The sequence below is a fragment of the Spermophilus citellus genome (genome assembly GCF_964194105.1).
Source record: "Spermophilus citellus genome assembly, chromosome: 16".
Taxonomy (NCBI): domain Eukaryota; kingdom Metazoa; phylum Chordata; class Mammalia; order Rodentia; family Sciuridae; genus Spermophilus; species Spermophilus citellus.
The window spans coordinates 37989530-38277887 of NC_138196.1; the positions used below are offsets into that span (position 1 = coordinate 37989530).

At 37.3% G+C, this 288358-nt stretch overlaps 5 protein-coding genes across 21 annotated transcripts; 3 read left to right on the forward strand and 2 right to left on the reverse strand.

Annotated features, from left to right (window-relative positions):
- The first annotated feature begins 14977 nt into the window (after positions 1–14977).
- On the forward strand, positions 14978–40792 carry POLB (DNA polymerase beta). The gene is made up of 14 exons (XM_081268950.1): positions 14978–15225; positions 15575–15632; positions 18252–18318; positions 22082–22156; positions 23173–23231; positions 25350–25399; positions 27494–27545; positions 29295–29349; positions 29446–29518; positions 33329–33399; positions 34883–34969; positions 38913–38977; positions 39477–39616; positions 40550–40792. The coding sequence occupies exons 1-14, from the start codon at positions 15165–15167 to the stop codon at positions 40642–40644; spliced, it is 1008 nt and encodes a 335-aa protein (XP_081125076.1). The 5' UTR covers positions 14978–15164; the 3' UTR covers positions 40645–40792.
- A 1606-nt stretch (positions 40793–42398) lies between these two features.
- DKK4 (dickkopf WNT signaling pathway inhibitor 4) lies at positions 42399–45956 on the reverse strand (the record flags this gene model as incomplete). The annotated part of the gene is made up of 4 exons (XM_081269573.1): positions 42399–42649; positions 43690–43842; positions 44306–44456; positions 45846–45956. 4 exons carry the CDS (start codon positions 45954–45956, stop codon positions 42399–42401), a joined length of 666 nt encoding a protein of 221 aa, XP_081125699.1.
- Positions 45957–57183: 11227 nt separating this feature from the next.
- Positions 57184–70468, forward strand: VDAC3 (voltage dependent anion channel 3). Of its 4 annotated transcripts, none has more exons than XM_081269269.1 (9): positions 57184–57348; positions 60098–60166; positions 60728–60777; positions 64014–64166; positions 65122–65174; positions 66490–66717; positions 68336–68486; positions 69300–69361; positions 69939–70468. In XM_081269269.1, exons 2-9 carry the CDS (start codon positions 60100–60102, stop codon positions 70015–70017), a joined length of 843 nt encoding a protein of 280 aa, XP_081125395.1. In that variant the 5' UTR covers positions 57184–57348; positions 60098–60099; the 3' UTR covers positions 70018–70468. The 4 variants fall into 4 exon arrangements, with proteins under 4 accessions (XP_081125395.1, XP_081125392.1, XP_081125393.1 ...); XM_081269266.1 differs by having other exon boundaries at positions 57194–57348; positions 69300–69357; XM_081269267.1 differs by lacking the exon at positions 57184–57348 and adding an exon at positions 57528–57651 and having other exon boundaries at positions 69300–69357.
- A 10970-nt stretch (positions 70469–81438) lies between these two features.
- Positions 81439–188430, reverse strand: SLC20A2 (solute carrier family 20 member 2). Of its 9 annotated transcripts, none has more exons than XM_081269258.1 (13): positions 188292–188428; positions 183920–184218; positions 182628–182808; positions 131546–132098; positions 126828–126968; positions 125504–125589; positions 120918–121014; positions 111890–112006; positions 106165–106368; positions 104060–104651; positions 100153–100338; positions 97072–97156; positions 81439–81721 (listed from the first exon to the last, which is right to left on the reverse strand). In XM_081269258.1, the coding sequence occupies exons 4-13, from the start codon at positions 131832–131834 to the stop codon at positions 81557–81559; spliced, it is 1962 nt and encodes a 653-aa protein (XP_081125384.1). In that variant the 5' UTR covers positions 131835–132098; positions 182628–182808; positions 183920–184218; positions 188292–188428; the 3' UTR covers positions 81439–81556. The 9 variants fall into 9 exon arrangements, with proteins under 9 accessions (XP_081125384.1, XP_081125385.1, XP_081125388.1 ...); XM_081269259.1 differs by lacking the exon at positions 188292–188428 and adding an exon at positions 187887–188172; XM_081269262.1 differs by lacking the exon at positions 183920–184218 and having other exon boundaries at positions 188292–188417.
- On the forward strand, positions 188325–197053 carry SMIM19 (small integral membrane protein 19). 6 transcript variants are annotated; one of them, XM_081269270.1, is made up of 5 exons: positions 188325–188454; positions 191819–191895; positions 192360–192497; positions 194105–194226; positions 196905–197053. In XM_081269270.1, exons 3-5 carry the CDS (start codon positions 192364–192366, stop codon positions 196967–196969), a joined length of 321 nt encoding a protein of 106 aa, XP_081125396.1. In that variant the 5' UTR covers positions 188325–188454; positions 191819–191895; positions 192360–192363; the 3' UTR covers positions 196970–197053. The 6 variants fall into 6 exon arrangements, with proteins under 6 accessions (XP_081125396.1, XP_081125401.1, XP_081125397.1 ...); XM_081269275.1 differs by having other exon boundaries at positions 188332–188454; positions 191831–191895; XM_081269271.1 differs by having other exon boundaries at positions 188403–188454; positions 191808–191895.
- The last annotated feature ends 91305 nt before the right edge of the window (positions 197054–288358 follow it).

Consider the following 288358-nt stretch of genomic DNA (forward strand, 5'->3'; position numbering starts at 1 on the left):
TCAATAGACTTAAAGATAAGAACCATATGATCATCTCGATAGACGCAGAGAAAGCATTCGACAAAGTACAGCATCCCTTTATGTTCAAAACATTAGAAAAACTAGGGATAACAGGAACTTACCTTGACATTGTAAAAGCTATCTATGGATTAGGATCCTGAAGATGGCGGCCAAGGGAGTGCAGCACACCAGTACGCTGCGCCACTGTGCGGGAGAAACACGAGGTGAAATGGCTGAAGGCTACCTTGGTGGGAATCCCCAGTGAAATTGAGGTGCTCCAGAATCTAGAGGTCAGAATTCCAGCGCGCGGGATTCGGCTGCAGGGGCTTGGTCGCGGGCGATTTCTCCGCATGGAGGGAAGCAGTACTTGGTCGGCGGACCGCCCCGTGGATGGAGTCTGGGACGCGCCCGAGTTAATTAGCCGCGAGGTACCAGAGAGGGATTACAGCGAAGCGGATTCTGCAGGCTCCTGCCAGTGGCACACTGGCCGCGCTGAGTGCTGAATTCCAGTTTTGAAATAGAGGAGAGAATCGGTCCAGTTCGATTCCCGACACCGGTCGGAACACGGAGGAGGACTGCAGCCGCCATCATGGAGAGCTGATGCAATCATCCCTGTTTTCTACTGATCTCAGTTCATTCAACTACAGAACAGGTGATTCCAGGCTGGTATTTGCCTGCATCGCGCAGACAGATCGCTCAGGCTCGGGATTGGAAACTCTGAGGAGAATACTCTTCAGGCCTCACCCCTGGCAAGGCGGGTGCCGGGCTTTGAGCGGCCAGATTCTAGTTCCCCGGGTTGCTTTGGCCCAGGGCGGGAGATCCTTCTTGGCCCGGGGCTACGGATCCCGCGGCGACTGTGTCTTTGACCCTGCCCCTGTCTGAGCGTACACTGAGCTGGGAGAGGTTGGAGCTGCCAGGCTCGGGCTCCCGGGGCTGCCTTGGCCTGAGGCTGGGGTACCTCTGTGGAGCCTGCTCCGAGCAGAGTGTGGCAGGGATCGGAGAGGCTGGGTTCTGGCTCTCGTGGCTGCTTGAGCCCAGGGCCGCGGAGCCTGCGGGGACCGCGAGCTGAGGCCAGCCACAAGTGAAACTTGCGACGAGGGGCAGCGGGACTCTGTCTCCTGGAACAGTTTTGACCTGGAGCTGGGGAGCCCGGGGAAGTGCGTCTTAGACTCTGCTCCCAGGGGAGCGTGCACCGAGCAGGGAGAGTTTGGTGCGGCCAGGCTTGGGCACCGAGCAGGGAGAGTCTGGTGCGGCCAGGCTTGGGCTCCCGGGGCGGCTTTGGCCTGGGATTGGGGAACCTGCGGCGGTAGCCCTGAGGAGCCTGCTCCTAGCAGAAAGTGGCGGGGATCAGAGAGACCGGCTCCTGGCTCCCGAAGCGGCTCTGGCTCAGGGTTGGGGATCCTACAAGGACTGCTTCTTGGTCCGGGTCCTGCTGGGTGCTGCGGGGGCCTGGAGGGCAGAGTGGAGCTGCCTCCTGTGCCCAGAGCAGGCTAAGGGTCCCGCCGGTGTGGTATCGCGACACCCCAACTGCAGCTGGGGCCGAGGAGAGTAGTCGCCCACGCCTGGAACAGGACCAGCGACCCGACGGCAGGGTAGCCAAGTCAACCCACTTGGAGTGGAGGCCGTGAAGAGCTGCCATCTGACCCTGCAAGGTAGGCAGTCCTGCGTCCCACTGGCAGGACAGGCTCGGCAGCCGGCCAGTGTGGTGGACGAGTAGCATCGAGGCAGTCACGTCACACTGGTTGGAGTGGGGGTTGAACAGAGCCGCCGCCAGTGTCCGGAAGGAGCCCAGAGACCCGTTGGAGAGGCAGTTAGGTACCCCCACTGGGAGTGGGGGTTGAGCAGAACTGCCGCCCAGGCCCGCAGGGTGGGCAGATCTGAGACCCACCGGCGGAACAGGCTTGGAGGCCGACCAGCGTGGTAGACACGTCACATCAATTGGAGTAGGGGTGGAGAAGAGCTGCTGCCCACGTCCGGATCAGGACCAACGATCCGAGGATGTGGTAGGAACGTCACCGCAATTGGAGTGGGGGCAGAGTAGAGCAGCCACCCGTGCCCGCAGGGCGGGCAGACCTACGACCAACCAGCGTAGTGGATAGATCACCCTGATTAGAGGAGGATCACAGCCACTACCCGCCCTACAAGAGAGATATCCCAAATATACAAGAGCAACATAAATAAACAGGGGGAAAAATTTCAAAAACACAACAGTTTCACAAAGCAGAAAGAAACGCAAGCAACATGAAAAGACAAGGAAAGAAAGGACCACAAGCAATGCAGGTCAACTCAACTCTAGAAGAGGTAATAGCTGCAACAGATGGAATGTCAGATAAAGAGTTCAGGATATACATGCTTCAGATGATCTGGAGTCTCAAGGAAGACATGAGACAGCAAAATCAGACAATGAAAGATCACATTGACAAGGAACTACAGAAACAAATCCAGGAAGTAAAAGATCAATTTCACAGGGAGTTAGAAGTAATAAAAAACAAACAAATAGAAATCCTAGAAATGCAGGAAGCAATAAACCAACTTAAAACCTCAATTGACAATACTACCAGCAGAATAGATCACTTAGAAGATAGAACATCAGACAATGAAGACAAAGTATTTCAACTTGAGAAGAACATAGACAGTTCAGCAAGACTGCTAAGAAACCATGAGCAGAACATCCAAGAGATATGGGATAACATTAAAAGACCAAACTTAAGAGTCATTGGGATACAGGAGGGCACAGAGCTTCAAACCAGAGGAATGAACAATCTATTCAATGAAATAATACGAGAAAATTTCCCAGACTTGAAGAATGAAACTGAATCCCATATCCTAGAAGCCTACAGGACGCCAAAAGTGCAAAATCATAAGAGATCCACACCTAGACACATTATAATGAAGATGCCCAACATACAGAATAAGGAGAGAATTTTAAAAGCTACAAGAGAAAGAAAGCAGATTACATTTAGGGGCAAACCAATCAGGATAACAGCTGATCTCTCAACACAGACGCTGAAAGCTAGAAGATCCTGGAATAACATTTTTCAAACACTGAAAGATAATGGGCTCCAACCAAGAATCGTGTATCCGGTGAAATTAAGCTTCAGGATGGAAGATGAAATTAAAACCTTTCACGATAAACAAAAGTTAAAAGAATTTGCAGCTAGAAAACCATCTCTTCAAAAAATCCTTGGCAAAACATTACAGGAAGAGGAAACTGAAAATAACATTGAAAACCATCAGTGGGAGGTAGGACAGTAAAGGGGGGAAAGTAACCAAAGAGGAAAACTAATCAGGTTTAGTAACATAAATAAACAAATATGACTGGAGGAACAAACCAAATCTCAATAATAACCCTAAATGTTAATGGCTTAAACTCACCAATTAAGAGACACAGGCTAGTCGAATGGATCACAAAACAAGATCCAACAATATGTTGCCTACAGGAGACGCATTTGATAGGAAAAGATATACATAGACTGAAGGTGAAAGGCTGGGAAAAATCATTCCACTCATATGGACTGCGGAAACAAGCAGGAGTGTCCATACTCATATCAAACAAAATAGATTTCAAGCCAAAGTTAATCAAAAAGGATAAAGAGGGACACTGCATACTGCTCAAGGGAACCATACACCAACAAGACATAACAATCATAAATATATATGCCCCAAACAATGGTGCAGCTACGTTCATCAAGCAAACTCTTCTCAAGTACAAGAGTCTAATAGACCACCATACAATAATCATGGGAGACTTCAACACACCTCTCTCACCACTGGACAGATCTTCCAAACAAAAGTTAAATAAGGAAACTATAGAACTCAACAACACAATTAACAACCTAGACTTAATTGACATATATAGAATATACCACCCAACATCAAGTAGTTACACATTTTTCTCAGCAGCACATGGATCCTTCACAAAAATAGATCATATATTATGTCACAGGACAACTCTTAGACAATATAAAGGAGTAGAAATAATACCATGCATCCTATCTGATCATAATGGAATGAAACTGAAAATCAACGATAAAAGAAGGAAGGAAAAATCATGCATCACGTAGAGAATGAACAATAGGTTACTGAATGATCAATGGGTCATAGAAGACATCAAGGAGGAAATTAAAAAATTCTTAGAGATAAATGAAAACACTGACACAACATATCGGAATCTATGGGACACATTGAAAGCAGTTTTAAGAGGAAAATTCATTGCTTGGAGCGCATTCCTTAAAAAAAGAAAAAACCAACAAATAAACGATCTCATATATCATCTCAAAATCCTAGAAAAAGAAGAGCAAAATAACAGCAAAAGAAGTAGAAGGCAAGAAATAATTAAAATCAGAGCTGAAATTAATGAAATTGAAGCAAAAGAAACAATTGAAAAAATTGACAAAACCAAAAGTTGGTTCTTTGAAAAAATAAATAAAATTGACAGACCCTTAGCCATGCTAACGAAGAGAAGAAGAGAGAGAACCCAAATTACTAGCATATGGGATGAAAAAGGCAATATCACAACAGACACTTCAGAAATACAGAAGATAATCAGAAATTACTTTGAATCCTTATACTCAAATAAAATAGAAGATAGTGAAGGCATCGATAAATTTCTTAAGTCATATGATCTGCCCAGATTGAGTCAGGAAGATATAGACAACCTAAACAGACCAATAAAAATAGAGGAAATAGAAGAAACCATCAAAAGACTACCAACTAAGAAAAGCCCAGGACCGGATGGGTATACAGCAGAATTTTACAAAACCTTTAAAGAGGAACTAACACCAATACTTTTCAAGTTATTTCAGGAAATAGAAAAAGAGGGAGAACTTCCAAATACATTCTACGAGGCCAACATCACCCTGATTCCTAAACCAGACAAAGACACTTCAAAGAAAGAAAACTACAGACCAATATCTCTAATGAACCTAGATGCAAAAATCCTCAATAAAATTCTGGCGAATCGGATTCAAAAACATATCAAAAAAATTATACACCATGATCAAGTAGGATTCATCCCTGGGATGCAAGGCTGGTTCAATATACGGAAATCAATAAATGTTATTCACCACATCAATAGACTTAAAAATAAGAACCATATGATCATCTCGATAGATGCAGAAAAGGCATTCGACAAAGTATAGCATCCCTTTATGTTCAAAACATTAGAAAAATTAGGGATAACAGGATCATACCTCAACATTGTTAAAGCAATCTATGATAAGCCACAGGCCAGCATCATTCTGAATGGAGAAAAATTGAAGGCATTCCCTCTAAGATCTGGTACAAGACAGGGATGCCCTCTCTCACCACTTCTGTTCAACATAGTCCTCGAAACACTGGGCAGAGCAATTAGACAGACGAAAGAAATTAAAGGCATAAAAATAGGAAAAGAAGAACTTAAATTATCACTATTTGCAGACGATATGATTCTATACCTAACAGACCCAAAAGGGTCTACAAAGAAACTATTAGAGTTAATAAATGAATTCAGCAAAGTGGCGGGATATAAAATCAACACGCATAAATCAAAGGCATTTCTGTATATCAGCGACAAATCCTCTGAAACGGAAATGAGGACAACTACTCCATTCACAATATCCCCCCCAAAAATAAAATACCTGGGAACCAACCTAACAAAAGAGGTGAAAGACCTATACAATGAAAACTACAGAACCCTAAAAAGAGACATAGAAGAAGACCTCAGAAGATGGAAAAATATACCCTGCTCATGGATAGGCAGAACTAACATCATCAAAATGGCGATATTACCAAAAGTTCTCTATAAGTTCAATGCTATCCCAATCAAAATCCCAACAGCATTTCTTGTAGAAATAGATAAAACAATCAGGAAATTCATATGGAATAATAAAAGACCCAGAATAGCAAAAACAATGCTAAGCAGGAAGTGTGAATCAGGCGGTATAGCGATACCAGACTTCAAACTATACTACAGAGCAATAGTAACAAAAACAGCATGGTACTGGTACCAAAACAGGCGAGTGGACCAATGGTACAGAATAGAAGACACAGTAACCAATCCGCAAAACTACAACTATCTTATATTTGATAAAGGGGCTAAAAGCATGCAATGGAGGAAGGATAGCATCTTCAACAAATGGTGCTGGGAAAACTGGAAATCTATTTGCATCAAAATGAAACTGAATCCCTTTCTCTCGCCATGCACAAAAGTTAACTCAAAATGGATCAAGGAGCTCGATATTAAATCAGAGACACGGCGTCTGATAGAAGAAAAAGTCTGCTATGATCTACATACTGTGGGGTCAGGCCCCAAATTCCTCAATAGGACACCCATAGCGCAAGAGTTAACAACCAGAATCAACAAATGGGACTTACTCAAACTAAAAAGTTTTCTCTCAACAAAAGAAACAATAAGAGAGATAAACAGGGAGCCTACATCCTGGGAACAAATCTTTACCCCACACACTTCAGATAGAGCCCTAATATCCAGAGTATACAAAGAACTCAAAAAATTAGATAATAAGATAACAAATAACCCAATCAACAAATGGGCCAAGGACCTGAACAGACACTTCTCAGAGGAGGACATACAATCAATCAACAAGTATATGAAAAAATGCTCAACATCGCTAGCAGTCAGAGAAATGCAAATCAAAACCACCCTAAGATACCATCTCACTCCAGTAAGATTGGCAGCCATTAAGAAGTCCAACAACAACAAGTGCTGGCGAGGATGCGGGGAAATGGGTACGCTTGTTCATTGTTGGTGGGACTGCAAAATGGTGCAGCCAATTTGGAAAGCAGTATGGAGATTTCTTGGAAAGCTGGGAATGGAACCACCATTTGACCCAGCTATTCCCCTTCTCGGTCTATTCCCTAAAGACCTAACAAGAGCATGCTACAGGGACACTGCTATATCGATGTTCATAGCAGCACAATTCACGATAGCAAGATTGTGGAACCAACCTAGAAGCCCTTCAATAGATGAATGGATTAAAAAATGTGGCATTTATACACAATGGAGTATTACTCTGCAATAAGAAATGACAAAATCATAGAATTTGGAGGGAAATGGATGGCATTAGAGCAGATTATGCTAAGTGAAGCTAGCCAATCCTTAAAAAACAAATGTCAAATGTCTTCTTTGATATAAGGGGAGTAACCAAGGACAGGGTAGAGACGAAGAGCTGGAGAAGAAGAATAACATTAAGCATGGATGATAGGCGGGAGGGAAAGTGAGAGTTAAGGGAAATTGCATGGAATTGGAAGGTGAGCCTCAGGGTTATACACAATTACATATAAGAGGAAAGGAGGAGTAGGAGAAAAATTATATAAGTGGAAGAAACGATTTATAGTAGAGCGGATGGAGAGAGAGAAGGGGAGGGGAGGGGAGGGGAGGGGTGAGGGGACAGTGGAGAATGGGATAGACAGCAGAATACATCAGTCACTAGAAAGGCAATTTGTAAATCAATGGAAATGTAACTGATGTGACACAGCAATCTGTATACGGGGTAAAAATGGGAGTTCATAACCCACTTGAATCAATCTGTGAAATATGGTATATTAAGAACTATGTAATGTTTTGAACAACCAACAATAAAATAAAATAAAATAAAAATAAAAGCTATCTATGCTAAGCCTCAGGCTAGCATCATTCTGAATGGACAAAAGTTAAAGGCATTCCCTCTAAAATCCTGAACAAGACAGGGATGCCCTCTATCACCACTTCTATTCAATATAGTTCTCGAAACACTGGCCAGAGCAATTAGACAGACGAAAGAAATTAAAGGCATAAAAATAGGAAAAGAAGAACTTAAATTATCACTATTTGCAGATGACATGATTCTATACCTAGCAGACCCAAAAGGGTCTACAAAGAAACTATTAGAGCTAATAAATGAATTCAGCAAAGTGGCAGGATATAAAATCAACACGCATAAATCAAAGGCATTTCTGTATATCAGCGACAAAACTTCTGAAACGGAAATGAGGAAAAACACTCCATTCACAATATCCTCAAAAAAATAAAATACTTGGGAATCAACCATATCTCCTGTGTAGGCTCTAAAGATAAATTCTGTTCCTTGCCTCTTCCAATATCTGATGGATCCAGACAATCCTGACTTGTGGCTGCAACTCTGATTCAAGGATATGTTGCCACCGCCTCTTCCATCTAATCTCCCCTGTATATAATTTATGATAACAGTTGTCATTAGATTTAGGGCCAATTTGGAAAATGTAGGATAAGTACCTCCTCTCAGGATTTTTATGCAGTCACACATTTTGCCATGTGAGTAAACATTTATAGGTTCTGGGAATTTGGATGTGATTTGGGGTCACCCTTGGATCCCCTGAATTCATGTCAGTCAAACATCCCCCAAAGTCTCTATCCATTACAGAATCAACTCTGAGGCCATATTCTCACCTAGATATCAGCTTAAAAGTCCTGAATTTCATCATCTCAATCAGGTGTGGGTGAGATTCAGGCCAGTTATAATCTAGGACAAAATTTGTCCATCTGTGGACCTGTGGAATTTAACAAGTAATCTGCTCCCAAAATACAGTGGTAGAATAGGCATATGATAGACATTCCCAAACCAATAAGGAAAAATGGAAGGAATAATGAAGTCATCAATCCCATCAGTTTTGGATTTCAAGCAGGGCAAATTCCATTATGCTTCAAGTTCTGTAAATTGGTTTGTGGCTCTGCCTATTAGACCTATAGCAGCTTTGTTAATCTTTGCATGTGTGCTCATGGTGGCACCATGGACTTCTTTATGCCCATGGTGGCTCCATAGACTTTTGATTCTGCCCACAGAAACTTACTAGGTCTGCATCCATTAGCTCTGTATCTGCTCAGCCAGTGACTCTGCCCTTAAAATTATTTTTCCTTTCTTCACCCCCGCCCCACCCCAGAAAGACAGCATGCTTGCAGCCTAATAGTTTGATCAGCCCATTTCCTGCCTGTAGTTTTGGAATTTCACTAGCCTTTCCCTCCTTTCATCCCGTGTCCCTTTAAGCTGATTTCTGTTGATAACACATTCTCAAAAATAATGTAGGTCTCCTATGTATGTCATGGAGTTCCGCACCATTAGACAAGAGGGCCCTCCACATATTTTCCAGAATAATCCCATTCCTGACTTTTACTGAAATGGTTGAGTGGGTCATATGCCATGAGTCATATGCCTAATCTCTTCTATGAAAGTTTGTCCAGCATACCCTTGACTTTCTCTCCAGGGGGGGCGCTTTCCCAGAGTGAATTTTTAAATTTTAGTTTTGTAATCTTGGTAGGCCAAGGACATCCCAAGTAATCAAGTGCTGATTCTTTTTTTTTTCTTTTCTTTCTTTTTTAAAAATTCTTTGTAGTTGTAGATGGATAGCATACCCTATTATTTATTTTTATGTGGTGCTAAGGATCAAACATAGTGCCTCACACATGCTAGGCAAGTGCTCTGCCACTGAGCCCCATCAAGTTCTGGTTCTTTTTTGCTTAACAATTCTTCAATTTATCTCATTCTTTTTGCATTTTACTATAAGCAGCAAGGAGAAGCCAGGCTGTATTGTCAGTGTTTTGCTTGTGAATCTCAGGCGAATAACCAAATTCATTGCTTACAAATTCTGCTTTTCACAAAATCAGAACACAATTCAGCCAGTTTACTTCTCTATATAAAAAGGATAATCTTTCCTTCAATTTCCAGTAATGTGTTTCTTATTTTTTTCTGAGTCCAACTATGTTTGTTTGTTTGTTTCTTATTTTTTTCTGAGCCCACAATAAAAGCAATGACTTAACATTTGTATTTATTTGTTATAATTGGTTATACATGACAGTAGAATGCATTATGACACACTGTACACAAATGGAACATAACTTTTCATTCCTCTGGCTGTACTGCTGAATCACACCAAGAGTATATTCATTTCTGTAAATATTTTGTTCATAGTAAATGTGTTCTTCAAGATGATAGAAACTTTCTCGACCATGCTCCTAACATCCTTCTCAGTCTTCATCATCTGTCTTTAACATCTGTATTTCTATCAACATTATTCAAGGCAGTCAAGACTTTTACTGTCATGTACCTTAATATTCTTCATCTTCTATTCATTATATAATTCCAAAGCTTCTTCCACCTCTTTGTGTTATACTACATGTTATAAAGCATCCTATTCCTTAATACCAAAATCTATCACCTTTCTAGTTTTCTATAATAAATTACCTCAAGTAGGTGACTGCCTCAGCCTCTATTGTTTACTGCCTCCTATCTATCAAATATCCCCAGTGTGTCTTTTATCATGATACTTGTTAAGATGGTCCTCCCAAATCTTTTTTTTACAAATTTTGTTGTATAAGATGGTATCCACTTCTTTGCTGCAAGTCACAGATTCTGAGAATTAAGATGTGAACATATCATCTTGGGTACCACCATTTAAATTACTACATTAGCCATAAGACCAGGAGAAAGAATCTTAGACAATGACTACTCCAGCCAAATACCACAGCAAAAACTGCTGTTTCTGCCAGCAAAGGTCAAACAAGGAACTTTGACTTCCACACTCATCAGATTGTTATGAAGAGTCCCCACATCTCCCACAAGGGTGATGACAAAAGAAGACCAACTGAGGAGCTAGGACTTACATGTCTGCTAGATGATAACAAGTCCCCTTCCACATGGTATCAAGGGAGACTATATGGTGAATGGCACTTTTAACCACCCATTAATTGTATTAATGGAGACATAGTTAAGAGAGTAAACTCCCACATCTTTCTAAGTATCAAGGAGCTCCTGCTCCCAGTTTTTGTCAATGGAGTTTTACTGAACTCTACTGCCATCAATGAGTATATCCAGCAGACATTCCAGATGGCAACAGGCAGATTTCCATTTTCACTTGATAATAATTAGATGGCATTTTGTCTCCCTTGATAGAACAGTGCCAGAGGAAGCCTACTCAGAAGATTTAAATAAAATACAGAGCTACATAACACTCAAGTATCTAAATTTCATTCTAAAATCAATTCATTTTTATCATGGGTCTATATATTTATTCAGATCTTCTCTTAAAACTTTTAAATAGCTGAAATATTTTACCCATCTAGATGTTGCACATTAAAAAAAATTAATTCCTACACACTGTACTTTTGTGACTTATGTCATTTTGTCAATATTTTTTACTTTCTATAATTTTTAATTGGTTTTTAGTGGTAGAGGGGAATAAGTTAATGTTAATAATCCAGTCATCTGGTACATTTTTATTAATTATAAATTAAACACATTGATTATGTAATTATATATTATTTTAATAGTTTATTTTAATTCTATTGTTATCTATATAAAAGTTACTCTTCATGGCAAATATGATTTTTTTTCTTTTCTAATCCCTTTGATGTTTTATTTCTCTTTCTTGTCATTGTAAGAAAATTTCTGTAAATATTTAGATCTCCAGTACTGGTTGTACAATAGTGATGATATTGGACATTCCTGTCCTCCACTGAAACCAAAATTATATTACCAAAAAGGATGATTACCATAGCCTTCTGTCAGATAGTGTTTATCAAGTGAAAGATGTTTTATCATATTCCATTTTCTGAATCCTGTTAAGATCATAAATTCACTTGAACTTTATCAAATGCTTGCTTATGATTATTTTTAAGTTAGATAATATTTAGGATTTTTACATTTATTTTTATATCTGAAAAGGGCTGACATTTTTCCATAAGCTCCAAAATAGAATGAGTTTTTTTTATAAGTTTAAGGAAAATGCTGATTTTTTACCTAGATTGATGCTCAATATTTTTAACTTTATGTTGATGTTTCACAAACCTACATTTCTTTTTCTTTTTTAAACAAACCTACATTTCTACTCCTAAACTTCAGATTTCTGTATCTAGTCATACCAGTCATATTCAAATACCTCACCCAAACCTGCTATATCTGTAATTTTATTTCAGGTAATGAAATTGCCATCTCATAAGCCAGAAATGAATGATTGTGTTAGTCAGATTTCTGTCACTATAACAAATACCTGAGAAAATCAACTTATAAAGAGAAAAGGTTTATTTTGGCTCACAACTTTGGAGGTTCCTGTCCAGGACTGACTGGCCCCATTGCTTTAGGACATGGTAAGACAGCACATTATGGCAGGAGTAGATGGCAGAGTGAAATCACTCACCTCGTGACCAGGGAACAAAGAGAAAAAAAGGAAGAGACTAGGATCCCATACTCTCCTTTGGGGGCATACCCCCAATGATCAAAAGACCTTCCATTATGCCCCCACAAAGTTTCTACCACTTCCCAAAATGCTTGCTTATGATTATTTTTAAGTTCAGTTAGCCCTTCCCTGGGCTTTTGGCAAACTTTTAAGATCCATACAATAGCCGTGATCATGCTAGCCTCATTGCATTTTTCATCCTCCAATGAACATTAAGAGAAAACTGGCAAGAAATAAAGTTAGAGGGTAGGCAGGAGATGAGTCATCTTAGACCTTCGGGCCACAGAAAGGAGTTTGGTTTTTATTCTAAGAACAGTGAAAGGGTATTTAAATAAATGTAAGATATTTTTGCATTATGTCTTTAAAAATCACCCTTGTCCTATTTGGTGAATAGTCTGTGGAAAGAAAAGGGCAGAAGCAGGAAGTCCATTGATGACAACTATGGCAATAGTTCAAGAGACCATGCTACACCAGACTTGCATAGTAGCAGCTGAGGTGGTGAGAGGGAATCTGATTCAGAACAGGTTTCCCTTCACATTCATGGGGGATTGGTTCCAGGAACAAAGTCTCCAGATGCTCAAATCCCTTACATAAAGTGGTAAAGTATTCTCATAGAACCTATGCACATCCTCCCAAATATTTTAAATTATCTCTATATGCTATATACTGTTGTATGGTTTAAGAAATAACAAGAAATAAGTTTGTACACGTTCAGTATAGATAGTTTTTTTTTCAAATATGATCCATGTTTGTTTGAATCTGTGGATGTGGAATCCTCAGATACTGAGGGCCAGCTGTGTTCTAGAGACTGAACAGACAAGAACTTGCTGATAAATTGGATGTGGGATATGAAAAGAAAACAATTAAAATGATTCCTGGAGTGTTGGCCGATGACAGAATAGATTAAAATGCCATTTACTGAGATAGGCAAAATTTAAGGAGAAGTGAGTAGGGTAAGAATCAAGAATTCTTTAGAATATTTTGTCAGTTTGATGTGTGAGCTCAAGGGAGAGGTTAGGTTAGAAATATAAATATAGATGTCTTCAAGCTACTCATAGCTGCTTAGAGAATCAAGGCCTGAGCTCCTTTCCCATTGAGGGCGGAGAGTTGAGGAGGAGCTAGGAACCAGCATGTACATACATGGCCCCTGAAAAGTGGCCAGAAAAGAGGAAGTGCTATCTTAGAAGTCAACTGAAAACTAGTTATTTCAAAAAGAAACTAGTTAAGTGAATCATATGTAGGTTGTCTAAGAAGATCGGGAATAATTTTCCTTGTATTGTCTAGTATTGATTTTTTAAAAGCAGCCATAATATTCACATAAAATTTTTTTTCACACAACTCTCTACATTTGTAAATTTGGAGGTAAATAAAAATGCTTTTATTTAATGAAGGATAGTCATTCTCTCGAACAAAGTAATCTGAATATAGCCTGGCATATCAATATTTAATAGGAAAAAATATGAATATGGAAAAAAAACTAGTCCAAGTCTATTTACAAAATTTTGTCAAAAATATACAAAGAAGGTAAGTACTAATATATAAAAGATTTTAAAAATTAATAGAAGACAACTACCTCCATTAGAAAAATAAGCAAAGGCTGGGGTAGTGGCTCAGCTGTAGAGCTCTTGCCTGGCACATACGAGACCCTGGGTTCGATCTTCGGCACCACATACAAAAAATAAATAAGTGAAATAAAGGTATTAAAAGAAAAATAAGCAAAGGACATGAATAGGAAATTCACAAAAGAAGAAATACTAATGTTCAATAAGCATCACTTAACATGTACACTGATATTGCAAAAAACAAACAAAATTAACCATACGTTGCTATTTAAAGAAAAAAATTATGTAAAGCCTTACTTTATTATTTTAAGATAATGGGGATTTTAAAGGGCAAAGATTAAAAACAAGAAATGTTATGTTCCAAAATATTGATAGTAGTCAAGCTGGATAGAGAGATGATCACTAATTTTTTTTCTCCTTTTATTCACTTATCAAATATTTCTATAGCAATTATGTGTCATTTCATAATAAAAGTTTAACTTTATACACAAAGCAATTGCCTGAATTGGTTATAAATGGACCTAGGTGTTACACTTTTAGGTTAACATAGAGCTGATGTATTTCACTTCTCATGGTACAATGAAAATTTAATTGCTCACTATAGGTCTCCCTTACTTGCTTATTACATTCTCCCTTTCTTGTGGTCTTTTCATCACTTTGGCTCCTAGCACAAAAGGGGAATAAAAAGTAAAATATCTTTAGCTAATAGTTGGCAGAAAAAAAGTTCTGGTGGACAGCTGCTTGTATCCACCATTCCACGCTCCTGCAGTGCCGAGTGCAGAATTCCACTGCAGTGTGGATTGCAAGACATTCCTAGAGCCTTTAGACAATAAGTATGATGCTAGTGTTGCCTTTATCACATATGAAATCTGTCATGCATTCAATAACCATTATTGTGCACATATATGTCCACAAGACCAGTCTTCAGTCTTCTATACCCAATTCTTACCATCAAAATTGGATTTCTGTTTTTCCCTCTTTAGGGAGAGGATTCCAGAGAAACATCAGGAAAACAGAATCTCTTAGGTTAAGATTCCAGGTCTTCCCCTAAGAAACATACCAGGATGTAATTCTGAGGTTCTCATTTCCTCCATTAAAACTCTTTAAGCTTTGAGCCATTTGCTTCTAGGACAGCTTCCAAGACCTTCCCTTTTTTTTCCTACCAGACCAAGGACGCTCCTCTGTAGCCCCGCCCCGGAACCGCCCCAGCGCGTGACGTCACCACACGCGCCGCGCCGTGCCTCCTGTCAGAGGCAGCCATTGTTCAGCCGGTCGCGCCCGCCTTGCTGGGCTGGATTGATCCTTATCCCTTCCTCAAGTCCCCGTTCCTTCTTAAGGCTGGGGGAGGCGGGCTAGTCCCTGTCTCTCCCAGGCTCTCCCAGGCTCTGGACACCCTGGAGCCCTCGGGTGCAGGCCACCATGAGTAAACGGAAGGCGCCGCAGGAGACTCTCAACGGGGGAATCACGGACATGCTCATGGGTTAGTCCCGGGCCCGGCCCCATTGGCTTTCCCTTTCCTTTCTACCCATTGCCTTCCTTTCTCCCCATTGCCTTCCCTCCCTTCTCGCCTGCCGCTACAGTCCAGTGGGTGGGGTCAGCTCCTTGCAGCTGGTGGTCTTCCTTGGAGCTCTTCCTGAGGCACCCGTGCCGGGAGCTGATTGTCAGTTCTTCCGGGGATATCTGGATCATCCCTTGGGCAGCCTTTGCTGCCTGTGAAGAAATGGGTAGCCACTGACCCTTAGATGCTGCCACATCCTCTTCCAGGGAACTCAGTTTTCCTGCGTTTACTCGTAATTCTTGTTCACCCAAGCCTCTTGTTGCCTTTTCAGAACTCGCAAACTTTGAGAAGAACGTGAGCCAGGCTATCCACAAGTACAATGCTTACAGGTGGGACAGTGCAGCATTCTTGGCTAGCATGCATTCTGGTATACACCTGCTTTGTGTGGCACTTAACATAACCAAGGTTCCAATGGATATTTCGACCACCTGCAAGAGCAGAAAAAGCAACAAGAAGGTGGTACCTCACTTAATATTTCTGGAAGAATTTTGACAGAGCTCTATAGGATCAATTCAGATAAGTTCCCAATTATCCAACGTGATTGATTGGAAATGCAGTATAATTTTAAGCCATAATGAAAGGCAGTGGTTGCAATATGTACTCAAACATTTGTGGTGGGACAAATCATATCTTTCCATCTGGTTGGTCTGTGGCTGATCCTGTCACCTTCGTCGGATCTAGTCCTTGTCCATTACCAGGGGCCTTTTCCTAGCCATTATTTCCACATCTACCTGTCTCAACCCCTTAGCCTATAAATGTGCCCCCAAGTCCCTCAGTTCTTAACAGCAAAATGAAAACAGTCATAACTTCCCTCTAGCTAGTACCTTATTTTTCCTTCTTGAACAATCTATGTTTCATTTCTGGACTTCCTCATCAGTAGTCATTCCCTTATGTAATTGCAGTATAATTCCCATCTTGCCATTTCTCTGAAAATACTCTCACCTACATCTCATCTTATTGGACTCTCAGTGGCATTCATCATAAGCTCATTCCATGAAAGTCTTTCCCTTGATTTTCACGATGATTAGTAATCCCTTCTATTCTTTCATTTTTTTCATCTGTCTTAGCTTTTACTGTTGCTAGTTTCCAGAAGTCTTCCCGTAGCCCTTTCTTTTTTTTTTTTTTAAAGAGTGAGTGAGAGCGAGAGTGAGAGAGAGAATTTTAATGTTTATTTTTTAGTTTTCCGTGGACACAACATCTTTGTTTGTATGTGGTGCTGAGGATCCAACCCGGGCCGCTCGCATGCCAGGCCAGCGCACTACCGCTTGAGCCACATCCCCAACCCCCGTAGCCCTTTCAATACTTTCTCTTTCTTGTCTTTGAGTACCACTTAAGTCATAGACTCCAAAACTTTGGGCTTTCACCAGAATTTTTTCCTTCACACTCAAACATATTTCAAAACTGATTATGCTTTCTTCTTATGATTTCCTATGTAAAGTAATTGTACTATACATAATGTATCCATATATTAGTGACCTAGAATTCACACAGATATTCAACCCTGTTTGGGTCACAGCAGTGTTTAATCTTGAAGGAGCTTATCAGAGGTTGAGAGGAGCAGAAATCTAGACAAAGAATACAAAATGGGGCAAATCCTTGAGATGAAAGAATATAACATTTTCTAAAAGTAATTCAGTTGGCTTAAGGGTTATATATAGCATGAGTGGGAAATAAATCCAGAAAAGCAAATAATCCTCTACTATCCCTACGTACTACTCACATACATACTCACCCCTAGTATACATTTCTCTTGATTGTGAATGAAGTATTTTTTAAAATAATCTAGTCTTGTCGGTATTTCATATCAAATAATTCAATATTTTTTTGATAAAGCTTAAATATATGATGGCATACAAAAGGCCTTTCATGATCTAATTTATTCCTTTCAGGCTTGGGTACCCAGTTCCAGTTATCTGGATCTACTTGCCTTTCCTTAGCTAATCCCTTCCATAAACCGCCTTAGCCTGTTGCTTCCCCTATAATTATAACCTGTCTAGAGCCATCATCAATCATATGCTAATAAATAAGCTATAATTCAAATCTAAAGACATATAGGCTAGAATAGAATAAAAATCACAGGTTCAAAAGATTATTCAACATTTGTGCTTTAGATTTAGTTGTACTATTGCTTTTTATCAGCAACAATTCTAAACTACATTTAGCATTCAAATTTTAGACAGAATACCCAGTGAGCACCCAGAGTATACCTAATCTATCATCAGATTATTAAATTGGGTGTACGTAGAGGTAGGCAAGAAACACATGATCACTGCTTTATGTTAAACTGAAATGTTAATTTTTTTTTAAAAAAGAATTGATATAAGGACATAGGGAATTGCAGTTTGAAGCCATGAATTTTATTTATTTTTTATTTTTTTTAAAGAGAGAGAGAGAGAATGAATTTTAATATTTATTTTTTAGTTTTCGGTGGACACAACATCTTTGTTTTTGTATGTGGTGCTGAGGATCGAACTCGGGCCGCACGCATGCCAGGCGAGTGCGCCACCGCTTGAGCCACATCCCCAGCCCCAGAAGCCATGAATTTTAAAATAGCCATCTGTAAGCAAATTTGATATCTAATAGTTCTATTAGTTTGGTAGCACATTTTTAAGCAAGAATTATGAATCATCTGTAGAAACAATTAAAATATATTGTTATATGCTATTTTTCAATTATTCACAAGAAAGAAGACTGCTGGTATCCCAAATCCCTCTAGTGTTACATATACAGTTAAAATTATCCTCATCTGTGAGAAATTTCAAGAAACTTAAGAATTAGAGATATAGTAGGTAATCTATCAGCTCTCTAAATTCTAAGTCTTACATGGGAATGGAAAATTAGTTATCTTGGTGAAAGTGTAAGGTAGATATTTGTATGTGCATTCTAGTTTAAGAAAAGTTAAGATCTTGCTTGTTTTTTAATTGATTTTCCCTTTTTTTCTCTTATAGAAAAGCAGCATCTGTTATAGCAAAGTACCCACACAAAATAAAGAGTGGAGCAGAAGCTAAGAAATTGGTAAGTTTAGTGAACACACTGGTCGAACAGTTTACACGTGTACAAATTTGGGGGGTTCCCACAAAACTAAACTCATTTTTCTGAAGCTGTCTTGACCCACACAAACAGATTTCACTTCTCCTAATTTTTTGGAATAAAATTAATGCCATTTAAAGCCTACTCTTTCAAGCTCAAAATGTGTTTATTTGGAGATGAACAGATATATAATTATACTTTTCTTTTTCTACTCTATCACATATGCATGTACTGACTCTCACATTGAATTCCTCTGACAATGGTGGCCATTGTCAGATGGTGTACACTTGTAATCCCAGCAACTCAGGAAGCTAAGGCAAGAAGATTGCAAGTTTGGGGCCAGACTCAGCAATTTAATGAGGCTTTTAGTAACTTAGCAATACCCTCTCTCAAATAGAAAATTAAAAGAGCTTGGGATGTAGCTTAGTGGCAAAGAATCCCTGGGTTTAATCCCCAGTACCCCACTGCCCCCCAAAAAAGACTATGGTGATGTAATGATACTATCATATCTGGTCCCTGTCTATCCTTCCCTGATCCCCAGGTATAGGGACTTACATTAGTTACATTTGGGGAGAGTATTCCCCAAAGAGATTTTACCTACAAATAGGCACATGAGTAGACCTCTTTTCTAATATGGTAGTTAGCCCTGTTTTCACTTCCATGAAACCCTATGTGCTAGTAGTGTCCTAGTAATATCAGTTTCTAGAGGCTCACATCTCTTGGTAATTTGTAATAATATCACTAAGAATGTCCTTGGAAGATCTCCCTATTGATAGATGATTCTCTCTTATTTAACCTTACATAAATGATTCAAATTTGCTTAAATATCTTACATTTTGTTAAAAATGCCAAACTGACATGGCTTTGATTTTTCCAGATGATAGTTATCATCTCCATTTGTTGTTCTTTACTTGTGTTTTACAAAAGTCCTCTGGAATTTTAAGTATTATATTTGATCATCCTTAATTTTTTCTAATGAGAGCCTTAAGAGTATGAACCATAAATGCCCTTTGTTCTCTCACCCTTCATAGTCACTCATGAATCTTGTGATTCTCACATTAATCACGTGCCACATCTTAACCTTGAATTTGTTAACCAATACAAATCCTACTTTGGTGCATGGGTTTTAAATCCTTTGTGCCATGAACCATTACCAGCAATAGTATATTTTCCCCAAATACAGCATCCAACTAAGTTATAAATACATTAGAGATTTACTTCTTATTCTGAATTTTTGTCTTAGTGAACTGCTGCAATGTTATCCTCAGAGACCACACCTATTCATTCTGTTCCCCTTTCATTGAAACTCCTGAACTTCCTTTTCTGTGCTGATTGCAAATAAATTTTATTAAAGGTTTTTGAAAAGCTCTGATACACTTCATCCTGAATCTGAGCTCCTGATATGGCCCTGAAAAAAAGCATGAAAGTATCCAAAACTCCTTTTCCATTAGACTGGACTTAACATAAAAATATCAACATTATTTCTTTTTACTATTACTTAAGAATCAAAGACCTATTATCTAGCCCATAGGAGTGCTTCTCAATAATTCCAGAAATCTTACATTTCCAGAATGAGTTGTTTGTCTTTTATTCTTTAATGTTAGATACAGAAAATAGCTTGGGTCTAAATTGCTTGAGGTCTATTTATTGAGTGAAATTGTTGTAGCACTATCTGTAAAGGAAAAAATAATTACCTTTTTATCATTTAATATTAGAAATGAGAAGTCTAAGCAGTTTTCCTTTTCTAATCTTCCTAAATCTTTTGTTCATTTCTACTTGGTTATTGCTTTTTCAGAACTTGAATATGCATTCAGTAGTTTTGAGACATCAAGAGTACACAAGGGTGAATTAGGGCTAAAGGTCAGTAGGAAATAACTGGCACACATGTTATTTTGCTTGTTGAATGTTTAAAAGGACCAATAAATGTGAAAAAAAAGGTTAAGTTGGAAAATAAAACAATATACCATATATTGCCTCTCAAATTATCAAACTAGTATGAAATGTAAATGAAAAAAATAAAAGAACCTTCATTTACTGCTGAAGGGTGTCTTGATTGTTACAGCCATTCTGGGGAAAATTTGGCATACTGTATATATTGACCCAACAATTCCACTTTGAGGAATTTGTTCTAAGAAAACCAGTAGAGTTATGTGTACACAAGGACTAAGCAACTTACAACTTTTGAGCACCTATAAGCCAGGCATTAGGGATATGCAGTGAACAGATAAGATCTCTGCTTTTTTAGAGCTTACATTCTAGAGCAGTACTGTCCAATACGGCAACCATAAACCACATTTGACTATTTAGTCCTTGAAATGTGGCTGGTGTAACTGAAGAATTCTAAATTTTAATTAAATTGTCATTATGTGGCTAGTGTTCTACATTGGACTTGGTAGTTCTAGAGCAATGATTCTCAATGTGATACGTAGACCAGCAGCAACAACAGCACTGGGGAACTTAGAAGTACAAATCCTTGGCTTCTTGGCATATCCCTGATAAAATGAATCAGAAACGCTAAGGTGGGACTTGACACTGTGCTTTTTTTTTTTTTTTTTTTTAATACAGACACAACACATATTGTGTTTTTAATGAGAAAATGACTGTATACTTGCATCAAATGCCTCACAATCACTATAAAACCGAAGCAGGATAATAACACCGAAATGGTTACATACACAGGAAAGCCAGATACAGAGTATAATTTTCAAACACAGTATTACTACTTTTTCCCCCTCCTCCAATAAAAAAAGAAAGAAAATGTCATTTGGATAAAGAGCAATACAAAATCAAAATTGGCAGCTCACTGAATGCTAAAAATTCAGGAAATTGGTTCTGTAACTCAAACTGGATATAATCACCATCTCTAATACTTAGGCTGTTTTTTTTTTTTCAATACATAGTTTAATTAAATCCATTCTTCATTTGGGAAAAAAAATGTCTTCAGCGACAAGAGTCAACTGCTTTAGTGTTCGTTGTTATGAGTATATATATGTGTGTGTTCATGTGGAACTGATATAGATACTGCTTCTGTGTCATTACCTAGGATGGGCAGCATGAATGGGTAATTGGCATTGTCATCCAAGTAGAACTCAACCCGACTTCTGTCACTGATAGACCCTGTTTCTATAATTTCTGGGTGAGAGAACCCAGGTGTGTCAGTAGACACTTTGCTTGTGTCCAGGTGATGCTAATGCATGCAAAAGCGCAAGCACCTCTGTTCTAAAGGGAGTTCATAATAGCATTATTATACTATCAAATAATTAGAAACTATCTAAATGTTTACATGTAGGATATTAAGTAAATTATACATCCGTAAGATGATATACTATGCAAATACTAAAGACACCATTGTATTTATTTATTGATATAAAAATGTGTTCATAATGTATTAGGAAAAAGCATATATGTAAAAATGTACATTTATAAGTAAAAAAGAAATCAAATAATAATTTCCAGGGCAATGAGATTGACAAGTGATTTTAGTATTCTTTTTGTAACTTTTCTAATTTTTCTACAACAAAATTTAATTTTAAATGAGTCATTCAGACTTATTTTATAAAGGTTTCTCTTTTGTCAATCATTTAAGCATTTTGCTGCTGGGAGAATTCATTACTGGGGTTCAATTTTCTGTCCATTGTTTGAAAACTTGTCGCTTATGAGCATTTGTTTATCTTTTCCCACTTTATCATTTAGTAATTTGGTGAGCATTACAATTATATGATTTGTATATTTTTCATTTTTTGTGTAGCCTGGAGTAGGAACAAAAATTGCTGAAAAAATTGATGAGTATTTAGCAACTGGAAAATTGCGTAAACTGGAAAAGGTAAAATTTTAACTGATTTACTTATTTGGTTACAGTGTCTTCCTTTATGGCAACTATCATGTAGTGTCCTTACAGGGCGATTGATGTTACTCACTATGGTGAGTAACATCACTTTACTCACTTTTCCAGAAGGAAAGAGATGAGTAGACTTTATGGCTTTACGTATTCTATTTTTTAAATATGAACATTGCTTCTATAAAATTTTCACTTATTAGTTGGGCATGGTAGTGTAATCTGTAGTACCTTAAGCACAGGAAGCTGAGATGGCAGGATCACTTGAACTCACAGGTTTGAGACCAGCGCCACTTTGTCTCACACACACACAAAAAAAATCCCTCTTATTTTATGTGACATTCAAGAGATTTTTAGCATCATGATACAGTTGGCTCTTTATTTTTTTTACTATTCAGAAAAGAGATTATAAATTTTGACTAAAAGGTCATTGTCATTTAGAATTTCTGTTCTTTAATTCTTCCAAGTATTTTTATGCTTTTATTTCACTCTAATGATAATAATTATATCATTTCTCATCTCTTATGGATAGGCCTCTTAAAAGTATTAGAAAATTGAAAAATTCAGAGACTGGATGTTAAATGTTCTTCCCATGAAAATAACTATATGAGGTGGTACATTTGTTAATTAGCAAATTTATTGGATTTTACCAGTCTACAACTTATGTATATTTCAAGACATTGTGTTGTATATGATAAATACACGCAATTTTATCTGTCAATTTAAAGAAAAAAAGTTATTTGTTTTGGTGCTGATGATTGAATTCAGAGCCTCATGCACACACTCTACCACGGTACTATACCCCTATCCAAAAGTATTGAATAAATTAGAGATGAGACATCTTCAGCTGCTCTGTTATTCACCTGTAACTACCTAGGTTATATATGAATACTTCACTATGTGTTAACCAGGTAAATGTAAATGATTTTGTTTTTTAATAAGATCATTTAAGTTCTCAAAGCATTCTTAAATCATTGTTAGACTTTTTTTTTTTTTCCTTAAAGATTCGGCAGGATGATACAAGTTCATCCATCAATTTCCTAACTCGAGTTAGTGGCATTGGGTAAGAACTATTTTTTAACAGACGTAGTCATAGATTGGTTATATTTTTCATGTCAACCAAGCTAAGTTACCTGCTGTTTTTCTTCTAAACTTGTGCTTCACTACCTCTTTGCCTTTACTCATACAGTTCACCTTTTCATAGCTTATGGATCTGAAGCTGATTATTCACATGATGCCTCATTTAAAGCAAATGTTACCTTCTGTCTTCTTTCCTCTAAACTCTACTAGTACTTGCTGTGTACACCTTTTGCCCTCTTCAGATTGTGTCTCTTCTGCTTCTCTAAGCATAATGTTTTTCTTTAGAACCATGAATTTGGAATAAGCACTCAGATGTTTTTTAATGCAGGAATCTTTATCTCAGATTTGGAACTAGCACTGAAAAGGTCTTTTGACATTGGACAAAAGAAAGATTAACACTGAAATATTAAGGCCATAATGTTTTCCTTACTTCTTATCTTTAAGAAACAAGGCATTCCTTTACATTATATGATGATTATTCCTTTAAGTGACCACATTTTAGATAGAAGTTATTCTAAACTGTATTACATTCTTAAGCATAATATACTGAAAATTAGCATGACTCCTTATGGACCCAAGGCTATTTTAAAATTTTGATTAGAAGATGTTTTAGAGAGCATGTTATATTATCCTTTTTTTTAAAGGAAGAACGGTGAAACTTGAGTGTAGAAAGTACTGTGGCAGAGCCAGAATTAGAACTCTTGTCTCCTGATTCCCCGTTCAATTCTGTTTTTTGTTTGCCACATTGCCTTCCTAATATCCATGTCAATTATACCACACTATAATATCATAATGTTTGCACACTGTTCCAGAAACTATGACTCGGGCTGTTATATGCACATGAATGTGTATGTGTGCTTTTCTTTCTGATCTCCGTTCTCACTTTTACTGTAAATTGATATAAGGGAAGAGAATCAGGAAAACTGAGTACTGGTCCTGACCAACTAAATTTGTTACCTTAGCAAATTATTTTCAGTTTTTTAGATTCTGATGTCCTTCTTTATAAAATGAGATGGAGATTTGGTTAATCTCTAAGGTTCCTTCTGTCCTTGCCATTCCATAAGAACATCCTTAGTCCTTTTTTTTTTTTAATATTTTCTTAGTTGTCAATAGATCTATTTATTTATTTATTTATTTATTTGTTTATATGTGGTGCTGAGAATCGAACCAGTACCTCACACATGCTAGGCAAGTACTCTACCACTGAGCCACAACCCCAGCCCATCCTTAGTTCTTTCTGATGTTCTGATTTATTTATGTGAACATGGCAATTACAGTGATTGTTCATTAACCCAATCAGATTTTATCACTGCTTTGCTCTGTATGCTCTAACAGCCTCCCATTGCACTCAGAATAAAACCCAAACTTACCACCCTGGCTTTAAAAACATGATAATGTGTGGCCCCTGTGTACTGCTCAGTGATATCTCATTCTAGCCATACTTGTTTTTCTTCTTTCTTGAATAAGCCAATCTTAAGCCAGCCTGAGGGCTTTTGACCTTCCCTTTCCCTTTCCCTTTCTCCTTGATCCCTTGTAGCTGGCTCTTTGTTATTTAAATCTCAGTTTATGTATTATCTCAGAGCCCTTTACTCACCACCCAATCTAAAGCAGAACTCAGTCATTCTGTTATGTCTGGATTTGAATTCCTCCACCTGATATTTTTCTTGTTTGTATATGTATTTATGTATCCCCTTACTAGAATGTAAGCGGGTGATATCTAGTGCTCTTATTTATCTTATTTATGCTGTATCTTCAGCACAGTGTCTGGCATATGATATGGTCCTCAGTAAATCTTATTTGAGTGAATGAACAATTTTCAAGTGCCCATATGTTTGAACATGGATATTATGATGGCTAGCTGTTTAGGTGTTTTTTTCCCTGTCCAAGTTCAGGATTATCTTCCTAATGATTGAAACTTCAAAAATTCTTACTTTGAATAAAATTGCACATTACCAAAGTAACCATTTTGGTAGGTCTTATTTAGCATAATATCAGGTCTTTATGTTTGACCTTTCCTTTTATTTTATTTTTTAAATATTTGATTGTTACAGTGATCCTGAATTCCATTCGATATTGAGACAATGCATTTCTTTCTTTGTAGTCCATCTGCTGCAAGGAAGTTTGTAGATGAAGGAATTAAAACATTAGAAGGTAAGTATGACCACAGGTTGCTAATTCCAGCTTAAATATGGTCCTGAAGGACCATTAATAAATACTCTAACAAACTAAAACCTGGAAAACCTGTTCTCAATTAATAAATACAAATAAAATTTTCTTTTTAACTCTGTAGTAGAATATAGATGTATAATTTATAGTCCCATCTTAAACATTTTTAGGTTTGTAATTTAGAAGAAAATCAAAACCAGGAAGTGATTTCTTGGTTTAAAGACAATGAAAATAGTTCTCATTTGTAGATGTTTAGAAGATTTAAATTACTTTTGTTTCTATGATAAAACAAAAACATTTGTTTCTATAATAAAACATTTACTCTTATATGTTAAGATTAAATGCTGAGTTATATATATTGAGAGTTGAGTGCTTATTGAAGGAATTTTTAATTTGAAGGAAGTAATAAAAACAGAGCCTAAGTCAAGTAATTTTAAAACACATAAACCTAACATAGCAATCCTTTCAATTTAATTTATCTCTTCATACTTTTCAAGATGTATACTATATATATATGAATTCATTATAGTACATCCATGGCATTAAGGGTTTAGTATTTGTGGGTTCAACTATTATAAGCAACACAGTGGTTAGGTGAACATGTTTTGGAGACTGACCTGGTTTGAATCCCAACTAGCCATACTTGTTTTTCTCCTTTCTTGAATAGCCAACAAACTCATGCCAGCCTGAGGGCTTTTGACTTTCCCTTTCCCTTTTTCCTTAATCCTTCATAGCTGGCTCTTTGTCACTTAAATCTCATATTATATTATATTATATTATATTACATATTATCTCAGAGGCCTTTATGAGCATTGTGCTTCAGTTTCTTAGCTACAAAACAAATATTTCATATAATTTAATGCAGTCTGTAAAGCACTTAGCAGAGTGCTTAATACATAGTAAGTACTGAAAAATGATTAACTTACTTTTATGAAATATTGTTCACTAAACTAAGTATTACTAAACCAAGAATTTCTAGAGACTGATCTCTTTCTGTGCATCTCAGAGAGGTTATGTGCTTTTCTCCTTGTGACATATACAGTATATCTGAATAAGATGATTGGCTAAAGCACTTAAACCCACTCAAGTTTGTGGGTTTCAAGCTGGTTGCTGCTTGGGAGGCTGAGTCAGGCCAGCCTGGGCAACATAGCAAGAAACTGGAAAAAAAAAAAAAGTGGGTTTCTCAAAGGTATTCAGGTTTTATCTCTTGGTAGTGTCAAACATTTTGTTTTTATATTATTTCATAATTATGTAATGTCTATATATTTAACTTATAGATATATACATATATATCACTATTTCCATTTCATTTTCAGATATATATGTTAGTATTTCCTGTGGGAGATGTTAAATGTTCCATGTGTCATAAAGATGCTTATTTTTCTCTGTTTTATATCTCCAGAGTGAATTTATGTATTTGTTAATCTAAGGGTGATCATAGGAATTGCTTTTAAACCATGCTTGTTGTTTTCTTTAATGAGGTTCACTACTGTACTCATGCCTAGTAAAAGAACAACACCTAATGGAACTCAGTCACTTTTAAGATACAATGTTAGGACAACTTTTGCAAATTAAAAAATGAAGCTAATACCTTTACTTTCAACAGGATTTTTAGTACAATGCCTGCACAAATCAGTATTCAACACTAATTCAATAGAGTGAATGAATAAATGTATACTATGAATGAACCTAGGTAATCATAAAGTCTTCAGAAGTTGTGATTGCTGCTGCTATGAATAGTAAATTTAGCAATATTAGTTCTTATAAGGTTGCCTTTTATGATAGCCAGCAAAATTTGATATAATTCCTGTATATTTATCATTTCATGTAACTCTCATTCAAATTTTGAGTCAGTAAATGGAAATGATCATAAAATTAGATGTTAGGTTTTTACTATATTGATTTGAAGAGTCATTTTTTCTAGTTCTTAATATCTAAAAATTTTTTCCTCCTTGTTTTTATCAAAACCATTTCAATGTATTTTCCCTCCAGCTAGTTCTTTGAAAAAAAGTAGCTGAGTTTAGTATTTTTCCTCCCAAAAGTGTTCAAATTAACACCTCAAACTTATCTTCTATTCAGATCTCAGAAAAAATGAAGATAAATTGAATCATCATCAACGAATTGGGCTGAAGTAAGAGCAAATTTTCTTTTGATATTTGAGATGTGAAAGTAAAAATTTTTATAGACATTCTTTTATACACCATAATAATTCCTCAAATTAGGTAAACACAAGCATTTTCCAATTTAGGAATGCTAAGATTTGTTGCAGACTCCTGTAGTTTATGTATATGTACATACATTTTGTTATTGTTTTATAGTTTACTTATTTTAAGAATTTCCCTCATTCACTTGACTTTAGTGGACAACTCCCTCTTAAAATACATAAAGCTTAGTGCAGTGACTTAGACAGTCATTGGGTGTTCATTCCATGGTTCTGTAGTACAAAGGACTGTACCAGGACTGGGGGAAGAATACTAAAGAGATTCAGTATAGCAGTTTATTTAGTCTGAGAAGAACATAAAATATGTAAACATCAGTTTACATGAACATGAAAAACTAAAGTTTTTTAATAAGAAGAAAAATCTCTAAACAACTAAAAATGGTATAAATAACTAGTATGTATGTTTCTCTATCAGTATCAATAATTATTTTGTGTGCTAGATATTGATTATTTACAATGATAGTGTATAAGCAGTATATGTATTTCCTCTTAAACTTATACTATTATTCTAAAATTTTGAGCCACTAAGAGACCAGGATGGTGTGATTCTTACTTTCTTTGCATTTATATAGTAACTGGAGGTATTGTGAAGAACTTGGCTATCGTGAGAACTGATTTTGAAGAATTACATTATCATTCTTAGCTATATGCTTAGATATCATTTCAAACAGAGATAATATCTTTATAACTGCTTTATTGAGATATAAGTCATAAGTCATGCAATTTATCAATTTAAAGGATATAGTTCAGTGATTTTTGGTATGTACACAGAGTTGTGCAACTGTTATTACAATTTTAGGACATTTTTGTTATCCTCAAAAGAACTCATCCATTAGCAGTCATTCCCCATTTATCCTCATTCAGCCCTAGGCAACCACTAATCTGCTGTTCAAATTTGCCTCTTCTGGACATTTCATATAAATGAAATCAATATGTGGTCTTTACTGATTTCTTTCACTTGCCATATTATTGTCGAGGTTCATCCATGTTTTAGGTTAATATTTTAAAATGCAACAATTTGCAGAATTTTTGTGTTATTTTTGAATTTATATTTATTTTTTAACTGATATATAATAGCACTGTACATATTTGGGGGTTTCCATGTGATGTTTGATACATGTATAGGCTGTGTTATTTAGTTAGAGTAAACATATCTCCTTAAACATTTATCATTACTTTATGGTGAAAACATTCAAAATCCTTTCTTCTAGCTATTTAAAATATATAGCAAATTCTCATTATCTATAGTTATCCTACAGTGCAATAGCACAACAGAATTTCTTACTCCTATTTTTGCAAGATTTAAGTGCAGTTAACTGTAACCAACCCCTTGATTTACCAGTAAAGAGCAGTACTTTGAAAACATGTCCCAACTTAAATATGTTTATTTACTATTGTAATGTGAATATGAAACTTACTTACATATAAGTTTTGATGCAGTTTCTTGAATATTACAAAGGAGGAACTTCAGGATTTTGATCCGGTTAAGAAACAGACACCCCATCTCAGCTTTGCTGTTGTCTTCTCAATAAATTCTATTCTTGATTTGTGAGAATTGTAATCTGCTGGTATAAGGACACTATGTATGGTAGGCAATTTAATTTCTAAAAAGATTTAAATTTTACAAAAATCTTTTGTGTACTTATTCTGTCTTTATAGATATTTTGAGGACTTTGAAAAAAGAATCCCTCGTGAAGAGATGTTACAAATGCAAGTAAGAATATGCTGAACTGTATTTTTTGATACTGTTGAGAACATCACTTGGTGAAAAGCTGTTTTTGGAATACTGACTTAATCTTTCTTCTATTAGGATATTGTACTAAATGAAGTTAAAAAAGTGGATTCTGAATACATTGCTACAGTCTGTGGCAGTTTCAGAAGAGGTAACATACTTCCTAATCTTGGGCTATTTCATGCCTCAATGTTAAAATTGCCTAGAATATGTGAAAAACCTGGATTAAAAATGTGTCATTTATATTACTTCTTGGATTTACTAAGACCCTATCATATTAGCTATTTATTTGTTCATAGATGGGAATATGTATAAATAATTAGAGGAGAGTCATTCTAATTCTATTATAGAATAATATTTTTTAACTGCTTTTAACAAAATTTATAAAATTATTTAGGTATATTAAAACACTAATAGTGGGGCTGGGGTTGTAGCCAAGTGGTAGAGCGCTTGCCTTGCATACGTGAGGCGCTGGGTTTGATCCTCAGCACCACATAAAATAAATAAATAAAGGTATTGTGTTCATCTACAACTAAAAAAAACTATAAGAAAAAAACACTAATAGTGGTTATCTGGTTATACGCTAATGGAGTTGTAGATAGTTTTATTTACTTTTTAAATTTTCTACATTTTCTCTAATGAATCTAAGAATAATGTCTCAAAATCACCAGCTCAAAACCCATTCTCACAATCACCAGGTTTTTCAGGTCTTTCACTTACTATGTGAGAGCAAGCAAAGTGAGAACCACACAATCCTGGTCTCTTTGGAGGCTAACATAGCTTTTTAAATTGGAATAGAAAAAAATTTGTTTAAAACATTTTAGAGTAAATACCTAGATTGAATCTCTGGTCACCAGTAGAATTTTGGGTAGAAAGTAGGCAATGGGCTATCAGAAATATTCTAGATATTTTCTGTAAGAATCTAGAGTTGGATTAAATCCATATTTGCTGATAAGTGGAAAGAACATTGAATTGGGATAAAAAGACCTGGGTTCCGAGGCCAAGTCTTCTTACTACTATATGATTTTAAGTAAATCTGTCTTTGCTTTATCCTAATTTTCATATTTTCAAAATGAAAGGATTAAAGTTAACTAGTTATTTGAGTATGTCTATATCAGAAATACCTGGGAATTTAAAAAAAAAAATATATATATATACATTGTTATACCCTGCTACAGACCTATTAAATAAAAATTACCTTAGGTGGGGACTTGGATTATCTATTTTCAAAATGTGTGTATGTGTATACGTGCGTGTATGTGTGTAAAAAATATGTATTTTTGTATATTTATATATACATATTTTATATATAATATTATATATATATATATATATTTTTTTTTTGTACCAGGCATTTAACCAAGGGATGCTTAACACCTGAGCCACATCCTCAACCCTTTTTAATATTTTATTTGGAGACAGGGTCTAAGTTGCTTAGAGCATTGATAAGTTGCTGAGGCTGGCTTTTAACTCATGATCCCCCTATCTTAGTGTCCTGAGCCACTGGGATTAAAGGCATGCACCACCACACCCAGTTCAAAATGTATATTTTGATGCAAAGCAAGCTGAAATGCACACTCTGAATATGACAAACCTTTTGGATTTATATATTTTATTTTTATTTATGTTGTTGGCTATGTTATATGGCTGTATGCTTTGATATTAAAAAAGGGGACTGGGATTTGGCTTAGTGGCAAGCGCTTGCTTCGCATGTATGAGGCACTGGATTCGATCCTCAGCACCACATAAATATAAATAAATAAAGGTATTGTGCCCATCTACAATTAAAAAAAAAAATTTAATATATATAAAATGGCATACACTGTGGAGTCTCAGTTTTACTCTGTCTCTGTTCATTCTGTATACTACATGCCACCATTGTCCCATTAATTTTTTTTTCTTTTTTTCTTTCTTTATTTATTTATTTATTTTTTATTGGTTGTTCACAACATTACAAAGCCATTGTCCCATTAATAACCACTTTCTTTTGAATTCTTTTCAATGTTTCTGCTTAAAGATAACAACTAATATGAATATACATTTTTTATTTTCTCCTCCACTTCCCTTTCCTTTTTTTTCACCAGGTAACATTATGTTTGCATAATACTATACCTTTTTTTTTAATTAAAGATATATCCTGGATATTTTTCATATCAGTATACAGAGATTGTCTTTATTCTTTTTTATAGTTGCATAATATTTGCTTTTGTGGGTTTGCCATAATTTATTTATCAAGCCCTCTATTAATGGACCCTTGAGTCTATCTTTCCTTCCGGTCTTCCTTTGCTAATATGATTTTCTTTTTGTTTTTTAAAAATAATAAAGTGATTTTGGTGGTAACTGCATAGTGAAAGCATTCAACTTATAGGAGAAAGAAATGAGAACACTATAGAATTTTCTTTATTAAAATAGCTTTTGTAAATATCCTGAAATCAGTACACATTCACCCTTGTCTTTTTTATATGTAAATACAAGAATTCCCCACTTATCCATAGTTTTGCCTTCTAAGGGTTCAGTAACTCAGGACAACCACAGTCTGAAACTACTAAATGGAAAATTTCAGAAATAAACAATTTGTAGTTTTAAGTTATTATGGGTACCAAGAAGAAATCTCCCTCCATCCTGCCTGGGATATAAATCATCCCTTTGTCCAGTATAGCCACAGTTTATTCTACCTGTCCTGCACTTCATCACTTAGCCATCTTGGCTCTCTGATCTCAAATTGACTGTTGAAATATCACAGGGTCTTATTTTACTGAATAAGGGCCTCAAAGCATAAGAGTGTGATGCTGATAATTCAAATCTGCCAAAGAACATCTATAAAGTATGTCCTTTAAGTGAAATTGGGAAAGTTCATGACTTAATAAGGAAAAGAAAAAACTTGTATGCTACGCTTGTTAAGGTCTACATTAAGAACACATCTTCTACCCATGAAATTATAAAGAAGGAAAATGAAATTTATGCTAGTTTTGGTGTCACATCTCAAACTGCAAAAATTATGGCTATGGTGTGTAATAGGTACTGAGTTAATATAGAAAAGGTATTAAATTATAGGGTTTGGTCCTATCTGTGGTTTCAGGCATCCACTGAGGGAGGGCCTTAATCCTCTGCAGAAAAGGGGGACTACTGTATCTGGTTAAAGATTGATACATAGGATGATGATCTGTATGGTCACCTAAAGTATGTTTTGCATGTACTATACTTATCAAAATGAAAAGAGAGGAGATAGGATTATTTTATGCCGAATGAGGCACAATAGTAGATGCTTTAGCTCTTATCTAGTTGCACAGTAGCCTATGAAATAGTTTTTAGTAGTTTACAGACAAGGAAACTGAGGTTTAGAGAAATGTAAGAGTCCTCATTTGCAGTACTAAAAGTGAAAAACATCTAATTAGAGTCAAAATTTCATAGTTCAAAGTAAGGTTCAAACAGCTGTGTGTAACTTGCCTGAAGTTATATGGTTATAAAGATCAAAACCTGAGTCATTATAAAGTGCTGTGTTCTTATCCATGATACTATAATAATAATTTTTTTACCAATATTTATTAAATGACTTCAGTCATAAGAATTAAAATAAATTACCTTTTAAAGAGAGCATGTTGTTTGAGATTTTTAGATATTTAGTTGTTCATAGATGTATTCCAAAGCCATTTTCAAAAATTGCCTTTATTGTTGAGTGGTTAAGTGCATTATTAGCACATTAAATATACAAGTTGTATGCAATATGTATCTAATGCCAATTACTGTTGTTATCCCAGATTCTGCTGTCTCTATCAATAAACCTGAATTATTGGACAGAAAATTGAAATCTTTTAACTAATTCTGAATATGAAGCACAGTGAAATAGAATAATAGGCTATAAGAAGTAAGGCTCTTCTATGTATGTCATTAGTTTTGTTCTTCATTGGCCTGATTGATAGATTTACATGGAGAATACCTTCCATATTCCTTGTTACTGTAGGTGCAGAATCTAGTGGTGACATGGATGTTCTTCTGACCCATCCAAACTTTACCTCGGAATCAACCAAACAGGTACCCTAGAACTTATAATCAAATATGTTCTGTCATACAGCAGTGCAGCAGTAAATATCATTTTCTAAATTGTTTCACAACAAATCATTTTAATCTTTCTGAAAAGTCAGCTGAAGTGTTTTATACTGATTGAATTCTGTGAAAAAGCAAACGTAGGTGTGGAAAAGGATACATACTATTTTTTCTTGAGGAATTGGAAGGCAGTCTAACATTTAAATGAGAGGAAATGTAATAAAGTATTTCTTTCTTTTCTTTTTTTCTTTTTTTTTTTTTTGCCTTGCTGTATTTTCTTTCTTTTTTTAATTTGTTCTAATTAGTTATACATGACAGTAGAGTGCATGATACATAATACATAGAAATTCTTCTGGTTGTACATGATGTAGAATCCCACTAGTCATATACTTATATATGTACAAAGGGTAATAATGTCTGATTCATTGTACTATCCTCCCTACCCCATACCTGCTCCCCTCCTTTCACTCCCTTCTACCTAATCCACTATAGCTGTTTCAGAAATGCTTGGTCTAATGTTCAGGTTTTCATTAAAGTAATATCTTCCTATTAAAAAATAAAGCATTGGGCTGGGGATGTGGCTCAAGCGGTAGCGCGCTTGCCTGGCATGCGTGCGGCCCGGGTTTGATCCTCAGCATCACATACAAAGATGTTGTGTCCACCGAAAACTAAAAAATAAATATTAAAAGAATTCCCTCTCTCTCTCTCTCTCTCTCAAAAAAAAAAAAAAAAAAAAGTATTGAGAAACTACTTTTTTTTTTTTTTTCCTCACAGTGCTGGGGATGGAACTCAGAGCCTTGCACATGCAGGCAAGTGCTTTACTACTGAGCTGCACCCCAGCCTGAAAAATTTACTTCTATTAGAAAATCTATAAAAACAAAACTTTTTTTTAGTTGTAGATGAACAAATACCTTTATTTTTATGTGGTGCTGAGGATTGAACCCAGTGCCTTACACATGCAAGGCAAGCATTCAAACACTGAACCACAACCTCAATCCTAAAAAACAAAACATTTTTTATTTTGGATGACATATGCCTTTTAAAGATAAAGCAGCTAACTCTTTAATGAAACAGATAAACACAATTGTGTTTGTTTTAGGGTATCAGGAGATTGGTGAGAAACTAGTTTCTGAAAATGTTTTATTTGATAAAATGAATTCTCTGTTTGAGGGGAAAGATACTTAATCAGAACATTAAAAAGAGTGTGGGGCTAGGATGTAGCTCGGTGGTAGATTGCTTGCCTAGCATGCTAGAGGCCCTGGGTTCAATCCCTAGCACCCCCCCTCAAAAAAAAATCCTCACATAAAACAAAATCATAGAGATTTTTCCATAAATAATCTGAAAACTCATGTTAAAAATATTTTAGGGCTCAGTGGCCTTAGGTTCAATCCCCAGCACCAAACAAAAAGATTTTTTCATATGACAGAATAATTGCTCTTTTTTTTTTTATTCCCTGATTATGATTCTGCAGCCAAAGCTGTTACATCGTGTTGTGGAGCAGTTACAAAAGGTCCATTTTATTACAGATATGCTATCCAAGGGGGAAACAAAGTTCATGGTAAGTACCCATTTGAATTAACACATGTGAAAAAAATCCTTAGAGATTGCTTAGTAACCATTCTGAGTATGTGACTTTATTGTAGCTTTGTAGTAAGGTCAACAAATAGCTGGTCATGATGGCGCTCACCTGTAATCCCAGTGGCTAGGAGGCTGAGGCAAGGAGGTTCATGAATTCAAAGCTGGCCTCAGCAATTTAGTGAGGCTCTAAGCAATTCTGTGATACCCTGTCTCCAAATAAAATATCAAAAGGTTGGGGATGTGGCTCAGTAGTTGAGTGCCCCTGGATTCAATCCCCAGTACAACCCCCCCCCCCCATTAAAAAAAAAAAAAAAAGGATGTCCTTGAGACCTTAGAGAAAAATACTTGATACGACACCTGATTCTTATAGCTCTCACAATGTTTTAGATAAGAACTTTTTTCTTTCAGGGACTGGGATTTAACTCAGTGGTAGAGTGCTTGTTAGCATGCGTGAGACCCTGGGTTCAGGTCCTAGCACTGTGAAAAAAAAAAAAAAAAAAAAAAAAACCAAATATGGATTTTCTTTTAAACTCCCCATTTCTAAATAATATATACTGTCAAAGTTAGTAATTAGGCATATTTTGCTTTTGCATAATATCTGTAATGACTTTGACACATAGTAGGTTTTCCCCTAAAATCACAAATGGTTCTCATGTTCTCTGACTCAAAATCCTTCAACGAGTGAGGTTAGAATTGACTGAAGGGTATTTATCTATTATAACCTCAAAGAAAGAAAAAGAATCAGGGTCTGTCTTATAACATATAAAGAATGTTGTTACATGAAATGATAAACAGGGAAGCTAATAGAGGGGGACACTTGCAAAGATTTTCACAGTGAAACCCGTTACGATGTGCTGTCTAGAAATCTGAAGACTCAAAACAAATGGCAAGTGGATTAAAAATAGATTAATAAATGGCCCAGTATAATAACCAATAGGAAAACCAATAAAAATGTAGGATCAAGATTTTTCTTTCTTTAGGCTTACTTTCTTCTAATCACTTAAAGACTTCTTTGGGTCCCCTCTTCTCCATGCCCCACTTTTATGAAGTTATATGACTTAAAGGAAAGATACTGTACTGTTAGAGCCTAGACATGCTAAAATTTGTGAGTCTCAATAGATTTGACAGGAGTGTTATCTAATAGTAAAAAGATGATTGAGAAAGATAAAACATCACGTCATATAGAAATAGAATGACAGTTGCCTGTCCCTGAGGAGAGGGAACATGCAGTTATTTTTAAATAGATACAGAGTTTCAGTTGGGGAAATATTCTAGAAATGGATGGTGGTGATGGTTATAAAACAATATAAATATAATACTATATACTTAAAAATGGCTAAGATGATTAAAAAAAATTAATATGGTAAATTGGATGTTATATATAATTACTGCATACACAATTATTTCATTAAGTTCCTCGTGGTGATTTTGAATGAGCTGTGAAAGTGTATTCAGTCAATTCGACAGTATATATTTGCTGAATGAATATCTTATGTTTCAAGCACTGTTCTAGGATCTGAGAATAAATCAGTGAGTTTAATTAAGTAGAACTTACATTAGGACTCATGGAAGGAACTGATTATTAGTGATGAACATAATAAATAGGTAAATTATTTAATATATTAGGTTAAAATAGTGCTCAAAAATGGGGGAGTAGGTATGGAGGATATGGGAATGCAGGAAGCAATATTAAATAGGAAGGTCAGACTGACTTAGAGCCTCAAGGTGAAGGACTTAGCCAAGCAGATACCTATCTAGAGAAAGAGTTGGCTAGGCAGGAGTCAGAGCAGTAGCCTAAGTGACGGTCAGTAGCAGAGACATCCAAAGAAGTGAAGGTCTCTAGATTCTGAAAGGAAATTGGCTGCAAAATGAATTCAGTTCATGAAGTTGAAAAAACTATTCTCCTGTATCTTCTTGATTCCAAAGCCTTTTATTGCTATAACCATTTACTAGTTTTAAAGATATATCTATCCAGGCTCGGGTTGTGGCTGAGCAGTAAAGTTCTTGCCTAGCACGTGCGAGGCCTTGGGTTCAATCCTCAGCACCACATATAAATAAATAAAATAAAGGTATTGTGTCCAACTACAACTAAAAAATAATTTTTTTAAAAAAAAAAAGACATGTCTATCCATGTGCTTGCCAAGTTATCTTCAAAACATGGATTCCTTTAAGCTAGTAGTAACCAAATTCTAGAAACTAGTCAGAGTTATTCCAGATCATCTTGTAAAATCATGGTCTTTAGACAACTGAACTGTTCTTACTGTGAATATAATAATATTTGGAAGAAAATACAGTTTCTCTACATTCTGTTAGTTTCATATTAGGTATGTACCATTCAAATTTTAGTATTTTGTGCATGTTTGGCCTTGGGTGATTTTTCTGTAGAATATCCACTTTAAGAATTCAAGGGACCATAGAAGATACCTTGACTACCCTGAGGAAATGAATGGCTTTATTTCAAACACTCATTGAAGCTATTGAATTTAAATACCAAACAATACTAATCCATTAAGTCTAATAAAGCATTTATAATAATACAGAAATATTCTTTAACATTAACACTTCAGAAAAAATTCAGGAAATAAAATTAGCCTTGAAAAGGGGAACAAAGCCATTAGATGAAATCTTATCACTTATATAACAAACAGCAAGATCATTGCCTATGGCATCCAGACATTTATACCCATAAGTAATACTTCATGGTAATTTCTGATGGAAGTTATTTCTGACCATTTGAAGTGGAAGTTGAGTTGGAACTTGTTAATGCCTAAGAAGGTAGGTTTCATATTTTGAAGGTAAATATGTTTCGTTAATCTTCCAACCATAGGAATGGCTAAAGAAAATACCCATTTTCAATTTTAATTTTTCTCTTTTGTTGAGTGAAAAAATACAGCTTTTAGAGATGTGTATTAACTTGACTACTTTTTTATTTAGGATAAGAAGCTTGTCACTTGTTTATTTTTCTTAGAATGTGGTATTAGGTAATTGTAATTTGAAATCTGGTGATGTGTAAAGCTCTTTTTCACCTATGCATGGGTTGCTGCCAAGTCCAGAAATTTGCCCATTTTTTCTGGAAAGAAAAAAAATGACCAAATAGGCTTTGATGATTTTTGCTTGAAACTGAAGAAGTTTTCACTCACCTGTAAAGAAGGGGGAAAAAATGATCCTCTAATTTTCTTATTATTTATTGCACTCCTAAGGATTAAACCTAGGTATACTCTACCACTGAGCTATACTCCCAGCCCTTTTTATTTTTCATTTTGAGATAAGGCCTTGCTAGTTGCCCAGATTGGCCTCAAACTTGTGATCCTCCTGCCTCAGCCTCCTAAGTAGCTGGGATTATAGATGTGTGCCACTACACCCAGATTTTCTTATATTTTAAAAATTTTTCTTACCTTTCTCATATTATTTAAGAGATTTCCTCAGACCCTTCTACTTCTGCTATCATATTTAAACCGGTCCGAAATGTTTTTTTTTTTCTGTAGTATTCTGCCCTTATTCATGTGTTGAATATCTTCTATTGTCTGAGAAAAATATAGCTTTTTTTGTTATTGTAGCTTTTTTGTTTATTTTCTTATTTCTGCATGATCATTATTTCTCCCAAGTTGCTTTTGCCTGTTTGTTTTGTGCTCTTTCATATATGATGCTTTACTTGATTTATTTATTGTTTAGAATCATATACAGGTGAAATTCTTATGGCTAGAACCTTTGTTGATTCATGTAGTTCTCAAATTATCATAGAATGTCACAGGAAGTTCATGATAACATGTAGCTTAGAGAAGCTAGCTAATAAGTTGAAAGTGCTCAGAATTCTAAAACTGCCACCAATAAAAGCAAAACTAGCCTCACATTTAAAATTTGATTAAAATTAAGCCTTAAGTTTAAAAATATCTTTAAAAAATTCTTTAAAATATCCTTTTCAGGGTGTTTGCCAGCTTCCCAGTAAAAATGATGAAAAGGAATACCCTCACAGAAGAATTGATATCAGGTATGCTCAAACTTTGTTTCTGACATTCTTGCTTTTTCCTTTTTGAATCCTTGTCTTTCTTCCCTCTGTATATCTTATTAAAGTTTATAAGTATGTATAGAACCCTCTTTTATTCTGAAGGACCATATATTCTTGCCAGATATAATGTTTAGCCTTAAGTATAAATAATAATGACTATCTACAGATTTTTTTTTCTTCATGTGGATTTGCACATTACCATAGTGTCTTCTATAACTCAAAAGAAATTTCTGGCATGGGGAAGTGAGTTATACTAAGTGATAATGCTTTTCATTTCTCCACACCTCTTACAGAGGAAACTTTACTGAAACCTAAACAATTGTAAGGTTGTGATTTAAATGTTCCACTTAATGATAGTCTTCTCTTCAGATTGTTAGGACACAAAGATTTATTTTAGGCATTTTGTTCCTTGCTTAGTTAGGAGTTCTATGCTTGCTAAATTTGAGAAGTGTAATAAAAACTTTATCTGCTTTATTTTTAGGTTGATACCCAAAGATCAATATTATTGTGGGGTTCTTTATTTCACTGGGAGTGACATTTTCAATAAAAATATGAGAGCTCATGCCTTAGAAAAGGGTTTCACAATCAACGAATACACCATCCGCCCCTTGGGAGTCACTGGTGAGTATATGTGACTGCCTAAGAGATGATCCATGTTATCTGGAGAGAAAGTTATTTTCAAGGGGTTAGTAAATTTAGCTTCTCTAAAAAGCTAGTCAAATTAGTCCCTTAGAACAAAGGGGGCTTGAATGCTTAATATGCTCCCAGTTCCTTAGTAATGACCATTTATCCTAATAGAGCTAGACTATTTCTAGCTCTATTAGGATAAAGTAAATCCTTCCTGTCCATCATAGTTATTAAAAAATTATATTGGTTTAAAAGAGTTTTTTTGTTTTGATGTGTGGTTCCAAAAATTCTGAGATATCATTGCTTTTAATGCCTCCCAAACTTTAAACCTATGCTTTAAAGTTTAAAGAATAAGGATTCTTAACTCTATACTTTATAGATCTTGTTAACATTTCACAACATACTGTATGATTTACTATTCCCTACTGGAGAATGAATTTTTGCCATTTTGCCCTAAAAAAGTAGGGCTTTTATTCCTAGGGCAATGCTGCTCACATTTCAGCATGCATACTGTTTACTTGGGGACTTCATGGGATGCAGATTCTAATTCCTTGGAGCTCAAGGTTCTGCATTTCTATAAGCTTCCACAGAATGCCACTGCTTCTAGTACTAAAACATTTTGAGTTGCAAAGGAACTAACTAGAGTATTTTATATAATGTGATGGCTATAATGGAGATCCAGCAGAGAGGAAAATCACAAGTTGGGGTAACTTTAGTGACAATAGTTGGAAAACTCAGGTTCTTTTTGTAGCATTGGTAATATATATGTAATAAAACTCAAGTACAAGCTGGTATGGGGAGGATTAGTAGCTTGGTTTTCCTTTTTATTATGAAAGCAAATCTCACACAGCTCTCAATCCTGAACCCTCATAACTAAATTGCTAAACTGGTTCTTAAAATAAATTTCTTTTCCCTCTCTACTTCTAGGAGTAGCTGGAGAACCCCTGCCAGTAGACAGTGAGAAGGACATCTTTGATTACATTCAGTGGAAATACCGAGAACCCAAGGATCGAAGTGAATGAGGCCTATTCTTCCTTCCAGACATAGCCCAATAGGAGTCTTAATTTATTTCTTAACCTTTGCTATGTAAGGGTCTTTGGTGTTTTTAAGTGATTATTTCTTCCCCATGCTTAGCTTGCATTAGAATCAATAAAACCTCTTGTTACTATGGATGGTGATGTTCTTATTTCTTAGCAAATGTGTATAGTTTAAATTTCATATTATGTTCACGGTCACACTTTAGTATGGGTAGAGATGAGATGATAGCAAGTCTTGAATAGGAATTTCATTTTCTCTATTTTCTGTCCTATGTTATAAACCACATTACTACTTTTCCTCCTATTTCTGGATTACAGATATCTTACTAGGGAAATATATATTGAGGAAGATTTTTTTAGAAACTAGAGGTCTTCATAAATTTGATTTTCTCTTTTGTAATACACACTTATGGCTTAAATAGAAGAATAGGTGTATGATTTATCTCTTAAGTGAATTCTGTAGCACCTGACTGGAATCCATTAGAGCTTCCTGAAGGAAGTCCTCTTCTATTATGCACATAAGACAGTCTCTTAATCTTAAAGAAACAAAAATTTCATTCCTGAGTTTTCCTCTGAAGTAACTTTTAAGTATAAGTAGTCAAAATGTATAAGTAAAAACATTTCTTGAAAGCTCTAGCTCTCAAATATAAACATTAGATAAATATAAAATGGGAAAAGTTATCAAATGGTTAGGAAAGTTATTGAAAACAGAATATGTGAAATGCTTTGTAACTTGCAAAGGACTATCCAAACAGAAGATATTATTACCTTTGAGTCTTATTTTTTTTGTCATAAATTATTTTGTGGTGAAATATAATTTCCCTTTCAACAAATGAAGGGAAATAAACAATAGAGTTTTTAAAGAAAATTGCTGTATTTGCTCTGATAATTTTCCCTAATAAGATATGAGAATTTGTTTAGTCAGGTACCATCACTAATTTTTCCCCTAAGATACTGTTAGGTACCAGCCCTGCACTAGGAATTACATAAAAATTTATAGGAATGTGTTTTTTTTGTGGGGGGAGTGGGTACCAGGGATTGAACTCGGGGGCACTTGACCACTGAACCACATCCCCAGCTCTATTTTGTATTTTATTTAGAGACATGGTCTTACTGAGTTGCTTAGTGCCTCACTTTTTGCTGAGGCTGGCTTTGAACTCACGATCCTTGTGCCTCAGCCTCCTGAGCCCCTGGGATTATAGGCGTGCACCATTGCGCCCAGCAGAGGATATACATGTTAATTGGCTTGACTATGGTAATCAGTCATTTATGTATATAGTGTATATCAAACCATCATTCTGTGTACCTTAAGGTATACTATTTCCTTTTCTAAAAAAAAATTTATTTGAACTAATTGAGTCACTAGATCAGAATTCTTTTTTAAAAAAATTTTTTAATATCTATTTTTTACATGTAAAAACACAACACAATGCCTTTACTTTTATGTGGTGCTGAGAATCGAACCTGGGTCCCACCCATGCGAGAGAAGCGCTCACCGCTGAGCCACAATCCTAGCCCCTCTTTTTTTTTTTTAACTTACAGAATCACGTCAGATGAAAAGCCAAAGATGGCTTCCATTCATCACAATGTATCATCTCATAGTTCTCTAGTTTCAGTCTACTTCTGTTGCTGAAAGATTTGATTTTAAGAGAGATTTGTATGGAAGCACTTTAAAATTAATGTCTGAGAATCTGCTTGAGGATAATGAAAATTCTTTACGTTGAAGTGTTTACAGCTTTTTATATTTTTTGGCATATTCTTAACCGTGCATGTTGTCTATTGCCAGTCACTTGGCTTCGACATAATAGTCCAGGACCACAGTCACAGCGCTGGAAGATTTCTGGAGCTTGAGCAGTATCCTTATGTCCTCTTCTAGAGCAGACTTGTCCCTCTAATAGGACTGGTTTACAAATTTTAGTCCAAAAATGACGAGCACAGCAAAGTCCAGAGCCACAGTCGAAGGTTCTCAGACAGCTTTCTCCCTCTTGTCCTGTAACAAGATTGATATGAACTTTAGTGGTAAGTGGGGGAAAGCTGGATGTAGGTGAATTGCTAATGGAACAAGATTAGAGATCTAAAACTGAAGGCCACAAAGTAAAAATAAGAATAGTCTTCAGGACATACAGAGTTAGATTTTCACACTAAAAGCAACAATGAAGTGGAAATCTCAGCCCATCTCAGCATTTATTGTTGTCTTATAAAGTTAAAACATTCATCAAGGGAAAACAGGATTTCTAGTCTTGAGAAATGAAATATCATTTGGCAATGTTTTATTAAATGGGATTTATAGTGTATGAAGAGACCCTTCATTACTTATGAAGGGGCCTACTTAATCTGAAGATACAAATAAGAATGGCCAGTTTACCGCTTTCAAACATTCTGGCTATGTTAGAGAGGAATTTTAGACTACAACTTTGTTTAAAAAAAAAAAAAACTTTGTACAAGGCTGAAAAGTTAATGCATCTACTTTCATTTCTATTTTATATCCTCAGGATCTAGAAAGGGAAACTACGACTTGTTAAATTACCATATAAGCAAAAGAAAGCTGTATGTTTGCCAGGCATGGTGATGCATGCCTGTAATCCCAGCAGTTTGGGAGGCTGAGGCAGAAGGATTCCAAGTTAGAGGCCACCCTCAGCAATTTAGCAAATCTCTAAGGAACTTAGTGAGACCTTGTCTCAAAATAAAAAATAAGAAGGGCTGGGCATGTGGCTCAGTGGGTAAAGTACCCCTGAGTTTAATCCCTGGGACCAAAAAAAAAAAGGTGTATGTGTGTCAAACTAAACTCAATAAAAGGTTTTCTTGCTAACCAGTCTATTGTTAACAGCCATTCTCCTGTCCTCTTGGCCTATTGACTACCTTATACTGCTCCCTGCATGCTCTCTGCAACTTCTTATAGAAAGAGATTACAAACAAGACACCTTCCCTGTTTCCAAGGCAGAGAAGAATAGTTAGTTTCAGCCTTTTCTTATGAGACTGGAAGGAGAAGATCTTTTTCTTAAAACAAAAATGCCTTCATGATGCTCTTACCCTTACTGCTTTGTGGTTTCTTAATATTTGACTTCCTCTTGGGTTTGTTTTCCTCCATTGGATGCTCAGTTGTTCCTTTTGTGTCTGTGCCATCTTGGTCATCAGTCTGTCTTTCCAGTATTGGGGCTGCATCTTCCATTGTAGTGCAGACATCTGAGGGATAAGCAGGTGGCACTAGAGTTAATAACTTCAACAGAACAACAGACATGCTAGTTATGCTGTTATACAATTTGGCATCACTTCTGTCTTCCAGTTATGCATAACTTTCTAGATATCTGGGACATGCACTAAATATTTACATGCTGACATATGTCAAAGAAGGTAATTAAATAATTAATAGAATCCAAATGAAAAATAGAAAAATTTGAATGATTCTAACTTGAAGGTTTCCTTTAAAATCATCATTCCAAGGCACTGGCTACAGTTGTTTGCCAGGAAGTGAACTATTTTGTTTCATCAAGAAGAGACAGCTGTATAAATATATTTCAAGCATGACTAGGAAGCCCTTAGAGTGCCTTTCTTGGAATCTTCTAGTCTATGAGATTCCAATGCTGTCTTCAGTTTATAAATCATTTGACTGAAGCAAGGCAGTCCTGCTGGGTTTTTGATTGCTCACCGTTCATGCAGAGTGTTCCTGGGCAGCACATGGCATTTCGCTGGCACCTCCTCCGCAACCCTCGGCATGTAGCACAGAATGGCTTCTCATCACGGGGCTTGAGGCAGAATTTTCTAGTGTTGCAGTCCTTGTCAGACATGCACTGTGAACCCTGTGAAGGAAAACTTGTCACAAGGCTAGGTAATCAAACAAGAAGTAAGATGGCTTTATTTAAGGAGATGGAGGAGGCCAAATCATAATAGCACTTTGAATGCTGTGACAAAGGCAGGGGCTGGGGTTGTGACTCAGTGGTACAGTGCTTGCCTCGCATGTGTGAGGTACTGGGTTTAATCGTCAGCACCACATTAAAATAAATAAATAAAAGGATTTGTCCATCTACAACTAAAAGAAAAAATTTTTTAAAAAACTTAGGCAGAATTTTAATTTTTCAGTGTAGTTGGTTTTTTCCCACAAAGGGGAGATCAAATCACCTGCAAAGAGACCTTAGCACTGCAAAGGTTGTTTATGTTTGAAAAATTGTCATACTTTCCAAAACTTTAATTTCCTCATTCTCTTTGTGAAAAGGGAAGAAAATGTTTTCCTATGTGTGTCTTATAGATGGCTATGAAGTGTCTAATTTATATCTCAACTTTAGAGGCTGTGCTACAGTTCAGTTAAATATAAAATTGGCATTTGTAGCATTCTTATTTGATTTTTTACTCTAGTGAATCAGTTATTGTCTCAATGATCCTTACCCAATTTAACAGTTCTTTGATTTTTAGTGATGCCTCATTCATTTGCACAGAGAAAAAGATACCATAGATCAGTTTTTTTCATCCACAGTTGATGCTCTTTCATATACAATATACATATAGTATAGTACTATATACTATATATGTCATAATGTGTATCTGTAGTATATGTATATACAGTATATCTAGTATAGTATATATTATATGCAGGTATATACTAAACATAATATCTAATATATAATATTGTATATGTACACATATACATACACATATGTATTTATGTATCCCTAAAACAATTCTGTGAAGCGAGATGGTGACAATAACAATGCATCATGTTACTGCATTTAAATTATACCTCTCCCCATGTTTACTGGCAATGTGGTCTTGGTTAAATTACTCAACATTTCTGAGTCTTATTTCTTCATCTATGATTGTAAATGTGAATCTCTCTCAAGTTGTGGGGATGATTAAGTGAGATATTGTGTATAAAAGCCTGGCACACCGTAGAGCTTTTTAAAAGTTAGTTTATTCCCTGAGCTGAATGTCCTGAAAAACCACTTGGCTCTTTTAGTAAGTTAATGCTGAGGCAATTGGATTCTCCCTGGGAACCTTCCCAATTCCACAATCAATTCAGATAAGCTATTTCACACATTAATTTTTTAATGAGATAAGCTATTTCATACATTAAGATAAGCTATTTATTAAGATAAGCTATTTATTTATTTATTTTGAGATAAGCTATTTCACACATTAATTTGAACAACTTATTTAAACCTGAATGCAACACCCATCACCCTAGGTGTGCTCACCTTCCTAGCCCCTTGCACGTCCACAGAGGTCTTGATGTTGTTGAAGTCCAGAACCAGAGCTCCCAGGGGTGAGCAGAACCAGCTGAGTCCCAGCAAGGCCACCAGCACCATTCTTCAGTTTCCCGGGTCTCTTTGATGTTCACAGCACTTTGCGTGTCCCCCCAAATTGGGCTGCTCCAAACCCACAGCAGAGCTTCTGCCAAGCTGGAAACTACAAGTCGCCTGTAACAGTGTTCTGAAAGAGAAGCAAATCTGCCTATGGAAGGTGTATGAAATTGAAGGAGCAGGTCTGATCAACAGGTTCTTTCTGCAACTATTTATAGCCAGATGTGCCCCCTCATCCTTCTCCTCCCTCTCCTCACTTCCTTCCTTTTTACCCCACACAGGCTTCAACAAATCCTTTTAAATCTGTTTGATCAATAGTTCAAAACAAGGACTAGATAGAAGGAGACAAGAGGCAGGGCTGCAGCGGCTTCTCCTCCAGGGGTTGAATCCCTCTTAATTATTGCATATCAAAGTTAGTTCAAAGGGCCTGCAGGAGAGCAGGATGTCTGTATCAAAAGCAAACTATGATAATCACCTGCATTTCCGACCTTCAGTAATCCTTTGGGGAGGGGTGGGGGGAGTCTAAGATCTGTTTTCACAGCTAATTGTGCTCAAAGAAAGAATGAATCATACTGGCCAATATGCTGTAGAAGATGCCAAAAATGAATGTTACCAAATTTTCGGAGAAGCTTTAGACTGTTTCAGATAGTGTGGACAGATAGAGAAAATGCCTTCAATTAGCTCTGGCATCTGGATGTAAAAATCTCAATAGCTTAAAAATAATTATGAACGTTAATAGTGCCTGTTCTGACTAAATGGCAATAGGGAAATTATTCTTACAATGAAAATTGAACTGCTTAAAGTCAGAGATATTTAATGAGGAAAATAATGGGGTATATAAAAATCCCATTTAAAAATATTTTTGATGGTGGAAACCACAGAAAGCCCATTTTATATAGATTTATGCAGGTCATTAGAGTGCTTTTGATTCATTTTATGAACAATGTATTTAATTTGTATTGCATTAGGTTAAATTAACATGAGCAGAACTGGTCTTTAAGTCTCCAGCTGATTCCAGATGAAATTTCATGCGTTTCCAATTTTCCAAATTTGAATGTTTAAAAATTGTTTTAGTCTTTTTGTTGTTGATTTTAAATTCTTTCTTTTTAAAACAGGGGTCTTGCTACGTTGCCCAAGCTGAGCTTGAACTGTTTGGCTCAGGCTGTCTTCCTGCCTCAGCCACCCCAGTAGCTGCACGAGAGGTAGTGCCACCTTGCCTGGCACTATCTGATTTTTTTTTTTTCTAGAAAGACAGAGAAATCATGTATTGCTGCTTTGAGTACTTTAAGGGTAGAACAATCTAGATCTGGGTCAAAATTTTCCTTTTTCCTCGATTCATTGTTTTCATTGTTCTCAGGATAAATCTATCCCAGTACCTCAGGTAAGATATTATTTAAAATCTAAAAAGGCAGGTTTTTTTATACCATTTTTATAAGTGGCAACCTTAGTTTTACCAGGTCTTCTTCCAGGACAACCTCACATCAGCCCCTGGTCTTGGATCTTGACATTCTGTGTAATGAAAATATTCTTGCTGTGTGTGTGTATGTGTGTGTGTGTGTGTGTGTGTGTGTGTGTGAGAGAGAGAGAGAGAGAGAGAGAGAGAGAGAGAGAGAGGCGGGGGGATGGAACCCATGGCCTCATGCATGTTAGGCAAGCACTCTACCATGGAGCACTTGACCCATGCTGCATTTCTCACTTTGAGTAAGGCACGATGTGGGTCAAGAGTTGAACTGGGAAATATGCCTTTAGGTTACTTGGCTCTCTTCCTTGCGTTGGTGTTATTTGGTACTGCTCATGTGATACATTGGGAGTTCCTTCTTTGTCAACTACTATTTTTTTTTAATCTCTTAAACCGACAACATCAAACACCCTTTGATAATGTGATAAGCCAGCAATAGGGATGGTACAGAATTTATTTTGAAGTTGGGCAATTATGACCAAGGATAAAGGCGAGAGCCCTAGGGTCCCCTGTCTGCTGAGTCTCTCCACTTCCTGTTGCCTAAATGCAGAAAAAATGTCAGGGTACCAAAGGCCATTGATGCTATACAGACAAAAGGGCTGGTAAGAGATGCTGTAACACAATACAGAATCTTAAGGATGTAGTAGAACCTGTGTTCAATGTTGGAAATGATGTATGAAAACTATGAGTATACAGAGTCCAGACAGAAGACATATGGATGGGTGACTTGTGTATATTATGATAAACATTAAAATAAATGCAGAGTTGGAAGACCTACCAACATATCAATACAGAGGAGGGCATGATTTAGATCTTCTGGAGAAATAAAGGAATGTGTTTACAGAACAGGTAATATTTGGGCTGTATTTTGTGGGATGAATAGAGGTTTGCTAAGTTGAGAGGCATGGATTGGTCTCACCCCCCGTCCTGACAAGTGCAGGGAAATGTATGTAGGTTCTAGTGAGAGATTCGGTGTGGCTGGGGCAGATAATGGGAAGACAAGATGAGGCTGACTGTGACACACCTGATAAACCATGTCAAGTAAACTGGATTTTATTCTCTTTGCCATAGAAAGTCCTTAATGATACTTGAACCTGAAAATGGCATGCCCTAATTTGCTTTCTAGGAAGATGGTGCTAGTGGTAGTGTGGAACTGAGGTTGTGGTGGATAAAAGGTGATGCAGGGAGGTCATTCAGGACTCAGCTGTGACTGCTCTATGACAATGCAGAGGTCCAATCTCTGGCAGTGACTCATGGCAATGAGAACTAAACAACAGATGGAGTTCTGAAATTGTATCTACACCATTTTGTGTAGGTGTGGGAAGTGATTGGGAGGGAGGAGCCAAGGATAAATCTGACATTTCTAATTTGGGGTCATGGGATTGGGACTGGGATTTCAGACTAGAAAGCAAGTTGGGGGAGGCAGGACAACAGTTTGCCTTGAAAAGCTATCCAAATAATCAAGTATTTGCTGAATATGTAGTATTGAAGTATAAGATTAACTAACATCTTGCATGAATGATAGTGATCTCCATTTTGTCTCCCAGAAACAGAAGAGTTAATCTTCTCTCTCTCTCTCTCTCTCTCTCTCTCTCTCTGTCAGCACTGAAAGAGTGTTGGCTTTGGAGTCAGGCAGACCTTATTTGGTCCCCATCCTTGCTTCCCTTCTTGGGCTTCCACTCCCATCCCCTGTGCCTCCGTATGCTTATCATAGCACTTATAAAACTCTAGTTATTTGTCTTTATATCTAAATGTTAAGCTCTGTGAGGGTGGGCCTATAGCTAATTTATATTCTCATGTTTTGAGTGCTTGGCACATAATAAATGTTTTTATGTGATGCAAGAATGCATAAATGAGTGGATTTATAAAACTTTGTGACCTCAAGCAATCTCTTCAATTGTACAACTAGCACTATCTAACTCAAGAAGACAATATTCTAAGGGTTCAGTGTCTGAATACATGCACAGGGCCTGGTGGGGTAACTAGCACTCATAAAACTCTAAGCAATTGTCACTCATCAATTTTCCAGGCTAGAATATTCCATCATCATATAATCTTTAGCACCTAGCAATCACATGGCCATATCATGGCAGGCTTTCAATAGTTGTTTTGTACAATGCTTAAAAAAAAAATAAACCAACTATTTCTGTCTCTCAAAGGTCAGAGCAACTTGGGGGGGGGGTGTAGGTAGGTGAAGTACTCCCTAGATAATGACTTTTGATATATTTTCAAATTTGCCAAGGCTGCTTGCCTATTGGTAACAGTCCTTAGCTAGGATGGCAATAAACAAGATGAGATGCCCTCCTGGCAGCGTCTACTGTCACAAGCTGCATCTCAATTTTCTGGGGATTAGAGGTAATGGGAAGAGGGTGACAGAGGAATAAAGGAAGAAAATGAAAGTTTTAAAAAATGTTTCTGCTTAAAAAGGCGTCTCTGCTTCTGGGTTACTCCACTGGATGCAAACCAGACCAACAGCACAACAGGGACCCCTTGAGCAGTAGGCAGCATCTTGAACCGTAGCTGTCTTTTTGAAAAAACCACTTCATTCACTGTAGAACAAGCGAAGCACTCCTGTGCAGTTTTGGCCAAGATGTTGCCATTTTGATGCCCCCTGGCAAGGATTATGGGTTAATTGAAAATCTCAAACTGATCCTTAGTTTTGTAGCGAACACCTGGACCAATGAAACACCAAAATTGAGCATTATTGAGTAAGCTTAGAGGAAACAAATATGCCCAGAAGAAATTTCCAAAGGTCCCGGTTTTAGCACTGTATGTCTGATCACACTCTGGGTGTCTCCTGACCTAGAAAAGAATTGCAGGCTTGCGTCTGACAGCTGACACCTGTATTCTCCCAAATTACAGCTGCTATGGTTCAAGTCAAAGGCAATGTCAGAATTGATGATTTATATTCACGGAATGGAAACTTTTATTTGTTATGGCTTCAATGTCAAAACCAGTTTGATTTCCATAAATTTTACTTTTCTTAAAAGAAAAATCAAAGTAACTGAAACAAGCAGATCTTTGGCAGAATCTCACAGGAAATGTTCAATAAAATCAGAGATGAGAAAGGGCATGTTGGGGGGAGCAGACAAAGACTACAGGATATAATCACAGAGCTGATGTAATCATTACCTTTTACCTACCTGGGGTCAAGAGGTAAAGCAAACCATGTACAAATGCTGAGGAGCAAGAGTTTGTCAGGTGTCTTGCAACAAAGTGTGGGGGTTGCACAGGATAGGCTGGAAAGCAGGGAATCTGAGAGGTCATGTCACCTCTTAACCTCAGGTCTTCCTGATTTTGGGATCTCTCCCATACCATTTTTCCAAGAGTTTAGGGTGGGGTGTGCTTTGTCTCCATGTTGCCCAGTTGCATAAGGCACTATTCTTACCATATTTTCTGTAAAAGTAACTGCCTTGGAAATGGTGCAAGATGGCATTGTTAGGGACCTTCCTTCTCTAGCATAAATGGCCTTGGTTCCTCCCCCCACACCAGGCATCTCTCTGGGAATAGCACCAGGCTCCCCAGACATTCCATCCTCAAAGATGGTTTCTGTCAACTTTTGGGGGGGGGTGGGTACCAAGGGTGGAACTCAGGGTACTCAACCACTGAGCTACTTCCCCAACCCTGTTTTGTATTTTATTTAGAGACAGGGTCTCACTGAGTTGATTAGCATCTTGCCATTGCTAAGGCTGGCTTTGAACTTGTAATCTTCCTGCCTGAGCCTCCTGAGCTGCTGGGATAACAGGTGTGCGCCACTGCACCTGGCCCATCTTTTTGTTTAAAACAGGATTTGATGCTATTTCTTGTGACTTCATAAATCCTGAATGCCTCACCCTAGTCCTAGGCACCCTCCCCTCTCTTGCTTGTCTGTGCCAAGCCAGCTGATGTATGTTACACAAATTGCAATGGGAGTGACAAGAGAAGAAACTGACCCTGTCTCAATACATAGTAGTTGGCAAACGTTGCTCTTCACTTGTTCAGTGAAGGAGTTGGTGATTTGAGAGGAGGACAGATGTGCATTTGAGTGGACTTGGGTCGATGCTGCTCTGACTCTGTGAGTGGCATCCTGCATCAGTCTCTGTGTATCCCAGCAGTATTCCACAGAGTATGCATGTACATTTTTGGTGTTTTATAAAAACCCCGATTTATAGTTATGTTTCAAGAGTAGTTCATGGCCAAATTCTTTTTAAAAAATATTTATTTTTAATTTTGGTTGGACACAATATCTTTATTTTAGATTTATGTGGTGCTGAGGATTGAACCCAGTGCCTCATGCATGTTAGGTGAGCACCCTACCACTGAGCCACAACCCCAACCCAGGGCCAAATTCTTGAGGCTTCTTTCAGTCTTACAATTTTATGAAATTCTCCCATATGAAGTAACAACTTAGAAAGCAAAGCATTTTCCTGGAGTTCCCTTTGATTTATTCTCTTTATTGGCTTAAAAGCAAATACTATGCCAGGAGGTACACATTGAAAAGAGGACAGAAACCACTCCACTAAGTGGAGCCCTCTTCCAATTTTTTCCATTTAATTCATTATCTTCCATTTCTACTGTTATCTCCTGTATGTTTTTCCATCATTTGAGCCTCTTTTGCCTCATTTCTCATTTCCTTAATTTTTCTTTTCATTGTATCCCTGTAACCCCACATTGTTTCCCATTTTTTCAATACAAATATTTTCTCAAATTTGATGATGTTCTGGTGGCATTTTGAGCCTAAAGGGAATGGTAAGCTGATGGTTAGTTCTGTCCCTTGTGCCCTTTGGTACCTATGTTGGGATGGTGGCCTCCTCTATGTGGGCTTGTGATTCACTGTCTCCAGGAACCTAGTCTGGAGTGGTGTCTTGTGCATAAAAGGCTAGAAGGGTTGTAGAGGTGGGCAAGGACCGTAGTAAGCTCCACAGCAACCCTGTGTGTGACTTGGGGCAGAGGCTGTCATTACCAGGTAGTCCACAAGCCCTAGGAAGACTTTTTCTTGGAAGGAGTAAGCAAAGAGGGATCCTCCAGGTCTGCAACCTCTTCCCTTTTGACAAAATATGTTCTCCCATGATGCAGACCAAACTGGGTCTGTATTTTTTTCTCAAAAGTAAGTGGTGAACCCCATTGTATTAGAATACTTCAAATCTGCGAGTCCTAAATCTGAAAAAGCAAACTTTAAAAGATTAATGTTACCCATAACCTATGCACAACATGAGCTCTGGAATCCCCTACTGGAGAAAAGAGGCTGTGTGCCTTTAATTTCCCTGGGTGTTAGTGGGTGTTACATGATTCTAATATCCCTCCCCATTACCACTCCCACTTCAGGGTGAGTCTTCATCTAATTATTCCATCTTCCTGGTGTTGTAGTATATCTGAGTCACTGGGTATGATCATGGCTCCTCTGTTCCAGGCTTTCAGGTGTGGTCTAAGTCTTCCTAGGACTTTGGCCAAAGAAAGTCTGTCTGCAGCTGAAACCTCCCTCTGGGTGGGCCCCATCTTACCATGAGTTTATTCTGGGGATCTCCATTTTAAAAATGAAGACAGTGAGTTCAGAGAGATCAAGCAATTTGCTCAAGGTCACATTGCTTGTGAATTACAGACCTAGGATTTAAACATTTTCTGGTTCCAAAGTGTATTCTTCCCTCCATACCACATTACATAGCTCATGAGCTGAAGTCCATCCCCAAACTAATCAAGTCGATTGGAACATAGGTATATTTATTCAATAAAAAAATCACAGGGAACTGTGTTGTTGTTCTTATGTTATATGTAACTGTAGGGATGTCACCTTTTTTCTGATCTTTGGGGTAAATGGTACTTCACTAGGAAGTGCTTATGATTAAATAACTCTTTGGTTGTGTCAGCCAGGGTCTACCCTAACCTGTGGTACATTGAAAACTGATTTTATCATTTGAAGCTCCTTTGGACACTCAAATTTGACTCTAACTTTGATATAAAGTCCCAAGACACACTATCCAAACCTGATTCATAACTATGAGAATCTAGAAGATCTTGAATCAGGTTTGGGGGAGTAAGAGGAAGGTTAGGGTTTTTGTCTTGACAATAGGAAACTGGCCCTTTAGGTTTAGCTTGACTTTTACCTTGTCTTCTTGCTCCCTCTTGTGGCCAAAAGTGGGCCAATCAGAAAGCCTAATGTAAATTCCAGGTATGTGTGATTCCAGAAACATTTCCCAATTTCTGGGGGAAATTCCCCAAGGAACAGCACTCTCCTTCTCATAAATCTAGGTACTTCCCCACCTTATGAAAGTAAGTCAAACTTTTCTAATTATAAAAGAAATACATGTTTCCAAATTTTAGAAATTTTGGAAAATACAGAAAAGGGTGAAGAAAATTAAAATAACTTATGCTCTGATTCAGCAAAAATAGTTACTGTCTGCCTTTGGTAAATTTTCCCAATTTTCTTTTTTACTCTATGCAGTTACATATACATATATACATGCAGCATTTATTTAATATGCAATGTTTCATCTATCATCAGCTCCATAATTAGTCATTACTTGTGCCCATATCTACTCTGTGAGCACCCTCTGCCAAGTTCCACTGTTTCCCCACTGGAGGTAGACACTGATGTTTATCACTCCCTTGCTTCTTCTTAAAATGAAATCACAACACACACATACACACACACACACACACACACACACACACACACACACTGATTATACTAGATATACCTTTGTTTATACCTTTGTTTCCTTTTTTTTTTTTCCTTCACCAAGGCTTTCTCCTGGATAATCAAATATTATCAGGCATGATTGAATCATAACCCAGAACATGGATGTAGTATACTTTATTTAATGAATCTTCTAAATGTTAGCCATTTAGAGTCTTTTAAATTTTTTGCAACTTTAAATTATTTAAGCAATTAATGATAAATCTGGGCATAAACATATGATCACTTCCTTGAGGTGAGTGGATTCTAAGGTTATGAAATAAGTCCTTGATTCTGCTCTCCCTCTGCTGTGGAAGCCATTCCCCTCTTGTCCACATGAACCATTACAAGAAGTCTTTAGTTTCCTCCCAGGTTCAAATAGGTGCTGGCACTGCTGTGTTCCTGTGCTCAGCTGCCTCCTTGTTATAAGGTGCCTTCTTCTCTTCAAAGATACCATCAGCATTAGTTCAGTAGGTAAGGGATCTTCAGGTTTCATCAGAATTTTGGAGTCCTTGAAAAGAAGCACATGGGCCCTTTTTCTATAAAGAAGGAAAATTAACACCATTGGCTTTAGAATCATACAGTATTCTTAACCCTTAGAGTCATTGAGCTACCAAAGCTTCACAGTAGTACTTCTGTTCTCAGCTGTTTTTTAATATTTCGGAGAATATATCTATGCTAACTTTATGGATTTTTCATTCTAAAAGGCAACATAATCAGATCAGCAAGTTATCCTGATGATCTGAGCAGGTGACCTGGATCCTGTGAACCCATTCATGGGGTGATACCATCTCTCTGGGCTTCTCAACCTGATGACTCTGCCACTTTGGGAAGTTTCTTCAAATATTACCTCTAAGCACAATGCCCTGTACACAGTAAATACTTAGCACATGTCTCTCAAAGGAAGGAGTCTGAAATCCCTTTCTGCTCTAAAATTCTATAATTCTATAAAAATTCCATAGGAACAGAAGATTATTTACTACGATTTGTGAGAACCAACTGCAGTTTTGAGGTAGTGAAGGCCAGAGTGTTGATATGGTCACTCTTAATCTCGATCCAGCTAACTTGACAGGGAGCAAAGGAAGGATGCCTTTCTGCAGCAGTTGTCTTCTGGAATGGTTTCTTTTATTGCCTTCCTGCTTCACTTGGAGAGAGAGCAGGTCTCTCTGGATGACCTGGGACTGGTCATGTCAGGTCCTTTCAGAAGACAAAACTTTGAAAAACGGGAGACAAGGAAAGAATGCTGCTAAATTCCTAAAGTGCTCTTTTAATGCCTGCTGTACTTGACAAAGGTCAGGTCTGAGCCAAATAGGCAAATGAATAAATATGGGTTTTACTTGTACAGCTTTTAAACTCCTATTGCATATTAATTTTCATGTTATTAACTAATAAACATTTTCCATCTGCCAGGTAGATTATGAACTCTGAATACAACATTTAATATCCATTATAATCTCACGAGGTACATATTATTTAGTTCTATTTCATTGCTGTGGAAACAGATATAGAGAAGCTAAGTTGCTTGCCTAAGATCAGAGTTGGCAGAGCTGGAACACAAACTCAGCCTCTTTTGACTCTAAAGTTCATTTTTATTTAGACTACCAGGTTATACTGCTCTGTTCTTATGACATTTATCACATTCTGTCTTATTCAGCAGATATCTGTCCAAGTCTTACCTTATGAATCCCTTAGGGGCATTTAACTTACTTATCTCCCATTGACTGAAATGCCTTATGTCAGACAAGCAACAGTATTTGCCTCTTGATTCAAGCAGCAACCTGTATTGTATAATGATAAATCCAGACTTTATGGTGTTGTTTTCTCCCTTTTATTTTAAAAATTTTAAAACTTACTGGAAAGTTTCAGTAAAATCTATCTGTTTATCTATCTATCTATCTATCTATTTATCTCTATATATCTTCTATCTAGATTCACCAATTGTTAACATTTTGTCTCATTTGGTTTTTCTTTTTTTTTTTTCTAAACGATTTGAGAGTTAGTTGCAGATATACTTTTAAATATTTCAGAATGTATCTCCTAAAAACAAGGTCACTTCTGCATAATCAAAACACATAGTCCTCAAAACATTTTACATTGTTACAATATTAATATAATCTGCATTCAAATTTCTCCAATTGTACTAATAATGTTTTTCAAGAGCTGTTTCTTATCCAGGGTCCACTTAGAATCACACATTCTTTTGTCTCCTTTGATGCAGAACAGCCCACTAGCCTTTCCAAAAACAAACAAACAAACAAACAAAACCATGAAACCGATTTTTTTTTTTTTTTTTGGCAGAAGTTCCCTCATTTTGGGTTTGTCTGATTCTTTCCTGACGAATAGGGACAATTACACAAGTTTGGCCAGAAAATTATCTTTTGTGTTCTTCTCTGCAACACATCGCCAGGCACATAACGTCATTTTCTACCATCCATGGTGAAGTTAAGTTTGGTTATTTAGTTAAGGGTGAATTTCTTGATGTGAAGGTACCCTTTTCTCTTGGTAAGCAGCCTACGAGGCGATTCTTTGAAACCATACCAATATCCTACCCAACCATCTATTGATTTTTTTTTTTTGCCTGAATCAATTACTACTACAGTGGTTCCAAATAGGTGGTTTTCTATTTATATAATCTCTCCTACACATTCATTACTTGGTATTCTCCTCTGAAGAGCTTTCCCTCCTCCATCTCCTCTCCCCCTCTTGAGTTATAATCTACTTCTACTTACCCTTTGGGGACCTATGTTTTCTCATCCTTAAGATGACGCAAGGATGACATTCTTGTCACTCTGAGATGAAATTCCCAAAAAGATCTGCTAGACATCTACCAGAGAATGAGTATGGAAGTCGTGCCCGCGGGAGTATCCATCCGGATACAGCAGGGTCCGCATCTCTACGTGCCTTCCTCGCGCCCCTCCATGGCAACAGTAGCTAGGTGCCTTCAGGCGTTCTCGCGAGAACGAGCCCCTACAGGGACAAAGCGAGGAGCCCTGGACTCCGCCGCACCACGTCAACCCTCGCCCCAGCCACCTGCGCGCTGGGCCCTCCTGCGCACGCGCGCCCGAGAAGTCGGACAGTTGGTGCCCAGACACCCGGGCGGCTCCTCTCAGCACCCAGACCCGAGGCGCGCGAGCGCGACAAGACACCACCGCGTAAACGCGCTCGGGGGCGTCAGGGGCGCGCAGGCGCCGCGGGGGTAGTGAGGCCGCGCAGGCGCGGACGGCGTTGGTTTGAAGAAGACCTTCAGCGTTGCCCTGGCGGAGCCGAGACAGGCCCTTAGGTTGGAGGTGAGGCGAGCTGAGGCCGCGTACCCGGAAGACATGGGAAGGCCGGAGAGTGGGGGGACTTGATCCAGGGGAGGTCGACGGAGGCGGGCCTAACAGAGGGCGGTGGAGGGAGACAGCGGTCTAACGGGGCGCGGGCCGGGCAGGCCGCGGAGGGCAGAGGGGACGCCGGCTCCTGCCAGGGACCTTGCTCCTTGGCCGCCTCAGGTGATGGAGCCCCAGCGCAGGCGGGGGCTGGTGCCGCAGCGAGCCGCGACCTTCCTACCACCCCGCATGCGGACAGGACTTTGTAAGGCTAGAAAGGAGGTCTGTTTCTAGGGAAGTTGGGTCCTTGAACCCCAAACCACTCCGGCACCCTCGCCCTCACCTTTCTCTCTGGAATTGTTGACCAGCGGGGTCTTACACTGCTGGCCGAAGGGAGGATGCTGTCCGTGCAACTTAAAAAGCAGAAACGAGGAACAAAAGGGGGCTGTCTACTGACTGTCAAGTTTGTGGTTGTGTAAAGCAATATTATCTAGTTAACGCCTTTTTAAAAATTCCAGTCTGCGTCTAATGCAACCTCGGTACACGGTGCATGTCTACGAAGTACATTTTGTAGAGCTAATAGAAATATGTGGTTATAGCTTTACTCTCCAGTAACAGGAAATCTCCCTGACTTCTTGCTTTTTGCTTGATCATACCAGCAATGCATTTCCCGTCAGAATCATGGACCTGCAAAATAATATTAAATTAGGCAGAATTGAGATCAGTAAACTAAATCAGCTACTTGACTTTTGCAAAGTATCTGATACTGGTTTTGAAAAATGACAAAATGAAAAAGATTATAACTAGTACCTAGAGGAATATATATGGGTGCTTGTGAATATTTCAGTATATCTTTTCTCTTGTCACTAAGAACAACTGAAAGCTTTAGACATTTCTATTTGAATATATAATTCCTGCATTTCTATACTTATCTCCCAAAATACAGGCTTCTGGCAAAATTTCAACGAATGAATACTAGCATCGATTGTGATCATAATATGAAGTTAGAATTGAGAATATGTAAAAGTCTTGAATTGATTATTGAAGTATAAGGGACTGAATTATAAAATAATTGCTCTGGAAGTGAACTATGAAACTCTGTAGCTTAGAGCACAGTTTTATTCTGGTTTGAGTCAACATATCCATACCACTCTTTTACCTTTACTACATTCTTTCCTCTTTGCTTTGTAATTTGGTGGTGGTGGGGAATTGAACTTGGGGCCTCCTGCATGCCAGGCTAGCATTCCACCACTGAGCTACATTGCTAGCTTATATTCCTCTAAACTTTCTATATGGTTATATATTGCACATGAAATTATGCATGTATGTATATAAAATACTCTGTCCTCTTAACTTTATATCATAGTGTTTGTTATATTTATAGGTTTAGATTAAGGAACAAACTTTAATGAATTCTCAGTTAAGAAGTGCATGAGGGCTGGGGCTGTAGTTCAGTGGTAGAGCACTTGCCTATTCTGTGTGAGGCACTGGGTTCCATCCTCAGCACCATACAAAAATAAATAATAAAACTATTGTGTCCAACTATAACTAAAAAAAATGTTTTTTAAGTTCTTCCTTAAAAAAAATGTAGTACATGAAGCACTTCAAGTATGATGGTCAAGTATGATGGCATAGATAGAAACTTAGCAGAAGTTCAGATTAAGAGCTAGACTAAATATAAATAGCTGGACTAAATATAAATAATGCCTAAATAAATAGTTTGAATGCCTAGATGATTCAGGTGTAGTAATTGTAAGTGCTAGCTGAAACAATGGATTTTTCTGGTATAATAAAAGTGTGCTCATGGAACTGGTTAAAGTGGTTCTGTAATTGGTTAGACATGGCTTTTGAATCTGTGAGAGGCACACAGCAGAACCTGCTGCAGGAAAGAACTTCCATTATAGAAAAAGGGCAAAAGAATTGTGTTGGTAGCTTTGGCGAATTTGATGTGAAGGTCATGTTGGCAGTAGACAAGTTGGGGCAAGATGTAAAGTCAAGGCAGCTTAGGTTTTCAAAGTTATAACTGCAGAGTTTACATCAACTTTGGTAAACAGATTTCTTAAGGTAGAATTTATCCTATTTTAGTTAATGATAAAATTATAAACTTTAAGAAGAGCTTTGAAAAAGACCATATTCTGGATGAATTCATTTCAATTAGTATGGTAGCTTTTATTTTAAGGCTTCTTTTAAGCCTTGTTTCAGAGAAGCAAAATGTTAATCCTGAGGATTTTTTCCTGTGTGTGTGTGGTGCTGGGGATTGAACCCAGGACTTTGAGCATGTGTGCCATCACTGAACTACATCCCTAGCCCCAACTCTGAAGGTTTTGGTTACATATATTGTTACAGTTCTGTAAAAATTTTACCTTGTGGCTGTACGCAGCTCATTGGCTATATAAGGTCCAGTAAAGCTTTTTCTGAAGTAAGTTTTGAAGGTTTTGTTTTGTTTTTAGAAGAGTATCATTTAACAGAACACCCCCCTTCAGCCTGTGAGACCTTTCTTTTCTTTGAAATGTAGTCAGAAAGTTATCTTCTGACTCTCATGAGAAAACCTTTTATTTTCTAGTGTTCTGGAAAGCTCTTTTTTTAAGGAGCAGAATGCCTTTTCTTAACTTTGACATTAATGATGCAAAGGAAGAAAAAACTATGCCTCACAGGAGGAAAGAGTAGAACAACTTTAGGTGAATACATACTAAATGATTACTCCTTTGTTCTCATCTTTCTTTATAAGATATGTGTAACACACCGACTTACTGTGACCTAGGAAAGGCTGCCAAGGATGTCTTCAACAAGGGATATGGTAAGGATATACTATTATAAATCTCCAGGCTTGGGTAAGGGTTAGTGTTGAATAGCTACTGTGTGTACAATAATGTGATAGTAAAATAATGGTAAGCCAACATTAATTTACTTTACAAACTTTAAGGGGATAACTATTAACAGGCTATTAGACATCATTCTTTAGAGATAGAGTTCCTTAAAAGCATTTATTTTTAGATTTTAAAATTTTAGGCTGTGCACATTTAATTTTTTCCTGATAATATTAATTGTATATTTCAACTTGTATATATATATATATTAGCATAATATTTTCCAGTGATTTTGTTTCTTAGAATAGAAAATATTCCTTTCATTCATTTTTTCTTTAACTTATATTTTAAAAGTATGTCTTTATTCATTTTGAGGGTCTTAAAAATTATACTTATTTCATTGTAATGCAGTTTCTTCTGGAATACTCACCTAATGAGAATACCATGTATTTTCCATATGGAAAGTAATCTGTGCTATTTTCATAATTTCTGAGTGAAAAAAAATGGTGTGTCACATTTTGTATATTTTTTTTTTTTGTTTGTGTATCTAGGGTTTGGCATGGTCAAAATAGATCTGAGAACCAAGTCTTGTAGTGGAGTGGTGAGTAGCTATTATATTTTGAATAGATGTAGCATAATTAACTTAAAAGGAACTTGCTTAAAAATAATTATTAATCTAGTTAAGTGGATTGGCATACTTTTGGAATTGTGCTCTTTCTTACAGTTTTGTTCTGCTCTTGATTTCACTAACTCAGCCAGTGAAACCTATAGATAATCAGATTGAATGTGACAGAGATACTTGTGTTTGTCATATGAGAGTATTCTCCATCATACTCTTAGAAGATAGAGAATATGTATTTTTGACTCATGTCTTTGCATTCATGAAAATATATTACCAAAAACTTTATTGCCATTATAATGGGTTCATGTATGTTTTTAAATTAATTTCAATTTCTGTCTCTTCATGATTAGTTAAAACAAAATGTAGAAATAAAAGTATTTCTACATGTATGCACATCAGTAATTAATTCTTTAATTTTTAACTGATGATGTTCTTAACTTCCAGTCTTGTTCTCTCCCTTTCTTTTTTTTTTTTTTTTTCCCTGGTGGTGCTGGGGATTCAGTTTTGAGGATTCAATTGTCTCATGCTAGACGCATTATACTACTGAACTATGTCCCCAGCCCCAACTTGTCCTTTTTTCCTCTGGAAGTAAGAATATAGTAAAGGATGTATTGACATATTTTCAAAGCATCATTAACCAAAGTTTTTATTCAATAAATCTCAGCAAATAGGTTAACTTTTTATTAACTTCATTCTCTGATTTCTCCTCATGAGCTTCATCTTTTGTTTGTATTTACCTATTTGAACCCATGCAAAGTTTATTTCTGGAAATAAAGATTTAATTATAAGGACAGAAGCATGTGAAATTCCTATGATATTTTCTGTTGGACTCTGTATAATTTTTGGTTTGTCTCTATCATTCTTTTTCTGGGATTCTGTAGCATAAATAAATATAAATATTCACCTGCCCTACTAATATTGGCATATTGTATGTATGGCTGTGTGAAAATAGAAAAATCATACATGTTTTGAGTAGGTTTTGGAATTTGTGCAAGTTATGTTTGTGTTGTGAATGTTATCAACTAAATTTTATCTCCCCTTTCATGCTGCTGTGGTGTGATTATATTCATTCAGATGGTAAGGAAAAAAGCTTGTTTGTTTTTATGGTTGCTTTTGGTCTTGGTACTTGAAATTTAGGATAAATTTCATTCACTGTTTCTTAGATTGTATCTGCATATTTTTATCATACAGCATCTATTTAACCGTGACATTTTTGTTCTGTTGCTTACTAACATGTAATATAGAGCTGTGGATGTTATATGCATGTTATAAATATATTTTTCACTTATTTGACCTAAGTATGAAATTAGACTGAAGCATTTGTGGGTGTGGAGTTCAACTTAGAACAATCTAGTCTTCTCTGAGATTTTTACCTCTAGCATTTTAGTTTCTTGACAGAGCTTCAAACTAAGAAAAGTTGACAGTAACAAGGAAGACATGTAGACTATATCACTTTAATTTTATTCATAAAATTTTTCTAACCCCAAAATTAATATCTGTGTTTGCTGTGCTTGACAAATTTATGAAAATGTAAAAATACTAAAACAAAACAATTGTCACATTAAAGAATTACATGGACTGTTAAACATGGCTAACATTTTATCGCTTTTTTCCTAAGGCCTTGCTCTAAATGTGCAGCATGATAGTCTCTTTGAAAGCTTTCTGTGTGGTGCTGATAAACAGATCACAGTTTCCCAGTTGTTTCATCTGCCTGTGGAATTCAAGTTAGGGGGCAGGGTTTTGTTAAAGGGAGGATTCATATTGCAGGCAGTGAAACAGAACTGGTCAGGGTTGGCAGCCTTTTATTCTGTTGGCAGTATTTCAGAAATGCTCCTTGCAAACAGGACCAATAAGAATGTTTTTTTCTTGACAGTTGTAGATTGTCAGTGACAGGTGTTTACTGTTTGCATGCCCCTAGAAGGAGGTCTGTTTCTAATTGCTTATTGTCATATGACTGAAAGGATACTTAAATTGGGAGGAGGATATACTTAAGGCATTCATAGTAGCTGTTGGTAGAAAGCAACTTTATAAGGTAACAGGATGGAGAAGAAGGAAAGAGGGATAAATTGTAGCATTTTACTTTATTGTGAAAAATAGGTAGATGAAAATTTCAAGTATTGAAATTGTTTATGTTGAAAGTTTTGCGGATAGTGTTGTAGACAAAAGCAGTTAATGTTTTCACAACATTGTGAATGTACTTAATACTTCACGATAACGTGTACGCTGTACACTTGAAAACTGTTAAAATGCTAAATTTTATGTTAATTGAATTTTTCCAAAATATAAATACATTAGAAAAAGTAATAGGCTGGGGGTTTAGCTCAGTGTTAGAGTGCTTGCCTAGCTATGCACAAAGCCCTGGGTTTGATTACTAGTGCTGCAAAAATCAAACAAAAAACAAAACCCAAAGCACTGATTCTATTAAAGGGGAGGGGTAGTGCTTTGGGCTTTTTAAGGACCTCTAGATTTAATTAGTAGTTTGAAAGGCATTACAGAGAACTGATGATGTTTTTTAGACCATGAATGTAAACTGTTTAAGATTCAATAATTTTGTCTTTTGGCATTTATTTTTAGTAAAGATATATTTCTTAAGGAGAGAATTATTTTTATTGTTTGCTTGTTTATTTATTTATTTTGACACTAGGGTTTAAACCCAGGGGTACTTTACCCCTGAGCTACATCTCCAGCTTTTTAAAAAAAATTTATTATAATTACTTTATTTTATTTGTTTATTTTTATACAGAACTAAGGATTGAACCCAGTGCCTCACACATGCTAGGCAAGCAGTCTGCCACTGAGCTACAGCCCAAACTTCCATCTCTTTTTATTTTTTATTTTGAGACAGGGTTTTTCAAAAAGTTGCGTAGGGCCTCACTGAGTTTGCTGAGGATGGCTTCAAACTTGTAATCTTCCTGCCTCAGGCTCCTGAGTCACTGGTATTACAGGAGTGTGCCACCACACACAGCTTGAAGGAGAGACTTTAAGGTGCCCATTTAGGAAGAGTATGTAGAACATTAAATATCAAAAAAGAAAGATGATTAATTAAGATATGTAGTAAGAGAGGAAAAGCAGAAGGAAAGCAGGATTGCTATAAAGTAGGGCACTGGTTTAAAAGTAAATTGTATTAGTTTCTGATGCATTGAGCTCTGCTTTCTGAAATTAATGTTTTCTCTTTGATGAGATAATTTTAAAGTAATTATCTTTTTGTTTATCAGGAATTTTCTACTTCGGGTCATGCTTATACTGATACAGGGAAAGCGTCGGGCAACCTAGAGACCAAATATAAGGTCTGTAACTATGGACTTACCTTCACCCAAAAATGGAACACAGATAATACTCTTGGGACAGAAATCTCTTTGGAGAATAAGGTAAGAGAAAGCATTAGAAGTTATTTGTAGGTTCAGTTTCTCTTGAAGATTGAATGATGAACAAACCTCAAATATAATCTGAATGAGGTCTTACACCATATCTAATAGCTGTATTTTTTCTATGCATGTGTTTTTTTTTTTTTTTTTTTTTGGTATGTCTTACATTTCTAGAAATAAGGCTTTGTTTGTGAGTCCTCTGATTATTACATAACATCTTTTCTGATCAGTTCTCATTATTTTGTTATATAGTTGAACTTTTTCTGAGTAGAATAAACTATTTGCAGTAGTTTAGTTTTGTAATCATTGTAAAATTGGCTCCACAAAAAAATGTTTCTAAAATTCTTTAACATTTTCAAGGAGAAATATCAGTAGACATTTGTCAAGTGCCCACTATGTACAGGGCACTGTTTTTAAAAGTGTATCTGTATGCACGTTGTCAGATAAACAGATTACAGCTGAATAAATTATTTAAGTTGACTTGTTATATCATTACAGTAACTTCAAGAGAATGTAGCAAGATTATTTTGTTGTATTGGAATTTATTACTTTTGTTCTATAATTTATGTTATTTGCCTTAATAGGATTTGGCCTATACATTTTAACCTCCTTTTTTGAGATGGGGTCTCACGATGTTGGCCGAGCTGGCTTTGAATTCCTAGGCTTAAGGGATCCTCCTGCCTCAGCCTCCGAAATAGCTGGGGCTACAAGTACCTGCCCAGTTGGCTCAGCTTATAACCTGTTTTTTGATGGGAGAACCATGCGGAAGGCTAGGGGTGAGGGACGAGGAATAAGGGGACAGGGAAGGTAATTTAGTATATAATTTAATATCTGGCTTTCTTTAATGACTTCCTATTTTTGTTAAAGAGGAAGTTAAAGGAAACTTAAAAATTGGCTCTTTGAGTCAAATTAAGTATTAAAAATTACTAATTGTTCATTTAAAATCTTTGTTTTTCAGTTGGCTGACGGGTTGAAACTGACTCTTGATACCATATTTGTACCGAACACAGGGTAATTATCTAAACCCTATTTTATGAACTGTTTTTGAAGCCTTAAAGGTTTAGAAGGGAGTTGCGATGAAAGTTTAGAGGCAGAGAGAAATTAGGAGGCTCCTGTTAAGAATACTAGAGACCTTGTGTATAAAAAGATAAAGAAAGATCCTTGAAGTAGGATAGCATTTTCATTTGAAAATTGAACAGATGAACAAAAATATATGTATCTATTCTAGAGAGGCATATTGTAGAAAAAAGTTTGGGAGCTAGAAGGGTCTAAGACCATAGGTATATCTTAAGCTGTTCTAAAGATTGATGGGTATGGTATTCTTCTGAGAAGTTAATTTCTGAAGCAAATAATCTTCAGAATATAATATAATTTATGGACTCTAAAACACCATAATGAATAGTTTTGCTACTGACTTGATTTCTTAGTATACTCTGTAAAGAATGTGGATGTGTTATTTCCTCTAAGTTGGTTCCCGGCTATCTGAAGGACAAAGGTGCTGCATAAATGGAAAGTAGAATTTCTTCTCAGTTGTAACTAGTATCTTTCCTGTTACATGCTTAGTTACCTTTAGGACTAATATTCTCATCAGAGATTTGACTGGAATAGGACATGGATTATTAAGAACTAATTTTGTCTGTTCAGTATTATTCTTCAAAATAATACATTTCTTTTTATGATAAGTTAATGTGTATTGGGTGTTACTTTTGTGGCATTTGCAAACTTATCAAGAGATTTAGTTCTCATATGTCTGTATACCTACATCTCCAGTATTAATTTGGCACTGAAAAATTTTATTCCTTTTTTAATAAAGTTTTAATTGACATTTTACATGTTTTATGGGTATTGTGTGGTGTTTTGATATTTGTATGCATTGTGTAATGTTCAAGTCATAATAAACGTCTCTGAACATTTATCATTTCATGGTGAAAACATCAAATCCTTTTTTCTTTTTTGAATTATATATAGTACATTATCTTTATCTATAGTAACCATACTGTGCAATAGAATGCCAAAGCTTAATATTTCCCATCTAACTTAGAATCTGTTGACCAACCTTTCCCCTTATAGTTTTATTTATGCCTTTATAAAATTAATCATGAAGGTACCCTGTTATTTGAACTTGCAGTGAAGAATAGATAATAATAGTATGTACATTTCTAATATTAGTAAACTTACATTTGTAGAGCTAAGTAATCTGAAACATTTTTAGTATCCTTATGCCATCTACCAAAACAGTATCTACTTTGGGAGAGAGAGGGTCTTAACTCTAAAGATTCCTGCGTTAATAGTTGAGACTTATGTTGTTCTCATTTGTTTTTTACAGAAAGAAGAGTGGGAAATTGAAGGCCTCCTATAAACGGGATTGTTTCAGTGTTGGCAGTAATGTTGATATAGATTTTTCTGGGCCAACCATTTATGGCTGGGCTGTATTGGCTTTTGAAGGTTGGCTTGCTGGCTATCAGATGAGTTTTGACACAGCTAAATCCAAACTGTCTCAGAATAATTTCGCCCTGGGTTATAAGGCTGCAGACTTCCAATTGCACACTCATGTGTGAGTATTTATAAATTGCTTCTTCTTTAGTACCAGTGCATTTGCCCCCCAAAAGGTGATAGTTAGCATATTGAGAAGATTAGAAGTGATGGTAATATGCTGTGGAGGATACCCAGCCTTGCTGTGTTTTCATTGTCAGCAGAACACTGTCAGGAGGCCAGTGCACTTAGTGCATGTTGCTGCACTACTGGTACTTACTGGCTTCTCAGCCTTTACCCCAAGCTTTATTAAGCTCTAGAATCTGTAGGAGAACCACTACTAAAGAGACAACCCAGAACATGGGTTATCCTCTGGGTATAAAAAATCTTTTGGAGAGTTCTGCTTCTTCCTCTGCTACCCTGCTATCTATGCCATCTGGGCCATATCTAGAAACTGGTCTGTTTGGATTACTAAGAACATCTTCTGTTCTTCTATATTGATTGGAGCATCCTCAGTAATTCTATGGAGGTTTTCAGGTATCCTTGGTCAGAACTGCTTCTCCTATTACATTCAGAAGTAACAGAAGTCCTCAGAGCTGTCCTGGGATTCAGTTGTGTAGCCTGCACTCTGTTGGCTGAATGAATCTGTACTTGTATTTTAACTCTTGGCCAACTGAATATTGTACTGTACCAGGACATAAAAGAAAAGGGTGATCCAGGCATGGTGGCAAACACCTTTATTATTATTAAACACCTGGATTATTCCCAGCGCCCTGGGAGGCTGAGACAGGAGGATCATGAGTTCAAAGCCAGCCTCAGCAAAAGCAAGGTGCTAAGCAACTCAGTGAGACCCTGTCTCTAAATAAAATACAAAATAGGGCTTGGGATGTGGCTCAGTGGTTGAGTGCCCCTGAGTTCAATCCCTGGTACCAAAAGAAGATAAAAAGGTAAGATAAGTGTTTTTGAAGTATTACAGATTGCTCTCCACTAGATACTCTTATTCACTTATGATGGCTAAACAGAGTCAAACAGTGATATAGATAGGCATTGATACTGGTAAAATGGGAAACATGAAAGCTCATCTGTGATGCTTTAAATCTATAATTGAGGTGCTTCTCTGGTGCCCCCTTGATATCTTAGGGATATGTTTTCTCACTCTAGGGCTATGTTTTAAATAACATCCAGATTTGGCTTTCCCATATTTCTGCTTTTTTAAAATTTTCATAATCTTTATTGAACTCTACTTTGAAGTTTCTAAATTTTATGAACATCCCAAAGATCATATTTACCTGCCTTTGTGCATAATTGAATCAATCTAAGAAACTTACATTATATAGCTGGGTGTGGTGGCGAATACCTATAATCCCAGCAACTAAGTAGTCTAAGCAGGAAGATCACAAGTTTGAGGCCAGCCTCAGCAATGTAGGGAGACCCTCTCTCAAACAATAGAAAGGACGAGGGATGTAGCTCAGTGATGGAGCAATAAATGAATCAAATGTTACTGTGTTCTCATTAGGTGATTATAAATTGCACAGCTGGATTAAGTTCCTTGTTTAATGGTCATTTATGTTAGAAATTTGCAGAAATCTTTAGTTGCAAAATGGAATCTATATTTAGATACTCTTAGAATTTGTTTCCATGTCATAATAATGAATGGTACAAACTAATATTTATGACTTTTTCTTATGCTATGAAAACAGGAATGATGGCACTGAATTTGGAGGTTCTATCTACCAGAAAGTTAATGAGAAGATTGAAACGTCAATAAACCTTGCATGGACAGCTGGTAGCAACAATACCCGTTTTGGCATTGCTGCTAAATATAAGCTGGATTGTAGAACTTCTCTGTCTGTAAGAATGTGCTACTAGTTTGGATCTGCTCTTATGTTTTCATCTCAACTATAGTTGAATGTTGTGATATGATTGTAGTTTGTGCATTCTTTATTAATTTTAATGAGATCGCTCATTGTATAGTAAAAAGATAATTGTGCCGGGGGGTAGGAATTATGGATTCTACTCCTAGCTCTTCCTCTGTTTGGCTATTGTCTGACCTTCTGAAGTAGTTTGATCTCTTTGGCCTTAGCAATTTCTTATCTGTAAACTCATGGGATAGGATTACTATTCTTGTTGTTATTGGTAGTTCTTAATAATAGTAAATCTACTCTTAGATTTCAGGGACTTAATGCTTAGACTTTCTGTATACTATTTCATTTAATCCTCGCTACTGTATGTGATGAGTAGTGTATCTTTATCTCTGATTTATAAATGAGAAAACTGGTCTAGAAAGGTCAAAGTCACAGTTTGTGGCAGTGTCAAGATTTGAACCCATATCTGATTTTCTGTCAGCAGAGTTCATGTTATAACCACTGTCAGGTTGTAAACTAGCATTTCAAAAAATTCAGTTCATAGGCATATACCATGCATTAAAAGAAATTTGCTCAGGGCCTTTAAGCACACATTCTCAAAGTTGCCACTATTCCTCTCAGCCCTATTGACTTCTTAAAAGGCTAATCTTTTTATTTATACAATTTTCAGTTTTACTAATTCTAGTTTGGCTCCAAAGTGCTTTTAGTTTTGGAAACCTGATGCATGAGGTAGTGGTTGTATTGGCTACATATTGTGAAATTGATTGTCTTCTGTTTTTATTCCATCTCTTAATCTTAGGCTAAAGTAAATAATGCCAGCTTGATTGGACTGGGTTATACTCAGACGCTTCGACCAGGTATGTAAAAGAATTAATAACAGAGGGGTTCGGGTATAAGGTGATAAAGGAACCACAAGAATAACCTATAGAAAGACATCCTACAGGGCTGGGGTTGTGGTTCAGCAGTAGAGCGCTCGCCTAACATGTGCAAGGCACTGGGTTCAATCTTCAGCGCCACATTAAGATAAATAAATAAAGGTATTGTGTCCACCTACAACTAAAAGAAATCTATTAAAGAAAAAGAAGGATAGCTTATAATCATTGTAGGTTGATTTCAGACCATTTTATAACATTTGATCAAGTACTTTCAGATCAAATACTTTCACATAGAAAGAGTTTATTTCTAACTATAATTTGGTCACTCTGGCTTTTTAGTTTGGTTGATCACTCATTGTTTGTAACCCTGAACTCCAAATAAAAGTTTGCTGTGATCATGCTTTACGCATGTCAGATCAGAGGATAATGGATAACCCTATTCCAATTTAGTACAGCTTATACCCAGCTTATAATTCATGCAATTGACTGTCCATTAGTTCTAGAAAACTTAGATCTGATTGTAATGTTGGCAATAACTGACTGTGGTGTTTTCTTCTTCCTAGGAGTCAAACTGACCCTGTCAGCTTTAATCGATGGAAAGAACTTCAGTGCAGGAGGGCACAAGGTTGGGTTGGGATTTGAACTGGAAGCTTAATGTGGTTTTAAGTAAAGCATCAGATTTGTTCTTGGAAGTGAAGAGAAATGAACCCACTATGTTTTGGCCTTAAAATTCTTCTGTGAAATTTCAAAAGTGTGAACTTTTTATTCTTCCAAAGAATTGTGAATCTCCCCACACTGAAGTCTAGAGATTGCAAGTCCATCCTAAGGGAGGTTCTTGAAGGCATGCCTGGAAGTTGTCATGTTTGTGCCACATTTCAGTTGAGTTCTGCAGTGTTAATTTAAATTTGTTCCTCAGCGACAGTGTAGTGTCATGTTAAAGGAAATGACCTGATCCTCAAGTTTGTACATCACGTCCTGCATGTACCATACCACTTTTTCATGATGTTTTAATATATTGGTCTCTGTGCTATAGTGGAATCTTTGGTTTTGCATCAGAGTAAAATAAAATAAACCCATCACACTTGGAACACGATTGCTTATCTGATTTGCTAGTGGTGGTTTTCTTGTATTTGATGTGGTCTTTTAAAAAATACTTTCATAGATGGGATATGTATCCAAAGTGGTATTTCTAAAACGCTGTTGCCTATCCTTTCTACTTTCATTAACCTCACACTTTCATTGCTTGGGCTGAAGGATGAAAAGTTAGATTTTGTTCTTCTGGGGAGAAATACATCTGTTGAGGTATTTGCTTTCTCTTGTGGTGTGACAGGGTAGTGTCATGATAGTAGTTTCATAAGTCTCCTGAGAAAGAGGGAGGGTATGATTTGGTGAAAAGATGGAGCAAAGAAAAGAGTACAATTTGGGGAAATATCGGATGGGAAGTGATACTGGTAGAATAGTGCCAAAGCTGTAGAAGGATGCCTCTGGATCCTCTGGGGCTTCAGAAAAATAGTTTTGATTAGTTTATCTAGAAAAATAAGCAAAGAAGGAAGTACCACTGAGTACTTCCTTCTTTGCTTATTAGAGTAGAGTTTAAGATTTTCAGGGCTTTCTAAAATCATATTATTTTAAAAAATGTATCTTCTTTTTTTTTTTTTTTCTCTTTTGGGACAGGTCTGTCTTTGTTGCCCAGGCTGACCTCAAATTTTCAGTCCTCTTGACTCAGTCTCCCAGGCAGCTGGGATTATAAACATATGCCACTATGTGTGGCTACCCTGTCTCTCTCTTTTTTAGTATACAAGTAATATATGCTGGTTGTAATAAATTCAAACTATTTAGAAATAAAAGTACCAATTCCCATTCCTTTTTCCAATCTTTTTTTTCACTATTACTTTTATATATATCCTTGTAGATATTTTTTTATTGTCTATAGATTTCACAAATACCTATACATAAAATGTTAAAAATGCATATCTTGTTTTGCAATATACTTTTTTTGGTCGGGGGAGAGTGTGGCACTGGGCATTGAACCCAGGGATGCTTTACCACAGAACCACAGCCCCAGTCCTTTTTCTTTCTTTCTTTTTTTAACTTCCGACTTGCAGTCCTCCTGTCTCAGCTTCCTAAGTTGCTGAGATTACAGGCATATGTCAATTACAATTGACTGCAATATATTTTTAAATTTAACATCATACCAGAGTCCGCTTTGTTCGTTCATGTCTGCTTCATATTTTTTATTTGCATGCTTTAGTGTAAATGTGACATAATTTATTCCCCCCCAACACTTTTTTTTTTTCTTTTTAACCAATGTAACATTGAATGTCATCATTCACTTTTGTGAACAAAGCACAGCAGCACTGCCTGGTAGAATTTTCTGTGATGATGAAGTGATCTACATCTGCACTGCCCTATATAGTGGGCATGGTCCACAGCATACCAATGGTTTTTGAGCACTTAAGGTGAAATAAGGGCAACTCAGCAAATGAACTTCTCATTTTATTTTATTTTAGTTAATTTAAATTAAAATAACCACATATAGCTAGTGGCTATTGGGCAGTGTAGTTCGGTAAGGGTTTTCTAACCATGAGATGGTCAAGTCAAGGTATAGGCATGTGGTAGGTAGTACAAAATGACCTTTCAAAAATTTTGTACCTATTTATATTTCTACTAATGGTGTTCAAGTGCCTATTTTATTACATCCCAAGAAACACTGAATGTTAGCAGACTTTGAAATTATTACAAGGTTTATTTATTTATTTGTTTTCGTGGTATTGGAAATTGAACCCAAGGCTTCACATATGCCAGGCAAATGTTCTACCACTAAACCACATCCCCAGCCCTTTATCACTTTTGTGGGAGAAAATATACTGGTTTTCCCCCATATTTTTATTGTATTATAGTTGTACATAATGGTGGGATTTGTTGTTATGTGTTTGTACATGCTCACAATGTAATAGTATAATTTGACTGATACCATTCCTAGGATTTCCCCTTCCTAGTATTTCCCCTTTCCCTCTCTTTCTCCCTCCCACTGGTCCTTTTTCTTTTTCTCTCTCTTTTTTTTTTTTTTTTTTTGTGTGTGTGTGTGTGTGTACTAAGGATTGAACCCAGGGGCGCTAAACCACTGAGCTGCATCCCCGGCCCTTTTTGTGTTTTGAGACAGGTTCTTACTAAGTTGCTGAGGGACCTCGTGGAGTTGCTGAGGCTGGCTTTGAACTCGCTGTCCTCCTGTCTTAGCTTCCCGAGCTGCTGGGATCCCAGGCGTGGGATACCACGCCTGGCCCTTTTCTCTACTGATCTTTGATTTTCATGAGATCTGCTGCCCCCCTGGTCAGTAGACACATTTGCTTTTTGAAAAATTTTTGTGCAAGTTACCCCTCAGACCACCAAAACTGTCTTAACTTTACTAGACAATATCCTTTACCCAAATTATGGGTAAATGGGTAATAACTTGATATCACTTATATCTATAATACCAATCACATCATTTTATTTTTCTAATATTATCTTTAGGGTTGAACCCTTATTACAAGTAATAAAATATAACAGGAAGGTGGGTAAGCCATAAATTAGTTCTGCCTCATTAACACCCCAATCTAATTAACATGTAGCTAGTGGCTATTGGGCAGTGTAGTTCTTACAAGAGAGTCCTGCTTCATGTGCGTGTGTGTGGATGGGATGCTGAGGTGGGCTGACTAGAGTGCACCCAGGAATTCCATCATGGTGGGGGAATGAGTCCTGCAAATTGGAGCCAGCTATAGTGTGTTTGAGAGCTTTGCTATCCAAGGGCAGTTCTTCAGTCTAGTATGATTAAAGATAATGGATAGAAATGATGGGGATGGGAACTCCTAAGGATATGTGCAAGGAATTGCTGATGAGAATCACCCTTAATTATTTGTTATTTATCTCCTGAGATGGTTTGTGTTTATGGCCTAGAATGGATGAGAAGGGGATTGCTATATTTTTGTATTTTTTCCCTTTTGCTGTTTCTTTTAAATGATGTAATTGATATTGCAGAGCTGAAACCAAATTTTGTATTAATGATACAGTCATGTAAATATAAACATAAGTTCAGCCTTTATTCAGTAATTGTATTGAGTCATGGCTGGTTGGACTGTCTGCTAAGAATCCTTATCACTGACAGAGACATTAAGTTCTAGTAGAAAGAAAAGGATATAAGCTTTTGTATAAGCATCATGCTGGCCTTTTTATAAGAACCAATCTAATCCTGAAAACATCTTGGAGTCCAGAAATCCAGAAAAGAACACCATGAGAGAGGTTTCCCAGAACAGAATAGTTCGTGTGGCTTTTCATGGCTTCCTTCTCTCCCCCAGGAAATGTAGGCATTGCTGCTCACCTGTGCTGCTCCCCAACCCTTCTTGCCTCCTCCCTACCCCAGCTCTGTCTCCGCCATGTCTGTTTGGCCCTCACCACAGCCTGTGCTTGGCACACAGGAGCAAAAACTAACATGATAAATATATATTTTAACATCAGTGGCCTCTTTGGTTCAGTGGCTTCACTTCTAGGAATTTACCTTGAGGAAATCATCAGAGATGCACTGATTTATGTGCAAGGTTTCTCTCTGCAGTGTTCTTTGTAAGGATGAAAAATTTATAACCAAATGTGGACCAGTAGGGCAATAGTTAAATAAATGATGGTATATTCATTAAATGGAATATTTGTCTGCCATTACATTCCATTTTTCTAAAGGAAACAGGACATTTCACAGTATAATGTTAAACAGAAAAAATTAAAAGATTAATCTCAATTTTATTTAAAAAAATCTGTATGCAAGTATGGGAGAAAATGCTCAAAATATCTGTAGTCATTATCCCAGGAAGGTAGAATTATAAGTAATTTTACTTTTTTTATACTTTATATTTCCAGTTTTCTAAAGTGAATTTATTATTTCTGTAATAGAAAAAAGAAAAAAAAACCTCTACCGATTATTTGAAAAAAAGGCAGAGGTGCCTAGAGTAGCACAACAGGCAGGGTGTCTAACAGGTGATGAGTGACTTCAAGGCTGAGCACTCAGGGTCCAGAGGCATTGGCCAAGAAAAGAAATGCCATTCGTTCCTACCTGCTACCCTTTGGAAAGTTATCAAGTATTGGTGTTGCTTCTGAGAAACTAATAGGCATGAGGTTTTTATTTAAGTTTGTAATGAAAAATTAAAGTTAACCAGTGGTATTAATTGCTTCTGCAAGTGACCAGGAATATGTCTCAGTCCATTGCTAATTTAACGTCATACTCTCAGTATCTGTTCAGGGACAGAAGAGGACAATAAATGTCTTAAAGTTTCATTTGGTTACTAAATGTCTGCTCTTGAAGATCACTGAGAACTCGGCTAGGGCTCAGGTTCTAGAGCCTTGGATAGAAAGAGATCTAAGAAAGAGCTGAAGCCATTTCTGTGCCTCTCTTGTGTTGTCTTAAGGATTGCTGTTTTCTACACATGTGGTCCGTATTCCCTTTAAACCTGTGGCCTCTCATTCTGGATGCTTGATACTCTGTTTCCTCTGCCAGTTTTTCAGAGGACAGATCCCCCCCCCCCCCGCCCCCCTTTTGCTCTCACTTAGATGTCGGCATTCACCTTCCCTGACTCTACACACTGGTTCTTAGTATATGTTGTTATATTTGTGTGAGGAGCTTTTGCTAATGATAATTACATTCACTTTTACCCAGGGGTTTCTATATACCTCTGGGGCCTTCTCAGAATAAGGATAATCTATTGAAGCCCCATTCTCCCTCACCCAGGTTTTAAACAAATTGTAAATTAAGACAAATTGTTAGTAGATCGAAGTAAAAAACATCCTTGCTACTGCTGGAAGCTGGTTGATGCTCTAGCTTAGGGAGAGAGTCATAAGCTATACAGGGCCAGGACTGACCTCCCCTCCTTCCAGGCTGGATGGCATGGACCAGGGGAATGCTTTGCTCTTAAGAGGAACTGACTCCATCATGTCCAGTTCATTCTTCCCCAGTGGCCAGCGATGAGGAGCGTAGCTCAGATAGAGCACATATGTAGCACATTCAAGGCCCCATATTCAATTTCTAGCTCCCAGTGGGGGAAAACCCCAAACCCCAAACCAAGCCAAAGCAACAACACAACAAAAAACTAACTACACTTCCTTCCTCTGTTGGGTGAATGAATGAAAGGGTACAGAGTGGGTTTTAAATATGGCCGAGGCACATGGAACTGGGAATAGTATTTTGTGTGTGCACTTTGAAGCTGTAGTTGGTTCCTACCTTTTCCCAGAAATTGATTTGTGGGAATGTGCCCAAAACTTGAGTTGCTGGAACAAGTGCAGTGTGTTCTTTGACACATCTTCCTAGAGATTCTCATGTTCCGACTTCACTCTGCCTTTAGACACCCTTACTCCCATCTGGTTCCTGGACAGCTGCTTCCTAAAGCCAGCTAGAATTCCCTCCTGAACTCCAAATCTCCTGTCAGATATTTCTCCTTGGACATTCTGCAGGCATCCAGAACCCACTATTTCCCAAACAACCTATGCTTTCCAGGACCACTCTGCACTTGCAGTCTCTGCCAAATTTCAACCTTTTTCTGAAAACTTCTCTGATCTCCTCAAATCACTTAGCAGCCCTTGCCCACGGCTCCTGCTCTGCCCCAAAGCCTCAGGATGGCAGCAATCCCACTGCAGTTGTGTTTAATCTGTCTCCTCTTCTGCCTGTGAACTTCTAGCGGTCTTTTCATCTTCCTATCCTGGCCAGGTCAGTACCTAGCACATGAGGCTCTCCTGGATGTTTGCTGAACGAATGAAAATAAGCCATTATAGGCGGGTGAGCCAAGTCAGACTCTCCAGTAATGAGGACTTTTGCAAGTCATCATGGTCACCTAAGACCATCAAAGGAAGCACAGATAATTTCTGGCATTTTTTTGCAACTCTAAATTATGATAACACTGTGTGAGACGACTTCCCTGCTGCAATTGTAAAGGGTCTGAAAAGATAGTCATAGTTGTAATTAAACTTGACGCCACTAGGTGCCGCTCTGGTTACCTGGGTGGTGCTTTCTGTCTTTGGAGTCGTTCAATCCTTGCCCCTTCCCTATCAACTCATGGTTTGGAATCTCTTAAATTCAGGGTTTAGTTTAAACTTATGCGGCAAATCTGGGGAAAGGCAAGAAAATTGTTCATTCTTCTCTGGCCAAAATCCCTTTTGCTTTTTAAGTAGGTTTAGATCTTGCCACATGGAGAACTGTTGGTTGTTCTCAATACCTTGGAGAACGCTTTACTTAAAATCATATTTAATTCCTCATATTTCCTTCATAGAAACAGGCAGAACAAACCCCTTCCTTTTCTTCCTAGACTTCCTTTTCAAGTTATTAATCACTGGTCAGTGTTCCTTCTCTAAATCTTCCTTCTAGATCTATACTTTTTTGTTTACATTTTTTATCTTTGTTATAAACACGTGTCCTTTAAAAATTAATAATCCTGATTTTTTAGAGCAGCTTTAGTTTTACAGAAATCTGAACAGAAAGTAACAATATTCCCACATATTTGTTCGCTTCCTCAGCCCCTTACTCTAGCCTTCCTATTATTAACAGAGTGTATTAATATAGCACATTTGTTACAATCAATGAACCACCAACAAATAGAGTTTGCTTTTTTGAACAGTCCTCCTTTTTTATGGAGACTGCAGTGAAGGACAGTCTGACAGCCGCTAAATTGGAAGAGACTGAGATAAGGGTCAGGAATCCTGGGGTCTTCTCAATCCCTGTTACCATTTGGCTGCCTAAATGATTTCTCATTCTGTGCCTTCATTTCCCCAGTGCGTGGCCAGGTCCAGGTGTTTCAAAGACCAAATAAAATAAGGGAAATGAAAATGTTTCAAAAAGGATGGAGGTGGGATGATGGTGTAGTGGGGACTTATTTTTCTTTTTTTCATAATATGCTTCAGGTTGTTTTGTTGCTTTTTTGAGAGTAAAGGATGATATATTATAGAAATATAAGAGGGTGAAAATTCAAGTGTAGGGTTACATTTCCTATTTATTTAACCACATTGTATAGGTCTCACCCATTTTTTTTTTTCTCATCAAGCAAGCAGATAACCCACACTCCACTTTCTTTTAGTCTGTAGGCAGTTTTGTCTTGTTTAGCTAGCTGTTTCCAGCACCCATTTCAGTGTTCTCAGAGGAGTTCTGGAGGGAATTGTTCAAAAAAAAAAATTGAAGCAGTGAGATTGGTTGTGGTGGTGCTCACAGCACTTGTAATCCCAGCTATTCAGGAGGTTGAGGCAGGAGAATCTAAAGTTCAAGACCAGCCTCAGCAACTTACACCCTCAGCAACTTAGTGAGATCCTCTCTCAAAATAAAGAATATAAAGGATTGGGGATGTAGCCTAGTGGCAAAGCTCCCCTGGGTTCAATCTCTAGTACAAAAAAAAAAAAAAAAAATTAGGTGGTGAGATCAGGTATGGAACACTCCCAGAATTCTATTCAGGAAGCTGAGGCAGGAGAGTCCACTAGTTGGAGGTCAGCCTGGGCAAGATAGACACCTTCCCATCTCAAAAAAAGAAAAAAGTAATGAATAAAGGCTTCATGTACAGGAAAGGAAAACAAGCACTAGTTCATAGAGTCCTTGTTCTGGGCCAAGCCCTTCAATATATAATCCTGTGAGATGGTCTCAATGTACACATTTTGCATATGAAACTGGAGCTAACAAGAGACTAAGGAAGTTGCCCAAAGTCACTGCAATAAGCAGGAGCTGAAATCTGAATTCAGTTTTGCCTGACTCCAGGAGCTGCTCCTCCAGGGTCACTATAAGGTAACAGGCAAATTTGGTCTCCCACAGGTAAGCAGAGTCTGGATACAATCTCATTTTAGAACAGCAAAACACTGCGTAATCATTTTTTTTAAATTTTTAAGTTGTAGATGAACACAATGTCTTTATTTATTTATTTTTATGTGGTGCTGAGGATCGAACCCAGTGCCTCATATGTGCTAGGCAAGTGCTTTACCACTGAGCCACAACCCCAGCCCCAGTGTGTAGTCTAAATTCTACCTTTTCCTGGTTCTGCTTTATAATCGAGTAAAATCATTGATGACACTGATCTTTACATTTTATTTTCCAAACTGTAGGATTTAAAATTTTTTTTCTTCTACTACTTGAGAATTCTGAAGCTTAATGTTGTAGCTTAGGAAGTGGTGGTGGAAGGATTTATTTAAAAAATTACCTCGCTGAAGATATTAGATAGTTGCTCACGAGTTCAGTCCCTCTGGAAGGCAGAAATCGAAGAAAAAGACAACTGTCCAAGGAGTTCCAGCTGCTTTTAATAGTATCCCAGCTCTGCCCCTGGGGAGCCCAGACACTGGGCAAGAGTCTCCAGGGTCCTTCCTCCCTATGTAGGGCTCTCTTGTCTGCCCCAGGCTGTTCTCTTCCGTGTAGGAAAGCTGTCTAGAACACACACTAAGATGCCAGTGATTCATGTGTTTCCTTCTTAGAGTGTTTGCATTATTAAAGGGAGAGGCTGGTGAAATCTAAGGAAAGACTCTTGGGGATAACTGCAGGCTACTGGCCCACCAAAGCCTTCTACCAGCATCCATCCCCTCCCCTGTGACATAACTTATCTTCTACCTGACCTGCTTCCCTATCCCGTGGCCTGACGGGCCCCTTCCACCATTCACCAGAGCATTTGCGCTGTGCAATGACTTGAGGGGGATGAGTCTGGGTTAGAGTGGACTTTTCCCCTCCTCTAGGGGGTTCAATTGTCAAGTGGCTAGCCCATCTGTCAGATAATAAAACCTGGGAAAGGGGGTGTAGTGTGCAAGGCTTCTCTCAAAACATTGCTGGTGAGGCATGACCTTTGTCCCCATTCACTTGCTGGAAATCTGCCTCTGCCACCTGCCTACTTGGAGCTGCGTCAGGACTCAGGTGGCAGTTCTCCAAGGACAGGGGCTGCAAACTAGAAAGGATCTACTGCCTGCATCCACCAGACTGGTCTGTGCAGTATTGCTTGCATTGTGTTGTGTTGCTATTTTTGTTAAAGAAAGTGCAATATGTTCCAAAATCTATATCAAAAGTGGGAAAATGAAAGGCATCAGGTGACTTAAAAAAATCAGTGATTCAGCATGGGGGCATGCTCCTGTAGGCAATCACTTGAGCTCAGAAATTAGAGGCCAACTTGGGCTACAGAGTAAGACATCATCTCAAAAAACAGAGTTGGAGGACTAGATTTCTTTGTGGAGATGGAGTGTTCACACCTGGCCAGTGTTGTTCATCGGCTACCTCCTTAGCTCCTGAAGGGATGGCAGCTTTTGGCTGCTGCTGCTGCTGCAGAATATTAAGGGGGATATTTTCCTCTGAAGCCTCAGGTGTTTTGTTGTTGGCTGCTTGTGTCCAGATAGATAGGATTTGCACTTACCTGCTGGCCCTTAGCCTGGAAGTATGGCTAACTTATGAGCCAAGCTGGAGAGGCTGAGCAGGAAGAGGGGTACCTCCTTTAGCAAAGTCCTGATCCAGGGACAAACCTTGTGGTCAGACAGCTCCAATCTGTATGTGTTTGTTCCCAGTAGGGATTTCTGAATCCTGGCTGTGTAGGCCATTCTTTCCTTTTCTCGTTCTTGTGTATTTTCTGCATAACATGTAAGGGTAGTAAAATAGGGGAGAAAATGTATCTGAAAACTAAGAGGCCAAATTATATAGCTTTTATTTTTGTGGAAACTCTGAAAGATAAACATTTTGTAGCTATTCAGAAAAAGACTTCAGAAGCAAACTTTTGAGGGGCATTTTTTATTATAAATTTAATATGGTTGATTAATGAAAAATCACAATGAAGTACCGAGAAAATGTTTGTCAATATAAAAATTTTAGCAGCATTTCCATAGTTTCAGGCTCTAACATTAGTCATACTTCCTCCCGCTATCAAAAGAGAAGAGAATCCAGTGGGACTACAAGAGAGCATCAGGATCTCCCACTTAATAAAGGCCTCAAGGAAATCCTCACACCCAGTGTACCTTTAGTATTCAACTCCAGCCCCTGAATTTCTAGAATGTCAAAGCAATAAAAAAGCCTCACTGGCTTTAAAGTTTGAGACAATCCCTTTTTTCAAGCTGCAGGGGAGAACAGGGATGGAAATTTAAACTGGACTTGATGTGTAGTGTCTAGTTACACATCCTTACATCTGTATATTCTCCACGCTGGTGACAATGAAAGGCCACTGCAGGGCTGACCAGTATCTGGTATGTGGCAGCAGTGGTGGTGCTGGTGGGGTGGGGAATCCAAGAGTGATATGAACAGGATGGGCGCTGGTGTCTCAGCCACACACAATGCTCTAGGACAAGTCAGAGCTTGGGTGGTCTTACTACATCCAGGTTAATGAGGAGGGGGTACAAACAACGTGAAAAAATAATACTGGCAAACTATTCCCCTGCTTCTTTGGTACTTTCCAAAATTCTCTGATCAAAAAAGTATAAGGGAAGCACTCCATTAAAAAATTACAGTTTTAAGTATTTACAAAAGTAATTATGATATATTACACAATAATCCATACATAGTATATGAACAAATACTTCAGTGAAAGCACTTGTGAACTCTGTCCTGGTATTATTTAATCTCGTGGGCCTATGTACACCTGCCCAAGTTTGTATTGTGTATCTTATATCTCATTTATCTTACAGTATATTAAAGAAGAAAGTATCATGGAGGAGGGCAAAAAAAGATTTTCCAATCTATACTTTCTTTTGAAAAAGCCTTAACATTTGCCACAGAAATCATTATGTACAAGATTTATTGAATATTGAATTCTAGGCAATAACCTCCACTCCCATTTTGAATGTTTGAAATAATGCTACCTATTCTATGTATACAATATATATTTAATATATAAGTAACTGCACCACATTATATCACCACGATAACAGTTTAATACATATTACTATGTACAGTAGTTAAGTTAGCTCTGGAAGATGAATTTCTGCAGCCTGGGTGAGGTGTGTGGTCTGGAACCATTTGAAAAGGATGTGGAGAGCTGGATGGGAGACAGCTGTGTGTGTTGGGATGTGTGTGTGTGTGTGTGTGTGTGTGTGTGTGTGTGTGTGTGTGTCGGGGGCGGGGGAGGGAGGGAGAGGGAGGGAGAGGGGTGGAGAGAGAGAGAGACAGAGATATGAGGGAACACCTTCCACATACCCATGATAGACTATCCCTTTAGTTTACTGGTTGGAAGAAGACAAATCACACATATGGAAGGATCCCATATATGAGAAGAGCCATGATAGCAGCACTGAATAACCCAGCCACTGGGACAGTCACAAACCAGGCCACAAAGATATTACGGAAGAGGCGCCAGTCCACGGCCTTTCGGGAGCGGATCCAGCCCACAGCCACCACGGAACCCACCTGCAGAAGCACAAACATTTAAAAGTAAAAACGAGGCCCCTGTATTTAAAGGTGAGACACAAAATTTACATTTAACCAATGTAAATAGGCTAAGCACAGAAATAAACTACATTATAAAATTGACAATTATTTCCCCTAAGTTTGTTAAATGTTTGTTAGGCACAATTGTTTTAGGATTATTCCATTCCATATATAGTTGTGACGTACCTTTTCAACTACAATTCACATAAACATTATTGAATCTAAACTATCAACTATGACTCATAAGGTGACAGATATGGACATGTGCAAATTAGAATGTTAATATTAATTCAAGTATTTTTTAAAAACACTCAAAGTTCATTTATGGCTTGTTGAAATTTTTGAAAGGAAAAAAAAATATAACGTTATCCTAGAAAATGAAAATCCTAAGAAAATACAATGCTTTTAATATCTCATGCCTCACAGGGGGACTGATTATGCTGAGAGTTTAATAGGGTGCCCCTTGGTCACATGCAAGTTGGATTTTAAAGAACTACATAAAATATGCTTTTTCTCTATTAATCTCCAAACACTTAACAGTGGCCAATGAGATTCAAACAGGAAAGGTGATTTAAAGCATGAGTAATTTAACTACAGAAAAATAAAATAGAACACTTAAGATGGAAGCAAACTGGAAACCAAAAAACTAGCATATTTAAAGGCAGTTAATCTTCAGCCCAGTTTGCATATCTTTAATCACAACTAAGGCTGAACTTCATTTTTTTTTTTTAAGACTGGGGATTGAACCCAGGGGCACTTTACCATTGAGCTACATCCCCAGGGCTGTGGGAAGCCATTCTAACATGTGATTGGGTGACTCCCGTTAAGGGCCTGAGGCGCTTTGGCTGTGTCGAAGCTTTCCCGACCCTTTCCTGATGAGAGAGCCCATCCGTGTGGGGGTGTGCCTGACCACTGACCCCGGGGACCCAATCACTGACCCTGACCTTGGAGTGCAGCCCCCCTCAACCTTCATTGGATGGAATTCTCCCCTGAATCTCTTGTTCCCCAAATAAAAGGCTACTCCCCGGCGTGTTCACTCTCTCTCTCTCCTGCTAGCCCAGAGTAATCCTCGCTGCCCTGCTGGGCGGCTAGAGGTGGGAACCAGAGAGGTGAGCCGTCTCGGACCTAGCAATATAAATAAGGTACTGTCTGTGTGTTTTATTTCGATCTCTTCTAACTAACTTTATGCCTAGAACCTCATTAATGAAACCACTGCACAGGTCGCGTGGTAGAATTGGCGCCACGCGGGGCATTCTAGATTAGTTAGATTGAGTGGGAGCGCGCGCTAAAAAGATAAGGAAAAAAATAAAGATAAAGGAAGATAAGGAATAAAAATAAAGATAAAGGAAGAAGTGACAATTGGGTCACAAAAGTACCTGGAGATATTGAAGGAAAGAGACGTTAAATTACTTAAAATGGGAAATTCTACTTCTACGGATAAGGAAATGTATCTGACTATTTTAGACAGTATAATTAATCAGAAAGGAAAACAGACAAAGAAAACTCAGTTATTACAATTCTTAAAGATTGTAGGTGAATATTGTCCTTGGTTTTGTGACCAAGAGTCTCCAAATTTACTTACTTGGGAGAAATTAGGAAGGAAGTTACAGAGAGTCTTTCTAATGAAATACCTGGAAGCATAGAAAATATACAGAAAACTTGGACGGCCCTAGAAGTTTGTCTTTTTGAATATATGGGCCAAAGTTCGTGGCCCCCTGAAGACCTTTTAAAAGGCATTCAAAGAGCTGTTAAGTCTATTCAAATGGAAAATCAGCCTGAGGCTAAGTTAATTTCCTTTCCCTTGAGCCGTTTAAAAACAAAGGCACTAGGGGCCAAGCCAAAGGTTAAAAATGCTAGCCCCGCAGGCAGATTGTACAGAACAGCATCATACAAGAGAAACTTCCCTAATCTTAGAGAGCCCTCCGGAAGAGGTAAACGATCTTCCTAGAGAGGAAAATACGGAAGAGACTCCTAGAGGGGCTCAGGGTTCTTCTCAACCACGTGGTTTAGAAACCCAAATTCGAAATGGCGATAGTGCAGAATCTGACTGCGGCTCACGGTCTGAGGAAGAAGAATCAAACGTTGAAACTCAGGACGTAGAGAGAAATTTTAATAGGCTACGTTTAACACCGCCTGCCCAAGCTATTCTAATTCGGCCGGTACCTGCTAGAAGGACCAAAATTAACAGGTATGCTGAATTAAAGATGACTTTTCTTACCCCAGTCCAGCAAGGTATTAAGAAGGCTCAAGAAATGGGAGAGGATACTACTGATTTTCACCTCTTTCCAGTTTTTGAGCAAACTAATGAACAAGATCAGAGAGTTAGAGTTCATACTGTAATCCCATTTAAAACTATTAAAGAATTAAAAAGTGCATGTGAGACGTATGGTCCAAATTTGCCTTTTGTACAGAGCCTGATAGAAAATATTTGCTCACAACCCCTTCCTCCTAGCGATTGGATTTCTTTAGCCAGACTGTGTCTGAGTGGGAGATGTTACGTTTGTGGAAAAAATAATCATTTTGCGTGCAAGTGTCGCATGCGCGGTTTTAAGTTCAGAGCTCCATTTACTAACGATAATAGATATTGCAGGACTCAGCGCCACGCGGTAGATTCAGATGGCGCGGATGAGCCTGCCTTCTTGTCATCATTTCCGCCTAGCCGGAACGCAAACTTCCAGTCGGCCCGCCCCCGGGACGAAAATGAGGAAGTAGGTGGTCGCGCAATGTGACGTCATCGTGCCGACCATAGGGGCCGCCATCTTTAGATTTACCGGAGCGGAACAAACAGTTTCCGTGCCAACCATGGGGGCCACCATCTTTAATTTTACCGGAGTGGGACAGTTTCCGTACAAACCCCTAATGATTTTCAAGGCTTTTAAGAGAGATTAACTGGCTAAGACCATCCTTAAAACTAACTACTTCTGAGTTAAGTTCTTTATTTCAGATATTATAAGGAAATCCTCCTCCAACCTCTCCACGTCAGCTAACCCTGGAGGCCAAAACAACTCTAAGGAAAGTAGAAATTGCAATTAAAAATGCATAGCTTACTAGAATAGATCCTAAAGAAATGATGTATTTATTAATATTTCCAACTGAGCATACCCCAACAGGAGCCATATGGCAAAGATTAGGAGTTATTGAGTGGATTTATTTATCCCACTCCCCTCAAAAAACATTAATTCCTTTTCATGATTCTATAGCTCAATTAGTAATTAAAGGTAGAACTAGGATATTACAATTAATTGGATCTGAGCCTGATATTATAATTATTCCATTTTCTGTTCAACAGACTAATTGGCTTTTTCAAACTTCTAGCTCATGGCAGATAGCCTTTACAGATTTTCCTGGGCAGATAGATAGCCATTATCCTCGTGATAAGATTGTACAATTTGCATCATTAATGTCACTTATTTTTCCAAAAATTGTACGTTCTTATCCAATAGAGGAAGCTTTATTGGTGTTCACGGATGCTTCCAACTCCGGTAAGGCAGGTTTCTTCAGCCGTGTTTACACAGAGGTAATACAAACTTCTTATACTTCTGCCCAAAGAGCAGAGCTTCAAACTCTGATTTGTGCCTTAGATTACTTTTCAAATGAGCCTATTAATATCTATTCTGACAGCTTATATGCAGTCGGAGTTACCAAAAATATTGAAACTTCAATTATTGGGTTTACTTCATCACAGGAGTTATTTGAATTATTTCATAATTTACAAAAGACAGTGCTAATGCGAAAGTACCCATGTTTCATAGGACACATCCGTGCCCATACTAATCTTCCTGGACCTCTAGTTTCAGGTAATGACAAAATTGATAAGTTAGTAGCTTTTTGCAAAAGATGTCTACGTATGACTGTGCCCTAGCTTCCCATTCCTTACATCATCAAAATGCTTCTAGCTTACGTAAAAAATTTAATATTACCAGAGAACAAGCTCGTCATATTGTAAGCCAATGCCCTAAGTGTGTTATTCACACTCCATCTCTGCCATCAGGGGTAAATCCCCATGGATTAAAACCAAATCAGATATGGCAAATAGATGTAACTCATATTCCTCAATTTGGTAAGCAATGTTATGTACATGTCATAGTGGACACTTATTCTAGATTTATTTTTGCCACAGCACGTACTAAGGAAAATACTCAACATGTAATTTCGCATTGCTTAGCAGCTTTTTCCATTTTAGGGTGCCCTATGCAGATTAAAACAGATAATGCTCCAACTTATGTAAGCTCTTCTTTTCAACAATTTTGCCAAGAGTTTAAAATTAATCATAAAACAGGAATTCCTTATAACCCACAAGGTCAAGCCATTGTGGAACGAGCTCATTTATCTATTAAGCTTCAATTACAAAAATTAAAAGGGGGGAATAGGATAGTGACTCCCCAAAATAGCCTTAATCATGCCTTATTTGTTTTAAATTTTTTAAACTGTGATGCAGAAGGTCACACTGCTGCTGAGAGGCAAATGTCTCCCTCAGTAACAGGCCCCTTAGGCAGAGTTCTGTGGAAAGATTTACAGACTGGTCAGTGGAAGGGCCCAGACCCGGTAATAATGTGGGGAAAGGGTCATGCCTGTATCTTCCCAGAAGGTGCTTTCCGTCCTATTTGGGTGCCTGAACGTGCTATCAGACATGGAGGAGATAGAACCCAGATTCAAGCGACTGAGGATCGACCCGGAGGAGCCACTACCCAGAAGGAGGAAATATCGGAAAAAGATGAAGAAAGACCAGATTGAACCAGCCGAAAAGCTGATTTTGTGGAAAGATGTGAAGAAACTAACAACCCAGGCTTCCCAAATACTTCGACGCCTAGGAAAAAACAGGACCCCAGTCTTGATGGTAACAACAGTAATTGCCCTACTGGGCTGTCAGGTAAAAGGGAATCAAGTAGACACTTATTGGACATATTTCCCAGATCCACCCCTGGTACACCCAGCTGTGTGGACTGGAGAATCTATTCCAGTATTTACTAATGACTCATTCATGATGGGAGGATTTTCAGATACTCATATTACTCCCAATCATGTGACTAGATTTAATTATTCTGGCTACAGTGCCTAATTACCTTTGTGTTGGTCACACGATAAACATGCTGGCTGTCTGAAAGTATCATTCGAAGAAAAGACAGCGATTGGTAAACCTAGACTGACAAATAATTCTATTTATGGGGACTTAAAACCTAATCTAGATCAGTAATTAAGATAGGACTTTCCCATAACAAGCCAGTCATTTCTGCAAAACCTCCACCAATACCCCACTGTCCAAATAGTTCTATAATTGAGATTGGCACCTTTCCTAAATGGATGGATTGTGTAAATACCTTTCCTGTACATCATAAGGTGTTTAAAGATAGTGGGTATATTTTAGACTGGTCTCCAAAAATTGATAAGAGACAATTACGAAGAGATTCTGCTATGACACCTGCAGGATTTGTTAGTAATATTTTGACTTATAGTGAAGGAGGTGTTCAAAGAGATATTTGGCGTTTAATTGCTGCCTCAGAGTATTTACATTTTACAGATAAACCTTTACCAAAATTTGTTGGCAAGAACTGTAAAGAAGGATCTTGCTATGGCTTAAGAGCTTGTGTCCAATCTCCTTATGTTTTAATTATTGGAAATGTAAAAGTTAAATGGATAGATGATAGATATTTTGTTACTTGTAATAAGTGCAACCTAACCAATTGTATTACTAGGTATAATAGAGGAAAAGGAGTGCTGATACTTCATCAGCCCTCTTTTGTTTTATTACCTGCTAATATTTCAGAGCCATGGTATGCTGATGCTGGTTTACAAGTCTTGCAGCAAATTCATGCCCAGCTAACAAGACCTAAACGTGCTATTGGAGTCATAATTGTTGGTGTTTTAGCACTGGTCTCTTTTATTGCCTCAACTGTCTCTGCGTCTCTGACATTGTCTCAAAATATTCAGCATGCAAAATTTCTTAATAATTTAGCTCAAAATACTTCCAAGGCTCTGCGTAATCAAGTAAATATTGATGAAAGGATTGAGACTAAATTAAACGCCTTAGAGGCGACTGGTATAAACATAGGTAATAAACTTTCAGCCTTAAAATTTAAGGAAAGGCTTAAATGCCATGCTAATTATAAATATGTATGTGTTACAGCTGCCAAGTACAATGCTTCTCTCTGGGATTGGGAGAAGGTTAAAAACCATTTATTAGGTATTTGGCAAAATAGTAATAATAACTTGGATATTCTGGAACTTCATCACCATATCCAAGACATTCAAAATAATAGAGCTGATTTTTCAGATCCTTCTTCTTTGGCTAACCAAATATTGAAGGAGTTAAATGGATTTAACCCTGAAAATATTCTTAAACACTCCGCTTGGTACATTATTGGATTATTCTCTTTGCTGTTAATTCTCTTTTGTATTGTAACTATAGGATGGCGAGTCTTCCAATCAAGAATCCAGGAACTCCAGAGAGTGAACCGCCGCCTCATTGTTAAGAAAAGAAAGGGGGAATATGTGGGAAGCCATTCTAACATGTGATTGGGTGACTCCCGTTAAGGGCCTGAGGCGCTTTGGCTGTGTCGAAACTTTCCCGACCCTTTCCTGATGAGAGAGCCCATCCGTGTGGGGGTGTGCCTGACCACTGACCCCAGGGACCCAATCACTGACCCTGACCTTGGAGTGCAGCCCCCCTCAACCTTCATTGGATGGAATTCTCCCCTGAATCTCTTGTTCCCCAAATAAAAGGCTACTCCCCGGCGTGTTCACTCTCTCTCTCTCCTGCTAGCCCAGAGTAATCCTCGCTGCCCTGCTGGGCGGCTAGAGGTGGGAACTAGAGAGGTGAGCCGTCTCGGACCTAGCAATATAAATAAGGTACTGTCTGTGTGTTTTATTTCGATCTCTTCTAACTAACTTTATGCCTAGAACCTCATTAATGAAACCACTGCACAGGTTGCGTGGTAGACAGGGCTTTTTATTTTTTTGAGACAGGGTCTTATAAAGTTGCTTAGGGCTTTGCTAAATTGCTGAGACTAGAGACTCCAACTTGATCTGTGCCTCAGTTTCCCCAGTTGCTGGGATTATAGGTGTATACCTCTGTGCCAGTTGAACTTTCTTTTGTGTAGTTACCCAATTTCATTCCTTCTAGTTTTTAACATATAAAAGTTGGGTTTTTTTCATGTATTTTGCCCATTTAACATATTGGAATCTAATGTGCCCTTTATTTATTTATGTGTGAATGTTATTGAATAATAATATTAACTGTGATATCTAATATAAATACTTTCTCAATCTAGGAATTTTGCTTTGCTTCATTTTGGAATTTCCAGTTTCATGCAATTAAATATGTTATACTTATATTCTGTGATTTATCCTTAGTTTGAATATTTGACAAATACCTAATTCTACTTTATTCTAAATTTTCTAAAATAAAATTCTATTTTATTCTAAATTCAATAATATTCTTAAAATATTATTTAAAGCCATCGATTTATGTTCATGTAATTGGAGAGCTGTGGGTCTAATTTTGTTTTTCTAGCTACTCAATGTTACTTACTGGTTAAATTTTTTCCTTCTATAAACATGCTCATATATGATAGGTTTCATCTGTTCTTATACAAATATATATTTTTAAAAATATTATTGTGATAAAATATGCATAACATAAAACTTACAATTTTAACTATTTTTAAAGGCATTTAAGTACATCTGATTATTGTGCAACTTTCACCACCATCCACCTCCAGACCATTTTCATCACCCCAAATTGAAACTTAGTACTCACTAAACACACGGAAACAGTAACAACGTAAGAAACATAAAAGGAAACTAAATTTTAAATAATAGTGAAGAAAAAGGGGAGAAGAGATCCTTTCCCCCAGCACCTACTTTTAACTCATATTTCCTTAGAACACATACCATTAGTCTCTCCTCATCACTTCTCTTTTTACACCATTTGATACTCCTGATAATTTATCCTACCCTGAATAATTCCACTTTGTAAAGTACCAAGAAAAATTCTGTGGGCGGGGGCGGGTATGTTGGAGGTATGTATTTGGGATATCTTTATAAAGCGTAGTTTCCCCCATCCCATCTCACAGTATGTCTCATATTCTGGTTTTCTTTTATATCTCTAAGCAAAGACTTAGGCCTTTTGCGTACACACCATTCACATTTCTTCCTAGGATTATTCTAAAATGACACCCCCCCCCCCACCCCCGAAATCATGGAAGAATTTTTTTCCCTTTTAATTTCCGTTATCTTTTCTAACTGGCTATGATGATAAGCTCTAGATTTTTTATCTTTCTCTTGGGCTTGGGCTTTTCACTCTAGATGTCCTCTTACCTTTCCTGGAACTCAGCACATTTCTGTGGATCCCCTGTGGGGTCAGGTCCCACAGAGAGAGAGAATTCACAGAGCCTACTTCCTGATAATCCAGAAGGTTCTACTTACAAGTGCTGAAATGTTCTTTTGATGTCATTTATTAACATCCTAAAGTTTTAAATCAATATTCATAGGTGAAGATAGGTTTTTTGTTTGTGATTTTTTTTTGTGGGTGGATTTGTTTGTTTTTTACTTAATGATATACATACAGAAAGTACTCAGGTAGACAATGTACTGGGCAGCAGGTGTACAATAATGTGAATGTACTTACTGACACACAGTTTTACACTTAAAATGGTTAAAGCAATACATTTTATGTTCCCTGTATTCTTACATTTTACCACAATTTGCTGAATTTTCACAATTGTTTGTGATATTTTAAGTTAGGTTTTCAGAATTAGGGTTATTCAGTGTATACTTTATAGAATAAACTGGAAATATTCTAGTTTTGTTTTGCTTTTTTTCCCTCCTACATTGTGCAAAATTTATATGATAATGGAATTATCTATTATTATTTTTTTAATGGAAATGATGAATTAGAACAGGAGTCAGAGGTGCCACATTCTTTTTGCTCTTTTGGGGAGGATAACTTTTTTTTGGAGAACTCCCTTATTTTCATTCTATTTCTCTGGTCAGGTTTCTCTACATTTTTCTACCTCTTATGTCAGTATTTTTTTTGTCATGTACATTTTGCAAAAGCTAACTCATTTCACATAGGTTTTCAGATCCTTCACATACAGCTGTGTGGTTCCTTTCATGGTTTAAAAAAAGAAACAAAAGAATTCTCTTCAAGCTGGACAGGGTAGAGCACACCTGGAGTCCTAGCTGCTTGGGGGGCTGAGGTGGGAGGATTGCTTGAGCCCAGAAGTTCAAGGCCAACCTTGGTAACATAGTAACACCATTTCAAGAAAAAACACCAAATTCTTTATATCTGTTCCTACAATGTCTTTTCTCCTTTTAACTTAACTCCTCTTCCTTTGTTTTCCTTTGATGTGATTTGATAAATTTTATTAGTAACCACTCCATCTCCTTCTTCACTATTTAAAAATTTTGCTTTAAATACTTCTTAAATCTTTCTTTTTTTCAGTTGACCATCTTTTTTTTTTAATTTTTAAATTTGTTTTAATTAGTTATACTCTTATATCTTTCTTCAGAATTTTTATTGTTGTGGACTTTTTATAAAATCCTAATTTGAATATTTGCTTATTTTATTTTTCCTTTGATAAACTGAACCATTTAAAGATAGGCATTTTCATTTTAGTGGAGCTTCAGTTGCCACAGGTTTTGCTATGTGTACACACAGAAACACACATGCACAGAGTTTTTAGTATTTTCCAAGAAAGCTGTCACTGTATTGTTTTTAAAACTCCTTGATTCAATTGTTACTTTAAAAAGCATTAAAAACTGTTCAAGGGGACATCTGTGTGTGTGTGTGTGTGTGTGTGTGTGTGTGTGTGTGTTTGTGTGTGTGTATAGTACTGGGGATTAAGCCCAGGGGAGCTCTACCACTGAGCTACATTCCTAGCCCCTTCTACTTTTTATTTTGAGTCAGGGTCTCACTAAATTGCTGGGGCTGCCCTCAAACTTTTAATCTTCCTGCCTCAGCCTCCTGGCTCAGCCTCCTGAGTTAATGGCAATTATAGGCACGTGCCACAGCATCCAGCTCCAAGGGATACATTCTTATTCCAATATTTACTTAATTTCTAGCTTGACACACTGTGATTAGAGGTTGTAGTTAATATAACTTCTATTTTTAAAATTTTGTCAATGGTCTTCTGAATTTATGATTAATTTTCATGATACCCAATAAGAAAGCCTATGATTAGTAGGGTACCAATTTGATATACAGCTGGTAATTATACTGTGTAAGTCCTTTTTTACCCCTCAGTACTTTTTCCTCTGCTTCATTTGTTATAGGATTGGACATACTAATGTCTAAGTTGTGTCAGTTTCACCTAATGTACATGATTTAGTTGTTATATGTTATTTGGCTCATAAAAGTTCCACAGTATTATGTCATCACTACTGATTGTGTCTTTTGTTGATATAAAAGAACATTTTTTTGCTGTATTCTAACTTGCCTTTTAATAAATTAAATATGGGTCCAGCTTAAGATCATCATCATAAAACCAATAGCAGAACTACTAAGGAGTAGGGAAAACAGAGAGCAAAATCAGAGATTAAATTAGAAATTGTAATTCTAAATTTTTAAATCCTTAGGATTTCTTATATGCTGTTCTAAATCCTAACACCAGTTGAAATCATCTATGTCACTAACAGGTTGACAATGTGGATAATTCACAAATGACAGTAATCTCAATCCAGCCCACTATGGAATTAAAAAATTTTAAATAAGACCACTCAGAATTCCTATCAGAAAGCTCACAAACAAGTGTTTGTGTTCAGCAATGGTCTTAATGTGGTATGTGTTATGCTTTAGAGCTAAAGATCAAAGTGGATTAAGGTTCACAGAAGTGAACAATTAACGAATTGCTGAATATTTCAGGATATTTTTATTTCAAGGGCTAGTCTATATTTCTTTTTTTTTTTAATCTTTTTTTTTTTTTTTTTTTTTTTAAAGATTGACATTTATTTTTTAGTTCTCGGCGGACACAACATCTTTGTTGGTATGTGGTGCTGAGGATCGAACCCGGGCCGCACGCATGCCAGGCGAGCGCGCTACCGCTTGAGCCACATCCCCTAGCCCCTAGTCTATATTTCTTTAATGAAGATTTTTTTTTTTAAAAAAAGGGCCCCAGATTCTCTTTAAAATTTTTTTTAGTTGTAGATGGACACAATACCTTTATTTATTTATTTATTTATTTATTTATTTATTTTTACATGGTACTGGGGATAGAACCCAGTGCCTCACGCATGCTAGATGAGCACTCTACCACTGAACCACAACCCCAAGCTTTTGACCTTACTCAGAGGTTTTACCCCAGGAAAATATCTAGTAAACTGAGCCCTCTGATATGAAACACAAAAATGTATAAAATGTAAATGCTTCTAGAGAGCAAAATCTATAATCAAAACAGACTGTTTTATATGTGCTTTTGAAATAAAATGTGATACACTTTTTCTATTTGTTCTTTTCTGAATTATACATTCAGCTAACATTCATATCACAAAACATTTTAAATAGGTTATGACAAAATTTAAACTATGCACTAAATTATGTTCCCTTAGGTGAAAGTATGAATAAATGAAATCTACCCAGATAAACTCAAAAGCTCATTTAAAAAAAAGAGTTTTCATCTTTTTTCCTGCCAATTTCCCTACGTTTGCCCACCTTCAAATGGATGGCTCCAAGCAAGAAACTTAAAAATCAAATGCAGGATAATTACTCTTGAAAATCGGATGCAATCTGGTTATGCTTTTATATGGACATCAATACCCTCTGAATGTGTATGGACTCATGGCTCCCCCCCCACAGGCCCCATTCTTAATACCATCCCACATCTTTCATACTTCATCCCACGTTTGCCATTTGGGGATTGTTGCATGCAGAGGAAATATGTGATCTAAAAGAGTGTTATAGGGCGATGGCAGCTGTGACCTCTTCCTAGCACTTCTATTATCTGGACTTGATGTGAGTGGTTTGCTCTCCCACAGCCCTGTATGTTCTCATGAGCCAGGACTCTACTTGTGCCTCCTAGAGTGACTAGCTCTGGTCTTTGTCCAGAAGTCCATGATCAATGACACTGAACAAACTGATAAGAATCCAAGTTGAGCTCCGTCTTGTCCATTTCACTGATGACATCCCACTGTGGTCCAATGAGAAGAAGACTTGCTTTAGGTGCCAACAAGTATCACATCCCACAGACACAAAACTTATCAAATGCTTTGTATAGCTACTTTAGGTCAACAATAACATGTTCATTCACAAAGGTCCTGTACAAACTGGATATAAATCCCTTAATAACATCTCTTTATTATAGTGTAAATATAAATACTGGGGAAATGATATTAAAAGATAAAAATGAATAGATTACTTTTTAAAGGCATTTTATACTTTTCATCTATTTCTAGAAGTTGTGTTCTAGATTTTAGTGTTACTAGCAAAGTCAGTATTATCAGTTATAATACTTTACACATTAGTGTAAATGCTAATGTAATTAGGTAAGTAACAGTTACCTAGGAAAACCAAAATGGTGCTTTTTTTTTTTTAAGAGATATTTCAACTAGTGTGAGAGTATGCTTTTAAAAGTTTGCTAAAGTGCAGTTAACCATTAAAAAGACAGTGATTATTTATGCCTACAGAAAAGTTAAAAAGTTTAAGGGTTTAACAATCTTGTTAATATTTTCAAAGAGCCAACTATTGCTACATTATCCTTTATGCTATGTGCATGTACAAATATATCACAATGAATCCCACTTTTACGTATAAGTATAATGCACCCATTGAAGGGAAACCAGGAGAGTAGAAGGAGGGGACTGGAGGGTGGGGGCAGGCAAGAGTACTTGGGCACACTGGGATTGAAATTGATGAATAACTCACAATGACTCCTACTATTGTGTATAATTATAATGTACCAATAAAAACATAAAAAAGTAAAAGCCTTGGAAAAAAAAATTGGAAAACAATGTATTTTTTTCTATGTTCCCACATAGTAAAATGGAGAATTGAAGTGAGGTACAATAGGGGGAAGAAGATGGTCAGTTTTCCTTTTTTGTTTTTTGTTTTTGTAAGTATTGGGGATTGCACACAGGGTCACTACCTCTGCTACTGAGCCATATCCCAGCCCTTTTTATTTTTTATTTTGAGGCAGGGTCTTCCTAAGGCTGGCCTCAAACTTGCAATTCTTCTGCCTCAGTCTTCTGATGACCACTTTTCGTTCATAGTTTCACATTGTTTGAAATATTTCAATAAATATGTACTTCTTTAGTAATTCTTATTTTTATATACTGTGGTACTAGGGATGGAACCCAGGGCCTCATGTATGCTAGGTGAGTGCTCTACCACTGAGCTACAACCCCAGTCCCTGTGGTAATTTTTTAAATAATCAAAATTAGAAAAATAACAATGATGATTGATAGGAGCACCTCACACCTATCCCTGTCCTCTCCCTTATCCTGAAGAGGCAAGAGCAGAGAACTAGGGAGTAGGGCTTGGAACCACACAATCTATGTTGATACCTCAGTGTGACCATTCCTTGCTTGTGCACCCTTGGGCACATTACTTAACCTTTCTAAATCCTGGTTTCCACATCTGTGAAACTGGAGAAATCTTAGTATCTACCTCAAAAGGTTCTTGGGAAGGCCTGGGGTTGTAGCTCAGTGGTAGAGTGCTTTCCTCGCATGTGGAAGGCTCTGGGTTTGATCCTCAGCACCATATAAAAAAATAAAATAAAGGCACTCTCTCTCTCTCTCTCTCTATATATATATATATATTTAAAGTTCTTGGGAAGATAAAATGAATTAATATTTTATCTCTTTGGGTACACTCCAAAGAGTACCCCGCAAATACTTGCCCTACACATGTTAGTCATGGGTTGGTTACCATGACAATGACTATCGTGACTACAATTAGGAGGTACATAGCATGAGATGAAGATGTGAATCCTGGTTCTATCACATGATAACTCTATGATTTTTGGAAAGTGATCTAACTCTGGAGGCCTCAGTTTTCTCATCTATAAACTGGAAATAACTACTAATTTCACAAGGTTACTATGGGAAGTTAATGTTGTATTGTGCAGGAATAAAGCACTAAGCACAGGGCCTGGCATTCTGCATATACTTGGTAAGTGGAAGTGATCTTTATAGTGAGAATTTATAAAAATTGAGGTTTTTCTAACTGTAGCAAAAAAAGGAAAAAAAAAACCAAGAAACTTCTTTCCACTGAGGCTGACTCTTCAAGCCACATGTCCCAGCTTTGTCTTAAACATTCTGGCCCACTTAGAATACTCTTATAAATGCCACCCTATCTAAACGTTTGAAGTATAAAGTCATTTGCATTTAACTGGCATTTGTTTATAAACATATTGGCTGGAATTTTAAAGTCATAGGTAAATGTAGATAACCATGTCTATCTTGTGGCTGCTGTATTCCCCCAGGAGCCCAGAGCATGGCAAGTACAAATGAGCTTTTCTTGAATGATATGAATAAATGAAACTAGGGAAAAATCTAGAAGTGGCTTTTGCTTTGTTGAGGGTGGTGAGTATTTCTGCATACAGAAGGCCCATGGGGGATATTTTGGAATTATCTTCAGATTCTGGGCGGACTTAGGCTATTATAACTGTATTCTAGTCCTGGTTCCCCCTGCTTGACTTTAGATAATCTCCCGAAACTCATGGAGTCTATTTCTTCTTCATTAATAATTAAAACTCCTCACTGTCCATTTGACCACCATGACAAGGAATTCCCTCTTTTTCAGCTCTGCGTCTTAGAGCACTCAGCAAGGGTCCACACTGGGAATTTAAGTTCATTTGGAACTTACTCTAAGGCTTTATAGTCACTTTGAACATGATATAGGAAGAGAAAAACCCTGACACAGCCATTGAGATGATTTATTTCTATTTCTACTTCCATGGTAAGCCCTGGAACCCAGTAATGAGTTGAAACTCAGGGGCATGCCCTATTTGAGCCACACGGTTAGCACACACAGGACCTTAATGCAAAATCCAGAGTGGAAACAATGAGGGAGGCACAAGCCAAAAGAGAAGCGTGAAGCCCATGTGTAAGGAAGGAAGGTCATTGTATTCATGCATTGAGAGAACAAAGTTTGAACTGTAAAAGGTGCCGTACTACAGAGCAGGAAAGACGGTTGGGTCAGAAGGGTCAGTTTGAGGAAAGCAAATACGCACATCCAACAAGCTTCTGGCAGACCTGGCAAACCCTGAGATGCTTTTTCCACCCCACACACAATCACATATAAAAAGAGCTACCAGCTTTTCTGGAATTCACTTGGTGACTCTGGGCTGATCCTAGCAGCCCCATGAAAGGACAATCCTCTGCTGGCAGAGGCCTACCTTGCAGTGTGTGGTGCTGACAGGAAGCCCAATGTTGGAGGCGATGACCACAGTGAATGCCGAGGCCAGTTCAATGGTGAAGCCGCTGCAGGAGGGAGCACAAGAAGACATATCATAGGCGCTCTTTGTTGGCCTCACTGACACCCCGTGGGTGCAAAGTCTCACCAGAACATTCTTTGGTTGATTGCTGACTGGGACAGACTGCCATTAGCAGAACAAGAAACTGCTGCATAATGGCAACAATTCACACTAAGACTTTGCATTATACTTGTTGACAGTCCCAAACAGCCTTTTTTTTCTGATATGTTTTCAAAAATCCCACACTGCAGGAACTGGGTCAGAAATTCCTGCTGTGTAATAAGATGATAAATTAGTCATTTTTCTAAAGGAGCACAATCAAAACTATGCTTTCATTTTTTAAATGTGTGCTTATTACAAAAAAGCAATTTTTTTCACAGATTATTAATGCTTCTTCAAAGCAACCTTCTAAAAGAATCTTGTTAAAATGAAGCTCAAGGGGTAAACTGAAAATCAGAAAAAAATTGCAAATGAAGAGCTCTAGTACATTTTAAAACAAGAGCAAAGACTTCCTGCAATAGGTAGTTGTATTCTGAAAGTTCTAAGTTTGTCAATTAACCCCTTATATATCTAGAAGCTGTATGAGAGAACGACCACATGTAAAGCTCCGGACCCCCCTCCCATCCCCGCCCCACCCCCGCCCCAGAATAGCAGGGGCACATCCCATCTGGCTGAGCTAGAGGGAGGATGCCTAAGGTAACTACAGAAGGATGGTGGGTGAGAGCTGGGGTGGATGGAGAATTTTTAGGAAAGGAAGGCACTACTTTGGATCTTTTTGTTGTTGTTCTTTTTAGATATATATGACAGTAGAGTGTATTTTGACACATTATACATATGTGGAATATGACTTATTCTAATTAGGATCCCATTTCTTGTGGTTGTACATGATGTGGAGTTACACTGGTTGTGTATTCATATATAAGGATAGGAAAGTTATGTCTGATTCATTCTCCTGTCTTTCCCATTCTCATCTTCCCTTCCCTTCATTCCCCTTTGTCTAATCCAATAAACTTCTAATATTTCCCTCCCTATTCTCCCTTGTTGCGGATTAGCATCAACATATCAGAGAGCACATTCCGCATTTGGTTTTTTTGGGTTGGCTTATTTCACTTGGCATCATATTCTCCAATTCCATCCATTTACTGGCAAATACCATAATTTCATTCTTCTTTATGGCTGAGTAATATTCCATTATGTATATATACCATGTCGTTTTTTTATCCATTCATCTGTTGTAGGGCACCTAGATTGGTTCCATAGCTTGGCTATTATAAGTTGAACTGCTGTAAACATTGCACAAGAAGTAAAATCAAGAATCAATATATGGGATTGTATCAAACTAAAAGGCTTCTTTTTTTTTTTTAGAGAGAGAGAGAGAGAGAGAGAATGAATGAGAATGAGAATTCTTTAATATTCATTTTCTAGTTTTCAGTGGACACAACATCTTTGTTTTATATGTGGTGCTGAGGATCGAACCCAGGCCGCACGCATGCCAGGCGAGCACACTACCGCTTGAGCCACATCCCCAGCCCCTAAAAGGCTTCTTCACAGCAAAGGAAATAATCAAGACCATGAACAGAGCACCTACAGAATGGGAGAAAATCTTTATCACCTGTACCTCAGATAGAGTACTAATCTCCAGGATATATAAAGAACTCAAAAAACTTAATACCAAAACCCCCTCACCCCAAAAAACAAAAAAACAAAGAACCCAATCAATAAATGGGCAAAATAACTGAACAGGCACTTCACAGAAGAAATATGAGTGGTCAAAAAATATATGAAAAAACGTTTTTTAGCATCTCTAACAATTAGAGAAATGCAAATTAAAACTACACTGAGATTCCATCTCACTCTAGTCAGAATGGTAATTATCAAGAATGCAAGTAACAATAAATGTTGGTGAGGATGTGGGGGAAAAGGCGCACTCATACATTGCTGGTGGGACTGCAAATTGGTGCAGCCAATATGGAAAGCAGTATGGAGATTCCTCAGAAAACTTGGAATGGAACCATCATTTGACCAACTTATTCCACTCCTTGGTATATACCCAAAGGACTTAAAATCAGAATATTCCATGACACAGCAGCATCGATGTTTATACTTTGGATCCTTAATGTCTTCCACAGACCCATGCATTAAAGGCTTGATCACCAGGATAATATATCGAGAGGTGGTAGAACTTTTGGGAGATGGGACCTAGTGGGAAATCCTTAGGTCAGTGGGTGTGCCCTTGAAAGAGATGTTGAGACCCCAGCTTTTTCTTTCTCTCTGGCTTGAGAGGTGAGTGGTTTTTCTCTGCTACATGTTCCTGCCAGAGTGCTGCCTCACCACCGGTCCAAAGCAATGAGGCCAACCTATGATGGACCAGAACCTCTAAATCTGCAATCCAAAATAAATTTTTTCTAAGTTGGTTATCTCAGGTATTTGGTTTGTTTTTAGATGCTAGGGATTGAACCCAGGGTCTCATGCATGCTAGGTAAGTGCTCTCCTACTAAGCTACCTCTCCAGGTATTTTGTTATAGTGCTGAAAATCAAACAGAAAAGAAGCCTGATGTGCTCTGACGATAGCTTCCCTAGAACAGGTAGAGCTGATGTGCATAAGGAAAAAGATGGGTCCAGACACTGGTGCTGTTTGCCCTACCCTTCCTCTCCACTTGCTCTCAGGGTTTCATAATGGGAAAACCAACAGTGGAAGGACACTGGGGGCTGCCACAGGCTTCCCATTTTCCCTTCCCTCCTGCTCTGCTTCAGCTACTACTTCCCTCTGAACCTTTCTGTCCCACATCTCAGTGCCACTGTAGGTGAGTCAGGGGAGTGTGGTGACAGAGGGGGGTGACCAGTGGTACACAAAAGTGGAAGAGGGGTCACTCTTGTCCTTTGCCCTTTCCTCACTTGTGATCATTGATGGTGGACAAGCAGCATGGGCGCTCTCAGACACCAACTCAGGCTTGACAGCAGGCCTCAACAGCCAAGCCCTGTCAACCCAACCTGTTGGCTCACCTGGAAGGTGTGATTGGAGTGAGGTCTTTCCCCATGGTCTGGATCACTCTTCTTCCCCAAACCCAGAGACCTGTACAAATTCCAACTCCTCCATAAAACAGCAGCCAGACAGGAGTAGCTGCTTCTTGCATCACTCCACCGTGTTCATAAATCAGCCACAAAGCTACCAGGGGCCCAATGGCATTACTGGAAAGAAAAAGATTAATTATACATACACATGGCACACAATATACAGACTTCTCAATCTCAAGAATGAGTCGTACTTTACTTGTGGCTTATCACATAGTCTAGTGGTGATAAAATATTTTTTGTATAGTCAAAAGCAGAACCTGGAATTATTGTCTTAGTCATTTTTAAGTGTAGGGTTAAATAATTTTAAGTATACTTACACTGCTGTGAAATAGGTCTCTAGAACTTTTTTTTTTTATCTTGCAAATGTAAAACTCTACACTCTGTAAACAGCAATCTCATGCACCTCTCCCCCCAGCGACTGGCAACTGCCACTCTGCTTTCTGGTTCTGATTTTGACCATTTCAGATGCCTCGGATAATTGGAATATAGTATTTATCTCTTTATTCAGGTTTATTTCACCTATGTCTTCAGGGTTAATTCATGATGTACCATGTGACAGGATTTCCTTTTTTTAAGTCTGACTGATACTCCACTGTATTTATATACCACATTTTGTTTAGCCATTGTTCCTTCATTGGATATTTATGTTGCTTCCACCTCTTGGCTATTATAAATAAGGCTGCTTTGATCATGTGTGTGCAAATTATCTCTGAAACTCTGCACTAAATTCTTTGGGATTTGTACCCAGAAGTAGGATTGTTAGATCAAATGGTAGTTTTATCTTTAAATTTTTGAGGAATCTCCATTCTGTTTTCCATAGTGGTTAAGCCATTTTATATTCCTACTAATAGAGCACAGAGGTTCTAATTTTTCCACATCTTGCCAACATTTCTGTTTTTTTTTTCTCTCCTGACAGTCATCCTAATGGGTGTGTCATTTACTAACTCTTTAAAAAGTTCTGAAAAATCACAAGAAGTGGACATAATAACCAAGTTCTGTTTTTCTTCTTTTTTCCCCCCAGATTTCTTTCCATTTCCACTGCCACATCTGCTACTGCTACTAATACTAGCTCCTGGTTTTCGTAGATCTGTCTGGTTCCATATGATGAAATCACAAATATTATTGCTCACCATGAATTCATGCAACCCCCCTGCAAATTAGGCAATGTCACTTTCTTTTTCCTGATGAGGAAACCAAGGCCAAGGACAAGTTGCTGGCACGAAGAAGGACTGAGGCATGAATTCAGGCTCACTCAGGCCTCACACGCTTTCCTGGGACATGCTATTGCCCCTCAGGCCTTAGGCAGCCCCAAAGAGAACTGACATGTTGTTTGTTTGTTTGTTTGTTTTTGGGTACTGAAGATTTAACCCAGGATTGCTTAACCACTGAGCCAATCCCCAGCCCTTTTAAAAAATATTTTATTTAGAGATGGGGTTTCACTGAGTTGCTTAGTGCCTTGCTCAGTTGCTGAGGTTGTCTTTGAACCTGTGATCCTCCTGCCACAGTCCTGAACCACTGGGATTACAAGCGTGTGCCACCGTGCCCAGCACATGTGGGATTTTAATGGCTTTGCTAGCTCTAGTTTCCTCCTGCAGTCCAGCTGTGCAGAGTATAAGCTGAGAGTCACAAAGAACTGGCTCCCAAGTCTGCTTCTTTTTAGCTATGTGACCTTGGTGTCTTTGAAGGCTATTGCTTACCTGGCTCAAAGGGTTGTTTTGAAAAGGATTAGAATACGTTAGAAATGGTTCAGTATTGAAGCCTATTGCAAACTTTTCTTGAATGAATGGAAGCCTCTTTCATGGTTAGTTCATTGTTTCTAGAACCTGGCTGTGATCAGGAGGCATCCTGCGCAAAGTCTCAAAACCAGAACCAAATTGCAAGCAATTGTTCCAAACTCTGGTCATCTAAAGTACTGAACACCCGGATTCTTCTTCTGAACTTGAAATACTGTTTTGGGGTGGTTTGTTACTTTTTCATAGATATGTTTGTCTAATCTCCCTAACTAAAGCTTAATCTCCTAGAGGTGAGGAACCCAATTCATAACACTCTGTCAGTACCAGGCCTTCAATGAAGAATTCTTAAAAATGAGGAGGAATGTAGTGGTGTGAGGGGCACACAAAAGTTAAGATAGGACATAACATGGAGCCCCAAATAAAATCACATGGAAACACCCATAAGACACTAAACAGAGCAGAGGATGCCCAGGCTTGTCTGGCCTCAAGACTTCTTTTAAAAAGAACAGAAGTGAAGTTTCGTATACATAGGCTAGGTACAGCACCCACAGAGAAGTCAATAATTGGGCAGTAAAAAAAAGTGGCAGCATGTTGTCCTAATTCAGACCAAAACATGAGCCCTGCATGTTAATGATAATAATAGGAGTGGTGACAATGGATTGGTTGCTGAGTATGTGAGGAAAACTGTCATAAGCATGATATACCAGAATCTTACATCATCCTCATGGAAACCCTACGAATTTGGAAGTAATTCGACCCTATTTTACAGATTGGGAAACTGAGGCTTTGGGGAGGCATATGACTTGTCTAGGGCTACACAACTAGAAGAGAATGAAGACTCAAAGTTGAGGCCCCCAGATTCTAGCAGACTTTGCTGCTTCCTCCAGAGTAAAGGCCTGGGGCTGAGCCAACGGAGTCTGCGCAGGAGGCCACACCCTCCCCCAGCCTGATTCCCTCTGTTGCAGGAAGAAATGCCTCCACATAATCACACTGACAGCCATAACTTAAAGCTACACCAGGTAGCTACGTAGTCTGCAAACATGGATTGGGGAAGACTACAGAGACCTCAGGTGGTGCTGACCCCTCCTCATAAGAAGCCACTGAAGGAAAAGTGCTCAGTTACTCAATTTATCCCAGACTTTGTAGTCCAACTGTCCTTCCACCCAGAGTCCAATCTGGAAGGACTCCTGGGGACTGTTGCTGCACCAGTGATCCTCCCCCGCAGCAGCCCTTCTGGGCAGCCTCCAGGGCTCTGCACAATCCCACCTAAATGCCTCCCGCTGGGATTCTGGAGCCACAGACACTGGCTGCTGCTGCTCCAGTGTGACCACAAGCCAGCAGTTCCTGAGTACAGCCTGGCTCTCATCACAGACTCTAGCCTGTGAGACATCTGCCATGCCTTTGCATGTGCTAACACTGACACCACAGTTGTCACTGGGTATAACTAAGACGGACATGTTATTGCCACTGGATTCTGGGAGCTGGTTTTTCTATTTTACAGGGGAGAAAAATCGAGGCAAGAAGGCCTAAATATATAACATTTCCTCCAAGTAAATGCCTGTGCCCATTTTCTGCTTTGAAAACTCCTGTTAAACCTCCCAAGCCCTGTTTCAATGCTATCTGCCTGCCTCAGTCTCCTGAGTTACTGGGACCTGCACCCCAAAGATAGAAATTCTTTTCTGTGCTTTGGGGCCCTACATATTTCAGGTCTGACTGACTTGCTGACTATACAGTCTCCACTCTCTCCTCTCTCAAAGCTCTTGCTCTTCCTAGAGTATCCCAAGTACTCTCTGTCTTTGGCCTTTACACCTGTTGTTCCCTCTTCCCATGACATTCACCTGGCTGGCTCCCTCACCTCCTTCAGACCTGGCTCAACACGCTCTTCCCTGCACACTTACCTATCACTGTAGCCCTCCACCAGCTCCCCCTTTCTATTTGATTGTTCTTTGAACCTTCATCACTATCTAGCGCACTATGCATGTCACTCCTGTGTTTATTATCCCCCAGTAGGAGGGATTTTTGTCTGTGTTGTCTACTGCTATATTCTGGAACCCAAGAGACCCTCAATACAGACTCATTAAACAAATGAACATTTCACTTACCTCACATCATTGCCACCATGAGCAAAGGACCCAAAACAGGCAGTGAGGACTTGCAGAAAATGGAACAGAAGATGGACCTCAGCAGTGTCCTTCTCTTCCTTTTCTTCTTCTGCAGGATCCTCTCGAGGCTGGCCAGGATCTGTCAGCTCAGATGCTAGTTTCATTTCCACACCACCCTCCTCTGCCTCGATCTCAGCTTCTGCAACTGCATTGCAATAGCTGGAGTAGCTGTCATAGCGAAGTCTCTTTTTAGAATAGGACACAGTGTCACCCACCAGCTTCTCACTATCTTCTGGGGCAGAGGACGAGTCAGTAGCTTTGAAAGTGGAGTGAACTGGCATCCCACAAATGGCTGCGGTGTAGCATGTGTAACTGTTGTTTCGTCGCAGGAACCTGTAGTTGTTTTCCTGGGCGGGCTTCTCCTCAGGGCCCCTGTCTATGTGAATTTTGTGCAGCAAGTCTTTGTAGAGCCCCGAGTCTTTGTGTACAGTGTGATACACATGTCCATCACTCCTCGTGTGGCCATCAAAGCCAAATGTGCCATTGGAGATCGGTGATTTTATAGAACCATGAGTCATGGAAAGGGCCCTTCCTGAAAAGGATTTTACAAAGTTTTATTTAAGAATAGAGGTGTAGTTCGGTGGTAAGAGAGCACACTTAATATGCAAAGGCTCTGGGTTCCATCCCTGGCACCAATCAAACAAAATGTTTTATTTTTTAGCATCTTGAATATAAACCATGTCTGCAAAGAAATACTCCCTACCATTTCCTGGCATTGGTCCTGGAAGGTTGGATTATACAAAATTTTAATTCTTTTCTGTTTGCTTCATTTTCTAACTATAAAGTACAGTAGGGTTAAAATTAAAAATATAAACAAACTTGGAAGCATATAACAAAAGGGCAGAACTAACAACATAGTATGTCAAAATGCTAAGTTCTTTTAAAAAGTATCTTCCAGAAATACAGCACTCTTTTCTGCTTCTAGCTATCTATAAAGGAAGAAATCTAATATGAAATTTTAGAAGAACTTCATACATGACGCTGGGTATGGTGATGCACACTTATAATCCCAGTGACTAGGGAGGCTGAGGCAGGAGGGTCACAAGTTTGAGGCTAGCCTCAGCAACTTACTAAGACCCTGTCTAAAAAGAAAGAAAAAAAAGATCTGGGGATATAGCTCAGGGGTAAAGTACCCCTGGGCCAATCCTCAGTACCTCTGTACTACAGGAAAAAAAAAGGAAAAAAAAAAGGAAAAAAAACCCACCTTAATTATATGAGGCAAAATGCAGTTCACATTAGATAGGGAGTGTACTATGTGCTTCTTAATAGTGGGATGCAGTATGTGTCATATCAGCAGGACAAAATTAATTTTCCACCTTTAGAGGACTAGGAATATAGCTCAGGGGTAAAGCATATGTTCACCATGCAGGAGGCACACACAAAAACCAAAACCAATTTGTTTTCTCTGAGCTGTGCCTGAGAATAAACCTATGGAAAGCAGGTGCTGGGGGCCCACCTTGCAGGAGGGGAAGTGGCTGGACAGTCTTGAGCAGTCACTGTCCATCAGGTTATAAGGCTAAAGGTTACCCCAGGTAGTCTGGGTGGTTTCTAAGGTTTCTGTGATTCTAGGTAGGACCATGTCCGTGGGTTCCAACCTTAGCCTTCACTTCTTGTCTTCCCCGAGGAAGACGTCTGCAGTAGCCGAGTGAACCAGTCTTTAGCATTGGGGGAAGCTTTGCGCAGGTAAGCTGAGTGAGTGCAGCACGGCCACTGGCTGCAGTGGGCCCTTGGCACCTCAGAAAAGAATAAATAGCTCTGGGAAGAAAATCACAGGACAGGAGAGAGCCTGCTCTGGTGCCTGGAATGGCTTCCTGAGGTCTCTTTAGCTTCTGGGTTTTCTCAAAACATAGAATTGAGGGACTAGAGATGTAGCACAGGGGTAAAGTGCAGGCTTAGTACATGAGGAGCCTTGGGTTCAACTCTAGCACCAACACTGAAACTCATGACATTGGGGAAAACTTTTGGATCTCCACGCAGGCCTGGCTGGTCATCTGAGAAATGCCTTAGCACCTCTGGTAACCCCAAGTTCTGCAGGCGAGTCTTACCATAGGAGGCACGTGGGTGGTTCCCAGACGATGTGCCTTCTGAGGCCCCAGATGCTTCCCCAGATGATCCTGTTAGAGGGACGGTGCTGTCATCATTTGCCTTGACACCTGGGAGCTCTTTGAAGACAGGGGACTCCGCTTCTTGGACTTTATTGAGGCTTTCCTCAGATACTCGTGATAAAGCACCCTCTTCCTGTAATTTTCCTAGAGAAAATAGAATCATAACTACAACTTTCGGAAGAGAATTCTGTTACTGAAAAGTGAATATTAAAATGTGAATATATCTCTATGCGTTAGCACTTACTTTGGGAGAAAATAAGGTACAGCTAGCCTGAGAAAATAAAGTAAAAAGCTTAATTATCTGTAAAACTCTAGCTGGGAAATTTATCTACTAAGGAAAAAGATGAGTATTTAGGGCCTGAGTTACTACATCTAAAAACCACAAAAAAGAGAGGGTTAAATTTGATCACCCAGAGCTCTCCCAGGGACAATGTTCTGTAAATCCACAATCATCTAGACTGGCCTCCTATTTCCCTAAACTAACCTCAGAATCGCTGAAATTTTCCAGTTTATCCTTTCTGTCTTCACAGATATTGTTCTAGCATTTTTTATTTTCTTCTGGTCTATGAATTATTGGTTTCAGATTTCTTTATCATACCAAATTTTATGAAACAAGAAAATATTTTTCCTTCAAAGGAATAGGAAGATCCTACTTACTTAAAAAAAAAAAAAATCCTTCACTTTAAAAAGAAACAAAGAAGGGGGGTGGTGGCCTATGCCTGTAGTCCCAGCTACTCAGGAGGCTGAGGCAGGAGCATGGCTTGGGTCCAGGGGTTTGCGGCCAGCCTGGATGACATAAAACGAAACAAAAAATAAACTATGAAATTTTAAGAAGTTGTTTTAAAGCTCAAAAGTATTATTTTAATCAAATCTGATACATGGTGCTGCTAATAATTATCTTGAGCAAATTGCTAAGCTCTCACCTATATAAATGAAATGAAAATGAACTTTTAGTTCCTCTTCTGGACACCCTTACACATATCTGTCTCTATCATCTATCTTTCTCTCTACCTAGACAGTCAGATTATAGAGGTTGATTTTTTTTTAAATTAAATTTGTTATGTCTTACAGGGAATACATATGTAAAAATATAAAATATACATAGGACTGCAGGTGTGACTCAGGGTCATACTGAAGCTCTGGGTTTTATTCCTAGCACTGCAAAAAGAAAAAAAAAAGTACATAAAGATTGCTCATTTTAAGTTGTTTATAATCTAGATGAAAGATAATATTTGTAAATATTATAACAAAAATTAACATTTATATGACAGGTATTATTATTTTTTCTCATTTTGCTAGTGAGCAAACTGAGGCACAGAGAGGTTAAATCATTGGCCTCAGCCAGCTCACACAGATAGTAAGTGGCATTTAAATTTAACATTTATTTATTTATTTATTTTGATTTTGATTTGTTATATATGACAACAGAATGCATTACAATTCATATTACACATTTAGAGCACAATTTTTCATATCTCTGGTTGTACACAAAGTAGAGTCACATCCTTCTTGTCTTCTCACATGTACTTAGGGTAATGATGACCATTGCATTCCACCATCTTTCCTACCCCTATGCCCCCTCCCTTGCCTTTTCCCTTTGCCCTAAGATTTAAATTCAGTCAGTAGCTTTGTGGTCCTGGTCCATGCCCTTAATCACTAATCTGTACTTAAAATACACACATAAAAAGAATATTTTTTTGAAATACTGAATACTTTTTGAAGTACTGAAATCTCAAAATATACAAATTTGATTAAATAAAAACCTTGTAGAAAGCTAGCATGGGAATAGTATCAATTTCCTATTGTGACATTACAGCCCAAACCTGGAAAGCAAAGATTTTAAGGTTTTGACATTAAGGTTTAGTTATCAGGAAAAGTATTTAAAAATCAAAGCATTTATGTACATTTCATGACTCCAACAGATTAAACCAGGCAAATAGCATGAGTAAGAATGGCTCATCTCAGGATAGTTGTCTGTGTGAATGCAGAAGGGAATGTTTATTCTCACGATAGGACAGGGCAGGAAGCAGCTCCATGGGAATAAGAAGCTGGGTTTTAATTAATTAGTGATATGGTTTCACTAAGTAGTTTGATGTTGCATGCATTAATGTGAATTTTAAAAATTATTAGTTTTTAAATTTACATGCACTAATCTGATTGTGTGTCTGTATAAATCTGACTTTTAAAACAAACATAGAACTGTGTATGTAGTGGTGATTACCAGAACATGGAAAGTTCCACTGTCCCCCAAAACTCTGTAATCAGACCCTCTGCCCCATCGTAACAATGACAACCAGTGATCCGGTCTCTGACCTGACACTTTTGCTTTCTTCAGAAATTCATCTAAATAAAATCATGACATGTCATTTTTTGAGACTGGCTCCTTTTTACTCAGCATAATGCCTTTCGATTCACCCATAAATTGACAGTTTATTCCTTTCCAATGTTGAAAGTAGGATTCCAATGTGTGGGGGCACCAAGATTTATTAATTCATTTTGTGGATATTCTGGATTGTTTCCAGCTTTTGGTGATATAAATAAAGGTGCTGTGAACAGTTTTTTTGTGTGAACTTAAGTTTTCATTTCTCTGGGGAATTACTCAGGAGTGGTATTTATGGTAAATATATTTTTAACTTTGTAAAAACACTGCCCAATTGTCTTCCTGTGCCATTTTACATTCCCACCATGAATATATGAGAGTTCCAGCTGTTCTTCTTCCTCATCAGTGTTTCGCATTGTCAGGTTTTGTTTTTTTAATGCCATTCAAATAGGAGTGTAGTGATATCTCATGGTTATTTCATTTCCCTGATGGTTAGTGATGCTGAACACCTTGTCAGGGGCTTATTTGCAATTCATCTCTCTTCTCTGGTGAAGTGCCTACTCAAATATTTAGCTGTTTTAACTGGGTTATTTGTTTTCTGAAATTTCTTTATATATTATGAATACAAGAAACTTCTCTTAATAGTACTTCTAAGAAAACAATAGTTTCTCATCTTGGTAAAGTATAATTTATCAATTTCTTCTTACATGGATCATGTTTTAGGGGTCATATGTTAACCCTTGCTTAACCCAATATCACAAACGTTTTTCCTTCTGTTTTTCTCCCCCCAAAGTCTTGTTTTTTTATTTTCCATTTATATATACAGTGCTTTTTGAGTTAATTTTTTTTTGAGAGAGAGAGAGAGAGAGAGAATGAGAATGTTTTAATATTTATTTTTTAGTTTTTGGTGGACACATCTTTATTTTATTTTTATGTGGTGCTGAGGATTGAACCCAGCGCCCCGTGCATGCCAGGCAAGCACGCTACCGCTTGAACCACATCCCCAGCCCTTAAGGTTTAAGATTTAGGGTAAAGTTCTTATTTTGGCATACGGATATTTGATAGTTCCAATACCATTTGTTGAAAAGATTATCCCTTCTCCCCGACTGATTTTCTAGGTGTATTTTTCCTTTGAATCTTTGTGAAGAACTCATTTGCCAAATTTGTGTGGGTCTATTTCTGTATTGTATTCTGTTCCATTAATTTACATGTCTATCTCTTTATAAATCACAATGTCATGTAGCTTTACAGTAAGTCTTTTTTTTTCTTCTTTTCGTTTCTTTCCAGTAATGGGGTGTAGCTCACCACTGAGCTCCTACAGTCCTATGGGACTACAGGACAATAAGTCCTATAGTCAGTTAGTAGGGATCCTCCAACTTTATTCTAATTTTTCAGAAATTATTTTGGCTATTCTAGTTTCTTTGAACTTATATATAAATATTAAAAGTAGCTTGTCTAGATCAACAAAACATCCTCTGGGATTTTTATTTTAATTATTTCAGTCTGTAGATCAATCTGAAAAGAACCAACATCTTTGCTGTACTGACTCTTGCATATTATCTAATTTTTTTTGAAACATGGATTTTCGAATTCAGATATGCCCATATTGAAACATGACTGTAAGGAACATTCTAGGAACACATTTAAATATTTCTCTCTCTTTTTGTGAGCCCCATAAAAGCATGTGGCTTCAAGGTTTGAAATTCAACTATGTTGCTGGTAATAATAGCAAAATACCCTGACTGATTTTCTAGGCATATTTTATCTCCTTCCTTCCTTCCTTCCTTCCTTCGTTTGTGGTGCTGGGGACCAAACCCAGCCATTGAGTCACATAACCAGCCTAACCATAGTTTAGGTAGTTCTTCTTTTAGTTTTTTGTTTTTTGACTGGGGATGAACCCTGTGGTGTTTTTATACTGAGCTGTATCTCTTGCTTTTTTTTACTTTTTATTTTGAGGCAGGGTCTTGCTAAATTGCTTAGGGCCTCACTAAGTTGCTAAGGCTGGCCTCGAACTTGTGATCTTCCTGCCTCAGTCTCCAGAGTCTCTGGGATAACTATGCCCAGATTAGAATTGTTTTTTTTTGAGGTATAATTTACATATGATAAAATCCAGATTGACTCTCTATCTAATTAACTATTTTGGGGACCAAGGATTGAACCCAGGGGCCTTTATCCACTGAGCCACATCCCCAGCCCTTTTTGAGACAGGTTTCACTACATTGTTTAGGGCCTCATTAAGTTGCTGAGACTGGCTTTGAACTTGCAATCCTCCTGCCTCAGTCTCTCCAGTCACTAGGATTACAGGTATGTGCCAATGCACTAGCAAAATCCAGATATTTTAAATGGTGGATAATCTGTAACAAATCAGCATATCCTATGACCATTTCCCAATTAAAACATGAATAAATATTCCCATGTTCCTGAACAGTTCCTTTGTGTCCCTTTAAATCATTTCCAAACTCCCAGGCAACTGGTGATTTCTTCATTTTCACTTAGTTTTTACTATACTTGAATTTTAAGGAAACATCCATAAAATTTCTTAAGGTAAACTTACAGAGAGTTTATGAAACATGGAGTCATATGGCATATGCATTCTTTTGTATCTGGCTTCTTTTGTTCAATATAACATCTATGAAATTCCTTATATGGTGTTCAACTCTCCTTATTGCTAAGTAGTCTTCTATTATACAATATATACACCACTTACCTGCTGGTGAACACTGGATTGTTTCCATTTTGGTGCTATTATGACTAAAAGATTTGTATGTAGATGTAGTATGTCTTTTTATGAACTTACATCTTTATTTCTCTTGGATAACTACTTAGGAGTGAAACTTCTGTGTCATATGGTAAGTATATGGTTACCTTTATAAAACAACTGCTAAGCTAATTTTCAAAGTGTTTGAATTAGTTTACATTTCACCATAAGCATATGAGAATTGCAGTTATTTCATTTCCTCACCAACACTTGGAATTACTTGTTTGTTTCAAATTTTTACTTATTCTTATGGGTTGGAAGTAATATCTCCTGTGTTATTAATTTGCATCTCCCTGAAGGGTATTGATTTTCATCAGGCTGGTAGAACTTGGCTGCATAGTTAATTTCCTGTTACTAATGGCAATGAGAGCCCCTGCTCACCTGAGTCACAAGTTACTAAGAAAAAGTTTAAGCCAGAAATTAGTCAGGAGCCAAGAGCCACGAGACTGGGCTTGTATCCCAATGTATGTTCTGGAGTTAACTGTACTTCCATTTCCTCCATTTGTGAGGATACTTGTTTGTTACATGGGAAGTCACAGGAATTGGGAGAAATTTTTGTAATTCCAAAGAAATAAAAACGTGCTTACCTGCTATTTTCCTCCGCATCCATGGACACACAAAGAGCCATACAAAAAGAGCGAAGAGTAGAGCAACACCAAAGGAAATGAGTGCTATTGCCCAGATGGGAAGAACCAGACCTAGCACTGGGAAATAAAAATGAACAGCAATGTTGTCATTGGTCAAATCTCATCTGTCATTGTGTTTTCCATTCTCTCAATCTTAAATGAATTAACTGGACTGTGTATTTAATAAAACTCTCAACCAAACCAAACCAAACATACTGTATTCTTGGGCATAGAAAGCCATATTTTTAAGACACTATACTTTGTAAATATGTACTTTAACCTGTCATTAAATTGATTACTAAAATATCACCAATTTGGCACAATCAGCATATTAAGTTGGGAATAAAGCCATTAATTGCATGTTATGTCACTATCTAAATTTCTGGGTGGATAAATGTGACTAAGAAGGAGTCAGCTGCCTTCCATCCTGACGGGCAGCCCATTTCCACCAGCGGGAAGAAGCTGAAATGTGGATGCTGCACGGCTCTGGGGTTGCTACCTTTTTGGTTCTTTATTAGTCAGCAGCCCTGCTTTAATGCACATGGCACTCTGACTACATATACGACCCTTTTTAACAAATCAGCTTAGAAATAAAAGTTGTTCAAAGGACATTGACTTTCAAGCGTAACTATGGAATTATAACAGAAAAACTTTCCATTGAAGTCTAGCAATGCACTTTGAGCAGTAATTATATTAATCAGTAAAAGGGAGGAAGTGAACGTGGTTTAGGAACGTCATCTTTCCACAGTGCTGTTTTGTGTTCAGAGCTCATCACTCTGATTTTGTCCATTTTCTCTCAGACACATTCATGAAGTATACAACTTAAGCATGCTCACCCATGAACACACACACACACACACATATATATAGACCTACTATAGTTTTACTTGTAATGGTAAGAATTTGCATTAGTTAATATATGCATCATCATGGAAATGTAAAATAATCACAGTACACAGTCATAAAAATAAGGCAGGCTGAGGTACACTGACAAGGAAAGAGGCCCAGGTGATAGAAGTCAGCTATATAATATATGTGCAGTTGTGACTCATTTTATGTTTAAAACAGAAAAAAAAACCCAATTCCTAACTCCTGACATATATGCTAACACACAGAAAAAGTTCTGGAAAGATGCAATGGTTTCTTCTATGGAGAAATGGGAAATTGGTGTGGGGCTTTAACTTCTTGATACACGTACCTTTATACTGGCAACTTCCAAAATCCACAATAAGAATGTCACTTTGTAGTTTTTAGAACATTTTAAATTAATGACCTATTTAAAACTTAGCTCTTAAATAAGTAAATTTTTTAATGATGCAGGCTTTGTTACCTTGTTCACTATTTTATATAAATAAACCAGCCCCACGCTGCTTAATCATTATTAAATATTTTGATAACTGTAAGAGGTTACAGAATGGGTAGCCAATAATATCAGGGGGAAGTTATATTAATGTGTACAAATATTTTAGAAAAACAACAGAGTTACCTAGTCTTTTTACAGCTAGAGTGCCACTGGTAGAAATGTTGGCACTTAGACTACTCCATTCTAAAACTCCAGGTGACATCAGACAGCTATGGACTCAGCACCATCTTCAGGCTGCACTGTTTTAAGTGGCAGCTGGTTCCATTCCAGCTCTGCCGGTGAACCTGAAGCCCAGGGCTGCTCATAAAACCACAGGAGCTGACTCCACTGGGCTCTATTTCTGGCCATGGCTTCCTGGCTTCTGTTTTATATCTGCAAGTCACTGTCTTCACACTGTAACAAAGGATCGCTCCACAGCTATTTCTTGCCCAAGTGAGCGGTAACTGTTCATTTACCAAAGTCAAAATGATAAACTAACAGCAAACCTACATTCTTACAGCTTCAAAGCATTTGGATTTGGAAGAGGTTTTCCCTTCTGTGGTTTAGTTGAGGATAAAACTGTCAAGTGTGTTACTTTTGGCTTCATTGCCTTAGCCTGGTCTAAGAGAGGGAAATCATACATATTGTGGGGGAGAGACTAACAATTTGAGTTACTTGATTTTTTTTTTGGTGATTGAACACTTTTGCTATCAGGCCCTATTTTTTTTTTTTTTTTTTAATTCTCTACTTATCTCCCCAAAGTAGAGAAGGCTGCTTCCTGTGATTCTTCAAGCCCATCTCTACACTTCCCATTAGGGACATGTGAGGTCCTAAATGGTGACAGGGCCAAAAGGGGAAACTGAGGTCAGTTTCAAGACTTTGATCCTTTGCTTAAACACTAAGACACTATATCACTTGAGTTTGTACCTCTGTATCATTACATCTGCCTTGCTATCCATTTGACCTGGGCCAGAAAGTTCTGAGGTTACCCTCCTGGTCATGAAAATCTAGAATGGAAAGCAGGGTATAGACATAGTCTATATGGAAAGCAGGGTATAGACATAGTCTATCTGGGTGTGGGAGAAGTGGGGAGACAAAGTAAACAAATCCAAGAAAACAGGGGAAAAATTGTTCACAGTAAGAAAGGAGAAAGGAACCAAATGGGGATGGAGATCTTACCAAATTGTTCCAAGAATTTAGCAATTTAAGAGAGGATTGAAAGAAACAAGCCATTACTCTTAAAGCCTGCATGTAAGAAATGTAAGCTGATAGCTATTTATGTTATACATCCGCACTCTACACTAAACATATAAAATTGAGTTTCATGGATTATTAAAAAAATAGGAGGCTGGGGCTGTGGCTCAGCAGTAACGCACTTTCCTGGCATGTGAGAGGCACTGGGTTTGATTCTCAGCACCACATGTAAATAAATAAAAATAAAGATCTATCAACAACTAAAAAATATTAAAAAATAAAAAAAACAATTCTGCATAAAAGTTCATTATAGAAAAACACCCGAATCAATGTATACCCAAGGCAAAACTTTTTCTCTTCTAACTACTTAAGGTTAAGTTATATACTACAAAATCTGCAACAAAAAACACTCTGTATTGGATTGTCTTCCTGGTGAGGGTCTCATATTGTTTCCAAATAATTACACCTTCAGAGGGCAACGAGGCATGGCACGTTGATTTCCTCTGTGGATAGACAAAGTAGGGCACAGCTTGAATTGCTCGTGTTCGCTCAGCCAAAAGTGGCTGCCAGGAGCCAGAGCTGGGAGCTCTGAATCTCTGTTCTCCACTTTAGCCACTAAATGGCCTTTCATCTCCGGTGCCTCTCATTTTCTGAACAAAAAAGATATGACGAATAGTGATTTAGCTCTAACCTCAAGCATCTTTACAATTCCAATCCAAATCCACAAAAGATCAGAAGATTCAAATCATTTAGGGAAGAAGTAGAACATTTTATAAAAACTCCTTCTCCATTGTTATTCCTCTGCTATACCTCCCGTTTTTCACATACAGAATCTATAAAATAACAAAATCATATGAAACCAAAAGGCTGCAGTTCATATCAGTCCCCTTCTATCCCTCCTTACTATCTTTTCCCTACAGCCTTCCTTCTTATTAACTGCACAGATTTTGCCTTTGCTTTTAACTTTTATATAATACATGCTTAATACAAAATATCCTCAGTGTCTACCAAATTGTATGATGTACAATATGAAATTCCCCTATTATCCACCCCTTTGCCTCCATTTCTTCCTACAGAAAGTGGGGACTATTTGGTACATGTCTTTTCAGGCATTTTATAGATACATATAAACACATTCTACTGTGTTCGTGAGGATTTCTTTTTTCATTTCTTTAAAAAATTTAAAAGTAACAGGATTATTCAATATATACTATTCTATGCTTTCATTTCCTAGATGGTTCTATGTTGTGGCCATCTTTCCACAGGAACACACACACACACACACACACACACACACACACACACAGGTATGCATAAACACAGGCTGACCTGCTTTGCACTATCACTCTTTCTTATCCTGCCTTTCCTGATAAACTGAAGTTACCAGTTTTGTTTTGTTTTTAATCAACATTTCAAAGCACTACAGGAGGTACCTTTGTAAAAAGAATCCTAGAACAACTTTTTAAAACATTTTTTAGCTGTAGATAATATCTTTATTTTTATTTATTTATTTTTAATGTGGAGCTGAGGATTGAACCCAGGGCCTCACACATGCAAGGCAAGCACTCTACCACTGAGCTACAACCCTAGCCCCCTAGAACAACTTTTTAAAGACAATTAAGCACACTTTTGAAATAAAACATGCTATTTCCTAATTTGCTCTATCGTTGAGATTTTAAAATATGGTACCAGCTTTCTCAAACCAGGGGTCATTTGTAATAATTCTCGAAAGGAAGTGAATTTAAATCCTTAACTTTTGAATCCATCCCTTGGTGGTAACTGGAAACTTTTCTCACTCTAGTGCTTTCCCGAACCAGGACTAGGAATTACTACAGTTACAATTCCTTCCTCTCCACAGTTTGCACTTTACAATCACAACTTGGAATACAGAGACCCATGGAGAACAAAGCTCCTTCTTACAAAGACAACTAGGGGCCTCAGGGGTTGTTGATATTCTGATTTCCTTAGGACTAGACCAGAAGGAAGAGGAGGAGGGGAGAAAGAAGCAAAGGAGATGGCAGTGGAGAAGAGGAAGAAAAAGAAAAAAAGGAGGAAGGGATAGAGGAGAAAAAGGAGAAAGAAGGGGATGGAGATGGAAGAGGAAATGGAAGGAGGGACAGTGGCAGAGGCAGCCACACCTCAGGTATAGGCTTGCTCTGGGGAAGCCAGAAACCAGGCTTGGTTATGTTTGAGAATTCATTTGCTGATAAAAAGGAGGGTAAGGGAAGATTGCTGGTTAGAACTTTAAAGAACCCTCATTATCTAAGAACTGTAATAAGGTAGCACTGTTCGTGGTCCAAGAGGTAATTAGTGCTGTGGTTCTCCAACTGTAAATGCATCAGCATCACTGGAGGGCTCCCTGCTGAAACATGGGTTGTTGGGCTGAAGTACTTGCAGTTCTGTATCAGGGCTGGGCCAGAGTAGTTCTGACATGTCACCAAGTACTGCTGATGTGGCTGGTCTAGGAACCTCACTTTGACTTAGAAGTCATATGTAACTACCAGGGCTTAATGAGGTGATCTGCTTTGTCTACTCAAAGAGGCATGCAATGAATTTCAGCATGAACTGTCTAAACATTGAACAAAAACCAGGTGCCACACAACTAAAGACTTTTTTCAATTAAAAACAAACGTCATGCTTGAATCCAATCCAAGTAAGCACTTCATTTCCTAAAGTTATTTTTGGTTCTTCCTAATCATTTTTTTAAAGAACAAAAATGCAAAGGCAATTTTTTAAAAGTATACACTCAGTCTCTGAAGTGTAAGAATGACTTTTATTTGAGATAAGTCATGTCAGATGCAAAATAAAACAAATCAAAGTAAGCCGAAGATATAAAAAACTTAATAATTTAGAGTGGAGGAACAGAGGAAATCAAAACAAAACACTATAACTCAACATCCAACAAATCCCCATTTGATTCATCTCCATTAATACAAATGCTATTTTTCAAAATCTCTTAATGGTAAAACTGGGTAAAATTAATGCTGTCACTCATTTTTCTTGGAGAATTTCATTCTTTTATCTCTGATGCTTCTGTGTATTATGTGAAACTGTTCTAAGAAAGAAAGAGAACCAAGAGGAATAAATTCTAGAAGGGCAGATGTATGTTGAGAGGAATGGATCAACTCAGTCACTGTTAAAATGACTCTCAGCTCAAGCTTATTACCAAATATGTCACCATGGCTACTTATGATACAGCTGGACAAGTTGAGATACCGCAAATGAGGAAGGAGTATGTAATTAAAGTCTAGTTTGAAGGGTAAATAATAACCTTCAGTGATTAAATAAAAATAAGATTTTGCCCACCTATTGGATATTCTAGGAATATTCCCCAGGGACCAAAATATTAGCAAAGTTCTTTTATGACTTAATGGAGGAACAAAATGATTGGTCCTTCAGGGTCATAAACTTCTCCTTTCTCCTCCAGGTAACATCTCCTCCACCCAGCAACCCTGGAAAACTTCAGGTAAAATGTTCCACAAATATATTCAGGAAAAATAGGATGACTCTATTTGCTGTTAACAACTGAGAAAATGAGGCTAATAATGACTGATGGTAATAAAAGAGTCTCTAACATGATTAAAAGTGCGTTATGCATTAGGTGCCATGCTACATGCCCTGCCCACATTATCTCAGGAACCACAGTGTCCCTTTAATGGAGCCACTACTACTGTCCCTACTTTACAATAAGGAATGGGACTTAGGGAGTTGAGATGTTACATTCCTTATAGAACAGCTGCCTATCCCATACATGTACCAGGAACTTTACGACTGGGGATATTGTCTGTATTTCAATTGAATGATAATCTTCAACATCATTTTTAGATTTTTAAAATATTTCTAATTAAGGAGGTAGCAACCTTCTTCACAATAATGGGTATATAAAGTGTATACAAAATTTATAACCAGGTCCTTAAATATATTGGAAGGCATGTTTTCAAGAGAGGTAAGAGGAAGAATTTGCTAAGGTTGATGCAATTTTTATTGTCATTTTCAGTAACGCTATACATACTTATAAGTACTTTCCTTCAGCTATCTCATGTATCGGCATAATGTCACAACAAAGACCATAGGGTTCAGGACTAGTCTCATTCAAATTCTGGTCTGCATCTTACTAGTTATATGATCTAGCGAATGCAGCATTGCTGTGCCTCTCTCCCAGCACAAGTGGGGTTGGCAACATCAACAATCCTCTAGAGGAGCTGAGAGGACTGGAAGGATTAATTCATGTAAAACTCAACTCAATGCATTTATGTTATCTTTCTCACAATAACCTTGTGAAGTATGTGTATTGTCCTTTGTGTCTCATCCATCATATAGTTTAATTTTCCATAGATTAGTTTACTCTCTCAGTAAGATGTTTCTTTTAGCAAATGTACAAATAAAAATGTAAAAAAGTAGGGGAAAATAAGAAAAATTTTAAAGACAGTATATATAAAGTATATATTAAGTCAAAATTTAGAAGGAATCACACATTTGTATTCTGATATTTGGAAAAAAAAAACAGGAAGCAACAATAGAAAGTGAAAAAAATGCAGAAACAAAATGAAATTATCTTATTTATACCAATTCTCACTTCCAGGACTTGGTGTTACAAAAGGCATCCTCAACTTTCATTAGCTCAGTCTCTCTCCTTTCTCTCTCTTTTTCGTGTGTCTGTTGGGAACCCCCACACACATGGGCTCTCTGTGCCCCATGCACAGAGAGCTGCTTTGCTTTTTGTTCAGCTATTTGAGCTCTAAGAGCCTTCATGAAATTAAGACCAAGGACTCATGGGCAAGATTACAAAGATGTCTCTTTGCCACATGTTACTTCCAGCGTGGCATTCCTGAGCCTTCCAGGCACCTAGAAAGCACACACTTGGTAGAAGGGTTTAACTCCAGCATATGGAACTGCCTTTTCTCTGCCTCTGATTTTCTTTTAATTTAATCATGGGACACTTTGGAAATCTGTGGCAAAGAGTGTTCATAGTCCATGAATGATAACACCTGAAGAGACACCAGGCTGCTGTGACTGAGGTGAGGATTTCATCTGTGTCCTTACTCTCATCTTTAGCTTTGTGCTTTTGGTATAACTTAAAGCAGCTATGATGCCTCCCTCTCCCTTGCTGAAGTCACCCAGAGTCTGGAAGTCTCAATAATGTTAAGTATCAAATCTTTAAGATCAATGTTTTTGAATGCGACAGAGATGGCAAAGTAAAAGGTTATAAAATGTTAAGAATTATTTAAAAACAATTTTTGAAAATTTTTCAGTACTAAAGTAAACAAAATATAATTTCATAAAATAAAATCAGGGAAAATTACATCAAGAAAACCTAATTTGAGAAATTTGTGAGGCATTCCCCTCATTTTGGAAGATGGCACTTTTCAGTTATAGCACAATGTGCCATTTAACAGAAATTTTATCTTCTGAGTAGAGGAGACTTTTCTGTCAGATGTAGCCAAAAACTAAATCATATCCATGACATTAATAAGATGAAATATGATGTAAATTCACATATATATTGACTTCATATATCCCCACAAAATTGTGTGTATTCAGAATCTGGTTGTTTGAGACACATCTCATAAAAAGAAACAGAGGGTGAATTCTCTTTACCAAATATGTACAGAGATTTTTTTCTTTCTTACCCCAGTTGGGGTCTTGGGGGTCTCGCTGCATTGCCCAGGGTGGCCTAGAATGCATGGGCTCAAATGATCCTCTTGCCCCAGTCTTCCAAGTAACTAGGACTACTAGTACATCACTGCACCCAGCATATACAGAAACATTTAATGGGACATTACCCATTCATCAACATTGAAATGTGTGCACATTAGAATATTCTACATGAGTTTCTTTCTTTTCCTATTCAGAATGTAAAAGAAAAGAATCTTTAACTGTCCCCTTCCCCCAAACCCCAAACCAAAAAGAGTAATTCTGAAGAGAAAATCATCACTGGTTTCAGTATTGGCATGTATTGGTTAGACTAATGAAGCTGACAATTTCCAGGTTGTTCCACAACTGCATCTATGGACTGCTTCTGCCACTGCACTGTAGATGGCTAGGTGGCTGCTACTCACCATGTGCCTGTGTAGCACTAGGATTTCCACCTCCCTTCCCTGACCCTTCACTGCTCAGTAGTTATGTGCTATCAGATCAGGTTCTGAGACTCAGAGAAGTTCAGTAAGCTGCTCTGAACTTTCATTTACCCACAGTTGGGTAAATGGCAGAATGGGGATTTATTTATTTATTTTTTTACAATTTAAACTGGAAAGCCTATTGCCTTTGTAGTTCATATATCCCTTAGGTATTTAGAACAGTAAATGCATTTATTGCTCTTTTCACTACTCCAAAATGACCATCAATAATGCTTTTCACTGTCAGCCAGCAATAATGCAAACACCAAATAAATCAACATTGTTAGAAATAGAATGCACCTTGACGGCTGGATCTAAGTTTCCAGAGAATTCTTACCTGGTGCTCCTGTGTACATGATGGAAAAGACATTTATTGCTATAGTAGCAGCATAGAACAGTGGAAGTGCCCGGAGGCCATTGGGAACAGGGTCCTCCTGTGGAATAATGAGATAAAGTGGGAGGTCAGGACTCCAGAGCCTCTGGAGGCAACACCAGAAAAATGACACAAGACACTGTTACAAGAAAGTACCCCAAACCCCACTGTGGCCAAAAAGGCTGGTGTGTTACTACATGTGTTCCACTGCACATCTACAGGAATGGCATCAGCTGGGGCCATCTCTTCTACACAAATGCACTTTCAAAGAGCCCACTATTGTGGCCAGCAGACACATTAAAGCACTACAGTCACATGAGCTGATGTCAGATTTAGAAACAGAAAAGAACTGTTGGGGGAGGTCAGTGCCTGGGGAACCAAAGCCCAGAGCTCAGCAACTACTTCTCTGAAACCTATGGAGCTTTGCCCCTAAAAGTCTACATTTGATAAATATTTGGAGACTCTAACACCTCTCTAAGTCAAATGACTTATGGATTATTGTATTACTATTAGATTTTACATGACTTTATAACACCAGTACTTTTCCATATATTATAATTTTCAAAATCTTTTCATAAGGTATAATATTTAACCTTCAACTATCAAAAGTAAAAAGAATTGTGGCTCTTTGTCTAATAAAACATTTATTTAAAACTTTAGCTTTCTGTTATGACATTCCCTCAATTTAATACATCAACAAGAATGGTATCACACATGTTTGAGGTTAATTCATATCTCAGAAACTACTATAAATTTAGTTTTAAGCAGATCTACAGAGGATTTTGAAGCAATAATATGGCCAAGAACTCCACAACACAGCATTGGCACACAGGTATTGCTTAATTATTTCAAAAAGAAACTGATTTCTAATAACCACATGAGATGTTCTTGCATATTAATGTAAGTATTCCACCTACCAAGATAAAAAGAAAGTTAAGTCTAAAAATTGAAATGAGCTATCAAGATATGAATAAATAGAGGCTCTCTTAGAGATGCCAACTACAAAATGCAAACATGTATGGAAATCAAGGATGTTTGAGAAACAGTACAACTCATCAAGGACCTATTCTGGGATGGCTCAAGTAGCCTTCAGCACTTGTCAAGAGGCTTGTGTTGACTGGCAGTGAGACTTCAGGCATGTAAGAGCAGGGGCAGGCAGAAAGTGATGCAATTGCAGGAGAGCGCGACAGCCAGTTTAGGCAGGGATGGGCGCAAGAGAAGTGAATGCTAAGACAAATGGGTTGGAACAAGGGGTGAGAGAGAGACAGCCAGCATTCTAACCTGTAAGGTGACACATGAAAAGAATGCAGATTGGACTAAACACAAACACAAAATACTGGGGTGCTCAGATGCTGACTGTATCTGGTTTCCAAAGCATTATTTTCTTAGGAGCAATAGCTGTCTATAGAAAGACTATAGATCAACAACTTTGACAGGTGGAAAGTCCCAAGTCTGAGTTTTTTTGTTTTGTTTTGTTTTGTTTTGTTTTGAGAGAGAGAGAGAGAGAGAGAGAGAGAGAGAGAGAGAGAGAGAATTTTTAATATTTATTCTTTAGTTTGTGGCAGAGACAAGATCTTTGTTTGTATGTGGTGCTGAGGATCGAACCCGGGCCGCACGCATGCCAGGTGAGCACGCTACCGCTTGAGCCACATCCCCAGCCCAAGTCTGAGTTTTTTAACTGAATCACTTCATATTTTCCCAAATAACCTACTCTCTATTTTTTTCAGTGCTGGGGATGGAACGGAGGGCCCCACTCATGCTAGGCAAGTACTCTACCACTGAGCTATAGCCCCAGCTCCAAAAACCTACTCTTAAAATTCAAATGACAAATGTCTCATTAGACCTGTCTCATTTCTTCCCTTTCTCTTTCTCTCTCCCTCCCTCCCTTTCATCTATCTACTCATCATCTCTCCCTACCCCTGCCAACCAAGCATCTATCTCATCCATATTTAGTGTTGTGGGAAGAAGACTAAGAGGTAACCAACCAGAAGCTGGTGTAGGAGAGGCTTCCTAGGAAGTGTCACCTGAAGGTTGAGTAGGAGTTTGCCAGGCAAGGATGGATTCCAGGCAGAGGAAATAAAAAGGGTGAAGGCTGGCAGGCAAAACAGACTAGCACTTTCCAAGATGTAAACAAATATTAGAGTAGCTGCTCCAAGCCCAGGAAAAGGAATGGTGAGAAATGATGATGGCAAGTTTGTACTTATTTAAGAGAATGAGCTCTTTAATAGACCACTAGAAAATGCTAAAAGAAAAGAGCTGTATTTTCAAACAATATATAGCTGAAAAAAGGCATGTCCTTGATGTGCTGGAATGGCTCAAGCATAAGAGTATGCTATGGGAGTGCCCCCTGGTCCCCATAGAATATGTTCCAAGATCCCCAGTAGAGGCCTGAAACTGAGGGCGGTACCCAATCCCCATGTACTGTTTTTCCTATACATACATATCTGCAATAGAGTTCAATTTATAAATAAGGCAAGTAAGATTAACAATAATAACTACTAATAAAATAAAACAATCACAAAAATGCAATGAAAACTTATATGAATGTGCTCTTTCAAAATATTTATTATACTCATCCTGTGATGATGTGAGAAAATATAATGCTTACATAATGAGATGGAGTGAGGTGAATGATGTAGGCATGGTGACATAGCATTAGGTTTCTACCTAAGAGTTACTTGAATACAAGCATTATGATACTGCCACAATAGAACTGATCATTGAAATGGCTAAATGACTAGTGGGTAGGTAATATACACAGAATGGATATACTAGAAAAAGGATGATTCACATCCTAGTTAAAATGGGAGCAGGGTGGTGGGAAATTTTATCACAATACTCAAATTGGCATGCAATGTAAAGCTTCTGAATTATTTATTTTGAGAATTTTCCAATTAATATTTTCAGACAATGGTTGGTCATGGGTAGCTAAAACAATAGAAAGCAAAACTATAAAAAAAGGAAGACTACAGTGCAACACAAAAAGGTGCTTTATTGCTTACAAAAACATTGTAACGATTCAACCAAGATGTCCAAGAAGAGATGAGCAGTTTTTTAAAAATGTGTCTCTTCCACAAAATAGAACATATCTAGCCATAAAAAGGATGAAATCCTGTCATTTGTGGTTATCATGGATGGCACTGAAGGATGTTAAGTGAAATAAGCCAGGCACAGAAAAAAAAAAAAAAACATTATAAGTTCTTATTCATTTGTGGATGCTATAAGAGTTAATAACCAAACTAGAAAGTAGAATGGAGGCCACCAGAGGGCAGGAAGGAGGTAGGAAGGAGGAATAGAGATGGTGGATAATGAGTACCAAAATATAGTTCAATGGGGGAAGTAGCTTGCTATAGTTTGGATACTGAATAGCTCCCAAAGGCCCATGTGTTTGGTCCCCAGCACATGGCACTAATGGGAGGTGATGGAACTTTCAGGAGGTGGAGCCTAGAGGAAGAATTTAGGTCAGTGGGGGTATATTAGAACCCTAAAGGGAATATTAGGACCCTGGTCCTTATTCTTCCTCTCTTTTTTCTTCCCCAATCACAATAGAGTGAATAGGTTTCATTCATTGTGCTCCCTGCCATGATGCACTGGGTCTTCATGGGCCCAAAGCAACAGGATCAAGTTACGATGGACTCAAACCTCTGAAACCATGAGCCAAAATAAACCTTTCCTCCCTATAAGTTGTTTATCTCAGGTACTTTGTCACAGTGACAGCTGACTAACATATAATTCTAATGTTATATAGCACAATAGGGTAATATAGTGTATATCAATTCATTTTATACATTTCAAAATAACTAGAGGAGAATAGTTTGAAGGTTCCCAATACATAGAAATAATAAAATGTGAGGACATGGAAATGCTAATATTTCTTATTTGATCATTATATATTGGATCTATCTATCAAACTGTACCCCACAAATAAGTATAAACATTACATGTGTATTTTAAAAATGAAATATAAAAAAGAAACATATCGCAATAACCCTTTGACAGTCAAATTAAAAAATGACAACTGAGTTTCTCTCCAGAATACTAATCTAAATTCTAATTTTATTTTTCAGACAAAATGCACACCATGTAGGCATATTTTCTTTTTTTGCATCCTTCCCTCAAATTAAGTCAGTATTTCAAGCTTGATATCTCCGTTTTTAAAAAAATATGAAAATATCTTTAGGAAATCTCCAGATGTTAATGACAATCAATTTCAAAATCTTAATATCTCATTCTATTCTGCTTAACATTCAGGAAATAATCACCTTTCTTTTTTAAGGTCTGAGCACAATTCCTGGGAGTATTAACTAATGAACTAAATCAAAATTCCCCAAAACACTACTGGAGGTGCTATTTTCTGGGGGATTCATTGGATACTTGACCTTGGCTCATTCTGGCCACTTAAGATAATGTCAGACTAACTCTGGAGTGCTGTACCTTAACAAAGAAAATATACAATTCTCCCTCATACCCCCTTCTCACTATCAATTTCTATTGATACTGAGCCAAAATTAGTCCTAAAATTTAATAAAAACAAAAACAGCCTCACTTACCTTTTTTAAGATGAACATTCTGATCAGTACAAATAGCACGCCAGACATGAAACCAGACAACAGTGGAGATATAAACCAAGAGGCAACTAAATGATTAAAAAAGAGTCTAATGAATGTTAAAATTCATACATGATTGTGGTCATATTTTTATAATACGACAGCCAATATAAGTTATATACAGTAATAAATATCACCAGAATAGTTTACTCAACTCAGAACCCAGCAAGCCCTCCTGACTGTATATTGGTTCACTCAGACACAAAGTGGCACATAACAGATTACACTATCAGCTCAGTGGAGTAGCTGTCCCCCAAGCACTAGCCTCAGAAGACAGATTCCTTTGATTCCCACTGAGCCCTTTCACCTGCAGGTCCTGTACTTGTTCCATCAGTAAGGTTTTTTTTTTTTTTTTTTTTTTAAAAAGGTTGCCACCTTCCATTAGATTCCTAGCTCTGGTGGCACACTGAAACTATCTGGGGAGTTTTTAAAAACCACTTATGCTCTTAACTCTACTTCCAAAAATTTGATTGATCTGAAAGGTTTGGAATGAGGTCTGGGTGGTATTTTAAAATCACTTTTCTAGGTAGTTCTAAAGTGTAGCTAATTGATGACCACTCCGATATAAGGCAATTTTCCTGGTGGCTTGTGTTTCTGATTGGCAGCTCAGAGACCTGATTAACCTGGTGATTCTGGTAGAAGAATGAGCAACACAGAGGATGGCGATGGGGCAAAAGAGCCTTTTTCACTGTGGGTGGGTTGATGTGCATGAGGTTGAGTGGATTTACCTTGTGCTAAAAGCATAGCCAGGAAGTAAACTGTTACTACTCTTGGAATGAGTGTTGGCCTGTTTTGGTCCCTGCTCAGCACACCTATAACCTCCAAGGAACACTACAATGCTTCCTCCCTAGGGGGCACATTGAACAATGTCTTGACTGCAGGGAGGTTAATAACACTGGCTTAATTTGCCTCCCCATAACCATGAGCTCCTGGGTTCAATGCCATTTTCCTTACTTCCGGCCTAGTCTTTCTCTGACCTTTAGATTGACTTCAATCAAATAAATTTCTCTTCTGCCTGGGAAGAACAAATAAATATTGATTTTCAAAGCTGAATGACAATGTAAAATTTTAAAAGAATGGAGTTTAAAACTGTCTAACAGTTCACAATCTCCTTTAACAGAAATTCTAAGGGGGAAAGCATTACTCATACCATACAGGTCTTCTAAATCTTAACATTTGAAGGGAAAAATATAAAGTAACTTGTAATAAAACTTACTCTAGAAAAGGTAAACTTTCCTTCTTATAGGTAAAAGAAAATGGCAATTACCAATCTTGACAAGTTCCATCCACTGCACACCTTTTGTACCAATTGCAACAAGTGAGAATCCTATGGTTGAACCAACAATGCAATGAGTTCCTGAGATTGGAAGTCTCAGGAAGGATGCAATCAGCTGCCAAACAGCTGAACCTGTGAATTGAAAGATAAAAATGAAATAAAATCAGACACATAGTACAGTCTTAGCCACCAAGGTAAGAAGTCCAAATTATTATTCTCTATAACAACATTTCCCTGAGTTTAATTTTCTTTTCTTTTTTTAAAAAAATATTTTTTAGTTGTCAATGGATCTTTTATTTTATTTATTTATAGGTGGTGCTGAGGATTGAACCCAGGGCCTCACACATGCCAGACAAGTGCTCTACCACTGAGCTACAACTCCAGCTCCCCGAGCTTAATTTTCTATGGATTTTTTTTTTTTATAAAGTGCTGAGGACCAGACAAAAATTGCTCAATTACCTTGAAGGAAGGACTATCCCTTCTTCAACATGGAAGAGATTATGACGACTATGTATTTAAAGACAAGTCTCCTGATGCCAGTTATCACTTGCCTTTGTCACGTGAGGGTGAATATGCCAATGATGAACTTGTTTGGTGTGAAGTTTGGCCAAAATCAGCAAGAGATTAAAGACTCTACCACACATAGACAGATAAGAAAGGCAACACACTGGGGAAAAGTTTTGTTACAGTTATGCCTTGTAGTCACATTATGAGGAGTGCTAAATATTGTCTATGCCACATTAGTCTGTAAAAGAGTGGAAATTACCACATTAAACATTTTTTTTTGTCTCTCATATGAAAAATAACTGTGATATTTAACCCAGTTGGGCGTCTGCCTTCAGATCCTGCTTGGTGTGTCTGGGAGCCCTTACTGTAGCTTTGTGTCCTTTCCTTCCATTCCACCACTTTCCTAGGCTTAATGTTTTTCTAGGCTACAGTTCACTTGAGATATTTTCATAAGCAGATCAGATTTTGCAGTGAGTATTAAAAGCATCAGCTGGGAGAGATCGCTTTCAGAAGCAGTTGTTGAAAAGCCTGTACAGAACTGTACAGGAATCAAGAGTCTGGCAGATAAGCTGGGTACATTATTAATCCCAAATGTTAATTCTGGAAGCCTGGTTGCTTGGCAGCAGCAGCACCTTTAAGCGGACCCCTGGCATTTTCTTCAAAGACATCCAAGTTACAGAAGGGTCATTTATGGCTGCACAGGTCCCAGTTTGTGAGGCAACATGGACAGCTGCTCCAGTGAGGGCCAGGCGTGCTGACCTTTGAGCTGAGGCTGGCTGTGACCCTGTGTCTACCCCTGAATCGTGTGTTGGGAGAAGAAGGGGCCAGCTTTGTGCTGCCAAGCTGGGAGCAGGCTCCATGGCAGCACCTAGGCTTCCCTGAGGTCAATTCCTTAAGCTTCATATCTGAGCCCTGGACTCTGCAGGGACTAAGTTGTTCTAAAAATAAAGCTAGAGTTCGGAGCATGTTTCATAGCCAGAACCATTACTTAAATCTAGGGATGTAAGAGAATGGTATAAACTCACCCCACTGCATTCAGACAAGATTTTCCTTCCTGAAAACTGCTTTCCTTTCTCTGGTTGACTTTGTAATATATGTCCTGGAGGAGAGTTTGTAAGGAAAGGTAAGGGGGTAGGGACTGCCTGCAAGGGGAAGAAGGAAAAAAAGAGAGAGAGAGAGTGGGGAAGAATAAAGGAACAGCTGTAAGGAGGGGCAAACAGAGACAGGACTGGCTCGGGAACCTGGTAGTGAGCAGGGGCCTCCTAAACCTCAGGAATAGCTGAAGGTAAATGGGATTACACTCACATCCAGGGGGAAAGAGAGATTTTTAATGTAAGATAATAATATCCTACAAAGAGGAATGGGATTAACTATGGGATAAAGGTGTAAGAAAGCCTAGGGAAAAGGGGGAGTCAGGCATCCTTGAGGCAGTAGGCTCCTGCGAAGATGAAAGAAATGGCAAAGGTTGAGGGTCACAGTGGAGACAGGCGTGGGTGAGGGCGGTGCACAGAGCAGAAACAGGAGGTGAAGGATAAGCAGGGACTGGGCAGGGCTTAGCAGCCCTGGATGCTGAGTGGCTATAAGGGGTCTGTATGCTTCTTATGGCGGTTGAAAGAAATAGTTTGTGCCAACATGGGTATTGCTATGAGAAGAATTCTCAGTAGGTATTGGCAACAGTTGGTGGTTTCATACAAAGTAGATAGATAATTGCTTTAGAGCTGAGTGTCAGAAGATAACTTGTTCAGGAAGTTGAGGGGCACCAATAATTTCTTCTACCAACCAACCCAACTCTAACACAATTCTATCGGAAAAAACAGAGGCCCATGTATGGGGGAGAATTTACTGAAGGAAAAAAAAGAGAACATCATAGAACAGAATAAAAGGGAGAGAGAGGGAGAAGAAAAAACTGAAGGAAGAATTTAAAAAGAGGAAGACTAGAAGAATCTGGACTTCTGAACAAAATTAGCTTTGGTTTTGGCCAATAATAATTACATTACCATCTTAAATTTATACAGCTCCTCTACAAGGAGGTCCACTTTTAAATTCAAGGTAATTCATATAAACTCCCCCAACCCCAAATACAGGCTTTGAGATTCAACTAACTACACATGAAAAAAAAATGGAAAGAAAGACGGAGAAATCAAAGCAAACAATCATGTTATTGAAGCAAAACCTCAAATTGCTTTGGTAAACCCAAATTCTAGTTGAGGTAAGTATCCTTCATTCTTTCAGAAAAGAGCCAAGGCCAGGGGTGGGAAAAATGAAAAATTGGACAAGTTATATTGACTATACAAAAAATTAGTAGTGACATAAAGCTCAGTTCACAAAACTTTCTAACTTAAGTCCTCAGGATAGCCTCAGTAACTAATAATCTCTTTAATAAATACAACCATTGCTCAAAAATTTTCCTCACAAGAAGAAAAAATTCAGTTACCACTGAATTTTATCAGTGTTTCTATTTCTCCCATATTTTCAATGCATCTGGTCCACATTATCTTGTTGAGAAAAATCTCAAATTCAGCTTGATATGATTAAATCTTAGATATTTATCATAACTACCAAGGATGAATTTTACAAATAATGGTTATTTTTCTAAAGGAATTTCAAATATATCTGACTGCTGAGAAATACTTGATCAGTGAAGGTAAATAAAATTCAATAATTAAAATAGTGGTTGGAATTAAAGCAATCTAGAAACTTACATCTTTACAATACAAAATGTTGAGAAATAAGAACCTCTTAGCTTACTGTGTTTTTAATATTGAACATCTTAGTATATCAGTCTGTTTCTGTCAGATGCCTTCAATGACTTCTAAAAGTAACTTTTTATAAAGAAAGATAATGGGTGACCTTCAATATGGCAAGTAATCTCCACATTCAAGGTGCATAAGGAATGCTAGTGACACCATAAATAACTAGGGACCTGTGGAATGTGGCTGTGTTCTTGGTACACCAGCATCTTACCTCCTACTGCAGGACTCTTCCTACAAAAGGATATGTCCTGTTGAAAGCAGAAGGTGGTGAAATTCCTCTCTAACCCTCTTCTCCCTAACCAAATTACCCGTATAGATCAGCTGTCTGCTGTGACGTCATCTCTACCTAGAGGCAAGCAGAAAAGAGTCCTGTCAGCTGCACTTAGTGTATTCCTGCCTGGACTTTTCTTTAAATTGCAAGGAAGTGTCCCCATAGTGTTTCAAGGCTACGGTCACTGTGGGCAAGGGAGTAATCACACTGACCAACCAGTTTACTTGCACATCAACACAGTTCACTCAGCTCAATTCTTTCCTTCATCTAGACAACTGAAAATTACCAATAAAAGGTCATAGTATACGCAGGTGACATACAAATTATGTTTTGGCCAGAAAAACCCACACACGTATCAAAAGTCGTTCCCAGTGGTAGAAGCAGAAAATCAAAACAAGAGCCAACAACAACAACAAAAGGACTACTGATAACAAAAAAGACCAGAACTGCTTAAAATGTAACCACTTAAATTCATTTGGTAATGGCACTAGAACTTAAATGAAGAACACAAGAGTTAAAATAATAAATATTATCTGTTTAATTTTTGGTTCTGAGAATTCAACCCAGGGCCTTGTGCATACTAAACATGTATTCTGCCCCTGAGCTACATTCTCACTCAGCCCCATGAGTGTTGGTTTTGTTGCTGTTGTTTGTTTTCCCAATGCTGGGGATGGAAGCCAGGGCCTTGCCCATGATAGGCAAGTGCTCTACCAATGAGCCACACCTCTAGCCCTCTAATTTATATATGCATATATTTTTTGACAGTCACATTTCAAAATGCTACATCCTAAGTAAAACCATGAATCAACCTTCAAGGAAATTTCATAGGTAAACTTTGAAAACACATTTAGATAATATTATTTCTTTCATAACTTTAAAATAACTCCAAAACAATGAAGAGCTACTCTATATTTTTCAACTTTGTGAGACGTATTCACCTATCTGAAATTTATTGTAACCATCAAGACTGCTAATAATTTGAGGAAATAAATGCTTTAAAAAGTCACAACCAAATTAAATGCAGAAAGTGAGAAGCAATCGAATAGTAAATATGAAACATTAAATCAGTTTTTGAAAAGTTAAAACAAAAATCACACTTATCCATATGGAGAGAGTTGTAGTAGGGAAATAGACCAATGGACACATCACTCATTGGTGTAAAGACTTATGCTACTTACCAACCATGGCGCTAACTTCCCCAGCCATAAGTATTTCTACGGTATCGTTGTATAGGTTCACGTCAATGATACCTTTTCGAATAGTCTCTCCTACTTTGGCCCCCAACAACACAGAGCCGGTGGTTTCAAATATTGAAGCCAAAATGCATGCCTGCTTCAAGGTCACCACACCAGAGCCCACGGCGGTACCAAATGAATTGGCAACATCATTTGCACCAACAGAAAATGCCAGGATGAAAGCTATAATAAAACCCAAAATGACCATCCACAAATACTCATCCATGGCCATTTTGGAAAATAGGCTTCGGGTACTTTTCTTTCGCAGAAATATTTTAAATAAACAAAGCTTGAGGTTATAAACTTCGTAAGGCCTAGAGTTCTTGTAAACAGTGAGTTTGCTCTGGAAAGTGCTGGACAGTGTTAGAGTCTGAACAAACTGCTAACTGCTGGTTTTCAAACTACTGTCAGTACAGTTCATTTGGTTGTGTTCAGTCAGCAGTAAAACACATTCCATATTTTTTCTCCCAATCTGGGAAAGCTGTGATGTCTCCTCCTGTAACAAGAAAGAAAACAAAAGAAATCAATTACCCTAAGCAACATGTAACAGTATAACAGTTTGTTCTTTCAGAAATAAATGTTTTAAGCCTGCTAATGGGATCTAACTTTGGCATGTGACAGATCTAACCATAAAGCAATTCAAGGAAGATTATAATTAGATTCCCTCCACCCATACCAACCAACAAATAAAACATAAAAAAATAAAGCTGGATTCTAGATTGTCAGAGGTTGAAGCATGCTTAATAATTATAGGCTGACAGTAAGCCCTACTAGGTTAAGTTTTTATATGCAATTTGAAAAACACATTTGGTCACTATTTTCAGTGAGTTGCAATTGCCTCAAGTGAGCAAAAGATCAAGAAATGAAATGTTAAGGTAGTTTTTCAAATATGTGGAATGGGCCTAGTTCCTTAGAACAGTGATAATCAACTCTGATCCTGTGACACCACAGAGTGTGGCTAATTATCTACCTGCACATGTAGGTACAGGGAATAAGCCCTTCATGGTATAAGTACACCATGCATTTGTCTAAAAGAAAGTCTATAAGCTATGGCTTAAGGTCATGCATACAGAGGGTGATGAAGGTGGGAACTAAAAGGCCTCTGAGGAGGAACACAGAAGACTAGAGAATGAAGTAGTCTATTAAAGCATGAGTCAGACCAAGTCACTATTCTGCTACTTCCCATCTCAGAGGAAAAGCCAGAGGCCTCACCCCCATCTGACTTCGACTCTTATCTACCTTCTCACTCTGGCTCCTTGCTATTCCTTGAAAACCTCAGGGCTTTTGTACCTGATGATCCCTCTGCCAGGAAAAATACTACCCTTTGACAGCTGCACAGCTCACTCCTCATTCCATTTAGGTGTCTGCTCAAATGTCACCATCCAGAAAGGCATTCCCTGTCCTTAGAAAGGAGCAGCCCCTCCCACCTGCCATTATTCATCCCTCTTACCCTACTATTTTTCTTTTTCTACTTATCACATGACTCATTGATTCATTCATTCTTGTTGCACTGTGTTCTCCCAACACAGGGATTTTTATTCACTGCTGAATCTCCAGTACATAGACGAGTGCCTGGTGTGGGGGTGATCCATAATCAATTTGTTGAATAAATGAAGAAGCTATTAAACGAATACTTACTCCTGATTTGAGGAAGGACAGGAGATGCTATAAAATATATCTGTGCAGTAAAAATGTCTCTAAATGCTTCCTAACTACAGTATTCTGTTGCTATAGAGTCAAGGTACCAAACCTGTGTATTTTCTCTGAAAGGTGTTAGATGTATGGAATGGTACTAGCACAGTGTATTTCCTCATAAATATTTACTAAATTGCATTGAATGAATTAGGCTTATCTACAATGTCATACAGAATATAACACTTTGATCAATCAACTGTAAGTTATTTATGGGGAAAAAGCAGGACACAATTTTTTATATATATTGTGATTATGGCAATGCTAATAATGTACAATAAAAAACGAAAAGATGGCCTGGGGATGTAGCTCAGTAGTAGAGTACTTGCCTAGCATGTGCAAGACCCTGGGTTTGATCCCCAGCACTGCAGGTTAACAAATAACACACACACACTAAAATCCACCAAAATGTGGGTTTGAGTAGTAGTGTGATAGATGATTTTTTTCCCTTTCCTTCCTGAACTGTATATTGTGGATACAGAATGTTCAAATGAGAATAATATATAATAATAAGGGTCAACAAACATATTTAGTATTATCTATGTATACAAAGTTGTAGGCACACAATTAAACAGAAATGTACACTGATAAATCTTATCATTTTTGAAGATTTTTAGCCTATGCAATTCTGAAGATTCAGATTCTAAGTGAGAGAATGAAAAGACCACTCTGAAGCAAAAGACAATATTCTACTGAAAGACATTTATTAATATTATAGGCACATTAAATCTATAAATAAAAATCAAGGGTCTGGGGCTTTAGCTCATGGTAGAGTACTTGCCTAGCACATGTGAGGCATTGGGTTCAATCCTCAGCACCACATATAAATAAATTAATTAATTAAATAAAGGTATTGTGTCCACGTACAATTTTAAGATAGATAACAATTTTTTGTTCAACTAAAAAATATATTTGAAAAAAATCAAAATCAAAATATTTGGAGCCAATGTTATCTATCTAAAAATTTAAACAAATTCTTGATGAAATCTTGTTCGTCAGACAAGACTGCCAAAAGGGCACATAAGAACAACATTCAGAGGTGGAATGGGGGCAGGAAAGATGGTGGAATGAGATGGACATCATTACCCTAGGTAATGCACACACGGGTGACTGCACATATGGTGCGACGCTACATCGTGTACAACCAGAGAAATGAAAAGTTGTGCTGCAACTGTGTACAATGAATCAAAATGCATTCTGCTGTCATATATACCTAATTAGAATAAATAACTAAAAAAGAATAAAAAATCAACAAATAAATTACCTAACATTACATCTCAAAACCCTAGAAAAAAAAATTTAAAAAAAAAGAACAACATTCAGGAAATATTTATTGGGAATTTCCTTTGGGCTAGTCACTAGGAATACAGTAAAAAGGAATAGATATGGTTCTGGCACATGAGGGGATTTCAGTTCAGTGAATCCCGTGAAGGAAGCAGACACTAATCAAATAATCATGTAAGTGTGACTACATGCTTCAGTGACAAGGGTTATGAAGGAAGGACACATGACAATCAAGTGTCATAAGAGCAAACTGGGGCATGACCTTATCTGAGGACAGGAAAGGCTTACCAGAGATCTACAGATGGTGGGAATTAATTCTGGGACAAGGGGAAGTATTTATTCCAGACAATTCACAAGGTAGGAAGGAGAAGAGACTGGAGGCAGGCCAGGGAGAGGGAAACCATGATGAAAATTGAGGTGGGTCACATGAAAGACAGTGGCCACCATGCAAACAATTTGACTACCAATATGGGTTTGAATTGGAGATGGGGCTCACATAATCAGACTTAGCATTTTTTAAAGATCATTCTGGGTGCAGCATAGACAATGGACTGACAGAAGACAAGCATGAATGTGGTGAGACTAATCATGAGCCTACTACATGGTTCAGGCACGAGATGAGGAATCCTGGACCAGAGTGGTGATGGTGGTAGATGAAGGGAAGAAAAGTAAAATTCAACAGGACATGATGATGGTTTGCATACAGGGATTGAAAAAGGTTAGATGCTACTGACATATGGAACTAGACTGAAAAATAACTCAGTGGGTTTTTTTTCTTTTTTCCCTTTTGTGTTATTTTCAGTTTTACTTTTTAGTTTTAAGATAGGCTTTGACCACAGAACATTTCTTATGGATGTGCCACACTTAGAGGAAAATCATGAGCACAGAAGAGAAGAGTATACACCAGAGCAGCTGTGTCCTTTGCCCAGTTTTGCTGGGGAAGGTTATTAGTCATCTTTATGTTACCATTGTAATCATTTCAGCCTGGAGATTGCCTTTCCTACTTAGATAATCTTAGACTACTCATTTCCACAACTGTGTTTATGTTTCTTAATTTGGCTTTTCTCTCTCACATTCATAATCCAAGATAACCAGCCTGAGTCCAATAAGCATCACGTTGAGAAAGGCTTACCACTTTTTTTTTTGTAACCTAAATGATTTCTATATCTTAAGTGTTCTATACTTAAACTTATAAGGCTCATTTTTGTTAACCAACACTTTGATTTTTCTCCCTTTTCTCCTTAATTTTTTATCAAACTTGAGCAAAATTTAAAAAATGCTTAAATAATTACATAATCTGCTGGACAGAAAAAGATGGCAATGCTGCTGAATGGAGCCACTGGAGGGCCAGAGGATACTTTGCATAGGGCCCAAACCTTAACTGCCTAGAATGTAGAAGGCCAAATTCAGGATGAATGAGGTCTGATCAGGTATGATATATGAGAGTACTGTCTGTTTGAAAGTAGGATTTGAAGGTAGATATCAAAAATCAGTGGGGAAACATTGACACATTCAATAAGATGATGTTGAGATAACTGTAAATGACTATTTGGAAGGGAAAAAAAATAGATCCCTACCTCACACCAAAAATAAGATTTAAATGTAAAAGTCAAAACCTAGGAAGAATCAGAAAAAAAGAACAAGTAAATATTTACTTAATATTGGAGTGGGGAAGACTAGACATAGCATAAAGGTAGTTAATAGAAGGAATCAATACACTAGAGTTCATAAAAATTATGTAGATGTGAGAGAGGGAGGTCTCAAGTATGGAAATAGCACGGAGAAATGCCATCTCTCTTTGCACAGCAATGACTTTAGACAAGGGGGCAGTACTGTTTAGAATTTTCAGCTAATGCTCTGGCTCTTTCTAACACCCCTACAAGGTCTTTTCTGGAAAAGGTCAACAGTACTACATCAAAACATGAAAGATGATTGGAACAAGCTTCTTAACTCTCTCTTACCCTAACTATGAAAGCCTCCTACATGGCTGAGATTTATAGGCATGAATATTACAAGACACTCTTCAATTTTCAAATGCCACAGACTTCTTCCATTTGAGGAACAAGAATCTTTAAAGTATTTTCCAACTATTCCAAGAGGCACTGAAGGGTTTCTTAAGTCCCATCTCCCAGACTTGTAATATGTCAACAAGTTCCTCCCTTTCTTTCCTCAGCATCTTCAGTGCTTCAGCTGCCTCCCACCACCCTGTTCCTTTATCTATGCACCAGCTCCACTCTTTCACCAAGCCCAATGAGGCCACTTGGCAGGACTCAAGTTAAGTATTAGATTATGTATTGTTTGTGACAATGGAGATCAAGTCCAGGGCTTCGTGCAAGCTAGCTAAGCTTTCTACCACTGAGCTTCGCCACACCACTGCCTGGATTCTCTCTTTGTAATTTCTATCAGCATCAGTTGCTTCTGTACCTAATATCCTCTCACTCACACTATTAAAAGCAGGAATGCTGAATAATTGTGACATTTAACACATCTATGCAAAATGAAGTTTGGGTAGAAGGGTCTCTGCTCTGGAATGCTGTCAAAGCTAACATATGAGGAAATTTGCAGTTTTAAAGGATTGGTCCATAGTCAACCTCCTTTCCATTGTGTTTGCTCCTGGTCTGTGAAGACTTTTTACCTGAGATTTCGTGGGCTACACTCAGACCAAGATTTCCCTCCAAAATTAGGTTACACATGCAGAGAACTCTGGCTCAGAAGCAATTTTCCAATTTCCTCTCTTAAAGCCCAAAGGGTCTCATACCTACTCTCCAAAAAATGTAAAATCCATCTTCATGGACGCTAAGGTAAAATCTTGAATTCTGACACTTAGGTAGAAATATCAATGTACAGATATCTCTTTAGTGGTGATATACAATCTAATGATTGTTGTACAATAGGGACTTGGATTCCTCAGATGTGAAAATGACTAGCATTTCCTAATTCTGAATATTTACTTTTAGAATCTTATTATTTGTAGAATAAAACATAGGAAAAATATTTCTTTTTAACATTTAGCATGTACATCTTGCCATACGGAGTTTCTAGTTAACAACAGTATAGTACCTGAATAGCTCATGAAAACTTCCACTTTATGCTTTCAAATTTTTGAAAATAATTTAAAATGTAATAGTGTATTCACAATAGAAAATATTGACCTTCACATATTCACAATAATAACAAAAATTGAAACCTTGCTGAAACTTTCCATGACCACCTTTAAACAGCATATTTACAAATATGCAGAGCAGTCAAGGATAACACAGGAGCCTGAAGAAAAGGAGATGATATTTTGACTGAGGCAGAAGCAGGGAATAAAGAAAGGAAGGGAGTAGGAGGAAGGTAGAGAGGAGAAAGGAGGCAGGATGGAGGGAGAGCGGAAAGAGAAGCAAAGTCCATCAAAAGAAAAGGCAAGACAATCAAGCCAAATGTTAGCTCAGGCTTACAGCATAGGGAATGCAACAACTATGGATCCACACAATAGAAGCAGGAAGAAGGCAGGTTTACTCAATGAGGATAAAGAGCACGAACACCACGGAGCCCAAGAATAAAGATGAAAGACATCTAATATGAACGAGGTACAGACTTAAAACTGGAAAAGGAATTGCGAAGGCAGTTTGCTAATCTGTTGCGGCTTCCCTTCTGAGACTAAAAAAAAAAAAAGAGGGATCTTTTTTCCCCCTACATGGAGAAGGGGACTTTCAGTATGAGCTCTGAGTCCATTCCTGTCCAGCCAGCTACTGGGTACACCACCCTGAGCAAGTCACCTAAATGACCCTCTGAAAATTGGAGGTAATAGACCATAACTTTTGGTTATGCACAACCTAGAAGTGATAACATAGTTGACTGCTGCTACCATTAGCAGATAAAGCCCTGATGGCTCAAAAGTCAGGATCTTTGAGGTCTGATCCTATCTCTGCTGTTAACTAGCAGTTGATCTTGGATAACTCACAAATGTGTTCTGAATCCAGTTTCATCATCTGCAAAATGGGAATGATGGTGACATGTATTTTACAGAACTGTGAAGAGCAAAGCTAGTTATATAAAAATGTTTTATAAGTTGTGGTGAGCCCCAAGCAACTCCAAGTAATTGATATCACTTAGACAAAGGACAAATACAAACACTTCTAGAAGGATCTTTCTTTCAATCTCTTTGCTCCCCATCCCATCTGGTAGTCATGTGGGTGTACCAAGTCACCTTCCTCTGGTCCTGCTCTTCTTCCTCAATGTACAAATCCTGGCCTTATCTTTGGTTAGAGTGACACACATTGTAAGAGATAGAAGCTTTTTTGAGGGGCAGAAGGTGAAGAAGTAGAGATTAAAAACAATAAAAAATTTCAAAAAGATAAAACCCCATTGGAAGATAAGTTGATAGTTTCTTATAAAGTAAAGAGTATTCTGACCACATAACCCAGTCATCTCCTCCTGAGGTATATTTACCCAAAAGAAATGAGACTACTTGTCTACAAGGAACTTTTTGTCTAAATCCTGAGGATGGTGGTGTTTTCAAATGAAAACAGTATAATGAAACTAGGAAGTGATGTACTTGTTTGACATTCATTAAACCTTGATGACACTAGTTCTTGTTTTGAGAGTTGAGCTTTCTTGGCCTAAGTAGGGGGTGGGGTATAAGAAGGAAAGGGTGAAAGGAAGAGCCCATGGGATAAGGAAAGGGCAATAAAGAGAGTGGATAACAAAGAAAGCTGCAGAGCCTTCATCCCTGGGAAGTCAAGATCAGAAGATATCTTCAGTGTTTGTCAAAACCCATGAAACTATACCCTTACATTGGTAAACTTAATATTGTCTATAAAATTCAATAAAACTGATTAGAAAACAATACTGATCAAAAAAAGTAACATTTGCTTTTGATATTTTTCTTTTCTATATTGCAAGCATTGCCCCTATCTCAAGTCCCTCAGGGTGTTATATAAATTATATAGTTAAAAGAAAGAAAGAATAGTTCTCATATTCAATGAAAAGGGGACTCTTCCATTGAGACATATAAAACTTGCCAGTTCAACTAGGGTTCAGGGACAGGATATTACATCATGTTTAAAACAATGACAGAGAAAAGCAAAGAGCAAGTACAGATCAATTAGAGGAGATGTTGAGGCAGCAATGCAAACATGAAGTTCCACAGGAAAAGATTAAAGATGTAACTCTTCCAAAGTTAGATATGAGAAACAGGTCTGCTGCTTTCAGGCCACCGACCTTCTCCAAATCAATGATTTTGTATTTCTTAGAGAAAAGAAGAGCAGGGCTTTCCTGTGAAAACAAGTCTCCCAAATGACTTATAAAGGATCTAAAAGGTATAAACCCATTTATTGTCATTCACATTTAAGGCAAATATAAAAATTAGCTGGAAATCATTCCCATAGGAGGATCCACAGATTGAAGACATTTTAAATCTGGACTTGTGGGTACTTATACTGAGAGCTTCAAGGAAGTTAAACAAAGTTTGAATATGAGCAACTCATAATAAAAGTCACTTTGGTCTGTAATTCATATCAACTCTAAAATCAGTTCTATAAAGTTATCAATAATGTATCTGCAGTATTACATTCTGTAATACCATCACCCATGAGGACAGTTGAGAATGATTTAGACAGTTCTAAGAAATAGTATGTATTCTCATGTAGGAAATGGTTCTTGTAAACTTGCCCGGCTGTGTCAGATATATGGCAATCAGTACTCTATCTTGAATAAGGAGTATCCAGATAACATATGGGTGTGTTTTATGACATTAATCTCAAATGGAGATAAACTAGTTTGAAATATGGGCATATATAGTTGTAAAAAGATGTTTTTTACAATGTCATTTATTATAATCATGAAAAAGAGGAAGCCATCTAACTGTCCCTAGACAGGGGAGTGGCTGGGAAAATAGTGGCAACTTCTAAAAATGAAATATTATATATTTACAAAAATGATGCAACTTGAGAGTTTTTCATGACATTGGCACATACTAATGCTAAGTAAAAAATGAGTATACAAAATTATATGTGGCCATAAGATCTCAAGTATGCTTAATAACTAGCAATAAGACTTTAAAGACCCATGCCCAGGGTTGACAAACAAATTTTTTTTCTTTTATTTCAGGTGCTAGGGATTGAACCCAGGGCCTCACACTTACTAGACAAGTACTCTACCACAGAGCCACATCTTTAGCTGCATCCCGCCCCCCCCCCTATTTTCTACTATGAGCAATCACCACTTTTATCATTGGAAGACCTTCCAGTACACTAAAAAGGAAAGTACATTTCTAAAAAAAATTAGGAATGTATCACTAAAGTATGCTTAGATTTCTTTAATAAACAAAATGAATTTATCATGAATCTCTCCATATTTTTGGCCTGGGGGTCTCAATAATTTTTTTTCATGCTTACTACCTATAGTGTAAGACATAAAACACATCATATTTGTTCCTTCATTTATCTGTTTTTCTCTTTTATCTTTTGTTCTGGGGGTTGAGTAATTGGTGAAAAGGTCTCTGGGTGGCCCTATAGCCTTCTTGTGGCTTTGCAGGATGCTTAAGGTACCTACTCAGTCACACTTGATACTTCTCTCAAGATTTCCCTTCATCTTTCTTCTCCTTCTCTTGAGGTTTGGCCATCACAACTGAACCGAATTTAAAAATGTCCTCATGGTGCCAAGTACTTTGCAGTCTTCTTTTTTATTTTTTACTGAAATAGTATTTCAAGCAGCAACCTACAATTACCCTTTTATTCCTGTTTTAGTTCAAAGAATTATAAAATCAAAGAACATTTGACTTTGAGGGTACTTTAGAAAATATCTAGTCCAATTTTGGTCTTTTGAAAAATGTGACAGTCCTAAGTCAGAGTAAGTTTAAACAATGAGTTCCTAAACCCACTGTCTAGTCATGGTAGAAGGAACTCAAATGAAAACAGTATAATGAAACTAGGAAGTGATGTACTTGTTTGACATTCATCAAACCTTGATGACACTAGTTCTTGTTTTGAGAGTTGAGCTTTCTTGGCCTAAGTAGGGGGTGGGGTATAAGAAGGAAAGGGTGAAAGGAAGAGCCCATGGGATAAGGAAAGGGCAATAAAGAGAGTGGATAACAAAGAAAGCTGAGGAGCCTTCATCCCTGGGAAGTCAAGATCAGAAGATATCTTCAAGTCCTGTCCAACTCTATTATCCTACACCAACAAGAGACTACAGGATCTGGAAGAGGCATTTTAGCCTGAAACTGGGAACCACAGGATTGTCCTGCAGGGAGAGGGGCTGGAAATTTTTGACCCTTTCTTAAGCAGGGCAATCGACAGACTTCATGAATTTATGGAACATGAACTAACTTATTTTGGTGCTCCATCTAAAGTTTCCACTTGACCTGCAGGGGTCAGGCCTTCTGTAGCCTTTCTTCTCTCCAGCTTCATTCCTGCTGTATTCACTCTCCCTCCTACATTTTTCTCATTCTGACATTTAAATTTCTTTCCAGCTCATAAAGCTTTTGTATTATTTAGATGTTTTCCACATAGCCTTTGCTCTCTGGGAGTGTTATTATACAAGTCTATTAAGTAAATATATTTTTAAAGGATAAAGAAATAACCAGCAAAAATAATTAAAATGAGATAAAGTTCAAGGAGTTAAGAATGATTTGGTCTAAAAAAGAAAAGATTTAGAAGGTACTACATGACTCCCACGGAAAATATTTTTTTTAAAAGTTGACAGACTGCCTCAGGAAGGGTGGGGGCCATTTCCTTGGTGATGTTCTAGTGGAATTGGAATGGCTATATGGTACGTTACTGTAAATAAGCTTAAGTATTTGAATTTTAAATTTATAATTCAATGAGCCCATGGAAAAATATTATAAGGAAATATATTTCAGCCACTCAAATCTGAGCATGTAACACAAGGAAGCAGTCTTTCCTGTAATAAAAAAGACTGAACCAGGTGCTGTGGTACATGCCTATAATCCCAGAAACTGAGGCAGGACAATCACAAATTGGAGGAGGCCAACCTGAGCAAGACCTTGTCTCAAAAAATTAAAAGGGCTGGGACATAACTCAGTCGTAAAGTACCCCTAGGTTCAATCCCCAGTGCCAAGAAAAAAGAAAGAAAAGGAAAGAAAGACTGCATTTGGATAGGAGGAAAAAAATTATAACCAAATGAGCTATTGCACTCTGAAATTAGTTCCCATTGAAAATGTGGAATTGACTACAATTGAGGTTTTTAAATAGATTATTACCTTGCTAGACTGTTTTAGGTACAATGCTGCTTTCAAGCAAAGGACAAGAATGACTAACTGAGTTTTATACACTTATTCCCACTCTAAGATAGAAAAGTCTTCTAAACATTCCTCCCTTTCACCCTTTCTTGTACTCCCTCTAGATAGATTCCCCTGAGGTTCTAAGGTTTTTCCTTTTTCACTAATAACCAAAAATAGGTTGATTTTCACAAGCAAATCATTTATCATATGAAACTTTTATCAACTGGCAAACCTAGGATCCCGTGTTCTAATTCTGTGCCCTTAAATATTGGGTGGTTGGGCTAAGTTCCAAGAGCTATATTAGGGAAATACTTTCCTTTCAGCCAGTTTGAAATGGAACCATGAATGTAAATAGATATCCTGGTTCTTACATATTTATTTATTTTTTTTTTCTGATTATTTTGGGGCTCAATCAAAACAGGGATAGTACTTATCAAAACCTTGATTTCCTGATACTACTACATAGTTTTTCTATAAATATACAATATTAATATGAATAGTTGATAAATTATTTTTATCTTAACTATTTTCCATGCTCAACTTACAGCCCCATATTTCTTGTTCCATCCAGAGATTCTTAAGCAATAGTTTATAAGCAGCAGTAAAAGCAACAGAGTACAGATAATTATTAAATGGATTTACCCAGCCTCTTCCATTGTGCTATGTAGAAGAATGTCCAATTCTCAGAAGTGCTTCATTGGAAGTGTGGAAACTTGATTCAACTCCACCAATAATTTGTCAAATTAACAGGGTAATCAAGTTAAACAAGACAAAAATTCACAGAATTGCTCATTTGATTGATAACTCAGGTAGAAATTTAGTAGTTCTATGGATTTCTTCCACAGAGACTACCTAAATTGGAATCTTTTTACTAAATCAAGAAACCATAAGCTTTTTTTTTTTAATGTTACCATCAAAGAACCATGGAAATAGCTAAAATAACATAAAAGAGATAAGGGATCATAAAATTTCTTTGAAAACCATTTCCTCATTCTGAGAACACTGGCTTGCTCCTTTTGTATGATCAAGAACTGGCTCCCTTACCCTCTATTTTCTTCAGACAACATGGAGCAAGGGAGGATGCTCTGATATAAATAGAAAGACACTTCTTATAATAACCAGAACACAACCAGACATAGTTCCTCTTTCATAATGTTTTATACAAGCTCAAAAAAGGAAGAAAAATGTGTAATTATTCTATCTTTTATCATTACCTGTTTACTTCTAACAAAGCTTTGGTATCTATTCGGGAGTGGCAGGGAGGGGAATTCAAATCACTGTCTACTGTCACTTCTTTTCAGCATGATAGCAAGGGCTTCTCTCAGTTTTTATTCAGGAATGTTTTAATTTTGTCTTCACTTTTGAAAAATAGCTTTGTGGTAGATGATTTCTTTCAGCACTTTCACTATGTCATCTCGCTACTTTCTGGCTTTACTGTTTCAAGAGATGACAGTGTTTAAACCTTATGGGAATTCCACTGTATTTGACAGTCATTTTTCTCTTGCTGCTTTCAAGATTTCCTTTTTTGGTCTTTAAATCTTCTGACTACAATGAGTCTGAATGTAGATGTCTTTGTGTTTATCCTAATTGGAGTATGTTAAACTTCTTGGATTAGTATTTTTTCATAAAATTTGAAAAGTTAAAATATTTAAATTATCATTTCTGCCCCCTTTTCCTAGTACTCTCATTGGTACACTAATGGTGGCCCACATTTCTCTGTGGCTCTACTCATTTTTCTTTTGATCTTCAGACTATATAATCTTTTGTTCTGTCATCAAGTTTGCTGAATTTTCTGCCAACTCAAGTTTACTGCTCAACCTTTCTAGTAAATTTTTCATTTCAGTTAGTATACTTTTCAACTCCTGAATTTCCTTATTTTTAAAACATTTCTTTTAAATACTAATAAAACACACAGAGCATAAAATTTACTATCTTAACAGCATTTAAGTGTACATACAGTTCAGTAGCATTAAAACCATTGACACTGTTGTGCAAACATCACCACCATGCATCCATAGAACTCTTCATTTGTAAAACTAAATGTACCCATTGAACTACTTCTCCTTCTCTCACCCCATGGTAACCAATATTTTATTTTCTGTCTCTACAAATCTCACTACCTAAGTACTTCACAGAAGTAGAATCCTAACAGTATTTGTCCTTTGGCTACTGGTTTATTTCACTTAGCATATCATCCACATTGTAGCCTGTATTGGAATTTCCTTCTCTTTTAAGACTATTATGTTTAATACATTACAAAATATAGTATATTCAATAATTTAAATTTATAATAAAGTATATGTATGTATAATATACACATATTTCATTATATGTGTAGCTCACATTTGGTTTAACAATTCATTCATCAATGGATTGCTTTGTCTTTTGGCTGTTGTGAATAATACTGCTATTAAAATTGGTATAAAAATATATACCATGCTTTTTGTTCTTTCAGATATATATCCAGAGGTAGAACTGCTGGATCATCTGTTATTTATATTTTCTACTTTTTTAGAAATTTTCATTCCGTTTTCCACAGCAACTTCACTATTCATTATTTCCCAACAACAGTCTATAGTATTCCAAATTCTCCATATCCTTGTTAACATATGTTATTTTTTATCAGTTTTCTTTTTTACTGTATATAGTAGCAATTCTAATGGGAATAAGGTGATATCACATTGTGGCTTTGATTTTCATTTCCTTAGTGATCAGTGATGTTGAACATCTTTAATATGTTGTTGGCCATTTTTAGATTTTTTTATTTGTTTTTTTTGGTCATGAAATTCATTTGGAAAAATAAGAGACCCAGAATAGCCAAAATAATCCATAGCGAGAAAAGTGAAGCAGGAGGCATCACGATATCAGTCCTTAAATTATACTACAGAGCTATAGTAACAAAAACAGCATGGTATTGGCACCAAAACAGATATCATAGGAAGGGGATAGGAAGGGCAGCAGAATACAACAGACACTAGTATGGCAGTATGTATAAACGTGGCTGTATAACCAATGTGATCCTGCAATCTGTACACGTGGGAATAATAAGAATTAATACCCCATTTGAAACAAATGGATATGATAAGTCAAGATCAATGTAATGTTTTGAGCAACTAATAAATTTCTGATGTTTAAAAAAATACCAATGATACAGAATAAAAAAACACAGATATAAACACATATAAATAGTTATCTCATACTAGACTAAGGCACCAAAAGCCTACATTAGAAAAAAGATAGCCTCTTCAACAAATGGTACCGGGAAAACTGGAAATCCATATGTAGAAAAATGAAATTAAACCCCTATCTTTCACCCTGGTTGTACCCAACTTCCCACTCAACTCAACATGGATCAGGGACCTAGGCATTAGACCAGAGACCCTGCCCTAGTAGAAGAAAATGTAGGCCCAACTCTCCATTTGTAGATCTTATTTGGAGAGATGTCTATTCAACTCCTTTGCCCATTTTAAAATCGGGTTTCTCTTAATTTATGTTGAGTTATAGGATATTTTTTATCTATTCTGGATATGAACCCCTTATCCAATATATGATTTATAAATATTATCTCCTATTCTGTAGGTTGGCTTTTCACTCTACTGTATCCTTTGATGTTTAGAAGTTTTAAATTCTCTTATGGTCCAATATTTTTACTTTTATCATCTGTTCTTTTGGTATCATAGCTCCACTGGTTCCTTTTTAAAAAATAATTTCTACCTCTTTATAAAAATATTCTTTATTTGATGAGCCACTACTAACCTACCTTCTTTTAATTCCTTAAACATTATTTCCTTTAGTCTATTTACAACAGCTAATCTGAAATCTATGTCTGCAAAGTTCAGTATATGGGCCTTTCAAAAGCAACCTCTATTGCCTATCCCTTTTCCTTGTGTATGTTATACTATCCAGTTTCTTTAAATTTTGATTTTTTTTTTCCTGAAAATTGACCCTTTCAGATAATATGCTATACCAACTCTGGTTACTTTCCCCCTTGTTTTTATATTTTAGTCTGGCTCTTTAGGGATCACTTAATGGACAGCATTTATTAGTCAAAGGTTAGCTTAAACCTCTTTAACCAATTACATTTTCATGCAATATCATGGGTGTGGGGCTTAAAGACTGCCTTAACAACTCAGGGAGTAAGGGGTGGAAGGGACATCTGAAAACAAATGGCAGCACAAGGTATTCTTTAGGGAGTTAAAATTTCTCTGTATCCTGCCTACAGTGATGGTCATAAAAATCTCTGCATCTGTAAAACCTCAAGATATACACCAGAAAAAGTGACTTTTACTGCATGTAAATTAAACAGAAAAAGTGACCAGGATTTGCCTTTAGAAAAGCATACATTTACACCTGTACTGCTCTTCCACAGATGGATCCAGTCTAATCACAGGAGTTCCTAGAAGCTGACCTCTTAATATTTAGTGGAGAGAGAAAAAATAAAGTCTTTCTTATTATACCATTGCCTTCTCAGAACAAAATAAAAATTAAGCTTTGAGAAGATCATTTGAATACTTAATGTAATATGATAATGTCAAGTTCTTATGCCTGATCAAAAGAAGTTTCTTCTAGATCATGCTTTGAGTCATTTTTCTTCAAATAAAAATTCTAGGTTTACTTAATTAGAACTGACAAGTCTGACAGAGCCTGAAGACATTACAACTTAAAAATCAGGTAAAACCCAAACAAAGGTTAAAAAAAAAAAAAAAAAAAGTAGAGATGGCCAAAATTAGGCCTGACAGAAAGAGGCACATGGCCGGATACGCATTGTACTAAGTCCCTAGGGATACTTCACTTTGCCCAGCAGACTAAGGCACAAAGTGACAGAGCTTCCCAGTGGTTCTCTATTCCTGTGCCAGCTGCCACTTTAATTTCAAGTCAGGTCTAATGCAACACTCTTTTTTTGTTTTGTTTTATTATTAGGGACTGAACTCAGGGGCACTCAGCCACTGACACATCCCAGCCCTATTTTGTATTTTATTGTATTGTATTGTATTTAGAGACAGTGTCTCACTGGCTTTGAATTCATGATCCTCCTGCCTCAGCCTCCTGAGCCACAGGGATTACAGGTGTGCATCATAATGCCCAGCTTACCGTAACACTCTTAAAAAAACAACAACAACAACTTTGTAATAGATGAGTTCATCTATAACTCCTAACCACTTGACTGTGTTAACTACATTCATATCACATTTGTTTTAGTCTTTAGAGTAAAGGCAAAAACAAACAAAACAAAAGATGAATGAAGAAGCAAGCAAAAACAAAAAGAAGAAAATACATTTAACTCACATCTTTAAACCGAGGTCCATTCTCCTCTTCCTCTTACAAGAGACAGCATCTTGTTCTTGATGGCCATTAGTTTTCCTACCTTCTCTGCAGATGCTAACAATATTTTTATATGCTCTATCTCTTTTAAGGACACAAAGAGACATATTTTGCTGGGCACAGTGGCGCACGTCTGTAATCCCAGTGGCTCAGGAGGCTGTTTACAAGTTCAAAACCAGCCTCAGCAAAAGTGAGGAGCTCAGCAAATCACTGTGACCTTATCTCTAAACAAAATACAAAATAGGGCTGGAGATGTGGCTCAGTGGTAGAGTGCCCCTGAGTTTAATACCCAGTTCAAAAAAAAAAAGGGACATTTTTTGTTCCTTTGAACTATTCAACTTGCAAATAATTCTATTAATTTCAACTGCCTGTTTATTCCACCCTGATGAGGCATTTCACATACCTGTGCTTATACAGAATGCAGGAGAGCCCTGGGTCTGAACTCAGTTGAGATTTCTTGGCAGCTGGGACATGCTGATGTCCCAGAAATTGCCCCATGATGATGCTCACTTGGAACAATCCCTACCCACTGAATATCTGAATTACAGGGTTCACCTATATCTCTCTTTCCCCATGTGGATGTATTTTCACTTCCTTTTGGAGGCAACGGTGCAGAGAATTACATAATTACACCTACCATCTAATTGTAGGAGGAGACAAGATGATAAAGATGAGGATGAAAAGAGGAGCACTCCTTGTGAGGATGAAGAACAGTAAGAAGGAACCTGAAAAACCTGCTTCTGACTTCTCAGAAATATTCATCTATGAGTAACAAAGGTTCCATATGAAAGGCCAGGTCTAAATCTGGGACACAGGATCCTGGATTCCTTCTATTTTCTCAAGGCTATTTGATTTTAGATTAAGTTTTAAGGTTCTGATCCCACTGAAAGTGGAGTCAATTTAGTCTCAATCTAACCCTGAGTGCCCAAAGTAGACCTGGTGACAGATTCCACTTCACTTTAGGCCAAGTTTTAGAACATACTTCAGAGAGAGACCCTTCAAATAACCATCAGAAGTACTTATTCTCACCTGTCACTATACAAAGCAGGTTAAAAGGGGGTCTGGAGGGCTACTGTTTTTTGCTCAATTTTTTATTAAATTGTCAGTCCCAAAACAGTTACTGCAAATAACCTTTAGTTAAGGCCACAAGGAAACCCTAGCAGCATTAGGCAGAAATAATTGAGAGCCAGGACTATCTTAAAGTGCTATCATTTTTAGTTAACACTGGTGAGATACACTCTGATGCTACAAAAATAAATACTTTGGAAATACTAGCCAGGTGACTTGTTCTTTCCATCATCCCTCATCAGTGTCACTCAAGATGTTTCCTGAGGTCTACTGAATATGTTCCCACCAGTCCTTATTTTGCACTTAAGATCCTGAGTGATGGTACCTTACCAAATTTAAATGGATAAGTACTATTTTAATTGGTTTAAAAATATGTTGGATCCCAGCTGCCTTCCTTTACTCTGCAAACAATACTGAACCTGACATACTGGCCAATTTGAGATCAGAGTTCATTGAAGATCCAGGGCAGTAGTAAGATCAGATGTTTGCTGATTACCTCTAGTGTTGAATAATTAGCATAATTAACCTTTGTCAATCACTGCTCTACATCAGTTTGTGCAGGCTTCTTCCCAAGAGTCAACATCTCAAGTCTCTGTCTTAAAAATAGGTCAAATTTTTCCATTATAAGAATAATATGTACTCTCATAAAAATTTTGGATAAGCATAAAAAACTAGAAAGGAAAATAAGGAAAAATGCTCCCAGTCCCCAACTGCAAAGTAACCACTATTACCATTTTAGTGTACTAATATCAGTTGGGTTAGGCAATTATGCAAGCCCCTGATAGGACACTGCCAAGTTAAATAAAAAATAATAGTCAATATTAAAATGAGTTAAAATAGTTTTTTAAAGTAAGCTTTTCATTTTTACTTAAGTAATATATGCTCAATGAAGAAAAAAATAACAAACATATAGCCAAAGAAAAGGGGGAAAATCACATATAAACTCATTTCCTAGAGAAAAAATTATTGCTTATATTTGAGGTATGCTTTTTTTTTTTCATGACCTTGCAAACATACACTCCTTTTACAAAAATAAGGACATCAATACACAATATTTTATAAACTGCTAATTTTACTACATCTAGCATTATGATTTTAAAGTAGCTGTTAGTATTGCTGTATACGGCAGTACCATAAAGTATTTAACCAGTACATTTTAGTTGTTTCTGGGGATATTTTATTGAATGATTAGATCAATAATTCTTGCATAGTCAGTCTAATACAATAAAAGCTTTTTTATTCTGGCCTTTCCCTTCATGTTTAATTTTTTCATTATAATGAAACAAAGTTTATCCCAAAACACTGAGCTACTTTTATTTTTAATGGCAAATATATGAACTACCTATAGATTGATTTTAGAAAAAACTTAATTTTTCCAGGAAAAAATACCAAAAAGAATAACTATTTATTAATTTCTCTTTGTACAAAAATTAAAATAGTCTTTTGGGATAGAATCCAGGGTCACACATATGCTTTATCACTGAGCCACATCCCAGCCCAGATAATAACATTTTGATTGCTATCATTAAGAACCTCAGCAACCAGATTTGGAATTTTTCCTATTGGTTATATAATTACTGAGAGTTCATGGCTTTCAAAGGAACTATATTAGGAGAATCATTCAGGATATTAGAAATTGGCTTTCCATGCCCTCTAATGGGTAAGACAATATCTATCTTAGTGGTCAACCACCATTATTCCAGAATCTCATATATTCTGAAAACAGACATAGATGATGTAGTTTGATGTCTGAGAGATCAGTTTTTCTCCCCCAAACGTATTAAGGTCCAAAGACAATATATATGCTTGCAAACTTTATCTCTACATCCCCTATAAGGCAAAGTGGATTTTGAGCCAAACTGCCCTCACCTGTCTTTTCTCATTTCAAGGACTTTTTGATATTCTGCAAACATGTAATTAACTTTATAAAAGCCAAGAATCCCATATTCAAGTGCTAAAATGTTAGGGACATGACTCCTTGGCTAAGGGAGGGCATGTTTTTTTGGACACAGCAGTGCATTACTTGTGTGACACTTTTTAAATAGTACTGGCAAAACATGTCCTCAGAGAGCCCTTTCTTCATTCTGATCATAAAAGCATTTATTGTATTAAATACTATACAAAGTATAACAAATAGACACAACTCTCAGCGGTTTGTGACTCAAGACAAACCGACCCAACCCAAGACAATTCCATCAAGCAAAAAGCACAAAGAAAATATATTAATGGGCAAAAATATAACCAAATTTAAGAAGCATTTATATAATGTGAAAACCAAGTGTGTTGGGGGGTCTGAGGCAGTGATTAGGGGACTTTTTTAGGAGTCACTGTTTTGAGTCAGAAGGGCAAGAATTGACACCTCCCTAAATCTGGATGACTTATGACATGATAGAGGACAGAGGTTCTGTGGTCTTGGACATTTTGACTGAATTATTTGACATTAATTTGTTTTAATTACCTCCTAAGTTTACCATTGGGTTATTTGTTGTAGAGACAAACCTGTCCAGATAAAATATTCCTGTCCTACACTTGCAGTGGAGACCCATGAACATATATCATGCTTGGATTCTCTGTACGTCCTTCTATATTACCCCCTACTTCTAGAGTGTCCAGTGGAATCCCCCATGGCAGGGATGAAGAGTGGCATCTCTGCAGGTGGTATGTCACCTCACTCACAAACTTTTTTTGTCCTGTGGAAGTGACAAGAGTTGGGAAAACGGGGTATAAACTATTCCCACAGTCTCCTCTCTTTTGACACTAGCTTCATGGTGACCTATCTAACCAGCAGTCTGTTATATAAAGGTCATGGGCTAAGGTCAAGAGGGAGCCCTTGTTTTGAATACATGCCATTTCTACCCGAATTTTCCTCTAGGTGGCTGTGGAAAAGTCCAATGGGAAGGGAGAGACTTTTAGTAACACTGCTGAAACAAAGTAGGATATACCGATAGCACACCATTATCACTCTCACATTATTTCACTTGATCCCATTTAAAATGGGTACTGTTGGGTCTGAGGGTGTGGCTTAGTCGTATAGCACTTGCTGGGCATGTGTGAGGCTCTGGGTTTCATCCCCAACAAACCCCACACATTTCTCATTTCAAGGACTTTTTATTACTCTGCAAACATGTAATTAACTATAGTTATAAAAGCCAAGAATGCTACATATCCCATATTCAAGTGCACACACATACACACACACAAAGGCGAAATCAAAATGAATATTGTCTTAATTACTAAATTCAGAAAAGTAATTGCAAAATTTTCCAGATTAAATATTAATCTTCTCTAAGTGAAAAAAGGAATCCAGAGCAAAGTTAGGGCTACAAGGGACTTTGAGAGGTCATTTAACTCCTGACTTCAGAGACAACATTGGAAACATTGCAAACAAATATAAATGCAGTTTTAGATGACTTCAGGATAAAGTTTACATCTTCCATCATCTAAAGTCTCCCTTTTCTTATATGTTTCTTCTTCATATCTCTTCTACTGTTTCTCAAGCATTAGCATGCATCAGAATTGCTTTAGAGGTTTGTTAAAAATGCAGATCCATGGGCTTCACTGCCACAATTTCTGAATCAATAGGTCTTGGGTGGGCCTGAGAATGTGCATTTCTCAGATTCCTAGTTAGTGCTGATGTTAAGGGTACAGGGACCACATCATGAGAACCACTTTCCTAATCTAACCCTTACTGGACTCAACCATTCCAATCTGAATGGAAACAGATACTAGTTGGCCTCATTCTTTGTACTGAGGCATACATATACTTGAGTAACAATTCAAGAGTCCACCAGTCAGTTTTTTCCCCCTCCGGGCTAAATAATAGAAGTTCTCTAACCTCTTATTATAGGCATCATTTTCCAACCCTTTAATCATTTTTTTTTTTTTGAGATTCTTTGTTGAGGCTTCTCCAAGCTTCTTTCAGCTGTGGAGCCATGAACCTGACGCAGAATCTTAGTCAGGGACTGGCTAAGGCTGGTATAAAGAAAGGAGTGATTCATCGATTCATACAGTACATGCATATTTATTAATCTCCAATACCCAAGCTTGCCTTATTAGCTCTTCCTCTGAGTCATGTTCTTCTGATTCCTTTATAAGCTGCAGTAATGCTTCAGAGACCCTCATGATACCTGTCTTCTGAGAAGCTTAAAGCTCTTCTCTTACTAATTTCACAGTTGACTCGACATTTTAAACCAGTGCAAGGTTAAGTAATTTGTTCAACTACAAAGCAGTTTAGGAGGGAAGAGAGAATCTGCAACTCAAATTCAGATTTCTAACTCAATATCACTTTATGAGAAAGCTGCTTTTCATATTTATTGGACTTTATATCAAACTCACCCCACCACATACTGAGTTTCAGATATAAATAACACTGCTCAATCTCCTCTGCAGAACTGATAAGAAAACTAGAGCCGTAGGCAAGCTTCTGGGGTGAGTGTTTTCACTTATTTCCATCACTTCCACAACTACTGAAAGGGGAAGAGAGGTATCACTCCAGGGGGAACAAGAGCCTGTCCCAATCCCATTTGTTAAAAGCCCAATGAACTGAAAGCTAAATTACCCTCAACTCATCTCATCCCATCTTATTTCCCTTTTCTTCCTTTTCATATTCTTTGTTTTGCCAGTTTATTTATTGTATGTCAGAGGGCCCAGTTTCTGTATACTGCCAAATTTTAGCACATGCATTTTTTTTGAGAGTAGGAACTATGCTCTCTTTGTGAATTGTATGTGTTCTGGGGGTGCTTAATACATGCTAAATAATAACAGCAGTGCCAGTAGTTCCTGGAGAAATCAGCTTTCCTCCCAAGAGGCAGATCCTATTACCATATACTTGTGTCCAACAAGGCAAAGCTGGAGGCATCCCTCTGCTCACTCACTCTTTCTTTCATTTTAGATAACACAGTTGAAAATGATTATAACACAGTCTCTTGCTACCAAATTTCCTTTTGAAAAAGAATATTCTAGGGATGTAATCACTGAGCATTTGGTTGCAAACCAAAAGGCAGTCTGTTATATAATATAGTCCCTATACAGCCATGCAGACAAGTTACTTATTAAAAAACCTCATGTGGGGGTTGGGAGTGTAGCCCAGCATCTGCAAGGCCTTGGGCTCCATCGCCATCACAGCCAAAAAATGAAAAACAAAACCTCATGGGGACGAAGGAGAGACAGAGAAAAGAGTCCTTTCTGCTTCCCCAAAAACTTCCTCAAAGCTTCAGAGCAGAAAGCTATGCTCTAAGAATAAAGTAACAGTAAAATAAATCAGTTGCAATCAGCAGCAATCTGTCAAAGCCTCTGGGTCTCTAAGCATGTAAAGAGGTAAAGCACTAGGGTGAGAGGACAGTGACTGCAGCTCAAACAGGACTGAGGACAGATGTGCACATCACCTGCAGTGGGAACGACAGCAACATAAGGTATGGGTGAGTGTGCATAGCACATGGCCAAAACTGAGGGCTCCTAGGCTCTTTCTACAGATCGCAAGACTGCGTTTGTTTCTGGACATGTGGACCCCGTTTTGTGACTGTACTGGCCGAGCTGTAATCTGTCACAAGGTCATAACCAGTCTGAGCCTCCACTCATATGAGGGAACCACAACCAGTATCACCTCATTGGGTGCAAAGAATAAGTAGTGAAGAGAATTCTAGAACCAGCAAACACAGGCGATTCTGACACTGCCACTTACATAATTAATACTATCTCCTCTTTCATGGACCTGATCACTCTCTCACAGCACATAAATCTTCAAAACAAACACTCTGGAAGTGTTTATGAGCATTTTAACAACTCAACCTAAAATACATGTTTCACTAAAATCAATATAAACTTATAGAAATCAATATAAACTTAAAAAAATGGACAAAATCTAATCAGCTTTTCTTTTTGGCAAGCCAAAAAAAATACAACAAATGAATTTTATCTTGAAAACTAACATACAACTACAACATACCCTGAAAAACACCCCCTGGAGATTCTGATGGCATCTTACTAACAATGAAAAGAACAAGAACTGTTACATTTTTTGAATAATGTACATATTCTGAAGAATATACTGGAACAGAATCCTGTTTTCTGCTGAAGATGACATGAGAGACTTTTCTGTTATAATTAATCTAGACTATAAATTATTATTCTGCTCAATAAAAAACTATGATTAAAAAAAGTTTGTTTCTAAAAATAGCCTAGGAATTCAGTTCTATTTTCCTTTCTTACATTCTTTTCCTACTAAATGTACCCATGAAACATTTCCTTTCATTGTTGACACCTTATGTCATTTGTATTTAAAAATCAGACAACACATAATAACAAAGAAGTTTTAAATGAAGTTTTTTGCAAAATAGAAAAAATGGCATCCACAGTACTGAGGGTTTGCCTTCCTCCTTGCTCACAAATGAAGATCTGGAAGACTAATTGTTTTATTAAAATCAATATTCTTGAGCTGATATAATTTATACATTAATTGATAAAAGAATTTTTGCCTAGTTGTATGTCATAAGCAAGCTGTTTTGACATGAAGTCAGTCTACTCTGAATGCAAACACACTTCAAAACAAGCAAGGTGATTCTGATTTACTTTAAAATATTCAATACTAAAGTCATTAGTTTTCCTCAGCCCAAAATTAAGTTGGTAATAACCTGCTAGATTAAAGACACTTAAGGGAAGAGACTTTCAAGGCCTCTGGATAATTTTGATAACTAATTCAATCAAATAGAGGATGCTTCAAATCACTCTCTAACATCTTTCTCATAATTTAATTTTTTAAAAAATGCTTCCGTTTAGGAGCACATGGGTCTATTTTTAAGCACAAAATCTTTTTTTAAAAAGCTAATCATCTATACATTTTACAAAATTACATTTGATGTTCCCATTATTTTTGCAGTATAAACTTGTAGAGCCGGGTACAACAGGAATTTGCTTTGAACATTTTTCACCCAAGAGTTAGGTTACCATAGAAAATAAAGCTAAATGTGACACAATATAATGTTTCTGTATTTACAGGAACCATTTCGACTAATCAAACATTTTAACAGATAAAATAAGTAATAATCTATAGGTTGGTATTGCAAAAATAAAAATAAGAATAAAATAATTTCTCTTGGGAAACTGAATAATGCAGGTTTCTTTCCTCAGTACACATTTAAAGAAAAAGCTTTTGCCACCATCTTACATGGTCCTAAAGTACCAATCCCAAAGTTTCCAGTTTTCCCAAGAGTTAAAAATTTCTATGATAGTCACATTAGGAAGATTCGAGGCGCAAAGAACAAAGAGAACTCTTAAAAATTCACTCAGTACTTACAAGTAGTTTCAAAGGAAATCTGAACCACAATTCTTCAGAAGTTTGCTCTCCGGATCATAAACACAATCTGAAGTCTAAAATAGATATCCTATCACATTAGGCCGAGAAGTCACATTTCAGCTTACTAACTTCTACTTGGGTAAACAGTTTTACAACTCATAGAACAAACCCTGGCTAAAATTAACTGCAGCGAGCAGCAGGCAGGAACACGCTGATTTGCATCATGTGTGCCGGGATTTATTCACTAGGACAACATCGGTGTCCTCTTAATGGGAAATTTGGCCAAGGGGCGTGCCCTCGTGAACAATACATAGCATCATGATTATGCTAATTATTGAATTCAGTCCAATAATACTAACTTCTTTTAAGTTGGTTTTGCAAGTACTGACAAAGAGAAAGAGTAAGCTCTTTTCTGCAACAGGCAATCACTTGATTTTTATGCACATTCAAATCAGACAAAACTTTGGCAACAAGGTGGCAGTACTGCACGCTCTTTCACAAGGAAAAGCAGATTAAAAGGACATTCGGTCAGATTATTTAAACAGCATGATTTAAATGGGGGTACTATGTGAAATTAAGTAGGCATCAAATACACATACCAATAAGCCTATCAATTGAGTACCCTTCAATAAAAGCTTTTTCTGAATAGTTAATGAACTAATTGCATCCACATGCTTTCTGGCTCTGTCTTCTGTACCTCCCAAGGAGTTGCTATGAGGACACAGGTTCACTAATAAATCACAACTGAGAACAAACATCTCAAATATTTGCAAAAGACACTGTCCTTGGCAAGAAGCATTTTGAAGTACATTTAACTGCTCGGCTGGCTGCAACTGGAAAAACTGTCCTCTATAGGTGACCAAACACCTTCAAAGCATATTAAAGCTCAAGAAACAATTAACAACCCCAAGAATACAGCTGACACTTGAAAGAAAATTAGAATATGGTATCCTTTAAAAAATACAAATGCCCTATTAAGTACAACTTAGAACAAAGACAGAACTGCTTAGCATCTATTCAAGATGATTCTGATAAGTTTGCTTTAGGCAATTCACTTCTGATGACATATTTTACTCTTATTGGATACTTCACAAAAGATATTAAAGCACTTTCAAACATCAATCAAATCTCCAAACAGCTCTGCGAGATGTCACTCCCCATCCTTTTAAAAACAGATATAAAGTAATTCAATGACTTGAATCAACACTGGATTATTCCATCTCTCTTCTAAACCCTCTATGACATTTCTTCCATATTAACTATTTAGCTATAATCCTACAGACTTTTTGGAGCTGTTTTCCTAATTTAAAAATGTCATGTTAGTTTACACTTAGGAGTTTATTTTACTCAACTCCCAAATCCCAGGTCTGAGCTACAGAGACTTAAAAATCATTCCTTGATTCTTACTACTGGCAGTTTCCTGTACATGGACCCTTAAAACACGAAGCATTGTCCATCTGTGGCATGCATGCCAAAAGTAGCGAACGGGTTGATTTTTTCGTTGGCATAAACTGGTACTTGATAGTATAATCTCCTTCCTGTTGTTTACAAAAACTGTTGGCTGCTAGTCTGACTTTCCACCCCTCTGACCAAACTCAGGCTGCTGCAGCTGGCACCCACCCCATCTCTACAAGATGGTGGTGTGCACTCCATGCCATTCCAAGTTGCAAGTCCCTGAAAGTGGGCATTTCCATTGTGCTAATAGGAAAGAAGTCAGCACTAACTTCTTTTTGACTGGCTGACCTTGAGTTAATATAATTATTCTCAGTAATCCACAGCAAACTTACTCTGGAATTCTTAAAGCCAAAAGAGGGTATTGTGAGGCTTTTCTCCCCTCTCTCCCCTTTGCAGCATAGGAGATTGAACCCAAGGGTGCTTTACCACTGAGCTACATCCCCAGCCCCTCTTGCCTGCCCCCCACTTTTTTTAAAGACAGGGTCTCTCACTACATTGCCCAGGCTGGCCTCAAACTTGCACTCGCCCTAATTTAGCCTCTTGAGTAGTTAGGATTAGACGTAAATGCCACAATACTTGGCTTGTGAGGCATTTTTGACATAATAAGTCTAACTCTATTATGCCCAAGTAGTCTTCAAGCCAAAACATTACTTCTTCCCTGCGACAGATTTTGCACTGAAGAACAATTTGATGTATGTTGGATTCTATATCCATAATACTGAAGGCAGAAGACACAGAGCAATTTTCCAGCTTCTCATAGGTCAAATATGCTATGTGACTCTGCTGTTTCCTTCAATAGCAACCATACCTGTTCCAAAATTCAAGAACCAAAACATTCCAAAGAAAATAGTGTATCCTTCAATTTACATTAGTCACTTTGCTGTTTCCTTTTCATTACTGAAAATAACTTAAGACAACTGCATTTTTTTCTAGGTATACTTATGACAGTAGAGAAAAGTCTGTAAATCATTTGTTCTCAGAATTTTTGATATGGGAGTGGAAGGATAGGTAGCACCATCCAAATGGAGATTGATGATCTATGGAATCTTTAATCCAGTAGATTTATGAAAATTTTTAAACTACCACTTTTATGAATCCATGCTAATGAATTAACCTAGATAGAAACCTTCAAGTGCAATAACATATACAATTCTAACATTTCTAATTGTCACTTTAAAAAAGAGTGATTATAGGTATGTGGAGCTCAGGAGGCTGAGGCAGGAAGATCACAAGTTCAAAGCAAGCCTCATCAAATTAAAGAGGTCCTAAGCAATTTAGTGAGGCTCTGTCTCAAAATAATAATAATAATAATAATAATAATAATAATAATAATAATAATAATAATAAAGGCTTGGGATGTGGCTCACCCCTGGATTCAATCCCTGGTATAAAAAAAAAAAAAAAAAAGGAGCGGGCTGGGATTGTGGCTCAGCGGTAGAGAGCTTGCGTTACACGGGTGGGACCCGGGTTCGATTCTCAGCACCGCATAAAAATAAAGGGATTGTGTTGTGTCTATCTACAAAAAAATTCAATCTCTCTCTCTCTCTCTCAAAAAAAAAAGGAAAGATGAAATTAATTTTAGTAATATATCTTATTATCTTATTTAACTCAGTATGTCCATAGTTTTTTGGACTATTATTTCAACATGCAATGATTTTAAAACTATTCATATCATATATCTTTAGTTTATACTAATTTGTGAAACCTAGTGTGCATTTTACAATTAGGGCATCTAAATTTGAATGATTCGTATTTCAAGTGCTCAGTAATTACATGTACTTCCAGAATATCAGAATATTGTATTAGAAACATCTTTCTAACAACAGTTTTTTACAACATATATTAACATGCACAGATATGTGGGCATGTGCTAACTCACATGCATTAGTAAACAGAAAATACGATATGGGGGGACACAGGGATGAGAAAAATCTAGTTTTGTCCTGAAGGATTCAGAGTCTAAAGGGTTTGCATTCTTAACCTCTGAAATAAAACATAAAATGTTCTGTTTTTGTGAAGTATCTGTTTTCTGTAGAGATAACTTTCTTTATGGCTTTATCAAAAAAGAGTCTGTCACCCAAAAAAGTAAAGAGCCATGAGGCTAGTCTGGCAGTAGATAGTGGCAGAAGAAAATTGAAGAATTGAGATAGAAAGTGGGGGAAAGACCATTTAGACAGAAATGAAGATAAGTAAACCTAAAGAAGGGAAAAAGAAAAAAAATCACTATTAAGTATGAAATTCAATTATAAAATCATGTAACGAGTGAAGGTCACACAAGAGGGATGTGGTCCATTTTTTGAATGAAGGTTATTTTCTGATGAAATTTTATATATGTGTTCCGGAATTACTTGAGATTCTATATTTTATTTTGGAAATTTTTAAAAGAGTCATAGATCAAAGAGGGATTAGTATTCCAAAATATCTAACAACCATATCTGGAAATGGAAGTAAGGTTTCCATTCTATCATCTCTATGTTAAATCTGATGACTTGGTCCAGCTACTGAAAGTGATAGGGTATGGAAAAAATTCAGATTTTACCATGGTTCTCAGTTTTTTCACAGGATGATACAAAATACTAGAAGCCTTCAACATATGAATGCTTAAGAAAAAAAAAAACACATATCAACCTAATTAGGGAAGAAATCCTTTGGATGGTAGGCATAGTCAGAAAGACCTGGGTTCAAAATCTAATGCACCACCTACCAGCCCTGCAATCTCAAGAACCTTACTAATGTCTGTGTGTCTGTTTCCTTATCTGTAAAAAAGGCACGACAAGATGACATCAAAGGACTTTGAGATGTGAGAATTCAATGAGATGATGCACAGCACTAGCATCCAGGTACTCTGAGTAAATGGTTGTAGCTATTATGATTATACTACTTCTACCATCAGTGTAGTATTTACTGAAGATCAATTTTGGGATATTTACTGAAAGAATATTAAAGGCTCCCTGCTCTTGTTGTTCAAAATTTCAGAAAATAAAAGTTAAAAGGAACTCCAAATGAATACTAAGTATTTCAGGGAAAACTGGGATCTGTAAACACTCTTAAAACCCTGTAACTATCACAGACAGTTTAATTTTTCTATTATATTGCCTCCAACCCTAGCCTGAGGCTGAATCAGAATTTAGGACACTGACCAAATAATAAAGCAAATTGCATCCCTGTACCATTAGCCTTAGGCAGTCTCTTCCCCAATGACTCTGGGCATGGCCAGCAGGACAACAGCAAACTTAACCCAAAACCTTGAAAAGTTCTGTCTCTCTGGGACTTGCCCTCTCTTGCTGCTCTTTGAAACCCTGAGGCTACTATACGAAGCAGCCCTGACTAGCCTACTGAGGACAAGAAGACCATATGGAGCAAAGACCCATATACCCATATACCTGCCAACTGCCAGATATATGAGTGAGGCCATCCTAAAACACAGAACCCCTTACCAAGCTGCCATTTCACTGCAAAGATCAGCCAGGTTAGTTCAAATCATAACCTCCTAGGTGACTCAAAATTGTGAGACAAAAGAAATGTGTGTGTGTGTGTGTGTGTGTGTGTGTGTGTGTGTGTGTAAGACATTTGTATTAGGTGGTTTGTTCGGCAGCAAAAGCTCACTAACACACGTATATATGCAGACAGTAGAATGAATCAGATTTAACTTTCCCATGTTTATGTATGAATACATGACCAGTGTAAACTCCACATCATGTACAACCACAAGAATGAGAAGTTATACTCCATATATGTATGCTATGTCAAAATACACTCTACTGTCATATATAACTAAAAAGAACAAATAAAAAATATTTGAAAAAAAGGTAAGGTTTTAGGAAGCTAAAAAAATCTATACAATAAAGAATCATTTTTCCACCCTAGCTTTCAAAATGATTACATTGGTATAAGCCGTAGCTATTCAGTTTTTCTGAACCCTAAACAGAGTATCAATTTATATACACATGAACAGAGAACACTAAAAAGAATACAACTTTTTCTAAAGCATGTAATTTTTTGCAAATTAAAAAAATGATGTAAGTAGTAGCAAACTCAAGATGTTTCTTTAAAAAATGTTAGCAAGGGAGGTGGAATGTGATAGACATCATTATCCAAAGTACATGTATGAAGACTCGAATTGGGTGTCAACATACTTTATATATAAACAGATTATGAAAAATTGTGGTATATATGTGTAATAAGAATTGTAATGCAAAAAAACCAAAGTACATGTATAAAGGCATAAATTGGCATGAACATACTCTATATACAAAGATATGAAAAATTGTACTCTATATGTTTAATAAGAACTGTAATGCATTCCACTGTCATGTATTTAAAAAATAAAATTAAATTAAAAAAAGAAATAAGCTTTATTGGATGAAACTGGAAAGTAAATAAAAATTATAATTAAAACCAAAAAATGCATATATGTACACTCATATATGTAGTAGGCCTTCTATGTCTGAGGGTTCCACATCTGTGGATCAACCAACAGCAGACTGAAAATATTTGGAAAAAATAAACTATGCATGTATTGAAAAAGAATGTAAATATCTAATTCAGCATAATTTTATGAAGTAATTGATAACAGGACTGTGAAAATAAAGGAAGCATTATCACTGTTTTGTTTGAATATTTGTTTTAACACAGTTAATTTTTTAAAAGTATATTAGAATACTAGTGGGAAATTTTGCACTAACATCTGCACTAACAAACATTTGTTAAACAGTTGATTCCTGCTACTATGAAACTCCCAAACACTTGCAAGATTTGTATGAATGGCAAGATGCCTATGACTAGCAGAAAATGTTATAATAAATGACTGTTCTGCCTTTAAAATTCCTATAATCTGATGAGACAGGATAGTATACATAAACTTTATCATGTAAAGGAGTAATGAGTAAGCATCTCCAAGGACAAAAATTCATTCCATTAGGAAGATAAGAAAAGAAGTTTCCACTTGTGTTCATCAAGAAAGGCAACTTGGTGAAAATGACAACCGAATTGAGCTTTCTATGTACTGACAGGCTTTCAACAGCAAAAGGAGTGGAAAGAACAATATACAAAAGCAATATCACAAGCAAAGACAGGGAAAGGAAAGCTACAATGTGTGTCTGAGGAATAACTTGGATTCAGATTTTAGTTCCATCAATTAATAGTTGTTTTAATTACTGATAAAGTTATTTGATTTCTCCAAATCTAGGCTATGAAGTATCCAATGAGTATGGAGTCTACAGCTTTTTTTTTTTAGTATGGCCTACCTTACTTTCCCAGAAAAAGAAGGCTCTAAGAGGGTGCTTTAACAGAGCTGTACTGATGAGTTCAATCAAATCCCATCTCCACCATTTATCAGCGTCAAGACCACAGGAAGTTATTTGACAAAATTCCCCCTGCCCAACTGTAAATCTAGGATAAGAATACTACCTCCAATGACTGTTGCAAAAAAGAGCACACATCAATTACACAAAACAGAACTTGACAACATATTTAAAAAATTATATACATACATGTGTGTAAATATCCAGCCACACACACATACACATATACATATATGCTAGATAAAGTAACAATGAAGGGAAAGTCCTGGTCAAACCACTTGTAGGTAGTAATCAGAGAACCTAATTTGGGGTTCTGTAATTTTAGGTTCCCTTGCCATCTTATTTTTAGTGGAATGAAATTTACAGGGTAAGACTGAAAGGGTCCACATAAGAACAACCCAAAGTCACAAGTTTTACTACTAGAATTTCAGACATATATTCTAATGGTCCTGCTATTCTCCTATCAAGTCCCTGAATATTTATAAGATTTGTATGAAGAGTAGATGCCCAATCGTGTAGTAGTATCAATTTACTGAGATATTTGGGAAATGAAGATTTTCTGATTTTTAATAAATAGTTGTGCTGTGAATACATATGATCTATTTCCAACTGGATAAGCTGAGAAGTAATCACTTTTAGAAAGAGCAGTTAAAAATTAACTTCAAGCCGGGCATGGTGGCACACATCTGTAATCCTAGTGGCTTGGGAGGCTGAGACAAGAGGATCAAGAGTTCAAAGCCAGCCTCAGCAAAAGTGAGGTGCTAAGCAACTCAGTGAGTCCTTGTCTCTAAATAAAATACAAAATAGGCCTGGGGATGTGGCTCAGTGGTTGAGTGCCCCTGAGTTCAATCCCTGGTCCCCCATACTTCCTCTCCAAAATTAATTTCAAATTAGAAATGAAATATCTATGAGATTCTAACTGTACTTAGCTATAAGAATCCAGCAGGTAGCTGGTTTCAACAGGAAGACATAGACTAGGTATCTTGATAAATGTACATGATTAAATACTTAAGCACAAAGTATTGCATTTTTAAAAAGTACAGTGATTGCTCATTTTTTCAAAGCAGCAGCAATAAGCAACACTACAAACACAGAAGCATCAACAACTCAGCTTTAAGAACTATAACAGTCTAAAAATTATAATAATCCAACAGGCCCTTCTCAGAAACACCAGAGATCAGATCCTTTACATAGGAATTTGTTCACAAACAGGTAGTGGACAAACAATCCTTTTTATAGGAACTAGTTCACAAGCAGTTAGTGGACAAACAATCCAGGGGTATCCGTGGCTGACTGTAGTTTGTGAAGTAATAGATGATTATCCATTTTAGACCTTAATGCTTTCATTGTAAGAGTTGATTTCTTCATTTCCTTGATACTATATTCTCTCTCAAATTGCCAGAAGAGGGTGTATTTCCCAGTTTTTTTGATTCATATTTATCCAAAATTGTTCTTTTTTAAAAAAACTTCCAACTGGAAAGTATCCTTTTTTTATTTTCCCAACTGAGAACCTTTCATGAAAGCCATATTGAAAAAAGGAGCTATTGATAGAACCAGAGTCTTTTAAAAGGCTTTTAAACAGAATAAAACATTCTTTTTAAATAAGGTAAAAATGTGAAAGGGTAAGTTATAAATTCCAACCAATATTTTGATTTTGAAATAGAAAACTCTTGTCATTCTTATTCATGATTATTAAAGGAATAGGCAACTAGTTTGAGTATTCTACTTGTTCATATGCAGCATACTGGGGACATAGATGCCCAAATCATAGGACTAGTATTTACTGTTGATTATACCAATTTTATAGTGGAAAGTATTTTGGCGGGGGAGGGCAAATAAACAATCCAAACATCCCCAAAACAATATTCAAAAGAATCTCTGAGATCATTTTCTAAATAAAGCAATCTCCCTCAAAACCACCTTTAACTTAAACTAACACTGGGCACTTTAAAAACAGGAAGAATAAATCACATTAAAGTTACAATTCTTTATAATGTATTGGACAATTCTGAGACATGTGGAAAAAGAAAAGTATTAAAAATAACCAAGAAAAGGATTAGACAGAAGCTACAATACAAAGGCTAGGGGTAAGACCAAAATTAGAAACATTTAATGTCTAGAGAACTGTCCATATAAGGGTATCTTTAGATCAGTAACTAAATTGGGATAATCCACTGGGCTAAATAAACAGCTGCCACCATCCTAATGGCTGGTTCCCCATCTCTCATTCAGAAATCTCTGGGCTTCAAAAGATAAATATGATGTCACTTTATGCCATAATATTCAATTAACATCAATGTTTGGGGGCATTTTAAAAGCTGGTCCTGACTTTCCTAGTCCTAGATGATAAACTTCATATACTTTTATCTTTCCTTTCTACAGAAGTATGAAAAAGCAATAGAAGAAGGCAAAACTGTGGAGCCTTCCTAACTACAGCTATTGTTGCATATATACTTATATTCCCCAGCCCCATAGAGCTCCTGATTCCCTGAGCAGGCTGCTGTTAGTTTACTCTCTCTCACTTTCTGTTAGGCTTTTGGAGAGCTGCTTTGCCTGGTACGAAGCATGAGGGAAATGCAATGAATAGGATCCTATCTCTGAAGAGTTCAGTGTGCTCTGGAAAATAGACCTATAAATAATTATAACACAGCAAATCCTATATTGGAAATTTAGGTAAGGGATAAATTGTCTTTGGAGCTGGAGGGTGGGGTAGGGGAGTTATTGCCATGGAAATGCCCAGGTAGAAAAAAGATGAAAGGCATTCTAGGAAGAGCAATCACAACAGGTAAAGGCCAAGAGGTAGGAAACAACACAGCATGTTCTGGGAACAGCAGATGGGATATGAGTGGGAGAAGAGGGAGATTAGGCTACAAAAGAACAGACTGATGAGACAGCAATAAGGTCCATGTGTGCTCAGTCCATTGCCCTGTGGCCCTGAGGCTCTCAGCTCTGGATACACATTAAAATCTTCTGGAAAGTTTAAGGCAGAATACTCATGCCTGCTACTTGTTAATTGGTCTGGCATGGGACTGGGGCATCAGTATTTTTTAAAACTTACCATGTGGGCTGGGGATGTGGCTCAAGTGGTAGCGCGCTTGCCTGGCATGCGTGCGGCCCGGGTTCGATCCTCAGCACCACATACCAACAAAGATGTTGTGTCCGCCAAGAACTAAAAAATAAATATTAAAAATTCTCTCTCTCTCTCTCTCTCTCTCTCTCTCTCTCTTTAAAAAAAATAAAAAATAAAAAAATAAAACTTACCATGTAATTCTAATATGTGGTCAGGGGTAAGAACCATCACTGCAGGCAACAGGGGTCAATAAAATTATATACACAGGATAGTATGAAAAATTAAGTTAACTGGGTAGCCATGTGAAGAGCAGATGAGAGACAGAGACACTGGGAAGGAAGGTATTCATTTACAGGCAACAAAATCAGGCAAGAGAGGAGTCTTAACCAGTAATTATTAACCTATGGGTTACTGACTTGTGTGACTGTCAATGGTAAAGGCTAAAAGCCTTCCATAGGAGAAATGCATATATCTCAAGAAATGTACATTCAATTTCAGGACACTCTGAACTGCTTTCAGTAATGGATTCAGCTTAAGAAACCCTGGTGCAAAAGCGCTGATGACAAAGAGGAAGCCGAGACTTCTGAAGCAGAACCAATAGCACTGATGACTTGACTGAGGAGAAAGAAGAGAAATTAGGAATGACATTATAATTGTCAGGGGCCATCTGAAACACTGAACACTTAAGGTACTGAGTTGCTTAATTTTTCCCAATTCTATAAGACAGATTGCTCTCATATCTATTTCATAGTTGAGGAAACAGATTTTTAGATGTTAATTAGCTTTTCCAAAGTCCCATGGAGATAAGTGGTGGAGCAGGAATTTAATCCCATACAGTTGTAACTCCAGAGCACAACAAGAGATGTTAACCTCTTTCCCTACTTCCTCTGATGAATGTACCTAAAACAGAGGAGACAGGAGGATACAGAAGGAGAATGTTTGGGATAAAAGGTGGGGGTCGGAAAATAACAATTTAGTTTTAGACATGCTGTGTTTAAGATGGTTCAAAACCTGGCATGGTGGCACACACCTGTAGTCCTAGCAACTCGGGAGGCTGAAGCAGAAAGAAGGATTGCAGGTCCAAGGCTAGCCTCAACAACTTATCGAGGCCCTAAGACACTTAGCAAGACCCTGTCTCAAAGCTCAATGGTAAAGTGCCCCTTGGTTCAATCCCCATGTACAGAAAAAAAAAAAAAAAAAAAAAAAAAAAGGATATGAGACAAAGAGATTACAAGACCTGTTAAATGAGGTAGAAAAGAAATGAAGAGGCGAGGGCAGAATATACACTAATAGATGGTTTATGGAGTCTGCTCTATGGTCAGGTGCTATGCTAAGTGCTATGGTTATCTCTCCTTTACAAGTAAAGGCCAGACATGGGCGATCAGTATCCCATGGTGCACCACTAAGTAAGAAAGCTGGATTGGAATCCTCCAACCCATCTTAACCTCTAACCTATACCTCTAACCATGGTGTCCTAAGTGGCTGCAGCCTCCAACCTGTTCCAAGATTACTAGCTAAAGATAGTGTTTTTTTTTTAAAGTTTCATATAAAAAAGTTTTTATAATATTTACCCATTTCTATAACCTAAAGGATTTGTTTCAATTATTTGAAAGATAAAAGGAGAGATTTCAGTCCCAACCTACACAAATGCTAGAGATGCACTTTATTTACAAGTATGCAAACCTATATAAATGATAAAAGCATGATATAAATTTCATAGTATTATTATTATCCATGTCACGATCCAAAACAATTGGTCTAATGGTGATAGTATGCCTGTCTTTCCAAAAGCCTCTGTGGGACACTATTTCTCTCTTTTTTTTTTTTTTAAAGAGAGAGTGAGAGACAGAGAGGGGGACAGAGAGAGAGAGAGAGAGAGAGAGAGAGAGAGAGAGAGAGAGAGAGAATTTTAACATTTATTTATTTTTTCTTAGTTCTCGGCGGACACAACATCTTCGTTTGTATGTGGTGCTGAGGATCGAACCCGGGCCGCACGCACGCTAGGCGAGCACGCTACCGCTTGAGCCACATCCCCAGCCCCAGGACACTATTTCTCAATGGTGAAATTTCCTTTTTTACTCATTCTTTTAGCTTAAAAGATTGTGGGTTTTCTTCTCTTCAAAGTAACAAAAATGAAATCTTAAAACCATACCATACTACAAATCCAGACTAGCTGCTTCAGGTTGAATAGCGATACACACTGCAGGTTCAGATAAAAACTTAAGGTATTTCAATTTTTAGCACCTTTGAAATACCTGTACTGACAATTATGTAGACTTTGAATCAGTAGAATTCCTTCTATAAAACTACTTATCTATCTATCTATCTATCTATCTATCTATCTATCTATCTATTTTTAGTTGTAGTTGGACACAATACCTTTCTTTTATTTATTTTTATGTGGGGCTGAGGATAGAACCCAGGGCCTCACACATGCCAGATGAGTGCTCTACTGCTGAGCCACAACCCCAGCCCCATATAAAACTACTTTTAAAGAGACTCCAATATCATTCCAGAACTTTCTTCTGTTCTAGAATTAAGGTACTTGAAAGTAAAGAAATAAAATTCCAATTAAAAAAGTATTTAGCATAAAAAATAAGGAAATAAAATTTAAAAAGTATTTAAAGTCCTGTTGAACAACCTTTTACTTAGAGTGGAATTCTTCCCAAAGCTCCTATCCCTGTCATCCATCACAGGTTAGAAATACTCTAAAGAGTAAGGAGTCATTACCTTCCAGGGCAGCCCATCCCATTGCTGGAAAGAACTTACTACAATGGTCTTAGATCAAGTCAAAATCCTTTGCCTTGTAATTTCAATTCATTGATTCAAACATTTACTGATGATTTATGTGTCCCATAAGTTCTATGTACCATTTTAGTCTTCCTATTCCCCAACCTTAAAAGGTTGCCACCACTGTTCTTTTACATTCTTGTCCTTCAGGTACAAAAACCAAACTCCTTTAGCAATCTTTTTTCATGTTGCTTCATTTCTCAATACATCACTAATTCTTTATCTCCCTCCTTTGCCAGTGTCTCATCTAGAATGTGGTTCATAGACTTAAACACAATTCATCAAATGTAATCTAAATAGACAATCAACAGGGAAACAGATTCATTGTAATCTAGGCATGCACTAATGAAACCTAAGATTGCTCCATTTTTAGCAGCCACATCAGAAATAGCTCATATAAGCCTATGATCAAATAAACTCCTATTTTTCATCTTGTGCATTTGAGATTGCCTGTCACCCCCAAACATTTCTCTACTCTTTCAAATGGTTTATCCCTAGTATATTTTATCTTGCTCATTTTTAACATTATTATGATCTTTTAGAGTATTCTGAATCTAAAGTCTGTTACCTATATTATTAGCTATTTCTCCTAGAATTATGTCATCTGGAAATCAGACACACTTATTTCAATACAAGTCTTCACAGAAAGAAGACACTGTGGTTTAGAATGTATTTGTGGGAACTTAAAGGACTGTATACGTTCTCTTGGCTTAATACACTAAGACATGCATTATCAATTTCTAACCTTTTCTGTGGCCTCCTCTTAAGGAGTGCTATTCAAAGGGATTCTAGGAACTACAAAAACCATTTTGGTCACTAGGATTCACTAGTATCCAATATTTCTAAAATAGTTGATTCTCCTATGTAATGATCAACTTAATACCCAGAGGAACCAATTAACTAGAAATCAATCAACATTCTCATTAATTTTCACTAAAGAGAAGGTACCCCAAAACTAAGAAATATGACCAAAAACAAACTATGAACTACAACAATACTTTAAAAATAAAAGCCTGAGTACCTAAGGATGGATATATATATATATATATAAAGATATGTGTTACACCATTGTTTGTAGTGGCAAATTAAAAAAAAAAGAACAAAAAGGGAAACATTGAATGTCCATGCAAAAGGAATTGGCTGAATAAATTTTTTTTATAAAGCCACATCAAGGGGCTATTCATATTTTATTAATAATGGCTACCAAATTTATTTTATTTTTTCCATGTTGGGGATCAAACCCAAGGCCTTGATCATGCTTATGTAAGCACTCTACCACTGAGTTATATCCTTAGTCCTGTTTATATTTTGAAATTGAGTCAAATCTGTATCTATGGCCTGAAGAAATACCTGATACATTAAGGATGAGAAACAAACTTCAGAATAATGTATAGTATATATACATTAAAAAACAAAACTCATAGCCTTTGTAATTATGTATGTTTCTACAGTACAAAAAAAAAGTATGGAAGAAATCCATACGAGGCTGTGAACATGGGTGGGGATTTTCGTTTATCTTTGCCTACTTAGACTTGATATAGGTAAATACTGATTTTTTTTAAAGCTAAAAAACTAATTGCAACTGACAACAGAAATCTATCTATACTTAGATTTCACTCCCAGACCCCACTCAAGTTTTCCAAATGCTTTATTTTCCAAAAAGTTTCCTTTCTATGTTATAGATCAAGTTCAATTTCCTTCTTGACATTTCAATGAGTCTGAATTTTTCATTGTTTGGACTCTACTTCATACACACTATTCTGTAATAAACACAAAAACTATCGTATAGTTTAAATATGTCTACCATTCACCTTCACCTGTGATTTTTTTTTCTACATGATTTTTTCCTTCAGGAAAATATTAATTTAGCAGAGCCAAATATAAAAACTACATATAGCTCATCCTAATCCAATCAGAGGTGATAGATAAGCACAACAGTATGAAATACTAGGGCAAAGAAATATGAGCATAGAAGCCAATCCTGTTAATTCAGTGGTTTTCAATCTTGGCTGAACAGCAGAATTAGGAAGCTTTTTAAAAAATACCTATGCTTGAGCACCACTTCTAGAGATTATAATTGAACTGGCTCTGGTATAGGTACTCACTCTGTTTCAAAGGCTGATAAAAATGTGCAAAAGATGATAAAAATGTGCAATTGAAGTTAAGAACCAGTTTTGTTTTTAAATACTTTTCAAACTTCTCCCAACTTTTTACAAAGAACATTTCCTTCATCAGTTATTTTAAGGCAAGTAAATACATTTGGGAAAGCTAAAATCTACCAATAAGTTAATGCCAGTTCACCATCCATAATTTATATTATCCCCAGGATAACTTTTGATGCTAAACTTAAAATTTCTCAAAGTTATAGGTATACAATTAAGAGTCCTTCATATATCAAAAGCATATTTGTAGCCTTACCCTAATATATAATCTATTATAATCTATTATTAATCTGGGAGACAATGATTTTATAAAACATCTTAGGGCCCCAAATATCATGTTAGAAAACTAAAGTGCCAACATTGCTCAATCAATTACTTCAATGTTATTGGACAATCAGTCAATTAATGAATTCCAATTCTTCATGCTAACCTTTACAAGTATGTAAAATATTCATCATCACATTGATAAAATAAAATACAGCTTGAAATATTTCCCATTCAAATTTAGTATCTGAGAACAATAACATTCCCCACAGGAAAAATGTCAACAAAATTTGAAAGGGATTCATTAACAAAATGAAATATTTATTTAGTACATGTAATATTACAGCATATAAGACAAGATTCTATACTTTGGACTCTTACTGCAAATTTACACAAAAAATATTTTAAAACAAAGGGCATTTTATATTATTTAAAATGGTCAGTCAGCATTAAGAAATAATTGTCTATATATATCTAAAAGTGCTGACTATATAAGCATATATTTTCAAAGACACCTACACTGATGCATTAAAAAAAATACTTTCACCTAGTGAACACATTCTTAAGCAATACAGAGGAAAATGAAAACTTAGGTCTACCCAAAAACTGGCACACAAATGTTCACAGCAACTTTATTTGTAACAGCCCCAAACTATATAAACAATCCAAATGTCCCATAATGGGCAAATGGTTAAACTACAGTACATCTCCACCAGAGAATATTCCTCAGCAACAAGGACTATTGACACACACAACTAGTATGGTTCTAAGGGTACTATATTAAGTGAAAAGAGCCAGCCTCCAAAGGTCATATACTGCATGATTTCATTTATATAATATTTTCAAAATGACAGAATTATAGCAATCTAGAACCAATTTGTGGTTACCAGTGGATGGATGAGGGACAACTATAAAGGAATAGCAAGGGGAAGCCTTGAGGTGGTGGTAGATCAATTGTTTTGATTGTGGTGATGTTTACTCAAATCTATATATGATCAACTGCACAGAACTACACACACACACACACACACACACACACACACACGCACACAAATGAGTGTATATAAGCTAGTGAAATCCTAATAAGTTTTGTGGATTAAACCAATGGCAATTTTCTTGTTGTGATCTCATACTTCTGCTACTTTGGGGGCAGATGAGGTAAGCAAAAGGGACATAAGATCTCTATTTGTGCAACTTCCTGTGAATCTGTAATCATTTTAAAACAAAAAGTTAAAAAAGATGGCTGGAATATTTCCAGAGTATTTACTGTGTACCCAGTACTACAGTTTATCTCATTCAACTTAATAAACAATAGATGAGGTAGATGCTAATATCCTCACTTTTCAGATGAGGAAACTGAAGGACAAAGAAGATAAGAAATTCAATCAGTCACAAAGCTGGTTTTCTTGAGAAAACTTCAAGAGAGTTTAAGAAAAGTAGGATAATTCTGAAGCAAAGATTTTAAGAAAAAGGTATTTTTGCATCAAGAAGAAATTTTTAAAGAACCTTAAAATAGTGAGAGAAGGTGAAATGCTAGAGCTAAATCTTTAAAAACCCATATTCACAGCATACTATGCTAAATTATATCTTCTAAGAATCTAAAATGCATAATGTACCTTAGCCTAGGATACCTGAATATGCTTGACCTGAGATGCATTTGAAAATGGTTATTTTTATTACTCTTTCAACTTTCATTCAGAAACAAGAAGAAAATTAACACACGATTTCTCTTCTTAAAAGATGTTAATTGAATGGGAGTAGATAAAAGTGAGCCAAAAATCTGAAATAACTTAAAAAAAGTACTCCAAATGGAAGAAAATAAAACTCACTGACTATAACATAGCCTACTGATGAAAGAAAATGGCAAGACAAAGGAAAGTCAACAATTATCAAATGCAAGGTAGAAGAGTCTAAATCAGATTAAAAACATGAATCTGCATGTACTAAATAATATCAGCAAGCAAAATAAATGTCTATTTGCAGCAAAACAATTTTAAATAAAACCATGCAGACAAGATTGGTTTCAGTCTCACACAGAAAAAAAGCAAAATTTCTGTTTTTCACCCCATCTCCAATTTAAATCATTGTATATTTTAACAACATGTCAAAAACCAGAGGCAATCCCAGGATAAATTCAATGGATTATTAAGAAGTTTGTTACTCTGGTTGTAAAGCCTCTGAGACAGAACTGTTTTTGTAGAGAGAAATAGCATCTCATTTAATTTGAAAGACCAAGTGAAACCCCAAGAAGGCAATATTGAAGACACTGGGAAAAATTAATCACCCTTTTAAGGTGTAGACAATCTAGTAATCCACATAATGTGCTGCTTGAAGAGAGTAAGTGCTGCCTGGTTCGCCCTTGGGATCACCTCTGATATCAAGGATATTCCTTCCTCTTAGGTCTTCTTACTAGCAAATGCAAATACTTATATTGACATCAATATGTTGTTTTCTTAGAAGCATTGTAAAATCCCAACTCAGGATATAGCAGGTAGGAATCTTAACTTGATATTCAAAAATATTTCCATGGTGGATCTGGAGTGGAATGGCCATACCACTGTACTCCCATCCATGGCTTCAGTTAACATGAAAAATCTGAAAAATAATTCTTGTCATCATAGGTCCTTGGAACTTCGTCCTCACTCACAGAGAGTTAAGATGAAAAAAGCATATACATACAGTTAGGAGACATCTGTTATATATTCTTTATAATTCTCTACTTCTGAAGGGCTTGTCTAAGAGGTTAATTTGTTTCTTCTAGGTAAGACCCTCAGACATCAGACTTTAAGAAAAGCCAAAATCCAAGCCATTCTGTCTGGTGGACAGTATCTTTAATTTCTGGGAGATTATACCAAGGAACTGTATTTCCACTACTGTCAGATTCTAATCTATAGGAAACATAAATTTTGGAAGTTTTCGTAACTAAATATCCTCCTTGAATTGGAATATTTTTAGGTGTGGTAATGAGATGCAGTTATGCTTTGAGAAATTTTCCATTCTGAATATATTACTTATAAGTGAAGTGATTTAATATCTGATATTTGCTTCAAAATAATATGTGGTAGAAACTGAATATGAGTTTTTGACAAGATTGGCCAAAATCATCATGATAAAGCTGGGTGATAGGGATATGAAATTAATTATACAATTTTGTCTTCTTTGGATATGTCTGAAAATTTCCAACATAGAAAGTTTGTATATCCTTCCTTGTATAGGATATAAAACATACCCATATAATAAGGAATACTGAGAATTATGCAGAAATCCAGATTCTCTGAAAGCTTCCAGGCCAAACATCTCATCTAGTAAGTTTCTTATTTCTAAAATGCAGAACTAGGACATGATGATTTCTGTAAGGTCACTGTCTTCAGAATACTGGTTTGTTTTTTTTTTCACCCTCTGTTAACTGTATATAGCAACTGATTCTACATTGAGAGGGCACAGGTCTTGAGATAAGGTATGACGTCAAGCAGCTCAAGAACCACAGATACCACCATCAGCTCTGATCACAAGAGGAAAAAAAAAAAAAATAGGGAGCTAAGTGACTACAGTCATTTGGGGGAAAAAAATGTATTTTCCACACGTATGGTGAAAATGCTCACTCCTCAAAAATCTGCTTAAGATATATTTCAGTCTCATATCACATAAAATGTAAAATGGCCAGACCCTTTAATACAATAACTTTTTCCTAAATACAATATCTAGACAATATTATCATAAATGTCTTCTGAAGACTGCTTATCAAAGTACTGTTTATAATAGTGAAAAAATCTGATACCTAAATTACCACCAAACCAGATGGTTAAGTAGGTTATGGTACATTCTTACAATGTAACTCCATGAAGCTGTTTTAAAAATGAAGATATAAATCCATAATCATAGGGGTATATGGCAAAGGGACACAGAAACCAACAGAGCTCTGAATGGCCAAAGCTATAAAAAATTTGAGCAATAATTTTGGATAACCCAAAGTATAAATAAATATCCATTAGTCTATACTGACATAACTGATTTAATAAGTAAATGACAGAGGATAGATAAATCTCCTGGACAGAAGAAATTACCTGCGCAGAATAATTCCAAATAATATATGTAGATACTCTGCCCTAACTGTGGGTTGCCAAGAGAAAACATGTAAAAGGGAGAAAAAAGGGGAACTTCATAGTGGGCAAATCTGACAAACACTATTCCAGCAAAGTCATTAGAGTCAAAATCAACATTCACCTTTGAAATGAAGTGATGAAAATGTCCTTTTACCTATATGATCTCCCTACCCCAAATTCCTAACTCTAGTCTAACCATGTTTCCTCCAGGAAGACTAATACAAGTCTCAACTGAGGAACATTCTACAAAAACATCTGGCTAATGCATCTCAAAACTGTCGAGGTCATAAAAAAAATAAGTCTGAGAAACTGCCATAGACAAGTGGAATCTAAGGAGATATGATGACTAAATGTAGCATGGTTTCTTGGGATCAGATACTGGGACAGAAGATATGAGGTAAAAATTAAGGAAATCTGAATAAAGTATAAACTTTCGTTAATAATAATGTATTGATATTTGTTCATAACATTAATGTAAAATGTTAATAATAGAGGAAACTGGATGTGGAGTATATCAGAACTCTCTATACTACCTTTGCAACTTTTTTTGTAAATGTAGAACTTTCCTAAAAGAGGTTATTTTTAGAAAGTGAGATTTAAAAAAAAATATTTTTAGTTGTAGATGGATACAATTTCTTTATTTTATTTATTTATTATTATGTGGTGCTGAGGATTGAACATAGTGCCTCACACGTGCTAGGCAAGTGCTCTACCACTGAGTTACAGCCCCGGAAAATATTTTAAATGAAGATATAGACTTATAATATCATCGAAGTGTGGCCAAGATAAAATAAAGAGTTATAACATGTATATTATGAACCTATTTGCTTTGAAAATATATGCATATGTATTTATAAATCAAAAGTCACGAAACCAGGCTGGCAATGCAGCTCAGTGGTAGAACACTTGCCTGGCATGCCTGAGGCCCTGGGTTCAATCCCCAGCACCACAAAAATAACAACAACAAAAAAGCCAGGAAACCATATATCCAAGACGTTAAACTCTGATGGTAGAATTGTTAGTGATTTTCACTGCTTTTTTATTCCTTTCTGTGTTATCTGTTTTTGGTTTTTCATTAAGCAATGACTACTCTTAACACTGAGCCTCATTACTTCTAAAATCAGGAAAAAAAGTTTTTTATTTTGCTTTCTTTTCTTTTTGGGAAAAAAATATGTGTACAAAACAGAATTAACAGAGTACTCCTTAACACAAAACAATATGCATTTATAAGACAGCCAAATTTTTAAAGGTAAAAGTTTAAAAAGTTAATACAGAAAAGTGATTGAAAGACTGGGATTTCATTAAAGTCCTGGTTTTATCACTTACTGTCACTGGACAGTTGCATAGCCTTCCTCAATTTCCTCATTTATTCAATGTTCTACAACAAAACTATTGATCTGCAGAACTCCCCTAAATTTTTTTTTTTACTTATCCATATAAACATATATTGTATATTATATATGAACATGTATATTTCTTTACAATAAATTTTATTAGAAAATCACATAATAGCAAGAATTAAGGTATGTCATGAGCCTGACCATACAGGTGACTATTATTGTTGACAATAATAATTTTTAAAAATCCAGGTACAAATAAAACACTAAGAGGAAAAAGTTTCTCAAAGAATGTAACTGGGAGCAAAGACATAACCAGTACCTCAGCTCATTCTACTCATCTGCAGAAATTTCCCAAACATTTCTGCAAGCTAGACATTCATTGTGGCAATTAAACATGCTATTGTTAACATGACCACAGCACTACTGAGAATCTTCCAGTGAACACAAATGAAAGCCACTTTTCATAATCAGCTTAAACTAGCTTTCAAATATTAATGCACATTTTTCCTTCTATGGGAATACAGATTACCTATGAATATAATGTCAACATAAATTAATACCAGCTATAAAATACATACTAAACTTATTTAAGCTTCTAAGTTATAAATAAAATAAAACTTTTTAGAAAGCAGTTTTAAAAGAAACATATTTTTAACTTTATTAAAATCTTGAGTTACTATTCTAGCTCAATATTGTCCTCCCTCAGTAGGAGGGATATCAAAATCTGTGGATATCAAAATCTGCAGATAGTCAAGTTCCTTATATAAAATGGTATAGTATTTGCACACATCCTCTTATGTATTTTAAATATTTAGGTTACTTATAATACCTAATACAATGTAAATTCTATGCAAATAGTTGTTATATAGCTTAGGGAATAATGACAAGGAAAAAAGTCTATACATGTTCAGTACAGAAACAATTTGTTATTTTAAAAAATATTTTTTTTGGCTGGGGATATGGCTCAAGCGGTAACGTGCTCGCCTGGCATGCGCGGGGCGCTGAGTTCGATCCTCAGCACCACATAAAATAAAAAGATGTTGTGTCCACCGAAAACTGAAAAATAAATACTAAAAAAATTCTCTCTTTTTTTTTATATAATTGATCAAGTTAAGGAGGAGTGTGGAAACTTATAATTTTTGCAATACAAAGTCTTTTTTTTAAGAGAGAGTGGGGGGGGGAGAGAGAGAGAGAGAGAGAGAGAATTTTTAATATTTATTTTTTAGTTCTCGGCGGACACAACATCTTTGTTGGTATGTGGTGCTGAGGATCGAACCCGGGCCGCACGCATGCCAGGCGAGCGCGCTACCGCTTGAGCCGCATCCCCAGCCCTTCTCTCTCTCTCTTAAAAAAAAAAAAAAAAAAAAAAAAAAAAATATATATATATATATATATATATATATATATATATTTGATCCAGAGTCAGCTCAATCTGTGGATATGGAACTACTGGATATGGAACCAGCAGATACAAAGGTTGACTGTACTGATATTTTAAAATTACCCCAATTAAAATATATATAGAAAACTACAAGAGATTAATTCAATCACACTATGAATTTTTTAAAGGCCAAACAACCCAGGGTAGAAGAATCATTTTTCCTAACCTGATATATCAATATGGTCTAGGCAACAGGTCAAAAATCGGGTAACTTAGGAAGATAATCAAACACAAAATAATATTGAATGATTGTGCCAATTTCTTCTACACCAGAAATGTAAATTGTTCAGTCAGGGTCTGTTCAAGAAACTGATTTAAATAATACCTTTTAAAGTAACAAAAAAAGTAACTTTGCTCCAGTCTCAAAAAAAAACATATACATACTCCAACAAATACACTCAGGTTGGTATATATATAAAAACCTAATGCCACAACCGTATGAAAACTTTATCTAATTTTTCACTCCAAGTTTCTGGCATTAGGTTTCTGGATAGTAGTCATTACAAAGACCTATTCCAATGATGGTGACATTCTTCCTGCTAAACTGCCTTTAGAAGTGTGTAGTACATTTTTTTCAAATATGCTCAACTGCTACAAATTTTAACTTCTAGGAGAATGCACTTCAGTTATGAGGAGACACCAAAGTCACTGAAAGATAGCTAAGTAGATCAAGCTAAATAAACTTTTGGTTATGAAAAAGAGAATGAAAAGAAAAGGGATTGATTATAAGGTACTATTGCTATTTTTTTAAAAAAAAATAACAAAACCTTAAAAGCAAAAACTATAAAATGGAAATTCTAAGCATTTCTGAGCAGCCACATTATCTCTGTGGTTCTGAGTTAACTCCCCAAAAAGAATTTTCTTTTTTCCTATTCCATGTTCTGTCCTGGCTGTTTTTTCTCCAAATTCTAAACAATAACTGAATAAGGGACCATACTGGCATCTCATACAGATTATCTCATTTAATCTATATGTCAACACTACTAGATAATATCATTTTACAAATGAAGAAACTGAGGCTGAATGTTTTGAATAACTTGCCTGATCCACACAGGTAATAAGGGACAAATTACTACCTCACGTTAAAATGTATATACATTTACCAAGTATACACTTATATTCCTGATTTTTGTTTATGTCTCTGAACTCTGATCCCTTAGCTTGTTACTATAAGTGCATTTGCCACATATTTTTTTTTTCAGTTTAAAAATAAGAATTACATCTTCATATGTAGACCTTTGGTTGCTATTACAATCATTCACTTATTAACATTCCCTACTCAATTATAGCTTCCAGAGACAGTAGGCCATTCCTTATTCATCTCTACAGTCCCAAGACACAGAAAAAGACTTAGCATACCTACGAATTCCTTGTTAGTAACCTAACTGTGGTGCCGAGGACTAGCTGCTGAAGTGTGGTGACTCTCTCTGCACCACTACTGGACACTTAGTTGTTCTCTCAGCTCCCAGATACCTGACCACCACCGTCACAGGGAGGGCTTAGGCAAAAAGAGTATTCAATATGACCAGTTCCTGGTTGTAGGGATATTCTTAATATCTTATTACCATGATATGTGATATATAGTTTTTCTTTAAGTTGAAGAACGACACTCAAATCAGTCAGCCTCTAACAGTTCAAACACATTATAAAAACCAAATTACAGCACATTCATAAATAAGAACATACAGAGGAATAATGGAAAAATAGGAGAAATGTAAATCAACAAACAGTATAAAATAAAGTCTCCCCACAAGCTATCTTTTCATTATAATACAACTAGAGTCCTAAGCGGCAAGACCACACAATTTATGTTTTCCCACACATGAAACTAGAGTCAGTTGTTAATAGCACTTTGGGAATGTAACAGTATAATTACAAAATGACACAAGTTAATATTTAAGGAGACATCATGTCTTTCAAAAATAAAAGGAACAGTTGCAAGATTAAGTCCTTTTTTTAACAATAAAGTTCTTAGAACTTAAAAGGAAATGCAAAACAATGCAATCATAAAACTAGTTAATGAAATTACTGGAACTTTTTATTCTTTTAGGGGACGTTTTACCTAATAAATGTTAAAGCTGTGGTTTCAGTTTTCTTTCCATTTCTAAAAACTCTTAATTAATAGAGTCCTTTTCTACTAGTACTTACCTTTCTCTTTCTGTTCTTCCCATGCCCCACCCCAAACTTGATTTGGCTATTCTTTAATCTTTTAAAAAAACAGGAGTAATAAATTCTCTAACTCTTGACCAAAGAGTTAAAATGACAGTACCATATGACTATCTGAACTCTTGAAAGGAGTATTAATCTTCTAGAATACCAATTTAATTCTTAGAAGTAGAAAATACAGGAAGCTTAATGTTCTAAGAAAAGTTAATAATAATTGATTCATCCTGGCTACTCAGGAAATACTTGGCAAGGATCTGTGTTCTATGCAGAGACTGACAACAATCCATCTAGTAATAGCTATCACACAGGGACAAGGGAAATAGAAAAGAGCTCATGGAGTAAATGCACAATGACTAAAAAGTACAGGAAGAAAATATTAATTTGGTGCTGAGAAGCAACAAAGCTAGATGACACAGAGGACAGACCAGTAAGCTACACAGACAGAAATAAATCTAAGACTGAGGTGCTAGAGGAAATGGACCATCACAGGGGATGAGAGTAAAGTACAAGTGGACAAGAGGTAAAACAGGCAGGAGCCAAGGATGACAGGTACTGAGTTATAAGAGATAACACAAAAGACTGAAAGTAGCAGATGGGGAAGGAGGTATACTCATCTTAAGAAAGGGTAAAGAGAAGAGAAAACATTTTCAATGGGAGGCTAAATTGTGGAAGTAGGCAAATAACAAAGAAATCAATCAAGAAATTCTAGACAGAAGAGGGTAAAAATGTGGAAGTGGGACAAAGTAGTAAGTAGATAGGACAGAAGATGAAAGAATTAAAAGAACGAAGTAACAAAAACAGGCCTACTGGGGTAGGAAATAGTAAAGCTAAACAAATGCTTTATGGAATTTTGCTTCATTAAATTTTGTTCTTTTTCTTCCTATTGGGTAAAACTTGATTCACAAGAGCAAAAACTTTCCTTAATTTATAGAAGAGAAAATTATTGATACTCATCATCAATTATAGGGTCATAACAAGTAAAAAAAGAAAAAGACAATATAATTTATTTATATCAAGTATTGTTAACGCTAGCCAACAACCTAATTTCCTACTGAAGTGTGTATCTATACATTAATGACCTTACTGACGACTGTTTCATTTAGTTAGAAAAGCTTGCTTTCTCTCTCTGCATTTTGGAGAAATCCCTGTTCCTTACTGTCTCCATCAACACACAAAAGGCAAGGGTAAGAAGGTAACACATCAACATCACTAAAAGAAGTTTGATGGAAATTTAATACAAGGGTTAAAATATTTTACTTGCTTTAAATTTCTACCACTCATTATTCTGGTTTTCCAGACAGATAATGCAAAACAGAAATCACCTTTCATTTCCATTTAGAAAATAAGAGCAACAACAAAACACTGAATGAGAACATAAAAATAGAAAAGAGCAAAGCTAAAAAGAATGGAAATTATTCTATTCTTGAACCTGAAAAATAATTGGGGTAGAATAGCAACCAAAGGTTTACATATGAAGATGTAATTCTTATTTTTGAACTGAAAAAAAAATATGATAATCAGACCATCTGTGCCAAAAACTTTTTCAAGAAATATACAGGCATCTACAAAGGCTAGGAGAAGATAAAGAAAGATGAAACTAAAGTCATAATGAATATGAACAAGAAGCAGCACATCATTATATAAAGAAACAATTTATCCACACTTCACACGCTTTAGTGACTATTTGATAAGAGTCAATTTCAGAAGGGCCTAAATTCCACCGAATGGTTCCTATTTCCCCTAATGTCATTTCTCTATCCACACAGGAAAAAAAACAAAAACAAAAAAAATCTCTGATCATAAGCAAATTACCAGCTATTACCCTAATGGAAAATAATACACAAAAAGTGTTAACAAAGATAATGTAAGACACACATAAAGAAATGTGCTAGAATCTTGTCATTTCTATTTTCAGAACTATCTTCTTTCAGCTGCTCAAAAATCCTAAATGGCATTGGAGTTGCTTCTTGAAATGTAATTCTTCAGTTTTTTTTTACCATATTCTTCCACAAATATTTTAATGAGTCACTGGGCCATTCAGTCCACTCACAGGCATCTGACACATAATTTACTTCTGGAAATGGCTGCCACTCCAACAGGCTTTGGAAGGCTTCTTGAAGAAATAAAGCTGGTCTGTTGGTCTCTATTGAGGACATGCTGAAACTAGGATTATCTCTCATATTCAAAGATGACAAAGAAGCCAATCGTACTCTGTTTCCAAGGAAAGATGCCTTAAAAAAAGAAAGAGTTAAAAATCAACCAGATTAAAAAAAATTCTAATAATGCCATGCAAACTCTTACACAACATTATATTTTAGGTGATTAAAAAGTAAATAATTCCCAACAAGAAATTTTAATGTTTCACTTCAGCTTTAAAAATACAATTAGGAAAAAAAAAAACTTTTTAAAGGGCACCACAGGATAGACAGTCAAAATATTATAAATAATCAATAATTCCTGAAAATAATAATTAAAAAAAGCACTGGTTACACTGGATGGAAATTCTGGTGATAGCCTTTTCAATCTTTACCATGGTCTGATCAGAAGACAAGATTTTGACAAAATACTACTTTTCTGCCTTTGTATATTAATTGGAAATAGTATGCCCAAGCGTGCTTTATATTCAGCTGTAAAATGAGCTATGGAATTGATGACCTGAAAAGTAGGCAATTTGGCTCTTCAGAGCCAAAATTCTGGAATTATGTAGTATCTGGCCATAAAATTTTGGTACAAATGAACTAGCTGTAGGTAAGTCATTTAACTCTGCCCTGATTGTCTTATCTATAAAATACAGGGTTAGTTCTTTTTATAGGCAGGAGAGGCACTAGAATCACCTCAAGATGGTTTAAAATACAGACACACAGATCTGATGCAGCCCTACTGAATCTGAATCTCTGAGGTAAAGCAAAGAGACTTGTAAATTTTATAATAAATCCTGGGTCACTATGATGTACACTCCTGGTTAATATACTAGCTATGTTTAGGATCCAGTTCTAGAGCCTAAAATTCATAAAATGGGATAGTAAAGATTTCATGACATTATCCTAGTATCATTAAAGGGAGAGACTGAAAAATCAAGTCTGATGTGCCAAAACTGGATGAATACTTGCATACAGATTATTTTAACTCAATTTTTCCAAATTAGTTCCTCAGACATTAAAACAGAACACAAACTTTGGGGCAATATTTTATAATAACTTGCTTCTACGTAAGCCATCACATGTTAAAATGATAGCAGCATGGCAGTTCTTCACTGTCTCAAATTATGAAGCAACACCCAAGAACAACAAATGACATAACATCCTTCCCAGTAGAAACGATTTATAGTACAGAGTACTATACCTGCAAAGTGTGTGTCCACCCTGGCTGCTAACCAGGTTTGTGACCCATGCTTCATTCAAGGGCACTTCCTCCTCTGATTCCTGGACAGCGGTGGGGTGATATGTGCACTTCCCTAACTGTGGAGTCATTTAGATTCAGTGATTGCTGATGCCCGATGTCCCCCAAATTATATTGTCAGTTCCAATAAAAGGAATATGCAACTGGACTTTCAGAGAATATAATTTTTTCTTCATCTTGCTGGGTTTTGTTTGCAGCCCTCATCTAATTGCACATGGCTTCCAACTGACTTTACTCCAGGCCTGTCACCAAATCAACAGCACAATTTTACATTTTTTTTGCACCAAAAAAAAAAAAAATATTACATGGTTAAAAGTCTACTAACCAATAGTGTTCTCTATTATAGCTCAATACAAGCTGAAAAAGTTGATCAAAATTCCATGAAAGGACAAAGCAAATGGACAAAAAAGGAAACCATCAGTAACACCAACATCATGATAAATTATTAAGATTTTAAATCCAGTAAATGTTTAAAGAAAAAAAAAGGCAGTAAGATATCAAATGTTGCCTAGTATTATTTTATTTGGTGTAAGTTTTTCAACACTACATTTCTAACAAAGTCATTGTCCTATGTTCTGGTGAATCATTATTCTAGAATTCAATAGCTGTAAAGAATTCAATTCCTTACTCAGTTTTGAGATACAAAATTCTCTCCCTGTCTTTAGTCATTTCCACACACAGTGTTCTCTTGGCCAATTCATCATCAACCTCTTCTATATGGAAAAATTAGCATTGTTTCTGCAGCCCAGAGCCAGTCCAGAACCACTGCAATCTTTTATGCTACCTTGAAATTTTAAAAAGAGAATCTTTTACAGCTACAAAATAGTGAAACTTTTAGATTTCCCTCTTTGACGTATAAAGTAAAACATTCCAGAGAAGCCATGAGAACTCTGAAGAGCCAAACTGCCTACTTATTACTTACATCATGATCTTGAGCTAGAAACAATTACTTTGCTGTGCCTCTGTCTCCTCATTTGAAAAACAGGGTCATGATTATATCTACTTCAAAGAATTGCTGTAAGATTCAAACAAATGAACATGTAAAGGGATTGGGGCAGTAGCTGGCACATTTTAAGCACTACATAAATGTTTGCTATTACTGCTTTATTTAGCTCCAAACTCTCATACTGCTTCACATGTGCATACAAGGTTTACCCAACTAACAATGCCTATGCTTTTAAATATCTTTGATGTTTTCCCATGGTAACTAATACTCACTCAATAAGTACACACAAACCTACTCTCTCTATATATTATACTGGATACCAAGGCAGTTCTCAAAAATGGGACTGTATAGATAAATAGTCCTTGGTCTTGGGGAGCTTCTATTTTGGGCGAGGAAACAAACTATATGAAATACTTCCGTAACAATACAACATCAAGTAAGATTAAATGCCAAAGAGTGTGATATAAACAGGTAACATTCAAAGAGCTCAAGGTGGGCTGCAGACTTGGCAGAAAAGGTAAGGCTGGAGAGGTCCTACAACAAAAGGTATGCAGGACCTTCACTAAAAGGAAGAGTATCCCAGTGCACTATTCATACCACAAATATTTAACTCTCATCGTGCATAAGTCAAGCTCTGTTCTAGGACCTTGGGATAAGGCAATAAGAAAGACAGAAAAAAATTATCTGCATTCTGGGAGCTTAAAGGGCACTCCATAGAAGAGCCAAGTTTTGCTCTGATTTGTTTTTTTCTGGTGCTGGGAATGGCAACAAGAGCTTTACCACAGAGCTACATCCCCAGCCTGAGGCAAGTTTTGAAATGAGAAATGAGAAGGGTTTGTCTTCCTATCACAAGAAACACAGCATCACTTAAATGCCTTGTGGACAGGAGCCCATATTTTTACTAAGTCATTAAGACTTTCCAACAGTGACAAACATAAATGGTTGTTGTTAAAAATTCAGTAATTTTTCACATACTTTAATACACTATACTCTAAATCTGTTCCACTGTTTATAAAGCACACTAAGGACATATTCTCCATATTTCTTAATACAAATAACAAAAGAAATTTACAAACATATATAATTATTACCAGGATAGGTTTTGTTAACAGTTCCTAAATTTTTCCCAAAGAAAGCCTCATAATGCTTTGCTTGTATACTTTTCTGCTTTAGAGTATTCCTTACCTCCATTTTTTCCCTTTATTTAACTTCATCTACCAGAGACGTGCCCACAAATATCAAAGCTGGGATAGTGCCTATAGTAGTGTGTGGTGGCAACAATCCCAAAGGTTAAGGATTCACTCCAAAAGAAAATATGTGCATCTTTTTCTTCTTAAATCAATCCATGGATGACAACTACCCATTCATTCCCTTCCCAAAGACAATACCTTCAGTAAAGAACCCTGTTAGAAACACTGACTGACAAAGATTTCTCAGTCTTTTCCTCTTTCCAATGATGGACCACTAGAATCTTTTGATAGGAAGTTCCAATATGCTTTAATCACAAATACACACTTCTCCAACTCTCCAAACCTTCCAATAACATCTACTCTCACAATATGCAAATTGTTAGGCCCCACTCTCATTCTCAGGATTTTGCAACTGTCATTCCTATAAAAATTATCAAAGCTGCTAAAACTATTTAATTAAATCCAATCAAAACCTTAATTTCTTAATGCACAAAGTACTAACCTCAATAGTGAATGTTTAAGATAGTTAAAGGCAAGCTAAAAATCAGGCACATAAATCTTTCACAACTACCTACACTGCAGATTAATCTAAGTCCTAACATTATATGCCAAATGAAATTGTGCAAGACTCCAACAAAGTAATAGCCAGATCACTGTTTCTTTACTTCGGTATTGGAAAATTAGCCTTCAGGCTTCATTATGTCACTTGTTTACTCTTAATTAAGAATGCCACTTAGAAATTAGGTATGAAAAGAAGAGGCCATAAAGGCTTTCCTAAAATTTACCTTTTTTCCATGTCAGTGCATAGTCTGTTCATTGGGTGATATTATATAATAGGAACTTGGATTATAAGAGATGTGCTTTGGAAATTATTGAATACCCAAATAAAAGGACTAATTTCAGTCCTATGAAATTTTAAAGCCAATTTTTAAAAACACATTAATTTACTCTGATCCTTTTTATATTGCCAGCACTCTTATTTTACAAAAGTAGATATAAACCTCTCATGTACATATTTCACATATGGACACATTCAAATCAAACTCATGTATTCAAATATTTGGAGCAACCTATGCTTTTGTTTAAAAAAAAAATTATCCCTGAGATAAAGCATCTAGACCTCTTGGCTCAGTATGCAACACTGCCTATTTTTTGTTTCTCATTTTCCAATTTTATAGTCAAACTAAGTGGTTACAAACTAATAAATGCTAATATAAATAAAGCTGTTATGCTATTGTACCAAGTAACGGTCTTAATCTTGTCAGAGGCGAGCTTAATTGTAGCAGAAGCTCCACAAAGGCCAGAAGAATATAACCTCTACAACCTCAACATAGTTTTGTACGAATTATAATTAGCAGTCAGCTGATCTGAAGAACTTGCTCAAAAACGACTTCAAGCACGTGGGCAAGTGGCCCTTTATTTGCAAGGCTGCACCAACCACTGAAATCTGATCACTCCAATACTGATTCTGAAATTCTACATGAATTCATTACCTGTCTCATGTTGGAAAACACGTTTTTCAAGTCACTACACCTTTTTCCCCCTAAATGCAGCAGTCATTTAAGCTAACAATCCTAACTCTACAGCATCCTGGCCACATCCAGTTTTTCAAACATTCCAACCTGTCTCAGCCACGCACCGTTTATTATGAGCAGGGTAAAAGGAAAGGCAGTGTGGATAGCACACGCTTCTTCTGAAAGAGTACACGTAAATATTAAAAGTAACCCTACGGTCTCTTGGGGAAAAAGAAAACCTCCGAGTGCCCCATCTTAACCTCAGCTCGCTGGACAATGCACCTTGCCCCCTCCCACGCCGAGTCCCGCGGGGCGCCAAGGCTGGCGAGAAGCTGCGCGGAACTCCCGGTGATGACCCGTCCCCGCTACTTCCCGCCCGATTTTGCGAAGGCGCGGCACAGCACACGACGACCAGATCCACGCGGACGAACAGGCGCGGAGCCCAAACCCACCGCCGCGGGGCCCTAGCGCCGGGCCGGGGGCGCGCGGAGGGAGGGGCACTGAGGGAGGGGCCCGCGGGGCGCGGCGACGCCGCGGGGGTGGGAAGGGCGCTCGGCTCCACTCACGCGCCCGGGGGCGGCACCGGGGCCATCGCTGCGGCTCTCGCTTTCAAAAACTGAAAAGGGGAACGGCTTTAAAAAAAAAAAAAAAAAAAAAAAAAAGACCTGGCTCCTCGTTTCATCCGGAAACCGACAGGCCGGCAGGAAATGACGAAGGCAGAGGTCGTCCGGGTCCGCTCGGTAACCGGTCCCGCGCGCCCGCCAACTCCGGGGAGGAGAGCCCCGAGCGGAGCAGCGCCGGCCTCGTGCCGCCTCCAGAGCGAGCCGCGTGAGTGGCCCCGCGTCCCCGCGCTCCCGGTCCCGGCGGTCGCGTCACCGGCCCCGCCCCGCAGCGCCGCCCCGCCCCGCTCCGCCTGGCTGTGGCCGAGGGCAGCATCGCCGCCCGCCGGGCTCCGAGCACCTGCCTCGCCCTGCCCGGGCCTTGGCGGAATAGGGGACTCTGATGCTCTGGGTTCCAGGAGCGCAGGCAGGAAAGATGAACAACCCGTCTGCAACGTCTCTCTGGGCGAGACGGCCCGGGGCAGCAGGGGTTTCGCAGGAGTGTTTTGAGATGGAATCTCTCGCAGCCTGCCCGCGAGCGGCGGAAACAGTAAAAAGATCCCGGGACATTCTGGAGGTCCCTGCCCGCGGCCCCCTTCTGGGATAGGATTTTTTTTTAACCCGCCGGACTTGATTTTCTTCCGCGAGGACCAGATCTCCTACGATCCAGGTCGCGGCTGGAAGAGTTCAGGTTTGGGCATCAGATGTGTTTGACAGCCCTATCCAGTGTGGCTTTGTGCAAGTTACACAACCGACCACCGCCACCTGTTACCCCACCCTAGTTTCCTATTCTGTAAAATGGAGCTTTAGTGCCTCCCTGTAGGGTTCTTGCGAAAATTAAATGTGGACTGCCCAGTACAGAAGCCATCGGATATTAATTATCTTCCTCCTGTAGGGGCGAAGGCCTATTAGCCTGCTTCCTTCTGCTTTCAGAACCCAAATCTTTAGTAAAAGATTTCCACTCTATTAAATATGCAGTGGATTTTGTTTGTAGAAACTAACTGATTCTAATCTGAATGTCAAGCATTAAAAGAACAAGGTTCTAAATGAGAAACAAAAATTATAACATTCTAGGCAGAATAAGTGAGGGTAGAACAACCTGGATATTGTATGAGTCCGAAGTAAGGACTCTAATTTTAAAATTTATGATACAATCACTTGATCCCCAGAAAAGGTCTCAACGTTAAAACCAAGTCCTAGCTGTCATGTTTTGGGCAGCTTTATCTGGATATGCTTGTTTCCCTGGGACTTAATTCGGCTCTTCCTACTGAAATAGTTCAACCATTACATCACGGGATAAATGTGAAAAAAAGGTCAGTTTTCTCAAAAGAGCCCTGAATGGCACTCTAGGCACATGACAAGCTATGTTGGTAATCTTGCCCAAACATTAACTTACCAGGAATGAACCACTGAAATACCCCTAGGCATTTTACTTCAGATTCAGAGGAAGGCTGTGTGGTAGCATGCATTAATCACTCACAGGTGTATGTGTGTACACTTGGTCAGACTGAGCACGGTATGCTGGGAGGGGATGATCAAAGTTCAGACCACATGTGGGCCTTGGGTCTGTACTATGACTCTGAACTAGACCATTTCTTATTCCTGGCAGTCTTACAAAGCATACTATTGGTTTTGATTGAGGACTGGGCAGGAAAGTCCTACCCTCAGTGCAAATCTTTCACAACTACACTAAAAATAACTCAAGTGCATGTCCCTGGAACCATGGAATAGTGTCATTGCATACCAATGATCTTGTATAATATGTGTTTTATAGTTCACAATAAAGTTTTACCATTCTGGGCCAGCAGTAATTAGAAATACTCTTCTAAATATAATTAAGGGGTTGCATATTTATAGCAAGAGGAAATCAAGCTTTGGGTAACAATATACCACTTACTGAGTGGCACAGGAACAGAATTTTGTAAAAGTTGAAACAAGAAATTAACCTGGTTTATTCAGGCATTAGAAAATAGGTAGGAGATACTCTCTCAGTTTGTCAGATAAAGAGCACCTGCAAAATGTCCTAGTAGCCACTGCTCTATTGTTCCCTGTTTTTCTCCCAGTTTGTTAATATCTTCCAATCCTGAAAGTTACCACCCTTGCTGAATAACTGTTTGGCCCTTCTGTGACCTCTCAAATCAGATACTTAAACTCATTTCTTTTTGCCTAACATGGTCATTGTTGTTATTTAAACATTTTGGCACCAACAATGGTTGAGATTCCATAAATTACAAAAACAATTATAGCATCTGGTCTTCCAGAAGTCTCCATCTCTAAAGTAGGTCAATTACTTACTATAAATCATGTTAAATTCAAAGAACTTCTGGAGTTCAGTTTAGAGAATAAGAATTAAAAATGAGAATATGCCAGTACCCCTATATCATCCACTTTCAAAAACAAATGAAAAGTTCATACTCATTAACATCTGGGAATTGTGTATAATCTAAAGTTTAATTAAGTAGTATTTATATCTTATAAGTTACCATAAGTTCTGTTTTTATTGTTCAATAGCTAATTTTCACAAAACCAATTGAATGTTCATCAGACATCAGTAGATGTTTTAGAGAAATTACTTTGGCCCTCGTTGTTGGGAGTTTAAATTAAATGACTTCACGAAATCCACTTTATTCTCAATGAATTACAGTATGTCCCCAAACATCTGACAAAGTCTTCCAGGGTCAGAAGGGAGAAAACATGTCACCTATTTAAGAAGCAGACCTCTTCTGAAGTTTCATTCATTTTATATAGAAGCAAGAGAGAAGAAAGAAAACCAACTGTGCCCTCAGTACATAGTCATTCATCTTACTGCACCAAATATAGATTAATGAACATTTGGGTGACTTACAGGGTGGAAGAATTTCTGCAATGCCTTCATTGTTGTAGGCAGCCTCAAAAAAAAAAATTGCAAAACAACTTGGACATTCCAGATACTCTTTTTCTTGGTATTAAAAAATGGCTGGCTGTCTTATTCTTAGAAACTCCAGTACGGTTATCACCTATCATTTGTTCTGTTTTTCTCCTTTTTATAGAGTGGCCAAAACAACACTTCTCTATTCCTTTCACATATTAGATCATTTTACTTAAGTCCAACACAAGGGCGAAACATCTTCTTTAAGAAAAATTCAGTTAACTTCCCACATATAAGAAACCATTACTCTTTTATTTGAGATTTGATACACTTTCAATTACCACTCTTATTTTGTGTGGGAATATCCAAAGAATGCATTTCCTTCAAAAGAAGTCACAGCTGTATAAATAGCAAAAAGTAACTTTTTATCCCATAGCTTCTTTAAGCCAAATTGGGCCTGAAGGACAAAAGTAGATAAACTCCAAACTTGCATTTTGGGACACATGTGGAAGAGCACTTTTCCTAGGCTGCTGTCAGGAGTGGGACATCTCAGCATCATAAGTGGGTTACTTGGCACTGTGTTTTAAAGTATTCTGTTGCTTAACTGTAATGAGGTTTCAACTTCATTCTTTTTTTTTTTTTTTTTTAGTACTGGGCTGAACCTATTGGTTCTCTATCACTGAGCTAATCCTTTGCCCTCTTTATTTTATTTATTTATTTATTTATTTATTTAATTTTGGCACAGGGACTTGCTCAGTTGCTCTGGCTGGCCTTGAACTTGCTATCCTCCTGCATCAGCCTCCCAAGTCACTAGGATTATAGGTAAGTGCCCCATGCCCAGCCACTTAGTAACATGTTTTATCCTGCATTGTAACCTTTAGGTAGCAGCTGTAATGTTTCAAAGTCAAGTAAGGGGAAATGTATTAGTTGCCTTAATTATCTAGTCAGGGAGTCAATAGGCTTTTCCTTAAAGAGCCAGACCAAAGATATTTAGGCTTGTGGACTGTGAGACAAATTGAGGATAGTATATAGGTACTTGTAATCATTTAAAGTGTATCCATTTAGGGACTGGGGCATGCATAGCTTGGTGGCAGAGAGTGTTCTTAGTATGTTTGAGGCCCTGGGTTTGATTCCTGACTCAAAATATAAAAATAAATAAAATAAGTAATATATAGTAGAATTATAAACTCATTCTTGTCTTGAGGGTCATACAAAAACAGATGATGGACTGGATTTAACCAGCAGGTCCTATGGACACCAACCCTATTTTCTTTTCTCTTTTATAGCCCCATGGCTGGAAGTTACGGAGTGATGGGTGATGACGGTTCTATTGATTACACTGTTCATGAAGCCTGGAATGAAGCCACCAATGTTTACTTGATAGTGATCCTTGTTAGCTTTGGTCTTTTCATGTATGCCAAGAGGTAAATCTGTTAGCATCTCAAAACAAATAAGAAACTGGACATTTGAAGATTTTGCAGGATTTTTGTTTTAAAAATTTGAATTGAATACATAAAAATAATTTCATTAGAATTTGTATTCCTCCTCTGACATATGCTATTGATTCTCTGGTCTCAAGCACAGGTGACTGAGGTATTGCTTTGAAAACCCCATTGCTTTAAGAGGTGAAGATTTAAGTACAGCTCTTGACATCCAAGCCAGCTACTCTAAACTTTTATTTGTGTCACTTATGTTGCCTAATTTTCATTGTCACTCTTTAATGAGCACATTTTTTGGCCCAAGTCCCTGAAATATAGAAACTGCTATGTATTCAGTAGATCTCTCTTTGCCCAGTTAAAGCTTTTCCTTGTTTCTTGTGCATGACACTCTCATGGTGTTTTAAACAATATTTGTCTTGTCTGGTTACTGATCTCTTCATTTCACAAAAACTTCAGTCCCTCAGAACAAGGTACTTGTTTTTTACCTTTGGATCTTTTACCTTTATGTGTCACATAGTATAAATCCTCAATAAATATTTCCTGCCTTAATTCCAGATGTCATAGCCTAATATAGCTGTCTTCTTTTATACTCCTTGGTGCTTTTTCCCTTAGAAGAGTAAAAATAAATAAACAAGGAGGAGGTTGGATTTAAGGAGGAAAAGCTGGGCTGTAGATATAGTTCAGTGGTAGAGCGCTTGCCTAGTGTGCATAGGCCTTGTTCTCAATCTTCTGCACCTAAAAACAAAAACAAAAATAAAAAGGAAAAGCAGTATTAGTTCTGAGTAGTATCTCCTTATACCCACATGCTTCTGGTGTCCTCTACCAAGATAAAAAACCAGAAGCCATTAAATAGTTCAAAATAATTAGTATTCCAGAGATTATTTATTTTTGGCCTGGGGATGGTTCAGAGCCCACACTTGCTCTCAGATACATATGCTTATCCTTCCTGGCCATGTGGCTCTCCTGGAGCAGGTGGACTGTTGGCTGCTAGGACTGCAGGTGGTGGGTGTCACCACTGATCTACTTGTAGGTAATAGTTTCCTCTAAAAAGAGCCATCACCTCCTCTCCACTTTTCTTTTAAAATCAGAGGCATACTTTTCCTGTTTTTAAAAAGTTGTCCTCACTAAGGCCATGTTATTATATTTAAGAAATATTTCAATTCATAATTTCACAACTTAAGTTCTGCTCACATTCAGTGTATTCTCCAATCCAGTAGTTCAACTTCATTTGGATGACATGAGAGGGAGAAAAATAAGGTGTTTTTTTTTGTTGGTAGATTTTTTTTCACATAATATCTGGCTTTTTTAGGAATTAAGAATCACAATGGAGGCAATTCATTTTGTATAGTAAATGAATGTTTTTAGCATTTCTTTTCTCTTATAGCCACATAGCTGTACATGTACAGCTACAAGCTTTTTAATGAAAGAAAGAGTACATGAGCCAAAGAATCATATCCTAAAGACAAATTAGAATAACATGGACTTATCCTTTAAGTCTTTTAATGCGGCATCTAATTACCAGGATCATGAGAATATTACAATCCTATAGACACTCGTACAAATCTCTTTTCTGCGCTGTTTTTGTATTTTAGGAATAAAAGGAAAATTATGAGGATATTCAGCGTGCCACCTACTGAAGAAACGTCAGAGCCCAACTTTTATGACACAATGAGCAAAATTCGCTTAAGACAACAGCTGGAAATGTATTCCATTTGTAAGTAGTTCTGTGTTGAACTGTATCCACATGCATATTTAAAATTTCTGGAATTGAGTCCAAGGTTATGAACAATAGTTAGTATTAAAAACTTAGCACTTTTTTTCAGATGTTTAACATAGTTTCAGAAAAGGGACATTTTCTATGAAGCTACCAGACCTTTTGCTTGCACAGAGCACTTTCCAAGACCCCAAGGATTGTCTTAGTGATGTGTTCACATGATCATATTTTTATAAATTTGGGGGAAAAAATTAAGACTCTAGCCATCATTTGAGCCTACTCTCTCTTCTTCTAACTTTTTTTCCTTGGACTTCCTTTCATATGAAGTGGCATTGAAGTGGTCAAGAATATTTTGGGGATCTGGCTAAAAGGAATTTGAATTGGAGATATATTAAGTTTGGTTTGAAGTATGTATTTATAGAGTTTGTAGTCACTTATATTATAATTACTGCAAGTCAAAGTAGTAAAGAGATGGCTTCTAGGAGGATGACGTGACATCAGAGTGTTAGGTCAGGGGGTCATATCTCAAAGTTAATATGTCCTATAGTACTGAGCACTGCAAATATGTAAGCAGCAAAGAATAACAAAGTTTAAAATGTATGGGTCCTTGAGCTGGGCATGGTGGTGCATGTCCATAATCCCAGCTACTAAGGAGGCTGGGGTAGGAGGATCACAAGTTTGAGGTCAGCCTAGGCAACTTAGTGGAACTCTATCTCAAAAAAGAAAAAAGAAAAAAATGTATTGGTCCAGAGTGAATTGTACATGTAAACCATAACCTTTTATGCCTCCATTTAAAAGAATAAGGTATGATTTGCATGGTTAGTGAGAAAAGCAAGAAGTGTATGTTGCTATAGTTATAAAATCAAATGATCAGAACATCCTTCTTTTTTAAAATGTCCATGTGATATAAATGCTCTGTATAATTATATAAGCATCAAGGGAGACATGGAAAGATGTACAATAGGTAATTGACATTTATTGCCTTGATGAGAGCTGTGTAGGGGTTAAGGAAAAAGGACTGGACAATTTTAAAGAGAAATGTCCACAGTAAAAACTGAAATGTGTGTGCACATGTGTTATCAGTACAAAATAAGAAACAAAACTTAATTTAACACAGCAGTATTATTCATAATAGCCAAAAGGTGGAAACAACTCAGATGTCCTTATCAGATGAGTAGAAAAGAAGAATATGCTACATATACACAATAGAATGTTGTTATGCTTTTAAAAGGAAGGCAGTTCTTACCCATGCTACAATATGGATGAAGCTTGAAGATGTTATGCTAAGTAAAATAAGCCAGTCACAAAAAGGACAGACACTATTCTCACTTACATGAGGCAAATCAAAAAGAAAAAAAAAAGTAGAAAGGTGGTTGCCAGGGTATGTAGAGAGCTATTTTTTAATGGGTGCAGAACTCAGTTTAGAATGGTGAAGAGTTCTATGGATGGATGGTGGTGATGTTTGCACAACAGCATGAATGTTAATGCCACTGAATTGTGCATCTAAAAATGTTTAAAATAGCAAATTTTATATATATTTTTTAAAGAAATCCTTTTAAAAATATTTTTTTAAAATATAGAAAGTCAGAAGCTCTATGTAGAAAATTATAAGTAAAGAATTAAGTTTTCACTGATACTCAAAACAAGTTCTCTTGCGAGTAGTATACTGTAACATAGCAGGTATAATTATAAACTCACTGTACCATTTTTTTCTTTTTTGATGGGAATGACATAAAATTTATGAGAATTCCTATTTGCAGAATATATTAGTTTTCTTTTGCTGCTGTAGCAAGTTACCACAAAATTAGTGATTTAAAATGATACAAATGCATTATCTATCAGTTTTGTAGGTTAGAAGTCATACAACAGTTTTGCTGTGCTGAAAGGAAAGTGTAGGCAGGTTTCCATTTTCCTGGAGGATCTAAAGGAAAATCTGTTGCCTAGCCCTTTCCAGCTCCTAAAGACTGCCTACATTCCTTGGTCGATGGCCCCATTCCTTCATTTTATAAGCCAGACACATTGCATCTGTCTGACTGTTTTTCCACACTTATATTTCCCTCTGTATATGAGTTTATCCAGGAAAGGTTCTCTGATTCTAGGGGCCCATGTGATTATACTGGGCCCAATAATCCAGGTTAATCTCCCCATCACCTCAATTACATCTTCAAAGTCTCTTTTGTAACATAGTCATAGATTATGGGGATTAGAATGTGGATATTTTGGGGTGGCATTATTCAAGAATATATATGGTGTGGATTTGCATATTTAAGATTCCCAACATAATGGATCATTCTTATATTGATAACTTATGTTATCAGTCTTAGGCTTCTAAGTTAATGTATTCAAATTTTTTATGGTGCAAACAAGAGCATTATTATTAACTAAATGTGGGAATAAAGGATAAGAAAGGAAATTGCAAATCATTAATAGCTTAATAAATATTTACCCTATATTTTAAAGTGCTGAGTAATCCTGATATGTAATAATAATAAACGTAAAAGTGGATTGAGCAATTTTGAGAATTCAGAAGATCAGAATGTGTAATGTTTCCTCTAAAGAATAAAATTGCTTAATTCTTAACTGTTTTTTTTAAACTGAGACTCATTACAACAATTTAATAATGTTAGGTAGTAATTATTTTGCATTTTTATTAATTTTATTTTTTCTTTTTTTAATAGCAAGGAAGTATGATCACCAGCAGCCACAAAACCAAACTGACAGTGTACAGCTCTCATTGGAATGAGACCTCAGAAAACAAGCAACAGAAGTAATTGTTATTAAACAGTACAGTAGCAACTCCTGATTCTTTCTGCTAAATCATAAATACACTTTAAAAAATTTCTGTCTATATATACAAAATCATTTTATTTGTGATTTTTTCCCATCTTTTTTGCATTGTTTACCTTTTTAAAATTGCTTCTCCTAGTCATTTGGTACACATCCATAGGACTCAAAAGGCCTGAACACAGAGAGCCTATAAATACCCAGAAAGATACAGTTAACCAGAGATGGGGACTTTACCTTGCAGGGAATCTTTGATTTTTTTCAGGATACAGTCAGTGAGAAATAAAGGCCTATCTTTGGAAGTTAAATTTCTGGAGATTATGCCACCTTCATTAGGATATTTTTCCAAAATAAAAAATCTAGTTAGTAAAATAAGTTCCTTTAAGATTTTCTAATTTAAGTGTAATATCAGTAATAGACTAATTTGTGTTCTCATTACTGTTAATGACTCTAATTAGAGATCTTTGCTTCTTCAGAACTTGTACACCTAGACCATCTTTTCTATCATGATGCATACCCATCCACTAATTTTAGAAGTTTTTCATAACTGAATTTTACCCCTTAATTGTGTTCCAGGAGTTTTTGTTTGTTTTGTTGTTGTTTTGGTTTGGAACATCATGGGCTTTCTTTAGGCCCTACTGGGGTCGTCTGTTGGAAAAATGGATACCTCTACATGGGTATTGGAAACTTCCTTTTCAGTCATATCATTATCACTTGTAGTGTTACTCTCTGGTTTCTTTTGCTTTTTTAGCATAATAAGCTTTTCTGAAGATCCTCCTCTCTTGTTCTATTTTATACTATAGAATGAAATGTTTTTACCTAATTTTTCATATTTATTTAAATACAACTTGTTGGAAATAGTGGTAGGGAAGTTCAACTGTTCAATTCTTACTCAAAGAATCAGTTTTGAATTAAAGCTATTCTTAATTTTAAGAGCTAATAGTAACTTCAATTTTTATTTCCTTTTTATTGTGAAATTAAAGAATATAAGTTTAATATGAAATTAAAGTTTAGACAAAATAAAACCAGGGTTATTGCATTTACTTTTAAAATTTGATTATATCATTCAAAAATGTATATATTGTACATAGTGCATTTTTGACCAAATGGAATAATTCTTTCTTAATTCACAAAAGAATCTGGATGTACCCCTTATATAGAGAAGTAAAAGGTAACTCAAGGATTATAAATGGTTTTAAATATGGGCTGGCATAGCAGACAGGCAAAGGGACAATCTTAATTTTTGCTTTGCCTTAGGATAACCCTTGTTTGTTTTCATGAGCAGAGAATTTAGTCTGGGGAACAATCTAGGCAGATTACAGAATTAAGAATTTAATTGGGGCACAATCTGAGCAAATCATAAAAACTGGCTATCTCAGATGGTTTATAAATTAATGTATATAAATAAATATAAATGTAAATCACACAATGAAATCAGTTGTTTTATTCGTGTCCAGTAGATACAGTCAAAAACTGGTAGATTGTTGAGCATCAAACGTTGGCAAGTGACAGAGGATGAAATTCCTCCTCATTTTTTCCTTATAGCTAAGTGATGGGAATTGCACACACCCCACTGGCAGAAACAACAGCAAGTTGAGCTTTGAAGTTTCTTCCCTGCTTCAACAGCTGGGCTGGGAAAGGGTGGAAGCCCTGCAGCCACACTTCAAAGTAACACCAGCTGATTGCCCGCTTCTGCCCTGCATCTACGGAGGATCCCATGGAACTATTTCTTTTGGAAGAAAAATGGGATGACTAACAAACTAGTAATGAATATTTATGCTCTCCTTTTTCTTGTTTCTTCTTCTTTTTCTAATGCATTAGATATTTAGCAGTAAGCATTGGTCAGCCTATATTGGTGCACAGCTTGAGTGTGTTAAATAACTGGATGTTTAATTGATGCCAGCCAGCTGCACTAAGGGAAGAAATTAGCTTCTAAAGGGCACAGATGTTTGCTATTGGCCTCACACTGTGTTGTTAGGTTGAGTTATTTATATGATTCACCAGAAAATCAAATGCAGGATTTATGGTAAAATTGTAATGTCCAAAATATTTTTTAAGTATTCAATAGAAATGAGATAAAGTAGTAGTAATAAAAATGAGTTTCAGATATTAAAATGATATAAGAATAAATTTAACCTGGAAAATATAATTAAGGAGTGGAAGAGACAACAGAATATTGTATGGAACCAACTAATTCATTCAACCAGTGGTTATAGGGTTTATAGACAGGGTGTTGGTAATATACTATTCCTATTGTATATTCTATTTCAATAGCAGAAATAGAATGCAAATATATGCCAGAAATCTATATGGAAAGAAGGTGGGCATTTGGCTTACCTCCAATCTATATGCAAAATAGGATCATAAAATAGGGACTTATGCTTAGTTTTCATTTATTTTCCACTTAACTCCCTAATAAAGCCGGAGTCAAACTTAGACAAAACTGTAAAGCAGGAAACATTTCCCAGCCCTTCCCATTTGTCCCTTTTCATCCTTGTATAAACCTATGTGGGAAAGATAGATCTTGTACGAGAATTTAAGAGTGGTGAAGGAATTAAGCTGAGAACTAAGATTGTGCAGAACTCTACAGACTCCTGTAGCAGATGTGGAAACTTTCCTTGATTTCCTAACCCCAGTGAAAAGAGTGTTGTTTAGCATTGGATTCTGTTATAACACATACCCTACATTTACTTTAATAACAGTAATAGTTTTTGAAAAACTATGTATGTAATGATGGTGGAATGTGATGATCATTATTATCCAAAGTACATGTATGAAAACACAAATTGGTATGAATATACTATGTATACAACCAGAGATAGGAAAAATTGTGCTGTATGTGTAGTAAGAACTGTATGCATTCCTCTATCATATATAAATTTAAAAAAAACTATGTAGGTTAGAAATATTCCACCTTCTATGCTTCTATGTAGGAAGATGAGATAAGAGAGGCCACACACTGGCTAGGCTTATAGGTCCAGCCCCAATTTTTATATTGAAAGAGCACTTTATTGTTCACTTTTTAGGTTTGAGATACATATGTACATACAAACATATTTACTTATGTCTTTGCACTGGAGATTTGGTGCTGGAGATTGATTGCTGGGTCTTGTGCATACTAAGTAGGAGCTCTATCACTGAGCCACATCCCCAGTCCTATGAAAATACATTTTGACAAATTTCAGACTAGCTGAAGAAAGTTGGGGATTTTAAACTGCAACTAGTTTAATGTTGTTAAACTTAACTTTCAGAATAAGAAATCTGAATTTCTTGAAAAAATACTCTATATAAACGTATTTATGAGAGAACAAGTAAGTGGATGTTTTGTTATTTTTGTTGTTTTTTGGCTGGAGAGAGGGGTTACATATATCTCTTAGTAACACTTTTATTTTGAGGTTTAGAAATCAGGGCTAGGGTATGCAGCTCAGTGGAAGAGCACTTTCCTGGCATGAACAAGGCCATTGTTTCAATTCCCAGTGCTACAAAAATAAATTAATTAAAATTTCCCCCCCAAAAAAATCAGGCCCATTCATAGGTGACTACAATTTAATATAATTCTTATATCTGAAAGGATTTCTACCACCTGATGTTAACATGTTATCTAGCCCAAAATAAATGCTTAGTAAATATTTGTTGAAGTAACTAGTTAATTTACTTGAAAGAATTTGTAGAATTTATATTTTTGTGTGTGTTTTTTTAAGAAATGTTTGTAGGTTGCTGTTTCAGTCAATGGCAGAGTAATTTTGTCAGGCTAACTCCTATAGAGTTCAGAACAAAATGTTTTAAAAACAACTCTTTGAAGGTAACAATAGGCAGATAAACTAGAAGGAAGTTGACCCTTGAAAGAAGGGGACTGGATTTGTCTGTACATGTCCTGAAGACATTTCCAGTGCACAGTTCAGGAGTATGCTAGAACTGAAGGAGTAAGCTACCGTCCTCCTGTTTTGAGGAATATGAGGACAAAGTTCAAGGCTTCTAAAGAGACTACAAAGTGAGGTGGACATCACAAAAAAAAGTGAACCATAGAAAGAGAACTTCCAGGGCCACATGTTGGTGTCATACACCCGTAACCCCAGTGGCTCAGGAGGCTGAGGAAGGAGAATTGCAAGTTTGAGGACAGCCTCAGCAACTAAGTAAGGTCCTAAGCAACTTATCACGACTCTGTCTCAAAAAATAAAAAGGGGTTGGGGATGTGGCTCCGTGGTTAAGCACCCTGAGTTCAATCTCTAGTACTGAAAAGAAAAAAGAAAAAGAAAGAAAGAGGACTTTGGCTAGTCTCAGAATGATATATCTAGTGTTGCCAAGTCCTTGGCTAGTCCCTGAGTGATACATCTAGCAGGGAGACTCAGGAGTCTGGCAAAAAGCAAATAGCTAAATGACTGAAAGAACTGAGCAGTTTCCAGCCACTGCCCATCATAGGAATTACAGTTTGATTCCTGCCAAATGAGTTCCCAGCTAGAACAAAAAATACACTTTCCAGGGGAAGGAAATAAACCTAGAGACACCATATTGTTTACGATGTCTACAATAAGAAATTATAAGAATGGGAAGAACAAGAAAACAAGACCCAGAGTTAAAAAAAAAAAAACAAATTAGAAAAAATGGTCAATATAAACTGACTTTTCAAAATGACTCAGACATTGAAGTCGTAGACATAGACTTTGCAGCTATTACAAATATGTTTAGTTAGATTAAATACTTTCAGATAAATTACAATTGAAATGATTTTTCAGCAGCAGATCTGCTACACAGAACTGCAAAAGGAATCTGTTTGGTCTAAAGAAAAATGACAGCAGATGGAAACACAATCTAAGCAAACTATAGGCATATGGGACCATATGGGACAAGACTGATGGAATATAAGAGAGTCTCTTTTTTTTTAACTAAATAGGGATAAAAATCATATAGAAGTTTCTTACACTACTATAACTTTTCTATAAGCTTGAAATTATTTTTTAAAAGTCATATAAATAAATATAAATAAATTTCCTAGTAAATCAGGTTTTATTTTTCATATCATACCAATCATCACCAAAACTGAAAAACTGCCAAGGTATCTATATTAGTACATTTTCTGTTGTTATAACAAACTATCTACGGCTTGGAACTTTATAAAGAAAATAAAGGCATATTTAGCTTATAGTTTCAGAGGCTGAAAGTCAAAGATAGGGCCATCCTATCAATTTAGCCAGTGGTAAGGATTCCTTGGGTACATCGTGCCATGCAAAGAAAAGAAAAGAGTAGGATTTTGCTTGGTGTGTGTGTGTGTGTGTGTGTGTGAGAGAGAGAGAGACTGGGGTTTGATCCCAGGGCCGTGAGCATGATAGGTAAACACCCTACCACTGAACTATATCCCCAGCCTTGAAAAGACTAATTCTGTAGGCCATAGTCAAGTCTATTGTCTCACCTCTGCAAGACAGGAATATAGACGGGTGTTTAAAACAAAAACAAACCAAAAGAACACCATAACTGATCAACTTCTCTTTGTCTGGTGTTCAGGTTTTCCTTACTCATCTGTGTACCTTGAATACAGTAGGTGTTCAACAAGTAATTAAATCAGATTGAATCTACTGTTATTTATGTTATCCCAGAAAGCAGTCAGGCCTATGAAATACCCTCATTCTCAGTTTAAAAAAATTTTTTTTCAACCAAAAAAGAACAGCAGTGATTTTACCATTCTTGTGGCTCTCTGCTAACCATCCAGTATACTTTGAAAATGGTTAAAGCCCAATAATACATTATATTATTCTCCAAAAAGCAAAAGAGGGAGGATGGGGTTATCCCCCAAAATATTCCAGAATACAATGTACCATGCATTTTTAAGGAGTTATAAATTTGTAAAAATGTGTAATTGGGCTGGAAGTGGTAAACGGTTTACCTAGCATATGTGAGCCCTGGGTTCAATACCCAGCACTATGCACATGGGTGATCTCTCACTCTTACACACACACACACACACACACACACACACACACACACACATTTTTTAAATGTTCTTTAAAAACTTTTTAGCAATGTTACAGAAAAATATAAAAGCAAACAGAGTGAGTTATAACATTTGCCTTTCCAAATTAGTTTATACTACTATTTTAATTGATTTTCAAGATCTAAGGTCTTAAAACCAATGATAATGGCCAGCAAACTCAAAGTTATTTGAATTTCAAAAAGAAGGAACTAAAAGAGATGGCAGGGGCCTGACGTGGTGGTGAATGCCTGTAATCCTAGCAACTCCAGAGGCTGAGGCAAGAGAATTTTTTGTCTTTAAGGCCAGCCCCGGTGAGACCCTATCTCAAAAAATAAAAAGCACCAGGAAGGACTGGGAAGTAGCTCAGTGGTAGAGTGTCCTTGAGATCAATCCCCAGGACCAAATAAATAAATAATTTAAAAAAGATTTTATAAAAAGATTGCAGGTACTATACATACTTGTTAACTGGTATTTGGCAATCTTGAGTGGACCAATCACAATTTTTTATTTTTATTTTTATTTTTTTTTGGTGGAGGGGTAGCGTACCAGGGATTGAATCCAGGGTCACTTAACCACTGAGCCACATCCCTAGTCCTTTTTATTTTTTATTTTGAGACAGGGTCTCACAAAGTTGCTGAGACTGGCTTTGAATTTGCAAAAGAGCCAATCACATTTTTAAGAGTAGTCATGGTCAGCTAGGGTGTGGTAGCACAGGCCAGTGACTCATGAGGCTAAGGCAGGAGGATCCAAAGTTCAAGGCCAGCCTGAGCAATTTAGCAAGACCTTGTCTAACAATTAAAAAAAGAAAAAGGAGCTGGATGTGGTGGCATGTATCTGTAATCCTAGTGACTCAGGAGGCTGAGGAAGGAGGATTGCAAGTTCAAGGCCAGCCTCAGCAACTAACAAATCCCTAAGCAACTTGGTGAGAACCTGTCTCAAAATAAAATAATAATAATAATAGAAAGGGTTGGGGATGTGGTTAAGTGCCCCAGGGTTCAATCCCTGGTACCAAAAAAGTAAGAAAAAAAGGAACTGTGAATGTAGCTCAGGGATAAAGCACCCCTGGGTTCTATACCCTGTACCACAAAAATTAATGAGTGGTAGGTAGTAGTCATGATGTAGGGTATTGTTTTTTTCAAATTAATGTTCTCCACTGTTATATTCAGATTCAGCAAATGACCACATCACTCCAAGTATTGTGACATCTCATTTTGAATTCATTTCCACATTTATAAATTTCCACATTTATAGTTCTTAGGTGAAGACCAATATGCTATTGTCTAGTACCACAGTAAAACATCCATCCATCAAACTTTGTATATTGGAAGCTAACTACAACTGAGCAAATATGTCAACTGTCCAAAATACTGGAAATTCACTACCCTTGCTAATTGCAGAAAAACTTTATGCAGCCTTTTTGGGCTGTCAAGACTTTTAGTAGCAAATCTCTTTGAGAAAGGAGTTTCTTTTCTTTCCTGAGACTTTTGATCATCAGACTTTGCTCTCTCTTTTCATCTTAAAGACCTGTGATGTTTTCCACAGAGGTCTGGAGATTGGGTTTTAGAAATGCTAGTTGCAAGAACAGATTTTCATTTATCTACAAATTATAAATAAATAAGAGTGGTTGGAAACTAAATTACTTGAAATTTGCATTTAATTACAGGCCAGCTTCACTTAAGGTTCTGGATGTTTTGGATCACTTCTTAGATGCCTTATTTAATGGCCTGTGGTCCCATTGCCATAGTGAAATAGAATTAATAACAAGTATTCTATGCTGACTTAATACTTGACAAACATATCATTCTTTGTTAAAAAAAATATCCTGGCAAATCTAGCAGGTTTCAAAAGGATTCTAATTTTTTAGAAACACAAGTCCTTAATTATAGCTGTAGAGAAATTTGAAATGAACATATTAACCAACACATGACAAATATAGACACTGTACTGTCCTACTGGCTAACAGCTTTGACTGAAGCCTGACATTTTCTTTTTCAAGCTGTTTGAGAGTAAAATTAACTTGAAATACTTCTGAATGGAAGGAAGTCATTTCATAGTCCAAATTATCTTTTTTCCTTTTGAATTCTATTAGAACTTGTCATTACAGGCCAATCAAAAGGATCTAGTACATTTTTTTCCTAAAACTTGAAATAAAATTTGAATTTAGTTTATATTAAATTGCATTTAATATAATCAAAGGGGACTTTGTCTATATGGTAGGACATATATAGAAAATACCAATATAGACTTTCTGTATATGGTAGGACAATTTTGAAAACACCAGTGTAGACAATAAACTGAACAAAAATTTAATTAAAAGAATAGAATTGGAAACCTGAATTCCAAGCTGTTTAAATTGATACCTAATCTGTTTGCATTTAACCACATCATTAACCTCACTTTGTTTATTCCTTAATAGGACTAAGATTGCGTTTACCCCAGGGATGTTCAGATTCTAAACTATATGCAATTTGAGATCCTTGGAAGACAAGTAAAGATCTGTGGTGATGTTGTTATTGTTCAGTATTCTTTTAGTATATTACTGAATTATACGCTTAAGAGTTTGAAAGAACAAATTGGGTGTGGGTAGAGTCTCTAATCCCCCCAGCTACTAGATTATTTGTTCTTTCACTTTCTCTACAGTCCCAGGAAAAGCCACTAGTAAGGAAGACTTTTAAAGTACATAAACCAAATCATCTAAACAAAATTGCCATCTATGAACACACAGTTATCACTCATTTGGATTACATTTTAAAAACTTTCAGTCTAATGTATCATTATCTTCATGTAATAATGATATTCCCATTTTTCAGATGGAAATATGGGCAATGAGAAATTAAGGGAGAGGCCCAATGATGAGAACTAGAATCATTTATCTCTTGTGGAACTTTCCACTCTGTTTCTGTGGTTCTCATATTAGAAACAGAAAGGTCTGAAGGTTTAAGCTTTCAGAGGAAAATAATGCAGATATGATGCCTGGGGAATAATGTAGCATGCTTAATTTGTTGGATAACAAAGCAGGCTTATTTAAGTCTCTTTGAGATAAAAGGAAAGTCAAGCAAATGGCAGAGAGTAATTTATCCTTACAATATTTTTAAAGTATCACTCGCAAACACTCAAATTTAAGAGACTCTTCTTTTTTCTTTTTGTTCATTTGATTACCCGATAGTTTATAAATCGCGGGTCTGTTTCGTACATTTTGTACCAGACAAGTCTGGGCATACAAAGATTGTAGAGAGTTCACAAAAGCCACTTAACATACTTGGTTGTCATTTAAATTATGACTTTGGAAACAAAAGAAGACAAGCCCTTTTACAGTGATAGGCAGGTTTATATAAATTGCTACATGAACTGAATTCAGGATAATTTCAGTTCATATTGAAAAATTCTTCCATTGACACTCTGCCATAATACTCTATAATATTTTGCAAAATATTCACAGTGATTAATAAGCATGACAGTTCCACTACCTTCTCTTCTGGGTACTCATTAAATAAGCAGGACAGTTCCACTACCTTCTCTTCTGGGTACTCATTATGTGAGTCATGGAATCTGTGGCCCCACCTACCCCCAGGCTTTCCATGAATGATTGGGTGAAATATAGCTTTTCCTCCAAATATCCTGCCACATTATAGACCAAGAAAAGAAATCCCAGAGACAAGACTTAGGAGCACAGATGAAACTTGAGTTTTTGTAAATTTGCTTCCCCTATTATCTCTCTTGCAACAATTTCAATTCAATGACTCAAGAATATCCAAGGAAGAAAAGAAAGAGAAGTTAAAAGAATTAAAAAAAAAAAAGACCCCTGCAGTTCATGTATTCTCAGTGGCCCAGAGCACTGCAGTGGGTACGTGTATTCGGAGAGGTTAGCAGTGTAAGCCTAAGTAGAGGCAGATTGGAGTTTAATCCCTGCCTATAATTTACCAGCAGTTTTCTGCACCTCATCTATAAAATGGGGAAAGTCACTTCTGCTTCAAAGAACTATTTTCAGGGTTAAATAAAATACCCAATGTTTACTGCTCAGTGATGTATCTGACAGAACATGTATTCCATAAGAGTGGTTATTGTGGTTGTTATACATGCTTTGAGTCAGTCTATAAATTTATGCTAAATACACAGTGAAATATTGCTAGAAAGGACCAGGAAAAGACTGTTCAGAGGAGTGAAATATTTGTGTTATGTAATTAAAAAGGAAGGAAGTTTCTTACTTTAGTAACATATAGTCAGAGAACTATATGCATAAATTATGCTAAAACTTGCTTTAATGAATAAAAGAAGAATATATAGATATCAGGGTTAGATTTCAATTCTAGAATTATCCTTTGAGCAATTTCTTTACTTTTGCTCTTTGGCTCTCTCGACTTCCACCCTTTGAGGGAAGTAGTGGGGATAGTATAGTAAAACTACATGTGTGGGGGGAAGTGATATCTATCTCTATTTATCTACCTACCTACCTCCTTATCATCTATCACCTACTACACAAAATAAGTTATATAATATAGTGATTATTTTAAGATTATAATAATTTTTTACTGTAAGTAGACTTTTTATTCTAAAAGAATTGGATTCCTTTAAAAAAGACTTTATTTAGATTGTATATGATGTGATGTTTTCACATGTTGACACAACACACATATGCATGTAGTAAAGCAATTACTATAGTCAAAATGTTACATAACCCTCTTCTCACATAAATTCCTTTTTCCTCTCTTTCTCTTTTGTGTGGGTTAAGAATGTCTAAAATCTACTCTGACAGTAGCAAATTTCTAATATCCAGTACAATATTATTCACTATAGTTTTTATGTTGTATATTAGCTACCCAGAACTTCTTTATTTTAGATAACTCTGTCTTTGTACCCTTTGACCTATCTCTCCTAATTTCCTTCATTTTCCCTTAAAATTATTTTAAGGGCCCAAAATTAATCTAATGTAGACATACATATTCTCTTTGTAAAACCATTTACATTATTGCTTATCTAATTATTTTGTGATTTATATAATTAAAAATTAACCTCAAAGGGGTTGTGATTTGGATAGATACATGAAATATCTTCTGGAGTGGATGACAACATTTGATTCCTTAACCTGGGTATTAATTACAAGGATGTCCTTATAATTACTCATTAAGTGATACATTGGTTTTGTGTGGTTTTGGATGCCTTTATTTTAAAACAAAAAATTTCTCAGTTATTGTATGAACTCCTACAAAAGGAAAATGTAAGGGACTAGTTTAGTGAAACTTCATTATTTTTTTAAAAAACATATAAAGTAGAACTAACAAAAAATAAGTCAAAGATCTCAATTCCTATCTTTTTATGGTGTCATTCCACCAATGCAATAAATTACTAGGGAAGTTTTCTGTTTTCAAGTATAAAATTCTAGCTGGCAGGGCTGGGGTTATGGCTCAGCGGTAGAGCGCTCACCTAGCATGGGCAAGGCACTGGGTTCGATCATCAGCACTACATAAAAATAAATAAATAAAATAAAGGTATTGTGTCCAACTACAACAACAAAAAATATTTTAAAAAATTCTAGCTGGCAGTTTCTTTTCTTTTTTTTAAATTCTTTCCAGTCTTTATTTATTTTTTTTATTTATTTTATTCTATTGGTTGTTCAAAACATTACAAAGATTGCAGAATCACATCGGTTACACATCCACATTTTTACATAATGCCATATTAGTAACTGTTGTGTTCTGCTACCTTTCCTATCCTCTACTATCCCCCCTCCCCTCCCCTCCCATCTTCTCTCTCTACCCCATCTACTGTAATTCATTTCTCTCCTTGTTTTTTTTCCCCATTCCCCTCACAACCTCTTATATGTAATTTTATATAACATTGAGGGTCTCCTTCCATTTCCATGCAATTTCCCTTTTCTCTCCCTTTCCCTCCCACCTCATGTCTCTGTTTAATGTTAATCTTTTCCTCCTGCTCTTCCTCCCTGCTCTGTTCTTAGTTGCTCTCATTATATCAAAGAAGACTTTTGGCATTTGTTTTTTAGGGATTGGCTAGCTTCACTTAGCATAATCTGCTCTAGTGCCATCCATTTCCCTGCGAATTCCATGATTTTGTCATTTTTTAGTGCTGCGTAGTACTCCATTGTGTATAAATGCCACATTTTTTAATCCATTCATCTATTGAAGGGCATCTGGGTTGGTTCCACAGTCTAGCTATTGTGAACTGTGCTGCTATGAACATCGATGTGGCAGTATCCCTGTAGTACGCTCTTTTAAGGTCTTCAGGGAATAGTCCGAGAAGGGCAATAGCTGGGTCAAATGGTGGTTCCATTCCCAGCTTTCCCAGGAATCTCCATACCGCTTTCCAAATTGGCCACACCAGTTTGCAGTCCCACCAGCAATGTACAAGTGTATCCTTTTCCCCACATCCTCGCCAGCACTTGTTGTTGTTTGACTTCAGAATGGCTGCCAATCTTACTGGAGTGAGATGGTATCTTAGGGTGGTTTTGATTTGCATTTCTCTGACTGCTAGAGATGGTGAGCATTTTTTCATGTACTTGTTGATTGATTGTATGTCCTCCTCTGAGAAGTGTCTCTTCAGGTCTTTGGCCCATTTGTTGATTGGGTTATTTGTTTTCCTATTATTTAATTTTGTGAGTTCTTTGTATACTCTGGATATTAGGGCTCTATCTGAAGTGTGAGGAGTAAAAATTTGTTCCCAAGATGTAGGCTCCCTGTTTACCTCTCTTATTGTTTCTCTTGCTGAGAAAAAACTTTTTAGTTTAAGTAAGTCCCATTTATTGATTCTTGTTATTAACTCTTGTGCTATGGGTGTCCTATTAAGGAATTTGGAGCCCGACCCCACAATATGTAGATCGGAGCCAACCTTTTCTTCTATCAGACGCATAGTCTCTGATTTGATATCAAGGTCCTTGATCCATTTTGAGTTAACTTTTGTGCATGGCGAGAGAAGGGGATTCAGTTTCATTTTGTTGCATATGGATTTCCAGTTTTCCCAGCACCATTTGTTGAAGATGCTATCCTTCCTCCATTGCATGCTTTTAGCCCCTTTATTGAATATAAGATAGTTGTAATTTAGTGGATTGGTTTCTGTGTCTTCTATTCTATACCATTGGTCCACCTGCCTGTTTTGGTACCAGTACCATGCTGTTTTTGTTACTATTGCTCTGTAGTACAGTTTGAAATCTGGTATCGCCACACCTCCTGATTCACACTTCCTGCTTAGAATTGCTTTTGCTATTCTGGGTCTTTTATTTTTCCATATGAATTTCATGATTGCTGTATCTATTTCTATAAGAAATGCCATTGGGAGTTTGATTGGCATTGCATTGAACCTATAGAGAACTTTTGGTAATATCACCATTTTGATGATGTTAGTTCTGCCTATCCATGAACAGGGTATATTTTTCCATCATCTAAGATCTTCTTCTATTTCTCTCTTTAGGGTTCTGTAGATTTCATTGTATAAATCTTTCACCTCTTTTGTTAGGTTGATTCCCAAGTATTTTATTTTTTTTGAGGATATTGTGAATGGGGTGGTTTTCCTCATTTCCAGTTCAGAAGATTTGTCGCTGATATACAGGAATGCCTTTGATTTATGCGTGTTGATTTTATATCCTGCCACTTTGCTGAATTCATTTATTAGCTCTAGTAGTTTCTTTGTAGACCCTTTTGTGTCTTCTAGGTATAGGATCATATCATCCGCAAATAGTGATAATTTAAGTTCTTCTTTTCCTATCTTAATGCCTTTAATTTCTTTTATCTGTCTAATTGCTCTGGCCAGTGTTTCTAGAACTATATTGAATAGAAGTGGAGATAGAGGGCATCCCTGTCTTGTTCCGGATTTTAGAGGGAATGCCTTCAACTTTTGTCCATTCAGAATGATGCTAGCCTGAGGCTTAGCATAGATAGCTTTTACAATGTCAAGGTAGGTTCCTGTTATCCCTAATTTTTCTAATGTTTTGAACATAAAGGGATGCTGTACTTTGTCAAATGCTTTTTCTGTGTCTATCGAGATGATCATATGGTTCTTATCTTTAAGTCTATTGATGTGGTGAGTAACGTTTATTGATTTCCGTATATTGAACCAGCCTTGCATCCCAGGGATGAATCCTACATGATCATGGTGCACAATCTTTTTGATATGTTTTTGTATATGATTTGCCAGAATTTTATTGAGGATTTTTGCATCTAAATTCATTAGGGATATTGGTCTGTAGTTTTCTTTCTTTGAGGTGTCTTTATCTGGTTTGGGGATCAGGGTGATATTGGCCTCATAGAATGAATTTGGAAGTTCTCCCTCTTTTTCTATCTCCTGAAATAGATTGTGGAGTATTGGTATTAGTTCTTCTTTAAAGTTCTTGTAAAACTCTGCTGTATATCCATCCGGTCCTGGGCTTTTCTTGGTTGGTAGTCTTTTGATGGCTTCTTCTATTTCCTCACTTGATATTGGTCTGTTTAGGTTGTTTATATCTTCCTGACTCAATCTGGGTAGTTCATATGTCTTAAGGAATTTATCGATGCCTTCACTATCTTCTATTTTATTAGAGTATAGGGTTTCAAAATAATTTCTAATTATCTTCTGTATTTCTGAATTGTCTGTTGTGATGTTGCCTTTTTCATCCCATAAGCTAGTAATTTGGGTTCTCTCTCTTCTTCTCTTTGTTAGCGTGGCTAGTGGTCTATCAATCTTATTTATTTTTTCAAAGAACCAACTTTTAGTTTTGTCAATTTTTTCCATTGTTTCTTTTGTTTCAATTTCATTGATTTCAGCTCTGATTTTAATTGTTTCTTGCCTTCTACTGTATTTGCTGCTGATTTGTTCTTCTTTTTCTAAGGCTCTGAGGTGTAGTGTGAGGTCATTTATTTGTTGGCTTTTCCTTCTTTTAAGGAATGAACTCCATGAAATGAATTTTCCTCTTAGTACTGCTTTCATAGTATCCCAGAGATTTTGATATGTTGTGTCTGAGTTTTCGTTTACCTCTAAGAATTTTTTAATTTCCTCTTTGGTAGTCTTCTGTAACCCTTTGTTCATTCAGTAGCATATTGTTTAATCTCCATGTGATGTAGGATTTTTCCTTTCTCATTTTATTATTGATTTCCAATTTCATTCCATTATGATCAGATAAAATGCATGGTAGTATCTCAACTCCTTTGTAATTGCTAAGATTTGCCCTGTGACATAATATATGGTCTATTTTTGAGAAGGATCCATGTGCTGCTGAGAAGAAAGTGTATCCGCTTGATGTTGGGTGGTATACTCTGTATATATCAATTAAGTCTAAATTATTAATTGTATTATTGAGCTCTATGGTTTCTTTATTCAACTTTTGTTTGGAAGATCTGTCCAGTGGTGAGAGAGGTGTGTTAAAATCTCCCATGGTTATTGTGTTGTGGTCTATTAGACTCTTGAACTTGAGAAGAGTTTGTTTGATGAACATAGCTGCACCATTGTTTGGGGCATATATATTAATGATCGTCAAGTCTTGTTGGTGTATGGTTCCCTTGAGCAGTATGTAGTGTCCTTGTTTATCCCTTTTGATTAACTTTGGCTTGAAGTCTATTTTATTTGATACAAGTATGGACACCCCTGCTTGCTTCCGGGGTCTTTATGAGTGATATGATTTTTCCCAACCTTTCACCTTCAGTCTGTGTATGTCTTTTCCTATCAGATGAGTCTCCTGTAGGCAGCATATTGTTGGATCTGTTTTTTTAATCCATTCTACTAGCCTATGTCTTTTGATTGGTGCATTTAAGCCATTAACATTTAGGGTTACTATTGAGATATGGTTTGTATTTCCAGCCATATTTGGTTATGTTTGTTACTTAACATGATTTGTTTTTCCTCTATGCTTAATTTTTCCTTATTGTACTACCTCCTGCTGTTGGTTTTCATTGTTATTTTCCATTTCCTCTTCCTGTAATGTTTTGCCAAGGATGTTTTGAAGAACTGGTTTTCTAGCTGCAAAGTCTTTTAACTTTTGTTTGTCGTGGAAGATTTTTATTTCATCTTCAATCCTGAAGCTTAATTTCGCTGGATACATGATTCTTGGTTGGAACCCTTTTTCTTTCAGTGTTTGAAATATGTTGTTCCAGGATCTTCTAGCTTTTTCAGAGTCTGTGTTGAAAGATCAGCAGTTATCCTGATTGGTTTACCCCTAAATGTAATCTGCTTCCTCTCTCTTGTGGCTTTTAAGATTCTCTCCTTATTCTGTATGTTGGGCATCTTCATTATTATGTGTCTTGGTGTGGATCTCTTATGATTTTGTACATTCAGTGTCCTGTAGGCTTCTAGTATTTGGATTTCTTTTTCATTCTTTAAGTCTGGGAAGTTTTCTAGTATTATTTTATTGAATAGATTGCTCATTCCCTTGGTTTGGACCTCTATACCTCTTGTATCCCAATAACTCTTAGGTTTGGTTTCTTGATGTTATCCCATAATTCTTGGATGTTCTGCTCATGATTTCTTAACATTCTCGCTGAGCTGTCTATGTTCTTTTCAAGTTGAAAAACTTTGTCTTCATTGTCTGAAGTTCTATCTTCTAAGTGTTCTATTCTGCTGGTAATACTCTTATTTGAGTTTTTAATTTGGTTTATTGTTTCCTGCATTTCCAGGATTTCTGTTTGTTTTCTATATCCTCTATCTCCCTATAGAGTTGATCTTTTGCTTCTTGGATTTGTTTATGTAATTCATTGTCAAAGTGATTTTTAATTGTCTGAATTTGCTGTATAATGTCTTCCTTGAGACTCCAGATCATCTGAAGCATGTATATCCTGAACTCTTTGTCTGACATTCCATCAGCTGCAGATATTACCTCATCTAATGTTGAATTGACCTGTACTGTTTGTGGTCCTTTCTTTCCTTGTCTTTTCATACTACTCATGATTCTTTCTAGCTTTGTGAAACTGTTGTGCTAATGTTTTTCCCCTTATATATTTGTATTGTTCTTGTATAGCTCCAAAATCCCTCTTTTGCGGAGAAAGACAATGTTAACAGTTCCCAATATCAACAGTACATTATCTAAGCACAAGTTTTCATTATTAATACATTTATAGTTAGATTCTAAGACTATAGATATTGGTTTTAATTATTACTTAAGAATATATTCATTAGTTTCATAAAAGGCGTACCACATCTGGTGGCATATAGAAAACTTAATTTCAGACGAAGGATGTTATACTTAGAGGGAAAGGAGTGAGGGTATGAGGTTAAACTAACTTAGCACCTTTGGAGAACTCTAACCAATAGACTGGTAATTTATGGAAGAAGGTATAGACTCAACCTCCTATCTGAATTTAGATAGTTACCCTATGTATAGATAGCAAAGGTTAGGAGATTGAAAGTGGGATAGAGAGAATACGAATAAAAAAAAAAGAAAAAAAGAAAAAGGAAGAAAAGAGAAATAAGAGAAGGAAAAGGAAAGTAAGATAGAAATAAAGAAAAAAAATGGGGGGAAGGTGGGGTATATGCAATTCCTCTATATTATATTACTTTGGTAATTCGGTTGTTCATTCACAGTTCTTGGTTTTACATATGCTGAAGTTGTGGAAGAGAGAGAAGAAAAGAGAGAAAGAAAGAGAAAAAAAATAAGTCTCTCAGAACACTGTTTTCCTTGCTTCCAGTAGGTGGTGTTGTCTATTCCTAGCTTGAGCCTCTGTATTCAGGGTGGTGGGTATAGCCAGTGTGAAAGGAAATGAGCTTCCACCTGTATCTTCCCTGCTCTAGTCTCTGAGGTAGAAACCAGGTGCCTGTACAGTTGTTGTTTTGTGTTGATAGCTACAACCCCCAAAAGCTTGTGGGAAATATTTTGAGTTATCGCAGCTAAGGGTGGGGGAGTTGGAAACCGGGTACCTGGATCAGCCACAGAACCATGCTGGTAGCCACACCCCTTTTGATGGGTTTTAAGGGTTGATGGGCTTCCTCCGGGCTAGCACTCGGGGCGGGGCCGGACTTCCTCCTCCGGTCTGGCTTGGCGCACGCCGGACGTCTTCCTCCTCTGGTCTGGCTTCCCCTCTCTGTCTCTTTCCAGTCTTTAAAAAAATCATTCCCAGGGTCTCCCACTAGCAGATGCATACATAATGATCATAATTACTTTAAAAGAAATCTTTCTTGCTCCCTCACCCTCTTCTTTTCCACCTCTCCTGCAGGCTTGAGGAAGGGAGATTCTAGAGTGTCCTTGTGGTTGCAGGTGGACCAGCATACATCAAATTCTTCCAGTCCAAGTGGGAGATGCACTCACTCTCTCTCAAAGCATGAGGAAATTGCAGATGGTACAGGCAGCTACCATTTCCTGGCTTTTAGTGTTCTCAGCCTCAGCGTTTGCCCTGTGATTTGTTTTCAGCTTCTGTGTAGCAAAGAAATCTGGGCTCCAGATCCAGGACAGAAAGCTTACAAAAATTAGCTGGCAGTTTCTGATGTCAACAATAGCAGTACGTATAGCAATTTACATAAGAACTGCTGTTAATTTCAAAAGATAAATCAAATTATAATGAGGACCCAGGATTTCAGTAGTAGCAAACATAATAGAGCCCATTTAAAAATAAAAAGTGTACACAAGGACTGGGGTGGTGATGGCTCCATGGTAGAGAATATGAGGCCTTGGGTTCTATTTCCCAAAACAAAGAAAAGTGGAGCGAGGATGGGGGGAGAGAGAAAACACAAATGGATGACCCGTTGATTGAGTGAGTCCATTTTTGTGTGGTTATTAAAATAACTAAATAGATGGCTTTGCTACTATAGGTATGTCTTGAACATTATCTCCAGTGAAAGATATAATAATCACAATTATTCTCTATGTGGAAGATATATGAATCAGTATCTTCAGGATATTTTGTTAATAAGAAAAAGGAACTGCTAGGAGCAACAACCAAATAATATGATGCATGGCACTTTTGGTTGTAAGGTGACGCCAGCTAGCCACTGAGATGTTATGATTATGTTAAGATTTACATTCATATGGAAATTGGACTCCTGCTGTTCACCTTGGCCTGCTATGGGACTCATGTTATGGGACTCCTGGAGAGTTCCCATTGGTTGGGGAAAGATAGTAGGAGGGAATTCCGGGGGAGGTCCTGGGCCCCGGTTCCAGTAGACGCGACCGCGTGGGTAGACCGGCTTGCTTGCCGGACGCGTAGGGGGTATTGGCGGCATTTTCAAAAATAAAGTTTTGTTCCTGCTTGAGTGGCTCGTGATTCTGTGCCCAGCCAGACTGTGGTAAGAAACTAGCTCAAGTTTTCTCTAGATAAGAGAATACAGATGTATCTTAGGAAATCCAGGACTTTATAAGTGGGAACCTGTCAGAAACCAAGGAAGATGTGAATTTTGTCCCTTTCCCCCTTCAAACTCTTGATATGCTTCTCTTTGCAGAATGACTCCCTCCTGTCTGCAGACCATCATTCCATTCCGCCTATCAATTCCTGGTTATTAGCATTAGTTATGGCTGCCAAATGGTATATGACCTCACAGGACCAGCATCTGATGCAACTAAGTCTGTCTGGGGAGAGATTCTGATTCACTCAGCATTAGTCAAGTGTCCAGTGATGGTCTGAATAATGGTGAGTAAAAGAGACCATAGGAGTGGAAGGTTTTGGCTAAGGTAATGTAGTGGTGAGAGGAAATGACTTAATAGAATTCAACATAGACAATGACACGGCCACTAAAATGAATCACTCATTCCTTCCACCGTGAGTCAGACTGTGCTACAGATTCAGGGATGAATAATATCTAGTTCCTATGCTGGATGAGGTCAAACTTCAAAAAACAAGACAGAATAACTAAAGAAATCCTTTAAAGAACATAAAATGAAAGAAATATGAATAAAGTCATTCAGGATCCTAAGGAAGGTAATGATTAATTTCATAGAGGGGTAACAGCAAAACAATCGGGAAGAATGAGTATTAAAACTCACAAAATACATTCAACGAGGCAAAAAATTGGTCAATTTACTTGCATCAAAATTGGGAATTTTTCTTCAGAGAAGGGCAGGTAAGGATGACATGTAACCCGAATGATGGTCAAAAGATTTTTGCAATACCTAAAACTTACTTAGTTAATGCAAATCAGTAAGAAAATGATGAATGCTCTGATGGAAAATGAGCAAACATTATGAACAAGTAATTACCAGATGAGAAAATCAAAAGCAGCAAGCATCCGAGATGATAAAACTCATCCTTAATCAATTTTCATCAATCAGACTGACAAAGATAGCAAGTGGAATAGTGTTAAGTGGGAGCAGGGGGTGTGGGGCTCTATCCTTGAATGGGAGTGTTAATCAGTGCATCCATCCTGAAAAGCATTCTGGCAGTGTGTATCAACGTATGCACTAGAGACTTAACACCCAGTTCAGGAAGATGAGAATGAAGAGATGAGACCAGCTTGGAAGAGTCATGAGTTTGGTTTTGATTGTAAAGACAATGGTCAACCAAGAAAAGACTCTAAACAGATCAGTGATAGCCAGAACAAAACTGATGGCAATGTCAGGCAACATGGAGTTAAAAACAGACTGCATGTGGGAGAATGGAAGCTTAGAAAATGGATTAAAGGGTGTGTGTGTGTGTGTGTGTGTGTGTGTGTGTGTGTACACAGATAATTTCTCTGCTATTTTGCATTCTGTTTTGTATACACACAGTGAACAAAACAGAATGCAAAATAATAGAGACATCAGCTATTATCAAATAAGAATAGCAAAATACATTTAGTAAAGATAAGAAATTAAGTATATCATTTAATATTCATAAGGTTCTTTTTTCCCATGCAGCAACTTGTTTATATTTTTATTGTGAAAAATACTGTTTAGAATTCTGTGGTATAATTATTAAGAGCATTACTTAAGCAGGCAAATGAAATACACATAGAGATGTAAGAATACAGTCATTATCCTGATCTTTTGATCTTATCTGACAGGTGAGGTCTTGGCAGTTTGGTGGTTTCTCACAGCTACTTTTAATAACTATTATGAAAACTTAGAATCTAATGACTCTTTAAAATTTTAAATTGCTCTTTAAAGAATGTAGCTGCCAAGGCTGGGATTGTGGCTCAGTGGTAGAGCGCTTGCCTAGCACATGTGAAGCACTGGGTTCAATCCTCAGTATCATATAAAAATAAATAAACAAAATGAAGACATTGTGTCCATCTACAACTAAAAGAAAGAAAAAAAAAGGATATAACTGCCAGGCATGGTGGTGCATACCTGTAATCCCAGTGACTTGGGAGACTGAGACAGGAGCATCACAAGTTTGAGTTCAGCCTCTGCAACTTAGCAAGGCCCTAAACAATTTAGCAAGACTCTGCTTCAAATAAATAAATAAATAAATAAATAAATAAATAAATAAATAAATAAATAAATAAATAAATAAATAAAAGGGGTGGGTATGTAGTTCAGTTGTTAAGTGCTCCTGGGTTCAATCCCCCATACCAAAACAAACAATAAAAATAAACAAAATAATGTGACTACTCTTTATGGGATCATGGATGAGCTTTCCAAATGTTTTACATTTTCTACAGTTTCTACAATAAGGCCAGACCCCTGTAATTTACTGTTTCTCCAACTAAATTCTGACTTTTCGTTTAGATAAACTTAGGATTTGTTTTAGATAATTGTAAAGCTAAACCTACTTGTGAAATTAACTGGGTGATCCAGCTGTTAGATAACGTCACTGCCACCCCTATGGCAAAATACTGTCAACCTGGAGAGTGCAGGGAAGTCAGTCCCTATGATGGACAGATTCTCTGCTTTGGTATTACCTCTACAGTTCTTGTGATTTCAAAAGCATGAAGTACACAGTCAGTCAATAAGTGCTTGTTAGCTTCTGTTTTGTGTGCAGAGATTTAATTACCTCTACTCTTAGAAACTGTTCATTTTGGCTTCTGTAACCTGAATATTAATTAACAACCTATTCTCTTTCCTGTATATCTCCCCATCTCAGGACAATGCCAATGCTGAGAATACACAAAGTCCTTTTCTAACTTGCTTCTAGTTTTCTAATTTCTCTTTCTTCTTCTGCCTCTCTCCTTGCTTTTTGTCAGCCCCAGTCTCTTGTCTTTCCTTTTGTACCCACTGTCCTAGGCTTAATGGTTTGTGTTCTCATTAATCCATGAGATGGCTTCATTGAGACTTAGGCACCACCTAGACAAAAGGACTCTCAGGGTAGAATGTACATGTCTCCAAGTAGACTTCATCAAGATTAGGTTGGAGCTCATTTGCAATGAAGTACATTAAAGCCAAAGAACTATGTGCACATTAGATTACTTGCTAGGATGATTAAAAAATAAAATAGATACTTAGTATGGAGACTAGCTTTTTAATTTGAAAATAGCATCCAAACACTAGAAAGGGTGTTCAGTTGTGCCCTGAATATAATATGTGGTGTTTGTCAGGTCTAACTTCCTTTCTGGTCTTAATTTAAGAAACTTTGAAGAATTACTTCATGCTTTTCTATCATTATGATGCATTTTAATATGTTAGAATAATAAATTATTAATAACTAATTCACATAGCTGTACTCAATGCTACAGGTGAACTCCAAAAAAGTAGTATGGAAATAAAATTATGAAAAGAAAGAATAGAATTTTAAATGACTAAGCTCTGTGAAAGAATTCTATTGCTAATTATTCAATAATTAGCAAATGAACCTTCTTGTGAATAATGTAGAAACATGATAAACCTGATAAAGTGGGAAAATAATGGGATTTGCAGTAATGAGAACTAGATTTTGGTTCTTGTCTTGCAAAGTATGAACTGATCTGTATTGTATCAAAGCAGCCTTAGGTACAATTTCTACTTGGCAGAATTTTTTTTCACAATGTTATTACACTTTGTAAATTAGAAAATACTAGAAGAGTATGCCACTATTATTCTCAGTCTTTTTTCCCTCCTTTTTGTGCACTTCTAGGGATCAAACCCAGGCAGGGCCTTCCACATGCTAAGCAAGCACACTGCCAGTGACCTACACCACCAGCCCTGTAGGGCCTTTTAATACAGGTGTTCTTATGGGCTTTCCTGCATTTCTGTAGTTGAGACAGAGCTGATCTCATACATTTCTGTATAGATAAGGAAACTAAGCATCAGGAATGTTTAGCAATTAATATAATATTACCAAAGGTGGCAGAAGTAAACCTAAAATCCAGGTTTTCTGACTCCAAAATTGGTACATGCTGTGGTTAGATATGGTTCGAGTATGTCCCCCCAAAAGTTCATGTATTGAGGACTTGTCCCTAGGGTGGTGGTATTGGGAGGTGGTAGGACACTTAAGATTGAGTCCTAGTGGGAGGTCCTTAGGTCAACTGGGGGCATGCCCTTGGAAGAGATGGTGGGAACCCAGTCTCTTTCTGGCTCTCCTGTTTCAAGATGTGATCTCTTACTCCCACATGCACCATTGCTTCTGCTGTACCGTATAGGGTCCCTACCAGAGCCTCTGCCATGCTGTTTGGACTTTCAGCCTTCAAACTGTGAGCTAGATAAACATCTTTTCTTGATCAAATTAGTCTTCCTCAGGTATTCCATTGCAGCAATGTAAAACAAATGAATGCAGTATATTTTCTACTATACCATGCTATCTCAGACATTAGGAGTAGGAACTGGAGGGAAAGGGAAAGAGATGGATGCTTATACATTCATATGCTTTTCCCAATTACAGTGCAAAGTGGAAGGGTATTGGCTTCAGTAGAAACAATGTTAGCTAAAATTCTTGCTCTACCACTTACTACTTACTAGTAGTATCAGCTTGACTTACTAATAGTATCACCTTGAATGTAATACTTAACCTCACTGAGTCTTAAGATTTAAGATCTAAATCTTAAATGTTCCCTGAAGGCCAAAAGTGTTAAAGGCTTAGTTCCCCAGCTTCATGTTATTGAAGGTATTGGGAAATTTAAGAGGTGGGGCTTAGTGGAAAGTCTGTAAGTCATAGGGGTGTGGCTTTAAGGGCACTGTGGGATTCTAGTCTCCTTTCTCTTTTTGTGTCATGGCCATAAGGTGACTGGTTTGATCCACCACATGCTCCCTACCATGATGTGCTTTCTTGCTACAGGCCCAAAGATAGGGCCAATTGGTTATAGACTTAAACTTCCAAAACTATGAGCCAAAATAAACATTTCCTCTTTATAGGCTGATTGTCTCAGTTTTTTTTTTTCTTACCGTAATTGAAAGCTAACTGGCACAATCTACATTGAGTCAAATATAGAATGAAGATACTAATATAGAATAAGCAAAGACAATGGAATGAATCTGACCTAACTTTCCTATGTACATATATGAACACGCCATAGTGAATCTCACCATCATATACATCCACAAGACTCTAATATAAAAAAAACTGTATGTAAATAGTAGAAAGATTGATAGAGCAGAGGGAAGAGAACAAGGGAAGGGAGGAGGAGAGAGAGGGAAAGGGGAAGTACTAGGGACTCAATTAGAACAAATTATATTTCATGCTTTTATGATTATATCAAAATTAATCTTAATGTTATATATAACTAAAAAGAACCATTAAAACAATTTTTAAACAAAACAAAAAAACTTACAATGGTAGTGTGTGTGTATGTGTGTGTGTGTGTGTGTGTGTGTAGGAGAAAGGGAGAGAAAGAGAGAGAGGTGAGTTGGCTCACACAACTGTGAAGCTGCAAATCTACAGTTAGGCCTGAGGCTAGAGGCCCACGGAACTCAGAGTTGCAGTCTGAGTCCCCAAGCAATCTGCTGACAGAATTCCTTCTTGCTTGGGAGTTGTCAGTGTTTGTTCTATTAAGACCTTCAGTGAATTGGACAAGGTCCACAACATTATGGAGGGTAATCCATTTAAGTCAAAGTCCAACAATTATAAATATTACTCTCATCCAACAAAATTCTTCATTATCTCTAACAAGTATACAGGATATATGGAGGTGGTGACCTTGTATATAGCATAATTTAATAAATGAAAATATTCTCAATCCTAAAAAATAATAAAGATACTAATATCTAATTTGTAGGTTGGCTAGGAGTAAAAAAATCATATGTGTATTTTACATAGTGTATAATAAACATCCATTAAAGAAAGTTTTCAGACCCACATAGGTGTGAAAGAAAAGGAAAAAATATATCTAAAGTGACTTACGGGATACCAGTAGTTCTGCCTTCAGAACTATGGATGCCTTAAGGAATCATGTTGGATACCAGGAGAAGAAAAACATTCTCATTTTCCATGAATTTCCTTAATTCCAGTCATTCTAACCATCAAAATTTCCTGCAGTTCAGAATATTCTTTCTTTCCTGAGAAAATAATGAGATGACTTCTTGATGGCTTATGGAAATGGAAGATATGAAGTCTCAGAGGACAGACTGAGTACATGACTTTGTAAATGCTATTAAAATGCTAATTAACAATATTTTTAAATTCCAAAAATAGAATATAAGGGGTGTCATCCACAAGCTAGAAAGTTTAATCAATTTCTGTAAAACAGAAATGTATAGAAGAGAAGGTGACTGATGAAGTAGGTGGTAGAAAGCCTAAATTGCTAATGGAGGGACTGTGAGGTTGACAGGTTCGTGAGTAAATCCTGACCTACAGGGTAGAGAGAGCCTTCAAATTCCCATGGTAGGTTTGAAGTGGAGCTGAGAAGGGAGATCTATTAAAGATCTGTATATTAAAATTAATCCTTCCTGATATTTCCCACTTTTCTATTCAGAGTATCTGGTAGCTAGGTGTTTAACTACTAAGCAAAGAAAAAACATTTTAAAAATTATATTAAATTTACTTTTAAACTGTCACATAAAAATAGAAAACCCACATATACTAATAGGGCAATATGTAGTTTCTTTCAATACCTGGACACACAATGTAATGTTTAAATCAGGTTAAGCATATCTATCTCCCCAAACATCTATCATTTTGTTATAGTGAAAACTTTTATTTTTTTTCCTTCTAGCTTTTTGAAATATACATTTCTAAATAAATTGAAAGGACTCCCAGGGAGAACTAACTTGGGTGATATTGGTGGTCCAGTACAATGTCACTCTCTGCAGCATTCTGCATAGTGACCCCTCCCAGCCTGCCTGGCCAATCTAAAACAAAATGTGCCCAGGAGAAAGCTCCACCTCTGCACCAGGCATTCCCAGTTGACCTTTGGTTTTCTTTATTTCCACATATAAACAAAGATCACCAGACTTTTGAGTCAAACCTGCAACAGGGAAGAGAAAGAACAAGTCAACAAAGAGAAAGATATGAGCCCTAGATGAGACAGAATTGGTTAATGAAACAAAAGAGCTAGTTGTGATAGCACATATCTGTAACCTCAACCCCTAGGTAGGCTGAGGTCAGAGGATCACCTGAGTCTTCGAGTTTGGAACTAGCCTGGGCAACAGAGTGAGACCCAGTCTCAAACAAAAAATAAAAAAATAAGAAGAAGAAAAGAAAAGATAAAAAAACAGAAGGCACCATTTTAAATATGAAAATTAGGGGGGATGGGGCAGGAAAGATGGTGGAATGAGATGGACATCGTTACCCTAGCTGCATGTACGACTGCACATGTGGTACAATGCTACATCGTGTACAACCAGAGAAATGAAAAGTTGTGCTGCAATTGTGTACAATGAATCAAAATGCATTCTGCTGTCATATGTACCTAATTAGGATAAATAAATAATTTTTAAAAAAAAATAACTAAAATTAAAAAAAATGAAAATTAGTACAGCCACAAAGTTATAAGTAAATAATATATCTGTGAAACAAGGATGTATGCTGTGAAAAAGGAAGAAGGGCTTGGAATGTAGCTCAGTGGTACAGTGTGTACTTAGCATGAGAGGTTCTACATTCTATCCCCAGCACCACATTTAAAAGAAAAAAGAAATGCCCAGCACAGCAGTGTACACTTGTAATTCCAGCTGCTTGGGAGGCCAAGGCAGGAGGATGGCAAATTCAAAGTCAGTCTCAGCAACTTAGCTAGACCATATCTTTAACAAACAAACAAACAAAAATGGCTGGGGGAAAACCGAAACAAAACAAAAAAAACACAAAAAAAATTTAAAGAAAAAAGAAAACAAAATTAGAAAGAACTGGTGGTGGGAAAGGAAGAAGAAAGAAAGACAAAGATTGCCGAAATTGTAAATTCAGTATAAAGGCGGGATGATAAAGTCAAAGAAACTGCTCAGAAATTAAACCAAAATGACAAACATATCATATCAGAAGTTGTAGAGAGAGAGATTATAGGATGGAGTAGCGGGCAGGGAGTAGGGAGCCACAGCTGGAAATTTTACTATAAAATTTGAGAACCCAAGACATTTAAAAAAAAATCTAAAGGCCTCTAGAGAATAAAATGGGAAAGAAATCTGCAAGACAAAAGTTATTCAGTGCTAGAATAATGGTAGAATAAAAGCACTTCGAAATGGACAAGTCCTCAGAAAATTTACTTCCTGCCCACTCCCTTACTGGAAAAGATTGGGAAGGGTTTTTTTTTTTTTTTTTTGGTAAAATGAGTAGAATCTAAGATACAGCAGACATCATAAAGCAACCATGTCCCAATAAGAACATGAGGATTCTGAAAGGGAGGTTTCTGGGGAAATAGCATAACCATCTATTACAACCAAATAGAATAGTTGTACTCTAAAAAAAAAAAAATGACGATAATATAATGTCTTTGGATACAAAAAGGTAACCAGAAACTTAGAGGGTCGGGGAGAAGCTGTATAAAAAACTGGAGTTTCAAGAAGCAAAATGGATTATTTCCAAGCAAGGAATGAAATGAATAAGAATCTAGAAGACAGTAGGGATATGATGGAGAAGACATATTATGTTAACACATGTGTTCCTTCTTCAAAAACAACAAAAGAGTAATGAGAAAATTGAGAGGAAGAAATTAAGAGAAAGACATTTTTCAAATACAAGGCAAATTCATGCAAACTGAATTTTATGTTAGAATCATTCTTACGTGAGGGGTTCAAGTGCCAGGAAGAAAGCATTGTTTGTAGATGCTATTTGAGTATTTGGTGAACAATGTTTACAGTCATTATAATATAAGTGCTGTTAATTACTTTTTAATGTTTAAAATAACTTTAAAGGAAAATATCAGGAAAGTTCATTATGGTTATAAAGCAGGCTATGAACATTACCAACTCTAATAATTTAAAATAAAGGTTCAGCTGACACAAGTTGCAGTGAAGAGAAAGAGCTAAGCTACTAACTCTCATCACACCAAACTAGAAGGAGTCCTCTGTAATGGAACAGGAAATGTAGGTGGAAGTGTTTGGTGAGGGTGCTAACCCCCTGTCATAGAAAAGGGTGAGAAAAGGCACTAGACCACTGAGCCACATACCCAGCCCTATTTTGTATTTTATTTAGAGACAGGGTCTCACTGAGTTGCTTAGTGTCTTGCTTTTGCTGAGGCTGGCTTTGAATTGGCTATCCTCCTGTCTTAACCTCCCAAAAAGCTGATAAATCTTATATAAAGTAGTATAAATGTATAGTTTATAAATATGGAGCTGACAGAATACGCGAAAATATAACAATGTTAAAAGTGGTGACTGGTGGGAAGAGAGGAATTAGAGGGGAGCAGGGCAGAGGAAGGTTGCTTTCATTATAATCCTTTTACAATTTTTTTAATCTGACAAAAATTCTAATTTTTTCCAATTTAAATTAATTAAAGTCCAGTATACATTGTGTTATGTTAGGCCTTTTTCATGTTTCCCTTCTGACATGCAGAATGTTTACTGTGTGCTATCTATTCTTTGTGCCTCTATTATCCCGATCCTGTCAGTATGATACAAGAACTATCATTATTTCCATTTTACAGGTAGGACACTTAAAGAATTTTAGGGGTATTACATAAATCACTTAAATCTGTGAAGCTCCTCAGAGCAGAATCAGAATTACAGACAAGCAGGGGAGTTCTTACTTATTCCAATTGATTAACCAATGCTCAGATGGAGGGTGCACATTTACTTAACAGCAGAAACGGCCCTGGGAAGAGTGGAGGGAAGGATTTTCTCTCCACAGCTCTGAAGCTGTTGATAAGTAGGGTACATATCAGGTGAAAGGAATCAAGGTGAATGTTTTAAGTAAGGTAGTATCTTGATGAGATGGATTTCTACAAGAGTTCCCAATGTGGAATTATAGAATTTCAAGAAAAAAAAAATGTTTATGTAGACCAATCAATTTTGCTCTGAGGTGGCCTCCACTCCCACCCCTAGCAATATGTCCCCATACCCAAGGATAGTTAAAACTTTCATGCTTGGGTCTTGAATCCTTTTTGTGACTAAGTTAATAACTTCAGTGCAGCTTTCTTGCCCCAATCTTTAATTTTCTTTGAGGAACTCATAATGTGTTACTCTACTCAATTTTAATAAATTTATTTGACTTGAAGAAATTTGGGGGCAGGGGATGGGGGTGGGTACTGGGGATCAAACTCAAGGGCACTCAACCACTGAGCCACATCTCCAGCCCTATTTTGAATTTTATTTAGAGTCAGGGTCTCACTGAGTTGCTTAGTGTCTTGCTTTTGCTGAGGCTGGCTTTGAATTGGCTATCCTCCTGCCTTAACCTCCCAAGCCGCTGGGATTATAGGTGTGTGCCACTGTGCCCGGAAGAAAAATTTTAATAGATTGAAAAGGGAACAAATCCAAACAAAACTACTATTTAAAAGAAAAAAAGAAGGTACCTCTTATTTTAATTTCAGATTTTTTTCCATTATTCTGTCTTGACAACTTCCTCTTCTTGCTTCAACAGACAATTTCTTTGATGTAACAAAGCTTGGTGGACATTTTTGAGACTATTTGAAAATGCCTACATTGTTATCTCTGATTTAAATAGTTTGCTTTTCAAATCAAATTCAGGATCCATGCTATCATACTCCACTCATACTGACAGCGTGATCTGTTCTTAAATCTGGATGAGTTGGGGTGTGAATTCTGATGGTTTGAACTCTAATAGAAGCACACAAAACATTTTCTTCATTAGATATATGGACACTAAATCAGATTATACTGTATTTTTTCCCAAATTTTAGTTGGTACATTATAGTTGTATGTAATGATGGGATTTGTTGTTATATATTCATACATGCACACAATATAACAATATAATTTGGCCAATATCACTCCCCAGCACTTCCTCCTCCCTCCCCCGTTTCCACCCCTTGGTCCCTTTCTGCTACTGATTTCCCTTTGATTTTTAGGAGATCTACCCCCTCCTTTCTTTTCCTTTTTCCTCTCTAGCTTCCACATATAAGAGAATAGAAAGGACCCTTGACCTTCTTAGTTGGACTTATTTTGCTTCACACAATGATGGTCTCTAATTCCATCCATTTTCCTGCAAATGCCATAATTTCATTTTTGTTCAATGCTGAATAAAATTCCATTGTGTATATATACCACATTTTCTTTATCCATTCATCCATTGATGGACTCCTAGGCTAATTCCATAGTTTGGCTACTGTGAATTGTGCTGCTAGTTTATATATGGGCATGCATGTATCACTGTAGTAAGATGACTTTAATTCTTCAGGATAAATACCTAGGAGTGGTATAGTTGGGTCACACGGTAGTCTTTTTTTAATATTTATTTTTCACTTATAGTTGGACGCAATACCTTTATTTTATTTATTTATTTTTATGTGGTGCTGAGGATTGAACCAAAGGCCTCGCACATGCCAGGCAAGAATGCTACTGATGAGCCACAACCCCAGCCCACATGGTAGTCTTTTATTAAACTGTATTATACAAAATTACATGTAAGAGGTTGTGAGGGGAATGGGAAAATAAACAAGGAGAGAAATGAATTACAGCAGATGGGGTAGAGAGAGAAGATGGGAGGGGAGGGGAGGGGGGATAGTAGGGGATAGGAAAGGTAGCAGAATACAACAATTACTAATAGGGCATTATGTAAAATTGTGGATGTGTAACCGACGTGATTCTGCAATCTGCATTTGGGGTAAAATTGGGGGTTCATAACCCACTTCAATCTAATGTATGAAATATGATATGTCAAGAGCTTTGTAATGTTGTGAACAACCAATAAAAAAGAATAAAATTAAAAAAAAGAAAAAAAAATTTTACTCTCCCTTGAATCTTTTAGGAACTCACTCCTTCAGGTTTTCCCATTCTCTCCAACCTATTGTCAACCAACATCATGAATGATTAATCTTCACTTTCTGTCTCTACTTTCTTAATTTACAACTCTTTCTTAAACTCCTGAAATCTGACTTTCTTCTCCTCCCCTCCTCTAAAGTCCTAAAATGTTGTTATAGTCCATTCTAGTCCTCCTCTGTTTATGTACAAGAGCTCAGAAGGACATTTTATATCATATGTCAGGAAATTGAAAAATGAACTTCATTGAGGGAAACTTGCATAATTCATGAGTAATTTAGAAAAGATTGTGCATACTTTATCTTTCCATTATGTAATATAAGGATCTTTGTCTTAAGTAAGGGATCCTCTCTCCCTGGGTCTCCCTTTGAGGGTAACAGCTATGGTTTGGGCAATGTGTTCCCCTGAAGATACATGTGTTGAAAGACTTAATCCTTAGGGTGGTTAGCGATGGAACCTAGTGGGAGGTCTTCCAGTAGTTGGGGAACTGTGGCCCCTTCTTCTCTCTCCCCTTCACTTCTTGGCCTTAAGGTGAGCAGCTTTGCTCCACCATGCACTTCCTTGTCACAGGCCCAGAAGCCACAGGGCCAACTGATCATAGATTAGAACTAGCAAAACTGTGAGCCAAAATGAAACATTTTTCATTATAAATTTATTATTTCAGGTATTTGTTAGAATGACAAAAAAGCTGATTAACACATACTTGTTTGGAGGATTTCATTACCTCACATTAAGGAATTATCTGGGAGCTCCAGATGCCCTGTCTGGGGAGAGGAAGCTACAAGTTTCAAGCTACAATTCTCTTGGTTCCAGAGATGATAGCTCTTAATTCTCACCTATACTCTTTCCTCTTCCTATCCCAGTTGGCTCATTGTCCAAACAACCAGAATGAGTTACCTTAGTCACTGTCAAACAGTTCTCTTTGTTTCCTTATCCCTACCCCTGCTGAAGTAGAAGTCAACATCCAGTAGTGAAAGAGAGTGGACTCTACCCAGTCCTCACCTCTGTGTCAGCTGTGGAGCATTTGATACCACTGACTACTCCCTCTTCTTGAAACTCCCATTTTTCTTGATTTTTTCCAACTATCCTCCTACTTGTCTGAACTTTTCTATCTCATTCACTAGTTCTCTTTATATCTTCTCTATGTGAAAGTTGTAAAAACTATTCATTAATAGTATTTAAATAGGAAGACTCAAGAATTTCAATATTTTGTATAGTATTTAGCTATGTGGGAAATAGAAATACACAAAGAAATAACTAAAAGACTTGAATGTGTTATTTCTAAGAAGATTAGGAGTCGGCAACAAGGAGGGATATTTATTTTTGTAATAGCACTGTTTGACTTTTAAACATTTATTTATTTATTTATTTAATGGTACTGGTGATTGAATCCAGGGCCTTGTACATGCTAGGCAAGTGCTCTACCACTGAGTTACATCTTCAGCCCTAAAAAACATATTTTTTTTTGTACACAGTTTTAGAGTCAGAGCAAAATTGAGAGGAAGATGAAAAAAAATGTGTGTATGAGTGTGTGTATAAACTTTTGGGGGTAAATGACAAGGAGTGCAATTGTTGGATTATATAGTAGAGTTTTTGGATTTGTAAGAAACTTCAAATTTTTTTCCAAAGTGACTGTATACTTTTGCATTCTCAGCAGCAATGAATAAGAGAGTTCCTATTATTCTATATCCTTGTCAATATCTGGTGTTGTTAGTATTCTAAATTTTGGCCATTCTGATAGGTATGTATTGCTATCTTATTGTTTTAATTTTCATTTCCCTGAAAACATAAGATGTGGAGCAACTTTGAATGTATTTATTTGCTTCCATATTCTTTAAGAAAGGGCAGGGAATTACTTCAGATAAAAGCACCTTAGCTGATAAACCATTTCACCTTTTCTTTTGGTACTAGGGATTGAACCTAGGAATGCTTGACCACTTAGCCACATTCCCCAGCCTTTTTTTTTAATGTTTTATTTTGAGATAGGGTCAGTGTAAGTTGCTTAGAGCCTCACTAAATTGCTGAGACTGGGTTTGGAATTGTAATCCTCCCACCTCAGCTTTCCAAATTGCTGAGATTACAGGTGTGCCTAGCTCATTTCACTTTTAACTTTAACATAAAGCAAGAACTAGGGTGATAGAAATAGCCCCCAATAAACCAAGTATAGCAATAAATGCATGTACTTTACTCTCTCCATTATATTCTTTCTTATAAGTAAAAAATTTCAGATTGAGTTAAAAAAATCAAATGTATTGTCTAAAGGATGGGTAAACATAGGTTAATACAAACAAAAATACAGCAAGAATTATACAACATCATTAGACAAAATAAACACAACGCATTTCAATGGCACCTGTAAGATGGACTCATCATAAACTTTTTTGTGTTGAGTAAGAGAATATCAAAATGTGAGCATCAAAGCAAAAATTGACAGAAAATTAATAGAAGCATGAGTACTTAACATAACTCTGAATATTTGACAGAGAAATAGACCAACAGGTTAAACATAGGAAGTAGGGACCATCAACTTTCTCTAAAAGGGTTCAGTCAGTCAGTATTTTAGATATTGTAGGCTTCACAGTTTCTGCCACAATCTTCTTTTTGTTGTTCTTTGTTTGTTTTTCTTTTATTTTTTCAGTTCTGGGGACTGAACCCAAGGATTCTTAATGATTCACTGAGCTACACCTCCAGTCCTTTTTATTTTTATTTTGAGACAGGGTCTCTCTAAATTGCTTAGGGCCTCCCTAAGTTGCTGAGGCTGGCTTCAAACTCATGATCCTCCTGCCTCAGCCTCCTGAGTCTCTGGGATTACAGGGATGCACCCCCATGCCTGGCTTGTTTTTGTTTTCTTTACAACCCTTTAAACACATAAAAATTATTCTGGTTTGTTGGCATGAAAAAACAACCAAAAGTTAGATTTTGCTCATGAGCCATGGTTTGCAAACTCTAGGAAGTGGAAGATAATATATTTAATAAGGCAATATAATTAATTTGAAAGGTACAAGTCAAACTTCAAAAGCTTTTTCTCTATGCTTATACAATGAAAGCTCTTTTGGTTGCAAGTTTTGAAACCATCTCAAGTCAGTGTAAGCAGTAAAGAAGTCCTTGTTATGAGATTGAAGAGTTATTTCTCAAAACCCATAATCCTTTCTGCTTCAGTTCCAACCCTGGTCCCCATGTGACCAACAGAAATGTCCCACTGCTGTGAGTGGAAAAAGGCACTAGAGGAGAAGGGGCCTGTGAGCTCAGCAGGTACTTAGAATCCATCTGTGTGATGACAACCTTCAGAGGTGATGTCTGCACACACACTCTTGCATGCTCACATGGCTGCCCATTTACCCATGGATGGCACCTCCTTATGTTCTCCCACTTCTCCCTGCTTCCAATGGTGAATTTTAACCTAGGAATAGATAATAATATCAATTTAGTGTGTTGTGTTTAACAGTTTCAAAAACGAATAACAGAAAGCATCAGAATATCTTATCTATAAGGTTAAATATTATTTTAAGATTTGAATTTTTTGTTTTATACATAAATACATATTTATCTCAAAAGCTTATGAAATATTGAATTCCCATGTGCAACCACAACTACATTCTCCTCTTCTCTGAAAGGGGAGAACCCCAAATCTATTCTGGCTATGGTGGTGGAGTCTACAATGTCCAATGATGACTGTTCCTTGGTCAGATGTGGCTTGGGCCAGGTTTATCTCCTTCCATTCCATAATTAATGGATGATGTTAGCAATTAACTAACTCCTTCTCCACACACATCTGAAAGGGGATTATTAGCTTGAGACATGAAAAGGTAACACTGGCTTTTTGTACTTTTGTGAAGTTTTGATGTGAAAGCTATATTTGCTTAGTAAAATGAATAGAAGATCATTAATCCCTTTCTGTGTTCTCTATGATTTTAAATAACATTAGCATTGTCTACTCCAACATTTAGAAAGACTGAGATGTATAGCATGAGTGGCTATTTCACAATCTTTGTTTTTTTTATGACAATTTCAATTCTTCCAAGATTATTGTTCTGTTTAGCTCTCCTTTTTGCATTATATTGATGTTTCTATGAAATCACTATAAAAAGTCTAGCTTTTCAAACAAATTTATAGTAATTTGTAGAAGGCATTCTTTTATACCTATTAACTCTCTTCTGAGTCTCCTAATAATTAATATTCTACATTTATTTTTTCTTAAGTACACTTGCTAGAGGTCTGACTTTTTTGTTGTTGTTGGATGTTTGTAGAGAAACATATAACTCAAATATATAAATTCAAATTAACTTCCCATTCTTGTGGTTGTACATGATGTGGAGTTACATGGGCCATGTAGTCATATATGAACATAGGAAATTTATGTCCAATTCATTCTACTGTCTTTCCTATACCCATCTCCCTTCCCTTCTCTTCTTTCCCCTTCATCTAATCCAATTAACTTTGTATTTATTTAATTCTGTCACTTTTGCTGTTAGCTTTCTCAATTTCTTCCTTCTGTCTTTAGATTTGAATTTTTTATGTTTCTTTTCTAATTTCTTGAGGAGAATTCTTGATTTATTTAACCTTTTCCTGATCTTTAATAAAATCATCTTATGTTGTGAATTTTCTTGAATTCTGTTTTGGCCTGATTCCCTAATGGAAGTGTTTTCAAGTTCAACCTTTCTTAAACTTTTATTTCTTTATTTCTGATATTATTGTATTGTGACAACAGAATATGGCCTATATATTTTTGGCTTTTTGAAATTAAGTGAAGTTTTAATTGCTGATAATTATATGAGATTTTTTTTTTTAAACTTAGTAAATTCCTTCTGGAATGCCTTGCCGGCTTACCACCCTTCTCTGAGAATTGTTCTCTCTGTTCACAGGGTGAATTTTTCTAGTAGGAAACTTTGCCTTCAATTCCCACACTGTACCCAACCCCAATTCCCTAATAGCTACTTGGACCAAGAGATACCTGACCCTAGTCGAACCAATCAGTTTTTTCCTTCTACTAATTTGAAACTGAGGTATAGTGATGATATGGAGGGGCGGAAGACCATCTTCATTATTGGTTCTGGCATCTTTCCAGTTCCTGTTTTATTCTTTTCTTGAAATCTGACTATGCTTCTGAACTTTGAGTTCCAAGAGATAGTCTTGTATTCTGCAGTATTCTCCCTGTCTTTGTTTAAGGAAGTTTAAGTGGATTTTTATTACCTGTGTAAAGTAAGGTATGAAGTTTGGATACAAAACCAAACTCAGTTTATCTTTGTTCCATTAAAAGTGATTTATCTTGGGGCTGGGGCTGTAGCTCAGTGGTAGAGCTCTAGCATGCATGAGGCACTGGGTTCCATCCCTGGCACCACAGAAATAAACTAATAAAATAAAGGTATCATGTCCATTGACAACAACAAAATAAATATTTAAAACAAAAAAGTAATTTATCTTGGAGCTTCGGGTGTAGCTCCATGGTAGAGCACTTGCCTACCACTATATACCACCCCTGGGTTGATACCCAGCAACAACAACAAAGGAATTTGTTTTAATCTGTTGGGGAGAGATTTTCCTTTCCTTCCAGGTGGTGGAGATCAGAGCATTGTAGTACCTACTGAGCCTCTTATCCATGAGAAAGAGGCAAACTGCTTAATTTTTCTCAACATTCAGGGCTTTTCCTAGAATCAGAAGCTGTTATAAAAGAAAAGAAGATAGGTCTGGGGCTGTAGCTCAGTGGTGGAATGCTCGCCTCACATGTGGAAGGCACTGGGTTCGATCCTCAGCACCACATAAAAATAAAATAAAGGTACGGTGTCCACCTACAACTAAAAAAAATATTTTAAAAAAAGAAGATAATAGGACTCTCTCTGTGTGTAGGGATGTCAGGGTGTGAGGCCAAGCCCTTAAATCTGGAAGAGGAAGGGAAAGAAGCAGAAACCGATGAGCATACTGAAAATGGAACTATTTTTCCTGGAAGAACCAGGCAAGTGGACAAGACAAGGACCTCAGGAGTGGTTTCTGGGAGCTATGGATCTGTCAAAGGCAGATCAATATCAGTTGAGTTTAATGCTCTTAGTTGGCTTTGTTTTTATTCTAGAATTGGATGATACTTAATTCCATAAAATTGAAATATTCCAGTGACCCGAGCAGAGGAGGTTGGTTTTAGACAGACAGCTGAAGAAAGCAGAAACAAAAAGCAAAGAGGTGATTGGTCTTTTCAAAGTTACTTTCCTCATAAGGTCATGACAAAGAGACAATAATAGAAAAACAACTGATTGGTTAATACCAGGCTACTTTTTTTATGTGTAAGGATTAAGGAAGAGAGAACTTCATTTTATGCCAATTGAACTGGCCTGTTTGTGAAATTTGACTATTATCTCTCTAATCCTGGTTTCTGGGAAGGACAGATAAACAGCTTAAGTTTCAATTTGGTGACTTGGAACTTTAGCATGAGTGACTCCATTGTGATTTTTAGTCTGGTCCGTTGGGTACATGCACTTAATCCAAAAAGATGACCTCCTGTAATTTTTATTTTCCAGATCTAAGACCCTACTGACCTACAATTCATGTTTTTAATCATTGTCCTCCAAAAAGTTTGGTCCTTTTATTTATTTTTGCTCCTAATTTTATTCTCCTTTGACTAACCACCACAGCCAAGCAATCATTCTCAGGTGTGTGAGATATTAAGTATGAAATAATTTACCATTGTTTCATGTGCATGTATTTTTTTAAAGTAAGCTATAATTCACATAATAAATAACTCTCCCTTTAAAAAATGTGTAATTCAGTTGGGTGTGGTGATGCACCTCTGGGTTCAATCTCCTGTACTGCAAAATAATAACAACAATAAATAAAGTAAAAGTAAAATTAAATTAAAATAAAATGTAAAATTCAATGGTTTTGAATACATACAGTTGCACAACCATCTCCACTATTTTGCATGCCTTATTAATTTATATAAAGGTATTATGCTGTGTTATCATTCTGTTTTTGCTATTTTTACCAATGGTTGTATCTTTTAAAATTGACCAATGTCCACGCATCTGGTTTATTGTTTCCAACTTAAACATTCTATAGTGTACATTCATCATAATTTTCTTATTTATTCTCTCTGTGATGAACACTGAGGTTATCTTCGAATCCCCAACATAACAACCAGTGCTGCAATGAACATGCTCTTAGTGTTCCCTTGTAGGCCAATGTGATAATGTCTCTTTTGGACATTATTAGCCTGGAAGTAGGCTAATCCTTTGACTAAGTTGCAGCTGATGACTCTAGAACAGCTGCCTCAATGCATGCCTCCACTGGAGAACTCAGCAATGGGGCACCCACTGGGTCCTCTATGGGTTCTCAGGATTAGCTGCTTTCTATTTTTGCCATTCTAGCAGGTATAAAGGGATATCCAGTGCCTCACATGTGCCAGGCAAGTGCTCTACCACTGAGCTACACCACCAGGCCCATAAAGGGATACATTCTTACTGTTTTCATTTCATTTGTCATTACAATTGAGATTGAATATATCTTCATATGCTTATTAGTTTTGTGAGCTTCCTTTTTTTGAATTGCCTGTTTGGTGATTTGCCCCACTCCCCTTTAATCCTGTCTTGTTTACTTCTTTATTTTCCTTCCCTGGGTACTCTGGATATTAGTCCCTGTTTGGTTTGAGATACTACAGATATCCTCATCAATCTGATCTCCTGTTATTTTTTCTCATGGTCTCTCATTCTCCAGTAGGGTAGAGAATTTAAATTGCCTACATCCAGAGCCTGTGGATGTAGCAGGCTCAGCATTCTTATGGGTGGAAATCTGACTGTATCAGCACGAACATTGTCACAGCTAACCACAAAGTGGGAGTGACCCTGGCCCCTGTCAGAGATGTCTGCTCTGCTGCCATCTGGCTTTGCTGTGATAACGTCTAAGACAACTTCCTTACCCTCCTATCCCCTCACCTGTCAACTGTGAATCAAAGGTGACTTTCACACCCACTGAGGTAGTGGGTAGGAAGACCCTGAAGTGGAGTGAGGGAATGACATGGGAAAAAGAAGGGACAGAGAACTAAACCTGTTGGAGAATTTGAAGGGGGTATGGTGAGCATAACTATTCACTAGGCTTTCAAATAAAAATGGTTTAATGAAGAATTGGTACAGAGAGCTGGTTTATAGTAAAAGAGACTCAGAGAAAATATGGGGTTGGGGGCTACTGAGGATTTCCCCTCTTTAAGAAGGAAAGCTGATAATCTATTTAATCAGCAATGGAGGCCTTGAGATATATGGGAGCTACATTGGGAGTTGCATTAGAGCCTCCTGAAGTGGACTCTAACTCAGATATCAAAGCCTTGAGAAAAGTGACAGATTCTGGACTAAGATGTCTTAGCTGAACTCAGAAGAAAACAGGGTCAAATACTTAAAAATGCTGAGAAAGACTTTCACAATCATACCAAATTGTAATAACTAAATTCTATACTTTGCTCCCAATGCTATTGGTAAGGTTTAAGCCTTAAGAGTTGGACTCTGGTGATTGCATTGGGAGGCTGAATCACTCTGGTGATTGCATTGGGAGACAGTCAGACCCTAGACCTCCATGGGGGACTTGCTTCCCCACACCATTACTGATCCAATGTGGGAAGGCCCCCCTTGCGAAAAATACATCTTTGGATGCTAGGGTTGAAAAAACAGCCTATGTGGGTGTTTACACAAAGGAAAGACACCTCCTACAATCTACTCAGTCCATTTTTTCCTATCCATGACCTGGAACTAAGAAGTTTAGTGGGAAATAGAGCTCAGCCTACTCTTATGATTAAGAGACTAAGAGAGGAAGGTGGAGTCCAACTCCAACTGCAAGGCTCTCTGGTAAAATTATTCATAGAGCTGCTTGGCCCAGCAAAACAAGATGATAACATTTGTATTGAGTTTTTGCAAATAAAATAACCAAAAATAACATTGCCAGGGGACCTACTTGGATTCCAAGAACTTATGTCATAATGGGAAAAAAGAGTCTGATGGGTGTGGAAGTTTGTGGTTGACTTAAACATCTTGCCACTGTTTATGTGTACCTAACTGAAAATAAGAACCACATAGAAAGATGGAGAGCCAAAGGACAGTGAAGCAGATTATTTAAGATGTATTTTTTGGTCCATTGAATTAATCCATGAATGAAATTGATACTTTCTATTCATTTTGGTACTTTCATTCTTGCTTAAAGCTGTTTAAGTTGGATTTCTATTGCTGGTAACCAAAAGGTTCTGACTCTGGGAGTGGTATTTATTGGAAAGGAGAATGAAAATTTTATTTAGTTGTATTTATTACCTGGAAAACTCCAGAAAATGAGATGGAAACTTGTAAAAACAAATAAAAAGATGGTGCTTTTTTTCTCAATAAATGGTGCTGGGGCATTAAATCCCTATCTCACACCAAAATAGCTTTCAGGAAAACAAAAAAAATTTATTAAATCATAAAGGAAAGAAAAGAAAATCCAAACAAAATTTCAAATCTGACTTTGGAATCAGAAAAGCTTCTCTTAGTCTTCAAGTCAAAGCAGAAAATAAGCAAACAAACAAGACAGATTTGTTGAAAAACAAACTCTTCTGTTTTAATAATAGTAAATAATAATAAAGCAAAGGATGAAAATTCTATCAGAGAATTCATAAGGAATAGGTTTGGGAATTCCAGAAACCATTTTTGGGAGTGAGAAAGATAATTTGATTTTGGATAAGTTCATGGGAACAACTCTGAAATAAACTAGAGAGAGAGACACGTGTCCAAAACCTGAGGATGATCACAAAGTAAGTGGCATACATTTGTGATAATTTAGCATACAGATGATAGTTGATGCTACTAGAGTGGATGGAATCACCTAGGAATGAGAAAAAAATGGTCCCAAAATCTTGTAGAGAATGTTGACATTTAAGTAACAAATAGGAAGAAAATCCCAGAAAGACTCTGAGCTCCTCAGGGAAGGAGGGGCTCCATGTCTGACTTATCTTTGTAACCTAGATAATACCTAGCACTGTGTCAGGTACATTTGATAATCAATACAAACCCTTATGATTGTTTCCATTTTCAAAATTAATTTAAAAATTGGTCCATTCATATGAATTGATATTATTTAATCGGTATGGAAAGATTTTCTTGATGCCCCGTGCCTCAACTACTATTTTTCCTCCCTGGAATCACTAAACATTAACATTTTTTGTGTATCTTTTCAGAGATAGTTTATGCATATGCAAGCAGATAAAACTTTCTTTTTCCAAATGACAATATTTTTGGAGATTATAGTATTTCAATAAAACTGTATCATGTCTTTTTATGTTTATAATATTAAAATGCATACATTACCATAATTTATTCAACCAGGCCCTTTTTGTAGATATTTAAATTATTTCTTTAACTAACAATGCTGAAATAGAAAACTTTGAGATCATTTTGCAGTGATGTTTTTGAAATTGTCAATTGGATTCTATGGACCTAGAGGCCTGAGAATTGCCTTTTCTGTGTTTCCTGTTAGAGTGAGCCATGGGAGACCTTTTCTTTTTTTCCTCCATGAGACTGGAGGGCAGAAGTGAAGAAATAGCCATATTGAATACTTTAAAGATCAAAACAAGATCACCAGGTGTTTCTGCAGCTCATAAAAGTTGTTATTTATCTGCCCACACATCCCCTCTAACCTTATAACAAATTCTGTTATATTTCTCAAATGCTTTTATAGCTTACTTTAAAAATATTTAAATATGTGGCCCCTTTGGAACTTTTCAATATGTTTACCCAGTAGTTCTGAACTATTTTTTTGTGCATATTCTGTTCTTGTTTCCTTTGATTTTAATGCCATCTTCATTATATTTTACATTCCTGTACATATTCGAGTATTTTTTGGCAGGGGGAGGGGTGTCTTTCTAATCCTTTTAGAAATTTACATGCAACATGCTATTTTACCTACTAAATTTTTAAAAATTTTAAAATAACTGGTTGACCCAATCCCATTTTATTATCCTCTTTTTCAGAATTTTACTGGCTAATCTAATTTGTTTATTTTTACATGCAAAGTTTAGACTATTCTTCTCTAATTTAAAGATCCATTTAGAGGGGCTGGGGTTGTGGCTCAGTGGTAGTGCACTTGCCTAGCATGCATGAGGCACTGCATTGGATTCTCAGAACCACATACAAATAAATAAAATAAAGGTCCATCAACAACTCATTTAAAAAATCCATTTAGAAACTTTATTGGAATTGTATTAAATTTATAGATCAACTTTTGGAAATTTGGTATGATGTTGAATCTTACTAAGACCATAGTACACCTTTCTGCTTGAACAGTTTTACTTTGGTATTCAAGAATAAATTATAAAATTTTACTTATAGAAACTGCATATTTGTTGGTAAGTTTATTTCCATTTATTATATTTTTTTCAAAAAACATGATTGAAATCATCTTTTCTTCCATTGTATTTTCCAATTGGCTATGACTAGTACATTTTTTTTTCATTAGATTTGTAAATGGGACACATCTGAACTGAACTGTTTAGCAGGACAACATCATACCATTAAAACTGCTTTTTTTTTTTCCTCTGTACATTTCCTAAATAGTCTTAAAAACAGTAAGTTTAAGTGCTGCACTCTCTTGCAAGTTTCTCTTTAAGCCACTCAGTTCCAAAATTCCTTAGCAAGGTCACAGATGGTGTCCCCTCTCTGCTGGTATTTTAGTCAAATCAAGGTTTTTGTTTATGCTTTTTTCTTCAGGCCAAATAGTGAGCTATTTTTGGTTAAAGTTGGAGTTTGATCTCATCAAGCCTCTAAACTGAACACTCAGAATGCTGGCCAGCAGTGCTGTTATCTGTTCTGAGGACCCCACTGGTGTGGGTAATTGTGCAAGTCTGTAGAAATTGCTAAGGCCTTATTTTCATACCCTCTCATGAACTGATACAACTCTGCAGTACTGTGTATATGAATCACATGCTTTCATCATATTAGTTAATTAGAAATGGTTAGAACAGCAAGAGATTTTTGAGTCATGTATGTAGTCTTTCATCTTAAGGATGAGGAAGCACATGCTAAAGTTATATATATATATATATATATATATATATATATATATATATATATATATATAGAGAGAGAGAGAGAGAGAGAGAGAGAGAGATATCTCCCATAGTTAAAAACAAAGGACAAACCTCATGATTTCAGATGACAGGCCTAGTGCTTTCTCTTCCACCTTAAACACTCCTTTCTCCTTTAACCTGTAATGCTTCAACATTTCAAAGGATCCTTCTCCAGTCATTGTCTCCCTTGTGAGTAACAGAGTGAAAGCCACCTGGTCAACTACAAAATGCTCTCATTGGTAAATCAGGCCAAGCAGCTGTGTGTGACTTCTGCCTGTCTCTGAACATTTTTGTTAATCTGGCAATTCTAAAAAATGTAGTCCAGAGATCCCTGTGAGACCACAGGAGCCTCTTAGGAAATTTGCAAATTAAAAAGTATATTCATAGTGATAGTCTCTCATTTACTTAGGAATGTTTTTTGGAATCTTCCAAGAAGGTAGGTTGAGGATATAAAGATGAGCATTTTCAGAGATTAACTAAGTTTGTTTTCCTTCTAACACTTTATGTCATACTTACTATAGTCTCTTTAAATTCATTATTGTCTAATAAATGGTTATTTTAAAATCTTGAAGTCTGCCTAGATCCTGCACAGAAGCATAAGAAGCAATTCTACTTTGTTGTCTTGGTTTGTTATCATACTTCAAAATTTTTTTAAATTTAAAATTTTTGTCTAAAATTTCCAATTAAAAAATTTAGTAATATTTTATTCTAAAAGAAAAGAAAATATTTATAATATACTCTTGTTAGTTTTGAGGGTGAATTATGGTCTCTTTCTACTCAGAGCTTCACCATCCACATAAAAAGAGGCTTCTTTGCTTCAAAAGAGAGAAACCTTTGCCAAAGAAACAAGGTGAAATGATAAGTGTTTTTTAGTCAGGTTTGCGTTGTTGTGACCCAAAGACCCAACAAGCACAGCTTAAAGGAAGAAAGGTTTATTTGGGCTCACAGTTTGAGAAGTCTCTGTTTTCAGAGATCTTAGTCCATAGTCAGCTGAATCCATAGCTCTGGGCCTGAGGTGAGGCAGACATCATGGTGGAGGGCCTGGCTGAGGAAAGCAGCTCAGGACTGGGTAGCCAGGAAGCAGACATAGAGCTCTGCTCATCACACCCCTTAACTTCCTCCAGCCACAGCCTACCTGTTTACAGTTGCTACCCAATCAATCCATATGAGTGATCCCTTGATTAGGTTACAACTCTCATAATCTAATAATTTCACCTCTGATGAATCTTGTATGGTCTCATACATGAGTTTGGGGAGGATACCTCATATCTAAACCATAATAATAAGAAACAAAAATATAGTGAAAGTGACCTTTCCCTTGTTTGTGTCCGTGTTAACAACTTATTATTAGTTTTGAAAGTATTATGATAGACAACTTATAGCTTTTCATCCAGCATGAGAGGCACTTAGAAGTCAACACTCTGTCCCATCAACAAGTAAAGATCTGAACAAACTGAAAATGTAAGAACTCTTCTTAGATCCATAGTAACTGAGTTCACAGGGCAAACTTCTGTCCACAACATTAGACAGGCAAACAGAGAATCATAACCTGCTGGAACAGGAATTCCAGAGCAGCAAAGCAGCAATCTCTGTGCTTTTGTGAGTTTTACCTCCATGAGCCTGACCAGGTTCCCACAGAGAAAACTCTTCTCATACTTCCAGCAGGGGAAGAGAAAAAGGAACCATTTTGAAATCTGGGAGTGCACTCTGTAATTCTTCACCAAGTTTTTCCTCAGGAGAAATTAATTAACCAAAACCTGACTAGCTTGGATTTTATCAGGACCCAGGAGAAGGGAAATACCCTAAACCAGCATCCTCCAGCCATCCCATTCCACAGGGTGAAAGAAAATGAGAAGCTCAGGTGACACCCACAGTGTAGGGACACAGACACGCCAAAGAACTGAAGGCTGATTCTGGGACATAGGTGCTTCCCCTTCACCACACTTCATCACCACATCACTAAAGTCCTATTTACCATTTTATTTTAACATAGTACATTATATTTAGCTATTAAAAAAAATTAAAGGGCACATTAATGGCAAGAAAAAAAAAGGAAAGCAAAAGAAAAAAGTTGGAAGAGGCTGAACAAGCACCAGAACCAGAGTCAAAAATGACAAGAATGTTGAAGTTATCAGGCCACAAATTTTAAAAAATGATGATAAAAATGCTAAGGACTTTAATAAATAAAATACACAGAAGGCAAGAACAAATAAAGAATATAAGGGAAATGGAAATCCTAAGAAAGAACAGAAAAGAAATGCTAGAGATCCAGAACAATTGTAACAAAAAAGAAGAACATCTTTGATAGGTTTATTGGTAGACTGGATGGAAACAGTTGAGAAAAGAATCTCTGATGAGCAATAGAAAACTCCAAAACTGAAAACATAGACAATAAAGACTAAAAAAGGAAAGAAGGAAGAGAAGGAGGGAGGGAGGGAGACAAGCAGGCTGGCCCAAGAACTGTAAGACAACAACAAAAGATGTAACATCATATAATGGGAATACTAGGAGAAGAAATAGAGAAAAACAATATTTGAAATAATAATGACTAAGAATTACCCCAAAATTGATGTCAGATACTAACCCATAGATCCAGGAATCTCAGAGAATACCAAGAAGGATAAATGCCCCAAACAAAAACAACCTACTATACCTAGCGAGGTGTTGTGGCACTCACCTGTAATCCCAGATACTTGGGAATCTGAGGAAGGAATATTACAAGTTCAAGTCCAGCCTGAACATCATAGTGAGAGCCTATCTCAACAAACAAAACAAACAAAACCTCCCCCTATACCTAGGCATACATATTCAAACTACAGAAAATCAAAAGTAAAGGAAAAAATTCTGTAAAAAGCCAGAAAGAAAACACAGCTATTTATAAGAGGAACAAACATTAAGAATTACTTTGACTTCTCAGAAACCACATAAGCAAGAAGTGGAATGCTGAGTCAAAATGCCAAGAGAAAAATGCTGAGAGAAATAGTCAAAATGCTAAAAGAAATAGTCAAAATACTAAGAGAAAAACAAACAAACAAACAAAAACCCAGACCAACCTAGAATTAAATACCCTAAGAAATTATCTTTCAAAAGTTAATAAATAAATATTTTTAAAAAGTTAATAAGAAATAGACATGTTCAAACCAAACAAAAATCAAGGGAAACTGTCAGTAGGTGTATTAAAAAAAAAAAAAAAAACTTAAAAGAGGTTCTTTAGGAGAAGAAAATAATGTAGGTTAGAAACTTGAACCTACATGAAGAAGAGCATCAATAAAAAAGTAATAAATGAAGGTTAAAACAAAAGCTTTTATTTTTCTTATTCTCAATTGATCTAATAGATCAATTTGTTCAAATAATTACAACAATGTATTCATACATATCTTTATATATGTTATGTATGATCATACATAGAAATGAATGGCCACCATGATACAAGAGACAGAAAGAAGGAATTAGGAATATTTTGTTATTATTAGGTACTTGCACTACAAGTGGCATAGTATTATTTGAAAATGGAATTGCAAACTCCAGCAGCATTTTTAAAAGAAGTATTATTGATATGCTGAGAAAATAGAGAAAATGGAATCATATGGAATGCTCAATTAAAACTTCAAAGGCATAAAAATAGTAGTGAACAAAAGAACTCTTGAAGCTTAATAACAAGAAAAGGAATAGCTTATTTAAAAATAGGCCAAAAACCTTCGGACACTCCGGCAAGGAGCCAGGGGCCCGCCATAGCAGAGAGGGGAAATCACCAAAGTTCGGCCAATGAGATTCCTTCCCAGTGGAATCTACTTTAGCAGTTGTGTGACCCCCCACCCACACCAGATACAAACAACCAGGAAACTTCAAAAATCTCTCAGTGGGCGTGACCCTAAGGGCCAAGGGACTCCCGACCCCCAACTCCCCCTAATGCCAGTGACGTGGGCATGACTGTAGGGGCGGAGGGAAACAGAGGACACTCTAGACCCCCAACTCCTCCTACCGCCAGCGGAGTGGTCGTGATTGTAGGGGCTGAGGGAAGCAGAGGGGATCCTCGACCCACAACTCCCATTACCACCAGTGGCGACACCAAAGGTCTTAGCCGCCAGCTTCCGAGGGCGTGCCCACCAAAGGGGTCCAGAAAAATTAAACTATTGACTCCCAGACCACAGCTCCACAGCACTGGGGCTTAGATGAATGACAGAGAGAGTGCTCAGTCGTTCGGGAAATAGGGCACGCGGTGGGGCTGAAAGTGTAACCAGATCCTTGGGGAACCACCTCTGGTGAGCAGGACCTGGCTGGCTGGCAGGAGGAAGGGGAGGAGGGGCCGTAGAAGTGAAATGGCTCTGGACCAACAGGATTGAGAGACTCCCAGGAGCCGCCTTACAGGGATTGCTGTTGACACATTGAGGGCAAAACTCAGCCCGGAGGGCACAGCTTTGCCTACGGGAAGAGAAGAAAATGGATCTCTAAGACCTAATTTTATTTCTTATTTTATTTTTTCTCTCCCTTTTTCCCTCTTTCTTTCCCCTTCCAAGTTTTATTGTTCTTTCCATTCTCCTCTATGCTATCTATCTCCCTCTCCTTCTCTCTTTTCAAGAGCACCTTCCTTCCCCTTCCCCTCAAATTTCATCCCAAGCGTTACGTCCTCCATTACGTGTAACTGTCTAAATGCAAATAGGTGAATGTTTCGAGGCCGTCTATAGTGCTCCTAAATACCTAGCTACTACCAACACCCTGATTCAATCAATGGTTAGTATTCCCCTTCAGTAGAGCAACCTTCTAAAGTAGCCAAGACATACTAACCCTTATACCTTCATAGCACCTAACCTAAAGTCCTAAGAACAAACAACAAATCACTATATGCATACAAAATCTGGAAGCCCTTTATAAATTGAATGAATCAGCTCTAAAGTACAATAAAGCCCAACATCTCTAGGCATAATCTCCCACCACAAAGGAGAGACAACAGAGATATACAAAGCCAAAACAAATGTATAGGAGAAAGCAGTTACAAAGCAGTCAAACAGACCTGGAAAGTAATGTGAACAACATGAAAAAACAAGGGAAAAAAGGATTACAGATAATGCAGGACAACTTAAATCTATAGGAGGACCTAGAAGCATCAGAAACATGGACAGGGAAAGAAATCAAGGCATACCTAACTCAGATGGAACGGAATATTAGAGAAGACATGAGACAGCAAGTCCAAGCATTGAAAGAATATTTTGAAAACGAACTAAACAAACAAATTCAAACTGCAAAGAACGATCTTTACCAGGAGATAGAGATCTTAAAAAAAAACCAAACAGTAATCTTAGAAATGCAAGAAGCCATAAACCAGATTAAAAACGCTAATGAGAATATTACAAATAGACTAGATCAAGTAGAAGTCAGAACATCAGATAATGAAGACAAAGTTTATCAACTTGGAAAGAATATAGTCAACACAGAAAAGATGCTTAAATCTCATGAGCAATCTATCCAAGAGATACGGGATCTCATCAAAAAAACAAATTTGAGAGTCATTGGGATAGAAGAAGGCACAGAGGTTCAAACCAAAGGAATGGACAACTTATTAAATGAAATAATCCTAGAAAACTTCCCAGAGATGAAAGATGGAATGGATTGCCAAATCCTGGAAGCCTACAGGACCCCAAACATCCAAAACCGTAATAGACCAACTCCAAGACATATAATTATCAAGATAGCCAACATACAGAACAAGGAGAGAATATTAAAAGCTATGAGAGAAAGGAGGCAGATTACATTCAGGGGTAAACCAATTAGGTTAACGACTGATTTCTCATAACAGACTTTGAAAGCAAGAAGATCCTGGAACAATGTATTTCAAACACTGAAAAATAATGGATTCCAACCAAGAATAGTGTATCCAGCAAAATTAAGCTTCAGATTTGACAATGGAATTAAAATCTTTCACGATAAACAAAAGCTAAAAGAATTTGCAGCCAGAAAACCAGCACTGCAAAGCATTTGGGGCAAAATTCCACAAGAAGAGGAATGGAAAAATAGTGCCCCAAACTAACAGCAGGAGGTATCTCAGTAAAGGGGGAGGAAAATAACCAAAAAGTAAAAACTAGCCAAACTAAAATAAATAAATAAATAAACATGACTGGAAGTACAAATCATATTTTAATTGTAACCTTAAATGTTAATGGACTAAACTCACCAATCAAGAGACACAAGCTAGTAACCTGGATCAAAAAAAAAAAAAAACAAATCCAACAATATGCTGCCTTCAGGAGACTCATATGATAGGAAAAGACATACACAGGCTGAAGGTGAAAGGTTGGGAAAAGTCATACCACTCACATGGCCCTTGGAAGCAAGCAGGAGTGGCCATACTCATATTGAATAAAATCAACTTCAAACCTAAGTTAATCAAAAGGGATAAAGAAGGACACTATATCCTGTTAAAAGGAACTATCCACCAACAAGACATAACAATTATCAATTTGTATGCACCAAACAATGGTGCAGCAACGTTCATAAAACAAACTCTCCTCAAGTTCAAGAGTCAAATAGACCACAACACAATAATTATGGGTGACTTCAACACACCGCTCTCGCCATTAGACAGATCCTCCAGACAAAAGCTGAATAAAGAAACTATAGAACTCAATGACACAATCAATAACCTAGACTTAACCGACATATATAGAATATATCAACCATCATCAAGTGGATACACGTTCTTCTCAGCAGCACATGGATCTTACTCAAAGATAGATCATATATTATGCCATAGGGCAACTCTTAGTAAATATAAAGGTGTGGAGATAATACCATGCACCATATCTGATCATAATGGAATGAAACTGGAAATCAATGATAAAAGAAGGAAGGAAAAATCCTGCATCACATGGAAATAAACAATATGTTACTGAATGATCAATGGGTTACAGAAGACATAAAGGAGGAAATCAAAAAATTCTTAGAGATAAACGACAATTCAGACACAACATACCAGAATCTATGGGACACAATGAAAGCAGTTTTAAGAGGGAAATTCATTTCCTGGAGTTCATTCCTCAAAAAAAGAAAAAACCAACAAATAAATGAACTCAAACTACATCTCAAAACCCTAGAAAAGGAAGAGCAAAACAACAGCAAATATAGCAGAAGACAAAAAATAATTAAAATCAGAGCGGAAATCAACGAAATTGAAACAAAAAAAAAACCATTGAAAAAATTGATAAAACTAAAAGTTGGTTCTTTGAAAAAATAAATAAGATCGACAGACCCTTAGCCATGCTAATGAGGAGAAGAAGAGAGAAAACTCAAATTACTAACATACGGGATGAAAAAGGTAATATCACAACAGACACTACAGAAATACAGAAGATAATTAGAAAGTATTTTGAAACCCTCTATTCTAATAAAATAGAAGACAGTGAAGATATCGATAAATTTCTTAAATCATATGATCTGCCCAGATTGAGGCAGGAAGACACACACAATTTAAACAGACCAATAACAAAGGAAGAAATATAAGAAGCCATCAAAAGACTACCAACCAAGAAAAGCCCTGGACCGGATGGGTATACAGCGGAGTTTTACAAAACCTTCAAAGAAGAATTAATACCAATACTTTTCAAGCTATTTCAAGAAATTGAAAAAGAAGGAGCTCTTCCAAATTCATTCTATGAGGCCAACATCACCCTGATCCTGAAACCAGACAAAGACACTTCAAAGAAAGAAAACTACAGACCAATATCTCTAATGAACATAGATGCAAAAATTCTCAATAAAATCCTGGCGAATCGAATACAAAAGCATATCAAAAAACTTGTGCACCATGATCAAGTAGGATTCATCCCTGGGATGCAAGGCTGGTTCAATATACGGAAATCAATAAATGTTATTCACCACATCAATAGACTTAAAGATAAGAACCATATGATCATCTCGATAGATGCAGAAAAAGCATTCGACAAAGTACAGCATCCCTTTATGTTCAAAACACTAGAAAAACTAGGGATAACAGGAACTTACCTCAACATTGTAAAAGCTATATGTGCTAAGCCTCAGGCTAGCATCATTCTAAATGGAGAAAAACTGAAGGCATTCCCGCTAAAATCTGGAAAAAGACAGGGATGCCCTCTCTCACCACTTCTATTTAATTTAGTCCTTGAAATACTAGCCAGAGCAATTAGACAGACAAAAGAAATTAAAGGCATAAAAATAGGAAAAGAAGAACTTAACATATCACTATTTGCGGACTACATGATCCTATACCTAGAAGACCCAAAAGGGTCTACAAAGAAACTACTAGAACTAATAAATAAATTCAGCAAAGTGGCAGGATATAAAATCAACACGCATAAATCAAAGGCATTCCTGTATATCAGCGACAAATTCTCTGAAATGGAAATGAGGACAACCTTGGTATTTACCCAAATCATTTAACTCCACACAAAAATAAATCCACACAAAAATAAATTACATAAATCCACACAAAAACCTGTATGTGGATGTTCAATCAATAAGTACATGAAAAAATGCTCACCATCTCTAGCAATCAGAGAAATGCAAATCAAAACCACCCTAAGATACCATCTCACTCCAGTAAGATTGGCAGCCATTCTGAAGTCAAACAACAACAAGTGCTGGCGAGGATGTGGGGAAAAGGGTACTCTTGTACCCTTTTTTTTGCTGGTGGGACTACAAACTGGTGTGGCCAATATGGAAAGCAGTATGGAGATTCCTGGGAAAGCTGGGAATGGAACCACCATTTGACCCAGCTATCGTCCTTCTCGGTCTATTCCCTGAGAACCTTAAAAGAGCATACTATAGGGATACTGCCACATCAATGATCATAGCAGCACAATTCACAATAGCTAGACTCTGGAATCAACCTAGATGCCCTTCAATAGATGAATGGATAAAAAAATGTGACATTTATACACAATGGAGTATTACGCAGCACTAAAAAATGACAAAATCATGGATTTTGCAGGGAAATGGATGGCATTAGAGAAGATTATGCTAAGTGAAGCTAGCCAATCCTTAAAAAACAAATGCCAAATGTCTTCTTTGATATAAAGAGAGCAGCTAAGAACAGAACAGGGAAGAAGAGCATGAGGAAAAGATTAACATTAAATAGAGACGAGTGGGGGGAGAGAAAGGGAGAGAGAAGGAAAACTGTATGGAAATGGAAGGAGACCCTCATTGTTACACAAAATTACATATAAGAGTTTGTGAGGGGAAAGGGGAAAAAAAACAAGGGAGAGAATTGAATAACAGCAGATGGGGTAGAGAGGGAAGATGAGAGGGAAGGGGAAGGGGGATAGTAGGGGATAGGAAAGGTAGCAGAATACAACAGTCACTGATATGGCATTATGTAAAGATGTGGATGTGTAACCGATGTGATTCTGCAACTTGTATTTGGGGTAAAAATGGGAGTTCATAACCCACTTGAATCAAATGTATGAAAAGATGATATGTCATGAGCTTTGTAATGTTTTGAACAACCAATAAAAAAAAAATAGGCCAAAGGGGCTGGAGATGTAGCTCAGTAGTAGAGTGCTTGCCTAGCATGCATGAGGTCCTGGGTTCAATCCCCAGCACCACAGTAGAAGTAGTAGTCGTAATAATAATTAATAATAATAATAATAATAATAATAAAGACACCCAGATGGTAAGTAAATATAGGGAAAGATATTTAAGATTATAGGTCATTAGATTAAAATGACAATGAGATTCCACAAGACACATGTTAGAACAGCCAAAATCTAAAACACTGACAACACCAAATCCTGACTAGGATATAGACTAACTCTCACTGACTGCAGATGGGACTGCAGAAATGTTATTGCCACTTTGGAAGACAATTTATCAGTTGCTTACAAAACTAAGCATACTCTTGTCATACAGTCTAGCCTTGGTATTTACCCAAATCATTTAAATCCACACAAAAATAAATCCACACAAAAATAAATTACATAAGTCCACACAAAAACCTGTATGTGGATGTTCATAAGTGTTCTATTCGTAACTGCCAAAAGTGGGAAGCCACCAAGATATCCTTCAGTAGATGAACGGATACATATACTGTGGTAGACCAACTATTGAATATTATTCAGTGCTAGAAATAAATCAGCTGTCAAGTCAAGAAGATGTGGAGGAACCTAAGTGCATTTTAGTAAGTGAAAGAAGCCAATCTGAAAAGACTGCAGATTGTGTGATTCCTTATGGAAAGGCAAAGCTATTTACAGGAAAAAGACAAGTGATTGTCAGGGATGAGTGAAGTCAGAATGAATAAGCAGAACACAGAGGATTTTTTTGGGCAATGGCACCACTCTAAATGATATTACCGTACACACTTGTCAAAGCCCATAGGCATGCTGGTGCACACCTGTAATCCCAGTGATTCAGGAGGCTGAATCAGGAGGACTGCAAGTTTGAGGCCATTCAGCAATTTAGTGAGGTCCTAAGCTACTTAGCACCTCCCTGTGTCAAAATAATTTTTTTTTAAGAAAAAGGGCTGGTGATGTGGTACAGTAGTTAAGTACCCATGGGTTCAATTCCCAGTACCAAAAAGAAAAAAAAAGTTCATGTAAAGTACAACACCAAGAGCAAACCTTCATGTAAACTATGAACCTTGGTTGATAGTGATGTCTCAATGTAGGTTCATCGACCATAACAAATGTAGGATGTTGATAGTGATGTGGATGTGGAGTGAGCAGTCTCCACATATGTAAAACATCTTAATACTTTTCCTCAATATTTCTGTGAACCTAAAAATTCTCTAAAACAAAATTTATGGAGGAAAAAAAGACAAGATATTTTGGTGCCAGTTACATGGTGGCATCACTTGAAGATAGTTCACTCCGAATTTAAAGGAAAAGAAATTAAATGTTTTAAGTATAGATGTGATAAGCTCTTAAAAAGCTAAAAAGTTACTGACAGGTTTTCATATAAGAAATTAGACAACCTCCAAAGTCTTTCACAGAGTAAGTCATCTGATTACATTGGCTGGAGAAGAGCCCAAAGTACCTGGAAGACTTATGAAACCTTTTAGAGTTGACATTGCTGAACATTTGCCGGATGAAAAGACAGCAAAGGAAACCATGGTTGTTGCCACTGTCTTAAGACACAGTAGCCTGTTGTATTGAAGATTTGGCTGTAAACATGATAGCCAAATTAATATCTCTTTTGAAGAATTGTACTTTTGCTTACCACGAGGATGGATCTATAGATGTTCCTGGACTTACTCTTTTGCATCTGCCCCCACCATCAGCCCCAACTAATTCAGGTTCTTGTATGGGCATCACTTTGGTGAAAAACAAATAGTTGAATAACTTTTTCTTTCTGACAATAAACCTGCTGCTTGGCAAGAAATGCAAAGTGTTGAATAACTTTTTTTTTAATCTCCTGGTTTATCCTGGAATGGGTCTGTTGACATTTGCACAGATGATGGAAACGTCAAGTTGAGTAAACCTGATGGTACCTCAGCATGAACCCAGGTGGGTGCATTAAATTGCACCAGTAATTATTATATTCTTTGCTGCCACATGTATGCAGTTTAGAAAAAATAACAAATACTTTTGCTTAAACTTGATGAAGCTTATAAAAGCTGTTAAATTCATTAAACCTTCAATGTTTTAAATACTTCTGAGACAGAAAGGGAAGTATGTAAGAAGCATTTCGGCTGCATAAATAATAAAAAAGATTGTCTCAGGAAAATTGCTCAAACAACTGCTTTAGTTAACCAGCTATTTTTGTTATGAAACCCCATTTTAACTTAATAGACAAATTGTGATTATTCAGACCTGAGTATTTTGCAGACATTGTGTTGAAGAGGAACAAAGTGAAACTTTTAGTTCATTCAAAACAATTGTCAGTTTCTCTTGTCAATGATAAAAGTTGAACTTTCCATGGAAAATTAGAAGACTGTAAAACCTGAATCTATGGCTTTGAGTTTTACAGCTTTCCTTTTAAGAGAGGTGGTGGCATTAGAGAATTTTTGGTATGAAATAGATCAGTATTTGGAAAGTCTGTATAATTCAGCAGCCATGTTTCCCAAGTGACAAATGTGTGATTTTATGAAGACACTCATGAGGGGCTGGGGTTGTGGCTCAGGGGTAGAGTGCTCGGTGCTCGCCTCAAATGTGTGAGGCCCTGGGTTTGATCCTCAGCACCACATAAAAATAAACGGATAAAATAAAGGTATTGTGTCCAATTACAACTAAAAAATAAATATTATTTTAAAAAAGACACTCATGAATAAATATCCAATGTTGTCAAGTAGACCAATGGAAAAGTGTATTATTGATTTCTAATTGCACATTGTAACTGACCATTCAATCTACTTCTTCTCATATTTTGTTTAGCATCAAAACAGAATGTCCACAATTATTTGAAAAGGCTATTAAAATACTCCTCCTTTCCCAAATATCAGTGTGAGGTTAGATTTTCTTCATATTCTTCAACCAAAATATCACATCACAATAGACTGGATGCAGAAGCAAATGCAAAAGCCGTCTGGTATGAGCTCAGACATTGAACAGATTTGTCAAAATGCAAACAAGATTACTCTCCTAACTAAATTTTTCTTATGTTTTGGAAAATACAGTTTATAATATAGTTTAAGAAATATCATTTGTGTTTCCATGTAATGGGTCTATTAAAATTATTTTTGCATGAATATGTACATACCAAATATTTGAGAACTGTTGTGCTGATCTATTTCTCTGTACATCACTTATGACATATCTGTTAATCTAATAACATTGAGTCATGCTTATTCAAATCTATTTGACTGCTTATGTTTTCCCTGTTTTTTCTTCTAGTTCTCATTCTGGACAGTTCCAAACCATTGGCTCCATATTTTACAGCCTGATTCTGAACTTATCTGCGGAAGCCATTCTAACACCTTCTTTCTTGCTAACAGAAACTGTTTTGTTTTCTCCTCCTTTGAATGCCCTTAAACTTTGGAGCAGGTTAGGCCTCTCTCTACCCTCAAAATTTATCCTAAGCTGTGCATGGTGGCACATACCTGTAATCCCAGTGGCTTGGGAGGCTGAGGCAGGAGAATCATGAGTTCAAAGTCAGCCACAGCAACTTATTGAGGCACTTAGCAACTCACTGAGACCCCGTCTCTAAATAAAATATAAAAAAAGGACTGGGGATATGGCTCAGTGGTTAAGTACTCCTGGGTTCAATCCTCAGTACTAAAAAAAAAAAAAGATTTTATCCTCTTTGTCATGTCATTGGTTTAGGCACGGTTGTGAGGCATAGTTCTAACCAATGAGATGTGAAAAACCTATTGGGAACCTTGGGAATTTTTTTTTAATCAATCTTTTATTTTTAGTTGGTGCTGGGGATTGAGCCCAGAGTCTTGTTCATGCTGAGTACATGCTTTACCTCTGAGCTACATCCCAAGCCCTTTCAGTCTTCAAACGGGATAAAGACAGTGTTGACTCCCTCTTTCTGCATAGGTAGTGTTGTGGGCACATAAGGTTCAGAGCCACTATAGTCATTTGGGGCCCATCAGGAGAACCAGCTAGTGAACAAGCCAGGGTGCACTGGATGGCAGACTATAAAGAGGCAAACCAGCCCTTAATGACATCAATGTTCTAGAAAATTAACTAGCCCTGCCACTGACAAATCTCTAGATTTCTTATAAAGTAGCTAATACATTTCCCATGGCAAGCCATTTTATCGAGGGTTTATGTTTAATTTCAGCTGAAAATATCCAGACCCTGTTGGACATTAATACAAGTTATTTTACTTGCCTCCTCAGACTCCCATCTGACTCTCCAATCTCTGGTTCCCTCAGGTGGGAAAGCCATGCTGCAGAACTATGCCTCACAACTGTGCCATGGGCTCTTAGGCCCTAAGATGGGCTCAGTACTATCTTCCTGGTAAGAAAGAGGCTAAGTTGTTGAATCTCTCTGTTCCTTGCTTTCTTCATTTGTAAAAGGAGGATAACAAGTAGGCCATTTCATTTTTGTGGGGAGGACTGAAAGAGATGATGGTAGGTCCAGGACATAGCTCAATGGCAGAGCGCATGCTTAGTTAGCATGCATGAGGTCCTGGGTTTGATTCCCAACACCTCACCCCCCACCCCCGCAAATTGATGGTAATATGTTTAAGCCATTTGAAGCAATTTCAACCTTCTCTCAGTCCATAAAAGTGGGATTCAGACGAGGTGAATAGTATCTTTGGCCATAAACTTTGGTTAAGACCAAACTCAAGTTGATCATATGAAGTCGCCAAGCAGAAGTAAAGCTCCTCTTTAAAAGTTGCCCCCTTTACTTACAAGATGGCAATTTCATGTGGTTCCATTTAAAACCCCTGGAGGTTGTACTTTAGAGACAGGAAACAATAACAGCTAAAGGACCAGCTCTGTGCAGCCCACAGTGATCTGAGATTAAACAGTAATTAAGCAGGTGGCTGCCAAGGAGTCAACTTCTGTGGAAACAGACTTATAAGTATGCAGCAAGTGAGGCAAATCAAAATAAGCAAATGGGAGTTTGTGTATATGATTTGAAAACTATAAAGTGCTGGCCAAATGTTATTATAAGAATAATAGTTTGTCATATAAAACATCTTTAGTGCCTTACCTATGAAAACTATACATTTTAATAGTAATACATTTGATATTTTAGCTATTTGCTTCAAAAGGCCAAAATGGAATTAATGGCAGCACCATAGACATTGTGAATTGCATTCATCTAATGATCCTGGTTAGACCACAGACATTGTAATAAAAGGTCTTCTTAAACATTTGAGAATCTGATAACTTAGGTGTCTTTTTCACTGAATTGGCTTATATTTAAATTAGAGCATTAGTACAGAGTAGGAAATGTGACCTGTTGATACTCTCCTTGTGGAATAATAATTTGCCAGCTAAAATGATCTTCATTTTTTTCAAAACACCAAGAATTTGATCACCATTGTTCATGAACCACTCACCACCACACTCAGGGCAAGGCCTGCTGGAGCTCTCCTGGTCACCCTGTGTCTCATTTCATAAACAGAGGAGCTACACATGAGAACTAGACAAGATGTGCCCAGAAAAAGAATGTGTGGCCTCATATTACCTTATAGTCCATTTCCTCTTAGGCCTGGGAGCTACCAGGTTTCCAGGGGAACGCCCCTCCCCTTTTGATGTTTACAAGGGAGAGAACCCAGGCTACCCACATGTGACCTGTCATCCTAGTAAGCAAGCTTAGAGGTGACTAGAGGGTTAAGGAGAAGCCTCTGAGTGTGGGCCAGGGAAAGAAGTGGGAATACCCAAAAGGTTCAGTCTGTTTGAAAGGGCACTTTCTGTTTGTAATCTTCGCCTGTGCCCTGGCATTCTGATGTGGACCTATTCATGCCCATGGAAACCTTCCCTGCAGAGTCCTGGCTTGGCCTAGAGGCTGAGCCGCACTTGTCCCAGGGACTGTGCCAGCTTAGGAGCTCCTTGGTGGTCTCAGTCCCAACCCAAAGCTCCCTTTTGTTTCCCAGTGGCTTTTATCCCAAGCTCTGGGAAAATAATATAAGCAAAGCTCAATGAGAATTGATCATGAGGTCTGTAAGGACCCCACACTTTGACTCAAAACCTGGTGTTCAGCACTGGCTCCCTAAGCCCAGGATCATTTTAACTGGCCAGCCCCTTTGAGCTGTCAGTACTGAAGAACCTGTGATGAGACAATAGAAGTTGGGTTTCCTCAGTGCATATGTCTTTAGACTCCTCTGACCTTTCTCCTACATTCATCAGGAGATTACCTCTGGGGAGAAGAAAGACTAGGATTAGGGGAGGGAAAAGGTGGCTTCAACTTTCTTCACAATACATTATTATATTGCTTTTATAAAATGAATGGTTTACTGCAAAGCTTTTACGACAAAATATTAAAGTGATATTTGGAGGTTGATTTAATTTCCCTGTGTGTTCCTCAGTTTTTAAACTTAATACTGTACCTCAAATATTGATAATGGTAAAATCAGTAGCAATCTCTTTTGCCCTAATTTGGATCTGGAATATTCCCCAAAGTCCCATGTGTCAAAAGCTTAGTCCCAGCTTTGTACTATTGGAAGGTGGAAGAAACTTTGATAGGGGGGCCCAGTGGGAAGTGTTAGGTGATTGGAGGTGCGTCCTTGGAGGGAATAGTGAGACTCTAACCCCTCCTCTTCCTCTCTTTCACATGCTGGCCATGAGGTGAACCACTTTGCTCCACTATACATTCCTCACCATAATGTGCTGCCTCACCAAGGCCAAAAAGGAATAAAGCTAACTGACCAAAGACTGAAAATTCCAATACCAAAGCCAAAATAAATCTTCTCTCATTATAATTGCTTAACTCAGGTATATTGTTATAGCACTGGAAAGTTAAGTAATAAGACAAATTTCTCCTTAAAATTTTTTTTCTAGTTTTACTGAAGTATAATTGACAATTAAATTTGTACGTATTTAAAATGCACAAAGTGATATATATGTGTAGTCTGAGATGATTAACACAATCAAATTGATTAATACATTCTTCACTTCACACAGTTGTTTTTTTATTTTTTATTTTTATTTTTTGGTGTAATGAAGAGAAGAATTTGTTAAACTCTCTCTGTACTTCTCACATTTGTCTTCCAGTGAGCATACTTATCTTTTCTGGTTGGAAAAAAATCTTTTTTAAAGCAGGTGTTGAGCTATTGTTTATACAAGGTGCCATGATTTGGGGGCTATGCAGAGAGTTGTTTGGAATATGTACACTGTCTTTATAAAAATATGACACTGAAGGACCTGAGGTCAATGGGGGAGCAGGATAAAAACATTGAACCCATAGCATAAATTGAAACTGTAATGTGCTGGTCTCCTGGACAGGTCAAAGGTAAGCAACTCTGTGGTATGAAGGGTGTGTGCCATTTCAGACTATACTTCTCAGAAAGTTAGCCTATATCCAAAGGGCAAGAGCAGAGAACAGTAACCAAAAGTAGGAAGAACCCAGGATAGTCAGTAATGGAGGTTGTTCCCTTTTCCCAGACTGTACTGAAGGAAAGCAAACCACCTTAGCAATTTAGGAATAAAGATGGAGATTTATTTATTTATTTTTTTTTTGGGCAAATAAAAAAGAACTCTGACAGAAAAAAGAAAGCTGATTTATTTAGAGCAAAGAGTATGGTGGGGAGACATCAGAAGATAGATGATGCAAGAAGCTGAGAATCAGACCCAATCTCAACCATTGTTCTTGGTTTCATGACAAGGCTCTCATTATTTGCTCAGTGAAGAGGCTTGAAGCATCGGGGCAAAACTTCAAGGTACAGACTTTTAATTTTGTTGTGTTTAAGAATACCTGAGTTATATACAGGAAAATGAATTTAGTTCATTAGATCTCAGAGTGTAAATTCATCCTTAGCACATACCTGGGTTACTTTAAGACAGTTTCAAATTAAACTATCTGCCAAGTAGTGTTGCAGGTTTTAACTTACCCGGTCAAAATTCATCTGTGAAGAATCGATAAAACCTGGTAATGATACCTGCTTTCCTAACTTAAAGAATGTTATTTTGACAAAGCTTATTTCTCTCAGCCGTAGTACATATTATGAAAGGGTCTAACATATCTTCACATTTATCAGTCAATAGATACAGATTGAGCATGTATTATATATACCAGGTACTGGGTTAGACACAAGGGATATTAGTCACCTTTTCACTGCTACGTCCAGAACACTTGACAAGAACGAGTTTAGAGGAGGAAAAGTTTGTTTGGTGCTTATAGTTTCAGATCCATAGATTGACAATTCTCACCTCTGGATCAGAGGTGAGAAAGAGGATCACAATGGAAGGGTATAGAAGAGGAAACCAGCTTAGAGCATGGCCACCAGGAAGGAGGGAGGGAAGGGGCGGGAGGGGTGGGAGAGAGAGAGAGAGAGAGAGAGAGAGAGAGAGAGAGAGAGAGGGAGGGAGAGGAATCTCACTCACTGGGTGCAAAATATAAACCCAAAGGCACACCCCCAATATCCCACCTCCTCCAGCCACACCCTACCTGCCTACAGTTACCACCCAGTTAATCTCTGTCAGTGGATTAATGCACTGATTAGGTTAAGGCTCTTTAAACCCAATAATTTTACCTCTAAACTGTCTTGCATTGTCTCACACATGAGCTTTTGGGGGGATATTTAATATCTAAACCATAACATTAGGATACCATGATAATGAATCAGGTACAGTCCTGCACAAAGGAGACATTCCCTAAATGGATACCGCTGTTCTTTCTCTTAAAAATATCCCACTTGGCTGTGTAGGTCCCTAAGAACTCAGAAGAATCTTGACATTGTTGAAAACAACAAATTCTTTTCAATACAACTCATTTCTAATCAAACCAGCTCATACATATTTTAATGGCAACTTTGTGTGTTAAACTCACCAGCCTATGATGCCCAACATTATACTAGATGTTTCTGTAAAGGTGTTTTTGAATAAGAGTAATAGTTATTTATTTATTTATTTATTTATTTATTTTTTGTAATTGTAGATGGACAGAATGCCTTTATTTTATTTGTTTATTTATATGTGGTGCTGAGGATCGAACCCAGTGCCTCATGCATGCTAGCCAAGCACTCTACCACTGAGCTACAGCCCCAGCCCCTAAGAGTATTATTTAAATAGTGGACTTTGAATAAAGCAGACTGTGCTTCCTAATCATGGGTGGGCCTCATCCACTCAGTCAAAGCAGACAGAACTCTGCCAGCAGAAGGCCTTTGGCTCAGACTGTCACTCTCCCCTGGGTCTCCAGTCCATTGGCCTCTCCTGCAAAATTTAGATCTGCACCACTATGACTGCATGAGTCAATTCCTTAGAATAAACCTTTCTCTACATCCACATATCTCACTGGTTCTGTTTCTCTGGAGAACCCTGATTAATATGCATGTTCACCTACAAAACCTCACATAATGCACACTGAAGAAAGCGAAACGTCAAGGAAATGGTGATGCAAGACGGTCCACAACTATTGACTCTTTCCATTGTCAGTGAACATAGATGGGTTTCAGTTGCTATTATGGCTCGAATCTTAAATGCCCCCCAAAGACCCACAAGCTAAAGGCTTGAGAGCCAGCCTGTGGCCCTTTTGGGAAGTGGTGCAACCTTTAGAAGATAGGGCCTACTGGAAAAGATTTAGGTCACTGGGGAAGGACCTTGAAAGGGATATTGAGACCAAAGCCATTTCCTGTTTCTTTTTTTCCTGGCCACCAGGAAGTGAGTAGCCTCCTCTGCTACATACTCTCCACCATGATGTTATGCTACTAGAGGGCCAGACAACTGTGGACTGAAACATCTGAATCCATGAGCCAAAATAAGCATTTCCTCTTTTTTAAAAATATTTTTTCATTGTAGTTGGACATAATACCTTTATTTTATTTATTTTTATGTGGTACTGAGGATCAAATTCACTGTCTCACACGTGCTAGGTGAGCGCTCTGCCACTAAGCCCCAACCCAGCCCCAGCATTTCCTCTTTTAGGTTAAATTTTCTCAGGTATTTTTCATAGCAACAGAAAGCTGACTAACACAGTTGTGAAAGATGAAAAGAGTCTTTAAAATCATCTATATACTCAGTATTCAAATTCTCTCCAAACCAAATCTTATATAGAATCCAAATATACCAAAATGGGACAAAAAATCCACTTATGCCAATGTGAGGCATGTCTCCCAAACTCCAATGTTTTGGTTCATTGTTTACCAACAAGATTAATATAATGCCCTCACTCTCATATCTGCTTGCATATCCAAATGTTACTTTATTGTAATACTATTCACATCTGCTCCAAAATTATTATAGATAGAAATTCCTAGCTCAGGAACAATAATAATAAGACAAGTTTATAAATTCAATAAAAATGTTACTACCAAACCAATGGAATTTAATATAATAATGTTAATTTAATTTGCCAAATGATGTTGTTTTGCTCAAATTGAATTGCTACTGGTAACATGAATATGATAATGACTTCTATGGAGAAGTTTTTTTGTGTGTGTGTGTTCAACATGACTTTACTGGTGTGCATTTGTATGAAAAAGAGAGAGAAATAAAATTCCTCATGCCTTTCCCTATTAAAAATTACAGGACAACCTTCCTTTATATGGGGGTTTCATGATATCATTTGATATGAATATTGTTGAGAACTTTTCAGTTCTTTTCTGGATATTCCATGAAAATTAAAGCAGTACTGCCTGATGTCAAAGGTAGGAGACATCCAAGCTCTGGTGGTGGGCAGCAGTCCCTGATTGTAAGATGGACAGCTAAATGATTCAGACAAAAGCTTATATGAGTTCTCATCAACATGCAAACACTAACAGAAGAGAAAAGGCAAATGTGGCAAAATGCTAGTAATCAGTTCATCTAAATGAAGGGTGTATGGAAGTTCTTATATTGTTCTTTCAACTATTCTGTTAAGTTTAAATTTTTTTTAAATTAAAAAGTTGGTAGAAAAAGAAATGCTCATGGAGAATTCAGAGCTTCTAAGACTATGTATAGACACATAGTGTGAGATACATTAATCTACTTCACCCAATTATTTTATAGATGAGAAATTTGAGGCCCTTAACTTAGGAGAATGTTATGGTGTGAATTAGTGGAGAATCACAATTAGAACATCAGACCCTCATACTGACTATGGTGACCATACTGACTATGAATTGTAAGGTTTGAGCCCTACAATTTCTTACAGGGTTATGCTGTTATAAGAAATGAGGGAGGACTTCACCATTCACTGGTATTTTTATAGCATTACAAACCTGACTTTTGAGAACATAGTATCTTGTATACTCCAAACACATCACAGTCATGATAAAGAGAGTCCAACACGACTGGAGAAGGAGAGGAGGCTCCTTGCAGTAGGGGGAATAAGGTTTTCTTTGAAAAATGAAGCACTTCATTTATACATAGAAAAAAATTTGTCTTTATGCTTCAGCTACCAGCAAATTCTCTTACGGTCAGTAATACCTGAAGCTGAATGGGACCAGAGGGAGTGTGACCTGAGGCCATACCTATGCTATGACCCAACTGAAGGTACTTGTATTCTTTAGGTCCACTTTCAGCCCTGCACTTTAATATCGTATCAGTAAAAACAAGAGAATACAAAGCTTAGAGAAAGAACAAACATTACTATACATAGAAGCACTTTGAAAAATAAGAGAACAAAATAACAGGCAAAATGTTTTAGGAAATGTCATTTCCCCAAGGGACAGAAATCTGATAACTCGATGGCTGAAAGACGTGATTACTGCCAAAGAGTCTAAAATGTCTAAGGAGTTGAAAAGAATTTATGAAGGGTTTTAGCAAACGCTATTGTCTCTATCCTACTGAGAGGGTCAAGTTCATGGGAAAAAGCCAGGGGAAAAAGTCAAGTCATGTTTTATGTGAAACACAGACACTGTAGGTATTCATCAGCGGAAATTACATGCAGAGAGAGCTTTTCAAAGAAAACCTTATTCCCCCTATTGCAAATATACAGAACTGCAAATATGCGGCAAAAGCGAACCATCTTTTGGTTTTCAATAAACAGGCAACTGTTTCCATAAGCTATAATCTAGTTCTTAAAAGTCTACACTTACGATTAAGTTGTGGATGAACCCATCTGACCACAAACCTTAGAAGTTGTGCAATGTTTTCCACAAATGTTAGGTTCACAGTTCATTAAAAAGATCCTGAATCTTGGGCCGGGGTGCCAGTTAGCATGCTGGTGCCTTTGGGAGAGTCTGATGGTGGGAAATAAAAATCTGTAAATTGTCTGGGCAATTGAGAAACCAAAGTTTATGAGCTGCCCAAGCAATTCCACTCATTGTTTATATTTCACCTCCCCCTGGAGCACAAAGAAAATCAGCACAGCTGGTCCAGGTGGGGGATTGAAAGTCTTTAAACAGCATCCCACATTGTGGAACTGCTCATCTGACCAGGAAGGTGGTTTCTGATAAGAGGTACCTCTTTTAGATGTTGCTGATCCCCAGAAGTGTCAGCTCATTCTACTCATTCCTCATATCCATCCCCTCCCTGGATGATATCACCTAATTTTATGGTTGCATCCATCTGCTCCTAATGTATCTTTCCCAACCTGGATCTCCAATATGGATCTATCCCATATACACATATTTTGGGTTACTCCACTTGGAGTCCTTCCAGCCTCTCAGGCTTAATATATCCCAAATGGAGATCAACAACTTCTGGTTTGGTTGGAAGGATCCATTATACACCTAGAATTATGTTTGACTCTTCCTGACATCCTTATGAATATTTCTTGACTCTTCCCTCTTCTCCATCCTTCCCTTGGCTGTTTCAGCATCTCTTCCCACACTGCTGTGTTATCCCTGCTTGATGCTCCTACCATGGGTGTGTTCTGCTGGATTTCATCCATCAGTGGCTGGCTCCTTATTTCCCACAGGAATAAACTCAAACTCTTCAGGACAGCATCGAAGGCCTTTTGGTCTGATTTCTACCTCTCCTTGACTCAACTCTTATATTTCACCATGCCAGAAGTTGGGGGTGTGCGTGTGCTACACTGTTTCCAGGTACGTGCTCCCCCAACCCCACATGTCTGTGTAAACCTGAAATGCCCTTCTCCAGCCTCACTTTCTTACTTGGGCAAGTTGCTACACTGATCTCCTCAATCTTGATTCAAGTGCTCCCTCTTCCTAGAAGTGGTCTTGTCTTACCTTTTTGGGTTAGGTGTGGACCCTCTACACCTACGACATGACTCTCTTCGTTTTATGTCTTTTACGTCTCACTTACACGCTCACTTATAAGCAGAGACTGTGTATTCAACAGAAACTCGTGTAAAATGTTTTACTAAATGGTAAATAAATTATCTAAGTTTATTTTTCTGATTCCTAAGGAACTATTTCCAAAACAAATAACCACGATATGATACACCTACCCCCACAAAGAGACCTGTTGGGCACCTCTTGAGGGAAGGTGAGCTGTAAGCTCTCCTACTTGTGACATGATTAACAATAACTCTGAAAGGCCTAGATGATTGATGCTATCAGCCAAAGATCTGAATGACAGTGTAATGAAAGGATTGGACTCAGGAAATAGGGCTGTGTCTGTGGTTTACTAGTCCAATGAATTGAGCTCCCTTTTGGAACCCGATCTTAATCGCCAAAGGAGACCTTTCAATTAAAGAAACTCAAAGTTATCTTTAGAGTTCAGGAAATACCATTGTTTGAAACAAAGTAGTTTTGCCCAGGAACTAAACGGTGATGAATGGTAAGGAGGGGAACACATTTGCTATGGATACCCAGTTGTGACACCTTAGTGAGGATCCCATTCCCTAGGGTGGCGGGAGACATTAGGCAAGGCTAGAGAGTCGCTGTTTGCTGTGACTGGGTGATGCGTGGAGGGAATGCCACTGACCTGTGGTGGGTAGTAGCTAGGCATGCTGCTAAAAATGCACAGGGCAGCCCCCCCCCCCCCCCAGCAAGGAATAATCTGGGCAAAATGTCAACAGTGCCTAGGTAGAGAAACCCTGCCCAGGGCTTTAGCCCTTCACTTTTGTCTCCTGATTTGACAATTGGCCTTTGGCTCAGGTTACAGAGGTTCCATCTGCTGCACAAAACACAGAGCCAAGTACGCACATCCTCTGCAGACACTAGGAAAGGTCATAGTCATTGAATCATCACGAGAGTTCAGGAGTTACCTTAGAAAATTTGTCCAGACCACTACATTCTAGTGTCCTAACTACATTAGGTAGAGGTAGAGGAGGTTGGTTCTGGACCAATTTGTGATATAGTCACATTTATACTATTCACCTTACATCCAGTGAACCATCCATTGTCTTATGGGTTCCTACCCATGAGGATTTCACAGTCTAATGGAAGATACATGCCTGCTAAGAGCCACATTGCCCTTTCCCCTTTGAAATGTCTTCTTGAAGCCTTTCCAGATTATTGGGACTCTCTCTTTGACCCCTTTCACTTTAATTCCCTAGTTCCTGTGTTTTCTATTGCACTGCTTAGTTACATGGCTGGGTGTTATCCATTGACGGTTCCTGTGCTATAGTCATATCCTTACCTGGACTCCAATCCTTCTAGAAGTTTCTGTGGCCCCTCAATGCCTACCATACCACTGAGAGTATAGCATAAATTCATTAAAACTTGTTTGATGGATTTCTACTTTCTAAACAAATAATTAGATAGTCACAAAAAAGGGCCAACTGTTAATGTGATAAATCTGACCCAATCAAGTTTATTCTTAATGATTCCTTTTCTCTGTACATTCTTCTTCTTCTCCTTGCACTTCTACTATAATTTGGAAATTCTCATAGTGGGAGTTTCAGCTGGGTAGGAGGAAATAGACTTCTTAAAAGGAGAAGATGTTATAGGACACTGAAAGTTGGAGGCCCATTTCCCCCTTACCCCTTTCCTAGACCCTCCCACAGACCAGTAGGAAGTGACTGACTCTTTGCTCTTTTTATATTCTGCTATAATTTGTATCTTAAATGCCCACTGGAGATCCATGTCCTAAAAGGCTTGGTCCCCAGTTTGGTGCTATTGGAAAGTGGAAGAAACTTGAGAGGTCATTAGATTGTTGGGAGCATGCCCTGAAAGGGAACTGTGGGACCCTGGTCTCTTCCTCTTTTTCTTTCTTTTACTTCTAGCCATGAGAGTGGTTTTGGGCTGCCATGTGCTTCCACCATGATATGCCACCTGACTGAAGGCCCCAAAGCAACAGGAACGATTCATCATGTACAAAAACTGCTAAAACTATGATCCGGAATAAACCATTTATCTTCAGAAACTGATCATCTTAGGTAGTTGTTATAGTAATGGAAAATGGACAATCATATATCCCTTTCAAACCTGTAGATGAAATAGAAGCTTAAAGTGTCTGTGGTCAGGGAGACATGATGACAGAACAAATTAATAGAAAGAGGATTTGTATATCTCCCTCCTCTCATGTCTTTCCTTTCCATTCTCATCTTTGCATGCTGATATTCAAGTTATTACTAATGTCCAGTTGGGCTGAGACTTGAAACTATGACAACTGGGGATTTTTGTGGCTAAAACATATAATGCTCCTATGTTTGTGATGATACTTGCAACATCTGTGCTGTCAGATATTCTTGGTTCAACAGAATATATAAAATTTTTAGGACCTTCCAAGACTAAACCCAGAATCGGAAATGCTTTCAAAAAAACCCCACCTCACAACAACAACAACAACAAAACGAAAACAAAGAAAAAACATCTTGTTAGAGGTTTAGGCCTAAACAAGTGAGGATATGGACATAAATGACTTTTTTCCCCCCTGTCGTGCTGGAGATTGAACACAGGGCCTTGCGCATGCAAGGCAAGCACTCTACCAACTGAGCTATATCCTCAGCCCCCCATAAATGACTATTTTCTATCATTGCTTGCATTAGGTAGTCAATCTTGGGCCCTGGCTTATCTAAGCCTAATTGAATAAATAGCAATTAATTCCAGATTTTAAATCTTCATTAATCACACCTGCTAATAAAGATGCTCATAATTTTCTAAGCATTTATAAGACGCAGAAGACTTGAAACCCAATCCTTGTTTTGACCCAAAGCAAATCACTTTACTTTTCTAAAATGTGGATGATTGTACCTGCCCAACTTGCCTCTGGTTGCACTGGGAGAAATGGAGTCTATGGCAATACTCACTTCCCCTTAAAAACCAACCAACCAACCCTTGGAACTGTCTGACTCATTTCATCTTGTAGATGGAGCTCCTCACATTAATGTATTCTGAACCATTATTATAAGGATGACAGGAGAAAAGTGTCAAGGTAGGCCCAGCAAGAAAGAAGGAAGGCCAAAAGCCAGGTTGCACCCCCTTTCTTCCCCTCTAGCCTGATTGTCTCCCATCTGCAGGCTGCCCCATGGTTCCACCAGGTTCCCTGGGGAGAGCTGGAGACTTAGCACTTCTCAGTTGCTGACTATTGGCAGACAGTATTCTGCATTCTCAGGGTGGCAGAGCCAAGAGGAGTGGCAACGCCCATTCTGACTCTCCTACCCTCCACCTCTGCACCTTCCCAGTCAGCTGGTGCTTCTGTTCCTTGGCGGGCAGCCTGGTTAGCTCACACAGGCTTCCAGGCTCCTCCTAAGGTCGAGTCTTTTTCCCAGCCCCAGGCTCTCCCACGGCATTGCCCGCCAGCCTGGCTGGGATCCTGCATTGTGCTGAGGAGCAAGGAACTAAGTGTTGGTGGGAAATATTATGCAATTCCTAGGGATTATGGTAATGTGTAGTCACCCTCAATTTAATCATAAGTATAGACAGTTAAACTCTAGATTATAGGCATCAAAAGTTGTTGACTGTTTACTAAAATCTAAGAGGGTAGTACAATATTATCCAACAGTACATATTCATTACGGGAGAAAAAGGAAGTTCTTTTAAATGTCTCCACTGCATATAATTTACTCTGATGAATACCCATAGAGTATGTGTTTCATGTCAAGTGCAAATTAATTTTCCCTCTGGCTCTTTCCCATGAACTTGCCACTAGGCTATAGCTACTTAAGCTCAACACCACTGGAATTCTAGAAAACTCCTCTACTAAATTAGAGTACTGGAATAATTCCCTCCTGCCCTGTCTCTTGCCTCATTTGGTCAGCTAGAAGCATGGGTACCCTTGGCTCTATTAGTTCCTTTACCTTTTGTTCTATCTTTCCTGGAGCCCCACACGTGGGACATCCTCACATGTCTCACTCCTGTTACCTCCACACCAACTCTCTTCCATGAGTCCTTCATCTAGTCTCCAGAGAATCCATTCTCATTTCTACATTATAGAAGGAAAAAAAACTAGCAATGATCCCAGATAGATTTGCTTAAGTGCTTTAACACACACTTTTGAAGATGACCATCAAACCCTACTCTGAAAGAGCACAAAATTGCTACTTTTAGGATTAAGAGTTAATATTCAGGATGTCAAACTGAATTATTAAAATATAATGAGGTGGCACTGATGTTGGAAAAATCATTATCTGACTCTATAACAGAAGGGGTCCCTGCTAAAGGCCAACCTCTCGCCCCATGTACTCTGTATCCCTTCTCGCTCTCTCAAAGCCTTCAAGTGTGTAGCTTCCCCTTTCTATTTCCAGTAATTTCTCTCTCCATCGAACCATTCACATAAACAAATTTATCCTAGTATCTCTCATCTTTAAAAAAAATGAAATTATCTCTTGACTCTAGCTAGCGTCACCAATTTCATCTTGATGTGTTGCCTTTTGATCCTGTCTCGGATTCCTTTTCTCCCATCCTCTCTTTAATCTGCACCAGTTTAGTATTGGAAAATGTAGCCTCTAACTGGGTGGCTGTGTGCAAAGGGGTGGGGTTCTATTATTAGGATAAAGCAGAGAATACACACTGGGGGATGGTTAGCTGACTGTGAAATGCTTTAACTTTGAGTTAGGTAAATTTGTGTTTTCCTATCTACCTATCTATCTATCTATCTTCTATCTTTTGACTGACTCTATCATGTTTTGTCCTTGTTGTAGATTATCTAGGTTGACAGGTTCTATACCTGAGAAATACCTTTGTCTCATTGCTGCTCATGAAAACAGTCTGCTGACAGTCTAATCGTTGTTCTTCAGAGATAAGCTGTCTTTTCTCTCTGGTTGCTTTTAAGACTTTCTCTTCATTTGGGTTATCTGGTTTCACAATGATGTAACTTGGGCCTAATTTCTGGTGATTTAGCTTGGGATTCCTTTCATTTCTAAGTCTGAGAATTTGTGTTTTTTATCAGCTCTGGAAAGTCGCCGTTTGATGTTTGATAATTCTTTTTTCTTATGGAATTCCAATTTCCAGTGCTTTGTACCTTCTCTTTCTATCTTTTATCATGTCTGTTCCACATTTTTATTTCTTTGTGCTGAATTCTGGGTAAGATATTTGGGTGTTTTTCTGTTTATAAATATTCCCATCTCTTCTATTTCCAACAAAATGTTCTATTAAAGCACAGTAATGTATTGTAAAATGTACTCTCTCTCTCTCTTCCTCTCTCTCTCATCCTTGAGCAGATTTCAACATTAAATAGTTGTACACATCAAGTTTCAGATGTCTATTCTTAATAAAGTAAATCTTATGTTATACCAAAGTGATTTTTGTGAAATTAGGGGGAAAACATCCTCTCCTGTCTAAGTGGATAATTGTGTGGATTGCTTCTAACAACCTTTGTTCCAAGCAAATTTTTTTAAAAAGAAAACTTTTAGTTTGAAGGTCCCAGTCTTTTCCCTAACTTTGCTGCAATCTCTAGGCACTGAGTGAACCCTGTACTCGTCAGTGGGAACTGTAGGGTTAGGGATTGTTCTTTCTGTCCTACTTGAAAGAGGATTGAACATTCCTTCAGTCCCACATGGTGTGCAGTGCTGCTCTGATCCTCCAGATCCAAAAGGAGTCAGATCAAACCGGGTGCTTCTTGCTAAGTAAGAGAATGTGTTGGGTTGGGTGCCTCAGAAATTCTTAGCATGTTGAATGTCACAATTAGATATAAAACGGGCATCTAGATACTGGATGCTGAACAGGTCAGACCTACTCTTAGCCAAATTTCATTATCTTCTAGAGTAATAATTCACATGAAATTGCTGGTCCGTGATTATCTCACTACAACAAACACCCTGTGGTTGCCTGGGCATTGATAACTGCTTTGGTGAACACACCTCTCAATTTCCATAAGTCACATTTACTTACATACCTAGTTCTTAAAAGCTGGCCATTGACCTTACAAAACAGAAACTGCTTCAGGAGTAGACTCTGCAATAGGTTTTTGAGAACAGCTCTAGATTATCTGATGGAAACTTCTTCATCTTAGCTGGTGAGAACATGTGCTTAGTTGTGGTGGTAAGGCCTTAGGGGAATATTTTCAATACTCCTGTTTCATTGGATCTACCCCCTTCAATTCTAAGAGGTTTGTGTGTGTTTGTGTGTGTGTGTGTGTTGGTGGGGTGTTGGTGGTTAGGGTTAGGGTTAGGGTCCTGTCAGCCCTGGCAATAATTTGGGCTAAGTGATACTTGGGCTTGGATGTCATACTCCATTTAGGTTAAAACCTTAGTTATGACACTATGTGAACTTAGAAAATTACCTAGCCTCTCTGAGCTTAGCTCCCTCAAGGGAAAGGCATGGATAATAATAGTGTAGGCCTCCTGTGAGTACTCAGTAAGACAAGGTAAAGCATTTAACACAGTTCTTGGCACATGTTAAGCACTCAAGAAATGTAAGCTCCTGGTTTTATGGGTGGTGATGGAAAAAGTGAGCAAGAGAAAATGCTCCAGGCTCTGTTTTCACTTGACCTAGTACTGTTTTGTTTTGCTTTTTTTTTTCTCCCTTCTAATTAATTCCTCATCCAAAAGCACAGGATGTGAAGCTGTCTTGTCTCCTACTTATATCCTGGTTCTGCTATTTACTAGTTAAGTGACCGTAGAAAAGCATATTGCTTAGAATGGGTAATAAAAATAACAAATCTCTTATCTTGTCACAGAAAGGTTCACATTTCATTCATGCAATGGTTGACTGTGGGTCCAAGGAAGCTACCTCTGTGTGGTGCTAAGCCCTCCTGGCTGTTTACTTTATTTGATTCCTAGAATAAGACCTCCACAATCACCCTGGCAGAGGAAGAGCTGGGGTTGGGATGGAAATATTGGGGGCAATGTAATTGGTAAGTGTTCCTATTTCTGCCACAGAAAATCTCTAAGCCTCTCTGTGCCTCTTTCTCCTTATCTATAAAATGGAAATACCTCCCAGGCTGTTATGAGAATCAATAGTGCATATGATTCCATATTCCATTTAATAATATACTTGTCAGGGTCCTGGCAGAAAACAGATGACACACTGGGAAGAATTTATTGTTCTTAGGAGAAAATAATTAATGAGACTAAGTCAACAGGTGTGGGCAGAGTTGAGGACCACTAAGGGATATGTCTAATATTAGATTCCTTTGATGCAGGTCCAGCCCAGCTGGAACCCAAGAAGCCTGTGATACATTTTGGAGAGGTCAGGTCCCCTGGACACAGAGCTGGCAGATCTAAGTGGGGGTAGAGGAATGATCAGAACAGTACTTAGGATAGTAGGTGCTCGATAAACTTCCACCAAACCTGTAAAGCTCAATCTACATCACTGTAGGGCAGTTGGGCTTGTGAAGTGTTGATGACTTATCATATCCACACCGGTCTCATTTCATTTTCTGACCTTTTTCTCCCCCTTCACTGAAACAGACAATGAAAAGGCTGGAACTTAGGTTGCAGCCAAAATCCAGAGGGCCATGTCTATGACAAGTGGCATAGTCAACATGCACATGTATCCTTTTGGTGGCACGAGGACCCAACAAGTCCTCATCTCCCCACACACCCAAGCTAATATAACAGTCTGCCAACTGGTCTCCCTGCTCCATGCCAATTCCATTCTTTTTTGGGGTGTTGGAGAATACTGGGGATTGAACTCAGGGGCACTGGACCACTGAGCCACATCCCCAGCCCTATTTTGTATTTTATTTAGAGACAGGGTCTCACTGAGTTGCTTAGCACCTGGATTTTGCTGAAGCTGGCTTTGAACTCTTGATCCTCCTGCCTTAGCCTCCCGAGCTGCTGGCATACAGCGTGTGCTATCATGCCAGGCCATGCCAACTCCATTATGCCACTTTAAAAATAACAGCCAGTGCTTCCTTCTTTCATGACAAAAGAAGTCCAAACTGCTCACCCTGAGATCCAAAGCTACCATTTATTTCTCACCTTGACAGCACCCTCCACCTAAGAACTATTCCAGTCATGTGTTCACAATTTTCCACATTTTTCTCCCCTGGATCTTGGCTCCCAATGGAATGAGCATCCATGGTCACTTGGCAAAGTCCTACCTCTCTTTCAAGGGTCAAGTCAATACCAACCTGTTTACAACTCCTTTTCTTAATCCCTGCAAGAAGGAAAAAATCCCTGTTCATCCTCCATGTGTTTCTGCTCCATGATTGTCTTTTATATATGTGCCTCTCTACTTTACTAAATAATATGCAAATCACCAGAACCGTCTTCATTTCTTTCTCTTCATTTCATCTTCATTATGGGGCTTAGCATGGTGTTTTTCATGCAGTAGATACTTAGTACATATTTGTGGAATTGAAATAAGTCCAATTCCATTTTGAATCTATTTCAAAAATAGCTCCCTAAAGAGTTAGGGAAAGAGAAGCCCCCATTGCCGGGTCTTTAATTTAGGTAGATCTCTTTTTGAAATGCCATAATCTCAAACATGTACCAATAGATGAATAGGTATAATGAAGGGCAGAGGTTGATTAACCAGGTAGGAAGGTCTTCCTGGTAGGTCTCTAATGATGTCAATCATTAAAAGAATATGAAGGGAGCTATGCTGGCTGTAGTTTTCATTAGAGGTCACAGTTCTGAGAAGAGTGGACCTCTCCTTTTATTTTGCACAGCAAGGCAAAGGAGCAAAGGAGTCTGGTACTGGCTGATAGCTTTGTGATCTCCCATTTCAAATCAGTGAGAGGCATGGAAACAGAAAGTCTGACTCTCCCTAAGGTGCCGGTTGAAAGGAGTCATAGAAATTCTTTCCATAAAATTTGCATACACAGCTCTGGGGAGAGGGTGAGGGAGTTGGCACAATCCCTGCTCACCTCTTGCAGCCTCTCAATTATTTCTTTGCAAAAGTATCTTCAATTTTTATTATTTGAATTGCTAAGAAGGCTTTTCTGTCCTCCAATACAGTCTGGAAATTGTGGGCAGCCACCTTCCCTGAGATGGACTTTAGAGCCTCAGCTCCCCTCCCCCTGCTCTGCTCTCACATTCCCTCTGGGAAGTTGCTGGGTGTTTCCTGTTCCTCTGGCCTACCCCCTGCTGCTGCCTCAGAACATCAGGACACTGCTCCTCCCAGTCTCTCCCTTCTTTAAGCAGTGGCGGCTTAGAAATAATATCCTGTGTTTGTGTAGCATGTTCCAGCAAGACTTCCAAAGCCCTTTGCAAACATCAGCTCATTCTCACTGCACCTCTCCCTTTTCTCACCATGTTGTGGCAAGGAAATTATGGAGAGAGCACGTGGTTTGACAGAATGGGGGGAATTGCATTTGTAAGGTAAAATAAGAGTTTAAAAACATGGGAAAAGTCAGAAAGCCTAAGTTCTTCATTTTGGAATAAAGTTCACTCTGGAGTTTCCCCCTTACTTAGATTCTGTCCATCTGGCTGCTTTCTTGGTGATGTTTCAGCACAATGCATATACTTCACAACACTGTCCGGGAGAGCAGTCTCCCTGCGTTTTGCTAGCCTGATGAGATTTTTGAAAATATGACTTGAGTTTGTGTGTGTATGTAGTTAGGGAGCTTGCTGTAGTTTTGACTCAGCTGGAGAAATGAAGCACCTACTAGATTAACTCCTTGACCTTCCTAATAAACTCCCCCATTTTATGGATGGAAAATTGAGGAGTCAGAGATGAGCCAGATCCCTGAATCCACACCTCTTTCCACTGGACTGTGGCTCTGTGTTCTGTTGAATTTGATGGGACATGTGAGACGTAGACTTGAAGACCACAGCATTTCCATTAATCTCTCTACTTCAATTGCTTGTTTCTGGGCCTGGGAACAGTTGAATAGATGTTTCCACCTTCTAGATGCTTTGCCTTTTTTTTGGACCTGCCACTTTAAGTGTCTTGGATAGAAACCTGATCAGGTAGCCAAGTTCCCAGTCATGTCTCAGCACCTAATAGCCATGGATTAATTCATACCTCTCCCCTCAGTCTTTATCATCTCCAGGTTCATCCAATTATGATACTTAGGCATAGAAGTTCTTCCGGCTCTGATCTCAAACTCAGATCTAATCTATCTAGTGGAACCAGAGAGATACTACTAAGGTCAAGCTCAGAACACCACTCATATCCATTTAAAAAGGGATGAAATGAAAAAATAAGGAAACTCTTCAGTCTTCAGCACTCCATAATATAATCTTGATTTGCCCAATGCTTAATTTCCACTATTCCTTTTTGCAAGGCCTATGCTCACGTTTCAACCAGACTTCTTGCCATCCTTGAAGATGCTCCAAACCTTCCCATTCCATTCATTAGTATTCATTTGCTCTATTCCTCACCCTGGAATGCCCTCCCCAATTCCCATTTTCACCAAGCAAATCTTATTCTTTTTTCAAAGTTTTTTTCTAATGAAGATTCCCTGAAGTTGAAATCCTATGTATCTTCTTGAAAAACCCCCAAACAGATTGTATTTCTCTCATAGAACAAATCTTATACCACCCTGTAGCAAAACTCTTTTTGTCTTATCCAAATGCAACTTCTAATGTATATTCCTGAGAACAAATACGTGCCTCCTTTCTTCTTTCATTTTTCCACAGTACATATCATGGGACTTGACATAATAGATGCTAAATAAATGTTTGTAGGTTATATGGATGAATATATGCACTAACTAAGTGCTCAGTAAATATCTATTGAAACTTATTTGTTAATGATTCCTAACTCTGCTTCTCCAGCTATGACTTCATCTAACCTCCAGTTTTGTATTCCAGATGTCTTCAAGAATATATATGGTAAATGTGTGTAGCACGTCCAAAACTAAACTGACCATCCCTTCACCCCCACTCCAGCTTCATTCTTTTTCTTTTTGTCTCATAAATCCTCCCAGCTTGTACCTTTGTAAGAGTCACTTTACGTGGGGGCTCAATGAACATCAGAAGCTGGATCAAGTAGCCAAGTTCCCAGCACCTAACATCCATGGATTAATCACTATCACAAAATTATAGGATGTCGGAGCTGGAAGCAACTGTGGTGCTAACCCCTTCATTACAGACGAAGAAACCAAGCTCCCAAAGGGATTTGCACAGAACCGGAGGCGGAGCTATCACAAGACTCCAATCTTCTCATTCTTGGCCAAGGTGTCTCTGTCCTCATTAGATCTGACACGACCTTTCTAAGCTCTTTTGTTTTTCCAGGTGCTTCAGGTGGTTATTTTCCAAGTTGCTGCATGCTTCAGCATCTCTTTTTCTGTGACTCCCACAGAGTGATATTTGACAGTTCAGGTCTTCAGAATCTGCAGCTCAGGACTTACACAAAGCTGTTGGCTTTTCTAGAACAGTCTGCTATAACTCTATCCTCGCTCTGTACCCACCCCATCATCCCGTGCCTGGTGAGCCTGTTTCTCTAGAAACTTCTAATGTGTAGCTGGTAGCAACTTTTCATTGCTAACCAAGCTGCAGGCTCAAGTTTTCTTCATCTTATCTAACATCCCCTACAAAGCTAAAGATAACTTCAGATATTTTGAAGCTTTGAATAGTTAATCAATTCACAAAAGGTTATTTAGAGCATGATTTAAAATGACCAAACTTCCATAGAACACAGTTCTAACTAGACAATATGCACTTGGGCTAAATCATCTGAGCTCACAGACAGCCCTCAGGGTGACATTGATGAGAAATTATGTACATCTGGTCTGCTGAGCTTAACGGCCTGCAAGCCTGCTCAGCTGGCTCGTCCCTTTCCAAGGCAGGGAAATGGAGAGAAGCAACATTTTTTGAGGACTTACTATGCATTTTACATAGGTTATCTCCTTGAATTTAATCCTCTCAGTAATTCTGTGTGGTAATATTCTCTTTTTGCCAAACAAAGAAGCACATATAAAAGTGTGGTCACTTATTCAGGCAGATATAACCAGAAGCAGAGCCAGGTTTTCTCTGGTTCCAAAGACTAAGCTTTGACTATTTCACCTGTGGTTTTCTTCCTGTCTGCCTTTCTTCCTCCTTCCTTCTTTCTTTGTTTTCTTTACTTCTTTCTTTCTTGAAAAGCCAAATGCTTTTTTCCCACCTGAAATGATATGTAAAACTTGAATACATAAAACACCTAAGAGCAGAATTGTTTTTGCTTTATTGGTAATGGACAAAAACTGGAAACACCCCAAAGGTCCACCAATAGGTGAACAAATTAACTTTGGTATATCCATAAAATGGAGTACAGCTCAGCAATAAAAAAAGAATGAAGTAGTGACACATGCAGGTCATGGGTGAATCTTAAAATAATTATGTCAAGTGAAAGAAATCAGACACAAAAGAATATAATAATTCCATTTACCTGAAAGTATAGGAAAGGCAAATCCAATCTATGGTGACAGAAGACAGAACAGAGGGTTCCTGGGGAAAGAGTGCTTATTGTAAATTGACTAAGGAAACACTTAGGGGCAGTGGAAATGGTTCTGTATGTGGATTATGGTGGTGATGAATACAACCATCAATAAAAAATGTGCACATCTTTATCTTCATGTATAAATTATACCCCAATAACATTAGGGTTTTTGTTTGTCTTTTAAAATAGAACCGCTATATGGAGGAAGGAATGTCCTACTTGACGCTGGTAGAGACCTTTCAACTTCCAAAGGAACCCTAAGATTGTTTTGTAGAATTTTGCATCTTCAGGAAGCTGTTTAACCACACCAAGTTTCACCACACAGCCATGTGTCACCCAGGCAGTCTAAGCTTTGTAAAGATACAGGATCTGTTCATTTAAGAGTAAACTTCTTCAATGTTCTTCCTGAGGGGTGCATACTTCAGGCAAAAGATGTGATAAGCTCTGTCTTTGATAAGAAGAGCTTCTGGTATAGCTTGTTCTCTGTACAGTAAAAAGAATAATAATGCAAAATTCGTGTTAGATCAATGAAACTCGGGAATATTTATGAGTGGAAGTGTATGTGTGTGTGTGTGTGTGTGTGTGAGTGTGTGTGTGTGTGTGTATGCATAAATTTGTTTTGCAACACTAGGATGCAGTAAATATTGTCTTATTGTTTAAAATCAAATAACATCTAGCCCCCAGACTCAACTGACTACAGCAGTGTATGCTCAATGTCAGTTTTTATTGCCTCAGAGCAGGGCAAGAGTCCTGTTGTATTTAGCATTTCAGAAAATAGAAGTGTCTCCGTTATTGAGTTGATTCTGGTCAAAGTTAAGTGTCCAGTGTCCAACCTCTAGTGGTCCATTTCAAAGATCTGCAGCTCTGATCCCAGGCTGAAGCCAGAGGACTTCGCATTAAAGCTCTAAATTAAAGAGTCACTTAGGGCCCTTGAAATCATGCCCCTGTGGAGTTCTGGGTTCAAGGCACCCTGGCCCCTCTTATCTCCAGTTGCCCCTAACATTCTCCCTTCTCTGAGGGTTGAGAAATCTTTCCACTCTACTCATCACCCTCCCTCCTCTCTCCCCAATTAGGTATTTATCTCCTAAGATTCTGGAAGCCTTTTCTAGGGCAATTCAGCTTAATTCCTCTCATGAAACCTGAAACAGAGCTGACAAAGTGCAGCAGGGGGTAGGAGAGTAAAGTGGAAAGGGCAAGACAGCACAGTCTGCCAGTCCATCTGGTCACAGAGATCTTTTATTCTTTCTTGGTGAATCCACAGCAGGAAAAGATGAGCTAGAAATTAGTTTCTTTATTAATGACTCAACCAATTGAATAGGAGGGTTTATATTTATATTTATGTAACATCTATAAAGAAAAGTACCATGTTTATATCCTTCATGATTTTCTTCCCTGCACCATTTGGGACAATAAAGGTAAAGGATTAGTGTTGGAAGAAAGAAAATAAAAGTAAAGGAAGTGGCCAGAAGAACATTCAACACATACAGTTGGTTAACTTTGGGAAGTGGAAATCTGTGGGGGCTCTCACTTACATGTCTATGAATTGTATTTCTTTTAGTTAGTTTTTCATCACTATAACCAAAAACCTGACAAGAAAAATGTAGAAGAGTAAAAGTTTGACTCACAGTTTCAGAGGTTTAGTTCATGGTCGGCTGACTCTACAGCTCTGAGTCCGAGGTCAATTAGACTATTCCGGTGAAAGGTGTGGCAGAGGAAAGCACTTGGAACATGACAGCCAGGAGCAAAGACAGAGAGTTCTGCTCCCAAGGACAAAATGTAAATCACAAAGGCACACCCTTGGTGACTGACTTCCTCCAGTCACATCCTACCTGCCTGAAGTTACTGCCCAGTTAATCTATACCAGCAGGTTAATGTATTAATTAGGTTAAGGTCCTCATAACCCAATCATTTCACCTCTGAATTTTTTTTGTGCACAGAATTTACTGAACAGGATAGAACTAGGTAGAAAAAGAGTGTCATTCAAGGAAAAAATTAGCAGAACTGTCTGGAGCAGGTAGATGTAAGGTAGGATAGAAAAGAAATAAAAGGTAAATAGAAAGGAGACAAAGGAAGGACAAGGAAAATATAGTCTAAAAGACTTGTGCTTAAGTTCTTCATACTTTCCCTCCCAAAGCCAATTTTCCTCCCAGGACTGTTATTTCCAAATTTCTGGGAAATCTATAAATCTTTACTCACAATCTTAAAGTTATTAGAAATTCACCCACGTATAAAAATTGTCCTGTGCACTGGTAATTAGCCCACTAATGCATATATTTTTAGAACAGAGTGAGTAAAGGGAAATATGAAATCTATAATATAAGGTACTTTGCCGGAAACTTGTAATAGAGGGTGCCTTCCCAACATTATCTATTGATCAGATAGTGGAGAAGGTGTCAATCTAAGGATCTCCAAAACCATCTTGTGATCACTGGTGGGTGTCATCTTCACTATCTTTTCATGCTCACACCTCTCCTTTTACAAAGAAAGCCTAAAAACCCCAGTGTCTCTTACTCTTGAGATGGCCCACCTCCTCTCTTGCTTTCCTAAGTAAATCTTTGTGCCTCGATATTTGACATGCCTAGAAATTCTTTTCTACAGTATTTGTCAAGGACCCCATCATCCTAAATTGAGATCTTCTTTAGGACCTCTTCAGTCAACCCCCCAGTGGTAGATATTTCATGAGCCACAATCTCTATGGCTGACATAAAATGGAAGCTAAAGCATCTATAAGTTCACTGAGTGAGCTGAGAGTCTTGGTTGATGTTTTCCATTATTCTTAGAGCAATGGTAATGGTTGAACAAGCAGGACCAGGACTAGGGCAGAAGAGATACCATACTACTTATCTGGGTTCAAATTGAACTGAGTGCCAACAAGTTCAGGTACTTAAAAAATAATACCTCTTCAAATTTTAATTTTGAAATATTTATGGACTTACAGGAAGTTACAACAATGACATACCCAATGGTGCCATCTTATATCTCTATAGTGTAATATCAAAACATTGTTATTAGAACATTACTGTCAATTATACAATAGAAGTCTTTTTGTTGTTGTTGGTGGTGGTGTTGGGTTTGAACCCACAGACTTATGCATCTAGGATGCTACATAAACACTTTACCAACTGGGCTATATCCCCAGCCCCAAATGGCCATTTTTTAAAACTTGTATTCATGTGTGTGCATGCACAGCGCATACGCGCACATGCACAACTTAAGATAAGTAATATTTTAATAAAACATATATGCATGTATATATATTTTTTCTGGTACCAGGGATAAGACCCAGGGTGCCTAGCCTCTGAGCCATATCCCCAGGCTTTTTATTTTGAGACAGGGTCTCACTACATTGATTATGGCCTTACTAAGTTCCTGAGGGTGACTTTAAACTTGGAATTCTCCCGCCTCAGCCTCCCAAGCTGCTGGAATTACAGTTGTGTGCCACTGTGCCTGACATAATGTAATAATTTTTATGTAATAATTTTAAAGATCAAAATTAATGCCAACAGACCCCCCATGATGAACAAAATATCAAAGTTTTAAATAAAGACAATATCCATAAAAGCTCTGTGCTAACCATGTTGGCACCTGAGGCTAAAGGAAAAAAAAACAGTAATATTTGTTTGTCATGAATGTTTTTACATTAATTTTGATTTTTAAGAGCATTGTATTACAGGATTATTTATCTTGACAAGTGAGTTTTTGGAAGCCCCTTAGGTTTTATGCCCGAGACAAGTGCCCTGCTTGCTTATGCACCAGGCTTTGCAAGTGAGGGCACCATGAGGTAGGGCCCTGTGGGGCACTTGCCTGAAGGCAGGAGAGCAGAGAATGAGCCTCTTCCTGCTGCTCTTTTCTGCTGCCATCTGCTCGGCTTTCTGGGTCAGGCAGGGTGGTGCTGGTCCTGTGATTCAACCCCAATTACATGCTGCAAGATGCAGAGCTCCCTTTTCAGGGCCAGATGGATCACAGCAGTCTGTGGCTCTGTCCTCTCTCTGGCCCCTGGCTTCCTCCGAAGCACAGCTCTGCCCTGAGCTGAGCAGTCACACAGCACATCATCCCATCTTTGTGCCAAGAAATTCAAAAGGGACAGTGACTCACCTTCATTTTTCTTTCCTGGATATTTTCAGTTTTACACTGGGATTTCATTGCATCCATCTTGATTTGTTAAGGCTGCCATTACAAAGTATCCAGATTGTGTGGCTTCCACAACAGACATTTATTTCTGACAGTCCTGGAGGGTGGAAGTCAGAGATTCCAGGGGCTGACAGGGTTTGGTTTCTCCTGAGGCTCCTCTCCTGGGCTTGCAGATAGTTGTCTTCTCCCTGAGTCTTCTCGTGGCCTTCCCTCTGTGTGTGTCTGTGTCCTCCCTTATCTTCAGAAAGACACCAGTTCTATTGGAATAGAGTCCACCCTAATGACCTCATTTTAACTGAATTACTTTCTTGAAGGTCCAATCTCTAAATGCAGTCACATTCTGAGGCACAGGGTGTGTTAGGATTTCAATATTTAAAATGGGGGAAGGGGACATAGTCACATCGCCCATAACAATATTTTAACCACTGTTTTCCTGGCATGGAAACCCACATGGGAAGTGCTCTACTGGTGGGCTGCTGAGGCACCTATTTGTATTCTGGCTGCCTAGTGTGTTTTTCCCCTTCCTCCTTTCATCTTGGCTGCATGCCTGACAAAAGAAAGCCACTGAAGTCTTTTTCTAGGCCTTTTACTTTGGAGCAATAAATGCTAGGAGGATGAATTCTGAGGCCACCAGAAGCTGCCTCTTCTAGCACATGGAAGAAGCTTATCAGCCACCAAAGATAATAAGGCCAAGATACCACAGGAGGAGTAAGGACAATCCTGGATCCAGTTAGCCTGTCATGGACTCTGTCCCTGAGTCCCTCTCACATGGGCCATTACTCTTGTTTTTGCTTAACTTAATGAAAGCGATGCTTCTGTCCATTGTAATATAAAAAGTCTTGACTCATGTGATTCCTGTTAGCTGTGAGAAATCCTGCATGGGAACCAAAGGCCTATTATTTTTATCTGTGCTTAGGTACTAAAGAACTACTTCATTTTAGGATATTTCAAATAGGTTTCTGGGGGTGATATCTTTCTTTCCTACATTGAACTGCTTATAAAATGGAATTCAACAGATATAAAATAGCAGGGTAGTACAGGTTCAGAATTTGAGACAAAAATATTTGAAACTAAATAATACTAATGTGGTTGAATTGATTGTGTTCATTTTTGGACATAATGAGGCAGGAAAGTATTGGCACTTTGAAATCAGCCTGTAGAGATGGGTCATGGTGGCCCAAGGCATCACCGTTGGTACCTTTAGGGATTCTTTGGGAAAGGCCTAGTTACATTCACCATATTATGCCAAACACTATAGACCTGTGGATGGTAAGACAGGTTTTTTTCTCCAAAGTCTTCTTGCTGGGAAGACAAAGATGTTCAAAAATGTACAACCAAAAAGAGTATTACACTTTTTATGGAAATGCGAACATAATCTGACCCCAAAGTAAACATGGCACAGAGTACCATGTGCAAAATTTGTGAAGCAAATTTTGAAGTTGGTTCCATTTATCTTAAAACCCTCAGTGAGATGGAAATAATAAAAAGGGACCAGAGAAGGCAAGTGCAAATGGGTGGGTTGGTACTAGTCCCTTCACCTTAAGCCTAGGGCTAGGACTTTCCTAGGGTCACTTAGAGGGCTTTGAATGAGATTCTTGTATTTGGGAGGCTTGAAGGAATGGTCTCATGCCTCAGAAAACCAAAGTTGCCTGTGACAGTGAGACAGAAGGAACTGTCATAGACCTGGAGTTTGCTAATAAGGCACAAAGAGTTCCCTGTGAAGAAGAGAGATCCATCTTAATTCTATCAAGGGTTAATTCTATAGGCTGATCAGAGGGACCATGGAACTGAGTAAGAAGTACAAGTAACCCCTGGGCAGGAAAGGCTGAAGGAGCATGGGAGACAAGGTCCTAGTGACCAGAATTTCTGAGGAACCAACTAGATAAACAGTCCTTCTTCACCATCTGCCTGGCACTGAGAGCACAGAGCTAAGCAGCCAACTAAGGATAGCCCCATACCCTCACCTCTCCTCCAACCCTCCCTTGATACTCCATCACAATACTGGGTGTGGAAGAGGTCAGAAGACCACAGACCCTCCCCTATAAGCAGGCTGCCTATCATAGCATGGGGGTGGGAGGAAATCTTCACTATGAGTGAAGGCTGAAGCATTAGATTCATACTTTAGACCGAATGTCCTCATTTCTGAGTATTTATAATGAACACAGAGCTGTCTTACTTAAGAGCGAGCCGAGAAGTCAGGGTTGTGCCCAATTCTCCACCCAAGGATAGTGTGTTAGCTTGCAGACACTAGGGCAAAATACCTGTTGCTTTAGGCCTGTGGCAGAACAGTACATCATAGTGGGAACACATGGTAAAGGAGTCTGCTTACCTCATGCCAGCTAGGAAACATGTGTGTGTGTGTGGGAGAGAGAGAGAGAGAGAGAGAGAGAGAGAGAGAGAGAGAGAGAGAGGGAGAGAAAGAGAGAGATTAGGAAATGGGTTCCAGGGCACACCCTCAATGGCTTAACTTCCTTCCTCTAGGCCCCACTATTAAAAGTTCTACTCCCTCTCAATAGTGTCATGGCAGGTGACTAAGTCTTTAACACATGGGCTTTTGGAGAACATTTCAGATCCAAACTATAGCAGGTAGGGATGATTACCTTCCATGAGTACATTTAAAAGAACAATGGGAGAGAAAATTAATATTGTTTTGAGCATATCCCATGTGTCAGTTTTAAAAATGTTATCATGCAGTGGTATATCCTAATAGCTAAACACCAAAAATAAGAACAATAAAAATAGCTTGGATTCAATATAAGTTATTTACTGAGTATTTGCCTTGCACACAGAACTACCCTGGGAATACAAATACTGATATCACGTAGTTCTCAACACGTGGGGCTGGCAACCTAAAGAAGGAAGACCGATACAAATATGATTAACTCTGACCTGAGGTTGACCAGGAGGACAGCTGTCAGTCAAGGCACATGCCTCTTGCTAAGAAAAGCATTGGCAGGAAATGTGTGCTGACAGGAGGTGAAATTCAGCCAGGGAAGGAGATAGCTCACACTTTCTTTGGCTATTTATTTTTTCCCCTGCTATTTGCAAGTATGCTAAGTTCATGTTTATTTATCACTTGCTATTGTTTCACAAATAGAAGGCTGGTTTCTTTTTCTTATAAAGAGGCCTTTTGTGAAGCTCATGAACGACAAGAAAAAACTAAAAACTTATGGACTCTCAGAGAGTACTGCTTGGCCCCAAAAGTTTGGAGACAATTTAAATGCAATGACACAGAATATGGGGAGACGAATTTGAAGGGGGAAGAACAGCCATTCATGGAGTATCTTCTTGTAAGAGATTGGCAAAATCTGTTGACCAACTGTTCATCTAGTAAGTAGAGGCAAGAAAGAGGGATGGGCAGACTCCTTGTTCTTCTGGCATCTTGTCCTGACCATCACACACTCACTCTTTCACTCCCAAACCCTTCCTTTTCTGAAGGGCATCTCTGTCACACGCTTTAAACCACATGTGACCCGTACAAGAGGATATGGGCAGCACAATCTCAGAATTCTGAGAGAAATGAAGAAGAATCTAAATGCAGTTAGTAAAAGTTCCCATCTGAGAAACTTCTTGGACAGTTTGTTCTCAGAATAAAGGATTGTGGAGATTTATCAAACTCAGCAAGAAAGAAAAGTAACACGAGGGAATGGGTCAGCCTGGAGTGTGCAAAAAGAGGGGGTGAGGTCCCTGCTCTGTGTAGGGAGAAGCTGCTATGATGAGCTGGCAGGAGCAGTGTGGGGCTTTGGCAGGTAGAGCCATGGGATCTTGCCACTCTCTGAGCTTCCACAACAGGAACCACAGGCCGTTCACATGGAGCAGATTCACCTTGCAAGATGCATTAGTGTCCTATGGCCACCATAACAGATTATGGCACACTAGGTGGTTTAGAAAACAGAAACTTATTATCTCAGAGTTCTGGAGGCCAAAAGTCCAAACTCAAGGTATCAGCAGGACCAATCTCCTTCTGAAAGCTCTAAGACAAAATCCTTCCTTGCTTCTCCTAGTATCCAGTAGTTTCCGGAGTTCCTTGGCTAGTAGCCATATCATTCCAATCTCTGCTTCCATCTCCACATAGTCATCTTCTCTCTTTCTCTGTGTGACCTTCCTCTTATAAGGAGACAAATATTAGACACTGGACTCATCCTAATCCATAGGACCTTGTTTAAGTTTAATGAATTACATCTTCAAACCCTCTCTCCAAATAGGGTCATATTTTGAGCTTCCAGGGGGGAACGTTATTCAACTCGCTGAGACTTGATTCCACATTCTCCAAGCAACATTCTGATTTTCTTCTGTAGAACTGACTACATTAATCTATCACTTACCAAGTTACACTTCTATCTTCTTTTCTTTGGCCGTGCTGAGGATTGAAGTCAGGGCCTCCAGCATGCTGGGCAAGTACTCTACTGCTGAGCTATAACTCCAGCCCAGCTTTTTTGATATAAACTTAAAGCATCATTCTGGCTTTATATGATTTGATGTGCTTTTATTAAACCTCCACAGTCACACATTCTCAGAATAAATAAGGTCTCCAGAACTTTTGCACATTGCACATATTATTCTCTTAATGTTATGGTTTGGATATGTAGTGTCTCCCCAAACTCATGTGTTAGACAATGCAAGAATTTTCAGAGGTGAAATGATTGGGTTATGAGAGCCCTAACCTAATCAGCACATTATTCCACTGATAGGTTTTATTTAACTGGATGATAACTTTAGGCCAGTAGGGTGTGACTGGAGGAGGTAGATCAGTGGTGTGGGGGGGTATGCCTTTGTGGTATATGTTTTGTTCCTGATGAGCAGAACTCCCTGTTTCCTGTTTCCATGTCCTGAGCTACTTTCTTCCACCATACCCTTTATCCTGGGCCCAGAGCTGTGGAGCTGGCCAACCATAGATTGAACCTCTGAAACTGTAAGCCCCAAATAAAGTTTTCCTCCTCTATTTGTTCTCCTCAGGCCCTTTGGTCACAGTGACAAAAATGCTGAGTACAACACTTAATATTAATAAGAGCTTCATGAAAATAAGTATACCAAGTTAATTTTATTTACCAGTATATATCCTCACTTAGCATAGTATGTATATAATGGTAGTTCAATAATTGAATAAACTAAATAATAAACTAATTTCAGATAAACTAATTTTGTTAACATTTTAACTTATTGTGCTCAATATATCACATGAAATAACAATCAATCAGGTTTATGACAGCAGCATTTTGAGATAAGGACTACTTTTTTATTTTTATTTATTTTTTTTTTTTTTGTGGTGGTGCTAGGGATCATACCCAGGGCCTCACGCTTGCCAGACAAGCACTGTACCACTAAGCTATACTCCTAACCCTAACACTACTTTTCACATCATTTTAAAATAGAGAAACGGAGGCTTAGGAAGGACAAGTGGCTCATCAAGCTCTGGAAAATGTTCAGTCTCAAGCTCAGGAGTGGCTACTTAGGTTAGTGTAAGACACCTGCTGTCAGGCTGATCTGATTGCTCTTTATGTTTTACAGTTTGTTTAAAACATGATACATTGCAATTGATGGATGGGTTTCATTTTTCATTTTTCCCTTACAATTTATTTGTTGAGGAAATCTGGAGTTTCCCATAGTCTGTTTTTTTCTGATCATATCACTAAGGGATGGTTTTAAAGTGTTATTCTGTCCACTGTATTTTTGTAGGGTTGGTGGTTAAATCTAGGGCTTGTTCTGATTCAGGGTGGATTTTTGTCAAAAGGGACATAATATTTGAGTATTTCTCTTTTGGTGATGTTAATAGCGCTTGGTAATCATTGCCCAGAACCATAATTTATGTATCACAAAATTATGACATTCTATAATTTCTTCTTCATCTATTAGTGGACTACCTCTTTAAAGAGAAGCTTCCCTTCCTCAACCTATTAGGTTATAGCAAGGTACAATTTGGTTAGGAAAATGAATTCTCCTCCTGATACCTTTAGTGGGAAACAGGATTTAAATACAATATACTATAGGAGTGCTCAATCTTAGTGAATGGCCATTATTTTTAGGCCTTTTCAATAGATAGAACTAAGAAACAATTTTTTCAAAGATAAAATACATGATTAGGGCTGGGGATGTGGCTCAAACGGTAGCGCGCTCCCCCGGCATGCGTGCGGCCCGGGTTCGATCCTCAGCACCACATACAAACAAAGATGTTGTGTCCGCCGAGAACTAAAAAATAAATAAATATTTAAAAAATTCTCTCTCTCTCTCTCTCTCTCTCTCTCTCTCTCTCTCTCTCTCTCTCTCCCCTCTCTCACTTAAAAAAAAATTCATTCATTAAAAAAAAAGAGCTTTTTTAAAAAAAAATAATAAAATACATGATTAATTTTCCCATCAATACAAATACATTAAAATCAAATTCAAGATTATATTGTTTTTACTCAATCTGCCAGCCTCACACTTATAATTCAATCTTGCCAAACTTAAATTTTTCCATTCTCCCATGACCAAATTCTGGTTCACAATGGCACCACTGTAATGACTGGTTTGCTTCATCTCACAATCTATGTACAATAATTTCAATAATACCAACACTATCATCAACAATATTATTACTGAGAACAAGTTTGGTTTTCTTTTAAGTAGTTCTTTTTGTTCTTAGGATCTCAGTATGGAAATACAGTCAAATTACTGTGATTTAAAGTTCCTTGAACTATCTCATCTCTGTGGGTTATGCCACCAACTCAATACACAATTAGGTTCATGTGTTTCATGTCTTACCATTTTTAGGAATTTCTTTTTTTCTTCTTAAGTTTAATGTTGTTTTGTAATTATAAAAAAATTTAATTGGCTTTAAAATCAAATCTATCAAACAAGGCATAGTCAGAGAAGTCTAGGTTCTATATGTATTATGTCAATGATACATCAAAAAATCTTTTATGTCTCCCTGTAACTTTTTTCCATTTTAAAAAATACAAAATTGGACATATTTATAGAATATGTGTTTATATGTATGTGCATATTCACAACCCTCCCTTTTATCACATAAATTACATAAATGTATCACCTAAATCACCTTTTACACTAAGCGTGTATATAATAACTATGTAGTAGTAATATATAGAACTATTTTCTTTAGGCTGGAGATGTGGCTTAGTGGTAAAGCACTAGTATGCAGCAGGCCCTGGGCTCTATCCCCAGCACACACACATACATTTTATATATGTATATATGAATGAAAAGGAGAGAGAGAGATGCTTTCTTTTTTCAGTTGAATATCTTACCATTTTTTGAAGATACCATTATCAACCAGACCCACATGTGTAGACAATTGAATGGCTGCCAATCTTTGGTTAATTAATACTATAAGAATAACTGTATGCATGTATCTTTTCACATTTTTACCTCATTGTTTTTGGGATAAATACTTAAAAGTGGGAAAACATCTCAGTTTATAAATGCATATATAACTTTGCTAGATATTATTGCCAAATTCCCCTTCATAGAAATTATACCATTTTGTATGCTTCCAGCAACGTGTGAAAATGCCTGCTTTTCCAGATTACTCTGCAGCATCTGTTATCAAACATTTTTATTTTTATTTTTTTATTTTTTTAATTCTTTTTTTTAAGAGAGAGTGAGAGAGGAGAGAGAGAGAGAGAGAGAGAGAGAGAGAGAGAGAGAGAGAGAGAGAGAGAGAGAATTTTTAATATTTATTTTTTAGTTCTCGGTGGACACAACATCTTTGTTGGTATGTGGTGCTGAGGATCGAACCGGGCCGCACGCATGCCAGTTGAACGCGCTACCGCTTGAGCCACATCCCCAGCCCCAAACATTTTTATTTTTATTTTTTTTAATGTTGGTTGAATTTTTAAGATCTTAAAAATTTTTATTTTTTCAGTCTGCTAATTGAGAAATGGTATCTCAGTAAGGACTCTGTGTGTGTGTGTGTGTGTGTGTGTGTGTGTGTGTGTGTTGAAGGGCCATTTAGATTTCATTTTCTGTGACTTGTCTATTCATTTCTCTAGTCCAACTTTCTATCAGTGTATTGACCTTTTTCTTCTTTAGTTTGGAAACTATTCATATGTTAGGGATAATAGTCCTTTGTCTATAATATTTCTCCCAGTTTATAATACTTTGCTTATGGTATTTTGCCATGAAAATTTTCTTTTTGATGTAATCAAATTTATCAATATTTTCTCTCATTGTTTCTGGATTTTAAGTCTTAGAAACATTTTCTCTGAGCCCAGGTCACAAAGAAATTCATGCATGTTTTCTTCTAGTAGTTGTAGAGCTTAATTTTCACATTTAAGTTTTTGTTTCATTTGGAATCTATCCCAGCGTACCTCTTGAAGAATGGATTCAACGTTATCTTTTTCTACATGTCTATCCTGGAATCCTAAAGCCACTTGTTAAAATATATTCTTCCCCTGCTTATTTGAGATGCTTCCTTGATATACTAAGTTTCCATAAGCAATTTTGCCAAATTCCTCTCCATATGAATGATACCATTTTGCATTCCCACCAGTCATGTGTAAGAATGTCTGCCTCCCTAGACCTTTTCCTAGATTTTCTCGTCTGCTCTATGTGCTTATTTAGTTGCAGAAGCTTTATATTTTCCTGTCTCCCCAACTTCCATTGTTTTATTTATCAGGAGCTTCCTGGCTATTCTTGATTTTATGTTTTTCTAAGTAAACTATTCACTCTTTTTATAATTTATATTATTTTAAACTTTAAAATCAACTTTACCTCCATGAAGTCATCAAGACCCTGGTGATCCACTCAATTTCAGCCCCAATGCCTAAATGCTTCTTACAGAAAGAGGCCTTCCAGGCTGGTAGTGGGAAGTGGCAATGAGGCAGACAAATGGGGACTTCTAAGCATTTGGTCAAGAGAGCAAAGAGACTGAGATACATATGTTTGGCAAACTTAAAGTTCAAGTATAACTTTCCTCTTACCCATAAAATGATGCCTCACTTGATTTATCTTGGTTATAGAGAAATAGGAAGATTACATTTTCTTTATGAATTAATAGAGGAGTTTGAGTGAATTTATGATGCTGCTCCTTTCTCTTGATTTTCTTATTTCTCTCAATAGCATAACCACTCTTTTTGTCATCTAAACGGGAAATTTTGCACTCTCCCACATGCTTCTCATCCAGTCAGTCATC

Excerpts from the sequence above, each read along its gene's own strand:
- POLB (XM_081268950.1), top strand. The coding sequence starts at position 15,165 with ATGAGTAAACGGAAGGCGCCGCAGGAGACTCTCAACGGGGGAATCACG. Across the intron at positions 18,319-22,081 it reads GAGCAGAAGCTAAGAAATTG|CCTGGAGTAGGAACAAAAAT; the intron begins GTAAGTTTAGTG and ends TTTTTTGTGTAG. Across the intron at positions 22,157-23,172 it reads AATTGCGTAAACTGGAAAAG|ATTCGGCAGGATGATACAAG; the intron begins GTAAAATTTTAA and ends TTTTCCTTAAAG.
- VDAC3 (XM_081269266.1), top strand. The coding sequence starts at position 60,100 with ATGTGTAACACACCGACTTACTGTGACCTAGGAAAGGCTGCCAAGGAT. Across the intron at positions 60,167-60,727 it reads TGTCTTCAACAAGGGATATG|GGTTTGGCATGGTCAAAATA; the intron begins GTAAGGATATAC and ends TTGTGTATCTAG. Across the intron at positions 64,167-65,121 it reads AAATCTCTTTGGAGAATAAG|TTGGCTGACGGGTTGAAACT; the intron begins GTAAGAGAAAGC and ends TTTGTTTTTCAG.
- SLC20A2 (XM_081269257.1), bottom strand. The coding sequence starts at position 131,834 with ATGGCCATGGATGAGTATTTGTGGATGGTCATTTTGGGTTTTATTATA. Across the intron at positions 100,339-104,059 it reads CATGGTGGCAATGATGTGAG|TAATGCCATTGGGCCCCTGG; the intron begins GTAAGTGAAATG and ends TTTTCTTTCCAG. Across the intron at positions 81,722-97,071 it reads TCAGCACCACACACTGCAAG|GTGGGTTCCGTGGTGGCTGT; the intron begins GTAGGCCTCTGC and ends GTGCTTCTGCAG.
- SMIM19 (XM_081269270.1), top strand. The coding sequence starts at position 192,364 with ATGGCTGGAAGTTACGGAGTGATGGGTGATGACGGTTCTATTGATTAC. Across the intron at positions 192,498-194,104 it reads CTTTTCATGTATGCCAAGAG|GAATAAAAGGAAAATTATGA; the intron begins GTAAATCTGTTA and ends TTTGTATTTTAG. Across the intron at positions 194,227-196,904 it reads GCTGGAAATGTATTCCATTT|CAAGGAAGTATGATCACCAG; the intron begins GTAAGTAGTTCT and ends TTTTTTTAATAG.